The sequence below is a fragment of the Limanda limanda genome, chromosome 11, assembly GCF_963576545.1.
Source record: "Limanda limanda chromosome 11, fLimLim1.1, whole genome shotgun sequence".
NCBI classification, from domain to species: Eukaryota; Metazoa; Chordata; class Actinopteri; order Pleuronectiformes; family Pleuronectidae; genus Limanda; species Limanda limanda.
The window spans coordinates 24,541,477-24,829,834 of NC_083646.1; the positions used below are offsets into that span (position 1 = coordinate 24,541,477).

Sequence of the window (288,358 nt, forward strand, 5' to 3'; positions counted from 1 at the left end):
ATGGAGTCTTAAACACACACACATACACACACACACCACCGACACACACATAGTGCACAGCCAGTGTATTCCTAGACCAATCAATAATCCATTATGAACAAACTGCTCTTCACCTCTCACCCTGCTCTAAACTGGCATACAAAGAGGTCTGCTGTAAGCGCCACTATGAAGAGAGAGGGGAATAAGGCACAGCTGGATACACACACACACACACACATGTGAGGGTAACAAACGTGTCAGCTGTGGAACAAAAAAAGACGCAAAGTTTGAGGTTGACAGTTTCATCCTTCATGTCATAGATTTTGGTCCCAGTAACTGAACAGTACAAAAGAAGACATTTAAAAGGATTCCCCATGTACATAGGTGTGCTCATAGGCAACCTTCCAAAGTTGCATGTATTGTATATTGCAGTATGTATTATATTACATTGTTATCACTTCACTATCAAAATGTAGACACCCATGAGAAGATTCACTTTAAGTACCTAAATTCTTCAAATACCTGCAGCCGACCACATCTGGTAATGCGTGCACTTGTGTATACAAGTTAGAAGGGACAACCCTTTAAAGACTGCATGTGGGTGGCTGTGGTGCAGCTGTGAGTTTAGGTCACTGCTGTTTTGTTCTGACTCTGCTGCTCATATAGCTCTCTAATGGTCCTCGACTCTTTTTGGTATATACTTTATATATATATATACACACACGCACACACTCTCTGACTAATCCACTGTCGTACCTGTCTTGTGAAACACGAGCAGAGCCCACATGACTTCCCGGCTCATCATAACTCATCACAACAGTTCATAGAGCAGGTATCCAGGTCAGGGGGAGGGTCTGTGTAGCTGGACAGGAGTTCAACAGCTTCGCTCGACTTTGACATATTTGACTCCACTTCAGCTCCACTTTTACTGGAGGTTGAAATTTAAATGACAGGTCTAATCCAGAACTAGCCTATAGGTTTCATTCACATCCAATGGAAGTCCACTTCAGGCAGTTTTATTATGTTATATTCCCCCCTCTCTCTGTCAGAGCAGGTCATGCTCACAAGCAGGAAGAGCAGTGGGGGGCTTGGTGGCATTGTTGGGGTCTCCAATTCCCATCCTATCCCTAGTCCCATCCCTGCCCCCCCCCTACTTTAAACCCAGCCAGAACAATAGAGGGGGTCCACGCTGTCTGTCCCCTCTCTCAGACCCCCCTCCCTCTGATAAATAGGCTGAGAGGGGATCTTGCCTGCCTACTCTATTTGCGTGAGAAGGGCCTTGGACAGAAAGGAGTCCACTGGGTCCATGGGAGTGTGGGTGTAGGATATGGCAGGTGTTTGGGTCAGTACTGTCATGTTACATTTTGGTGACCGGTCCATGCTGGTGGGATTACAGGACAGGTCCAGAGGCGAAGGAGACAGTTCTCAGGCCAGGAGAGTACATAACAGAGGCAACTACACACAAACATCTAATCATCTACATCTACTGGTTAAGACTGACTGGTTTCAATCTTTTCTGAATTTCTCATAAAAAGGGGAACACGGTTTACAACAGCTTGAGCCTCCTATTTATTCAGTTTGTGCCAAAATTAGATTTTTACATGAAATCACATTTCTATTTGTTACACATGGATTTCTGATTATAACGTCACTAAACTGATCAACATGTATTGACACCTGCTGCTATGATTTCTCCCAGTTTAAAACCAACAGGAGCCCTCTGCTCTCACCGGCCCGACCATCTTCAGCTTCCTCTGGGATTCAATAGTGTTTGCATGTGTGTGTGTGTGTGTGTGTGTGTGTGTGTGCATGCTTCCCTCCCCCCTCCCTCTCAAAAATCTGCCTGTTTTTCTCACACCGCTCGTTAACCCCTGGGTGCTCCTGCCCATGGAGTCCCCCCCCACCCCCCCACTCCTACTGAACCGCAGCAGCATTCCTCTTGTGCACGTACACACACACACACATGAAGCCCACTGACATCCACTGTCGGTCTGCAGTTTAAACTATCATTCCATGTATCTTAATTGTCTTGTTGCGTTCAGAAACAATAGATATCTTCACTGCTGCATAAACTTAATTTGTGCAGGATTGTAGATTTTCATCATTAATCTTCAAACGCTTAAACCCAACTTCAACCCCGGCCTAGACCTTAATCTAACCATAAACCTCAATCCAAAATCTTAATCCTGAAGTGCCGGAGTAGATGTGAGCATGATCAGAATGTTGTTATGTAACAGGATCTTGCTCATTTTACTGAGAAGGCAAGACTTTTTAGGACACACAGCGTTCCTGTTGTGTGCACAACTGTATGCAACAGACTGAAGGTGTTGCATTGTTTCCATGCAAGTAGATGCCTTCTCTGACAAAGCCTCTGCTTGCTTCGATCCTAAAGGAAAACATGACTCCAAAGAATGACGCTGGAGCAAAAAAGAGCAAAGGTAAAGGTCCAAGCTGCTTGAGTAATCGCAGGGAAAGCAAGAGAGCAGCTCGTGGTGATAGTGTTTAATTTCAATCTTAATTGAAACTTCTCCCTATCTTTTCACTCTATTCCCGAAACTGTCCACTCTTCCAATGACTCTCGTCCTCTGCCTGTTCTCTCTCCTCCATCCGTCTGCAGCTCCTCAACCTCTGCAGCTGAACCTAAATCACTCTCTCTGAGGTGTAATTAGACCGCTGACCTGAAAGCTAGCGCCCAGTCTTTCTCACTGTCACAAGTTCTGATGTAACCGTTTTATTTTGCTGCTCGCTGTTGCAAGATGGCACAGCGGTTAATTACACAAACGCACACACACACGCACACACACACGCGACATTAGGGAATCGGTTGGATCCAGTGGTTTGGTGTTAGTGGCAACAAATAGCAAACATTTCAAACTAACCACAGTTGTGTATGAATGTGCATCTTTGGTCTATGAAGTGAGACACCAGCACAGAGGCGAAACATTAATGAGACAACAGCCAAGAGGTGTATTTTGTAATTTGGCTGATTCACAAATTCAACATTAATTAATGTTGATCAAATCTATGACGAATAATTGTCATTTCCCACAGCAAAATGTATCTGAGAGGCGTGTGTCCTATATTCACCACACCAGCTGGCTGCCGGAGGGAGAACTTCTTAAAGGACATAATTTTGAGCAACAAGTCATTAACCCCAAAGAATGCTAACAAGAAAATCCCCTATGCAGCATTTTGAGAAATTATCTCTAATGCAAGTTATTAGCTGTTCAATACAACAGTCCTTAAATTATGTTAGCATGAAGCTGTTCAATCTTTTTGGCCAATCTTCTGAGGCTTAATCCACATTAGTACGTTTTCATCAGAAAAAACATAAATTCTGCTACAAATACGATCCAGACTACTCTGGGAGTTTGGTGTTGCCAGGCGTGTTAGTAAGGACGGGGATTAGGATGCAGAACCAAAAGGCTTGTGAGGAGAGATCGATAAAGTGACACCCAGTGCCTGCTTTGAGGAAAATGCATTGAGGTGTTGCAATATCTTTTGTGTGTGCGTGAACACAGTGTGTCTGTTTGAATTTTCATTGCCAACTCATTTACTTGGCTCCTTTGCTTTTGTTTCTTGCTGTGTGCTTTGTTTTCAAACCTGCCTTTACCTCGAGGCAAAATGTGAAGAACACATCCTGTAAGAGTTGTCAAGAGGAGATATGAGAACATAGCAGGGCAACAGATCTGCTTTTGGACACACACACACACACACACGCACACACACTGGCAGGATGGGATGGTTTCTAAAGAAATCTCCTGCTGGCTCTGCTACACAAAGTGTGTGGGCTCAAACGGGCAGTTGTTGTTGCAAAGTGGTTCACACAAGTATAACACACACACACACACACACAATATATATAGTACAAAAAAGCAAAATTTACAAACAAGGTAACCTATGGGTAAAATCCAACTTCAACAACTGTAAAGGTGTCTCTGTATGGTACAAAATGCTGTGTACTGAACCCTCTCTGTGTGCATAGACAGTATTTAAAGTTACTGATTCGTATATAAAGAAGGATGATGCATCTCCCCTCGCTCTAACTATCCAGATATGAAGCCAGAATATCATGGCTGCAGACACTGCATCTTGCAAATTTGGAGCCAGCGATTGCCAGATGGAGCTACGGCATCGAGGTCCCACCAATACATTTGCTAGACCAATCTGTTAAAGCTGTCAATTATGACGTTTCACCTCATTATTTATACCATCAAATAACTAATTAAAGCAAAACTAACAAGAAAAATTTGCACTTGAACAAACATCAGTGTGATAAGAACAACCATCTGTGAAAAAATGTATCTCACATGTTTTTTTTACTTATATTTTCAATTTAGTCGATACCTCATCCACAAACATGGAGGAGGCAGGATTTATGATAGGTCAGCCACCAGGTGGTGATCAAGGCACTTTGGCTTCACTTTGGTGGGGACGTCAATTCATCAATCTTTATATACAGCCTAGTGCATAATATAAGTGGGAATGTCTATATGATATCACTGGAATACCACTAAATACACTAAATACAACAAAGACACATTAAATCTATATAGGATTATAAGAAGAAGAAGAAGATAGAAGATACACTTTTATTAATCCCACACACATGCACAAACATGCAAAGACACACTCATGCATTGGGGAAATTAGTCCTCTGCATTTCACCCATCTGGTGCAGGACACACTGCAGAGCAGAGCAGTGGGCTGCCAGGTACGGCGCCCGGGGAGCAGATGTTGGGGGAGTAAGGTGCCTTGCTCAGGGGCACTAGACAGGGTAGGGAGAAGAGTCTTTTTGAACTTTGGACAGGTCCAGGTTCGTTACACCATCCAGGCAAGTTTCCGCCGAAACTCCGAGGAGACGAACCGTGGAGTCGAACCAGCATCGAACCAGAGACCCCTTCTCTGCCAGTAGTCCAAGTTTTCTGCCACTAGTCCACCGCCTCTCCAAAGGGAGACATAACACTTAAGATAATGGTGTGCTGGTATATGAGCTAAAACTACATACTATACATCGTAACACATGACATGGTTATTAATAATTATTAAACAAATAACCGCAATTCACCACAGACACTAGTAGGAGCTAGACTAGCTTCATCCAAATAAACAAATAAATCTATCTAACAAAAATATTATTTTGTTCTTATTATGGGAAAGTCCTGTGTCTGGTCAAGAAGCAGTCCATGTGTATAACCTTAGTTTTAGTACAGGTAACAAACCAGATACAACATGTGATTAGTGAGCTTAAATGGTTTAGGAGGTGGATTGTGTCACCTTTAGACTGAGCCAGCTTAGCTGTTTCCCAGTGTTACCAGACTCTGTGCTATAAGCTACAGTAGCCAGCTGCTGGTGTTAGCCTCTGTGCTGACATGATAGTGGCAATGATCTTCTCATTTAATCAATTAAAGAAATGGAACAAGAGTATTTCCCAGAATGTCAAAATATTCCCTCAAAAGAGATACTACAAAAACAGCAGTGTAATGAGGTCCACATAAAGTCCCTGTGGGCTTATTATTGGCACATGAAAGTTCACAAAGGTCACAATAAAGTCATTATTGACCATCGTCAGTCCCTGGAGGAATATTCTAGGAGCACTTTTGTTTATGAGTGTGTGCGAGCCAGTGAGTGTATTTGTGTGTGTCCTGAAACATCTGCCCAGGAGTTAATGTCCAAAAATAAAATAAAAAAGACGAAGCACCACACAGGAACTGGGGCTGCTTGATGAGAAAAACAAACGCTGTTAGTCTTTTATAGAGGGCCCCGAGTTTTTCTAGAGAGTGCACCGAAGCTACATGACACATTTCTTTCATACGCAGACTGACAGGCATTATACCTTGAGAGGGAGCTTATGGGGCTACATGGCCATGATGGATGGCTGTATAAAAAAGAGCTGGAGATCCCATCTGGGTCACGTCTTATCGGGGCTGACGGATTCACATTGATGAAATCATGAGGGCTCGCTAACCCGCCCAGCGGAGAAACTTGAAACTAACACTCAGGTAAACAAGGCGGCATCTGAGGAGAGATGCATGTCAAGGGGAGTAGGGAAGGCAGAGCAAATAATGAGAGAAGGGGAGGGCGGCAGAGGGAAGATAAGTGGTAAATAGTGATGTAAAGTCACGGCAGGAGATGGATTGGGATAATAAGAGCTGACCGAGAAAGAGAGAGAGAGAGATCGAGGCAGACAGAGAGCGAGGACAAGAGAGAGAGAAATGCAGGCTGTGGGCTGACCGCTGCAGAAAGTGTCCATCACACAGGAGCAGCCACGACTTCTTAGCAATTTGGACTATTGATCACCGTCGGCTAATGAGAGGATCAGTGCCCCAAATAAATGTGTCTCTGTGGTTATTAGCTCTGTCTGGGTTTTTCTCCCTCAAACTTGCATTAAGAAGGTGAAACGGAAACGGTGCCAGACTACACATGGCTTGTAGTCTTTGCAGTGTAACAACCGCACAGGAAACTTGCGGATCCACAACATTCATCCAATTGTGCACCAGAGACAATCTGCTGGTGAAGTTACAAACTCCCCCCACTCCCAATCAAGTTACACTGCGCAGAGCAAATGGAGGTGTGCGTGTGTCTAACACACCATGCAGGAGCACGGTGGTGTGCTCGTGTGTGGGTGGGGGGGGGGGGCATGGAAATGGTGAGATTTCGAGAACATTTGCGTTTTCTTTTTTCCTCTTTGACAGATGTTTTAGTTGGAAAAAAAACTCTATTAAGAGATAGCTGTTCCAATTTTTGCTCCTAAGTGACCCGTTGAAAAACAAACAAGCCATTTCCACTGGAAAACATCTGTCTCCGGAGGTTTGACTAGAAAAGATCACTTGTTGAAAGCAGAGAGCTACAACAATGACGTTTGCGGCTATGGCTGCTTGCAGAAAATCACACAGAACAAAGATAAACAACACCTACATGCCTGACATTTATAAGTTAAAGACAGGAAAAGAGTAGCTGGATGACTTGACAAGTGAATGACATCAAAGAACATTGAAAATAATGTGCCGCAGGACGGAAATGCATTAAAATAAGTGTGGATAAATCCCTATTATGTAGCATAATCAGTTACATATATTTCTCTAGTTTCTTTCCCTCCTCTGACGCAGGTGGGCTTAAGGAAACCAGATCATGGCACCCTGTCGATGAACAAGAGGCAGTAAAGTTCAACGACACAACCTGATGTTTAAGCAGTAGTGGGTTTAGCACAGCGCCATCTGGAAGCCTTCAACACCCACACTGAGCTGGCATCAATGTCAGGCTGACAACCTGTCCGGTAATGGGCACATTATGTCAGTGGGATATTAATGGTCACAAATTGCTGTCAAGTAAAAGGTGTGCAGGCCGAGTGTTTATTTCAAATGAAGGAGCCTGTCCCCTACAGGCTTGGAAACAGGAGAAACAAGAGTAAGGGCTTATCAAAACCTTTCACATAAAAAATAAATAGCCTACTTTTGGGGTTTTACTTCCTGGTTAACATCATCATACTTTAGTTTTGGTCTAGCTCAACAAAATATATATTATTAGAGCTTCTCTTATTTTGAAGCTGTAGAATTGCAGAAAATATTCAGTGTTTATTTTGCATCTCTCTGACTAAACTTTTTAACATAATACTTTGTAATAAAATGCTTAAAGTATTAGCATTAATATACTATTTTGTATAATATACTTAAAATTGTGTCATTAATAAACTATAATACGTATTAATAATATAAACAATAATATATTGCAGTAATTGACAAACATCTTTAGCCTATACTATTACACTTTTATATATACATAGGTCTATATACATACTTTTTGTATATAAAGCGTCCGCATAGTACTAAGCTTTTGTTGTCATCCTTTGTTGGTTAATGCCTCACACAGATAATCAATTATTAATGATTACTCTGGAACTGCCCCGGATATCAAGGACAAGCTAAACTGAGGTATGAAATGCTGCCTGGCCTTCACTTGCACATCAGCACAGAGACATGCAGATTCAGTTTGAATGCAGTTGGTATATACGACATGACAAAGTTTATATCCCTTCATAATACAACATAGATAATTGTGTGATGTGAAACGATTTTACTTTGTCAGTCCAATACAATCATGCATTAGTAGCAGTTAGTAATGCATGTATAGTACTAGTAGTAGCATGTATATAAGAACGTCACGTCTATGGAAACGTCTAAGTAGCTATCAATTGTGGTATGATGATATAATTAATTTCAACACCTGCAAAATATCAGCTCCACTCTGCACACCACCTCATGTGGATTTATTACTTCAGAGGAGCAACAACGGGTAACACAGGAGAAAGCAATGGTTGCATCAAGCAGTCATGTTTACGCAGCTTCCCCCCGAGAGAGAGAGAGCAGGCGCTTCCAGCGGGAGTTACCTGCATCAGCCAGGCAGCAAAACAGCCATTAAGTCAAACAGCCAGCCAGTCAGCACTGCTGCAAACCAACAGGTCAGTTATACAAGAAATAAGCGACCGAGGGATTATTACACACCGTCATTCTCTCCACACCGCACCAGTGAACAGCTTTACACAACACAATATGGCCAACTGAGACTGCTGGATGGGTTACTGAAAATGGAGATGACTCGCCTCCAAAGAGAGACACACACACACGCACACACACACACACAGAGAGTGTCTGCTGGTACACTCATATGTATTTATATGAATCTAGGATCAGTGAATCAGACTGTGGTGTGGGTTTGGATGAATTTAGCTCCCAAAGAAAGAACAGACAGATGTTTCGAGAGGTAAAGAAACTAACATGAAAGGAACAGAAGGACTACGACTAAAAATACTGTGGCAAAGTGGTTCTTGTTTTTTGTTTGTTTTTCTAAATTAAGGACCCCCTACAAGACAGAAATTATGAAGGGGCCCCCTCATGAACAGTATGTCCCTTGGAATAAAAGTTATATGAAAGAACAACACAACCACAACAGAAAGAGAATGAAAGACATCGCCACACTGTTATTTATGTAATTATGACTTAAGGCTCTTATATACTTCTACGTATCCGTTTCTCGGAGAGGTCTCAGCGGGGGACAAAGAGTCTTTTTGATTTTTACTTCTCCGACGACTATCCGTCTAAAAACAATTCCCCGCCAAACCCATAGGTGGCGCAACGGAAGACGAGCTCAGAGAAGCCTACCCCATTTGGGAAGAAGAAGTCCACGTGTCTCTGTTTATCTCTATCGGCTCGCCTCCCACACACTGAACCATGGCAACTAACAGAACTAAATAAAGTGACACCCAGCGTGTCAAGATGCTGATGTAATCGTTTCGTAGCGCAGCGGTTCCCCGGTCTTGTTTCCGAACTGTGTTGCTGATTCCACAGCTTGAATCTGCTTGTGGCTACATGTAGCTAGAAGCTACCCGGAGCTAGCTCCCCCCCAGCTTCCACACACAGTCAGCAGGGACTCCCGGCACTAACAACTACTATCCAGTGTTTGCTTCTAACCTGACGGTATTATAGAAACAGTGTCATGATAGAAGTGGAATTAAAGTCGTGACGGCGGGTTCTTGCACTGTTACCACCGCAGTTAGCATGGTGGCTAGCCTAGCCCGCTAGCCTAGCCTGCTAGCGCCGTTTTGAAAGCTCGTTATAACCGTATGTGACCGTGCACACATGCCCTCAGTGCTCTAACGAGCCACCGTCAGCCGGACAACTCCGCTGGCTTAACACACACGTCACATTAATCGTAGAATCATAGTTGTGTTCGTGTTTGTTGCTACAAGTAAACAGAAAGTTTGAGGTCCGGAAATACGGAAATGACGTTATACGGAAATGATGTCGTTCGCGGACCAATCACAGCCAAGAGCGGTCCGTCGGGTCTCCAACATGAAGACGGATAGTTAGAAAAATCAGACGTGTACGAAAAGCTGTACGAAGCACTCGGAGAGGACGTTTCACGACGGATAGGGCGATCTTATCTGTCCTTAATAGAAGAAACGGAGAGGCATAAATTGGCCTTTAGTTACACAGTCGCTCTAGAATTAATAAACATCACACTTGTTGAATGTCAATTCTAATTCTGAGTTATCTCGGATTGGCTTCCCGCGATTAGTAGGATTAGATGAATAATGTTTTGGTTTTTTTAACATTATCTGTAATTCCTCTCTTAATTGGACCAAAACCATTTGATGCTTGACTAAAGAGTTGGCATTAGTCGACACTGTGCATTTTTGTTCATCTGTGGGTTTAGCGCAGTGCAGTAGAAAAGCCAGGTGGCAGTGGCATCTACAGCAGATACGTTGTTGTTATTGTCAAGCACTTGAAAAGTCATAGTTGTCATGCATGACTTTAACAGCGCTTAATGCGGCAGACACGCAAAAAGAAACATGGCCATGCAACCCGATTTAGATTCTCGACTAAAATCAACAGTGTGGAAATCATTTACCGGAGCAAATCCGTCAGCCGCAATATAAGTAAGGCTGCCCTATAAGTACAACAACAACACCAGCACTATACATAACCATTTAAAGCCACACCGGCTAACGCTAGCAGGAGTAAAGTTAGCGAGGAGAAGCACCAACAGTGGACAAGGAAGGCAGACGACAATCTGAGAATTCTCTAAACTTTATATCACCGACCACCAAACGTCCAGTCTCTGTCTCACATTGACAAAGGTCAGATAAAATATTTTTCAACTAGTCTGTCTCGACCACTACTATAATGCAGAGGTCGTAAATGCCTTAGATTTCACCGAGGCCAGCTATAACCTCACATACCCTCATTAGGAGATGTTGTGCCCATAGCATGTGTTTTTTGGGGGATAATGTGCATTAAAGATTAGGATTTATCAGTCTGGTTAAGTGTAAAATGTTGCTCCTACTCACATGAAAATGCACATTTGGCTTTACCATTGTTTGCTTATATTCTAGATGAGGAGTCATGGTCATAGATAGGCAGCTGAACCCTGCCTGCCGCCCTGTTAGAGACTAAGTATGAGATTAAGACTCAATGAGTGTGTCTGATTTTTCTTATTGTTTTTTGGGGGGATTTTTTCCAGGGGAGAGAGGCTTTTGTGGTCATCCTTAAAACTATTAATTGGGTGATTTTGTGGAGATGGTCAGGTATAATCTGATGGGATTAATGGCTATCCTCTTTAAATAGAGTTCTGTGGGCGGGGATTAGATGATCACAGCCAGTTGGCCTCAAGAGCGACAGATTTTCATCTTTAGGGTTTTAAGGGAAAATAATGTAGTAGCAATGACTAAGTTGATACAAGGGGACATGAGGTTGTATACAAATGTTTTTGCCAGTGCGTACAACAAATAGAAAAAAAGCATCATGGGACGTTTTGATGAAAGTTAAAGAGGGATACTCTGCAGGTCTTAATCATTTCGGATTATTGGAAGAGCTCCAGCCTAAGGTTTGACTCGGATGGTGTGTTTGGAGGTAAGGGTTAGGGAGTGGTGGGGGGGTAATACCAGGAGCCCTTACCTTCCTCCCCTTAACTACTCTCCTCACATCTGGATACAATGTAGGAACAGGGCACCGAGGCCAGGGGGATGGCTGAAGGGAGGGTGCAAGTGTGCTGGGGGATTCTTTACAAAACATCAAGAGCCAATGGGAAAGGGTGGTGGTGCTTCTGCATCGGGTGGTGGATGTGGAGTGGCGGGGTAGTGTGTGTGTTGTGATGGTGGGAAGGTGGAGGGGGGGGGGGTGGTACAAAAAAAGCTCCCTGTCTTTGGTCTCTTCTTCCCTGTGTAGTTTGTCTGCAAGGCCCCCGAGCAACAGACAGAGAAGCAGCTGGGAACTGAGGTGAGCAGCGAACCAGCCGCCTCGGAAAACACACAGAGAGGGCAAATCTGGACGAGGTGAAAATCTGGCGTTTTAAACTTTAATGGGGTAAATACACTGGACGCATTGTAATCACACCAGGTTCAAATTGCCATATAAACTTTTAAATAGTCTTAGTACTTATTGAGGCTACTTCCATACTACTGTTTTAGTTTAAAACAGCGTTTTCAAACTAAAACAACCTCTTTACTCGGGAGCACTTTGGCACGGTATCACTTTTAATCTCATGACCAATCAAACATTGATGTGTAAAATCTTCACACTCATTTGGTAGGAAAGCTATTTAGGTGAAAAGTGAAATCATCACAATTTAAGTTGCCATCATAGACCATAGAATGTAAATAAAGAAGGATGAAGCGTCTCCACATTCCATCTGCTCACATTATCCAGGACCGAACCAAAATATCCCAGATTCCAGAGCTGCCATCCTAAGCATTTGGAGCCAGAGCCAGAAAGTCAATGTTAGGCCGATCCACACGCTCGACCACTCGCAAGTCAGTCTCAGCCGTCAATCATGATATTTCCCCCTTTTTTTATCGCATCAAATAACTAATTAAAATCAAATTTACCAGAAAAAAATACATTTGGACAAACATCACTGCCAAAAAAGCTACTTTATATGATTTACCCAACTTTGCGAAACATTTATTTTCATGTACTTTGACTTCTTATTAGCCCGTGTCCCATCTGCTAACATTGAGGAGGCGTGGTTAATGACCACTTTGGTTTTTTTGTGGAGCAATCATGTTGTCCATCTTTAGATACAGTCTATGGTGCATAGGCGTGAATGTCTATATTATATCACAGAAAATATAACACACTGCCATATATATTCACTAGTTTGATACCACAAAGACACAATAAATGCCTATAGGATTATAAAAGCATTACAGCACAAATAAACAATTTCTGTAGGCTAAATGAGATATAGAACTACCACCTAATTATCATAACACATGATTTAGTTTAGTCATTAGTGATTACTAAACAACACCACCACTAGTTTACAGTTAACAAACAGCCACAGACTGTAGTGATATTATAATATAAGGATTGGTCAATCTTTAGAGTCTATGACATGAACAAGCTTCAACAAGGTTCTTCATTGTGAGAGCATAACATACACCACTCGTCATAACACTCAGTACGTTTACATGATGGCAGAAACCCGATTTCGGCCGCAATCGGGTTTCTCTATCCATGGGGGGTTAACTGCTCTATCTCAGGGTACATGGCACTGAGAAATCCGACTCTTGTCCGAAAGCATTTCATACCCCGCTACGATAGGTGGCGCTGTTTTCATTACAGCTAGTGGTGATCCAGCCATTTCCGCTTGACCTCGTCACCACTAGCAACACAAAAACAACAACAGCCTTCAACTCAGCATGCGAGAAAGATGACGAACGGAGAGCAAGGTGAAGCTACGTCCCTCTACATGATGTTGTGCATGTTTACTCTAGGAGTACTGCGAATGCGAACGGCGCATTTGATTAGAATGGAAATGGCGAGTGCCGGCCGGCACCGGGCAGCGACATTTTATCTACGTGTCGACTTCCGGGTCACGACCAGGGAGGGAGGGGGGGGCAGGATCTCAAGCATGCGCAAAGACGTCTTCTCCAGTTGTTGTCTAGCTTCCAGAGTTACATGCGCGCGTTGTCCGATATACAGCCAGATCCGATCTACTTATCTGGGGGTGGTTATCCGACTTCAGTCGGACACAAGAAATCTAGATTTGTGGAGTTACATGACATGGATCTTCGATTGAAACCGGACAACGCCAGAAATCGGGTTTCAATCGGACACATGTAACCGCAGTGACTAAGTGAGAAATTAGGATTTAACCTCATACTGTCTTTTTGATTTTTTGTATTCTACATAAAATGCAGACTGAACTACAAGAGAAGGTTTTAAAGACTTCTACTAATTTTCCTCTTCCCTTCCTTGCTGAAGAAAAAAAAAACTGAAAATAGGGAGCACATGGCCGGCAACCTGCTCCTGAATCCAGCTTCCAGCATGTTTGGGTTCCCCTGTATCTCTGGATTTGAGCTGATTAGCCCTTGGGCGAACCTCCTGCTCCTCCTGACCTCGGTCCTCAGAGACCCCACAGCCTGCTTGACCCAGACAGAAGTGCTACTATAACTACTTCCTCAACCCTTCTTCCTCATGCATGTTTACTCCCTTCGCTGCTCAAATGAAGAGAGTTAGTTAAGAGTGGAGTAGCAATGGTTCCCTGTGTATAGGGTTAAATTTCACTGCATTACAATTCACAGGGGTCTCAGACTACCTCAAGAAAACCAGACGAGATGTTTCAGTTCTTCCATTTAGCTGATAATTAGGTTTTTACATTGTATTGTTACTATACTCTTCATTCTTTTGACATGTTTTCAGACAGCCACAAGAAATCAGACTGCCCAGTATATTTCCATCTGAGTGGGTCTTTTCTTTTCCCCACAGACGGAAAAAAGGACATAACGACAGCGAGGAGCAGCCACATCAAGCGTAGCATTTCAACAAAAAGAATAAAATCACTACTAATTGTGGTTTTGAAAAGCAACATCACAAATGATTGTCTTTATCTTGTATAACAATCAGGTTTTTTGACAGGACAATGTCCAAACTAACATTCAGCTCGACTCCCTCTCTTCCACATACACACACACACACATGTGCATGCACACACTAACTACAGCATAACGTAGCAAGGTTAGGCTGACATCAGCGGCTAACGATCAGTTCCTCTGTGGGCTGAGTGATTAGCTGCAGTAGCCCGGAGACATTTCCATCTTTTTTCCCCCTAAGTTAGTCAGACATGCAATATCGTTGGCTTTCAGTCTGCACTAACTACATCCACTCTCTTCTATTCGCTCTAACTCTGTACAAAAAAACAGGGAAAATACTTTTACAGACTGATCGATGATGCTAACGATGCAGTGAATGTGGGGCAGTTGAAAAAGAGGGAAATAGAAGAAGAGCATACAAGTTTTTCATATTTTAATGAGTTTTCATACTGAAGAGGAGCAACAACAGGCGAGGGAGAAAAGACAACACTCTGAGTTTGTGTGTGTGTGTGTTTTTAGGTGTGTGTGAATGGGTGGTGTAAGTAGCAGTTTATTGTATCAAAGTGAAACTAAATTGAAAATGAAAGTTAAAACCTGTTAAGTGGTGATCCAGAACTTCCTGTTTTTGGTTCTTTTACAACCCGGTTTACAACTGAAATGCATGTTTTATGTCTGCTTCCTGCCTAACAGAAATCACTCGTCAGTCAAATTCTGGATTATTCTATTTATGAAATTCCAACAACTGCCGCTCCCTTTTTCGTCTGTACCTCACCTACCTAACTGTTTCTTGTTTTTCTTCTGAAGCAAAACGTGACTTCTGTTCATCAGAGATGCAGTCAATGTTTTCTCTTAGGAAAAAAATACATAAAAAACTGATATGTATTAGTGTAATTTAGGACCTATTTTTCTTCAGACTTGTTTATTCCCACTCTGAGGGTGTTTATTAACTGGAACAGGATGGTGAATGCTAAAGAGGAGCCTCTCTGCTTGGGAAACAGCTCAACACAAACCCAACCCCCATCCCACCCTTACAGCCCTCCGGGCTGCTGTGAGTTTGGATTAAGTTTGGTTGCCATGTCTCCTCCCTACCAAAGCCTGGCTGTCACCACCACAAAACACACACACACCCAGACACCTACATGCCAAGTTAGCATATCACCTAGTGGCCTATCAAATTTGAGGAAGGCCATTGTCTTGCAGGAGGATAAACAGACCAGACAGATGAGGAAGAAAGAAACAAACAATTCCGTGATTCACTGTGTAAAACATAGTAAAACATTCATTAACTGATCTATTTGACAAGTTTTTTCATCAATCTAATTACTTTTTATGAATAAAAACAGGATGAATCAGAATTAAAAGCTGTTTATGTATCATAATTAAGAAATTGACGCTGTCTCTAATTCCCATTAATGCTGTCTACTTGTGTGTGTGTGTGTGTGTGTGTGTGAAGCAGTGGATCAATAATGGTAGTCTACTACAGTGACATCTGGGCTGGACAAAGAGTGCTGTTCCTTCCCCCGCCAGCTCTCCTCTCTCTCCCTCTCTCAATCCCTGATCACAGCCACGTGGTTCTCTGGGCTATTTCTCCCGGCTAAGCTTATTTCTCTTCTTTAATCCCGCAGCAATCACAGCAACAATGCCAAGCGTCGGGTTCATAGACGCAGGCAGAAATCTATTAACTATGATCACGATGTCAGCTCCAACCCGATAAGCACTGCTAATGAATCCGGCACATTCGGCGCAGCTCTCTGTGCTCGTGATTGTTATTTCATTGGATCATCAATAATGTGTAAGATGGGGAAACCAACGTGAGTGACGGTGATGGATAATGCCGCTTGTAAAGTGGTTAATGTGCTTCCATTTGGACTGAAGTGAGATTCTGTTCTCTGTAGAACTCCGACACTGCCTGTTCAATTCGACTGATGCAGTGACGAGGAGCTGGAAAGCTGCAGGCCCACGCTACCGTGTTCTCAGTTCATAAATGGGGTCGATATCCAGCCATGATTAACAGATTATCAGCTACTCAGTGTGGTCAGCCTCGGATTTTGTTCTCGTCTTCACACAGCCACTTATTAGTACAACCAGTAGTAATCTGACAGGGAAAATACTTATTGGGGATGAGGATTACTATGATCAAGCATGACCAGTGTTTTTAATTTAATGTTATTTTAAGTGTTAAGTTTGAAATAGTTTGACGACAAAAACACACAGAAAATCTAATCAGAGGACTTCTTGCACTATAATACAGTAAGAAACATTGTTGAATCAACCAAATGAAAAAAAGTACTTAAATTGGTAACATACAAATTAATTTAAGTTTGTTCACATTAACGTTAACAAGATATTTCAATACAATGAATAACTTTCATTGGAAAAGACTTCCAATGAGTTTTAAGTAGTTTTACCACAAAAGCTTGCAGAAACAAAATCAAGCTTCCTTGCACTATGATACAAAAATAGAAATTAACTTCAAACAACTTTAATTGGTAACACACAAATGAACTTAGTTTGTTCAAATTAAAAAGGACAAGTTATATTTACACCACTCATAACTTGCTAATGACCAACTGGTAAAAAGATTTCTGTTTCAGTGAACTCATATTGAATCTTGTTTATTAGCTGGACCTTTAATCACACTATTTCATCACTAGAATATTTGGGTTGAGTTGTGCTCATCCTGCACTGAAAGTGTTTGCTAAAAACATGTGCCAGTGATTTTATTACAAAAGCAAATTTTGTTGCGTTTGCTTCAATATCCAGTGTGGTCTCATTTAATTTATCGTTGACTATCGTTTTTTTAAACACGTTATTAAAACTGTCAGTGTTAAAAAGTTATTGCTGTGTTCAACTGTGGTGACAACATTATTAGCTTAGTCTTTTGTAAACATTTCTAATGAATATGAAAATGAATAAACTCTACAAGCAATTAATGTGGGGGTTGTTTCCACATCCCACATTCAGCTATTGTCTGAATGTGGGATGTGTGTTGACAGTACGTCTATAAATACCACTGTCATCTTTCTTTCTTTTTTATCCTGATGAAGGCGTAGTGTGAAAACATCACTAAATAGTTATATTAAAGAATGACAGTAAACAAAGACAACACACACAACAGATGTCTATGGTTGTTTCTTTTTGTTTTGTTTCTATTAGAGTTGATGTCATTTTAAGATGTGATATGTTATTTCCTTTGTGATAAAAATGTAACTTTATGCAAATCTACAAAGCCCTCTAACAATCAGCTTGTCTGAAAGGATCCATGTGGTGTAGTTTGCATTGGGTGAGTTCTTGAGTCCCAGGATGACTCAGTGTGTGAGATGAGTTTTCCACCACAGTAAAAAACGGTTTGAAGTTAAAAACACAAATGCACAAATGAAAAAGTACATGTCAGTGCAACAGTTGAGCCCCATGCAACACCACAACCATGTCCCTGCCCCCCCACCCCCCACCCCACCACTCTGCCTGAAGGCTAAAATGGCCCCGTGCCCAAATCCCCACGCCAGCACCTCCTCTACCCCCCGTCAACTCTAACCCCCCTGCTATCTTAATCCTCCGATTACTACATCATTTCTGTGGGTCTAATTTGGACAGCTCTCAGCCCTCACAGTTTATATCTGGTGTAGTCTCTATTGATCCAATATCGGTGGGCAGCGTGCAGGTGTGACCCAAATAAAGACAACCCATCTGTCACCAAAGTTTCCAGGAAATCTGCATCTAGGAATGTTGTGGTCTTAATGAAGGGACAAATGCGCATACTGCACAGATGTAGGGTGACTGCTGCAGGAAATCTAAATTCCTTCTGATTATCCTGAGGCAGTAAGCAATACGTTTCCCATGGAGGGCTCATTTATAATTTAATCCGGGAGCTTGGTGTTTCTAGGCTGACACAGAGAGAGATTGCCCTTTCAGAGTGGAAACCCCCACCATGCAGCGGGGAATCAATGCCAACAACACAGAAAAGAGCCCATAATAAAATGATGAGACTGTCTGGACCACCAACAAAGATATACACGCAGTTCTTAATTTGTCTCTAAAGAGGAAGTAGCAGCACAAATGGGTTTTTTTTCACTTGTTTGCTGCCTTTTGACACGATCCAACCTCAATATGACACAAAGTTATTTAAGCCTGTGAGAGAAGATATATCTTTGCTTTCATGAAGAAAAAGGTTGATAAAATCTAGAACATAACAAGGAAAAATAAAACTGAGAATAGAATGCATTAGACCTCAGCCTAACCGACTCAGTACAGGAAAACATGTCTGTCTTTCGCTTTTCTGTATCTTTACTTTTTTCATAGGCATTCTAGTTCAAAGCTGCACAACATTAACATGACCAGTTTGGACAGAGATGAAGAAACCGAGTCAAAGCAGGGTAGTAATTACTCTCAGAGAAGAAGTGAATGGATTCAGCTCATGGCGTAAGTATGCACATGTAGGGCTCAACTGTAGCACACGCTGGAACGCTTTCAGACGGCGATTCAACCAGGTGCTGCAAACCACCCACAGAAACCTGGGCCAAGTGTGTTTTGGCCACTAGGAGGCAGCATAAATTAGGCCAAGTGTAAAGTTGATATTGCTAATAGTTAGCAAAACACTTCCTCTTCTTCAAACACTAAGCAAAAATGCTGCAGTCCTAAAATCATATGGACAGATCTCGCTCAGCAAAATGCTCCAGTCAATGGGTTGATCGCTACGAGCAACACCTTCAACATTACAAACCACCATTATTAAAATAACCTATTGATCCCTTATATTAACTGCGGAGTAAGAGAAACCTGGAGGATAATAATTAGAAGAAAAGAAAAGAAAACAGATCTAACTCTGTGATATTACCTCAAAAATCTACTTACAGGGTCGACGTAGTGTTCACCCCCCTCGTCTCTCTCTCTCTCTCTCTCTCTCTCTCTCTCTCTCTCTCTCTCTCTCTCTCTCTCTCTCTCTCTCTCTCTCTCTCTCTCTCTCTTTCTCTCTTAGGGAAGGTAAATTACTATGAGCACGGTAAAAAAGGCACAAGGCAGTAATGAGTAATGAAAACAGCCGAGTTAGTGCTGCCATTCAGTGAAGGGCCTGCTGCTGTGGAATGTGAGGCGCCATTCATTCACATGGGTTAAAAATGCATTTCTGCCATCACAAAGCCCTGCCTTGTCCTCATTGTTTCTGGCCACCAATAAAACACTTCCACATTCTGAAGGGAGACGACCAAAAAAAATGAAAATTGCTAATTTTACTCCCACAGATACAGAAAAGGGGGAGGGGGTCTTTGGGGCAAAAAAAAAAAAACAAAGTCATGTCCGAGATAAAGTGTCACGGCAGAGTTGAAAGTTTGATCATGATAAGCATGGGGACGACAAAAACAAGCAAACACGCTGCTTACAAAAGACCAACCGTCCTGCTCCCAAAAGCCAAATGCATGCAGCTTTTACTCAGTATATGAGTGGACACACAATGGTGGGTGGGAGGGGGGGGCAATCAAACACAAAGAGCCTCACTCGAGTCATGCGTGAGCTCTCGGTGGATCACTATGTGAATGGGAGGCATCTGCGAAAGAAAAAAAAAAAGGCTTTCTAAACAATCTCATTTTTTATTTCTGTGCTATCTGTCATTCCGCGACTTTGGCAAGTGCTCAAATCAACATGAATCACCGACTGTCACCACGAGTCACATTCAAACATAGGTCATGTTCCTCTTTCTCCACAGTGCTCAACAAGTGATCTCAGACGTGACAGCGGGCAGACGCTCGCATGACATAACTCCCAGAGAAAAAATACCGCCCCGCTGACATCGTGAAGTAAGCCTGTTTGTGGCTTTTCTATTTTGATTTGTAATGACCTGCTGTGCTGCTGTTACACAAAAAAATAATGACACATACACAAACAGCATTTATTTACAGCTTCCCTCAAGCTTTTGCCGACCAAATGTGTTTACCTTTAAATCTATTCCTGGTGTTATTCCTGGGTTGGGAAAACAGATGGTGCAGCTCTTACACACTATTTATTATCTAACAGTCAGTTTGGGGAAGTCGGATCATTTATTGTTGTTGTGGTGTTTTGAGTGCGCCGTGTTCACTTGTACAACCACAGAGTGAGAGCTACAGGGCTGAGGAGAGAAAACCATGTCTGAAATCTGACGTGGGGGGGGAGAGACAATGTAATCCTGTCTGCAAAACAACGCACTGCCTCTCTTCCTCCCTCTCTCCCTCGTCTCTCTCTCTCTCTCTCTCTCTCTCTCTCTCTCTCTCTCTCTCTCTCTCTCTCTCTATCTCTTTCTTTATGTGTGTGTGACCTACAGGAAAATTGCTGTATTTCTCAACAGGTACAGAGACAAAAAAAAGCACAGCTCAAAAAGTCAATATCAAGAGAAGATGAGGGAAAAAACACTGTCAAGTTCAGAAAAAAAACAAGAAGTTGAGGAACCAGAGCACAGTGAGAGATAATGCAGGAATACTGAAGGACTGCACACACAATATAATGTCTATCACAGACTAATACTATAGAAAAATGGTTATATACAGTGAATATATAGTAGAACTCTACTAAATGCGAATGTATATAGTGATTATGTAGTAAACTCTACGAAATGTTAGTATAAAAAGTGAATATGTTGTAAAACTCTCCTACACACAGTCACACATGGAGAAGGGTGATTTGTCTGTGTGTGCGTGTGTTTGTGTGTGTTTGTGTGTGTGTGTGTGTGTGGGGGGGGGGGGTTGTACAAAGTAAGCACTATTAACAACACGACTATTGTAAGTCAACGCCATTAAAGACACTGCATAATTCCCCACCCACTTTGTTTTAACCATTCGTGTTCCTCCAACTCCAGCCATGGATGTGGGCATGTTATGACAGTTGTGCACGAGCATGTGCACAACTGTCTCCTCTCTCTCCCTCGACTGCAATCGGAGCTTTTACATAACTATCTCCTCTGATACTCCAGCCTGCCCTCCCCCCCCCCCCCCCCCCCTGAGGGAGAAGGGCTGTGACAGTCCTATAACATCTCTATAATAAACACATCTGTAATGTTAAATAGCTTGTATGTAGTGATCTGGAGCTGAGCTTTATGGGCTCTCTCTCTCTCTCTCTCTCTCTCTCTCTCTCTCTCTCTCTCTCTCTCTCTCTCTCTCTCTCTCTCTCTCTCTCTCTCTCTCTCTCTCTACCATCCACTGTAATTTTCACTGACTGGCTCCTGCAGCCACACATAACTTTATTGCTGCCTCTGTGCTATACTTTATAACACTGTTATATGACCTGTGATATGATAAACTGTCCATATAAAGTCTGTTTTGCCTGTTATTTCCATAAACTGTCAGCGTATCACACGATTACCGCAGCTCTTTAGGGCAGGGTTGCACTCTCTTATCAAACATTCCTCTAAATCAGCCTTATCTCCATTGTAGCACATTCAGGCGACTTCTGCTGCCAGTCCTGTGTGTGTGCACTATATAAAGGAAATGACCGGGTTCAGCCAGAAAGAGTCTGAAACAGCCTCAGACCGCGGGACCAGCAGCAGCAGCAGCGAACACACCCTCATGATAACAAACAATAATAATGATATACAAGTCACTTCCTTACCGGTTAAAACACCGCGGAGCTCTGAGGACCTTCTCCCTCACACACACACACACACACACACACACACACACACACACACACACACACACACACACACACACACACACACACACACACACACACACACACACACACACACACACACGCACGCACACACACACACACACACACTCACGCAGAAGAGCAAGGACCGGCGCAGTTCCTCCAAAAGCAAATATAGAGTCTCCAGATCCAGCAGAGATAGAGAGGCTGATACTCTCTGTCCTCCGGAACCGCGACCACAGCGAGCTCAACTTATTAATACCAATATTATTATCATCGTTATTAATCTGTGGCCGATTCCTGTCTCCTTGTGTTGTAGTAACAGTACAGGTTCCTCTCTCTCTCTCTCTCTCTTTCTCTTTCCTCGCTCTCTCTCTCCCTTCCTCGCTCTCTCGCTCGTCTCTCGTCGTTTCACTGGTGCTGCCTTCAGGTGTCATCGGAAATCTTTCAATTTCAAGCCAAACTTTCGAAACTGGGAATTCTGGATGAACATTTTTTAACATGTATTGATATCCAGATGGCAGTCATATACATAATAAACATATATATGTATGTAATTATGCATAACTTAATAGCCCTATAATGTTTGTCTACAGGGGTCCAGGATTTGGCAATGTATTCTGGGATATTGAGTGCATTGGGCAATTCAAAGGGATGGTATATCAAGGTCCAAAAACTGCCAAATAAGTAAAAAAATTATACACAAGTACAACAATTAAGGACTCAATAATGGATTTATAAATGTAAAAAAATATATATATATATCCAAATTGTATGTAATTCTTTGTTTTTTATGTATTTGTTTTGGCATTTACTTACTAATGTATAGACCATTACTATCAAGTTAATTTCTTTTATTTATACATTATTGAGCTCTTTGTTTATATATTTGTTTATGTATTTTGTATTTTGGCAGTTTCAGTCCTCAATATACCATCACTTCAACTAAGTTTCTTAAATAGCCCAATAACACCATAGTTATAGACCTATAGCTACCTGGTGTCGTGGACGGAGTTGCAGTGGTTCCAGTCTCTCAGGATGTGTTGCTTTTCTTCTTTTAATGATAATCCATATATTTTGGTTTTCGGAGATTTTCTCTTTTTTCTGACTGATTTCATAGACCACATGATAAATTCATCAAAATATATGATACACAGTTTATGGGTAAATTCACAAGCTTCACTTGATTTATATCTTGTATTAGATTATTCAGATTCATTACACATCTGACTCAGATTGATTTATAGCTTATGTATTATTCGTGAGGTGTGTTTCAATAGAACCTATGAACAATCCATTTCCCATAATTGCCTCACTTATAAGAAAGTGCACTGGGCAGCCCCACATACATTGGAATAAAAACATTAGATCATCCAACATCCCCTAAATCAACCGAACTTCCCCCAATCAGAATAAATAACAAGGGGATTTCTGATGGAACTTGTACGTGTCATATGGAAATGTCGGAGTTTATGGGAGCACCTGAAGGCACCATGAACGGAAAGAAGCCCTGTGTTTGCGAAACAGTGAGGACAAGATCGAGGGCAAAGAAAGAGAGAAAAAGTTTGTGTTTGATTTTCACTCACACACACACACTCACACACGCACACACACACACCAGCTGATCCAGTGATGGAGACGTCTGTGTGTGTGTGTGTGTGTGTGTGTGTGTGTGTGTGTGTGTGTGCCCAGAGAGGAGAAGAGGTGACACTGAACAATTGCTCCTGGATCACCAGCAGTCTCGGCGCACGCACGCACGCACACACTCGCCATCGGTTGCGTGCATAAAAAGCCGTGTTGGTGCCACAGGCAATCGGACGCGCTCTATGTGATCATGTTACACGTGTAGACAACATACTTTTTCACATTACATACGCACGCACGCGCACACGCACGGTCACCTGTATGCGCGTCGTTGATACGGAGCCCCCCCCCCCAGCAGCCGGAGGTGGGGTCCATTGTGTCCCTTTAACCATAACAGCAGGCTCACATCCTGGAGGTGCATCATCATGAGGGGAAAACAAAGTTACATGCGCAGAACCCCCCCCACACACACACACCCCCGCACACACTATGCGCGAGCACACACACACAATAACCCCCCCCCCCCCATTTGCCCCTCCCTCTCCACATGTTTCCACTCCCCCCTCCATCTCCACCACTGCCACCCCACCGAAACACGCACACACGCACCCGCACGCGCACGCGCACCGCATGCAGATGAGCGCTGCTGCGCACGGACTGAAAGCAGAAGAAATGCGACAGGAGCGGACCTGAGATCAGCTTCCAGCGGTTTCACATCCTCAGAGAGAGAGAGCGAGAGAGAGAGGGAGAGAGAGAGAGAGAGAGAGAAGAGAGAGAGACACAGAGAGAGAGAGCCTCCCCTACTGAGCTGGCACCTGTGCCTTGCTCAGCGGCAGCGGTGCCAGGCCTGTTATGTAGGACACGACTTCTTAATATGGATTCCCCCCCCCCTTCACTCCTCCCTAACGTCCACCTCCACCCAGTGTGTGTGTGTGTGTGTGTGTGTGTGTGTGTGTGTGTGTGTGTGTGTGTGTGTGTGTGTGAAACAGTCTTCTTTTTTTTAATGACCAACTCTCTCCTCTCCTGGTTGTTACTCACCACTCTGTAACTGCACCTCCTCTGTGTGTGTCTGTGTGTGTTTCATGCTGCTGACATGAAAGTGTGCCTTCAAAATCTTAATAAAAAAAGGAAGAGATTTGTGTGTCTGCGTGTGTGTGTGTCTGCGTGTGTGTGTTGAGCTGGTGGAAAGTTTGATCAGCCCCAGGGATGTTGGTGGAGGACATGGGAGCAGCCATGCGCACTACACATCCCTACTTCTTTTCTTTCCCCTTCATTTGAATAACTGACTTCAGACATTAAGTGTGATGACTCACAAGTGTCATCGAGCCGGCGCGAGTTGGACCCTGTCAACGAAAAGTGGAGAAAATAACCCGAGTGATACCTGCGACCACCATGAGGAGAGTCATCCGGAAACATATGTTCACATTGTAGTTTAAATCATCCCTTACCCCCTTGCCTGGGTATTCACTATTTATAAATCAAGATCCGGACAATCGCCTGCCACCCACGTACCCCCCCTTTCTCTCTCTCTCTCTCTCCCTTATAGACACATGGAGTGATCCGGGATAGTGTGTGTGTGAGTGTGTGTTTGTGTGTGTGTGTGTGAAACGAGAGGAAAACGATGAGATGTACATACCTGCTCGATCCAAACCCAGATATTCCAGGCTGAAGAGGCTCAGACAATCCTAAAGGTGAAAGCATGCTCTTTGCAGTGTCTGCTGAAGTGCATGATTGAGTAGGTCGAGTCCATTCCGTCCCGCGGGGGTGGTGACAGAGGGGAGTCCTGCTCGTATCACTCCGATACTATACGTGTGTTTTGTTTTTTTAGTTGAATATACACACACCGTTCTGTTAAGTGTGGAAACGGCTGTTATAACACACGTGTCGTCTCAGTGCCCCCGCCGTGCGTCTCTGAGAGTTTCCTGACACCCACCGTTCCGCGGCTGACTGGTTCCGCCCGAATTAAATGGAACTATCTGCTATTGTCTCATCAGCGAAAAGTTGTTGATAGTGGGAAGGACTTTTTAAGAAAGTGCCCAAACACAGCGACAAACTGCACATTTACATTCTTATTCAGAGAGTTTAAAATAATGATGTGGCCCAACCAGGACGTCCAATCTCACATGGTGATTAGAATGGAAATCTTTGCCAAAGCAGCCCCTGGTGTTGACAGCTGAGGAGCACTCCGCCATCCACCATCCTGTTGTAACACTCTACACACACACAATAACTCGATGCATCGGTGACGACAAAACACACTGTTTTCATGAGGGAGGGATACAAAATGGCATATAGATGCTTTATTCCACCAGCATATTGTCTGATTTTGTTGTTTGGAAAACTAAATTGAATTAAATACATTGACATCTGACTTTTTTTTAAAGAAACCTTTTTTTAAATTGTGTCAAATTCTGACAAGATGTATTTCTTTTTGTGATTAACACTTATAATTGGTCTTATTTTTCTACCAGCATATTGTCTAACCCTGGGCTGGCAATGACACTAACTTTGTCATGTGAGCAACTAAACTGTATTGATTTGTTTTTACTTTTTAAAGAAAAGTTTTATGAAATTTGTATTTCTTCCTCTAAGTCTATTATTCACTTTTTGTGTCCTCACATAAATGCCACAGGAATGTTTGACTATCGTCCGAGAACTTGATTTTCAGTCAAGCAGGTTCTCAATCCTGTTTGACACAAAGCATCAGCTTGGAAATGACAAACAACACAACACAGCCATTCAGTGAGTACCCAAAAGTCAATTTGATATTCATAAAAAACTACAAGGTGTAAAGACACATGTACTTGATGGTTATAGCTCTAATATATCTTTCTCAACTTTTGATTATTTTTTCATTATTTTTGGACACACCTAAGAAACTGCCCAGACAAGGAGAGGTTGACACTGCCTCCCTTGCAGGATTGAAAAGGTGTGTTTGTTTTGACACATATTTGTGGATCAGTATCTTTTGTGATACCTATGGCGAGTGTGTACAACTGGTTAATGTTGCTGTACACATAAGGTCTACTGATACTGCTGTTAAATGTTGTCCACTCCATTGTGTGCTGAAGTCTTGTATAATAACTGTCACTCCTTGTGTGTGGTGGCAGGTGCTGTGCAGAGGTCAGGCTTGTTTGCTCAGCATGCGCCATGTTGCTGATGCACCAGTGACTTAAGACGCTCGGGCATCTTCCTCAGAAAGTGGTCCTTGAATTGTGCCTGCTTTGTATATGCAGCCCCTCGGAGCTCTACGGGGGGCTCCCGGACAATTTACACACATATACTGAATCACAAGTGCCCGTACATATTGACCGATGTGGATATCACAGGCACTGAAATGCATCGCTGCTTCCTCGAAATAGTGTATGTCCAGACTCATCCATATGTATGTGGACATGCACATCCAGACTGTCAAACCAGTCATTACGTCATTAATGAAATATGAGCTATTCAGCTGTACACATGAAAACACACTGATAGCCCCTTCAGCCCAGAGACACATATCTGCTAAAATGCAGCGCTGCATTCTTGAAATGTGATCTGCTCACACTCGTAACCCAAACCCACACCCACACGCATGCATGTGTATGGGCTTCCTGATACACACAGGAGATACAGATACATATTTAACACTCTACTTAACTACTGAAATACATACATGCTTTTTGCATATACACACACATCATCCTTACTGATGTTTGTTATTACACGCCACATATATAACTCACACATATTAGTGACACACGGTGACAACACAATGAACAGAGCCTCCCTGCTCTAGCCCTCTCTGTGAGTCACTGTTCACATACTTCCTGTTATAAGACAGCCGTCTTTAAAACAGCCTCCCTCTCTCTCTCTCTCTCCCTCTTTCTCTCTCTTGCTCTCCAATTCCTGCTTTCCAAGTCAGTGGGAATGTCAGGCCAAACACACACCAAGGTGCCCCCCACCCCTCCTCCACCCCCCTCTCTCTCCCTCTCCGTCTTTTTTCTCCCTTTTCTCTCTCTCTCTGAACCGCTCGGCAGAGAAGCTCCTCTGTCGTTGGTCGAACACCTTCCAGCCTGCAGGTTGGACCCACTCAGCATTTTACCAAACAGTGAACCTTCACCTTTAAAAAAAAAAAAGAGGGGGCTTGAAAATCTTTTAAGCTTCCCATTGTACCGGCAGTGCATGCAGTCAATAATGCAGGCGTGCATTTGCGACACTATGGCATGCATAGCGGCTTGTGCATGCGTGGCAGACACACAAACGCACACCTCGGGGCTGCTCTTATAATAGCCACCCATGGTGTCCAACACAGTGCTGTGCACGGGTGTATAGCTGCAACGCCCATTTACATTAAGCTCGAGCTACCTACAAAATAAAGTGAAATGTAAATGTTGTATTTTGAGCAGCATATGTGAGAACAGAGAACCACAAGAAACGTTATTATCCATATTTGTTCCGTCATCTACTTAACAAGTGCAAAAGATTTGCTAGTGGGGGTCAGGCTATACCTTTAATAAAAAAATTTAAAAAAACACTAACAATTTTTGAAACTAACAATTTAGTAGCACTTAAATGGCACTTACTTATAGCATTTTGTAGTTTTGCTTTATTTTTTGAAGAACTTGTACTTTCTTGATTCTTGTTGTTCTTGGTTTGTACCCTCGGGGTTGAATGCACTTATTGTAAGTCACTTTGGATAAAAGCGTCAGCTAAATGTAATGTAATGTAATGTAATGTCTGCTGTGACCCACATTTCTCAAAGGCTTCATTTAAGTTTACCATCTCCTCTTTTTAAATGGGAGCAGTGATGAGTACTCGGAAAAACATAGCTATTACAGGCCCCTCTCCGGTGACTGGCACCTCCAGCCCCCTTGTGCTCAATTAGCTTGTAGTGCTTTAGCGACCGCATGCTAATTGTCAGTTGGCAAAGCAGTGGAAGGAGAACCCGCAAGGAGATACCTCGGGGAGTGACGGGTGGGGAGGAGAGAGGATGGGTAGGTGGTGGGTGGGTGGGTGGAGGTGGCAGCTGCGTGCTTTGTTGCCTAACCTGCCCCATGATCACAGTCAGTGTCTGCGAGCAGCAGGAGGGAGACCGCATCTCGCTGTACAACTTGAAATATTTAAGGGATATCATGTTACCTCCTTTGAATAAGGCAAATAAGACCTCGGGTGCCACGCCTCTCTCAACAGATGCTCAGGTCAAATGTGCTTTGTAATGTATGGCCCGGATGAATCTCACTTCTTCACAGAGGATTGTGAGAATTACCGGGAGCTATTTTAGCTCTCTCTCTCTCTCCCCAGGTGATGTTGCAGTAGTGACAAAGGCTTCCAGAATGACTGTATGTGTTTTTTTTAATCAGCAGGACAAGGTTCTTTTACTTCTTCATGATGCCAGGAGGAAGTGCTGCTCCCTCCGCTCTCACTCTCGCTCCCTTTCCTTCTCTCTATCTCGTTGACTCTATCTAAAACAGCTTTTTTGGATCTCATTCATTTCCTTGTTGCACTCCTCCCCTCCTCTCTTCGCCTTTGTAAAATATCCCTTATTTTACCGTTCTACACTCTCCCGCCTCCTATTCTCTCTCTCTCTGTTCCTCTTTCTACCACCTTTTCCATTCCATCTTATCAAATTCCACAGGGTGGGGAGGGGAAGTGAGGGTGGATCCACCCACATGAAGTGATTATTCATTGCTATTTTAGCGGCGTTGCTCTCAGCTGGGCCGCAACATCCACCTGCAAAAAATCTTGTTGTGTCAACTGGATCAACATGAAGATAGAAGCATAAAAAAAAATGGTGATACATTGCAGCACAAACATCATTAAACAGTGCTTATAATAGTTCTCCATGCAGCAGCAGCAGCAGCACAGAGGATACAGATGAAGGTAAATGGCTGACTCTTGCTGTTGTTGGTTCAGGGTGTGTGCAGTGTGTATTTGTGTGTGAGGCAGAGGAGGGAGGGGTTGTTGAAAAGTCCTCCCAGTGTAAAGGGAAGGTGACTGATTGAGAAGTCCCAGGTTGTGCTCTGTTGCTAATATAGTTATGTGGTGTAATCGTGCAATAATAACATCATAATCCCATCTGGAATGAGAAACAGCGGACTGTGTGCTACAGTGATTGAGGCCATTTCCTGTGTATGTATGTGTGTGTGTGTGTCTGTGTGTGTGTGTGTGTGTGTGTGGCAGTGCATTTTCAGCAACGGTGACTGCAGGAGGGAGCCTGATGGATACAGGATCATACTGCAGCGCTGACATTGTCTTCAGTCCTCTTCCTCCACCTCCTCCTCCTCCTCCTCCTCCTCCTCCTCCTCCTCCTCCTCCTTCACCCTCCCCTACTGTCTGCCTGCCTCTCAGCAGAATTATCACTCTAAAACACACACACACACACACACGCACACACACACACAGTAGCCCTTAACACACACAGCAGCAGGAGCAAGCGCAGCCACACATTCACTGCATGGACACATGAGCCATCCACCGAGAAAAGTGCACAAGCCGATTGCAGGATTGGCCAAAGGTGCACATATGCAAACTCACACCTAAAAGGTACAGTTGCATATTCCCCACAGCAAAACCACTGTCCCTGCCTCACCCCTCCCATGCAGTCAGTGCACACGCACGCACACACACACACACACACACACACACACTTTTCAACTCACTCAAAGGCAGCCATGCATGTTCAGAGGCAAGGTGCCGCAAGAGCAAACACTGAAAAGCAGCCGTCAGGGATACGTAGAGAATATCACAGCAATGGATTTCATCATCAAATCTTATGTCATTCTGTGAGTGTGTTGCAGGGCTCACACAAGGATCCCGTGTCTGACTCGCACAAGGCAAACAGGAAGTCAGGCGGGGAGCCGTCGTTCCACCTTGCTATGCATTAGTTCAGTTTACTGGTGACAGTGAACCAAATGGTACATGCCGCTTGTCAGAGAGGAGGGGAAGTAAACCCACTCCTGTCGTAGCCCTTTAATTTAAACACAGAGGCCCCTTTATCTATCCTCAGGTTCAAAAGAGAAGGAGAGATAGAGAGGGTGTTGGTCATGTGTGTGTGTGTGTGTGTGTGTGTGTGTGTGTGTGTGTGTGTGTGTGTGTGTGTGTGTGTGTGTATGTGTGTGTGTGTGTTTGTTTGTTTAGTATAGGCCAACAGGAAAAGGAGCCTAAAGCTTGTATATGCTGAATATATGCTCGAGTGAATGCCTGTGTGTGTATAAGCCTTGTTCTCTCCATCGGCACACACTGCAATTAGAAGCCACCACTGTTGTGCTGCTTGCACTCATGTATGGTGTCCAGTGGCACTTAAAAAATATAGAAGTAAAACATCCTTTGTCGTTACTTCCCATATACTTCTTTGACAACCAATATGAGCAGATATGCAGAAGTTTATTTTAAATGTGGGTAAACCTGCGACAAAAAGATGGTAGACTCATATTGGATGTCACAACTGTTCCGGTAAACTGAGAAGCTCTCTGACCTTGCTGCCTTGCTAGTGTTGCATTTTACACGATACAAAGAAGAAATCTCTCTTACACATTACACACTTCTTAAATATGTAAAAAACAACAAGTACACAAATGTTCATGGTTATTTATGCCCTAACGCCCAGAAGTTAAATGCGTGTCATAACATTGTGCAGCAAAAATGTTTAGCGTCAGGGTCTAGTCTTCTAAAATGAAGAAGTCAATAGCCTGTTCACTTGGGTGTCACGTTTCCATCACTGTCTATCTGTATCATTTTATGATAGGCAATATGAAAAACTATAAACTCTTTATTGCAGATAATCCAGGTAGGATGAACGCTACAATATTTACTTTCACTACAAATCTTTTAAGTTTTAAATCGCTGCAGGCAACACTGAAAAGTGACAGCATATTGTCAAACTGTTTGAGGGGGACTCACCAATGACAAGGAATAATTCCGAGGTCGCTCTGGAGCATTAACACGGGACAAGGGAACAGCCCATTCCAAATGGCAGGTTTAAAACACAAACCCGCACAAGTGTAGTATAAATACATCCGAATCATACCTGAGGTCAATCACTGTTCTTTAATGTTCTTCAATTCTTAAAATGTCATATGCATGACAGGAGTAAGTATGATTATTAATGTCTGCTTTAGCACCTTTGTTTGGAAAGCTGTCATATCGCTGCCGTGTTTACTCCTGTGATGATGTTGTAATTAACACGTTGCCCCAGACGTGTTGCCTATTTGACATTGTGTCTGACATTGGATCAGGCGGTAGACAAGCGCTCAGAGGCATGTGGTGAGTATATGCCAGAGAGAGGCTGGACTAGACCCAGGGCGACACACCATATGATATTGATTATCTTTTGTTTGGCTATCTCTGTAGCTCCTTGCCCTGAAGGATCTAACTCACATTATTGTCTGGCATGAGGCACCATTACTCCAATTTAGCGAGGCTCTCCAACCAGCGGTGAAGGCACTGCTATCGAAAGGTGTTTGTGAGGTCCTAAAACAAGGCAGTCCAATATTTCAAGTTTTAGTTGGACTGTCTCTACTAGGACAATTAAAGACCAATAGTTGAGTTACATGTGAATGTTCATGACTTCAACTCTTTGATCATAATACAAGGGAGTTCCAAAAACAGAGGAGAAGGTAATGAAAGTAAAAGTGATAACTTAAAAGGTAGCTCTTTAATGTTTACTTAATTTCTTCCTAAGTTTTACTCAAAATTAATTTACACTTCAAACATGTCAGATTTTCTTTGCCTTGCACACCATGTGGTACACAAGTTCAACCCATAAATAAAATTCCCTGTATTTGTGTGAGTGAGTGTTACTATGGGAATGGACTGATAAGACAGAAACAACACTCAGTGATTTAGATTTTTGTGTTGACCCAAATAAATTTTGTATGCTGGCTATTTAGATTTTGTTTGCATACACATCACTTAATTTTTTACTTGGATTCAAAGTTATTTATAACTTTGCTGGAGCCTTAAAGCATCAGTTTCCTACACTCATTTCTTGAAATGTAAACAACATCTTTAAAAGTGACAAATTAAATGCAAAATATTTAATATATTTATAAGATGATTTTTATATATATTTTTTAGAGTTAATACCTTTTAATAATATTTGCAGCTTGATAACCCACTCAAAATGGTATGATCTACTTTGATTTCAAAAGCAATCACATAGAAAATGTATCATATAAAGATGAGTTATTTAAATAGCTTAAGTTTCAAAAGACCTTAAGTCATAACAGAAAGATTTCAGATATTGCAGAGTTCCACAAAATATAAACAGGAACCATATCCAAGTTAAATGTTTGCTGCTACAGCCTGAAACTGTGGAGCAGGCAACATCTTATAATTGTTATTTTGCTTTGATTGCTGTTCTTTAAATTTCATTTGTTTTTGTCTATCAAGCACTTTGTTTAGAGAAGTGTCCTATATAATTTTTTTTTTTTAAAACACTTGAATTAACCTTAACCTTCATAACTCTTTGACTTTGTATGCATTTTGTATGTTTCCAAAGGGGTTGGGGTGGTTCAAAGATAAAAACAAAGCATTGTCTTTGAACAGGAAGTAGTTTTAGAAATAATCCAAATAGGACAATGGGTTAACTTTACTTTAACATCAAGTCTCCTTGGAACCTGTTTATTTTTGATGCCTAAACATGGGTGTGCAACACATTTGCAAACAATAGAAAGTTCAAATGAATGTGGTATTTGTCTGCAGGAACAGTAAGTCACACCTTTGCCTGTATAAAAAAAACAAACGTGTGTAACAGAAACACATAACATGTCACACATTTCCACACATTTCTGGGACCTGCCCCTTTTTCTCTGCCTCTCTGGGGTTTTTCAGGTTGACCATCTTGGAAGACATAAAGCACAGGTTGTTCTCATCCTGTACATGTGCTGTCCCACCTCATCAAGTGTGCGTGACCACTGTCATGTGAATACTTTGTATACTTTGGAAACTTGAGGAACAGCTTTATGGCCTCTCTTGGTGTACATTCCACATACCACAAACAGTTGGCTAAAGTCAGATCAGAGACATGCGTCAGAATCCACATTTTCCACTTATTACTTTGGACAGTCATTGAGTAATAACTCATCATCCTGTCGACCGAGGTAACCCCGCCCATCTTGGAGTGGTGCTCCACTCGTGCACAATACCTGCTCATGACAGTATCATGCTGTGTGAATGATGTCGTCTTTCTGATGCAGACGTGAACGCACACAGGTCCGTCGGATCTCTGCTCACCAGGATCAGCAGTTCACAGTTAAATACATTCTCCATGTCAGAGTTTTCTCCTGTTCAGCCATCATTCTGCTCCTGAAGGAAAACATCCATGTAATTGTTACATAAAATGAATACACTAAAGAAAACATTAAAATGAGTACGTCCTAGATCGTAAAACAATTACCATAATATACAAAATTTCAGACATTATTGTCTGAAATATTGAAAAACTAGTTTTTACCATAGAATTTGTACTATATTTGGGAAACCCTAACGCAAACTGTAATGATCCTGTTTGTTGACTTTGTGGCATTCAACACATAATCCCTGCTCTGCTCCAGGACAAGCTTTCACAGCTGAGCGTGCCTGACTCCATCTGCAGGTGGATCAGAGACTTCCTGTCCTGTCAGCGTGTGAAGCTGGGTAATCATGTCTCTGACCCCCAGACCATCACCACCAGATCCCCGCAAGGCAACCCCAAGGCTGCGTTCTTTCTCCTCGGCTCTTCTCAAGTAGGAGATTGACCACCTGGTCACCTGGTGCAGTGACAACAACCTTGAGCTCAACGCTATCCAAACAGTGGAGATAAGTGTGGACTTCAGGAAGAGTCCTGCCCACCCCCATCATCCTGAGTGACTCACCAGTGGACACCGGAGAGTCATTCTGCTTCCAGGGCACCTTCATCACCCAGGACCTAGGAGCTCAACATCGGCTCCCTCACCAAAAAAAAGCCAAGCCTAGGATGTACTTCCTGCAGCAGCTGAAGAAGCTCAACCTGCCAAAGCAGATGATGGTGAACTTCAACACTGCCGTCAATGAGTCCATCCTCACCTCCTCCATCACTGTATAGTACGCTGCTGCTACTGCCAGGGACCGGGCCAGACTGCAGTGCGTCATTTGCTCCGCTGAGAAGTTGATCGGCTGCAACCTGCCCTCTCTCCAGGACTTATGCGTCTCCAGGACTCTGAGACGTGCCGGTCCTGGACAGCCACTTCCTTCTGGCAGGAGGCTGCAGGCCATCAGGACCAAAACTTCACGTCACAAAAACAGTTTCTTCCCCGACTGCTGCCGGCCTCATCACTGAGGCCTGGGACCCACTTAGCTGCACTGCTGTCCCTGCCTGTGACTGTGACACTTTAACTTCCTGTGGCAAATAACAGACTAACTGAACATATTGCACAATCCCTCCCCTGGTGCTTATAGTATTCTTTACTGTTTTTTTATTTAATTAATCTTTCTAATTATTTATATTTCATTAGTTATACTTGCCAAAACACGCCAAAGCAAATTCTTTGTACCTGTTAACCTGCTTGGCACAATCATGATTCAGAACGTCATCCATCTTTATGTAGTCTATGATTTCGACCATCACATCTCATGAGGTATCTTGTTTTTAAGCCTCCTCAAAAAGAACTACATTTTTCTAAATTGTATAACAATTTTTCAATATTGACCTTTCACCACATTTGGGACGTCATTGCATAATTTATACATCCGACCTAATCAGCGGTGTCAGCCCTTTACAGCTGGTTGCATGTCTTCTAAACTCTCTGTGCTCACATATGCACTATTTTCATGAAGTCATATTCTAAACAAAGCTGTTTCTGTCTGTTTCTGTTGTCAAGCAATGGAAAAAATAAATAAAACAAGGCCCATTAAGAACCAGACACACTCCTGGGTCATTTCCAGCTATTGCTAAATTTGTGCCTTAGATGTAAAATGAGGAGCACTTTTTTTTTTTGTTGACAGCTTTCAAAGGTCTTTGGGCAGAAACACTGACATAAACAAATCTAGATTACTCCCAGTGTTACTCTCTTTTTCAGTTTATCTCTCAGCTCTACTGACAAGCATGAAACAGGATTTCAGCTGGAGGTGCTGTGGCGTTCAGACCCCACATTACCTGCATTGCAAACACGTACAGAATGTGAAATAATGCCACAGTAAATCTCAAACCTGCTTACACAGTCAGCACCTCACCTAATATACCCTCAACCAGTCACTCACCATCATACCTACGCCCACATACTCCCCCTCCTCTGTCAGTACCGAAAAGGTAAAATTAGTATTACTGTTACTGCGTGCGATTCACAGAAGTGGCAGACTTTTGTATCAGACAGTCTTTTGAAAACGTTAACACATTATAACGGTTACAAATGTTCTGTTGGTCTGTTATGAGCTATTAGTAAGACTGATTTTAAAGTTGCCAGAATGTACATTTACAACTTCAGGCTTGATGATTAAAACCCTGAATTGACGACTTATACAAGACTTAAACTCATATCTATACTTTCTTTTAACTGCAAAATATTAACTTCTGTCACTGCGAGTTATGTGTATTTGTACATTGTCAGACTGTATTAATTGTTTCCATTATATTCAAATCGTTTCACTCTAATGATGTCTTTTTTCGAATGTCCTCTTTGCTGCTGTAACACAGCAAATGTCCCTGTTATAGGACAAGTTAAGGATTATCTTATCTTATCTTGGTGGCTATATAGAAATTTAGAAACTTAGGAGAATTTATTAAAATTCTATCAACATCTGCATCATTTCCAAAAGTCAAAGACAGACACGAACCAATGTTTCATAGCTGGCCACCCAAAGTTTGTTCTTATTAAGGGGTTATAGCTGCTCTATAAAGCTTTAGTGACTAATTAACCATTAATCTAACTATTTGTTACAACTACACCTTATATTAAGAAGGGGGACGAGGTGACAACAAATGTGTGTCGAATAACTCCCATTATGAGCCGTTTTGATACTAGAGGTACATTTGCTGATAATACGTTTGTACTTTTATTGATGTAGGATTTTAATATAAAATCTTTAATTGTTATGTTAAAAATGTTACTTGAGGAAATATGCTCCCAACACTCATTAACACATTTAGATTTACCAGATCTGTGTGCAGCGTACCTTTTTCTGGTAAACGTGCAAATTTACACAAGTGTTTTGCAGCGCACGCACGCACACGCACACACACACGCACGCACACGCACACGCACACGCACACGCACACACACAAACACACACACACACACACACACACACACACACACACACACACACACACACAGACCTCCTTTGTTGCCCTCCACTTACCTTGATCTCGCTAATTATATCTGAGGTGTGTGTGTGGGTTGGTGTGTGTCTATGCATGCAACTGTGTGTTTGACTCATGCCACAGACAGCTGTTGCTTGTCTTGTCCCGGCTGCTCGAATCGACTTTGTAATTACAACTCTATGTGTTTTACTTTACAGAACTAATGAACGTGTGTGTGTGTATTTGGTTGGGGGGCACCCTGACTCCCTATCCCCCCTCTAAAACCACCAGCAACATCCCACTTCACAACGCCCTACCCACCCCCAATCCCTACTGCAAAGTAGAGCCTGGATCACCCACACACTCCAGCCAATAACAATAGCTCCAACACAGAAGCCATGTTCAAAACAGCTGACAAAGAGATGTGTGTGTTTATGACCTCATTCCAAAAAGAGCTGAGGACGTTTCCTGTGTATATTTGCACGGGGATCACCCTGAAACATCAATTATCCAAGCTGACGAGCAAATCACTTATTTCGTAACACTTGAAGAAACAAACCTGTTGCCTCAAACAGCAAGAGTTGCCAGCAAATTTGTGTCAGTGCCATGAAATCGTGAGCATTAGGATTAGTGGGTGTTTCACATCATCTTGAATTTGATGGCATAAATATGGTAAAGTGAAAGTTGAAAAACACACCAGCCTCAAATAGGAAGGTGAGGGAGGAAATCAACACAAGGCATGCATTTTTTTTTACAGAGTGGGGGGATGGGTGGCGTGTTAGATTGTCCCTCCTCCTCTTTTTTCTCTTCCCTCTCATCTTTGTTCAAGGCCTGTCGCACTAAAACAAGCTACCGCCAATTTAAAGTCACAACACATGAGTCAAAAGTCATAAGACACTGTGTGTGTGTGTGTGTGTGTTCACTTAAGATGTTGTATACAATAATTGTTTAGTGGTAGTGCGGTATATATGTGTGTGTTTGTTTGTGTGTGTGTATGTAAGAGAGAGAGAGAGAGAAAGTGAGCATGACCATGGGAATGAGTGGGTAGGATGTCAGGGGAGTGAAGTGGACTTAAATGAACACAGCTATTTCACTTGTATTACACACACACACACGTCAAAAACAAAACTTGTATTGCTTTATTACAATACTTCATCTTTTTTTTTACTGCTCCTCCTCCCTTCCATGATGAATAGAGAGTAAAGAACAACTCAGGAAAATATTCATCATCCCCCTGTTTGTTCCTCCTTCTCCCTTCCATCACCGTAGTGCAATTGGCTCTGGTGTGTCTCCTGCTTTAATGGCCTCCAATGACGCACACACACACAATTTCCAGCTCCATCTATATGCTGTGGGTAGGCAGGGACACACAAAGCTCCTCACTGAAAAACTCCTCTCTCTCTCTCCCCGTCCCCCTCACAAAAGGCCTGCATGCCTCTCATTTGTAAATCACTTAAAAGCATGACAAATGTGCATTGGAAGTTTCAGAGCGTCCCTCTTGAAAGCGTTCGCAAAGTCTCTCATTCACACCCTTTTCTTCCCAGATACACAGCTGTATTGTGCTGAGTAGACGTACAGCTTGGCTACAGACGCACGGTTATTGTCGCTTAATTGCTTTCAGCTTGAATATTTTGCCAAAATATTTACTGTAATGAAAAGGCAGTTTGTGGTGGGCTTTGGTCTTATCTTTGTTTCGGCCCCCTATTTTTTCTTTCCTTCTGAAAGAATAATGAGATATGTTTAAAGTAATAGAGGCAGGTCAGTGCGATTGGGCTGATAATATTCAGTGGCTCAACAGAAAGAGAGTTTTGTCGCTGTGAAATGATTTTAGAGCAGAAAGAATGTTCGACTAAAATCCAAAACAAAGGAGTCTTGTCCACAACACTAATCCCACAGGAACATTTCTGCCATTGACCGGGAATTACTGTGTATTTCAATCATGTGATGGGCCATCAAGCACGAGGGTCACAGCACTTTTCTCGAGCGTTTGGGTTTGGATGTAGCCTAAGCTGATGACCAATGACAAGGAATTTATAAAGCTGTATTTTATAGTGTGGTGAATAATGTGTTTCAGTGTTATAACGTAAGGACTTGGAGGGGTGGTCATATTCACCATATTGTTATTTAAACTCTAGGGGGAAATAGTGAGATGATTCTGAAAGGGTCACAAAGGTGTCACTAATAAATACAAAGATCCAACATTACGTGGACAGACTTATTAGGGAATTTTGAAGAAATAAATTATTCTGAGATTTTATATTAAAATCTTAATTTTTGGGGAAAATTTTTTCTCAAAATGTGTTGATCATAATATTGCAAGAATAAAGATAAAATAATTAGGCATAAATGAGAAGCTGTGCTCTCCGGGGGTCTCCTGCTAACTGGATCCAAAAACGTACCCAAAGTCCTGATACATCTGATAACATGGAGCTGATGAGCTCCACCTACACTAAAGTATAACAAGATCTTCCACATTCGTCGTTTCAACACAGGCAGCAGGCGGATCTTCTGATATTCCCCCTCTGATATGACACATAGCCTGAAATTATGACTCATTCTTAAAACATTATGGCTTTGTTCTCGTAATGGTGGCATAAGTTAAGATGAGATAATCTTTTATCAGTACCACAATGGGGAAATTTGCAATATAAGTGGCCCTTATACTCTGTTGTTGATGCTGTTTAGTACTTGAACTCCACTACAATTCAGGGGAAAATATTGAACTGTTTACTCTCCATGCACTTACCTGACAGCAGTATCCCAGCAAAGAGGGATTGTTTTTAACCCCTGTCCTTTTCTTTTTGGTTGGTATGTTTGTTTTTAAGCAAGAATACACAAAAACTACTGGACGGATCACCACAAAACCTGGTGGAATAAATGCAAATTTGGATTTCTTTTCATTTTCTTTAAACTTGAGAGATAGGATTGTTTTCAACATATTCACTATTTTCCCAGCAAATAATTCATGAATGAAATTGGTCATTTTAGGGAACTGATATCAATGTGTGTTTGAAATTTGGTGAGGCTTGATTAACTCTAAGGGGACAATTGGACCTTGGCGAATGTATGCTCCCTTCTGAGTGTCATTCTGATGTTGTGTACGAATTTGGAAAGCCATTTGTGTAGCAGAATTGTCTTATGTTCCGAGGGGTATAATATATCACGTGCATATATTAATGATTATTTATCAGTTGCCATGTCTTTTCATAGTTAAAGTACATTTAGTTAATAACACCCAGTTATTTTTTACCCTATTCGGATTTTGAAAACAGGATTTCCTTGTATTTTTGTAATAACACATTGGATATTCACTCACATTCTTCCTCCATCTCTGGCCTTACCACACATATTATTCTTTCCCTTAGTACAAACCTTGTAGGATGAGATATCCTGCATTGACAATGCGTTGGTTTGTTTAACCACTTCCCATGCCGATGTAATTATATGATTATAAATATCTAACCATCCACTCTCAGAACAACACTGTCAGCAGAGACTGAGTGTGTCCCTGTCTGTCTGCAGTGGAGACAGTTATTTCAGACACTGACACAAAGTTGAGATTTTGTCTTTCATCAAATGCAACATGCTGACTATCTGGGTCAAACGCCTAAAACGCTGGACTTACCCTTTGACATTAGTCATGGGGGTCCATGTCGTCTGCTGTGTGTTTCATCGGATTGAAAACACAGAGCTGTGTGTTCAGGCCCTCAGTGGCGCGCTGCAGTTCACTGTCAGAGAGCTCTGTCACAGGAAGTGCCGGTTGACTGTCAGAAGTGCTGTTGTAAATGCTCTCTGCGATACCGGCTCTGCCTCCTGTGATTCTAAGCGTTTGACACTGCTGAGATGGAAAGAGAGGAGGAAAACCACACAATCTTACGTTGTGATTTCAATTCAATTTGATCTGCATAGCGCCAGTTCACACCATACATACTGTCAAGGCACCTAAGGGTGACACCTTACAAATTTACAGAGAAGTCCAGCAGTTCTCACAATGAGAAAACATTATTGTGGAGAGAAAAAAAAGTCCCTTTTAACAGGAAGAAACCTCTAGAGCTGACTGTGGGCAGAGGAATCAGATTGTAGCATCATTCACTTCTGCATGGAATTTCCAAACTGTGTTTTTTTATTCTCATGAACTATATGTCATAGTAAAGACCTTTAGTGTGATCTCAATCTGAATGACATATTGAAACACAGAACGATAATGGTTTAAATTTCAAATGAGTCACATTCTGCTTGAGATCACAAGGAAAATAAGATTGGTGGATAATGTCTCCAGATCAATACCCTGATGAGGACGTGTATCCACTATGCCACACACCTGACAATTTAAAGTGATACAGTGATCACATCTTTATGATTCACCCATAAATATACCCTGATGAAATATTAATAAGGTATACTTTGTCGAAGAATGAATTATTTATCCCTGCACAAGGTTTCAACACCTCCATTAAGCGTCTGGTCACTCCCAGCAGGACTGTGTAGGACTGTTATCAATTCCACTTCACCACAACACACACACACACACACACACAGCGAAAAGGATTTCACAACACATCAAAGTTTCCAGCTCTCTGCCTGCAGCTTCCTTCCATTTACGCACTTTGGGGTCTTTGTCCATTCAAACGGGCTCACATAATGCACATGTGCACACCTCTGCTCCCAGCCAGCACCACCCCTGTGTCTTTGTATGAGACCCCTGCCTTGTCCTTATTGTCATGTTAATTGCATGTTTGCTCTGTTTTGCAGGAGCCTGCCATCCATCAAAGCGTCTCTGAGCTTTTCATCTCACAGTGCAGATCTCTACATGTAATTAGGTTTGGGGCGAGGAAGAGGATGGAGTTTGTTAGCACCATGCAGAGGGTAAAAGGAGACATTAGGAAGTCTCCGTGGCTGTTCTGGGACCGTTCTTTAATGGTGTCTAATTGATCCGAGCTGCCGTGGGGCCATGGCTTCATGTGGAAGGAAGCTGATTATCCCTGTGTGTCATCCTCCATGCATCTAAGCATTAGCTCGACGCTCTGGCTTTTTCACTGTGATAAGGTGTGTGCATGTAAGTGTGTGCACGCAGGTCGGCACGTGTGTGAATATGTGTCGGCCAATATAACTACATTTTATGCACTATGTATACATGGGACCGAAAAGGTGGGGGATGGATTTCGGTTTGTGCTTATGTCTTATGTCTATAAGTGCATTGCACTCAGGCAGTCACAGATGAGCATGCTCTGCATTACTGTGTGTACATTGTGTGTGTGTGTGGGGGGGAGTGGGTTAGGGGAGTGTATATGCATGTTTGTATTTATAGTGAATGAGGAGAGGAGAGGCTGCGCTGCGACCAGAATAATTTAACATCCAGATGTGCGGAAGCCGGGGGGAAATCGATACAGATGATGTCTCTCAAGCAGGTGATGAGCATACTGTCAAAATGCAGTGAGGAAGGAGAGGGAGTCATCTTAACTGTGATGTGGACTGAACAGATGGGCAGTGATAAAAAAATGTGGAGCAGTGTTAGGAAGAGGTCACGGTGAGCAGTAATATAGTCATCAGGACAAGTTGAAATATAATCAGGGGGATGTCAATAACCACTTACACTTATAAATAGATTAGAGCTCACAAATTACTTTGTAACATAATGGCAATTATTTAGATGATCATTAATATTCATGTTGATTAAATTATTATAATTACTATCTTTACTGTGTGTTTTAAAAGGGAGGAAGACTATGGAGAATAACAGGGAAATTATTCAAATTAAAATAGTAGTATTCGTCTAATGGCCACATGCTCTCAATAAAACAGTATTATTAACAAGGTTTCAAGGCAGGAACTATTGACAACATTGTTGAATTTCAATGTTAAAAGGATTTGTGCGACTTGTTGAAGTTATTATTAATATAAGGATTTGAATGTGTTTTCTTTTTATATTATAGTTTTCTTTTATCAGACTTAATGGTGTCTTCATAGCTATAACTATATAAAGGTTGACAGTTTTATAGATTATCTTTATGTTTTTAAAATGATCAAATACGAGGCTGTCTAAAGTTTGCCATTGTTGACCTCAATTTCATTGTAATGATTGTATTGTCGTGTCAGGGATTTTTGTTAAGTGTTTTTGCTGTTTTTAATTTTTAATTATTCTATATTTGCTTTGAAACTGGAAAAAGAACATACTATTTCTTATAGTCCTTTGTACCCTTCTCATCACCCCCTATATCTCTTCACTATTGGTATTTCCTTAGTGCCTAAGTGTACAAAACATTTACCCTATAACTTGGTTGTAATTAGGGATGGAACGGTTATTGATTTTGCGATAAATCATGGAAATAATTGTGACAGTTAGTTGTATCGTTTCAACCCAAACCCTTATTACCATGATTACTGGTGATTTGTTTGATACAGCGTCAGTCTCCCCCACACACAGAGAGAAACTCAACAGTAAAACGCAATAGAGATGCTCACAGAGTTGAAATTAAACCAGTGAACAGAAATTGGGTAACACACATAATTATTATGAGAAAGTCTTTTTCACAACAACATCAGAGAAAGCATTTAATTCACTTCATTTAAACCAAAGTTTTCATGGCAAAAAAAGCTTCTTTAGCAAGTTAAAGCCCCAGTCTTTTAATGTAATGCAGCACAAATTATATAGTGTTTTTTATAAAAAGTCTATATATAATTTACCAATAAAACTGTGAAATTACTTCAGCTTATGTATACACATTTTAATTGTACTGTTAAATGACTGATAACCATGCTAATTTTGGACACTATAATTATAATTGTCACACCGTTTAATCTCTAGTTATAATCTAAAGCATCTTTTCATCTAGTACATGTACATGAAAGTATCCGATGAAAGATTACATGACAGCTTGGAACAATCCTGGTTACATTACAAACACTTCATCAGCCATCTCATCTTTTAAACAGTGTCCCTTCCAGTATAGCACAGCACAGAGACACGGGCATGATCAGGGCGAGCCAACATCAAAAACACTTCCCTGTGTGTGTTTTCTTCCTCGTATTATGTACTGCAGGGACGTCCATGCTGTACTGCTGACCTTCAGCATGAAATGAAGAGTGTCTGATGCCTCTGGTGTGTTTGGAGGGGCTTTCTCTTTCTCCGAAGATGGACAGCTATGCATTATTGATTACAAAATACTCCTGCAATGCTTTTTCACCTTTCAAGCACAGCTGACCGTGAGTTGAGCTTTATTTTAGAGCGGCTCAGATTTAGTTTGCCTCAATGTGTGCACCTATTCACAGTGGCTGTTTTGTTTTTATAATGCTTTCTCCCCCCCCGTCCCCCCCTCTACCTCTAAAGCCCAGAGGGAGGCTAAATGGTGGATATGCAGAAACAACTCCCTTATCTCTACATCCCTCTGCACAGCAGGCTGACTGAGGATTGCACAAGACAAAAGACAAAGGTAGGCAGAGAGACAAACCAATGTGCAACAAAGGGAGGGGGAAATACAGTCTATTGGTTATCACATCTAACATGTGTATTTATTTTGAGCTCAGTGTGTGGGTGAAAAAAGAAATAGTTACTACAGAACACATCTGTATACATGCATATAAGTATTGGAAATTAGGCGAATAATATTAATTTACATGTTTGACTTTTAAGTGCTGATAGCAACATCTCATTGTAAATCTTAATGAATTCTTTTTCAGTCGGTTTCAGTACCTGACTGTGAGATGTTACATGTTCATTTAGCTGAATTATTATTATTATTATTAATAGGCAATATGTTTGCATAAGGGCTCATCTTGTTTTTCCATTGTTTTTTTTTTAGTTTTCATAGTAAAAACTAAAAAAAATCTTTTGCATGGTCCAAAGCTTCTTTCCAAAGCAGAGAGCCAGGCATCCAGAGAGTGTCGCTGAGCACGCTGGCCTCACCTCTCCCGCTCCCCCGTGGAGGATGGTCACAGGGGAGGACGCCCATGGCGACCGCGGCTGTCAGATGCTGTTTCCACGATGCCGAAGAATGATTGGTTTCATGGATTTGGACAGTGCTCTCTGACAGCGCGGGAGGAGGGGGAGACGCTGCCACACCTGGGAGAAGAAGCGCTGGCAGGACGTGAAACGTTACTGAACAAGGTCATTCCAAGGGTCATCGTTAGACCTGTCACTTGTCACCCCCCCCTCCCTCACTACCACCCCTATCGAGGAATTTACAGCCTGGGCCTCGTGCTTCTTATGGAGAATATTAGGTGTGAATTTATCCTTTGTTTGAGATGCGAGTCTGACTTTGCCTTTGTCTGCCTCAGCACGAGGTGCTGGAGTGAAAAGGAAAACATACAAGTTGAAATCAGCAGATACACCTTCTGTCAATGCATGTTTCTGCTCAAATAGTCCAATGTCAATCGATTAAATCAAATCTGTTTTTATTGCTGAGAAATTAAGGAATACATCTTTAACAACTGCACAGGAGATTTCCATTAGATGCCTCATATGCAAACAGGAACCACATTTTCTAGTCTGACAGCCTAGTCTAAAAAAAAAGCACAGCCAGGATCCTTGATGCCAGTGTTGTTGTTGGTGTTGAGGCTTGTTAGCATGAATGACAGGGCGAGGTATAGGACACAGCCAACCGCGGCTCTCTCTCACTCTCTTCCCCGTCTCAGCATGTTTTTCACAACATGAGTTTAGCATGTCTCTGGGAGAGGTGGGCTTCCTGACAATCTCCCTCCCAGAGCCCATGACAATTTTAATGATTGATCACTCCCCTCTTGGCTGCGGTGAGAGGAAAGGGAGCAGACCACAGCGCAAAATAAAAAAAAAAAAAGGAGAGGGAGGAAAGAGGGGCGTGGACAATCCTACAAGGTCAGAGAGATGTCCAGTCTTTTGTTTTCCGTGGTGAGATCAGTGGCCTGTGCAGCCGCGAGGGGGGACAGGCAGAGTAACTGGCGGCCTGGCAGGAACAGATGTTCTTACACAATGAACGTGCTCTTGGTTGGCTGCTTGTTCGCTTAAAGTCCAGGGACTGACTTCCCCTTTTGGGAAACAAATGAAAATACAGCAAAGAGTTGATGGCTCTCAACCTGTAAGTATTTCTCGTTAAAAAATATTGCTGATGCAATCAGGATCACATATGATTTACGTCCCGCTAAAGATACATCCAAACAACAGATGGACGTCTATTTATGGGCACGATGATATGTTAAAGTTGCACATAATCCCGGTGTGTGTGTTTGTGTGTATGTGTATGTGGGTCAAACTTTTTCTCAGTGAAAAAAGGTCGTAATTTGGTGGCACCTTATTTCTTTGTCCAGTCAGGGTCACTTTTCTTCACTTTTTCTTCTTACATTTTTACTTTTATTCTGTATTTACACTTCTCGCCACAGTAAAAACTACACACAGTACTACATACTTTATAGGCAGCAACTATAGGGCAAGTGTGCAATGTTTAGCAGGTGCACTCTGACTGCGTGCCCCAATTGGAATACCTGAGTCAATTATCTACTAGCTCGCCAAACCATTGTACCACCAGCAGTTAAAATTGCAGATGTGAAGATGTGAAAAGGAAATTCCTTAATCCAACATAGCTTCTAACACTTGCAGTAATATTTAGTTGTGGTCCATTATCTGCAACATAAAAGTTTACGAATATTACATTCATGGCAATTAGCACAGAGTCAATGATAATGCTTCCCTCAAAGGAGTATGAAGATACTATAGCTTATCTAATAAAATAATAATCTTGTTTTAGGACACATGGTGTCAGGCTGGTCAGGGCCTCAAAAATAAAACTTCTCAATTGCCTTCTCTTCCAATGGCGGACCCATAGACAACACATTTGTACTTCCTCCCACTATCCGTGGGAATTAAAGTAAGTCAAGACAAAATATCTCAGATAGTTACCCTGCCATCTTGGAGGTTTGGAGCCACAAACTGCGCAGTAGCGATTGTGGAGTGAAACCACAGTTTTGAGGTTCAGATATTAATCCAGTCGACTAATCATGAGTCAGTCCCAACGATTCCTGACGTCTCACACCGTTTTTATAGCATCAAATAACTCATTTAAACCAGGGGTTGTGACCTACACTGCAGCCAGCCACTAGGGGGCAAGCAAGACTTATTGGTTTCACTTTTGTGGATCAGTTAGGTGATTCGTTTTTTATTTTTTATTTAAAGTCTATAGTCTGACCACTTTAGCTTCTTCGGTAAGTATTTCTCTATTGAGATAAATATTAACACAAATGACTTTCTTTATCTAAGCACTGACCCAATGGAGCACTGTGGGATTTATTGTTTTTAACCACTAGGATAATCGAAATCAATTAGGCAACCATAATAAATAAGCCCTGTGTTTTGATTTCAATCAGTCCAGATATCCATACTCTGTAATTCTGCCTTTTTTAAAAACACATATATCTGCTGCCATGTGTTCAGCATTCAAATGACTTCAAATCCAGAGGAGGCGTGAGTGAAGCACATTCTTTTGAGGCAGCTGAGATCAGTAGCACACACACACTCCCAAACAGGACCAATCTCATTTCATCAGCACAGTCAGTTTGTTGGCATCGGCGGGATTATTGGCCCATAAATGACTAAAGCCATTCATAACTCATTGCTTCCCTCTGCTGGTGACAGTTGAGGTATTTTACAACGTGCCTCTAACACCCTGCTGGGAAATCAATACAATGTTATGCACAGTGTTGGGGAGTAACGGAATACATGTAACGGCGTTACGTATTTAGAATACAAATTATGAGTAACTGTATTCCGTTACAGTTACAAATTAAATAGATGGTATTCAGAATACAGTTACATTGTTGAAATCAGTGGATTACATGACGGTACTTCTCGACTTTATTCACTCTCTCGTAAATCCACCGGCGGCAAAGCCCCCAGGAAGCAGCTGGAGACCAGGGCTGCCGTAAGAGCGCCCGGGCCCCCGGCGGCGTGAAGGAGCCTCACCGCTACCGGCTCGGGAACGTTACAGGCCCGGGACCGTGGCTCTGAGAGAGTTCCGTCGCTACCAGAAATCTACGGAGCTGCTGATCCGCAAGCTGCCCTTCCAGCGCCTGGTGAGAGAAGACCGACCTGCGCTTCCAGAGCTCCGCTGTCATGGCTCTGCAGGAGGCCAGCGAGGCACGCCGGGTTCACACCGGACCCTGAAGCACCGTGAAGCGCTGATAATATCACCCGTTGACCCAGTAGCATATGGTCACTTGTTTCTCCAACATTAACTGCAACAGCGTCCCAATTTAATTTCATCCATCTTCAAGAGCTTCTCCGCTGTTTGCTCCGTTCAATGTCGGGTGTCGAGGGTAAATTACGTATTCTCCGCCCCCGCCCCCTCTCTTTTCATCTTTATGACTGCTTGTGTGTCTGTAGTGGATGGGCAGAGGGGGGCATTTAATAATGTGATCGGTAAAATTGGTAAAATTAAAACTCCAGGACAACAGAAGGGGAATACAAACTATGGGATGCATACTTTATCATTTATATCATATAATATGTCATCAATATCGTTTAAAATCATTTTTCAGTGTGTTTCATGGAGCGATACGCTCGCGTCAAGCGCAAAAAATAGACTCGACGCCGAAACGATCGCTGCACGGCGCGAGGCAGCCTTGGCGCAGGGGGGGTGGGGTTCAGCCTCCGGTAGGACCCGCACAGAGATGGGAGAGGATGGGAGCCGGACATCCAGCTGCCCCGCCGCATCTTGCGGAGAGAGAGTTTAAACTGCTGCTGCTCCACTGACTATAACAACGCCGCAATCATACGCTTAAAAAATGCAATACAAACCGGAAGTATTCCAAGTATTCAGAATACGTTACTCAGATTAGTTAATGTAATGGAATACGCTACAGATTACATTTTTGGGCATGTATTCTGTATTCTGTAACGGAATACGTTTTGAAAGTATCCTTCCCAACACTGGTTATGCAAGGCACTGGGTTGTGAGTTCAAAACTAACATATCACACTTTATGATGGGTTTATGTCTGATACATTTGAGGTACTTAAACTATGTCATGGTTAGTTTATGGTCACCTTATTTTACAGCATTTTATGATTTGTATATTTCATATGGAATTTGTAACATTCTAGTGATATTTCAAAATGTACTTTATGTGTCACTGAAAATGGATACTGACTTTCTTTATTTTGAACTTTTTATTTCCTTTTATCAAATACAGTCATACAGTACATCACATCCAATCATTTTTAACATGAAATTAGGTGCCATGGGTACAAGTCTTAGGCTAGTGGGGTTAAGATACTGAGTTTCATATATGATAAGATTCATCTCCAAAAGTATTCATGGCTTTTGCAGTTTAGTGTTTTAACTCTGTTACTTTCTGAACGTAATTTCATTATTGTTAAAAATGTATCATTATTCCTGTTTTACTGCATCGCATCAACCCTAATATACCTGATTAATGGATCACATGTGTTGAACGTGAGGGAAGCTTGTTCCTTTGTCTTTGGGATTGTGCCATCCAAGAGTCCTGGAAGGAGAAAATAACATATTCATCTATTGCCACAGAGGAGAAGCTTCCTGTGTCCTTTACTTTGTATTTTGGGGTGTTTTACAGTTAGCTGCAGCTGCCTAAATTTGACTGATGTGCTTTGTTATGTTATGTTAAGTTAAAGGGATTTCTTCAAACGTATAAAAACAACAGAAAAAAACATGAAATGCCTCCATAGTGCTCGTGTGGGGTCATCCAAGTGTCGGAAAGCCCCGACATTCATTTACACCATATTTGGTACAATTATGAAATCCCTCTAACATTCATTTAAATTATTTGTCAGTTGAAATAAAACATACTTGATGATGGCTATCTGTGGAAAATGGAAAAACTTCCCATTCAACCCCCCCCCCCCCCATTTTCTTCTGTTCAATAGTTACCTTTGACAGCTTATTTACTTATGTGCATGTTGCCGATTTAAATTGCTGTCTTATGCCTCTTTTGAAAAGTGTAGTTTAATAAAGATTTAGTCAGGAGTATACAGACCAGGTGATGTAGCACTTTACGTGTAGGGCTGTATAATCTCAGTTATTGATGTTTTAGTGGATTATATATATTAGACAAACAGTTTGCTTGACTCAACACAATAGACACACATAGGGCTTTCATGGCCTCTGGGTTTTTACAGTACAACTGAAAGCTATAGGTTAGATAGTTACAGGTGGCACCCAACTTATTTTTGCTAGTAAAGGGAGACTGAAATATATCTTTATTCTTGCAAGTTCCAGATTTTTTAAAAATGTTTTTAAGTATAGCATTTACAATGAATTCAGCCACATCAGGAAACCACAAAAAAAGATAGAAATAACATAGTGAGCACTGTGAAGGTAACTCCACATGCTCTCAGAGATGGGCAGTATTTCTTTTACTTGTATTTGAAATACGTATTTCATTACTTTTGAGTATTTAGTAATTTGTATTTGATAGGGCCGATAAAACAATCTAACGGAATTTGTAACAAAATACTTTAGAGTTGAGTAATTTTGTATTTAAAATACTCAAAATACTTTCTCCACTAATCAAAAAATAGTTCACGAGTTCAGCCGTTCTTCAAAATGAGCTGGCTACCACCACGATTGTCAGGAGAAAGGACACGAATCCACCAGCTTATGCTCCAGTTAGCTGAAGATCTTGGCCTGGTGGCAGAGAGTGAAACGGCTTCCTCCATCCTCCAAGATGATGAGGAAGATGACTCCTTTGCTTTCTCAGCTGAAGAAACTTAAGTCCAGGAAAGACCGGAGATCACATGCCACAGCAAAGCGGAGTTAGAGACCCTTCGTTTTCTGGAGGACACCAGAGAAGACCTGCTTTCTCTTCAGCAGTAACCACTCATCAAGCTCCTTTTTGTTCGATCCCTCCCCTCTTCAGCTCTGGTTGAGATGCTGTAATTTATTTAGGCTCTTTACCTGTGTACAACTGGTTTTAATTCTATATTTTGCTTTTACAGTATACATGCTATTCATGTGTGATGAATATTTGCTTGTTGATACAAAGCCAAAGTTAATGGGCTGTGAAGTCCCATTAAAAATATACATAATCAATCAAGTTGTTGTCTTTGAATAGCTTTGCATAGTTACACTGACATTCTGTGACTGTTCTTCCTTTTTGTGGGGTTCACCAGAATGTACTTTGTGTACATTATATAGCCCAAACCTGAATGCTCTGCTATACCAAATTGTGAGAAAGTGGAAAATCCAGAAAAAGTATTTCCTATATTTTAAAATACAAAATACATGTATTGTATTTTCTGAAACCAGTATTTTGTATTTTATTTTTAATACATTTATTTGAGGGGTAATTTGTATTAAGTATCAAAATACATTTTGATGTACTTTTGCCCATCTCTGCATGCTCTGTTATTCATATGAACCACAGTGTTCTGTGGGTACCTGTAGCTGCACGTACAGCGGACCCGACGGTAGATGTCTCCCTCCTCCTCCTCCGCGCCGCGGCGGCTCCTCGGCTGCGCTGTCTGCGCTGTGCACAAATGACCGAATCGCCATTTTGAAAAAGCGAAGCGTTCACAGCACACCCGCCCCGACTACTGGAACTATGCCGCGGGGCCGGCCTCGCAAACTGAGAGTTAAAAGCAGCGACGGAACAGGTAACAAGTACCAAAACGCAAGGAATAAAAAATACAGACTGTGGGCTATCCAAATAGCCGGCTATTAATTTGCCAAACACCTCCGCCGCGCATATAATGACACTTGAGTGGAGTGTATATAGTCCCCGGATATAGTATTGCGGGTGGGCTTTGCTTTGTGCGGCGAAGGAGTGATTGAGGCGGAATGATATTAATAACATGTCGGTGCCTCCTCTTATTGGCTTCCAGTCTAAATTGGTGTCCGCGAGGGGAAGAGCTCCGCCGTCACCTAGCGTCCGCCCGAGTGTCCCGTTCACCACTGATGTGTGTTTATTGCTCATTTGTTGTTAGCTTGTTGTTGCTAACTAGCTCGCCTTTGCTACCGTTAGCCTCGCCGCTAACTCTGCGTAATGTTGCTCGGCGGGGCTCCGGTCCCGGAGAGGCGGTGGATGGAGGCTGTCCAGCTGCCGGAGGAGCGGAGGTGTGTGTGTGTGTGCTCACAACAAACCGTCACCAAACAAACGTGACACAAACATGTGTTGACATGCGTCGCCGCGCTAGTTTTCGGCTTGCTAGCACAATGATGCTATCACCGGGATACAACGTTCAGCTCGGTGACATGAGCGGCAGTTGGAGGACTTAAACTGGAAGTTTTAACGCCACAAGGTTGATGACAATCACAGTCTATGATGACAATATCATTAACACAAGGTCAAATCCCAGAGAAGTGATTTCACCTGGGATCCGTGTCATATGAACCCAGTACAGGCTGGTGTTAGTTACTGTCACAGGCAAAGAGGGGTGTGTGAACCGTGGGACATACTTTATCTGAAGTAATAGCAATGACTCCCAAACAGGTTTACTTGTAAACAGCATGGGGAAATGATCTCACTCTCAATTTGATCCTTCAATATTAAATTGAGTTATGCTGTTTATTTTCTGCAGGGCTGAGAGATAATTTAAACAATGAAGTTGATCAATGGCCGATTATGATCTCTCACATGTTTGTTGTGGTTTGAAACTCTTCTTGATGGGCAGAAAGATGACAAACACCTGAGGTACAACCATAAAACCAACTGTTATAACTCCTCCTCAGTGTACTTCCACAATGCAAAAGTAATATATTGATATGTATTAAGCTTTTATGTTGCGAGTGAATCGTTATTGTTTTATTGCCCAGCCTTTTTTTTCCGTCAACCTACAAGATGAGAGCAAACGTTCTTGCAATCCCACACAAACCCGATTCTTCAAGGTGCTGCTGTTGAACACAGACCAATATATCAACATTACGTTAGATTAAAGGTCAGATGTTTAATATTGTTCTGCTAAAATTAAAAGATGTGACATTATTTCACGTAAAAAATAATTAAATGTAAAATGATATTGGAAAAGACATTATAGAAGGCTAATTTCCTAATTTTAATAAGGACAGTGCAAATCAATATATCAAACTAAATATTGTCTCATCAATAGCAATAATCCAAAAGTGTGATATATATTAATGCAATTATTAATTATTGTACAAGCACAGTGAGGAGGTATGAATACTTCAGATTTGTAAATTTTTTAGCTGTTTATCAAGTGTTTGTCAGTCTCTTATCACAAAGAAGAGTTTAAAACCACAACTCTCACTCAGGAGCAAAAATCAGTCTTTAACTTTAAAGAAATGATCATTTAAAAATGTTCATGATCATTGTCAATATCGACTGATATAAATGTTTTTATTTAAAAAAAATGTTTGGCCATATCATCCAGCACTTCATTACCATCATCACTAGTCTTGATTGTCAGCAGGTTGGACTTCCATTGCTAACCTATTCTACTTCCAAGAAATACTGAATACATAAAAAGTATATATGAAGCAAAAAAAGATGTTCAATACAGGTACCAGTTCATAGTGGGTCCGTATTATGCAACCACATCAACATCTACCACAAGAGAGGACTGTCGTAATGATGTAGTAGTGTATACAAACACTGTTCAGATGAAAACATCCTGTGCTAAATGTGTGTTGACGTCACTGAACGCAGCATCTGTGCAGTCGGAGATGTTCTCTGTCCTATTTTCTTCAAACTACTTGAAATGTGCTCCATTGTGCTTCTTGTCAGATGCGGATCCCAGTGAAAATAAGCCGGAAAGCTACAGTGATGGAGAGCTCAAGGACAAGAAGTGCTCAATATGCTGTCATGTCGTCACCACTGACAGCCAGCTGCAGAAGCATCTCCGTGAGCATGAGAGCAACGATAAGGTAAATGAGGATAACGGGTTGCCATGACAAAAAAGTGAACACAAAATTGTTCAAAGACAAAATCAGCAGAGCATGTTTGCTCTCTCTCACCATGCTATTTGTAAAGTAGCTACCCAGTAGAACCCCACTGTTATTATTAGGTTGAAAACAGCTGCACTGGAGATTTTAACGCATTATATAGTGCTTTGACAATGTAGTATTGCAGTATTTATTGAGCATAATGGCATTGATGCAAACTTTGAAAAGTTTAGGCTCTTCAACCTTCAGTTGGTTTTAAAAAGGCTCATATTTGATGTGCTCGGTTACCAGAGAGTTTAATGATATGTCCTCAAACAGCCCGGCACCACAGGGCAGAGCTGAGCAGCTCATAGATGTGAGGGTGGTGTGAGGTGACAGCATTTCACCAGTGGGCCTCATCTGTGAGGCTGTTGAGCTGTTATAAGATTGCCGTCACAAAGTACAACAAAAGTCAACACTTCTAGGAAACTCTGTATCCATCGTGGTCAAAGCTGTTGGGGATCCTTACCTGTAGTTGTCCCAGAGCTAGCGGCTTACTGTCAAAGCTGAAGGTGTCCTGGATTTTTCAGCTCAGATGATTTTTCACAATGTGGAATTTTAAATCTGCTGCAGATGCTGTTATTTATTTGACAGGCTCAGCTCAGGTCTAGTGTTAGTCTGCCACTCAGTGAAGGTGGTGCTACCAGCTGCAAGGTGCACATTTCTCCTGTATGTTCTTCACAGCACATCTTGGGTAATTAACTCACCCTTATATGCATAATTACATTAGAGCCACACAATAATTGCCACATATTTAAATGTAACCAGGGTGATTACTTATATTGAAAATGTAAACGAGTTGATTGAATAAAGTGCTGCAAAGTAAGACCTGATTCAGGGATTTTAAAGTCGTGTCAGGTGTATGTCTGAAAAGCAAAGGAGCATAGAAGCGCATGTTCTCTGCTCCTGTCGTTTGATTAGTAGAAACTGTTGTGGAACTGCAATGGGCACAATGTGATGAATGAAAAACCAATTTGGGAGGTTTTTGTTAGCTCTTAAAAAGATTAATTACAATATGTGAATAGCTTCTTTGGTGTTAATACACTAGACTCCCATTGTTGCATTGTTGCATTGTTGCTCCTGTTTTGTAGAGATGTCGCAGCAGAACTCACAACTGTAATTTTGCCCTGGCTGTGGTGGCCAATAATCGTCTGAAATAGCACAGTAAATATTAATCACAGCTGCAGTCAGCTGCAGTGGTCATTCTCCAGTAATAGTATAGATTAGATTCAGCGGCTGTTTGTATGAATTTCCATTCCCTACATTTTTAATCCTCCATGGGGAAATCCTAAAATGCACATTGCACTGGCTCAAAAACCTTAAAGGGGATTTCAAGTATTTTTCAACCTGGGCCTTATGTTTATAAATGTGGGGGCGTAAATAATTCTTAAAGAGAAGTCTCTCTCGCAACCCCTCATTGTTCCTCCTCCCATGGGACGTCTCTCTCTTTCTCCTTGCTCGTTCTTCTTCTGTACACTCCGGATCAAACCCAGACCCAGAATAACATTTAGAGCCCTATATTGATAAGGATAAGCACTTTAAAGCTGCTTTCAGACATGCATTGAGCTCTAGAGGTGCTCTGGAGTTTGTTCAGAGGAAGTGTATGTGTGAATGTAAATGTCCAAGTCAGAGCTTGCAGAGTTTCTGCGGCCTCTCTCCGCCTGACCCCCTTGTATAGAGTACGCAAAAAAGAACACAATCATCTCTGCACGAAAAAGCTGTGCTATACACGTAGGAGGGTCTCCGCAGTGGAATTGATGCGTTTCATCCTACTTCTGCCTCGCCTTTGGTGTTGTGAACGAGTCTAAGCAGTGAATCTCCCACTGCACGTGTGAAAGGCCCAACTCTGTGCCCAATTCTCCGGAGATCATCCGGAGAACATGACTAAAAAAAGGCCTTTCGTGAACATTTTATGGATTCTTACTTTTGCTCCACAAGAATCAATTATGGCCACTCTGTGTCGCGACTGGCAGATCTTCTTGACCGATTCAAATTTTTCACCCCAGTATCAGTAATGGCAACCAATAATATTGACAATTATCACTATAAATGTCACATGATTATTTCTGTCAAATTTAAAGACTGAATTTTGCTCCTGAGTAAAGGTTGAGGTTTCAAAGAAGCAGAGAATGACAAACACTTGATAAACATCGAAACATTTTAAAAATCTGAGGTAGATCAATTATGTGTTAAACTTCTTCACCGTATTATCTTGACATATATAAGATTGTGATAACTGTAGCTGTTTTACTGACCAGCCCGAACACATTCCTTCACATGCTGTCTCGCTGTCTCTCTGTCTAACTCAACTATAGGTGCTATAGTTTGCTATCCAGTATGTTAGAGAATGTAATTTCCCTGGTACCTAGTATCCTCTCTTGACCACTTTCTTTGGAACGAAAATAGGACAGTAAGACCCTGTCTGCCTCACCTCATTTGCAGCTGCACCTGTAGTCGTGGGCTGTTTCAATTTCAGGGCCACTGTCTTCACTTCCACCGGCACTTTCTCCATGCTGAAGAGCGAGAGCCTCGGGGGCTGCCACTGAGTCAGACTCACCAGTGTCAGTGTGGTGCTCACGACCATCTCAGCTACTCTGAAATTCAGCTCCTCCAACAGAAAAGTTTTTTAATATCTAAGCAATTTCTGCCTCATTTCTTTTTATATTGTATTGCAAAATTCTGTAGCGCTGCTTTTTTCTGTCTTTCTGTTTGTCTTTCTCTGTCACTTCCCACTGCAGTGAATGTCATTGTTTGAGTCTGACACTGATTGAGGTGCAGTAGAGACGTCTTCTAGTTAGTGTATCTACATTGTCTCAGTCTGTCTCCAACAAGATTAAGAGTTGGCAGCACTAAGCACTGCACTGCAGAGAGAAATGTGAGATCTTGAAAACCTCCATCAGTCACTATTCATTCAAGTTCCTCTAAGATCTCTTCTCTCCCCTTGCAGCCCCATCGATGTGACCATTGCCCACAGACATTTAACGTGGATTTCAACCTCATCCTCCACAAGTCCACACATGCCACCTCCGACTTCACCTGCCCAGTTTGCAAGAAAAGGTTCTCACGCATCGCCAGCCTCAAATCTCATATCATGCTGCACGAGAAAGAGGAGGTTAGTCACCCCACCAGTCAACCTACAAGCCATCATGTTGTATTGCTGTTTATTAACAAAAAACTCCTTTATGTGCTTTATCTCCTCTTTTCACTGCTGTCACAAACCCTGAAGAATTTGATCTGTGTAGAGTGTGGAGATGAGTTTGTTCTCCAGAGTCAGCTCTCCATGCACCTGGAGGAGCACCGCAAGGAGCTGTCGGGCATCAAGGTCTACACCTGCAAGACCTGTGACAAGGAGTTCAAGACGTCTGCGCACCTCAAGGAGCACACGCGGAGTCACGCCAAGTTGAGGTCAGACTGGGCTTGAGACACTGATTTATCAAATTTGACCAAGTCAAGCGGAAAACTGGAGTTCTTTGTAAGATTGAATCCAGCAGCTGTTAAAAGGAACGATGAGGGTCAATAAACAGGCTAAAGTCTACCACTCTGTGATATGTTGGGATTGCAGCTGCCTGCAATACCTTATATGAGTATTTCACCTTACATGCCAAATAAGTTAAACGGATACATTGTGATCTGATCTGCATTATGACCATCAAGGTACTTGAAAGTCTTTTAGAGGGGTCTGCAGCTTTCTGAGGCAAAGCTAAGAACATTTCATAACAAAGTTTACAGAATTAGACTGATGATGAAGGATTTAGATTGTGCTTGTCTGCATCATGGAGGATGTGACTAATTTACTACAATCCTCCATGATGGAATTATTTCTGTGAGTCATTTTGATGGAAGAAAAAAAAACTAGCGGTGGTCAGGGATGAACTTCCATCCAATTGCAGTCATATTTGCGTTTTTAAAAGCAAATACCCTGGAATAAAATGTGGACTTAAGAGCGTCCTTTTTCATTCTCATGACGTGAATCCACATTGCAGATCGTTTTTCAGTAGCAACAGCTTATAAATGCTCAAATAAGCGATTTCTCCTTAAAGTCCTGTTAATATGTAAAACACTTTATATAGTGAAGTTATAATCTCTTCTTTTCATTCCCAAAGAGGAATGTTTAGTTTCATACTTAACTTTCAGTCATATTTAGTTAAAATGCCAAACCAAAATGTGTTATTTGTGTTGTTACTTGCTTTTGTGATGACTAATGTAGCACAGTTTGTAGTTTCAATTGTTTTTACTTGACCTAAATGTGCCGTGTGACAACATCTAAACAAAAGTGTCTAAAAGTACTACGTTGTGACTTTGTGCTGTCACAACATAAGAGGTTCTGATTCATGAGAAAACCATTAAGGTTAAATATTCTGCCAAAGATCATAATTATCTGTGATCCTCTGTCAATTCATATTATTTTTAACCATTTTGACATGTTTTTTTGTTTCCTCCTTCCTCAGGCCGCTCTCCTCTAGTTCAAGAAACTACAAAAAAAACATTGATCGTAGTGGGTTCACAAACAGCTGCCATCACTGCGGAAAGGCTTTCAAGAAGCCCAGCCAGCTCGTCAGACACATACGAATACACACAGGTGAGGGATTGAAGTGCTGAACAGAGTGAGGTTGGTTAGATTGTAATGGGTGGGGGCTCGCCCTATAAACCATAGGAGATTTTGTGGGTAAGTGGGAAGTGCTGCCACAAAAAGGAGAGTTTGCTTCTTGATTTCAATTTTTTGAATGGCCCCTAAACTGGCCTCAAGGCAGCGTTACACAACTGACGTCTCTTGTTTGTCTTTCAAAACTTACTCTGATTAGGTTTTCTTCATTCTTCTGACTACCTGACACAATCAGCACCAACTCCCCGAGTAGTTTGTTGTGTTCACCCTCCATTTCTGCGGAAGTGCCGCCTCAGCTCAGTCCATCGCTCATCTTTCATGCAGAGACACTGCGTGGGTAGAATTCAAATATGCTGCTTGACTCCTGTTAATCATGTGTTTCTCTGCAGTCATTTGGGCCGCCAGAGTTCAGCCAACTTAGCCAGTAGCATCCACCCACATGCGGTTTACTCATCAGCCACATGTCCATTATCTTTCTTTGCCGGCCAACCGGCTGGATGAGTAATGGTGGATGGAGCTGATTCCTCTGTGCTTTGAATCTCAAAATGCTCTTTAGACGATGAAGAGGCTACACAACACACAAACTCACACACACACACACAAGATTATATTCAAGGCTATATTCCGACCTAGAATAATGCTAGTGATGGCCTTCTGTTGGTGCCATGGTGACAGATTCCCGTACTTTACTGATAGAAATTTTCTGAGGGTGAATTACAATAAACACAGATTTCCTGAATTTGTTGAGAATTATAGGATGGCCACAACACAGTGTCGTGCATTTTCTTCTGGCTTTATGGAGTAACACATTTCAAAATATCACATTTTATTCATTCCTATACAGTAAAGAGGCTGCATACATTTAAGCAAAATAGTTTCTTTAAAAAAAATCACAATAATGCTGATATACCCCTGCCTGAACCAGCCTCAGAAGCTGCTTCAAAAAGTGTGATTTTGACAGTCTACCCAACCTCCTTAGATCATGTTTTAAACCCAACCTCCGCCTTCCCCTCAGGTGAGAGGCCCTACAAGTGCTCACACTGCGGCAAGGCCTTCAACCAGAAGGTGGTGCTGCAGACTCACATGGTGAGACACACTGGAGAGAAACCTCACCTCTGCATGTTCTGCCCCGCTTCCTTCTCCCAGAAGGGGAACCTGCACTCCCACGTTCACAGAGTTCACTCTGAGGTAAGAGCAGAGAAGTGCACATTCAAATACTGCGATTTTTCCATCCTCAGAAGGAAATGTCTGTGTTTGGTGGGATGCCATCTGTGATTGTTGTGCTTGGTACCATAGCAATTAAACCAGCCACCAAAAACAAAGAGCTGTTTTGCAACAGTCTGAAAAGTTTACTTTGGGTAATGAGGAATTTAGTTGCTTCCAAGTGCACATCCAATTTGCATGTCACATAGTGTCCATCACTGACTGAAACAGAAAGTACAACTGGTCCATGACTTAAATACTGCTACAATCTCTTCAGAATTCAACAATTAAACATTAACCTAATGATTTGTTATCAATGCTATGACACTAGACAGAATACAGCCTATTCTATCTCAGTTCTTTTAATTCCATGTAACTTTTATTATCTGAACAGTACTGAGGGGCATTTATCACATCTACATTTAATTTATACTGTCTTAGTTGAATTGGGATAAAGCAGTTTAATTTTTTTAGGAATTTCTTTAGATACCTGTAGGAGACTATGGGTCAAGGGAACTACACATCATTTATCATCGCTATATCACTTGATTGATTTAAGTTATTATACAAGTAGTTAAAAAATAACATTGTTATTAAAACTACTAACAATAATAAATTAGAACTATGTAATTCACCGTATTTATAAAAATTCTGTATTCATTAAGGAAAAGTGTGATTTTTTTATCCTGACAGTTGTTAAGATAAGATTCTTCAAATACAGAGTTGATGCAGTGTCTGCCTCAGCTGAATGTGACACTAGAACCATAATACTTCAATAATCATCGAAATAAAATATACATTTTGTAGACGTTGTTGTGCCATTGTTATGTCTCTTTGAAGAGCTTTCCTATCCGCAGTGCAGCTTGCAAACGACTACAGCATGCCATAGGTATATTAATACTCTCTATGATGCAGTGATAGAATACAGAAACACCTGTTGGGACAGGTGTTGCGTTTTCTGAAGACAAACACCGTCTTCAGAAAACGCAGTGATTGTTTAGGAGGTGCTGTGTGAGGTCCTGGGAGATGTGTGCGCCCTAGAAATTTGAAGGAACTCGCCCTCTTTACCGGCTCCCCTGATCTGTAACAGAGCAGGCTCATCAATCTTGTTTCCTAAAGTTAATTATCATCTATTTTGTTTTGGAGATGACAAGTGCCAGGTCGTTGCAGGTCGTTGCATATTGACAGAGTGGTACACCACTCTGTCAATATGCAGACTCATATTGTGTATTGTCCATTGTGTATCAGTCCAATCACGGTGGTGTCATCCGCACACTTCTTAATGTTGTTTGCGCTGTAAGTTGGTAATTCTTGGGCGTAGAGGGAAAACAGAAGGGGACTAGTGGTTGCTTCTGGCTGAGAGTTTGTTGTTTGGTTGTGAAGTTATACCTGATCATAACAAACCAACAGGAGACGAAGAAATGTAAAGTTAAATAGTCTTAAAGGGATAGTTGGCCGAAAAATGGAAATTCCCTTATTACCTACGCTCCACTATGCTGATGGAGGGGTCGGTGAAGTGCTTGAGTCTTGGGTAAACTGTGTTGCATCAATTTTTCAAATGTAATAAAACAACCTTAAATGCCTCCATCGGTTAATGGTGAGTGGATAATGAGTGCATTTTCTGGTGAACTATCCCTTTTAAGAGATCAAAGATTGGTAAACTGTCTCAAGTTATTTGTTAATTTGAAATGCTTCTTTATGCACATGCAATATCAAATACTTTCCATACAGATTACCAGGCTTTCGTAATTCACTATCATTTATTTTGCTCTGGTTGATGTTCCTGACATTTTGGCCTCTTTTTGTGAACTTCCTTCTCTCACACTCTAAACCTCCAGCCCTCCTGCTCACAGCTTGCTATACTGAATGCAGCAGGACGACTTGATATTGTTTGTCTGTTGGAAAGGGAACAAGGTGAATTTGCCACTCTTTGTTCCTCATTTGGCTCCTCTCCTTTGGTTAGCACATTACAGCAGCCTTCCTGATTTATACATCCTGATTTAGCCTGGACGTGGTCTCTAATGGTATTCTGTCACAGAGGTCACTTGGTCTCTATGCCAAACTATGGAAATGCACACCGATTTTATTCAGTACAGGTGCCAATAGAGAAAATATTTTTGGGTAGCTACCACTGTTTTGTCTATTGCTTCTGAAAATTGGATGTTAAAAACATCTAAAATTGCCATCATTGTGTTGCAAAGGTCTGTACCACGTTAGCATTGTCAGTGCCCATCACTGGCATCAGCTCATAGCATCCCTGACCCATTGTGCAGCCACTGAGAGACTTGTTAGTGAAAATCTGTGACTTTGTCTAACACATTATTAAGTGGTAAATACTGGCCCCCAGTCAGGCCACTGCATGTACCTATCCTTTGTGATATCATTATAATGTAATACATCCACTCAGCTAAAGTGTGTACAATCTGATACAGCAATCAAATCATGGAATTCATAATGTTCAGCTGTAGTTGATTTATAGATCTGTTGATTCAAGTGGTCACTTTGGAGCGTGTAATTTGTTGTGCTTTTGAGCTGTATTGTGTTATACTAACTGGTGTTTCTATTATTTCCTTTACCTCATTTATGTCAGTGAGCAAGGCTTAATAACCGGCCATCTTGGCTTGGCTGCTGTTGATGTGCAGGATCAGACAGACAGCATGAATAGTTTACTCCTGATCCTACTAAAGATAGGAAGCTGAAAGTAGCAGGTACAATTTCCCTCGCTCAAGTATTCAAAAAACAAGTGTTTTAGAGTTGTCGACTATTTAATCATCAACAAGAAATGTCAGTTAGGCAATGTCAACCAAAACAACCATCAATCAAGCTTTAAGTCAAACTTAATTTGTAAAGCACCGCTCATACAGGTTAATGTCGTTCAAAGTGTTTGACTGAAGAGCCAATAATGACAACCCAAATATAAATGCTCAAAAGACAATATCTTAAAATTAGCTTTTATAAAAAACGTATTTTTATAAGTACAATAAATAGTGTAAATAAAAGTCAATACAATGGTTTTAAACTTATTATAATAATATTAACATACATAACATTTTGATTCAATAAAATAATGTCTAAAAATCGTACTTCATCAAAGAGAGATTTTAGGAAGTTTAAGAATTTGTTACTATCGAGTATTTCAATGTAAACTTTGCGTGTCGCTTCCGAAGCCTCTCAAGATGTGTCCCTGATACCAGGTCCATTAACCATCTGGAAAAACCAGGAGCTCTGGTAGCTTTCCATTCTCTCAGTATTATTCTCCTCTCAACTAACATTTGTGCATCAGGTTCAATCAGTAGATCGTACATTTAAGAATACCAATTAAAAATACCCTACCACAAACATAACTTCTTATTTGTTTCTTCTGTCAACAGGTTTTAATGGTCTTTTCTTTTAGAGTTCATCACGTCAGAATTAAAAGACTCACACTTAATGTGCTGTGATAAGCAGTCAGGTTGAGTTAATACTAATGAGCACATATTTGATGGATGGTTTTGCCTTGTTTATTTTGTTCCAGTACAAATAGAACATTCAGACCCTTCCTCAATGACATACAGCAGCTGTCAACGAGGGGGGGGGGGAGTGTTCTGGACATTGTAACAACACTATCCCATCGTAAATAGTAATCTTAACTATTGCATTTACACTTTGATGAGTTTGGGTACCTAATTATTAACATGTAGGAGTTATGTATCGGACGATCAGGGATTTGAACACTTTTACTTCCTTATATACAAGTCAAGTCAGTGGAAATGGCTCAATGACACGACAACAAAAAATATAAACCATATGTTACTGCTGGAAGCTACATGACATCATATTTTATTTTTAAAACATGGCTTGTGGGATCAAGTATCACAACTAAATACTGTTTCTGGAGCAGCCAGAGTTACTTCTTATATTTTCTCAATGGAAACATCCAAAATGAGTCAGTCAATTATGTAATATTCCTGAATGAAGTTTAGACAAAATGAACAACATAGACATCAGTAATACAAGCCTGTATCAAATAACGGTGCTACAACTTCCCTGGTTGACGTAAACAAAGGGTCTTGCAACTATTTTAAGAAGTAACTGTAACTATAATAAGTGGTCGCTGACTTGTTTATTATTGGTGAAGTCGCCCACTAAGTTATTTCTTACACTTTCTCTTTATCTGTTTTAAAATGTGTCTGTTTGGACTGAATTAAGTATGAAAATATTAATTGTCTTCCCTTTTCTCACTTGCCACCATGATGGTACATGCTAAAAGCCTGCGCTGGGGCCAATTGATTGAATTACTTCTGGAAAGCCAAACAGCAGGACAATTTGAATAATGCATCTAATTTTCACAAGTGTTCTTCAGCTTCCCAGTTCTAAATAGAGGTTGTCCCTATGATTGACTGACTTTATGAATAAATTATGTTCAGGCATTTTTCGCAACAGATTTCATGAGCAGATGCATACTGAGGAGCCAGGGGAGTAAAATCCTCATGGCTAAATCCAATAAAGTGTTTTGTTATGTAGGTAAGTTTGAGACTCTTACACTGGCTGTAACACGGTGGGCTTATGAATGGCTTATAAAACTTTTGCTCATCACAAAGTCAGAATGTTGGAGAAGATAGTTATTTCATTAGTCTGTGATCCAAAGTCATGAGACTACAAATATATTCAAGAATCTATTTTCATGAAAAAATAGTACACTGCTCAAAAAAATTAAAGGAACACTTTTTTATCAGGGTATGGCATGAATTCAATTGCACTTTTTTTGATAATTATCTGGTCAGTTAAGTAGCAGAGGGGGTTGTTAATCAGTTTCAGCTGCATTGGTGCTGATGGAATTAACAACAGGTGCACTAGAGGGGCAACAATGAGACGACCCCCAAAATAGAAGTGGTTTTGCATGTGGAGACCATTTCAAGTTTCTCCCTCTTGATCACTTCGACTGGTTTTCCATTAGGGTTGGCTTAAGCTAGAGTCATTATCTCTACTAGGAGCATGAGGCGATTTCTTAACCCTACAGAAGTTGCACAGATTGTCCAACTCCTCCAGGATGGCACATCCATGCGTGCCGATGCAAGGAGATTTGATGTGTCTACCAGCATAATCTCCAGAACATGGAGGAGATTCCAGGAGACAGGCAGTTACTCTAGGAGAGCTGGACAGGGCCGTAGAAGGTCCTCAACCTATCAGCAGGACTGATATCTGCTGCTTTGTGCAAGGAGGAACAGGTTGAGCACTGCCCGAGCCCTACAGAATGACCTCCAGCAGGCCACTGGTGTGAATGTCTCTGCCCAAACAGTCAAAAACAGACCTCCTGAGGGTGGCCTCAGGGCGCGACGTCCTGTAGTGTGCCCTGTGCTCACTGCCCAGCACCGTGGAGCTCGATTGGCATTTGCTATAGAACACCAGAATTGGCATGTCCGCCACTGGCGCCCTGTGCTTTTCACAGATGAGAGCAGGTTCACCCTGAGCACCTGTGATAGACGTGAAAGGGTCTGGAGAAGCCAAGGAGAACGCTATGCTGCCTGCAACATCGTTCAGCATGACCGGTTTGGTGGTGGGTCAGTGATGGTCTGGGGAGGCATATCCATGGAGGGACGCACAGACCTCTACAGGCTAGAGAACGGCAGTCTTACTGCCATTAGGTATCGAGATGAAATCCTTGAACCCATGGTCAGACCCTACGCTGGTGCAGTAGGTCCTGGGTTCCTCCTGATGTACGATAATGCCCGGCCTCATGTGGCAAGGGTATGCAGGCAGTACCTGGAGGAAGAAGAAATTGATGCAATTGAATGGCCCTCACGATCACCTGACCTAAACCCGATAGAACACCTCTGGGACATTATGTTTCGGTCCATCGGTCCTGAAAACTTTTATTTCCATCAAAGATGTGGCATCCTTTTGTTCCTAAGACATTAAACTGTCAATATCAGTATAAATATCCAACATAATTTTTTTTCACAATGAGATCTGATGTGTCTTCAAAGTGTTCCTTTAATTTTTTTGAGCAGTGTATGTTGCTTCATAAAGCAAAATTTCGAAATGTGTATTTAACCTGGTGCAACACTGTGGTGAATATATTACATTGTATTTGGCTTCGTAAGACAAGAGACAAGACATTGACTGACCATTACAACAAATAAATACAACAGTGAATAAAGGCCAGTTAACAATATAAAATGACAAGGACAACTTTTTTTGTTTTTATTAATAATTATAATAATTACAGTTATAATAATTTGGCAGAGAGGATTAGTAGGGACGTTTGAGAAATATATTATGATAATACTATTTATTTTATAAGACAATAATAATGATAATCATCATCTGTTATTTTTTGCCTTAATCTTTCTGACATTGGATGTCTAGGAAACATGTCCCACCATATGATTCAACATACACAACCACTCACATGACATTCCATCCATCTTTTTCCCAAATGCCCTACACTTGTTCACACTCATCCACCCCCCATACATACTCTGAGAACTGAGAATACCTCACTGGAGCTCTTTCATACTCAAAATGTATCTTTCCCAATGACTCTGGAGCTCAACCATCATCAAGCTCGCTCCACTCCTTGTAAACAAACCCTATCCACTGACGCATCATCTTCTATCACAGTTCTTTTTGTAGTGGCACTCTCTACACTCAGATTTGAATTTACAGTTTTGCAACTCTCATACGTTTTTTTAATGTTTATTTGGCCCCCACCATTTACTGTCATTCAGAAGCAAAAACATATTTTTCAGTGTCTACATTTACAGATATTTTTTCAGCATCATCTAGTGTGCATGGTAGAAACCTGCTAACCCCGAGCTTCCCTCAGGCAAATTGAACAAATGGCACTGTTTGCTATCCCAGCATCAGCACTGCTTCCTCCCCAATTCATTAGATTTACAGACCAGAAAGCAGAAGAGTACAACAACTAACAATTCATCGTTTTCCTTGACTCTGAATATTATGCTTTATACCTGGAAATAAATTGAACTTGAGAGATAGAGGGATGACATATCTTAGCAAGCGCCCACTTTGCATTATTTACATCATAATAATGAAGGGGGCCCTCAGGTGGTGGTGGTGTTCACAACAGTTCATTATTCCTATAGATGCTGTTATAGATATTAGATAACAACTGACAAATGTTTCACTCTTGTAAATTAAAGTGCATACTCTTGAGCAGATCTTGAGTTAACCAAGGGCGACAATGTAATTACAAGCAATCCATTTTCCTATGGATAAACACAATACCAGGAAAAAAACAAAATATATCAATGCAACTGCCCTCATGCCGAGACCTCTTACAACAACAAATAGTGAAGTTTATGTCAGTATTTACAACCTCTCCTTATGTTTTCTGTTCATATAATATTTACCATCTATAAAAGATCTCCCTATGTCAGACCCATTATGTACAACTTAGACATTCAGAGTCCAGAAAACAGACTAAGTGTAGTATCGTTAAAGCAACATGATAGGAGCTTCATAATTAGTTTGGTGCTGCTTTCAATCCCACTCTTCATTCTGAATACTTTTTCTTGCTCAGTGTAACTTTCGGGAGCAGGTATTATATCCTACAAGAAGTGAATAACTGACTGAAGCTGCTTTAAGACTTGGACTGAACTTGTGTCGAGTCAGTTGCTGCTGACATTCTCTGGAGTTTTCCCTGCCAGTCATCTTGAATAAAAGATATTTGAGAGCTTTAAGGGACAATGCCAGCGTTGATGCGCTATAGAAATAAAACTCTGCCGTAGAATTTATGCGTCATATACAGTCTCCAGCGTAATTCTTTGCTTGAACAATTTTAGCAGACGTCTAAAAATGTCTTTATATTTGCAGCTTAATCTCCCAGATTCAGGCCCAGCTATGTTGCTCTGTAGATTGGTAAATCCTAAACAGAGTTTGATGTATATGTCAAAGCAGTAGTGCTTATTTTGTTTCAGTTCACCGATTGGGACTACACAGTCAGACCTCTGGTCAAAAGATTGATTTGTTATTTTTGTTCTCTACATGAAAACCACTTAATTGCTTGAATACTAAGCCCATCACAAATAATCACCATGTGTGGCTGCAGAGGGTGCTGTTGTTAAAGTCACGCAGTGTTGCTTTATTGTGGAAAATTATCATCTCAATCAATCACAGTGTGAAACGGTGATCCATTACAGTGTTAATTTTGGCAGCTATTTTTGATATAGTCTTAGTCTTAGTCTTTAGACGAAAATGCATATTAGTTTTAGTCACATTTAGTCATTTTTATCCTTCTTAGTTTTAGTCTAGTTTTCGTCGACGAAAACTCAGAACATTTTAGTCTAGTTTTAGTCGACGAAAACGAATTACATTTTAGTCTAGTTTTAGTCACATTTAATAGCCACATTAAACTCCTTATCTTCCCTTCTAAGGTCCAGGGACCCCCTGCGTTGTGTCTACAACTGCATACTAGTCTAGCTTTCAGTACTTTGGTTGTCCATTAGATATCCCTCCTATAGGTCTATAGCAGGGGTCGGCAACCTTTACTATCAAAAGAGCCTTTTTGCCCCCTCTTCCCCCAAATAAAATTTGTCTGGAGCCGCAAAACATATTTGATAACAAAGCTGATAAAATTTTATATAAAGTTATACTATACTAATCAGTACATTATTGCATTTATGAAATTATAGAACAACAATAAAGAACTGTTGACATTTTATTTATTTTTACTTGTTACAACAAAAGGGAAACACCAAATGCTTATGAAGAGGAGAAGAAAATACACAGGCAAGTGTAGGTCTACTTGGAAAAAATTAAACGCAGAACTATGTAGGGTTATTTGAGTCATCCCCATATTTGTGGGAAATGTATGAAATAAGAAGTACCCTATTTTGAAATAAATAAAAACATATAGCTGCAGCCTATATATTTTAGTTGGCGAAATGTGAAAACAAAAAGTGAAAGCAGATCAGACCGTAGGAAGACACTGAAACTGAAGCTCGGTAGAAACCAACTGCAGCGCGGCGCTGATCTCACCGCAGCTGAGACCAGAGAAACTCTGTGTTTTCCGTGTTTCCATAGTTAAGAAGCAGCCGGTGAGTCAGTGACCGGCCTGCTTCACGTGAACGAGCTCTGATCTCACTGTGTCTCTCTGAGCGAGTGCGGGGGGCGGAGCCTCGGGACCGGTGCGCTGTGTGGGAGCACACACGCACACACACACAGACACACACACTCGCCGCTCCGGGTACTTCATGACGGCCTGTTACGATTATGTTTTTAAAAATTGTTGTGACTTAGTCAACCGCCAACATTTTCGTTTCGTCTCGTCTCGTTAACGAAAATTAAAATAGATTTCGTCATAGTTTTTATTTTCAAAGATCCGTTTTCGTTACGTCTTCGTCTCGTCTTAGTCATGGGAAAAGGGGCGTTAACGAATATTTATCGTTATCGTCAACGAAATTAACACTGATCCATTATAAGACTTGTTATAGTTGGCTGTGCTAAGCCTATAGTCTCTCAGGCCTTGTAAACAAACAATTGTCAATAGAGGGTCAAGCAGTAACATCAGCTTTGTTCTAACAACTGAACATGGTTCTGCATTCCTGTACATACATTTTGTGACTGTGACAGTGGAGATAATTTCTTAATATGTTTTCCAATGTTCGGTGACTGGAATACTTCTATTGAAATCACCTTTTTCTCTCCCTCTGCCGTTTATCTCTTATCCCTTTTTCTTATAATTTAAACCTTAGTTTCAAGTATATATATGTATACATATTTGAATGTTTCTATTTTTCTTTGGATGTTTCTAGCTTTTTTATTTATATTTTTTATTTAACAACTAATGTAACCAGGCAGAGACAAGAGAACTAAGAATTTCATTGCATTGATAACTTGTTATTTCTGCATATGACTATAAAGCCTTTGAACCTTTGAACCCTTGAACCTTTGAGAGGGGCAACATTTGCATAGTAGCCAAGGAATAATATCTTGTTTATGTGTGCATGTGTTTTTTTGTGTGTTGTTGTTGTGTAACAGACCAAAGGGGTACCCCTGTTTCCATGCATGGACTGCAGCTGTGTATTTAAGAAGCTGGGTAGCCTAAACGCCCACATCAGCAAGATGCACATCTCTGTGATCGAGGTGCCCACCAGCACTCAGGTGAGAGAGCAGCATGTCGAAAACATCAGCAAAAACTTTTGAATCCCCCAAAGTAGTTTCAGTCTCTTGAATGTGCTGTAGAAGTTTAATGTAAACTGGAGTTCTTGGCACAGTTAGTTATGATTTGTAAGAAGTCAATGTCTTTAATCACACAGAGATAGACAGAATAGGGTTCTAAGGCTTCAAAGGTCATGTTAGTGGCTCACTTTTATGTCAAACAAGATAACTTTGTTTATTTGTTTATTTTTTCATTTGAAGACAATTTATTAAGTCACCATTTTACTGGGAATGAGATAAGCCATTTTAATCGTCTTTTTAACAGAAATATGACAGGGACAAAGAAACAAGGGAACAATGGCAGGAGTAACAAACAGCATTATTGGCAAAAATTGATTTGTTGCTTTAGTTTCATCAAACAAATCAACTTTCCAGATGGTTGGTAGCTTTATCTTATACCCATTTTGTTTATTAAAATTCAGGCTTTTACTTTCCCTCCAACGTGTTGCCTCTTTTCATTGCTCTATTTACTGCTAGATAATAAAGCTGGTTATATTTCACAATTGGCTTTTCACTGTGCCCAATTCCAAAAACTTGTTGAGTATTCCGCTTCATTTGCTGTTAAGCTTTTTCCCTTCTGACAATCGAGGAGCTTTTCTGCCAGATTTTCCCTGGCTCAGAGTCTGAAATGCAGAGTTGAGCCTCCCTTGTCTACAACAGTGGTAATAATACATCAGCCTTATTGGGTAATTATTAGGTGATGAATTACAAATTATTACTTGCACTTGAGTGATGTTTATGCCTGTACACCTGCTTACTCAATAAGCAATCAGCCAATTATGTTGCACCAGTGCAGCTCATGCAATCATGCAGATTATGGCCAAGAGATTCAGTTTAGGTTCCCATCAAACCTCACAGTGAGGAAACAATGTGATCTCACTGACTTTGATCGTTGCATGATTGTAAGTGTCAGACAGGCTGGTTTGAGTATTTTTGAAACTTTGTATCTCCTGAGAAGACAGTAAAAACTGCCTCAAGCTGTTTTCAGACACAAACTCCTGAAAATGTCTGGAAAATTTGATGTGGACATGTTCTGGAGTATGCCTTGTATATATATGAAGAGTTCAGCAGGATATTTTCTGAATCAAAAGTGCTCATGACAACAGGAAAATCTCCCGACCATTCAGGCGAGGCGTCTGGGTTTGGCATGCTGGAAGCAGGACACATAAACCACATGTTTTGTTTTTGTTTCGGTACTGGTCTCTCTCCTCATCACTAAAGCTTTTGAAAATTCATGTCTTTCCAAGTTGTAAAACCTTGGTCAGATATAGATCTTGGCTGAGGCACACAGATAGTTGGGTTAGATTTTGGCATCGACAGCATGAATCCAAAAACCTAACCTGCCTTTTGTCAAAAAGTCCCGGCTGATGATGCTGTAATGCTGCGGGGCATGTTTTCTTCATTGTTTTCATCATTTGAAAGCGTAGCCTATCTGAGTACTGTTGACAATACTCATCCCTTTATGGCCATAATTTACTATCTTCTAATGTCAAAGTCCAGCTTGACAATGCACAATGTCACAAAACATTAGTCTCAAACTGGTTCCAAAGAAATGACAATGAGTTCAGTAATGTCAGTGAACTCCCTGCTCACCACATCTGAATCCAACCGAAAATCTTTGGGAAGTGATAGAAGAGGAAATCGGCTGCATGAATGTCTAGAAATGATGTCATGCATCATGTCAATGTCTTGTTAAATCCATGACATGAAGAACTGGGGCTGCTCCTCATTCCCTTCCCTCTTTCTTCCCCCGTAGGAGACAGAGACGACAGGCCAGGAATCGGGGGTGTCAGAGGGCGGCGAAGGGGTGACAGATGTCATCCAGCAACTTCTTGAGCTGTCTGCACAGGTCAGTGGGGAGACGGCGCAGCCACAACCTCCAGAGGCAGCTATTACCATGGAAACCTCCATCAACCAGGACATTTTGCAGGTAAGTGAAACAGATGCACTCGCACTAAATGTATTAGATGATGGGAACAAAAGCCAGTAGTATTCTGGACCCTACAGGCTGACTGGAAACCACATACTGCAGACCAAACCTTTATTATTCAAACTTTCAGTTTAAAGCGATGCACACCCTCAGCTCCAGGTGTCTAGATGTGATGTCCACTCTTAAAGATTTAAGTACGAACAATTTGTTATTTGGAAAATGTTCCTTGTCTTCCTGTCTGCAGGGTGCTGGCAATTAAGCAAAACAATCACGCACACTTGTCAGTTGTTAGGTTAGAGTCAGTGGAACCTTTTATATGGACTTGATTTAGATGGAGATCACAAAGGCTGCAAAGGCAATATATTGGGACACAGAGAGAGATGAAAAGAAGAAATATATATTCCTTAAACTCAAAAATTCCCCTGATATGATATTTGTTTGAAACCAAGAAACCATACTCTGTCAAAGTGCTTTTGTTTGCCCACTGAATGGCAGGGTGTGATGAGTTTAGAGGGGACCAGTGAGCAGAGCACAAACTTAGGGAGCACTGAAAATATATACAGGATATGTAAAATAATCGAGATGGCTGGAGAAGGGTGTGGGAGGGGGTGGATGAGGCAGACTGGAGTGTGGAGCAGGTGAACGAAGGGCAGACTGGAGAGTGCCTGAGTGAGGGTGGGTAATGGCGCTGAACCCAGAGCTAACTGGGCTGGAGGTGTTCGTGCAGGCAGATGAAGGGGAAGGTGATCTTGAGCAGAGAGGCAAATTACAAAAAGGCAAGGAGCAAACACGTGCAATCAGAAAGTCCCTGAGTAGTAATGAGATGGGGCCGAGTATCTACCGGTAGTTGATAACAACAATCTGTCGATGAGTGAGAGGAGCGCCGTGCTCTTCTACTGCCTTATTACAGAGTACTGAATGGTCAGAGGTCTTCAGAAGTGGGAAATGGGGTCATGCCTGCGCACACTCACACACACACACCCACACAACCACACTCTGCATACAGACAGACAGGGGAAACAGACAGACACAAGAGAGACGAGGAAACCACAGAGCAAACTGGGAAACCTCGGCTAAAAGCCAGGATCATGACACAGGGTTTTTCACGGGGATGGATCCGTCTGGGGGGAAAGATACAGTATTGTAATGAATTTCCTCTTGAAACCTTTATGGATCAGTACTTCAGGAGAGTTGAAAAGAGCCTGAAGCACAATTTGCAGTGTTCAGCACTGAAATTTGGTTTCAGACCATGGCTTTTTTGTCAGTATTTGCCAAATCATGACAAGCCATACCCTATATATTGAATATTAAAATTACAATAATAAATATTTTTTACATAATTTGGTTATATATCTTTTTTTGTTATGTTTCATATGATTTGATTGGTATATATTAACTTTAGTTAATATGCATATGTTTTTTTAAGCTGTGGCCTGTGTGCACATTTCTCTCCTGTACCTGCAGCAAGCTCTGGAGAACAGTGGGCTGAGTGTGGTCCAGCCACAGGGAGACGCCATGTCGAGAGAATCGCAGAACCAGACCACAGATGGCGCTGCTGTAGAAAGCAAGAAAGTGCAAGGCCCAGACAAACCATTCAGGGAGAAGAAAAGGAGCATTTTCAAGAAACCCATACAAATGCCAGGTAGGGGGTAAATTTCATGACTATTTGATTTGTGTTCAAGTTCTACAGAGTTGATGCCTTGGTGCCTTTCAGTGAAATTACTGATTGACCCTACTTTTCTCTTTGGAAAAATCCTCAAATTTAAACCCAGTTACGTTTACTTAGTAAATTTATTATGTCCAATTCTTATTCATATTAATGAGTTCAGTAATTGACTTAACATTCCAAAGCTTGAAGATATCTGCATTTATATGAACATAAAATAATGTTTTGCTTACCTGCTTCTGATCAAATTAAATAGGCATGATTTTTCTACGTTTGAAAATGGCATTAACGAATTGATCATTCTTTATTAAAGAAGACAAATGAGTATAGCTTTAAGCTGCTGTAGCATTCAACTGACATAAACGATGGACAGCTGCCTCATGCTTTTCTTTTTCCAGGCTCCATCAGGGAAGAGAATGGTGTACGCTGGCATGGCTGCCCGTACTGCTCCAAGGAGTTCAAGAAACCCAGTGACCTTGTTCGCCACATCCGCATCCACACCCACGAGAAGCCTTTCAAATGCAAACAGTGCTTCAGAGCTTTTGCCGTCAAGAGCACCCTCACAGCACATATGAAGACGCACACGGGTATTAAGGCCTTTGAGTGTCACTGCTGCCTGAAGTGCTTCTCCACTTCTGGCAGCATGAAGGTACACATGCGGCTGCATACAGGTGAGAAGCGGGTCCACTTAATGAAAGGGTTATAATTAAAGCCAAAAGGAAATGAACATAAGGTCACCCCTTTTTTCCCACTTTAGTCTGAATAAACAGAACTTTAACAGTTTGTGTGTTTATCACACTAATGGCTATGTTATAGCAGTGTCTATGTTAGGTGTTTACAGTAGTTCCAATGCTGTTGCTCTAGGTTTTATTTTAGGTTTTAGGTTTGTTATTTCTCATTGCGGCTTTGTTCTTATATGGTTTCATATAACTGTCACTTTTTCTTGTGCTGTAAATTGGTTCTATAGGAATCCATATTGTCTCTTGGTAATCAAAAGGCTATGCAACCTTTTATAGCCAAAAACAAATAAAATAACAGGAGCTCACGTTTTTGGAATATGTTTGACTTTCATATTGTTTGTTTAGATTGGTTTAGAGATAGTATTTCTGAGTTAAATTGGATTTCTCAGTATGTATCAAAGTGCATATGTAAACCTAATTCTCCAAATGCGATGCTTTTCCCCACTCTGCTCAGGTGTCCGTCCTTTCGCCTGCCCTCACTGTGACAAGATCTTCCGAACATCAGGCCACAGAAAAACACATGTTGCTTCTCACTTCAAAAGCGTGCATCATAAGAAGCACAAATTTCCACGGAAATCCAACAAAGCCAAAGTGTCGAAAAGCAATCTACCCCTTCCTGACATCCCCCTGCAGGAACCCATCCTCATCACAGACTTCAGTAAGGGCTCATGTCGGCAGGCATATGTTATATATATATACACGTTGTGTTGTTCCATCTGTTTCTTGATTGTAAGCATGAACACGCATCTCCTGGTGTCCTTGATGAGGCGGAGGTCATTGTCCAGTGGCTTTCTTGCTTGTGTTTCTGCACAAAATAATATATAAACAAATAACCCTTCTCTCAAGACTTATGTTGCTTATCCATGTTTTGCTTAATAGGCCTCGTCCCATCCCAGAACCCACGCCTGGCTTTCCAGCAGTACCTGGAGGTGGTGGGCAGTGAGCGGCCTTATAAGTGCCAGTTCTGCAGTAAGGCCTATAAGAAATCAAGCCATCTGAAACAACATGTCAGGTGAGGCTTCTTTATAACAATGGTTGTTGAAACTTTGATGGGGATTATTTCTCTCTCTTCTATGTGTGACAGTTGGATGCCAAACTAGACCAAACAAATTAGGTCATTATATTCTGCAGCAATTTTTGTTTGAGCCATTAAAAATAATTTATATACAGTAACTCTATTTAAAGCCTCTTCAATTTACGTCACCATCCGGCTATGCCGCTGTCCCAACTGTGTCTACACTGTGTATATATATTTTTTTCTGAAAAGTAGTAATTTCTAATTTAGTTGTTATGGATAATATTTCGTAACGGAAGCATTTATACAAAAGGAGAACAAAAGGTTGCCAAGGATAGAGCCTTGGGAAACACCACAGGTCAATGCTAGTTCTATAGGATATTAACCAACCATGTTTGTATGCATAACAAGTCCTCAGAGAACGATTCAATGTTTGCTTAAATATTTTCCCAAGAGAACGAATGTTTGCCATTTACAATATTCAAAAAATGGGCTGACCTCTACAACTAGGAGATTGATGGAGTCTTTACAGTTGGAAATCTCAGAAATCTGATTATAGTTCTCAAAAACCTAGGCTCCTATCAGACAGCTACAGAGAATAGTGTTCAGCTTGGGAAGTTTACTTTGGCTTAAGCTTTAAGTCCCCAATATACCATCAAACAATAATTATCAAAACAACCTATTATACTCATATCCATAGTATTCTAAATTCAATACTGTATGTAAAGGTCTTTTCCGGAAATGTACCTTTTCATTAGTGACTTGTTTTAAAGGTGACATATTAGGCCCATTTTTCCGCAGTTGATATGGTTCATTGGGGTCTTAATGAAATGTCTGAAACATATTTTGGTCAAAATACCACAAGGATCATTTAAAACAGCACCCTTTTTACCCTGTCTAAAGCAGCTGCTCCTCAATTGAGAAGGGCTGCTCCTCAATCTCACTCAATCTCACCCCTCCTCCCTCCTTCAGATTTTTAGCTATCCATTATCTCTGTAGAAATATGGGTACTGGAGACAAGATACAATCTTGCAATCATATCGTTTTGAACCAGAGTCAGGTGGGCCAAAGCCTGGCTCTGGGGAGAGACGGGCCCGCGAGCTGACCGGCGGGTCCGCGAGGTGACCAGCGGGCCAGCCGGCGAGCTGACCGGGCCGGTGGAGCCGAGCCATGTAGTGTGACTATGACGTGTGTTCTGGTCATAATCCCATTCGACGCCATCTGGCATATCGTTTCTGACATGGAGGAACCACAACAAATCGCGGGAGGTTTTTTTTCCCAGAGTTTTGGACGGTAGACATGCTAGATACCCAAATAAACTTGTAGAAGCACTACAAAAGTGGAATTTTCATAATATTTAAATCCTGACATAGATGAACAGTACAAGCTCTTTGTTAAACTAACTTAAAAATGACCTTGTCAATCCTGCATAAGATGTAGAACATTGAAACAGCAGCACTAAGAAAGATAAGTAGTCTGAGCACTCTAATTTTCTTATCTATGTATCTCCGTAGGGTTTTCATTTTGACACCACTTGTCTTCATTTCAATACTGAGAACTTAATCTATATCATGGTGCTGTCGTCCTTGCAATGCCTTTAGATGGTTGGCGTCCCTCCATTTGTCTTCCTTGTTGGCAGATTTAGGATTATAGCTCGTATCTCAAATAGAGCATCAATATCTGCCACCAGTGACAGTTCCTTGGATTCCCTGATGAATTTGGAACAGCAACACCTAAAATAATACATCAGGGGGTTTGAGTCATACATTTTCATGACAGGTCACTCTGAGCCACGCATGCAACTTCCACATTATCAGGTAGTGGTTTCTGTTCATTTAGTTCTTTCTCCGAAATATTTCTGGTTTTACAGTATAAATATTTCCACATTTTAGATTGTTAGCATTAAATGCAATCATTTCAAAATGTTAGTAAAAGCCCCCAACAAACTCATATTAAGCAAAATGTCTCAAAGAGATGGTAGCTAGTTTATGACATGGCTGAAAAGAGGTGCTGCAGCAATGGACAGGATGAGGACAGTGATTAATTTTCTGACCATTAGAGCATGTAAACCTTTTCAAGTAATTTCACAATTTAATACAATGAAACTTAATTCTGAGCATAATGTGTCTCCTTTAAGACCAAATACTGAAACTGCACTTTAATGCTTAACTGCCATCCTTTATGTCACGGCAGGTCTCATACGGGAGAACGACCCTACAAGTGTATCCAGTGCAGTCGCGGCTTCGCCTCCTCTGGAGTGCTCAAAGCTCACATAAGGACACACTCGGGCCTTAAGGCATACAAGTGTCTGATGTGCGACACCACTTTCACCACCAGCGGCAGCCTGCGGCGCCACATGACCACCCACAGTGACCTACGACCTTACATGTGTCCCTATTGCCAGAAGACCTTCAAGTCATCACCCAACTGCAGGAAGCACATGAAGACACACAGGTTGCGTGTTTATGTCTTGTGTGTTTTACTTCTCACCACATACTTGCATACCATAAAGTGCACTAGATATGCAGTGACAAGAAAGGACTGTGAAGACTAGAAAGTAAAAAAATAAAGTAAATAATTCTAAATTAGAATTCGAGGTGTTTAGATCTAATGATTTGTTTTTCTTGATCCACCAAACCAGGTATGAATTGGCCCAGCAGCTGCAGCCCGAGGAAACAGATGATCCACTTGGAGCAAGCTCTGTGGCACATGATATGCAGGTGGAAATAGAGGGTGATTCCCTCCAGCAACAACCTGCAACCTCAGTAGAGCAGCGAAACATGCTAGAACTGAGTCAGACAGAGGTTGTGAATGGAGGTCAACAAGTGACACTGGAGGCACCTCTAAGTGATCAGGCCCTGGTACAAGGGGAAGGTAAGAATAACTTATGTGGGATTAAAGGAAAACACTATATAAACTGTCCAGTGCAGTAGTCATGACCTCAGCTATCCAGTTATTTAATGACATTTCAATGGTATATGAAATTCTGTTTACATTGCATACAAAGAAAGTTCAGTGTTATAATTCAATTAAGTAGAATCTTTTTCTGTGTTGACAGATTCATATGTGGCCACCCAGCATTCTTTGCCTCAGAATATCAGCCAGTTTGAGACACCAGCACTTCCCCAGCCTGCCTTTGACCAGCAAGCTCTAACGCAAGGTATTGACACGCACGCACGCACGCACGCACGCACGCACGCACGCACGCACGCACACACACACACACACACACACACACAAACACACAGATTTAATTCATCAAGTCTCTTTCATTCTGGATATTTCTCATGTCAGGATGCAGCAACCATTTAAAAAAAATCAGTAATGTCTGTAAGGCAGAGAAATGTGCTTGTGGGTGTTTATTGTCTTTAAAACAAAAAAGTAGAAAATCTGTGTAAACTGTATTCTTTCTTATCGTGCAAAACAAATGTTGCTTACATACAATGAACTGTAGCAACACATTTATGTTCCAGTTATTGCCTTGGAGTGTTTTCTGCTGTGAGGGTCAATTGAATTTGCAGCATGTAAATGTTGGCCTCAACAACATAAGATATCATGATACATGAGCTTTAAGAAGAAATCATCAAAAAAACAACGTTAATGAACAATGGCAACTTTCAATGCCCAGCTGTTGTGGTGAAATGGCTGTTTTTGTTTTTGAATCTGTTTAAGCTAGATTCAAACAGAATTTTTAATTTGGTACATGAAACAGCTGAGAAATTGCCTTGTATCTCACTGTTTCCTTTCTTCCCTCTCCACTGTGGAAAACAGTGTAGTGCTCTCAAACATATACGATCGCTTCTTTACTCCCACCAAACAACTCATCATGTTCCCACCATTCCAACTGATTGTTGTTGCCAGCCTGGAATCTGTGTCATCAGAACAGTGGTCCCTGGGCAGCTGCTGCAGGCAGCAAAGCAAACTGACAGCAAACATCTGTTTGGCACATCTACCTTTTCCATTCTCTCAGGAGCCACTTTATCTTTATCCTTTTAATCCGTCCATAACAGACCTGGAGTTTCATCATCTTAAGTACAGTACAAGTAGAGTGTCATTAAATTTTCAAGGGTACAGACTTCATGTAAGATGACTCTTGAAAATCTAATCATATATAAGGCCACAAATAATAATTATGTCATGGCTCAAGCATTAACACTGGCATTATTATTTCATTGAAGTCCTAAAGTTTGTCTGATATTCTGTGTTTGCTAACAACAGACGTCTCTCTTATCTCAGGATCTCGTTCAGTCAATTGCTGCAGCTCCAATATTACATGTGGACGTGCTGTGCTTTGTTTAAGACTCACAGAATGGATTTGCAGCAAATTTAGTGACTCTCAGCCATAGAATGTATGAATACTGAGCTACTACACTTCCAGACACCATACACCTTCAAAACCACACACAAGAAGCTTTTGGCTGTTTTCCTTGATGGATTATACAGTATATATAACACATCTAGTGCCCAAATTACAATGGCTGAAAAGCAATTTGACACCTAAATGTTGCATTAGCAGCTGTGTGTCGTTTCAGCCTTATGTTCTCAGCTCTAAAGTGCTCCGTTGTGGCTTAGAGTTGACTGATAGATGAGAGTTGCAATTTAGTTTCAAGTTGAGCTGTCTGTCATGTTGAGGAGGAAAGTGAAGATGATGATAATGACCCAAGCCTTAAGAACCAGCAGAATATATTTTGAATCTTGATGTACAATAGATAGAAAGTACAATAGAGTAGCACTCAGTGGAGCACATACCTTAGCAATCCACTTTAAATTCAAATTGCACCAAATTACACACACTCATCATATCAATCAATTCCCTAAATGTGCCAGATTTGTCACGGTCCATTAATTAGTCTCTGGGAAATCTGAAAATAGTTAAAAAAAAGTATTTTCTTGCAATGTTTAAGGAAGTGAAAACCTGCTCTGCCCCTGGACGGTAATCCAGCTGATAAAGGGTTCAAACCAAACCTTCGTGGCAGAGGTAATCATTAGATATGGGAGGGGACATATGGTAAGTCGAGGTAACTAGAATTCATGTCAGGATTGACATTATCTTGGTGAGAGCAAAGACTCTCAAGGTTCTTCTCTTGGCAGGTGCAGGATGCCCTAACACAAAATGTAAAACATCCTAATCTAAAGTATTCCTGCTGAAGCCTTGTAAGCTCTCAGGTCAGCCACTTTGGTCAAGCATAATAAAAGAAACATTAAGTCACAAACTTTCCTGAGTTATGGAGCAAAGTTCTATGGATTCAGAAGAAAAACCCATCTCTATCAAAATGATGGAAACAGGAAAGTGTGGAGAGAAAAAAAAAGGAAAAGCTCATAACTCAAAGCATGTCACCTCATCCGTCAAATAAAGTGTGTGGATCTGTAAAGGCTTGTAATGTGTGGCTCTCAGTGGCACACAAGCATTTATTGATAACGTCATTGCTGACAGAAGCAGCAGGATGGATTCAGAGGTATAAAGGGGCAGCTCCGTGCTCAGATTCAGCCAAGTGCATCAAAGCTCATTGATGGCATTTCATTAGTTGTGAGGGCAAAGATCCTCAACGTGTATGCCTGAAGCAATATTCTGAAGAGTTGGAATATCTTTGACTGACTGAGAAAGTCAGTCAAAGAACTTGAACCTGAACTTGAATGAGGCTGCAGTAACTCTCTGGAAAAGCATCCACAGGGAAGATAACAATCTCCCGCTTCAGGCAGCCACTGACTGCAATAGATTTCCCCATCCATCCATTCATCTAGCTGAAATAGGATGATTCAATTAAAGCCTTTGTATTTATTGTGTAATCCGGCCTCAATGGAGTTTTATTTCCTAGGACAAAACAACCTAGACTGTGCCTTCTGTGCCACAGCATGACCCTTTTTCAAATGCTTTGGTTTCTGCAAGCTATTACACAACAAGCAAACAACGGTTTCTTTGAGAAAGAGCCGATGAATGACATATGGCCTTGTAAACAGCCATTATGTTCACAGAGTAAAGGCAATGCTGTAAATCATCCAATATCTTTCTGCTGCAGACTGAAGTTGAATAAACTCTGTCCCCTCAGTTTCCCTTGTTTCCAATTATTATTTTTGCTGAGAGGAAGTTTGGCTTTATTGACTTGAGTTGCAGATGCTGTTACGACTGATAATCTTCTGGCTTCAGTTCGGTGTTGGTTTGCGATTTTATTAAAAGTTCTTAATTATTTGATCAAGCATTTATGTATCATAACAAATCCCCAAATGTCCTGTGTGGATCCAATATTTCAATGCTCATAGTTTTAAATCTGATCAGTGACTCACAAACTGATGTTATCTGTGGGTTCTTTTCAGGCTTCACCATCAGTGAATCGAACTACAGTCAGTCCCAGTTCACCACTGTCCAGCAGCTGCAGGATTCCAGCACCCTGGAGTCCCAGGCACTGTCCTCCAGCTATCACCCCCCCAATCTGATGCACGTCCCCAGTGATGAGGTGGTGAGTAGTGGACTGCTTGGGCCTGACATTCATTTTCCTGGCCGCCAATTCTCTTATCTCACTCTTTTTTTAATATATGGTGACCGACAATTTTATAGCAAGGTATGTGATTGATTTAAATCCAGTGAGTTGTAGGTGTAGTCTTGACCTTGCACCACCGGCTCCTTCTTATAAAGAGGATGATTAAAAAGATTATATTCAGGAATAAGTAGCTGCATAGATTTGCATATTGATAGAATACAAACTAATCGTCTTGAAATTTTACTGAAAGTAAGTTGCTGACCGTTCTTTAACATATAGAATTCATTTTTCAAATTTAACCAAAGATTGGCTTAATTGATGGACTGTTAATCAATGATTATGTATGATACAGGAAAGCATCATTGTCGTAATTCTTTTGTCTCTATTGTTCATCACAGTTTATAATTAGCGGTTTATAATATAAAGTTTTTATATTAAACAGATATATTAAACTCAACAGTGTGTTAGAAACTTTTAGGGAATAATGTATGCTTGTTTTTTTTCTGGTCAGTTTTATAAAAAGATTGATACCAATTTCCAGACCTTGTGTGAAATGTGGAGCCGAGGCAGGAGGCGGTTAACCTAGCCTAACATAGACACTTGAATCAAATGTTCCAACATACACCAAACCACCTGGAACAGTGGACAAACTGGTTATTATTTCCTGTCAAGAGGTACATATGGCATGTAACTTCATGTAAATGCACAAATTGTCCTTTTTGACATTTTTTGTCAGAGTACAGATTGGTTTTATGTTTTTTACACATACACACACACACACTCCAGTTTTTACAACATTGGTAAAACATTGCTTCCTTGTCCCTTTCCTCTAAATTTACAAACCTGCTTTGCTTTCAACACCACCCATGTACCTTTTCACCTCTACCCTCATCCATTGTGCTCTGTCCCTTCATTGACTCAATTCTTTTGACATAACCTTATTATACAGGGAAAGGGGTTTTCGAAAACCCTTAGTTAAATATACAACTTTTTGAAAGGTACTTGTAGTGGTAATTTGTCTAAAGAGCCACGCTCGCTGTTTTCCTATGTTCCATTTATACTAACCGTATCATTATACATGACAAACATGGAAATTGTTTTCTGAACAAAATGTCAAACTATTCCATCTGGTGACTTATTTGCTTGTGAAATGATGCATTAAGGTCCTTTGTCTTTGGTTATCCAGACGAATGGGCTTCTTCAGCAGAGCAGTGAGAGTGAGCTTCAGCTGACTGATACACAGGACTACCAGGACAACAGTGAAGACAACACCAAAAGATCCTACAGGTTTACTCTTGTGCTATTATGTCTGCGCGTGCGTGCATGTGTGTGTGAGTCCGTGCCGGTACGAGTGGCTTCATAAACTAGGCGCTTTTAAATTCCAACCCTTTGTAAAAGCAGCAGTTTTAATAGTTATTAATTCTCAATGCCATCACTGCCTGTCTTCTCCACGGACCCTCTGAAAGCTCTGTCAGAACAGAATTATTGAAGTGTGATCCTTTAGATCAACTTTCAGTAGTCAGATCCTGCATTTGAATGGGTCAATCCAAGACATTCAGTGACCCCCCCCCCAAACCTGTCCTTTTTGTAACCCTTCTTGATGTTGTTTACTCTCTGTTCATTGCCTTTTCAATCCTCTCCCCTCATGCAGCCGCCTCTCTGCTGGATGCTGCCACAGCTGCACTCCACTATAGACTTGGCATTAACCATGCAATGGAGCAAAACCTGTTTTTCACCTAACTGCTTGCATTTCAGGCAAAAAGTTTAATGTTTGTGCCATCAAACAATGGGAACTGCACTCTAAGTACTGTGTGATCCACCATTAAGGCTTGATTGCACTGGCGCTAAACATTGGTGTGCAGAAACTGTTCAATAAACTTTCAGTGGATAAACAAAATAAACATGTGGACATTCACATTCTAAGTCGTGAGATACAGATGATGTTTTTTGAGGGCAGCAGGTTAAAGGGATAGCTCGGCCAAAAATGAAAGCTCATCTACTCACCTCTATTCCAATGGAGGGGTTGGTGAAGTGTTAGTTTCATGGGTAAACAGAGTTGCAGCTAAATCCAATACAAATTTTAGATGTAAAAAAAAATAGAACAGAAAAAAACAATGCCTCCATACTGCCCCTGTGATGTCATCCAAGTGCCCTGAAACCTAGACATTCAAATTTGACTCAAAACGGTGTGATTTATACCATGTTTTTAGCCTTAAGGTCCTCCGATATTTATTGTAATGACACCGTTTCGATGCAAATTAGAATGTCGGGGCTTATGGACACGTGCATGACACCACAGGAGCTTTTTTATTCCGTTTGTTTATTACATTTGAAGTATTGGTCATCATTTACTTAATTTTATTGGATTTAGCTGCAACTGAATTTTCCATTTTGGGTAAACTATCCCTTTAATCACTCAACCCAGGCATCACTGTTTAAGGACTGAGCTGCAGTTAATGACAACAATCTCATCCAACTAGCTATGGTATTATTACCTCTAGCAAGGAGGTAATGTTTTTGCTCATCCATTGGTTTGTTTTATTGGTTGGTTGGTTTGTTTGTCAGCAGGATTATGCAGATTCCCATAGAAGTTGGTGAGAGGATGGGACATGGGCCAAGGAAAAAACAATTAAATGTTTGCACAGATCAGGATTTCCCTAGGAGTAATTAATGGATCTTGATGAACAATATCTGGCATATTTAGGGGCTGGATTTATCTTTGTGTTGATCTAGCAAATTTATGTTTTCATAAGGGTTAAGGGTTTTTCAGCTGCTGTATAGATTATATAGAGGCTTGATTGACTTTGAGTGAACTGTAGGGTCTTGGTGGGGGTATACACTCTACTAAGTTCCGTTCTAGTTATTACTACGAGTTAGTTGTCAACTGTTCAGGTTCAAGTCTGACCTGATGAGGTGAGAAAAAACCTTTTAGGCACTTGTTAAAAATGCTGTAAAGGGAAGGGTCTTTCACAAATGGTACGATTAAGATTTTTCTTAATCAACTTACTTTAGTAATGTCCAGCAAACAGAAAAATTCTTAAATCAAATCAATTTTTTATGTGACCATCTTCTGTCTTTCAGCCAGCACCAAAAAAAGTGCTGGCATTGTTACGACCCTGTTTGTATATGTGATATGTGAAAACGGCATATCTTGTCTTTTTTTGTTTTACCTTTACAAAAACATATGCACAAATATTACGGTATGCAAACAGTGCAGCATAAAAGCCCCTATAAATCCAAAATTTATTTAACGATTCAAAATGTTACTTTCCCTCCCTATTGTAAATCCTCTGCTTCAGATTATCACCCAACATAATTAACAGTTGGCGGCACAGAACCTGCCCATGCAGCAAATAAACAAACCAAACCTTGTTTCACCTGCCAGCTGCTGTTGGGACAGTGAGAACTTGGCTGTCAGAATGATACAGAGGAAGTGGCATTAAGTTACTTCCCTGGGGTTTTTACTGGTGCTTATGATGAGTCATGTTTGTTGTGGACATTTAGCATTCTCTTGAATATCAGATTGAAAAAAAGAATCTGCATGACTCCTAGTTCAGAAGCTGCTACCTAATAACAAACATATTAATTAATGTCCTATTAATCACAACTGTTTGCTGTGCTGGCTCCTAAATGGTGGAATGAGATCCCCATTGACATCAGCACAGCAGAAAGTCTACACATCTTCCGCCGCAAACTAAAAACTTACTTCTTCTGACTATACCTTGAATAAAAGTTTAAACTAACAATTTCGTAGCACTTAAATGGCACTTACTTATAGCACTTTGTAGTTTGGCTTTCTTGAAGAAATAGTACTTTCAGGATTCTTTTTGTTCTGGGTTTGCACCCTCATGTTTGAATGCCCTTATTGTAAGTAATGTCATTTAACGCCTCTTTTTTCCCCATTATAAATATACCACTTTCTCCATCTTCAGGTGCCATTGGTGTAACAAAGGCTTCAAAAAGTCAAGCCATCTGAAGCAGCATGTGCGCTCCCACACTGGGGAGAAACCATACAGATGCCACCTCTGTGAAGGAGCCTTTGTATCGGCCGGAGTGCTGAAGTCCCATCTCAACACACATACAGGTGAGCTCGCTGTAATAAATCTCATAATTTCTTCTGAAATTTATTTGATTGTCTACACCTTTAAAGGTCATGGATGCTGTTAACTAGATTTTTTTGTGTTTAAATTGGAAAATATTTCTGCATATCAAGTGAAATTATCCCCCAAACCTTGGGGGTCATTCACATCACGATTACATTTCAAATAAACGGTTTTGAATGAAATTTGCAAAATGTATTCATAATCATCCATTCCTGTGTGCTGTGCAACAAGTGGGAAAAAGGTACACTTTGTGCCTAGGAAAAACCTTCAGGTCATGATCAGCCACGCAGCTCCATAGTAAAATTCCCTAAAATGTTTTTTTGTTCTTTTTTAATATAACTTCCTGAGACCTGTTGCTCTCATCTCTCACCAACAGGAGTGAAGCCCTTTAAGTGTAATGTTTGCGATGCCTCTTTCACCACCAATGGCAGCCTGAATCGCCACATGATTATCCACATCAAATCCTTTAAGTGCGCCATGTGCGACGACAGCTTCAGGACCAGCCAGCTGTGTAAAAAGCATATGAAGAAGGAGCATTCTGTGCACGAACAGAGTAAGGCTGCCAATATACCATTTGAATGTTTGATTTCATGACACATTTTCTTTCCACACTGAGTTATTAAAATCCGATTGCATCTCTACACGTAGGGAGAAATTAAAGAAACTGCAGGATATAAGCTTTCTAGGAACATGAGGATGACAGTAAACAGGGGAATGTACAACTAAATGATCAAAATAGAAGGGATGAGGAAGATGAGGAAAACCACCATTAGGTGTGATTAAAACAACAAAGAGACATAAAGCAGTATAATCTGAAGTTGTTATTGAGTTTATGTTCAGTTGACTTCACTTAATGCTCTGAGGAATGTTATTTCTAAGTAGAGTCAGCAGCAATAAACATGAAAATATATATTCATATATATCTCATGCTCTAAAACAAATCTGAAATACCTCCTATTGACATGTTGTTCTAATGTATTGATAATACACTCTTATTTTCCCAGTTATTGGTCTGGATAGTCAAGAAATTGAAGAAGATGAGGAAGACGAGGACAGCGAGCAGAGACTGTCAAAGAGGAGGGGTTTGGAGATCGTCACTTTCACGAAGGAGCAGGCGGCCGAGCTAGCGAAGGATCCCGGCGAGGAGGCTTCTGTGTCAGAGCGGATCCTGGCGCAGTCAGCGGCTGAGAGGGATCGCATCAGCGAGATTAAAGACAAGGCTGTGGAGCTGGAGACGGAACCGAAGTTTTCAAACTGTTGCGATTACTGTCCCAAGAGTTTCAAAAAGCCCAGTGACCTTGTCAGGTAATACTATCTGTGTCAGTTATGGAAACATGTTAGTTTGATATGTATTCACCAGACACTACACACTGCATGTTTCAAATAACAACAGTCTCCTTAAATTCAATCAAGCTGCATTGAATACACCCATATACGTTAGTTGCCTAAATGTGTTTCATTAAGAACCATGAATTTTCTCCTGGGTACACAGAAAACTGATCCAGATCCACATCACAATTTCTACCCCGACCTATACTGCATCCTTCACCCAAGTTTTGTGTAGACCTCTTCCGTTGTTGTGTTTTCTTGCTGGCAACAGGCAGATTTAAAATCTCCCAATTGGCAAACACAGCATATTTTTCTGTTGTATAAACCAAGCTTTGTTTCCCCCACACCCATGTGGCAAGGGCTTTTACAGTTCTTTGTCTATTTTAATGAAACTCATCCACTGAAATCGAGTCGCGGGTCAGCAGGTCGACCACTCTCTCCATGCAATCAACAGCGGCAGTTATGTGCCAGACGTCTCACTTAAAGATAAAAATGGCAATGATAACACAAGTTAGTAAATTATGCACAAGGCCACCTTCCTGATTATCTTTATAGCATTCAGAAAATATCTTCAAAGGGTGTGAAAATACTCTGACATGGGGGAATAATAGTGGTGCATGGTGTCAAGGATGCTTTATGAGATGTTCCAGAACCAGTGTTTCCTGTGGGAGAGAAGGACTTTGGTCTGAACTAAACAGATATGACACACTTAATGAAAAGGAAAAATGCAATGGGCTTTTAAATCCCTCCGGCGAATGTCTATTGGACATGTACAGTTCCAGATGTTCCACTTTTAATCGAGCGTTGGCGCTTCTGCTCACAGGCACTGACAAGTGAAGCACATTTATCAATTAGGTTTTCATATTTGGAGTTCGAGTGCATCGGAAGCTCATGTCACAACAGGCAGTGGGAGCTTAAGGCAGGAGATCAAAGTGTGCTCCTGGGTGATAACTAGTAATCACTGCTGTATTTCTCCCCACCAATAATCTCCCATCTGTCCATGTGCTCTTTCAAATGTGCTTGTGTTAATCTACCTCAATGTCCAGGCACATCAGGATCCATACTGGAGAAAGACCTTACAAGTGTGGTGAATGTGGGAAGAGTTTTACAGTGAAATCTACTCTGGACTGTCACGTAAAGACACATACAGGTTAGTATTTTATTAGAACAATTTGTTACTTAAATAATTTTGAGGTTGATATTGTTTTACTTTATTACAGGGTTCATATCGGTCATAGCATTTTTGGAACATTGGGAATCGTAGTCAAATTGATTTGTTTTATCAGTGGCGATGCCCCAATCATTATGTATTTAAAGTGAAAGTGCATAATAGCCAATTTCAGAATACGGTATAACAGGATTCTCAGCACAGAGGATGATTCAATCATGTCAGAGGGTCCCTGGATGTGTACACAGTGGAGGACCTGATTAGAATAAGTCTTGAGGGAACCAGCTTGGAGGAGATGGATGCCAAGACGGCCGAATAGATGAGCTTCAGTCAGGGCAGAAGAGCTAAAGGGCCAACTACAAGGGTAGGCCTTCAGAAGTGCCAGCCCCTAGTGGTCCTCAGGAGGATGTGCTCTAAAGGGAGGGGAACGAGAGGCAGATGAAGTTCCTAGTTTACTTGTTTTGTTGTAGTTGTTATATTGTAAATGTATTATATATTACCATAACATGTATCAGTTAACCAGTGCTACTAGTGGAAAAAGTTAGTGTAGAGCCCTGAATGGTCACAGGAGACACATTCAGGGCCCATTTGAACACAGGAACATAACACTAACCACTTCTGATCGGATCTCTCCAGATGGATTTTAATACCAGGTCTAAACAGCTGTTTTCTATCAAACTGCAGGAAAATACACAGCCTGGCTTATCACCTCTGTTTAAATAACATGTTACACCTTGTTCAGATACAATAATGAAGATAAAAATAGTTTGCTGTTTTCCCATTTTTCTATTGGCAAAGCATATGACTCTCAGCAAGAAAACCAATAAGGATATTTCCTATAATGTTGAACTAAATGCATGTGTTTGTGTGTGTGTGTTTGTGCGTGGCAATATATATGGCATTATATACCTGTTATTCGTATAATATATTTCCAGTTCAAATGTGAACTTGAAACCTTGTATTTTAGCCGAATGAAAAGTTTAGTTAAATGAAAAGTTAAAGCATCCTCACCTGATGGCAAACTCTCAGGAGCAATCTTTTTTATTTTAATTTGGCAAAATTCAGGAAAGTTACATCATTGCTTAAATAATCTATTAAAGACGAAGAAAAGAGAGGGGACTTCTTTAATTTTGACCAAAGCGACATAAAGCAGTTGAAGCTCATATTTAGTTGACCTAACCTAACGCTCTACTTATCTTTGCAGGTCAGAAACTTTTCAGCTGCCACATGTGCAACACCTCCTTCTCTACGAAGGGCAGCTTAAAAGTGCACATGCGCCTCCATACGGGCTCCAAGCCCTTCAAATGTCCCTTCTGTGAACTCCGCTTCAGAACATCAGGACACCGCAAAACCCACATCCAGTGTCACTTCCGTCTAAACAGCGAGAGCCGCAAGTCCAAGCGGTCTGCATTGTTGGCTGCTCAGGCCGGTCAGTGTCAGGACCCAGGGTCAGGTCAGGGTCAGCTGCCGGGTGCTTCGGAGGCTCTTCAATCTGTGGGTCTTCTACAAGCAACCAACTCTGAACCCAGCATTTACCTCCCTGCCAACCAAGTCCTGACCGGGCAGTTTGACCAGAATCTGCTGCCGCCGGGGCTGGTGGGACAGGCCATCCTGCCGGCCTCTATGTCAGGTAGGGATTATGAATCTGTTGATACACGTATACTCAAAGAAACAGAAGCTGCTTTCAGACATGCACTGAACCCCACTGCATAATTTCTGAAGAATGTCCCAAAATGTCCAAGTCAGAGGACAGCAGGATTATGTCCTGAGGATTCACTGCGAGCGAGTGGGCGTGTTGATGATGTAGCCAACACTTGACAGGCGCAATCTGAAAAAGCTAAATGAATATAAATATCTCAGGATGTAAAAATAAGAGCTTACGGTGACGAGGGCGGATGTGGCTGCTGTAAACAAAAACATGTGATCTCTGCAGCTGAATTAATACATAATGTCCTGCTTGCTGCGCCACCTCTCACGTGAACGCTGTGGACTGACCTGTCTGATCTGGACAGTTCATGTCTGAAAACAGCCTAAGAGAGAGGTTTGTGATAAATCCGGGCAGAGCAGTGGGAGAACATTTGCATTCGCAGCAAGTCTGTTTGTTTCAGTGATTCCATTTTTTTATTAACTCAGTGTGTTGAGTCTTATTGACAGGACCATAAAACTAAGGTAAAAAAAAATGTATTAGTCCAAGAGTCACATAGAGGACCCACCAATTTCACATTTTCATTATCATTTGGCTTCTACTCTTAATGTCGGACCGATGATTAATGCTCTGAAGTTTGTGGGTGTAACAGAAATTCTGCAGAAATCCTCAATTCCAGTGTCCTCTGATCTCTCGGTATTCAATTGGCTCCATCATTGCTGTAGCTCAGGATAAGATGAATTACATTACATACCTGATGAGAAGATGCTTTATCGCCACAAGCAGGTTTCATCATCTGGTGGAAAAACTAAAAAAATGTCAAGATTCTCACTCAGCCTTTCGAAACTTATTCATGAAACTTCTGGGATATTCTTACTTCAACAGAAAGCATCTTTGCATGCTGTAACCTGCTTATCAAGTCATAAATAGTTGATTAAATTAAGAATTTATGATAATTCAATATTTGTTGATTATAAAAAGTAAACAAATATTGATGCAGAAAAGCAGGCCTTTGTGTCGCTTGGCTTACTGGAAGGTTAATTAGTCATATTAAAATAATATATTGATATTATGTGTGTGTGTTTGTGTTGCAGCTGCTGGAGACCTGACTGTGTCTCTCCCAGAAGGTTTGACCACACTGGATGGCATCCACCTTCAGTTGACGCCAACTAACCTGGTGTGCCCCAACGTACAGATCTCTGGCATCGATACCAACAACATCACGCTACAGGTAACACACAAAAACACACACGTCCTACTGAGCCTTGTTTTATTATCCATGTTTTTGTAATCACCTTGTGTTGTGGAGTCAAAGGTCAAGGTCATTGTGACTTCACAAAAGCCTTGTGAACATGTTAAAATAATATTCATGAGCTTATGAGCCAATCATAGAGACACGTACTCTCTGTAATAGGCCTATATATAATGGTATCTGTGTTTCATCACTTAATATTACATATATAAAGTATTGTGGTAAACATGCTGGATAAAACGTTTAACCCAGGCTGGCTCTTGTCTGTGGGTTATATATTTTATTATTTATTATATTGGCAGAAATTGAATATAAAATAATCCTAGTTATGTTTTCACTAGTTTGAAATCATCTAAATTGTTTTCTTTAACCTAGAATGGGCCCTATAGATTTAAATACTTTATATTTACATCAGGAGCAGGTCCTCTTTATTGGTGGCCGCCATTAAAATGCTACCCCAGGTTTTCTTTCATGTTTGGAAGGGGAGAGTGAGTTAAGGGTAGAGCTGGGTGATAAGGAAAATTATCTTTTTTCATATCAGATATCGATATATATCATGATATAAATCAAATAACCAGAAAATATAAATACATGTTTGCACATTTGTGTTTTTGTCCATATTCTTGCGATGCACATACGTTTTTTTCTTCTGCAAAAACCGATTGTACTTGCTCCTACATCCTGTGCCAATGCACTTTACTTATAACATTTCATACAAATCACTACAATGAAAATGATTATATAATGTACGCAGTCAGCTATTTTTTCTATTGCCTTTTTCTATTTCTTTATTTTCGTGTTTACATCATTATGACCTGCCTGCTGCTGTAACAACTGAGTTTTCCTGGTGTGTGGATCTATAAAGTTTTATCTTATCTTATAACGATCAGCGCCACTGCACTGAGGCGCATTACTCCACTGGTCAATTAGTGACTCTGCTCCTCTGATGTTTTCTAATCACTCACAATTAGAACTGATCTTTATAAATGATTGCTGAATTCATATTTATTTTCCTGGATAAGCGGGGCATCGCTTCTTCTGCAACAATGAAGTTTAAACGCCACGTTACGTCATAATCTTTGGGAGGAACATCTTTCTGCAGGATTGTGTGTGTGTGTGTGTGTCTCCGCTCGTCTCGGCCCCTCTTCACACACAAACTGATAAGCCCCTGGGATATTCACCATCTAGTCCTATGTTGTTAAATAGTTGGAAATCGATGATGTCAGAAAAGTTATATCGAGATAATTATCTATATATTTTTATCGCCCTGCCCTAGCTAAGCGGTATTCAGCTGCAACATGCAACTTCACAACTAGATGTCACGACATTCTACACACTGAACCTTTAAGTAGAAGATGGACTTATCTACAAAATGCATAGTTAAAAATGAAACATTTTTAAATGTTTATACAACATTAGAGCCTTATTTTAGTTTTCTACAGTTTCAGATTGTAAAGGGAAAGGAGCACAATGCAAACCCTCCTCCTCAAACCTTCAATCAGCAGCCGTAGGCTCCTCTGAGCAGCTGCTCAGCTCCATGAATATTCAAATAATTTATGTCCACAAGGGAGAGTTCTATAAGCAAAGTAATCTGCTGATAGTGTTGTACAACAAATGTTGCCTTAAAATAAACAGAGCTGTTTAAGCTCACAGCACAGCTCACTGAATCATGCCAACATTATATGTACTTTGTACATTACCTTTAGGCATGATGTGAACTGTAATTCTAGAACTTGAGAATGTGATTATACCTTATATTGAATTGGACTAAGAATGATATAAAGTGTGAGGGATGAAAATGAGCAGTCGAGTGAAATCCCAAAGCACCAGAATGAGATTCAGCAGAGCTGCAGTATCGTGTAAAAGTAGTGGAAAGACATTTAGATTTCCCTTGAAACCTTGGCCTACCTCTGTGATCTAACGTATTCCTTCCTCTTCCTAGATTGACCATGCCCTCCTCCAGCAGACCTTGCAACAGGGCGGCCTTCTCTCTCATCCCCTGAGCGTCGACAACGGCCTCATTTCCCACTCTAACAGCCAGCTCATGTCCAGCAACGACCCCTCTGTGTCGGCCAATGTCGTCATCCACCCACTGACCAGCCTGGCCCTGCAGCCCTCCACCATCACACCTGCTCAGGTCACGATGGCTGGCCTCTCTGAGCAGGATGCCTCAGGTACGTTTGCTTGGGGAAAATGTAACCTGACACTGAATAATAAACGCTGAATAACTGCATCATTTACTTTGGTTCTTACAGGTTCTCATGACCTAAGCCATGTACTAACCAGCTCTGGGCTGGTAGCCGGAGGCAGCAACGGTCAGGAGATCACACTGACCATCAACAACTCCAGCTTTACGCAAGCCTTAGCCCAGGTACAGGCCCAGGCCTCAGCTGCTGGTTCTGGTGGTGGGGCAGGAAACCCTCAAGAGATTACCCTAACCATATCAGGTATGAATATGATCTTTAAAATAACATGCAATTACAAGGCTGTATACATGTACTTTCTCTTTTAACAAATACTAAACCAGAGTATCAATAGCAAACTAAAAAACGCTCAAGTACCACATTTATTGATTTCCTCGCCCAGTTGAACTCGTTTGCCAGGAGAGAAATAACAAACCCAATAACAACTCACATTAATTATTTTCTTACTTTGAAGCTGCTTCACAAATCAATAATAAAAGCCTCAGTATAAGCGGTTATGAGCCCTGCATCTTCTTCACACGACTATTAAAATATATATATCAGCAGAGGATAAAAGCTGTATCCACTGTAGAGGGAAAATGAGCTTCTGAGCCCCAATGAGTCAGCATAGATCAATGCTGCTGGCATGACTGGAGCAGTCAGAGTATTTCCTCTGGCTTTTAACTATTCTTTCATCAAAAATCTGATATACAGTTTGTTCATTGTATTCTGATTTAAATCCTTTAAACAAAGTAAATAGCAAAAGTATCATTTGTATTTATAAACTTTTATTTTAAACTTCTGATTCATAACCCTGTTATTTATTTTTCTGTCTCTGCACCCTGACATTCTGATTACTGTTTTGTTCTTGTTAATAACAGAAAGTTTCGAAGAAGTGAATAGTTCTCAGTGCATGCGTTCCAGGCAAAATGTCTGAAGTCACTTTCAGTCTTGAAGTTGGTCCAAATTTAAGAAGCATTCCTTGAAGATGTAAAGAACATCATTGTTCTTCCTCAAGTTGAATGCAATATTCTACACCCTATCCTACCCTAATGAAATACAATTAAAACAATAGCTAGTTTTCTTGGATTCTGGATTTAAAAGGCCTTTTTGCCACATTCCTGCAGGTCAGGATCTGCTCCCCCAGCATAGCAACCTCAATGGTGCCGAGATTAATGGCAGCATCAGACTGGCATCACCGCTCAGTGGCCAGACCACAAGTGCAACCTTGACCATCAGCAGTGACCACCTCCTACCTCAGAGCCCCGCCAGCACTGGAATGGCAGGTGAGGACTGGTATACAAATGTGTGGGCAAAAATAATATCATTCTTAAAATTCATATAGTGAATTCAAATCGGCCTCAGTCCCTAAACCAACTGTTTTGTTGTGCAAGGCTGATAATTGTGCAATTTTAGTTCCTTTGAAAAAAAAAACACCGCTCACTCTGCGTTCCTTTCATCTATGACAGAGTTAAGTTGAAGACATGCCACTGAGCTGAGTGCATCTACTTGCAGCTTTGTAATGTTAATTGATTACCTCCTTGCCCTTTTTTAAATTGGAAAAGCCTCTCAGACAACCTTCATGGTTACAAATAAACCAACCCCTCTGTTTCAGTCAGCTTTTTTATACTTTTCTATATTATGTTTTCTGGTCATCCTTTCACATCCATGCACAAACATTCGCTTGGACTCAAGGATGAACTGATTTGATTTTAGTAGCAAAAGGTCGAGGTCATGGTGGCCTCACAAAGTATGTTTACGTTTTTCATGAACGCGACATCTTAAGATCATCTTGAAGAAATATCTTGAAATATTTCACAAACATTCAACCTGACTCAAAGATGAACTGATTTGATTTTGTTGCCTTGAAGGTCAGGTTCACATTGACCTCACGCTCTGTTGAATGTGATATATCAGGACTGCCCTGAGTTTCATTACAACTGGCACAATTCACATGGACTCATGACCTGATTAGAATTTGGTGGTAAAAGGTCATAACACATGCTTATCCTTATGATTGTAATATCTCAGGGACACCTCAAGGGAATAACATCACATTTGGCACACATGGTCACTTGGACTGAAAGATTTACTGAATAGATTGAGTGGTCAAACGTCAGGGTCATGGTGACGTCACGAACACCTCTCTTACCTGAAGTGGAAAACATTCCCACCACTTCACAAAGACACACAGAGTATCTTTGCTTGCGTTGATTGGACCAACACATTCTTGTGTCTCTCTATGCATATTCAGTTCAACCGGCGCTTTGACAGACAAATTGTCTGGGGCCCATATTTATTAAACTGTGATGTTGGTTATTCACCAGTAACATAATGGAAGTTCCCATCCTGTCAAAACCTTACTCATTTGGTCAGTAGATTTTTTTTTATCTGCAAGCACCCCGCTGGTTACAGTGACCTCAATTGCACCATTGAAGGATTTTATTCCAAATTAATCTCCATTTCTTATAATGAGACCATCCTTCATTCTGAGAGTTGTTATGTTAAATTAATTTAAATTGACAATGTTACTTTATTTATTTAAATAATTTCCATTCAAAGGTTCTTTTTTTACATCTCTGATCTTTCTCCTCATAAGTCCAATGTTGTTATGAAAATATATAATCAAAAAAAAACTTAGAATGAAAACACAATACCTGTCAGAGAAGTAAATCATCAAACATTTATTATCCTGCACCAATTCCAGCAACTTCCCACTTGAGTATAGTGTGAATACAGCATTGGCTACAATGCGTATTCAACCAGGGACTCCTGCTATTGGCTAAAACTAGTCACTGCAGTAAAAAGCTCAATGAGTCTAACACACAGTGTCTATCTTCAACTTTTCAGGAAACAGCCTGACACCTAGCACCACCCTGTCACACACAGCTGTGTCCCAGAGCCTAGTGATGTCACCAGGAGGCGACGCCAGCGATGGCAGTGTGACACTTACCCTCGCTGATGCACAGGGAATGCTGGATGGCGTCACACTAAATCTCAACACACAGGTAAAAAATAGTTGTGAACAGACTAAATGTCCAAATTGGCCACAAATGTGTTGACTGCAGACCAGTTCAAGTGATGTAATTATCATTGTGTGAAGATCATAGGTAACACAATGTTGTTTGACAGATGTTTTATCCTTCTGCTCCTCAGAGTCAGACATTTCCTGCAGTGCTGAATGACTCTGGTCTGTCGGGGCAGTCAGACGGCTCAGGCCAGCAGGTCATACTGGTCAGCCACCATTCACAATCTGAAAACGGAGCGTCAGACAACGGGTACAATGTGAGTGTGTTTGACTCAAGGGGGAGATGCCAAACAAAGTGAAATGAGAAAATACTTGAAATGGCAACTCAAGCTATCTTGATGGGAAGTGGACGCTCTTTGTCTGCTGAGAGTTGCGAACCTGTTCACAGACAGTATTACGTTTTTGACACAAAACCAGACTGAACACACTACGGTTATGTATGTGTATGAATCTTAAGTTATCAATGCCTGTGTGTTTTAGATTCCTGACGATGGAGATAAGGGAGAGAAGGACACACAGATGGAGGGTGAAAACCGGAACCAGTGCTACTACTGTAACCAGGTGTGCCAGAATGCCAACTCCCTGCGACGCCATTGCAGGCAAGCTCATGGCATGGACCGCTGTCACGTCTGCAGTCTCTGTAACAAGGCTTTCAAGAGAGCTACACACCTGAAGGTAAGAGTCGATTGACAGGCATTTTGCACTGCTTCCTCTCTATAGGCAAAGTGGCCATTTAATTTTAACAGAAATGAGCATTGTATATGAATGAATAATATTCATGAAAGAAACGCATATCTTATTTTTTGTCATCTGTGCCCCCCCCCCTCCTACTCAGGCCGAAAACACAATAGATTTAAGGGTCAGCGAGGAAAGTGTGGTCTCTTTGTATGAGGCAAAAGAAGGAATCTTATCAAATTGATTTCAGATAGACTCTTGTAAACTGTCTCTCTCCACAACAAAACAAAACACTTCAACTTAGTTGAGTGTTTCGCATCCCAATTATGGAGAGAGCATGTGTCCTTCTCTATTCTCTCCATTCTCTTCATGTCATTGAAACATCCGAGCACATGTCGACTTCCTCAGATCTGGAGGACGGGGAGGATATGGCTCCATTCTTTTTTAAACAAATCATGTTTCTAAGAAAAAGCCCCTGTGCCACAGGCTTTTACTTTAATCCACGTGGCCTCAATATGCTGAGCAGTTATTGTCTCTCATGACACTGAGATAAGGTACATGTCACAGTGAGAGTGGCCAATCTTCATCCTCTCAGGGTCCCCAGGCTGCTCATTAGTCTACAATGAGATGTTGATTTGAGATTTTTTAAAAGGCCCAGCGGTGAGAGAGATAAATTGGTATCGCTTTTTGTTTTTCATTTTATTAGCCTGTGGATAATAAATTTGCAATTTTAATTATAGCCAGAAAACCTAAACTATGGCTTTATAATTAGAACACAGAAGAATAATGAATTGCAGCAGCTTCTCCTCGACGGGCAGTGCTACATGTGCTAGAGAACATTGGTAGCCTCTCACAGGGAAGAGCCGAGCATTTCACATCACATGATCCAGACAGATTAAAGGGGAACTGTGTATCGGTCCACTGTGGCCTCCAGCTTCTGTTCCCGTCTAAAGTTACCTGGTCATTTTTTTACAACACATGCATACACAGACAATCAGAACATGCATTAATCGCGTGTCGGAGGTCGCAATGGTGGATCCAGTTCGGTGGATTCTGTATCGTGCCAGCTGATCGTCGTTGTAATGGAGGATCCTTTGTCGCGTTGGCATCGGATGATGAGGGACCACGACCGAGGCGGCAGCTGATAATGGATTCTAACTGGCGGCGGTGGACAATGACTGTGGATTATAGTGGATCCCATCCTGATGCTGGATCGTGGTCTTGCTGCTGGCCAGAGACTGTGATTGCAGCGGGACTGCCTGACACCTAGTATTGAAAAATGTTTAGCCTAATGGATGCTGCTAAAAATCCTGATGATGTTTTCTTACACCTGACATCTATTGCACTTCTGTCCGTCCTGAGAGAGGGATCCCTCACATGTGGCTCTCTCTGAGGTTTCTACATATTTTTACCTGTGAAAAGGGTTTTTAGTAGTTTTTCCTTACTCTTGTTGAGGGTTAAGGACAGAGGATGTCACACAATGTTAAAGCCCCATGAGACGAATTGTTATTTGTGAATGTGGGCTATACAAATAAAACTTGATTGATTGATTGATTAATTGACCTCAATGTAGGGTTGGACATTTTCAAAGGTTGTAGAATTTTCTAAAAGAAAAATTATGAATAAAATAAAATTGGGGGGAAACATTTTGGGGGAAAAGGTAGTGCTTAGGGCAAACATCGTGATCAAGGTAAACTAAGAGGATAGGACAGCAGCAAGTATTTTTCATTTTGTTGCATATTTACTCAGCTCTCGTGTTTTTTTCCCAAACGTACCCAAGGGACTGTAACAAACACTACCACCACCATGACTCTAGACACCCTCTACCCTTTCTTGATGCAGTTACATCCAGAATCAATCTTATTTCTGTTTCAAACGTCAGTTCTTCCTAAAGCCAAAAAATGAAAAACATCTTAAGCTCTAGTCACATGGTAGAGCAGGAACCTCGTGTCCTCGGCTGTAACGGTGAAATTAAACGTTTGGATCTGTGTTCAGGAACATGAACGGGTGCACCAGCCGGGCCCCTCACCCAGCTCCCAGAAACCCAGAGTCTTCAACTGCTCCTCCTGCGTGAAGGCCTTCGCCAAGCGCAGCCAGCTGGAAAGACACAACCGAACACACACAGGTAAGAAGGGAACATTTATTATGACTTTTGTTGACAATAACAATAATAACTGCATTATGATTCACATTAAAAGCCACTTTTTATACTTTTCTTCCATCACCTATGCAGCCTGAAAACTGTCTACTTAAATAAAGAAATTATTAAATAATCATGAATACATCGTAAAAGTAAATGAACCAACAATTTATGAAAGAATGTAATAATAACAATAATAATTCAACTTTATTCATTAACATTAAATTACAGTCTTATCATTGTTGTTTTATTATTACAATAATTGTTTTGTTCATTTAATTTACTTAAAAAAGACTAACAACATTTTATAAAGTTATTCTTGTATTAATTTATTCATTACTTTATTTCATAATGTCGAATTTGATTATAAAAACATGGGGGGTTTAGATATAACAGAACAGACTTTCACAGGATTATTTTCAGCAAACATTTGTGAGTTTTGAGGAGGTTAAACATTTGCCACCATCACAAATGTATGTCTTATCATGGGTAGATAGTATCAGTGTCATGGTTTATTTATTCTATACCATATGTCAGAAATCCCATCTTGTGCCCCGCAGCAACATAATTGTGATAACATGTGGAACTTTATTTGCTTCCATGTTGTTAAATTCCTAATTTTACACAGGGAAATGGCTTCCTACACCTTCCCACATAGAGCGATTATTGACATATAAAAACATATAAACGTGTTCAGATCAAGAAAGAGTCCTGACACAGTCAGTCCTGAACTACCGCATTCTTCCCAGCTAGATGTGATATTTAACAGGTGTCAGCTTTCACTCTCACTAATTCATACATTTATACAGACGCAGTGACTAAGCAGCTAAATGCCTCGAATGTCTCTCGTCCATGTGAAATCCCAGGCACCCAGGCATGATTATCAGCCCCCAATGCACATAAGAAGAAAACTATTCACTCTGCATATTACCATTTGAATAGACATATTTGAATACCGTTTATGAAAGATTACGATTGGTTCGTCTCACAACCTTGTGTAGTCTTTTTTTTCTGCCTTTTGTCTCTAAGCATCATTGAAAAAAAGTTACAGGGATAAAGCTTCCATTCTGTGTCTAATCTTACATTTTTGAAGTGTAACTGCTGTTCACTCGTGTCCCCATCTACAGCTTAAAGAATGTGCATTGAATGAAAGGGCTTTGGCAAGCACTCAAAAGGTCCCTCAAGTGATTTAGCTGGCATGTTTTCTGCATATATAGTTAGACATTTCCCTGCTATTCTGTTCTTTTGTATCAAGAAGACACTGCCAAGCATATCTAGATGTTGAGAAATGCTCTTTATATACTGAGGATATAAATTGAAGATTCTAGCAGCTGATTGAATGAAGTATTACTGACATTACAATTTTAACATAACTTCATAATAAAACCAGAAAAGATAAATAACATTGAATGCTTCTGATAAAACATCTAACCAAGAGTTTTATACGTGAGGAGTCAGAGTGCTAATTTGTTTTTTTTACAGCCCCTTTGGATAAGTTCAGGAGAATATCCAGACTTCAGTTGTCTGAAAGCAGCTTTAATATTCAGTTATTGTTTATACTGTCACCAACAAAGACAATGGATGTAGCCCAAAATGTCACAACATTGGGCTTTGAAGTAGAGACAAAACAATTATTGATTTCAGCGATTAGTCGATTATCTGCAGCAAATCATTTTATCATGTATTTAAGACAAAAGTCAAAACATGCTTTCCCATTATGAAAATGTTGGACCCCACTGTATATTGACATTTTTTGGGTTCAATACCTTTTGAGAAATCACATCTGAGAATTTAGAAATGAAATAGACCAAGTGGCTCAGATACAATGAATCAGAAGATTAGGTGATGATAAAAATGATCAATAGTTGCAGTTTTGCCTAATTTTAATTTAAGTAAGAGCTTTCAGCCTTTTCTTTCCGTCACATTAAATATTGTCTAATAATCTCAATCATGGAGCTGTTGCAATGTGCACAAGTCAGGTCGATGTACAATACCAAATATCCATTGCTCTGAGAGTGGTTTAAAGAAAAAAAGCTAAATGCTGCATTTGTCTATGTGTTTGTGCAGGCGAGCGTCCCTTCAAATGTAGCCAGTGCGACAAGGCCTTCAACCAGAAGAGCGCTCTGCAGGTCCACATGGTCAAACACACGGGAAAGAAGCCCTTCAAGTGTGAGATGTGCAGCATCAGGTTCACCCAGAAGAGCAACATGAAACACCACATGAAGAGATCCCACGGCTACGGTGAGCAGCTGGATGGCACACACACACACAAACACACACATGCAGGCTGTTTGTGCCGCTGGGCAAATGTGGGACATTTATCATCTCTCTTTTCTCTCTATTTCATCTTATCTCACTTTCTTTGAGGAACAGTAATTACCAGTGTATCAGGATAGATGCAAATTTGATAATGAAGTCCCTGGGGCCTCGAACTGTATTCGCCATCCTCCAGGAGCCATCCTGAAAGATTCTGTTATATTATGTTATATTACTGAGTTTAACAATAAGATGTTATATATCTGGAAAATTTGCAGCACTGCTTCACATTCAAGGAGAAACAGCTAACCTGTTTTCCAGCAATCAAAAAAACAGCAGCAATGTTACCGTTACTGCTAGTAACATTAAGGCCTCTAAAAATAAGTGGTTACATTAATCTCAATACTAACAAAATGACCATAGAGAGTTGGTTGGGATTCCCAATGTGCTGCACAAAACATGTATTCATTTTCATTGTCATCAGTTTTCATTGTTTCATTCATTTCATTTCTTTACATCCCCAATGCTATATTAATCAACCCCTTATACAGCAGTTTGAACCCTGGTTCCATTCTCCAGCTTGAGGTGTGCATGTGAACATGTCTTTGTATCACTTGGACGTCACACACAGTCCACATAACTACTTGTTCCTATTTCCTACATAAACAGACTGTGGTGACTAAGTTTTTATAAGGAACAGCTAACTAGATGGTGTCCTTGAGGCTGCTGACTGACGGTGTCGGCCTTCCCATGCTCGAACATCAACCGTCTCTCAAGCTCTGTTCTTCTTCTGTTGAGAACGTGACTGACAATGGCAGCACTCAGTCACCGTCACACCTACTGCTAATGTGTATACATACACACACACACACACACAATACTGTAGAGCCAGAAAACTGCAATGACAGATCTGTCATCTTTGTTCGTTTGAATATCTTTGATATCAGCAGACGCGTGTCCTGAATTGAAATCGTCAAATCTTTCTCTCTGTCTTGGTCAAGGTTTCCGGCTGTAGCTCACCTTTGGTTAACCTTGAACAAGAGTGGGACCGACACACACCCACACTGTTTTTCAAATCACTCTCTCATCCCGCCTCATAGCCTGGCAGGCACATATTGAAGTTGACCTGAGGAGGAGAACTATGCAGAGCGATCTGTTCTTCTTATTCAACTCGAAAAATCAACTCCACAAAAGTTTTGGAAACTTTCGTGCAGTTGATTATTCCTCACACTGACTGGGTGTCAGCTTATTTAAAACAGTCATGTGTGAAGTGATGCCTTCTGTAGTGTCGCCAGGAATGAAGCAAGATAGTAGCTTCTCTCCAGGTGTCGCCACATTGCTTACATCCTGCAAGAGCTGTAGAGAGTAAAGCATATATTTCCAGGTCAGGTCAAATATTTTGGAGACGTGTGAAACATTGTTAAACATCTGGAAAGTTGCCCAGTTTATAAGTACGACTTTGACAAGGTTACAGGGTCACACAGTCACCATCCCAGCTACGTGAGACTATAGCAGGGAAATATCATTTTTCTCGTCTGAAAACATTAGGAGAGAGGTTACTGAAGGGGAACTGAAAGTTTGTTTTGTTATGGAAGTCTTGTCTCTGGTGACGCCATTCCAATATTTCAACATTAAATCACATCTATTCTTTTTCTTATATGTTATTCATAAACCTTTGTAGATATATTTTTAATAGAACAAAAAAAAAATGCTAATGACTGAGGTGGTAGAAATCACACAAGGCATCGTTGGTCCTCTGCTTTTCAGGATATTCTGTCCTCAGTTTCATGTGCGAGTGTTTATTTACAGTCTTTGACAAGTCCATGTTGTTCGTCAATTTCAAAGAGACGGACTCTGGTGCAGTGTCTCTGCTTGTGAAAAACACCAGAGGATTCACACTCTCATACGCCTGCAACTTAATGAATATCTGTTTGAAGTGTTACATGGAGATATAGCGTGAAAATAGAGGGAAATAATTAAATGACTCCCACTGTAAGACTCAATTCCTCGTGTGGCCTCGAGCAGGAGACTGAAGCTCTGCACCGAAGTGACTCGCTTGTTGTTCAGTGCTGAAGTTATTTCCGGCTGAGTGTACTGTGACACATGACTCATGGCATATTCACAATGAGCATATTTCACATCTGTCAGCTCTTATTATGTCGTTTGTGTAATTGACATCGTCTCTGAAGAAAGAGCAAATGGGGGGTGGGAGATATTAAAACAAATGTTGGAGGAGTGAGCAGAGATTGTTTTTGGAATAATGGTCTCATTTGCATGTCAGCCACTGGCATATTGAATGCAGGATCTGAGCTGCTCTGCTCTGTGAATGCCTCTTAATGGCTTTGTCTTCTGGTTCACAAAGCTCCATTATTACCCAGCTCAGGAGGGTTACTTTTCACAACATGAGACTCATGCAATTTCACCTTTATTCTTCATTTTTCCCTCTTTTCTGCTTCCAGGTCAGATCCAAGAAGTGTCCCTGAGCCAAGACGAAACAGCACCTCAGGTGGAAGTAACGTCGGAACTTGACCTGGAGGTTGTTCCGGAATCATCAGGAGACTGGCAAAATGTCTTTTCCTAAACACGAACCACGAGTCCTAAGAGTCAAAAAGCACTGAGCAGCGTACTGAGTTTTACAACTGAATGAATATGTCAAACATATTCCTCCTCTCAAAAGGGTTAATCGGTTCGGAGGAGACATTTAAGACCTTTTAGATTTGCACCACTGTAAATCGAGGGCTTTTACCGTGGCGGCAGCAGCCCCCTGCTGTTAGTCCAAATTAGCAGAGAACTAAAGAGAGTCTGGTTCCCTCTGATTGGCTTAATGACATTTATCTGTTTTCTACTCTCTGATTTCCATCAATATGACAACCTCCGGAGCGGTTTCGGCTCAATAAATACAGGCATCCCAAAGTATTCTCCTCCAGACCCTCTAATGCTGCCTCTGTTCAAAAGAGAGGAAACATGAGTTCTGCGAAAAGGAAGTTCCCCAGAGACGAGTTTGTATTATTGTTCTGCTCCGAGTTCTGAACCTGGAGCTGCCAACAACCGCCCTGCTGCCATTGCTTCTGAAGCATCTTTGTGACAGCACATAGCAAAGAAATCGTTTTTTCACTGGTTTACAAGAGTTTTTTTTTACTTATTTATACTGTACATATTTTGTGTAGAAGTGAAATATCAATTGCAGTTTGTCATTAAATGTCTGTTTCAGTTACAAAGCAGCATCACATGTGTTTGTACAGATCGTCTGTGAGGACGCTGCTCTGGAGCTTTTTGACTGAACATGTCAGCATCATGTTTCCTGCAGCCATCCTATCATTTAGTTCATGCTGTAAATAGTGTAGTTAGATTGTGTATATAATTTCTGATGAACAACATAGGTTGTTTGGAATTATGTCATTTGGGCAAAAATGTTGCATTTGTTATGAAGCAAAGCCAATGTACAGACTATAAGCTTTTTTTTCCTTCTTTTTTTGCAGTTGTATTTTCTATTGTTCATAGTAAATTAAGGAGATTAAAGTAATTTTTCTACAAATTTAAACTTGTTTCTTTTTGTTGTTGTTTAGAATAGTCTGCATGTTGGAGTTTACAACACCGATGTACTAGCTTAACGATGTACAGTTGCAATCAGAAATATTCAACCCCCAAAAGATTTTAAGGGTTCATCAATTAAAGTTGAAAGAATCTTGCTCAAAGAGCAAGATTCTGCTTCAGATGACTTCTTTATGAGTTGAGTGATACAGAAAATCAACACGGAAAATGCATGATGTAGTATTTGTGTGTAGCAGGATATTTTGTTAAGATGGCCATGTCACAATTATTCAACCCCTATATAATATTGTTGTTTTAAAAGCTGTCGGACAGTTTTTTTGTCCTAAAGTGTTGAAACATAATTAAGCCTTTGGGAACTCTGTACTGATCCTTCACTTGCTTCAGCTGTGATGCATATATAAATCCCACCCATGAAGGTATTCAAGGTGAGTTACAATCAGACAAAGGAGCGTGCATAAAAGCTGAGAGAGGAAATTATTTCATCACACCTGAAGGGCCTTGGGTAGAAGAAGATTTCCACAGAAAATGATATTCCAAGAGACACCATTGGGATGGAAGTTTAAAACTTATGGAGCAGCTGCAAACCTGCCTGGCCGTGGAAGAAAGCCCAACATTTCATCAAGGGCCCTCAGCAACTTAGTCAGAACAACTCAGATAAACCCCTGTGTGACTGCAAGACACCTACAGGATGACCTGATGAAGGCTGGTACAAGTGCTTCAGTAATAATACTGCACATGCACATGTGTTGAAAGAGTTACATTTTTCATTTGAACTTCAAAGTTAAGTCAACTTCTGTTGTCAAAATAACTAAAATACGCATCATAAATATCTTTTGTTGTTTTATGAGTTTTTTTTGTCATTTATTGTCTTTATCTGTCATCCACATCACTATAATGTCTATTGAGGTGAGGGGGTTGAATATTTGTGATTGCAACTGTAATTGCACGATTGAACAATGTCTTGTCACCAGGATCCTCGTTTCGTTCATATCACGGATCCACTGGTGACTGATTCCTCTCGCTGGTTTCCTGCTGTTTCATAGTTTCTCAGTTTCCCTCTCTCTCTCTCTCTTACTCTCAAACAATTACGCCCCGTACACATTTGGTATTAAAATGTGTTGTTTGTGATCCTATCACAAGTGGACAACTCTAAGTTCAGGTATGAATGCAATCAGATGGGATATCAATCCAATCATGACAGACCGCACTTGGAGGTGGTCTGGGCCGTGTGTCCACATTCTTTTAGCAGCGTAAACGCAAATGCATCCTGGGCCACATATGAAGGATAAAGATATTCATGTGGGGCCATATCTTAATGCTATGTGTGAACACACTCAGAACTGTCCACCTGTGATCAGATCACAAAACCTACAGGTGGTTACAGGGTCAGACAGTCTGTCAGTTTCACCTTCAGCAGCACCAGGAGAAATCCTACAAAGATCAGTGCCCTGTGGTGTGCCGCCATCCATAATGGTTTTACTGTCTTCAGCAGGCAGGCAGGATTCAGCATAGATTCGGTAGATGTCTCTTTCCCTGTGCCTTGATTTATACGACCTCATGGATATGCACTCTATGTTTTCATCATGAGCTACCCTGGCTCTGCACATAATTCCATATAAAATTACATTTCGATGATTTAATGCCTTGTTTATACCAACTTAAATCCTGCTTGTAAAAATACTGCCTCGATTGTTTATTAATTTCTCAGTCCTCCAACATTATCGTACAAAATCTTCCTGCAAGTTACTGAGCTGGCAAATCAAATACATGAAATCCCACACTCCAGGTAGATGACTTAGTAATTCAAGCACAATATGTCTGTTGTCTTTCTATAGCCACAGTGGAGGATAAACAAATTATTCCTGTGATATATTTAGAGAGTTTTCAACTCCTGTCTCATTGTATTATAATCTGTTGTGCTTCATAAAGCTTTAGTCTGATCCTCTAAGCAGCCTCGAGTCAGGTTTCATGTCTCAGTGATACATGAAACAAGATACCCCAGCCGACCCTGCTTTACTTTAACATCCAAATGTCTGATGACACCTCTTTCTGTCTTTGTACAAATCCATCATGTTGCGTTCGGTAGATGTTAGAAAGGGATGAGATATCTGTCCTGTTACAGACCTTTAATCTAATCATTTCCTCTACTGCTTTTATTCAATCAGGGCATGTTGACTTTTATCAAGGTTCAAGGTAGAAATCATACATCATGGCAGGTTCACTATCAAAAACAAAATTCAACTGAGCTGGTTATTTATAGACATTAGAGATGTAAGAATATGAATCCACCTGTGAGTTTCCTCAACATATTTTTGTTCCAAATGTTTTCTGTGCAGTGGGGAAACCTTAGAGTCTTTCAGGCTTTCAAAATAAAAGCTACGTTATCCGCATTTTATATTTAGAATGGATCACTTTAATTCAATTGTTATTCTTTTAGCCCTATGTTCTATGAAGTTTGCTTTTGTAATGAGTTTTTTTGGTTTTGTTCTAATCATGGATAAAGATTTATCCGATCAGATTGTGTGTCATCTGGGCAGAGAAAAGCCGCTTAGTTAGGACCTGCAGCTCCCATGTGTTTGTTCAGAAAGCAACAGGTGAATGAACCAATCAACTCTGGGTTCATAAGACCCAAACTCATTGCCCCTCTGCCTTCCCTAAGCCTGGAGGCCAGAGGCTATCTCACAGGATTCACCCAGCTCTCACACTGTGATTGTACCTGAGCCTGAAGAAGCTCCCGCTGCTGCAGCTCAGCATCGTGAATGACGATCACTCACTCAGCTGCTGTGGAGCCGTGACCCGACCCAGCAGCACAACTCACTCCAGTAATAAAGTGGTGCGGCCTCATGGGTCCTGTCGAGGTAAACAAAGCACACACTCCACGAGACAGAAGGTAGAGTTGGTTTTTATCCTTTTTATTTATTTTTCATTCTCAGTTAAGTGGCTGGTCATGTTTATTACACATACAATAATGAGGAGGATCTTTACATTCGTTCACTTGGGGAAAGAAACAAACACTACACAGCACTCAATGAGGCTCAAGCACGCACAAACAGGAGGAGAGGCGGACGCCACACATCACACAGGCCTGCGTTGGGAGGGGGGGGACGTTTGGAACAGCCCGAGTGGTACAGTGCTGTCAGACAACATTCCCAAGTAAACACCTTATAATGTGTCAATACAGAGTTAGTTACAGAGCACCTTTTTGAAATTGTGTTTTCTTTATCATTATCCACAGACACAGCACATTCTTTTTTGGTAGTCAGGAGGAAAAGGCACTTGTGCTGTGCTTACAAAACATAGAGAAGACTACACTGAAGCAGAGATGGAAGCTCTGAATCTGGCTTCATGCGTCGGATTCAGAGTGGGAATGTTTTAAAAATGGAAAATAGTTCACTGTCAAACTCTTTAGTTCTACATGTGGAAATGAGAATGAGTGTAAAGCAGCTGAAAAAGCAAAAACAACGCATTAGAAACGACTAATCGATCTACTGCTCACGGTGGCTACTACAGGATATTGATTTTTAGAAAGTTTGAGAAGTGAATCATTCACCTTAACAAACCTGCAGCCAGCCGTAAGGACAAACACAGATTGACACGACATTCAGGACAGGACACTTAGCTACGGCTAAAGACACGAGGGTGGAAAAAAACACAATGGCTCCCGTGACAACGTGAACACTGTTAAATGTATTATAAGAAAAGAATCAAACACGAGGTCGGAGGGGTTGGACGAACGACAGCGCGACGAGACAGAAAATCACTCTTTACTAAAAACAGAAGCCACCCGGCCTTTTCATCCAAGTCCACGAGCGGCAATGACGGTCAAGTCAGTCGGACTTTCACCGGCCTCAACTTTCGGCTGCTCCGGGTGAGCTTCAGTTCAGCCACCTTTATTTTAACTGTAGAGACGTCCACAGAAACTCAAGCAGCACATGATAAGGGGCAGAGAGCCACGGCGGGGGGGGGGGGTGGTCAGCGGGGGTCATTCAGGCTGCACATGTGAGCGGCTTCAGGGTCAACTTCAGCAAACAGTTCATGATGAAAACTACTCAGCACAACGCATGCAGGGAGGGATGGGGGGAGGAGGGGGGGGGGCAACAGATTGTGTCGCTATCAACCAGCCAAGGCGGAGGCGGGGGGGTAAGGAGAGGCGAGAGGGATTTAGCGAAACATTAAAGTGTTATCAGAGGTGGAGGGGAGGTCGAGTGTGAGCGGGTGACAAGGTTTCCTCCTTTTCTTCCTCTTTTTTCTTTTTCTCCCCCAGGCTAGTCCCGTGTTCCGTGTTCTTGAACGTCTGCCCTCGAGCTGTTGGAAGGGGGGGGGTTTTCGAGTGGAGAGGGACCTCAGCGTTTGGCTGGAGAGGCGCTCTTGCTTCCCTGCAAAACACACAACACATCACCAGATGAATATGTGAAGAACCACTGTGATGTTTCTTTCTTCATTCTTTGTCACTCACTCATCACTCTGTAGTGAATTGGCCTTTTTGTAGTGGTGTTGGAAAAGATAGATAATGTTTCTACCCTATATAGTGCACTCTTTGTATCCCACAGTGCATCGTGAACAGCTAGTGTTCCATCCTCTACATAGAAGTCCTTTAATAACGAGTGCAGTTTAGTAATATAGTAGTATAGTAAAATAGAGATTTGAGACACAGCCATGCTAACATGCCAGTTCACTAAATCAAATAACTCTCCAGCTTTTAAACTGAAAAAACGAGACCAGGGCTTAATAACTCTGAAAATATCAGAGTGTTCCTGTAAATAAGCAAGTTAGAAAATAGTCACAATTTCGGGAAACAAAGGCAAAATAATTGGAGAATTAATCAATGTTATTCAAAAAAAATGAATTACAATAAATTATAAATACAATATGTTTTAAATAAACTCACGAATAATCAAAGTAAAGTCAATTGGATTAGGAGACGAAAACACAAATCAACCTATGTAACACAAGAAAAGTCCGAAATGTGATGCAGATACTCAGGTGAAGGGAAATGTTTCACAATCTTATTCTGACTCAAAAACGTCCAACTTTTATCACAGGTTGTTTTATTATTTTGCTATTTATAGAAAATGGTTGGTTCTACAGCAAGTTTGTGCTGTATTTGTCCTGTGAGAGGAAATAGAGTTGGACAGGAGGTAAAGCTGCTGGAACATATTGCTTCACAAATCCTTCAAATATGTCCTTAAGGTTTTCAGAGGAAAACCAAAACACCCTGTTTCCCCTTTTTAATGTTCCCTGAATTCCAGACAAGATGTTCTGTGTTTACAACAAAGCCATCTCCGGATCCACATTGTATTGTTTTTCTTCCCACTCTCTTATTCAGATTAAAAAAAACTGAACAGGAAGAGTAGAGGACTCCAGATGAGAGAAAGAAAGATTATGCACATGAGACAAATCTTTATGGATGGCTCGCGAAGGCTGAGGATGAGCTTTTGTTCTAAGCTTTTCCTCAGATGAAATCCATTGTCTGTCATGAAAGAGGATAACTCAATATAAAGCAAGTGAACTGAGATTTAAATCTGAAAGCAGAGAGTGAATAGAAACTAAGTGCGAAACATTAATTCAAAGTGAATGTGGCTTTGTGCTCATTTACATTTGTAACGTGATGCCATTCAAGCGCAGAAAAAAACCGAAGTGATGGTGTGAAGCCACAGAGCCGGTACTAATTAGTCTTATCAGAGAGATGTGAAACCAGCGTCCCAGAAGTTCTTCATCTCCACACTGTTTACGCTCATGCAGTTTAGTGACAACAGTTTAGCCACTACAGAAGAGGACGCAGCCCCCGGGGAAATTTGGATTTCTGTCCATCGTCAGTATGTAGCTGCTCTACCAACTAATGCAAGGTGCCATGAGAGAGCCCGGCTGATGAAGCACTGACGGGGGGGAACTGGCAGGGCATGGGAGCTGCCACTCCTGCTCATGGCATTCAGTATGAAAACAAATCAACAGATAAGAAGTGTCCCTGTAAATTAAAATGTCCAGTCGCTGTGAAAACAGCGGTCTAAAGCAGGCCTGAGTAAATGCGACAAACAGCATCAAGATAAATTGTCCTGAGACTCTCTGTGCGGGAGTTTGAATCCCTGAGGTCTCTTTAGTCACCACAGCAGAACCAAATCATATCTTCCATCTGTGCTCTGAGCACTTTGCACTTTTCATTTTTTGACATTTCATTTTTTCTTTGACTTGGGATTTATTATCTCACCTCTAAAGTCTTACTTTAAAAGTCTGATATTCTACGATCACCGCAGATCAGAAACTTTAAAGCTGCTTTCAGTAAATGCACTGAACTCAAGATAATCTCCTGACATTACCAGTAGGGGACAAATGACAAATATCCCACATTCTCCCGAGTTTCAACCTGCCAGCCCCCAATTAAAGGCAGGATAATGTCCATAGAGCCCATGTGATAAAATGGCAGGAGATTATCTGGAGGATTCGTTGCGAGAGAGTGCGGATGTTGATGATGTTTCTGACAGGTGACACGTCCCATTAATGAAAATAAGTAAAGAAAACAAATATCTCAGGATGAAAAAGCTGTGACACATGCAGAAGATGTCAATAGAGCATTTGGTGAAAAGCTCAGACGCTGGTGTGGATGTGCTGTGACCAGAAGCACCTGATCTCTGCAGCACAGTTCATACTGAGAGCCACTGGAGTAAGGTTACTTGTCTTTCTTGTGCCGGGACTGTGACTATCAGAACTAGTTTTAAGTTCAAACAGCCCCACAGTCATCTGAGTAATTGCTACTATAAAATAATGATTCATGCTGCTATTAACCTATGCAGCTATTAATATATAAAGGTAGCTTATAAAAATTTTGAACCAGCTTATAAATGATTTGTGTTCAAAGACACTTAAATCAATACTTTGTATATCGTTAACATTTAAGAGACTTATAAAACATGGATACATTTTCCTATAATTTTTATATAATGTATTCTATGTGGTTTCTATGTGGTAGGGACACATTTTGCCGATGTTGAATTAAGACCAAAAAAAAGGAAGCTTTTATCCAAAGAAAAAAAGATACATTTACAAAACAGTACAAATATGTTACAAACTAGCTCATGAATTTGGCATCATCATCCCTACTATTGCTTTCATGTGTAGCAAGTTAGTAAAATGAACTTCAGAAGATCTCATAGACTGCATATAAAACAGATTGTCAATATAAGCACATCAGGAGAGAGAGAGTCCAATGTTTGGTTTCATATTCCACCAACATTTGTGGGCAGTGAATCCACCAAAGCGCATGAAGATGCTCATGGGGCAAGTGATTGATGGCCCTGCCAGATATTGCTGTATTAAACATTGTGCACAAGCAACCTCTTCCCTGTAAAGCAGTTAAAGTACGTTAGCTAAAGCCCCCATTGGACCCTTATCAAAACTGGATCCACCATCCACAGCATGATTATACCCGAGCTGGCATGAAAGCTGGTAGCGTGCACACTGATCAATCTGGCCTCTAAAAGCCTCTTATTATTCTCCAGCTGCAGTAGTGATGAGATTAGGATGTCTTCTGAGCATATCAATGTTGCACGAATGTGCAGAGACTTTAACTCAACTACATCAGGTATCAGTTACTCACTCTGCTGCTGATATCATCACTGCGGCAGACAAAAAAAGGGCAACGAAAGTGATTAATGACATATTCAAATTTCAATTCGGTTTCATTTTCTTGAGAGATAAAAGTTTGAGAGGAGCCACTTGGATATCAGGTTCTAACAAGGTGTGTTTCTTTACCATACTGAAGATCCTAGTGAGGGAGCCCTTTCCGTCCCCTGCACTGGCCTTCTTGGCTTTAGACTGGGACTTCTGGTTGCCCTGCAAGAGACAGACGGTGTGTTAGAGAGTCTTGGAGATGTGTGGCTGGGGACTGAGCTGTTGCATGGAGCCCTTCAATGCTTTTCAGTTCAGTGGAGAGAGGGGATGATAAAAGACAAACAGAAAAGTCAGGAGAGAATATGATACATAAAGCCTGCTTCTCCAGGGTGTGCTCTTAAAAGCTGAAAGTATCCGGCCCATGTCTATCCATTCTGGTGCAACCCATTTCCTCCCTACTTTTACAGTATAATTGTGTTCCCCTTGCTGGAGGGTTTTCATCCGAGAGCTTTATTTGAATTATACATGAGCGTGGGAGCTATAAAGTAGCAAGGGTCGGTGAGAAAGGGAAAAGTTTCAAGACACCAATAATTTTTTCTTTTAGAGGAAAGAGGCGGGAATTTTCTTTGTACAAACGTGAAGGTCTCACCCTCTCGAGACCGCATGTCAAACAATCCATATTCCTGCAGGTTACAGTACCAAGACCGAGAGCTGTCACTTAAGAACAGGACAATAAAGGACAACTCGATGCTCATCAGTTCTTGAAGAGTTTGTTTCCCGTTCTGTCTTTGTGACAATTCAGGAAGTTCCTTTATTCCCTTCCTCCCAGGAGGAAATAAAGTGGAGGATATGTATTTTATTTTGGTAAGGCTTAAACGTAAGGCTTAAAAGATGTTGATGTTGAATCACATCATAAAATGGAAGATGAACTATGGGAACTAATTTGAAGGTTAATCCCCTTTAAACAGAACTTTAAAATGCAGTTAGATGGATTTGCTGTGTGTTCATATTTGACAGGAACAACCACAGAGAACAATATTTCACTGGCAATTTATTATTTCTTTTACATTTCTACTATGAGAAGTTCACTTTGGTGGGATTGTTCAGCCTCGGTGGAGGTATGTGCTCGACTGAGTTGGAAAAGCTGCAGTTTGCAGAAACGGATTCAGATTCAAATTCAAAGTATGCACAGTCAAAACTGTTCCTCTTGTCCTTTATGAACCATTGCATGTAATGACTGACTGCAGCATATTGCAAAGGAAAGCTGAAGTAACTAGACGTTAAATTCAGGATTAGTAAAAAAGAAAGGAAATCAGCCTGAGACAGCCATGAATTCACCAAGGAGGTTTTCATACCTGTCTGTTTGTTTGCTGGTTTGTTCGTTTGTTAGCACAATTACACAAAAACAACCGGATGGATAAACCATGAAAGTTGGTGGAAGAATGTGCTATGGGTCAGGAAAGAACCCATTCAATGCTGGTGTGATTTCTATTGATGGGACAGATGCAGGAATTTGATTTCACTTTCTTTAACATTTCGTTAACATTAACAAGGACTTTTTTTAAATTGTACTGATTTCCCTCAAAATCAGGCATATTTAGGGAATTGATTACATTGAGTGTGTGGAATTTGGGGGGAGGAATGTGCCCTACAGTCTTTCTAGTTTCTCCCTCAGCAGTGTCTCCTTTGGCCATATTCCAATCTTTACGCCATCCACCCTAGAGCTGCCTCAGGATTCAGATTAAGCAAACACGCTCCCAAACACACTATCACCAGGGGCTTAAATGAAGTGCCGATAACGTCACTTAAAGCAGAAGGCAGCCTCACTTCAGCCAGCCGCAGAGGATTTCGGAAATGAAACAAGGATAATGAAGAGAGGAGTAATACCTGGGATGTCATGAATATAACAATTTACGTACGTGAAGTTAGGCGGCACAAAAAGCCACGAAATGGAAATGATCTGTTTGAAATGGACTGAAGTTGGAAGGGAAGCGCATCGGTGATGAATGGACAGATTACAACGGCTAAAGTGCCTGATGGAGACAATATGGAAATGGAGCCACTGTTTTAGAGGATGGCCTCACTCGCCCTTGCTTCCATTTCATCAGGCAAAACAAACCTACCATGCCCATCTTGGCTGCTAGTCCTGTCCACTGGGTGTGTAGAGCAACAAGAGACAAGCACAGGAGGTAAAAGACAGAGGGGACAAAATAGAAACGCGGGTCTTACTCAGCGCAAAAGGCAGGATGGGAAGGAGAGGAGGCAGGTAGGAGGGTCCGTCCAGGAGGGGGAGAAGTCACAGGGTCACGGGGGGGCAGGAGCAGATGAGGAACAGAGGGAAGGAGGGCAGATATGTGGGGGGAAGGAGAGAGGAGCGAGGCAGACGCTCACATTGAGAAGGGCACAAGTTTAGTGACATTCAGCAGCAACACAGACATAAATGCATTAAATACACATGGGAAACCCTTTATATCCATATCGCTAAGTTGTATCTCTTTGCACATTTGTTCTACTTTCTGTGCTAAATTATAAGTGCAAATTTTGGAAAACGCACATTAGGACCATTAATATTTAAAATATGTTTGTTTTGTCTCTGAGCAGGATCCGATTAATCGTTGTATTTCCTGAGTTCCTGAGCTCTTCTTTGCCACACAGTGAGCAAATGGACCACTTCAATTTACAAAGAAGGTCTATGATTTATTGTATTTATCATGAAGATATACAAATATAAAAAAAGTCTCAAGATTGCATTTTGGAGCTTCAGTGATCTGGATATAAAGACTCAAATGTCTGTCCTTAACGGTTTGGACATTTACTGTCCTCTACATCTGTGTATATGTACATGTGTGTATGCACTTTAACTTATAGAAAAGGGTCAGTGGGAGTCAGACTCACCCTGGACTTAGGAGGGGCAGGGGACACCTGAAGAAGAGTTGAGGACAGAAATTCATCACAGTTAGTGAGAGACCAGGAGAAACCGACACAGGGAAAGGACAGAAAGGGTCGCTGACTGATCAGTGGAATTCATTCTGAGCATTACTCACAATCGTGCGGAAGAAAGTGACCACAGCGTTTTCTGCTCCACGCTTACGAGGGGAGGTGGCAGATGCTTTCTGAGGGCCTGGAGAGAGAGCTCCACGGAAAGATCCCTGGGAAGGAAAGGAGAGGAAAGGAATAGAAGGGAAAGGAAAGAAAGGGAACCATAGACATACGTGTAAAATGTGTGTTTATGAACAAAACAATATTGACTTGGGCTTAAACTCTTGAGAGTGAAATGCCTCCTCAAATACTGAAAATCATTCACTGTCGGATTAGTATCTTAACTGATGGAGAAGTAACCCTGTTACACAAGAGTTTATTTACCTCCCGGGAATGAAATAAAGGAACAATCGAAATAACTCCTATTTGAACAGACCGTCCTGTTGCTTGTTCTACTTACCTATTGAATGATGAAAACAAAAGCACCAAAATGACATGTTGCCATAGCACCACAGGAGGTGGCTGATTGGAACAGTGGCGCAGAACTGTTGCATAAATGAGGTTATTTAACAAGCGTTTAGTTCTGAATTGAATATTGAATCAATTTACAGGTTATGTATTAACTTTACCTTTATCTAACATCATCGAAGGCAGCAATAAAACACAATGCTGCAATATTCAACTTCAGTACATTAGATCAACGTAAAAAAAGGGTGTATTTTATTTTGGTATGGATCAGTCTACAGTGCCTAAGAGCACGTACCATGTGTGGTCTTGTGCATGTAGCTGTGGTTTGTAACAGTGGAGGGACAAAATAAGAATCTGCAGCACAGTGATGGTTAGAAACTTATAATTTAAATATTATTTAAACTTTTCTTTCAATGTTTTTCTGGTCACTTTCACCATCTGTTCCAACACCTGTGTAAAGAGTTACTTCACTGTATTAAGGTTTGAACTTCTTGACCTTGCAAACCACAGAAAGACGTGGCTGCTGAGAGGTACCACCTGAGAATTTGAATATAATTTCATGCTGTCGACTCTACTTAGACATAAATCTCCTGTTAACTTCCATCCACCCTCAGATTTGCATAAACTGTGCGTTCACATGCTCCTCAAAAGGTCGTGAAGTTGAGAAGGCGTTTTTTCCCGACTTTGGTGTTCATGTGCTTTGACGTGGGAATGTGGAGAAAAGCATGTACACTGTAAAAATAAGTGTTGTAAAAAACAACATCTCAACACCCCTTTACAATATTTGCAAATAACTGAAGAGCAAAGCAAAGGGATCAGGTGCAGACATGAAACGATGTAAAATTCATGTAACACAATTATAGGGACCAAAATGATCAGGGTTATCGGTATAATTGCTAAACTTAGCTGAAAATGTTCAAAACGTGAGTTGAGGAATGTATATATTAGAAACAAAACACTGCATCAAACATTACACTGAAGACGGAAGAGTTCAGCTCACTAAAGACGTAATTTCAGAATATCATGATGATACTGAAGACAGGAAATGAAAAAGCAGCTAGTTCCATTGTTCAGTACCTTCTGACGACAACTGAAATAAAGCTCTGAAACAACCTGCGTTGCTATCAACCAGTCACCATGGTAATTACTGTAATTATCACTTTATTACAGTATGAGACCGGTTAGCATTTTTATCCCCATTCAGATTTGACAGGTAAAAAATGTATTTAAAATGTACGCATGTTCATCATAAAAACGTCTGTACTTGCTTAAGAGTCTGGTGTCGAGCACTTCTGAGAGTTTGTGTGTGTAGAAAGTGAAATTTGACGATTTCGTATTAGAAGCTTTTTCTTTTTTGTATTCTCTTGTCATGGCTTTATCTCAAACAAGAAAATGAATTATTATCTGCACACACAAATCAATGCAGCTTAGCGCTTCAAAGAAAGATAAAAAAGGCTTTACCAAGACGTGCACAGGTCGATACGTTCTGTCTCTAAGGCCCGAAAAAAAGTGGTGCGCATAAGAAAAGAGAAAAAAGAAAATATAATATAATAAATATATAACAGCTCAGGCACGTAACAGGTGAAAAGTGTGACTCCAACCTGCTTCCCACGGGAGGAGGAAAATAACAAACACATTTCCACCCACTCAGTATGTCCAGTTTTTTCAGTTAATGTTGCCTCATTCAGCCCTTTTCTCTGTGACCCCATTAATGCAGGAGGAAAATGTTTGTGTCTACATCATTGTGTGTGTGTGTGTGTGGGGTCGATGATTCACACCCATTACTTCACATCAAACAACCTAAAGGTAACCGAAAGGGTGGAAAGGATCTGCAGCGGCACCGTTCACACGATGTGAGAGACGTGCGCTGTCACATCACGTGCCACCTTAACTGTTTTTTATGATTCATGCCAAAGGTTTCTCTCCGTCTGTATAACCACCAAATGTACCTTTATAATAATGACTATGTCAACAATGTGATGTCTGTTTTCATAATGTGTATTCCAGCTCCTGCTGCTTCCTCAGTACTTCAACAGTGGCCCCCATTAATTATGTCCTCTTTAATGTGTGTGCTACTCTGTGTGTGTGTGTGTGAGTTCGTTACATCACCTACTGTGTTTTTTGAATGGATGCAAATGATGGAGGCAGAGAGAAAAATGGGAGGAGGGAGAAAATAGAGCAGCTTTGGCGGCCTTGCCTTTTGTCTGCGGCAGAAAGGAAGAAGAAGAGATGAGAAGAAACAGGAGATGAAATGAAACTGTATGAATCCTGGATAGTGCCGTCTTCAATTTCAGCCCTTTGATGTGAAAAAAACCTTTTCCTGTCTTTATTATTCCATTTGAAAGAGAAAAAATAATAACTTGTGTGTGTCTGTTCTCATGAGGAGAGACTATTACATTCAGTTTAAGCAGATGCATCTAAAATTGCATTTAAGATGTACACATTTTTTTGGGGTGTGATGTTTCCATTGTGCCATACTCCTAATCAAGATGGCTACTTTCAGATCATCAGCAGTGGCACTGAAGCATTTCTGCCAGGTCCGAGATGTTCATGTTGCTAAATATAAAGCCGTTTTGGTAAGTGTTCAGTATTTCGTGCTGCCACCGGTGGAGCCATTGCTGCCGTTTGGCTGCTCAAACTTCTCCTCAAAATCTCCCTTTGCAATCAATGACCCTGTTTGATGTCTGAAGAGAAGTGGTTCAGGTGTGATTGTACGAGAGAAGAAAGAAGGAGAAGGTGAAGAGACGATAAACAGCTCACTTTCATCTGCATGTAAAACACACACACACACACACTATTTGTGCACAATCAGTGTAGAAACATCTTTCCTTTTTCCATAATAGTGTTTGATTGCTATGTGTTGCAGTTTTTGTCGTCACTTCAGCCATTTCTTCTTCTATTCTTTTTATCCGCACTTAAAAAAATGCTTCCTATAAAATATTAATTGTGAATAACCTCCTGGCTTTTCAAAATAGTCTGTAGGTTAATTTTTTATCCATATTTTACGATACAGACCAACAATATATATACAATAAATTTAACTTACCATTGAGTATCAAAAAAAGGAAATTGACAAAATAAGCTAGTCGAGTTGCCAAAAATACAACTCAGTACTTATCGCAGATGGGCAAAAACGTAACACCCAACGTTTTCATTCTCTCGATGGCATGTCTAATATATCACCTTTTCAATTATCCCCATAAACACGTGCAGGTAGGAACCAAAAACTTGGGGAATGTACATAAGAAATACATACACCGGACCCCATGTGGCCCAAAAAATCTTTCATTAAATTTTTAACGGACAGATGTGAGGTGTCGATCTTCTCCTCAAACTCTCACCAAACTATTTCTTTAATCTTTACCTCTGTGAGCGTCTCTCCGATGTTTCTGTACATTGTTCTTCAGATGATGTATTAGGAGCCAGAGGAAACGAGGAGGACGATGGCAGAAATCAGGATTCAGGACGAAGACGTCCAAAACCCGAAGCTTACCACAAAGTGCAGGTTAATGATCGCAGAGGTCAGAGGTCGCGGCCTGGCGCGGCCAGCCTGCTTCATTATGAATGATGCTTAATAATTAATCCTGGAGTGGTGAGAGCTGGAGATGCATGGTTGAGAATTTTTATCTTCATCCTTAGCAAAGACGTTCATGGGAGGAAGCGGCACTTCTCTGTTTCACACAGCCATGCCCCCCCCCAGTGGTTGTTAGGAAGCGGAGTTACAGATGTCAGCGTCTCTGCAGCTTCACACCTGAAATGTACATATCAGCCTGGGCACCTGAGGGCCACAGTAATTAGTACGTTCAACTCTTAAGACTATCTTTTCTGTTTTTGTAGTTGCACTTTTTCAGATTGACTTACAGAGGCGGTGCTGGGCTGATCGATCTGCCTGATAGCGATAGCGGGGGGGTCTGTCAGTGGAGACAGACTCCACTGGCAGCCGCAGCACGATATCAGAAAGGCAATCAGGTCTCACACCACGCAAGATCAAGCACCGAGTAAAACTGTTAATTAAACCTTTATCTGTGCTGTCGTTCAGGACCGATGAAGGAAAAACTAATTTCTAAGGGACTGTATGAAAAGTGAAGGGGGATATATACATTTATTTTTTATGTTAAGATAAGTTTGAAAATCTTTGTGTTTTGATATCAATAGGGTCTAAATTACAGTATAACTTTTCATAATTTTTAGTGACAAAATTGTGTCGCATCTTTTAACTATTTAGGGTAATTGGAGACTCAAACTTGCCTGTTAGCCTAATTGGTTGTTTGTCTCTGTAGCTCTGTTCAGACCTGGTGTGCATTTGTGACTTATTTCCCCGCTCTATGTGAAAATAATCATGAAGGTCCTTTGTGTTCGTGAAGACCAAATTATGTTTTTTTTAACACAGAGTTTACAGATGTCTGCGATGACATTTGCGTGAGCCTGATTGTCTGTGGAAATGAATCGATGAGCTGCACATAAAGGAAGACTTCACTCGTTTGAAAAGAATTACAGAAACGCATGTGTTTTTCAGTGTTGATATAGCAGCCAGAAACAAATCAAGATATGTGCAATGAGAAGAACATTACTTTTTGAGTCATTTATAAACAGTAACAGGTTTAGAGTCGTTGGTGATTCCTGCGTGTTCACACCATGATGTGATCGGATCTCAGGAAGCATTCAGGATGCATTTGAGTACGTTCACACTTGCTTAATGCTTATCACTGGTGACCGGATCACTCAGGACGGATGTTAATACCAGGTCTGAATGGTGTGTGTATGTCAGTCCTTGTCTTGTGCCCCATCTCAACTGGGACTGGCTCTAGCTCCCCCTGCAACCCTCAAAGAAGTGGTGAAGATAAATTATGGATGATTGAAACTTTTTGGAGAGACTGTTTTCTTCTTTTTTTCCCCTTAAGGTTCATTTGTTTAAACATTTGCCAAGAAGCCCATAACACCACCAACCAAATTTAATGCTTGAATAACATTCGCTCCTTTCATTTCTTAAACTCATAGGCTACACACACACACAGAATACACCTGCTCTTTCAATGAGGGACTGATAAGAAAGACCTGCTGTTAATTTTCCTGTATCAATCTTTTGCACCTTTTCTTTAAACCAAATTAAATTAGAATGCGAGTCTCTCCAAGCTCCTAGGCAGTGTTTGTCTAGTGTAACAGCCTCCTGTGTCAGGGCACCCGGCTACTGGAGATGAATACAATTGCAAATTTTAGCATCTGAAAACAGAAATTTAAATAAGCCTGCACTGACTGAATCTGCGAACGGAAGTCACAAGAGGCCTAACTCTTGAGAACATGCTGCTATACAAAGTTGCTTCTGACAAAATAAATCTAAATTAATGGCTTTAAATCCACATGTGTCTCCAGGAAACACGGACAAGGAGCCTGCGGTGATCGCAGAGTTTATTTCATTCTCTCCTCTCGCTGTTTCCTCTTCAGGCTCAAAAAAACAATTGAAGCCAGTCACCCATTACTCCCAACTATCAGAAGGGAGATAAACAGTAGCTCCACTTTCCATTAAACCTCCTCTGATAATTCCGTTTGTTTCCCATAATACAAATGTGGCTGATTGACTCAACTGTGAAATATATTTATTTGTCTTGACGTCTATAATCTTAAAAGAGAGAGAATGCAAACAAAGCCCACACACGCTGACTGAATATTCAAAGTTAAGCATCGTACATCTCGTTGCTTTTCTTAGTCGCACGGCGCCAAAAGTAATACTGCAAAAATTTGAGTCATCGGAGCGGCTGACTGTTAACAGGAGTTAGCCGAGCAGTTAGAGCAATTCATCACACATTCACAACAGTAGAAGAGTAAAAAAAATGAGACATGGAGACATGAATTAAAACAACCAAAAAGACAGAGTGTTGTTAAAGAGTTTTAATCAAGCAGTAATCCAAAAAGAAAAAGTTCCGAACAGGATCAGGTTAGAAACAGATACAAATGGTTACAAGAGTTGAAGGCATACAGAGCGGGGATCAGCAGCGATCCGTTCAAGCCCCCCCGACTGGGTCAAAGACAAGTGAACCTGAGGTGAGCTACAGCTGATGTGGGGCTCCATCTGAGACCCCGGCGGTTAGAGACCAGTGTCACACAGGTTTTGGTTACTGTTCCTCAGAAAAAGGTTGCTTCATAAAAATAAATCACTCCTGCCTCGTATTATACGTGTGATTCTTTCTGCCATTCAAGAAATTCATATGCAAATCATTTTTTCTTCACTAATGTTCATGCAAACTTAATTTCCCCTCCAATTAGCTACCCATGTCATGTGATTTGAAATGATAATAAAAACCTGTTAGCATTCAAATGCTGATTTCCTGCAGTCGTTTCTGGTTTTATTTTGGTGTCGTCACTCATTTCATCATTTTAACACTTTGTCAAAGCTCAGGCTTAGATTGAAAATAAAGTAAATCAGACAAAGCTTTAAACCATTAAAAAATCAAGCTACTGAAATAAGCATGCATAGCATAATCTATAACAGCAAGCAAGGACACAATCTTCCCTCTAACACTGCAGCCAACAAGTCAGAGTATATGTTGGGAGTGTCTGTGGAGAATCTGTGCACACAGGCAGGGCAGATCTGAATCTAAGCTAAAAAAATGTTGTCATTATGAATTCTCTCTGGAAAAATAAGTGTTTGCAGCAGAAAGTTAGCGCTGCCTGTTTTTTTTTTTGTTTTTTTTTACATTGCTAGGCAACAGAGGTGGGGCGAACCTGTCTGTCATTTACTTGAGAAGTTGAGATGTGAACACTCATCAATTGAAGGCAAACCCTTGGTGAATACATGTATATACATATATATATATATATGTATATATATGTATATATATATATATAGTATATAAATATCTTTGTACAAGTTTTTTTTGTGGCAAAAAGAGAACAAGAAAATCAGAACTAAATACTGCAGTAAATTGATCACGAGCCTAAATGTTAATTAAAAGCTTCACAACTTGTTCTGTTGACATTTTCCCTGAACATTTCAAGAAGTAACAGTTTTCACAAAAAGCTAAACAAAATCATCTGGTCAGCAGAACAGGCTCCTGCTAAAGGCTCATTTATGCTCCTGCTTCGAATGATAAAACGGTCGCAAGCTACTACTACAATCATGGAAACGCTGAAGGAGTAGGACTTTGTGCCATACTAAAATATGGTATAGATGCCTTTAGTTTCTTTTAAAAAATCGCAGTCTCAGAAAGTACGGCCAATGATGACATGTCCTGCTTTTGGTTTCCTCCTTAGGGTCATCTCGCTTGAACAATTGGCTACACTGCCCCCCCCATGATTTCAGGTGGTACTGCCCCAATTTGACTGTAAGCTTTCAGAAAAACGCCCACAAATACAGACGACATTGAGCATAAATGAGCCTTGATACTTGAGGCATACATGTACAAAATAATGTTCTCATCCTGAATCTTACTCTGAACACCTTTTCATAGTTGACGTAAGGCATGGGCGGGACTGCATATTCTCATCCTGCTCAGTGATGTCTTTGCCAAAGCACTGATTAGTGCTCCAACGTTAGAATTGGTGGACGTTATTATCAGGATTTAGCTCTTAGTAACATAGCTTTCCTTTCACCATCATCAGTGAAGTGCACGCTGCACGACAGCTGAACAGATGTGACTCATGTTGGGGACAAACAGAGTAACACTGCCAGGCCTTCCTCCTGGAATCACTACAAGAGGCTGAGGGATTCAGCCTCAGCTTGTTGCAGTACAGTGTTTGTCAGGATCACAATGAATGCTCAGTGGAGTCCGTGAACATTTGCACCACATTTGACACTGAGGCTGGAATCCCAGTTTCAAAACCACACCCAGATGGTATCACTGAGTGAAGGGCCCCATGGAGTTGAAAGGCGTGGAACCAGCAAAGCTGCAGTCTGGTTCTTAATAGCCATGGCAACAGTGCCAGGCAGTCCATCATGACTGGAAGTAGATACCAGTCGGTTTGAAGTGATGGACAAACTGGTGCCAGAGCACAAACAGAACTTTCACTACAGTAAAAAAAAGTCAACACCACAAACTATCTTTTCTTACTTTTTTGAACAAGTAGACCTGATGAATAAAGTTTCATATTTACTTATCATAAAAACTCTGCTTCCCTGACCTCATTAAAGTACAGACTTATTAAATAGCAATGCAGGCTCATAATGACTTGTCTGACAGATTGGATAAGCCTGCTCTTATTTTATGAGATGCAGCCTCCTGTATATCTTCCCAAAGAGGGGGGTGATAATATGCTCCGACTGAAATATACTGCATATCATTATATCTTAATATACATCGTCTTTCTCTTTGATCATTTATAGCATAATATAATCATTTGTCATAATATAATTGTGAATGTGACTTTGCAGACTGCTGAACTGTGCAAACTGCAGGAAAGTACCTCCCTGTGGCCGACTTATCACAGATGTTTAAAAATCAGCCCAGAGACAAAGGAATTAAAGTCACAAATTACCCACGAAGCAGCACTAACTCTCTAAAGAATTCCCAAAGCCTTGAATATGTACCAGCCTCATATCTTAATGATATCAGCATCAAATCCCACCATCATAATTATCATTGAGGGAAGTACCTGAACTCAAACACAGCTGTTCTTATCTCCACTCTGTCAAAAGTTGTAATAAGCAAACTGTAATTTGACAGTAACAAGCTAACAATGTCCACCATTTCACATTTACAACAGATATATTTAAAAGAAAGCTACGCATGTCAGTGACATTTAAAGAAAAACGGAACAATATAGAAATTAATCCTTAAAATGATTCAAAATCACAGCCTCTTTGTAAAAAAAAGAAAATCAAATAAATCAAACTCCACCCAAAGCCATTAAACAGCGATGATTAACTATCTGCCAGTTACCATGAATCGTAGGACAGTATCAGACTCAGGTCCACCATGAAAACAACATTAAAACCACCACGTTTGTATATAAAGCAACAAATTCTTACAAGATCTAAAGAATTGGAAGTTAAAAAATAAGTAGTTCTGGGAGTGATTCAGCAGAATAAACTGAGTTACATGAGACGGGTCGAGTTTTCTTTCAACCTCAACTCTCCCTGCATTCTCACCTTGCTCTTCCTCTTTTTCTCCCCTCCGAAGAACTTTCCGATCTGATCCAAAAGGCTGGGGTCCTTCTTCCTGCGGCCCAGCCCGAAGGCGGCCTGTGCGGAGCTGCTAGCAGATGCCATGGTGGTAGCGGTAGTTGTTGGTATATTTGTATTTGTCAAAAATGGGGTTCTTGAATCTCTCTTAAATGAGAGACTGAAAGACAGAGTAGGAAGAAGAGCAAAGAGAGAAGAGGGAGGACAAAAAAGCTAGCCTAGTCTAGGTCCTGTTCGGGGTTATCCGATCCGCACTCTGAAGCCGCTCCGCTGTGTTCCTGGATGGTCTGTAGCTCATCCGATTCGGAGGGTCGCTCTTTGAAGGTGTTATCCTCCCGGCCCGGGGCATCTCGGGAGAAGAGGCGGGCCAGGTGGGGGCGTGGCGTAGCGGCGTCAGGGTCAGCTGTGTTGGCGGAGGTCCAGGACTGGAGGGGGCCCTCAGCGCCCGTGGAGTCAGTCACCGCCGGCTTCGTCGAGATGCAGCCATTGTTCTGGTTCGCATCTGCCTCACCCAGTCCTGTGCAGAAACAAACAAGGGTCATCTATGGGCTCGGGCCTGCATGGCACATAACAAACCACAGCAGCAGCACAATGGGCTCTTTTGACGCGGCCGTGCCCTTCCTGCTGTAGCAGGGAGCAGCACAGCTAACGTTTCACATCTTTACTAGGGTGAACCTGCTGAAGTGGAAGAGATGACGTGAGATTACGCACAATAACGGAAAACATTAATGCAAGAGCCACGATGCAGAAATGAAAACCCAACTCCAAAAGCCAGAACAAAACTACAAAAGCACACACACAACGGAAAATGCAATCGCAATGGATACATCATAGATGAATGGATCAAGACAAGCTAGTCCATGCGGAAAATGTGAAGCTTCTCTATTTGCGGTGTTGGTGCAGGTGCTTAAAGTGCCCAAAAACGATTAAGTAAAAATGTCTGTGTACTTCCTTTTGGGGGATCTCTGAGTACCTTCACCAAAACACCTCAAACAGACAAGCATCACATTTTAACAGCAACTGGCTTGACCTCGTTTTGGACAAACGATGACTCACTTTGACCACAGGAAAAAAAGCAGAAGTCTGTTCATCTCATTGTCAACATTGTGGCTTCATGTTGTGGCTTTTGCAGTAGTGTTGTCATCATGCATTTGTGTTTTCTGTTATGGCAGTTGTGTACTGAAAAGTACTCCCTAAACTCTGAGGTCTCTTTCACCGCCTTCTGTTTTCAGAGGTGACACCTAACAAGTCAAATCAATGTTATATGGCGTACAATCCATCACAGTGGCCTTAACACAACTTAATTTCTGGCAACTTGGAAAAACAGGTTTTTAGGCAGAGAGCGTCTAAAAATATGAACCAAAATAAATCCTCCTGACACGTTCAGGTTGCACCACCTCGTTAACCCTGCATAAACCATCCGATCTCATCTCCCTACAGTACCACAGTTCACGTTTCAGTTCAAAGTGTGTTTCAGTGTGATAAATCCAGTGAGACGGAGACACAGCTGTTCTTGTTGAGTCCACTTTGACAGCTATCCATTAAGCCGCTCAGCTCCCACAGCGTTGGACATCCAGCACATTCCTGTCTCCGACACAATATCCACACTGTACTGGCAGAAATGGTGTAGCACTACAGAGAATCTGCATGCTAATACCAGCGGAACAGTGGGTCGTTGTCAGAGCTGCATAGTTATTACGGAGAGACAAAAGGCCCAGTGTCACTAAAATAACTCCTATAAGTATGGATTTTCAGCCCAAAGCCCGGTGACACTCATCTGATTTGGTACCCGAGAGCTTCGAGGCTACTGTCTCTGCTTCTACAGTCCGTGCTACGTCTCTAAATTCACTCCATGGTTTGCTGGATGGAATTACTCCTGATAACAAATCTGTAGCAGCAACATTAATCTCTTATTATTTGGTCCAGTGAGTTCTTCAGCTAATTTTCCTTCTGGCATATTCGCAAGTCATCTATCCGCCGTGATTGTCGTTGGAGAATAGATGCAAATATGACTTGAGCATTTCATGAACTCCGGAACATATCTGCACCAGGAGGCCTGGACTTTCTCCAGAGTTTGCCTTTCACAGATTCTGTGGTCAGACACGTTTCCATCAACAGGAAAGCGTTCAGACGAGGGGTGGCTCAGCATGCAAGAGATAAGACGTAACAGTCTTATTTCTGCTGCAGAAATACCATGTTTGACGTCTTTGTCCGTCTTCTAAGACGTGTATCTTTATAGCTGTGTGTCTTTCACGTGTGAGACATCAACACGTCCACTTACTCGTGGTGATTTCTTAGGACACTATCCTGCTATATTTACACATGGACTCATTTGGACCAGGGGGGCTGGCAGGAGAAACTTCGAAGAATGTTCGGAGACGATTCACTTGGACATTTGTGTTCTGACAAACGGCCCCTCCGTGATGTGTACCCACCAGATGGATTATCCTCAGCTCTTTGTTAAGTCATTTTAAATGCACTTTCAAAAAAATATTCTTTAGGGGGACGTGTCAGCTTTTGATTTTGACTGTTTATCAGATTGCTTCCCTATTAAATAGAAAGACCAACAGATCCAGACACTAAAACATCCTTCAGAAAATGACTTTGAATGTCTTGTGCGTTGCAACACGATGGTAAAAGGGCTCATAAAAACCATCTAATAATACCTCCTTCTTCAGCATAATCCCACGACCCAGATAGTAACAGCAGGGTTCGACACACACCCTGCCCTGCGCTGCTGTACAAAGTGCTTTGTGAATGTTGTCTCGCTCATTGCTTCTCATTCCCACCTAATTACATCCTTCTCAAGGTGAACGAGTTCCCAGTAGAAAGTAATATGATTCTTTAAGGGTTTACAGCTGCTTTTAAGCAACGTTATTATCAGAATAACAGAAGGCAAATCAATGAAATGTGGAAAAATGTAAAGTCTACAAGGATGAAGCTTAAAAAATAAAGCAGCTTTAACTTTTGTTTCTTTTGTATTATTATTTGCAGTGACGCTTTTAGCCCACTTGTGGGAATTGAACATTATGGCTTTAAAAAATATTGATACTGACGCTAAGAGATGAGCTATTTAGTGTTACAATAAGCGTCTGTGCACAATGATGATCTATGACTTAAACCTGCAGTGAATGATTTCCATAGTCTCCTCTGTGCTCTGAAAATTCAGTGTTTTTTTTTAAGTGACCAACTCTATCCCACTCAGCTTGATGCCAGATTTCTTGATAATAGTTTTTCTTTTAAGGAGATTGTGTTTGTCAGCACAGGTGTGTTTTTCTTTTACTTCATTGGCCTGAAATGTTTTTCTTCACTGTGAAAAAAATTTAAAAAAAACTCTTCAAAAGAGGTGCCTTGGTTTTTCAAATTTCTACTGAGAAGTCGTGGAGAGAATTTCAATTGAATGAAGTGACAAAAGCTTCTCAGAATGCACTTCCTCAAAACTTGAGGTGGACCGGCTCTAACAGCAAAACACCACATCGGATTCACTTCCTCTTTCGCCATGTTTTTCTACAAAGTTCTAAACAGTGCAAAACTTTATCTAGAGTGGACACACCTAATCAGTAAAGAACATTAAAGTAATCCATTCTAACTTATATATTAGCCACACGTAAACTGTCAACAAAGATAATTCTGTTCCAATTTATGAAAAACATTGAAGTTGGCATCTTTATTCTGAGATATATATATATATCTAGGCTTACGCCTTTCGAATGTTAGAAACGTCATCGATTACAGCCCCTTTGGAATTTCCAGGCAGTTATCTAGAGTCAGGTACATGTCTTAAAGCAGCACTGGCTTTTGATACTGACAATTAGCTGCACTTGCAGGTGTAGTTAATGGCATACTTATACCAACAAGCACAAGGTGTTCCTAATAAAGTGCTGGGTCACTGTACACAGAGCAATTTTATAAAAATATGGTACCCATTGCTCCCTTTTCTGAGCCCAGCACTGCAACTAGCTGCCACTAAAACTGCCGCAGTCAGAAATACCGATGGAGGTGCTGGTGCTAGGGATGGTTCAAAGTTGGGTCAGCTTGCTAACCCTTTAAGAACCACTTATAGAGCCATTCAGCCAATCCATAATGTTAATGTATACGTCTCGGATTTCATAGCAGCACGTGCAACAAATTCAAGTACAACATCAACAGAGTCACTTTTGAAGTTTGCTCCTGGCTTTGCAACTGTACAACTGTTTTAAAGATAAAAAAAATGATGACAGGTAGTATTGTTGTTGCTCTGAATGTATCATTGACTTAATCACCTTTTATTAAAATTATTGAATTTCTGCAAATATAACATAGCTTGCAGTTACTTGTACAGTTACCACCCATCATACATAATATCAAACAATAATCAGAGCTGTTTTAATCTCTGGGTGCCAAAGGAAATCCATCACATTGAAAAAGACTGTAATTGCTACTCATGATTGTGCTCAGCTATATTTAATTATTCTCGGCTTCATCATGTTTTTTTCTACACACTAAACATCCATTATCAAATATATCTTGTTAAAGCTGCATCATTTGTGAAAGATGACAGGTAGGAGCCAAATGTCTCTGTGAAAGATAGTCATAATAGCTTTCAGAGTTTTTAATACATAAGCAAAATTTAATAGAAAACAAGTGGACTATATAGAGCCAGTCCCTGTAATCTATACCATCTTCTCTTGTGTATGTTTTATCGAGAGAGACAGGAAATCTGGACAATATCCTGCTGCATGACTGGTAGCAAGAACTGTAAGTAATGCATCATGACAAGTCCAGTATGTTAGATAAGGAAGCTGTGAGGACACAATGTTAGGATTTGTTCTTTCTGCATTCTGCCCCATCTACAAACCAGTGCACAGCTGCCTGCTTTCTACACAGCTTACAATGACTGTCTCTGATGTGTTCGCCGAAAGTTCCTGCTCCCGTTATATCAATTTCTTCTGGTTCACCTCTTACAGTGCGAGCGATGAGATAAAGCTTGCTTACCTGGTTTCAGTGGTTTTCTTTAAAATAACAATAACTTGCTGTCAAAAATGAGAACGGCTTATTTATTGCTCAGGCAAATCGGACATTGACAGTTTAAAGTACTTAAAACTGAAGTTACAAATTTTAAATATATATAAGGGCAAAACTCCTAGAAAAAATTGACAGGGCTGGCGATTTTGTTGTTGTGTAAACTTGGGTTTGAGCTACATCTAGCTAACTGAAGGCTAACTGAAGGTTACATGCTGTCAGAGCCATGAAGAGGTGTTGCAACCATTAAATGCGATATTAATTAAGCAGATGCTGTGATGTTTATATAACCTGTAGACACGACAACTATTTGCACCAAAGCTGAGACACAACATTCTGTGTTGTGTTTCAGTTCAGTAGGCAAGGACGTTCTAAAAGAATATGTCATAGATGTAGCACAATTGATGGTAAAAGTGGGTTTAATATGTCTCAAAAATAAAATCTCAATCTTTACTTACCTTAATTTTACCAAGAAGGTGCCATTACATAGAATATATCTTGTGCCCTGAAATCTTGGTCAAGATGGGAATAATTTAGTTGCCTAAAAAACTAATTTGTTGCCTTTTGTAATGTAATGTACTGCAATTGTTTTACAATACGATACAATTTGAAATCAATTCAAAAATCATGAATGCTGCTTAGCTGCACTGCATTTAATACGGCAGCAACATATAGACTTCCTCTCAGCACCCCAAACTCTGACAGACTTCCAGAGATCCTGCCGGTAAGTACTGGCTGTGTAGGATTTTGTTATCCAGCCCAATCACCAATACCAGTGAGACGGCTTCCGCTCAGACTTTTTGAGGAGGCCAAGGCTCAATATCTAAATTATGGTCAATCAGACACTGACTTGTTTCCTCCATGACTAATCTTCCCTTTCGTTTAATGACATGAGTTGTGCATTCAGTCAGGCAGCGAGCAGACCTAAATCAATCCCTCCACACACCTAACCAATTTTCATTAATTTAAATTGTCTGTGCCACTCAGCCTGGCAACCAGGACCAATCTCCTCTTATTTTAATGTGTAATTTGAAGTCACTTCTCAGATATTAACTGTCAATTTCACTGTGACAATTTATGGTTGAACCTTGTTGTGTTTCCCTTGGAAATATTGAAATGTGAAGGGAAATAAAAATGTAATTTTAAAATTGTTTAGAGAAGGAGGCTGGGGGGTTGTTGGGGGGGCATGCAGCATGTTTCTCTTTTCTGTCTATTGTCCCTCACTACATTAAAAAACAAACGCCTCCAACTGCACGGCCATCACTGTTTGGACACTGGTTATGCAAAACAACTTGTAAACAACACTAAGAGCCAATTATCCAGCACTCTGAAGCATAACACTGCAGACAGAAGCAGATGTCTGCTGAGTGCGTGCTGCCTTCACTTTGCTGGCTCCCTTCATAAACACCAGATTTATTAACGTGTTGAATCTCCACATAACGACAGTTTCTCAGGACTATCTGTCACTGATTTAGCAGAGGGGTCCTCAGGACACCAGAGGAGAGGCCAGTGAGGTCAGCACCTGTTGCACATATGCTGTTTCCGATGCATCGCTCTGGACGCCTGCATTTACTCGCATTCAGAGATACCGGCCTCATTCAAAATATGTCCGAGGGTGACGAGATGCTAGCCTGTTACCTCATCTTGATTAAGTCCCCAGGACAACTTCAAGATGTCTCTACGGAAACTAAATCATCAGAATGGCCTCATGATTCTGGTGAAATTATAGGAGACTATGGATTTGGTCTGTTGCCTTGGAGTCACAGATTATTATGCCTCGAATAATCACCATCACCACCTCTTGTCACTTGTGTGATAGAGGACACGAAAAACAATCTGATCTGTTTAGCCGAGAAATTCCTGTAAGATGGGAAAGATCGGCATCTAGAAGGGAAGAGGTATGCATGGAGTGGGTCTCAAACTCATTTTCCCTCCTCTTCATCAGTGTGAAGAGGATGTGCAACTTAGCATCTGGGACAACAACAAGGGACTGTGGTGGGACCGAGGCACGGGAAGCATTCCTCTGAAAAAACACCCTTCGCTATGTGGCCCCAGACCAAAACTCCTACCCAGGGGCGAAGAACTCCCCATGCCACTGCATTCATGGTGGATCTGAAGCACCCACAGGCCTGGAAGGAAAAAGACGCTCTCTGTCTCTGAAACCCCATCTGGCATTCAGGACGTTAGTCCTCCAGAGATTTTTCTGGACGAGATAAGAGCTGCAGATCCACTCTCTTCTTGCAACCCAAGCCATGTTCATGACCTTTCCGAATTTCCCATTTGAAGCGTCTTCAAATGGGTATGGGCGTTACTCAAAGGGAAAAGTGTTCAGCTGTGATGATAAAGATTAGATGTAGCTAAACATCTGTTTTTTCAACATGTTGCATCAAAACCAAAAACACTTAGAATGTCCCACACTGCATCTAATGATGATGATCCTTTGGCCTGACCTGTGTTTTCTGCTAGTGTTGCAAGCTCCATTATATACACAGCTATGTGCTGCAGTATTTATCCAAACAGCTGTGAGGCTAACCTTGCAGCATTACCAAATATAATGAAAGCCCTCGTCATTACGAACACCTCCTCACATGGATTTGTTATCTGACAAACAGACACAACATTTTCTCCGTCTTTTGTTAACACCCATTTCTGTATCACTCTCGTTTTCTTGACAGGAGTGGATCAAACATGTAAAAGGTTTTTTCTCACAACAGTTTCAGTGTGTGTCGTTTGAAAGTGCAAGGTACACACATAATGTGCACCTATTCAAATAACAATAACATAAAACATCAAATAACCTGGCTCTGTCTCATTCTGCTGCTATTATTTTTAATGTAGGTGTTTCATTTATGATGACATAAAACGGAAAAAAGGTTTTAATGGTGCACCACCATGAAAGGAAAATTGATGATTGTCATACCATGTGCATTTGCTTATGACAGGTATTGAAAAACACACACACACACACACGCACGCACAGCTATCTTGGTGAGGACACTCATTGGCATGATGCATTCCCTAGCCACCCACCCTAACCCTAACCATCCAACTAAATGTCAAACTGGTCCTCACAAAGATAGCTGTAAAAGAGCATGCACACAAACAGCAGCTATTCGCATCACAACTTTACTTTGTCTTACATTCATTGTGGACAACTAAACCAAAACCTTATCCCTGACCTTTACCATGACCAATTCATGCCTAACCTTAACTTTAAACAAACCACAATTCACATTGGACCACTAACCATAACCAGGATCTCTGAAAACAAAAACAATTCTGAATTATTTCCCACACCTTAGATCCTGGCTAAATCCCTTCATCTCTTCAGTCGGTAAGCTCTGAATGTCCATGATCTGACCCCATTAAGAAACAAACAAACTGTTCCCTTGAGTGGTTTTACAAGTTATATATACTTCATAATTCATTTTAAGTATTACGAAGAATTAGTTGAAATCCCACTTGATTTAGTCTTGTAACTTTTAGGCATGAGAACTTTCTAATTTGAGGTTAATTATATTTCTTCCCAAGCTCGCTCTATAAATTTATCCTGGTGAATTAACACTGTTATTCATCTCAGTCATGACAGCTGCGTTTGTGGAGGATTTCATTGGCAGCCAGTGTGAATGGGTCAGCGCGAGAGAAAGAATACTACTCAGCACTGGTTGATGCCATCAGCGTAGTTCTCAGTGACCTTCTCTCACCCATGGAGACATTGGAGGTGAAAAGCAGTTTCTACATATACACCAACTTCAACATGGCAGTGGACATGACTAATGTCCTGAAGCCGTAAACCAGCGGGCTGCTTGAGTCAGTGGCTTCAACTTCGACATTAGACTTTGATTTTTGAGAAACTATATCATACCTAAGAGCTTTTAGGACACAACTCTACAAACAATCTGCTCTGTCAACAATTCAAAGCTCAAAACCTTTCAACTGTTACAGTAAATGTCAGTAAAACTAAGATGAAATACACAGTTTGTGTGTGAGTACAACATTGTGCCAGGTGTTTTTGTAACAATCCTCCATCAATGCTTTCCTTTTGCAACAGGACAGGTCAATAAGCAGTGATGTGGGACAGATGTACTTGGTGGAGAGAAGAACTGAGGTGCATTCTGACACTCCGGGCGCATTCTGACACTCCGGGCGCAGTTCACTGATAAGGATCTCGATCTTATCACAAGATGACAGCCTTTAAGGACACCTGAAATTCACTGGGGAAACAGTGTCCCACAATTTCAACTTTCTCAAAGTCATAGTCTGAGAAGCATCCCAACTACACAGCGACGCCTGGGGTTGTGAAGTTGAGACAGTTGCTGCACAGTCACTATGGATGATTTAAAAGAAAGACTCAAAGTGAACTAAAAGAACCTTCATTTGAACGATTAAAATCTCTGTGAGTGCAGACAATTCACTCCATCTTAGAGTCGGACTGTGTGGAACAGCCAGTGGGCCTTCAGGAAAAGGTCAGACATTAACTGGTATGTTCCAAAAACCTTATACCACACCTTTATCTGTATATATGAATCTCTGTTAGCCAGCTCACAAATGTGATTTGTAGATGTTTACTTCTAGATGCAAGTAGAGTCTAGAGTCTAGAGAATGGTAGTAAGCCAACAAATGGCCCCAGTTCATGAAGATCAAGAGAGATAAACCAAGATTGTTTTCTAACCATCTGGATGAAAAATATTAATGATAGAAATTATTCAAAAACGAAACCCCTTAAGAAACCTGGATTGGAAACTGCAAACTGGGAAACAGGTTTAAAAATCTATATTCTGTTGCAGTGGAAAGAATTATTTCAGCCAGATGGTTAGAAAAGTCTTTCAGTTTTTTAAAGATAACAGGTTAATTATCATTTAAAGTAACTGATATGCATCACTGCTACTCAAATGTATCCACAATATAGATGGGTGAAATTTAATAGAAGATATATAGTCAATGATCCAATAGCTCAGGCTCATGTGACTACATATATATAGATTGCACTGTATATGTGCATAATGAAAAACAATGAAAGTCACTAAAATTGGTATGCTGAATAATCCCTTGGTATATAATGAATGTTAGGTGACAAAGAGCAAAGAACAAGAGAGCAATGAAGCAAAATCCATTAAGGAACCGACACTTGCTCATCCACAGCTTCACTTCATGTTTAAGTGGGGTTTGTTATGAGACTCTTCTTCACTTCATCTTGTTGGACATATGGGATACAGTGGCTAGGGTATTACTTTAGTACTCTTGGTTGTCTTTCATCCCCTCCCCTTGGACTCTTCTCACAGACCCAGCTGCTAACACACACACACACACACACACACACACACACACACACACACACACACACACACACACACACACACACACACACACACACACACACACACACACACACACACACACACACACACACACACACACACACACACACACACACACACACACACACACACACACACACACAGACAGACTTGTTTGTACAGCTATCTTAGTGAGGACACTCATTGGCATAATGGGTTAGGGTTAACCCTTACCATCCACACTAAATGCCTAACCCTAACCCTAACCTAATTCTAATCCTAAAATGAAGTCTTAACCCCCAAACAGTCCATTAAAGGGGGGTCACAAAGTGAAGACAGGCCAAAATGTCCTCACTTTCCAAATATGTGGGTTGTAGCCTCAAACGGGTCCTCACAAAGAGAGCTGTACAATAGCACGCACGCACTCACACACACACAGAGATTGTCCTGCCAGATGGTCGAGGTTGGATGACGTGGTCTCTTGGATTCATGGCCACACAGAGGCACAATCTGAGACATGGCACATACACACATAGAAGCAGAATGCACATATAGATGTTTTCTGTCCACATTAAATCCATCAGGAGAAAAACTGAAGACACGAGGGACGGAACACGCCTGTATAAACTGGGTCGAAACTGTTGGCTGATAGGAAAACCTGTGCATGACCTACATGATGTAGCTTTTGCATGTTTGACTGATCGTGAGATTCATTCATCAATCTGACAGAGAGAGAGCGAGAGAAACCCTGAGAGAAATAGTGAAGAGATCAGAGAAGAGAAAGCGAGGTGAGAGGGGACAGAGAGGGAGAATGTGAACAATGGTGTCAAACCAAAGAACACTGGTCCAGTGATGAATGCTGCCCTTTAACAATCAGAGCTTTTGAGGGGGGAGGAGAGGAGGTGCTCCCTGTTGGCAGTGCCAGGGCCTGTACCAGCTAGAGTCAGCCCGCGCCACAGAGACAAATGACTGAGCCACTTCACTTTCACAACTGTACAACTAAGACATGTACAGCAGAGGAACAAACTCATACAATATCTCAATACTGTGTTGTAGGCATAGTCAGCAGTACATACACATACAATACATACAGGGAGATGTGGACCTGCAAAACCCACAATCAAATAACATAATTTTAGTGTAGATGCTAGGATGATAAGGTACACAAACATTCTGTACATTGGCTCAGTATGTTTTCTGTACAGCCAAAACAATATTCTTTTCATAGAAGTAGATCCAAAGCTTTATTTACTTTTGTAAATGTACTTTACAGAGTACGTACGGAGCTCAATGACTTGACGACTAGGGCGGCTGTGGCTGAGGGGTAGAGTGGTCGTCCTCCAACCTGAAGGTCGGCGGTTCGATCCCCAGTCTGAACCATCTGCATGCCGAAGTGTCCTTGGGCAAGATGCTGAACCCTGAATGGCCCCCCATAGAATAACTAAGTGCTGCGAATAGATGCACTGTATGAATGTGTGTATGAATGGGTGAATGTGAAACTGTACTGTAAAGCGCTTTGAGTGGTCATCATCAGACTAGAAAGCGCTATATAAATACAAATCCATTTATCCATTTACCATTTACTTATATTTTGAAATGATATTTTGGTTTGGGTTGTGTTTGGTAATGTTGTCAGGGATTTCCACTAACACGAAACAAAACAATGGGCTCATGTCTGATTTGGACATAAAATACTGAGTGCATCTCGGGCTTGGGCCTCTCGGGATAAGGCCTGCTTAATTTAGTTTAAAACTGAGCTCCACATGCATTTGTTAGGTATGTGCCAAACCGATAGGCCCGTACCGAAAATACTCGGTAAAAGTACATCTTTCATTACACCCCCAGTTAGATTGCAAAGTAACCAACCAATGGCGTAAACATATGAGGGTCTAGTATAAGTCAAACAGAGGGTGACAAGAGGAAGAGAGAACATACAGTAAGCAATATTTACTCGTACGATTATCTGGCTCCACAGTGACATTTTAACTAATAGGCACCAAATCAATTACAAAATTGGCAATGAAATCCAACTCATTGCTGACTATGTAATATATCTGTTGTCTTAAACTCATTGATCAAAGATCTTTTAAGCAATTGATTAAATGAATGTATTTACTTCATCTCTACCATGTGACATTGCCTGTAAACTGAATGTTGTTTTTTTACAATATTCAACTTTACTGCCAAGGTTCTCTGCCACTGCTCTTATCAGTGTGGGTTTTAGCAGCAGGCAGATGTTTTATCTCCTCACCACGAGGGATAAATGTCACTGTCGACAATAGATTCAAATAAGAGAAGAGATGTGTGGGAGCTGTTCCAATGACAGAATAATATTTAATGGATGAATATCAACGGAGGGAAAACAAATCTGCACCATAATAAACAGGGTTCAGCTGCTGGAGTAATGGTGATGCTCACTGGAATATAGTTTTGAAATGAAAAGAAAACTTCAAAACTCCCCTCATTATTTTGGAGCCACAGGTTGAATACAAATCTTAAGTGACAGTCTGTTATGTTTATATGACTCGGTGTAAATGATGTACTTATGTAATTATCTGCATTTACAAGTCTGTGATCAAAAATATCAATATTGTAAAGTCAAAGCTGTCTGAAGATAAGTTAAAAAATGGATTTGGATTGGAAGCCCAAGGCACATACAATTGTGTTGTTTGCATAAAAATGTTTCCTTGATCAGAAGGATAGAAATGGTAGAGACTATATCAGAGATCCTGATAAGGCCTGGTCTGCTCTGATTGGCAATCTGCGTGTAGGAAATGTGACCTTCCACTCTGGCTTTACTTGGCTTTTTTAGGGGACGGACAAGAGTAGCCGCTACACATGCATTATGCAAATGTGGGTCATTCTGATGTCATGTGAAATCTCCATATCCCGGAAGTACTGGCCTGATTGTTGGCACAGCATTCGACGACTTTGAGTTTTTTTATTTTGCAGACCTTTTAAGTATTCAAAAAACATATAACACACAAACGGAAAGGAACTAAAATAAAAAAACAGGAGGGCACAGAGCTTGACTAGCTTTTATATCAAAGTTTGAAAACTTAATTTTCATTCTCATGCTCTATGCAATCGTTTTTTAATGCATGTGATGCATTAGGCAAAGCACTTTAATTTGCCTTTTTGTATAAAATGTGTTCCACAAATACACTGGCCTTGCCTGAACAGCCACCTCTTGAGAAAAATCTGCCGCCTGATAAACATTAATTAGTGCTTGAGCGCGCTCCAAAGCCTTTTCCATAAGATTAGTCCAAAGAAAAAGGATTTTGTTTCTATGAAGGTCATAATGAAAGCCTTAATGAGATAGTAAGCTGTGCACCTCTAAAGACAACTAGTGGATTTGTATGAGGATGTTTGTGCACAGGTTTGGGATGTGAGTGTGATGGAGTGAGCTGTTTGTGGTACAGCAAAAATAATCCATAACACTTGTTCTTTTATCCAAAGAAAAACAATATTACTTTCTGTGTTAAGGGCAAACAGTAAAGCCAGCAGATTAAAGAAGGGGACAAAAAGAACAATCACAGGGACAAAGGCAGAAGGAGCGTAGAGAGCAGATGAAGGGCTTGTGATTGAATGAAAACCCAGATGTACATCACAAACAGCACTGCGTTAACACTACCATGCAGCTGTCAATCCTCAGACACCAAAGCAAACATGCACAAGACTTCATGGGGGGGGGGGGGGTGGTATCTTTTCATTTTGGGATGCTTTGTGTTTTCAGAAGCTTCTCTACAAAGCTTGCAATGAGCCCGTAAGCAGTTGGTGAGTTTAAGCTCGGCCCCTCTGCTCCACCTCAGCCAGAGGTACAGAGAAGCACTTCTTACACAATCTCTGATCCACCCATTTCGAGTGGCCATTAGGTCCCAAATATAATTAGTGTGGGAAGCACGTAGGGTATGAAATGAGCTACCATCAATATCGTTCAATTTCCCCGATAAAAGCTCCAGAGCGACTTTGAGAGGGGAACGACTCTGAAATGAAGTCAGATCACCAAGGGACAGTCTCTTATCGTGTTATGTGCATAACTTTATCAGCTGCTTGCTTTTCTAGTTTTTCCATCTAATGCAGTTTTTTATTTAAGCCGCTTTTAATTTAAGATTAAGATTTAAGATTATTTTTACATCTTTACAATAAGTTATATGTGGCTATTTTATAAAAGTCAATTTCTAAAACTATTCTCCTTCATTCCTCAACAATGGCCTTTCGATGTATTTGCATTCTGTGTCTGTCTCCATCTATACGTACAATGCTTTACTGTTAGGCCTTTGCCGTGGGAGATTCACAATGAGTTAGAAAGGAAACAAGATGTGCATTAGTTTACTGGATGAGGAAGAGAGAGGCTGATGCAGGGGTGGATTGCATACTGCAGAAGATAATGCTCAGTCCCCTCTCTGGGACCCTCCACATCTTGACCACTGAGCCGGAGGCCTGTCCAGATCCTCAGACAGTAGGTCCAGAGCTCAGATGCCATGTGTTCTCACCTGAATGAAGTCCTAGCAGCACATTATCCCCACCCTACCTCATGCTTCACTGGCTTCAGGGCAAGTCCCGTATCTCATGCAAAGTGTTCCCCCTTACATAGATCCCTTTATGCCCTGAACCCCCAACCCCCTCCTGACCTCCTCCAGCCCCACTCCACCCAGAAAATACACCTGCTCACAAAGGCTTTTGATCACTGGTTCCTTCCTCCCTGGCGAGCATTATACTACCATTACTTTTCTGTCCTTAATTTATTTAAATTTCAATTCTCATTTCCAAATTGGTAAAGTTAGAGGCACTATATAAATGATGAATCAACCTGAACTGAAACCTTAAGGGTGTCTTTAGTGTTACTGATCAAAGTGCATTGTGTGTATCTCTAAACAGTTCTCTTTACATAACAGATAACAAACAGTAGAGGGCCAATCATTATTTTGAATGGAGCATTGTAGATCATGGTTAATAAGCTTCTTATAGGTTCTAACAAACAGACTCACATTACCCAGATCCTTGCTTCTCTCCACTGGCTCACTCTACGTTTTAGAATTGATTTAAATATTTTGCTAATCACTTTCAAAGCATGCTGGGGACTGGGCCCAAGCTACATCATAAACATGTAACCCCTTATGTGCCTAATCGGAGCCTCGGATTCTCAGGTGGAACCCTGCTGCCTGTTCTAAAATCAAGGCTGAAAACTAAAAGTGCTTTTCCTTTCAGGACCTCTCAGCTTTGGAAGAACCTGGAGATAAGGCTTGCAGAGTCAGGGACTTCTTTCAAATCTCTTCTCATTTTTATAGATGACTTTCATGTGAGGTTGTCTTTGTATCGCCCTGTTATAACCATTCACTTCTTATGTAATCTATTCATTGTTATGGTCCTTATACGTCTTTTCTGTGATCAAGTTTCATGTCACACAGTCTTATATTTGTTTATTTAATTGAACACTGCTTTGTTGTTACATTGCATGAATAGAGGTCAAAAGTTATAATAATAAGCTTTGTTTTATTTCTTTTCTTTGTTTCTCCAGAGAGAGAACAAAGGGGAATTATACACACCTCTGTAATTATTTTTGTCAAACATTAGAAAGGAACAGAAATTGTAAAAAACGAGTGTTAAATGTCCCAAACATGTTCATGCTGTTTTCAAACCTAATCCCTAAGACAGCATGGATTCTCTCACTCAGGACCGGTTTGACTCCATGAAGGTTCTCGGCTTTCTAGCTCTCCTCTCTCTTTCTAGTGGTGAAACAATACTCCATACTAGGAGGAATTAACTTGCTTTAAAACCTGTGTATCATTAAATTAAAGAATGTATGTATAGGGATAATTAAAGATACATTGCTACTGTACTGTCAAAGCTCATCTAATACACCAACAAATGTTTTTTTGATATAATCGATTCTTTGCAGGGGAACAGATTGACCCACTATGTAAGAGCTTAGGTAACCATATTGATTCGTCTCATTAAAGTGTTATTCGTGAGAATATGTCTGTTGGAGGAGAATGAATCATAAAAACAAAGTCATTATACAAGGAAAAGTCAATCCTTTGGAGCCAAAGTGCCTCAGAGAAAGAGTCAGAAACTTTTCTGAAGGTTGGCTTCTCTGTTCCCATAACTCGCTTAATCCCTTAAAAAGCAAAAACTTTTCAAACTTGAATTACTGAGTTAACTCAACCATCTAATCCCACTGGAATTTGGGTAAAAATAACAAGTGTGCATCAAAGAGTAACCAGGAAAAATCCCCCGAAAAAATAAATCAATAATGTGATTGTTTATTGTAAATTGCAACACTGTAACTGCTTTGTAGCACAAACATTTTTCTTGATACTTCTGAAAGAGAAATGATAAATATTTATGATCTATTTCACTTTATGATTACTTCTGAAGCACGCTGATTGAATATAGGAGTAGTTTTTATAGGGCATAAAAAGGTTACTTAACAGGACACCTCTGACAGAATTGTGTAGCCCATCATCTATATGTTCACAACAAACAAAACCATCTTCAACCCTTGCCCTACAATGTCTTGTCAAGCAAACTTTACTAAGTCATCCCGATGTTCTCTGGCACTCCTGAGTTTTTTATCCGCAGCTGCTGTTGGCTTCTCCTCAGGTCAGCCTGTGGTGATGAAGAAACTGTGACCCAGACAGAGCCAGGACGGAACAGGCAGTCAGACAGAGAGAGTGGGTCTGTTTTGCTGAATGGGGGCCTGTTTCAGGCTGGGCCAGGTAATGGAGCCGTAATGGGCTTTTAACAGCCGCACGGCCGATGGTGGTGTTTGCTATTTAATGGAAAAGCACTGCAAACAGGAAGTGCTGCATGGAGACATCCCCAGACACTGGACAGGCCGAGATGAGTCATGACACCTGCTGATGACAACCACACCAAAGCAGGCTCCAATAAAGCGCCACTAAACTGCCCGTCATAAACCACTCACGCTGTGTCAATTTGGTTGAAATTCCTTGTATTTCCTTTAGGCCACGCTGCGAAGGAAGCTAATGGCTCTAGATTAGTTCAGCCTTGATGCACAGATGAGAGGAAGGATTTAATGTGTCTAACAGCAATGTTCCCTCAGTCAAAGATTGAAAGTTAAAAGAAAGTTAAAAGTGGAATCTACAAATTAATACTCAGAAGTTTTAAGCAGTATTTCGACCAATAACAGAGAAACGCACACCACGTCAGAGCTTTGATTTCCACTTACCCCTCCAGAAAACTAATTAAGACAAGCTACTCATTATGCACAGCTTCTAAACTCACCTGCCTTCATTTACCAGATGAACCAACCAAAATACTAAGCTCATTACTTCTCTTCATGCTGCACAGCTCTGTAATGGTCAAATTCAAATGTCTTAGAAAATCTGAATAATGCAGTCAGATTGTGTGTTTGGTTTTGCTTTTTTAGCTGCTTTCCTCCCGTTTTAAAGAGTTTGCCATTTCTGCATCCTAATAAATTTGTGTTTTTTTATCATGAGTTTCCAGAAGAATCTAAGGAAGGAGTCACGTTTCATCACTGGTGATGTAAAGTCAAAAGACAAAGGTTACTGAAGCATTAAACAACCCTGATTAGTAATGAAGTAAGTAGTGTGTTAGATAACTTCTTGTCCCTCCTTTCATAATACATTTTCCCCAAAGAGTACAAGCGTGTTGTGTGGGTGGCTGCTTTGAAGTACTGCACGTGTCAATGGTGGATCCACAATGTTTGCCCCATGCTGACAAGTGTTAAACACAAGGGACAATAATGAGCTCCAGGAGTGGAAGCGTATCGAGTAGCTAACTGATCAATCTGATGCCTCTGCTAGGTTTGGCTTTGCTTTTGATAATAAAGAATAAGTGAGAACAGCAATTTTGTAATATATATTTCTTTCTGCACAAGGAGACACGATTACTCTGCTGTAGCATAAAATAAGAACAAACAATTCGATACGAGCACACACACACACACACACACGCACACGCACACGCACACACACACATAGAGAGAGAGAAGCACAGTGCAACTTGGCTGATAAATAGGTTGAGCATAATATTAGGTCAATATTGACATTTCTTTGAAAATCCATTGGTTAGTGCGCATCACCCCCTAATGCAGACTGAATGATTCTGCATTGTTGTATAATCAATCAATTCTGCTCTGTGTGTATCAGAAGACCTGCACCAATGGAATAGACACAATCAGTGTGTGTGTTTGTGTGTGTGTGTTGGTAGTTTACATTCAGTAGTGTTGATTAAACCAGGTTGTAATCACTCTTGGCGACCGTCGTCAAGAGTCTGAACAAGAATAAAGTTGATAGAGGAAATCTACGACTGAACTTTTTGTGATATTTTTTGTAGGTGTTCTGGGTCCAGACAAGAATCAGTTGGATAATCTCTAACCTCTATTAACAGCCATCTGAATACGGATGGTTTACCAGTGGGAAACCAATGCCTGCTCGAATGTGATTGGTCAAACCAGAAACTGAGACCAATAGGCTTCCCCTTCCTTACAGGTACTGCATATTCACATGCAGACTATGTTAATAGAGATTAGGTCAGTAACGTTCTAATGACCAGGGTTTTTTATTTAAAAGTAAAATTAACTAATTTAGCTAAGATTGAGTAACCAGCATGTTTCGCAGCATGTTATCCTGGAGCTCCTGAAATGCAGGTTTACAGAAGTAAGTCCAAACCTATTTCATGATGGACTGAAACACTGAAGTCAAATATTGTCCTGCACTGTCTGTCTTTTGGTCTTAACTTAAAAACTACTGATCTTGCTGCGAACTACTTATGTAAATGTACACAATGTAATCAGGCAGATCATTTATAAGGATTAGTATGCGTCACTCCTCAGGTCTCTTTGAGCTGTAGAAAATACATTTTATCTTTTTAATTTTCAAAATCTCTCCATTAAACAATCTCCGGGGTTACTGATTCTTGTATGTGAAGAGCCAATTTTTTTAATTCACATTTGTAGTTTTGCCAGGAGACGGAAATTGGGTAAATTAGCTGTAGCTGAGTAAATTTGCTGGAGAGTTTGTTGCAAATTCTTTCATATATTATATTATTGGAGTTATAGCCTAAAGAAAACTGCAGCTCCTGTAAAAATTGCACTCTGAAGCAAAAGTTGCAATTTCAGCCCAAGCAATTTGATATACAGCCCTTGTAGAGGTAGTGCTAGTAAAATATAGAATGTATGCTAGTGCGATTTATAGTCCACCATATATCACAAATATTTGTGTCATATCTGCAGTTTGAGTGAAGACATTTGATCTAACTGTGAGGTGCCCTGTGAAGAAGAGAGCTCTACAGGAGGGGGGCAGTGATGCTTTTAACACTTATTATGGCTGCTGTCTCTGTATTGGCAGATACAAGCAAAAATGCTTTAGCATCAGACATTTACATCTCATGCTGTTCACCCACGCACATTCAAAGAGGCTTACACAAACAAACTATTTGTTGCTTTCTCCTTTGCTCTTGCATTGCGCTAACTTGGCCAAATCCTTCCCCTCTCTTGCATTTCACCTCAGCTCACCCTGAAAACAATGGAAACTGACGCAGAGACAAGAAAACTGCACTTGTATTCCATGCCCCTATCTCTTGAATGCTCCGTGTTCCTACAAGACAAAAACGAGGCCAAAGTATTGAGGGTTTCATTCTCTCGCAGAGTGAATAACCAACTTTCCTCCTCCCAAACCTCTGTCTCTCCTCATTACTGGGTGTGATTACTTTTTTTTGGACTGCCACTGAGTTCAAACAAGAAGCCACGAGAAGCCAAGTCGGTAGATGATGTTTGGCTCCGGGTGGTTGGCCACAGCACAATATTGTATGCAAGGACAAAAAATAAATAATTTCTCTCACTCTGAGAAGCGCCCGAAGCTGCATTTTCACTCCGTTCCAATCATCAAATTTGACAAGCGCCCACAGAAGCTTCAGAGACACTAATGGTTTCATTCACTAAAAAAAAAAAACATTAAAGCAGTCGATTTCATAGGAAATGTCTCATAAACTTGTGTTTTATTTAAGGTCTTAGTAGAGCTTATATTTCTTATTATTTGACATACAATATCTTGGTCCATTATGAGAAATTTATATAAAATAATCTGCTGTACAAAAAAAAGTGCTTAATTTACAATATCTCATCAGAAGGTCCATTTAAATCTAAGCTGTTGCTTCATAGAAAAAAAGATAATTCAGCAAATTTGCACGAGCATTGAACATTTTCCTTTGTCCTCAGGGATAATCCACTTCATCCCATTTTGTAAAAAAATATCCAGCGTTGAACTCAATGAGCATAGTGCCAACGTAAAGAAGGCCTTTGTTGTGGATCAGACTCTGCCCTCATCTGCTGAGCTGTAGTATTACAAAGGAACTTTTTCACCCCCTGCCCTTAAACACCAAACACATCACAATGAACGGGACTGAACTTCTCTGAGAGCAGAACTGTGACGAATGAGACGTCGAGGTGAGTGGAACACTGACTTCGGACATTTTTCTCATAACAAGGAATAATAACAGTCTTACACAAACCACTGTGTTTCATTCATCTTTGGTAAGAGTGAACTTTTTACAGGTCAGGCTGTTCACTTCAGTCGAATGATGCACTGCAGGAGTGACTGTGCTCATCAGGATTTAAGGTTCCACTAATTCCATGGTGATACATTTGTCATATATGATTTTAGACTAATGCCTTAACAAGAACCACATGGAAGAAAAACTAAACTTTCATTTCACTTTTACTTATGATATCTGAAAAATCGTAAAGCAGTAAATTGCATATTTGTATTTACCTAACACTAATGCTCTTCTGCACCAAACCACATTCACTGATTAGAGATTGAGCACAGAGGCTTTAGAGGCTGGTGCAATTTGTTAACTGAAGAATCATAAGTCACATTAGGCAACAGGACAGATTCTATTGATGGTGGTTAGTTTGCTCAGGCTGGTGGATTTTCCTGATCATGCTTACTTCCACCTCAATATGCATTTACATTCAAGACCTCTTACCGAAGACTTCGTCTTGTGATTCTGGTTCTGCTTCTGCTACTGCTGCTACTGGTATTGGTGCTGCTGCTGCTGTCGGTGCCACTTTGGGTTCAGGTGAAGAAGCCTTTAATAGGAGGACAAAAACAGATTTAAGAGGTGAGGCGCTGAGCTACCATGGCAACAGAGCAAAGAATGAGACAACCACAGAGAGAATGAGCGAGAGAGACAGTTACAGCAATTTAGGCCATTAGACTATTAGGCTTTGTAATTACAGCAGAATTAGACTCAGACTTATTCATTTAATACTCAAAAGAAGCTGCTATGAATGTTGAATCATGTTCTATAAATAGTATTTACTCATTCTGATGCCAGCTCTGAACTGTATGTGTCTTATCAGTGGTCTTCATCAGGATTTTAATAGGATTCTTGGGATTTCCTATTGCTCTTGACATTGAAAGTAGCCTACACTGATTCATCTTCTATAGACACAAATGGAAGAATGGATGGATGTAGAACATTTAAAAAGTTGTAATTAAAGTTTTGATCCAATCAAACATAGTGGTTTTAACTGCTACAGTATTCATCCCTCCAACAGCTGTTAAACAGATAAAGCAGAAACAGTCTGATGTGTTTGCGACACTACTGATATTCTATATTTTTGTATTTCTTCATCCATCTTGCCTAATTGTGTATACATTTATTAAGGTTATCCATGTGACATCAATGTAAAAACATGTGATGTTGTATGTGATACAGTTTTTTGGTTGCATCTGTAGTAGTAGTATTTTGTTTTGTGCTATATGTATTGAATAACAGGAAATTCCCACAGCTAATAAAGTAGACACTTTTATTTTGAAGGGGGGGGGGGATTACCACTTTTGTGTTAAGGTTATTTTTGTTTCTTTCTTGTTGAGTTTTCATCATTATGTTTTGTCATAGTTCTATAAAAGAATGTTGAACACCATGTTAAGTGTACAAGACTCCTTGGGTGGGATCGGGGAGTACTGGCGGTAGTGGAGGGGGGTTTTATGCTTCCATGGTGGGACTTCTTCTTTGACCTCGGACTCTCTTGGGAAGATATGCTCTTTCGTCGCCTTCTGACTTTCATTACTTTTAAGTTGTAAATAACATCAGCAGTTAGTGTACATGTTATTTAATGTTGTTTTAAAGATTTCATGTTAGTTTGTTGTGTTGTCAATTGTTGTATTTGTGTAAACCTGCATGTGATGAAGAGAACATTGTGTTGTTAGCGGAAAGCAAAGTAACTCTATGTGTATTGTACAGGCGACGAGCATGCAGTCACTTCATGCAGACACTGTTTGTTTCCACAACTGCAGGTATGTGAGTTTATGTATGTCTTGTTTTATTATTTTCTTAATGTCCAACATGTACGTTAGATTGTCTAATTTATGTAAAGTGTATTTTATTTACTTTATTTAATTTTTTATTTATGTTAATTATTTTATTTAGTTTTAGTGATAATTAATTTAAAAATATATTCATTGAGTGGTGCTCTCTTTGCCTTGAACTCTCTTGAGAAGGCGACGAGCACTGTCAGTGTGGAGGAAAAAGTCTGAAAATCCCAGTTACATGTTTAGATGTTGATGGACGGACAATAAATTGTAAAGACATAGGATTTGAAGTGTGCTTTAAAGAAAAAAACATTCACAACGCAGAAGTGAAGACACTACACATCTTAATGAAAGTTTGCTTTTGCAAGATTAGTCTTCACAATTGTCAGTAGCGTGCATAATTCTGACATGGCCCAATAGTTATTAAATTAATTTAAGCTGCACACACTAATAGAGATTAGTCTCCTTACTGCTAATTGTCTTTGAGTTCCATTAAATATTTCCTGGGTAATCAGTGAAAAAGTGAATAAAAAACTAAATGTTGAAGAAAGTGAAAAAAGATTCCTGGATTCGCCCCATGATCTGGATCCATGTTCCTCCCTGACCCATACCGCATCCTTCCACCATGTTTTGTGGTAATCACTACATACAAACCAGCAAAACAAGAGGCAGGGGTGAACACATAAAAAGTAGTTGATAGTTGAAAGTAACAATCTGCCAATAGACTACATGTTATCATATTCATCTTGAGACCTTGTGGTAAAATGCTACAGTGAGCATGTGCACAGAATAGAAAAAAGGTTACTGAAATTGTAAAGTCAACACAGATGTCACCGTTTCAGGTGGGAAAGGAATCTGGGGGTGATGCTTCTCTTGATACAAAGTCTGTGATTTAATTAAAACGTTTTGCATGATCACACCCATTTAAAATCCTATCAGTTTATATATTAAAAAAACAAAAGCGCCAGGCTCCAATAATCTACAGTGAAACATTTCAAAAGTTTCTTTAGCTGTCTCTACAGACGGCTGCAGGGAAAGAACCTGGCAGTGGGACCCAGACAAAACAAACAAAACTTAAAGAGATGTCAAGTCAAGTTCAGAGATGTTTGTTCTGCAAATTGTGATGAATTGTGTCCCTGAGAGCTCACCGCACCGCAACTTAAGAAAACACATGCAAGTAGATGTAGTACTTTGGAAATGCTATGCATTTATTTTTATTTTTAACAGATGCCCCCCTTATTTTTTAAAAGACAACTGAACTATTCTAACAGTTTCACATGACAATTATACTCCACGTCAGTAGGTGGCGCTGTTGGTACAGCAGTAAATCCTGAAGGGAGACCGTAAGCACAGGCTCTGCGCATACGTAGCTCATTATAAATGAGTGCAGCCTGAGCAAGACGCTAAACTAAGTCTCCTCCCTTCTTAAATCCACAGGCTATCTCCATGTACCTATTGGTTAAGCAGCGCTCCCTTGCTGCCAGTCCAGATTTCCCCTAGGTCTAGTGCCGGTAACAATTGGGGGCTCGTCCGGGATGATCTAGCGACAACGCCTGGTGAAGTGGGTGCCAAGACAGCGTGAACCTGTGTCCAGTGCTTCAGGGAAGGCTGCAGTCAAGTGCGTTATCCAGAGAGCAGAGGCCACCTGTGTAACGTCATCACCCCCCGGCGGACGCTGGCCTTCGAGATCCAGAAGAGACTGTTTGATTTGAGTGCAAGCCAGTTACGGAGAGTTGTAAGTTACATCGACACAACTAGCACAGTCGAGTGAACCAGAACTGTATGACCTGATTGTTGACTGCATAAGAGGTGAAGAATTTACCGCCCTGGAGGATGAAGGCATGGCCCAACTCCTTTCCTTCGACGACCTGCTGGCCACGGACCCCGGAGTGGGTGAAGTCAAGATCGGAGACTCAACAAGCCACCAGCAGGGGAGCTCCACTCCCCCTCATCCTGACCACAACTATCTAGACGGTTATCCATCTCCACCGACCTCGGACAGTTCCACATATCCACCACACAAGGATAGAGAGATTCACCCAGATGCATCGCCCACAAGAAGAGACACTGGTGGGCGAAGGACCAGGAGCAGGCGGTGAGGATCTGCAGGAACTGGAAAAGCTGGAACACCTCAGGTTTGTCCCTCTCCTCATGATCCTCCTCGGCCAAGTCGTCCAGAAGTATTGGAGCTGGGGCCCCTTCCTCCTCCACCCTGCCCTGCTGAACCAAGTTGCCCTGAAGTAATAAGAGATGATTTGCTATTTTCCTCCTAATCCAAGGACACACGATTAACAAGACGGAACAGGCACACACCAACGACCCGGTAAAAGTTACGAAAAAGATGTGCAACAGCAGCAACTCAAGCAACAGCACTCCGGTATACATGATGGAAAACAGGTTGATCCTAATGACTGTGGCATAGAAGAGAGGCAGCGCTCGCAGGCCGTTGGGGACAGAGTCCTCCTTGTTGAGGATGAGTTATCTGATGACCAGGAAGAGGAGTCCAGACATGAGCCCAGAGAGCAAGGGGAGATGAACCATGATAGCACGATCCAGAAGAACTGCATTCACTGTAGCCCCTTGTTGCCGATGATGGCGCCAACAATGGAGTGACATCCAGAGATGGGCAGTTTGAGGAAGGAGGTGATTAGCTGCAAAAAGGCTGACCTGACCATGGCGTTGACCCACCCTGCCATGAGCACTGTGTCGTTGTACATGCTGACGTCTACAATTTCATTCCGAATCGTCTCGCCAACTTTGGCTCCCAGCAGTATCGCGCCTAGTGTCTCAAAGATGAACGCCAGGATGCAGGCTTGATCCAGCGAATTGCCCACATCATTGGCACCCACAGAAAATGCCAGTACGAAGGCAATGCTGAAACCGAGGATCACCATATATACAAGGGAAATACCATTTCCATCTTGATATGATTTCAGCAGAAAAAATCCTATTGGAGAAATACAGATAGTGGAAATATTCTAAAAAAGAAAGTGCTCTGTGCGTTTTTAGATGCCGCTGATGAGTTGAAGTGTGTGTGTGCGGAGCGTAAAATGGCAATTTGTATGATTTGAAGGCAGTTCTAATAATGGGATTGGTTTATGTTATGTGTGTGTATGAGATATATTCATGGTGTGTGTGTGTATGTGTGTGTAATCAGAGATGGGTGTGTATGAGTCAGTGTAGGAATTTATGTTAAGTGAATGTGTTTCAGTCTTTAGTCTTTATGTATTTGTTGTTTTTATTTTCTATTATTTTTTTGTGTAATGTTAACAGAAAGCACTTTAACAAGAGAGTGAAACCGAATGGAGAATTAAGATGAATGATGTGTGAAGATCTATAATTTGTGATATATAATAAATGCGTTCAGCCTGAGCAAGACGCTAAACTTAGTCTCCTCCCTTCTTAAATCCACAGACTATATCCATGTATCTATTGGTTACGCAGCGCTCCCTGGCCTGTGTAACCCTTGCTGATTTCCCTTAGGTCTGGTGCCGGTAACATAGACAAAACACAAGCAAAGTAAGAAAACATCTTCCTCAATTTGACAACACAACACATTACGCCCAAAGCAACACATTACAGACAACACAACACATTAAGCACAACACAACACATTACAGACAACACAACACATTAAGCACAACACACGCAGCTATTCTGTGCTGGCACTTCAACATTTCCACTCATGAGTACGTTTGCCATTATGAGGGAATCAACACACTTATTCAAAAACTGTGCGCACATTGATCAACATTTAATGAGCATACAGGGAAGTGCATGTAACAAAGTCCTGGCAGCTGGGGGGACATGAACAAGTGTGGTGAGCAAGCACCATTGCAAATCATACAGAGACCAGCAAGTGCACCATGCTTATTAAAATGTGTTTGTCCTTACAATCACGCAAACAAATTATGTTAATACTTTGAAATAAAGAAATGTGTTATCTCTTCATATCACACCCTAACCCAAATATTCGATTTAGATTTGACTCTTCCTACTATAGAGTGTGATTGTTATCTTAAAAGACTAGCCTTATACCATGACTTTTTTGGAAGAAGTATGATATTCATATGTGTGATTAATTGATATTGAAACGCACAGTGGATGGCGGTAATGCACCTTGATGTTGGTTGCCACCCGCCAATAAACCAAACAAAGAAGAAGAAGAAGTTTACTTTTACTGCTATTCACAAACTTAGTCAAATGTTCTTTTAGTCAAAAGGATGATGCATTGATGAATATCTTTTTCTCACTAAGAGACTTCCTGAAACCACTGTTACGTGGGTTATAACAGTTTTGTTTGTTTTTGTTTATTTCAGTAAGATATTACCTTGATGGTTGTATTAATGAGTGTTTGTGCTCTCTTTACTGGTTTGAAGTGGGAAGGTCTCAGCTGAACACTCACCAGTCATGATTTTAGACACACATAAATCAGAACTGGATGACAATTGCAATGCTTGTTTAACCCCTGTCAATCAAATCAAATTTCTTATTTAGTTATTAATAGAATTTAAAGTTATAGAGAACTAATTACATACTTTGAGCTGGAGCATCCTACCAGAGACACGAATTTAAATAGGTTCATTTAACTTGTATACAAAGTCGAATAAAATGTGAAGTGAAAGAAAACTTTTTAAATTAAGAATGCAAAAGATAGTAGGAAATTGGCTGAGGTGGACAAGAAAAAGAAAAAGGGCTGATCCAAAATACCTGAATCACTGTTATAGCAGAGAGAGAATCAGATGTTGTACATGGATTTTTGTGGAATGATAAAGCTTAGATTATCCTTGTATTCCCACAGTATACTAAGCATTCAACCTTTGTTGGATTTTGTTCACACACACCCAAAGTAAAGATAAAGGTGTCTTGTGTCAGTTTTCAGCTTTGTACTTCTTGTGAGTGTACAAAATTAGCAATGGAAACTCCAGACATTCTCCAGGAGCATTCCAGGAGCTGATGGGAATGGTTCAACTTGCATGTAATGGGGATTAATGAAATTTAGAAAAAGCACACGATTTGCACTTTGAGAGACAGAGGATTCCAAGAATCTAAGATGGGAGAGTGGCCTCAGACACTATAGGTAAAGCAGTTAAAATACATATTGTGAAACGACAACAACTTTTACCCATGTACTGCATATGATTCACCTTTCAAAATACCATTAGCTTGTTGCTTCCAATTATTATCTTCCACTGCATCTGTCCGTCACGATTAACAAATGGTTCAATGATAGAATATGGAGGAGAAGAATAACGTTGTCGATTATTCCTACGTTGACCAGAGCAACAGCTTGATGCTGTCAGCGTGACTTCAGACCTACTCGCCAACGGTGACTTATTAAATATAGCTCTTGTTCAGCTCGATGCAGGGAGACGGTGAAACATCGACATAACCAAATATCAAATGCTGATGAAGCTTGTTTCATATCCAGATAAAGATACATATCAAGACACATCATGTTTTATACAATTTCAGTGAATAAATACAAACAGAGTCTATAGAAAGGCTCATTGCTTATTACACTTAAAATCATATTCTTGATAAAAATAGGTAATTACCCAAGTGTGAATATTTTTCTCAAGATAGTGCAAAGTTTCAACATATGGTCATGTTTCAGCTTCATGTTGTCTCTGGGTTGGTCGGAGCCCTTTGGAATTACCCCATCGCCCCATTTATTACCCTGTTCTTTGATGCGTTCAGCTTCCTCCATGTTTGTTTGTGTTGCCTTTATGCTGTTGCCTTAATGTTTTTTTCTTTCAATGCACATTATATATTGTGATAATGCACAGAAAGCCTGAGCCTGCGGGATGTAAGTGAGATGACGAAAGCAGCTCACATTTGCCAATTATACATGTTTTTCTGAATGCTCCTGCTATTCTCTGTCCTCATCTGACGTCTGAGTTTTCTATATCAGGCCATATTCCTCTGAATTATAGACCACGTTCACAGAAATGTACAGAATCTCCCACATAATTATCACCTATTTAACGCCACACTATTTCCAGGATCCACTTAGATGACAGACAGTAGGTGAATGTGCACTTCCGTCTGCCCAAGAACCACCTTTGATTTTTTGTGACCTTATGAATTGTCTTGCTGGTCCGATGACATTGTCTTGTGGTTTGTATTCGTCCCAGAGGCTGGATGTTCCCAACCCCTGCTCTCGTGTCGAGTGTGTGAAAACGTCACCCGCGCTGAAGTAATGGTGAGAACTGACTGGTGTGCAGACAGCAAAAGATCCCCCGCTGGATTCAGTGTGAGCGGGTGGGGGGGTTGATGACACTTCTAATAAGCGACAGACATAAAAAAAAAAGGAAAAAATAAAATATCTCTCCCAGTGAAAAAGCGATGTCACCTACATAGAAGACGATGAGGTAGATTGCTGCTGAGACAGCGGCCATTTCCGATGGTGACTGATTCGTTTGAAATCATTGATCTGCTGTTTCTGCTGCTGAATCTGCGCTTTGGTAAGAATTCAAGTGGTTAATCTGCCAACTTTCTCAGTGTTCATGTGCCGAGTGAAAAGAAACATTTATAACTAAGTGCTGGAACATTTGGAGCAAACACTCACAAGGGCATTTTTAATGTATTGTCTGTCAAGCTGTGTGAGAGATGTTGCAAATGACCTTGCTTTAAAGACATGTGGGCTAATACTTGTGAGCGTGTGTATTCAGCCTGTTTCAGGGGCGTCTCATGCGGCCACACTCAGCCAAGGTGGTTGCACTTCAGCTCCGCTCAGCTGCCTGATCCCCATTCAGTACTAGGGCCCCAAAGTACTCCTTACATTCGAGTAGAAAGAGGGGAAGAAGAGTGCAGTGATTTCAACACCTTCCAGGGTTTGGCTGATTTGATATTTTCAAAGGAATCCAAGTCCCTCTTCCAGTCAGTCTTGCTCAGTGACAGATACAAGGACAGGAACCCTTCAGTGTTTCATCCTGTCCACATCTTAGAGATGTAAGACTAATGGAGCATGTGCCTTTCATATGTCCACCGGGATATAAAAAGCAGGAGACATTGTGGAGCCTGGCTCTATCTTCAACAGGCTGCGTTTACATCGTAATAATGTTCGTCAGAGGTCAAGAAGACAATCCCATATCTTTGTTATTCAGCTGTATGAAAGTAATTAAGTTTCGAGCCAAACTGCCACAGGCCAGAAAGATAACATTCAGAAATGTAATGGTACTTTTGTTTAAGCCTCTCAAAAGCTTATATTTTGTGCATCACTGAGAGAAAATAACATGATATTAAGATTCAGTTGATTTTTCTTTGTTTAGCAAACATTCGTCAATATGTCATAACTCAAACAGAATGAAGAAAAAGCTGATATGTTGTTAAATATTCCAACGTCAAACATTGTTCTACTTTGTGCTTGTGTGTGTCAAGGGTATTCTGGTTAAAACTTAACTTTGCAAAGCAAATCAGTAAAGTGTCAGAATAGGAAAGAAAGACTTGTTAGGATTCAATTCTTCTTCTGACAGATCTCACACAGAGGAACAGCAGAGACAGGATCGAGCCGGCTGGGCTGGTCTCAATTCAGAGTGCTCTAATTGGCTACAAGCTGAGCCTCAAGCTCCCTCATCTGGAGACTCGGCCTTCCTGTCAGAAGTTTTAAAACTGTTATTCTACCAGACAAAGTGGAAGGCTAAATGTAGCCAACGAAAAAAGCTAGTGAGCAACAAACCATAAATTAAAGCACTCAAACTATTTTTGTGTCATTTTCTGCATTAAAAACAACGAATTGCCCATAATCAAATGTTTTGTTTGTGACAGAGGCAGATCCAGGGGCAGGGCCAGTGTCCCATTTAAAAATCTGATTTGCCCCTGAAGTGCCCCTGTCCTGTCAGAGGTCTTTAAAAAAAGTACTTACCTACTACCTTAATTCTTAATTAATATGATAATTTGTCAATTCGTTCAAACATTTTAAAAACATATATTTAATGATATGCGGCTTTGGAACGACTTGAATGTGCACCTTACTGAATCAGGAAGTGTGCGTGGATGTTGGACAAGTAATTGGCTCCTCTGTGTAAATTGTGGCCCCTTAATTGAACCCAATTTACAAAAATCCTCGATCTGACACTGTGTTTTTGTGTTTTCACAAAATTACTTTTGACAACATCTGATGTGAACTGTACTGTAGCTAATACATGTACCACAGAATGAACATTGGTGGTTAGCTTCAGAAATCATGTAAGAGTAAGGCTGGGATATGGATATGGTAAAAAATCTTATCAAGATCATTTATTTGTAACGATATCGATATACTGTGTATATCATGATATAAATCTAATCAGCGCCACTGCACTGAGGTGCATTACTCTGCATAGGTCAACAAGTGACACTGCAACTCTGATATTTTCTAATCACTCACACTTAGAACTGATTTTTATTAAAAACCTATCTATTTCTATTTGGCCTTTATATTCCTTTCGGAACATAGGCCATTGATGAATTGTTTCCACCCTCGTCTGTCTTGAGCCATCCTCTCCAGTTTCCACGTCAGTCCCTTCTTCTTGAATTCCTGCTCTGTGCTCCTTCTCCAGGTGTTTTTGGGTCGTCCTCTACCCTGTTTGCCTTGTGGGTTCCATGTCAGTGCCTGTCTTGTTATTGCTGTTATGTTTCTTTGTAGTGTGTGTCCAATCAAACTCCATTTTGTTCTTAACAGCTGTTTATCTACTGTTTCTTGTTCTGTGCATTCCCACAGGTTGATGTTGCTTATTGTGTTTGGCCAGAAGACTCCACGGATGCGTCTTAGGCAGTGGTTTATGAAGGTTTGCAGTTTGTTAGTGGTCGTTCTCCAGGTTTCGGAGCCATAGAGCAGCACCATTTTAACGTTGGAGTTAAAGATTTGAAGCTTCATCTTGAGGGAGATTTTTTTTACTTTTCCAAATTTTGTTTAAAGGGACTCTTACCTTTGTTGCATTTGAGAATTACAGCACATTCGAATCATCCCGCCTTCCTCCAATGCCCCACCCCCTTGTTCCCATCCGCGGTGTTTTTTCTTTTGTTTTTCCCCCTGGGAGCGGCTGTTTCAGTACGCCGTGGACCACTTTGGTCTGCCATCGTCAGTCGCTACGGTCGATTCGGTCGCTACTCGCTACTGTCTGCCGTGGAATCAAAACAAACCCTATAGTTGAGGACGCGCCTTGATGACGCGGGCCCGAATGCGCCAGAAGAAGCAGACGGGCTTCCTGTCTGTTTCCATGCAGCAAACAGACAGGTCTGTCGGCCAATAAGGTCCTTCGGTCCGAAGAATTTTATTGGTTGAAGTTTTCACTAAATATTACGAGAGTGAAATAATTGTTTGCTTTAACTCCTGGTGGGTCTGTCTTGCATTTTAGAGTGTCATTACCTTATTAATACCAATTTAACCTTATCCACAAAAAGTGTAAAAATGCAACAAAGATAAGAGTCCCTTTAAGATGTTGAATGTTGTTCTTGCTTTCCTGCTGAATCCATATATCTGTCCCTGGATAAATGGGGCGTCGCTTCTTCTGCAACAAAGAAGTTAAAACACTGCGTTGCGTCGTAATCTGCAGAAAGAAATTCTGTCTGCAGGAGTGTGTGTGTGTGTGCTCATCTCTGTCCCTCCTCACACAGGAACATTAGCACGTGTGCAGCTGCTCCTCCGCTCTGTGCTGTGGCCGTCAACCTAACTTGAACTGGCTGTAACTCTATTCTAGCCACATGATTGGTTCGGCGCAGCGGTATTGTAATTGTCGATGGCTATTTGTCTGTCAAAACATGAATGTAATGAGTTCTATCGATCATGTCGTAAATTTCTATCAAATTATCTCTGTCATTTTATCGCCCAGCCCTAAGAAAGAGCCAGAGAGTCATGTCAAATGGAGAAAAGTGACAGTGACTGTAAGTCCTTGATTCAAAGTCTTTGGCTGTACCGCACTATGGTCTCAATGTAACCGTCAGTAGAAAAATGATATTTCTGACTTTGCTGTGATAGATAAATCTCTGATTGTTCAGCATCAGTAGATCTCAAGTGGAGTCAAATGATGTTTTATGATATACCACATCCTGATGTTCACGTGGATATCGGAAATAGCCACAAAAAAAAGAAATCTCTGATTGGCCAGTTATCTGCATATAAGGTGTTCGTGAAATTGATGTGTTTTTACACGTGGATTCATTATTTGTTGGTTTTCTCTGTTATTATCAACCAAGTGTGTTTGATAAAAAAGAGATACAATATAAAATGACTGAATTTGTAGAAGCAAATATATTGACTGGGTGACTACCCTTCGGTTTATTTATTGAGGAATTTTCCGGATTTACACACAGCGATGGGTGAATCTGGCAGCAGATTTGAGCATACCACACTACATGCCTGTGCCTGTTATTCAGTGTTGGCACGCCCCCATCCAGAGAGAGGATAAAAGAGGATGAATATTTTCTTGATATCTTGATATTGTACTCCCCTACTATTGCAGATATAATTCAGTGGTGAATTTAAACCAATCAGGAGGTCTACTTCTTCTACATTTTTCTGGTGTAAATTAACCATTCAGACCATGGTTCATGGAAACCATTCAGAATGTAACTGTCAGGGTCAGATGCTCAGGACATTTTCCATAACCTTTCTTACCAGCCACCAAGTAAAATGTCCACTAAAGGTCTGAGTGAGTCCTTGTCAGTATACAGCAGTACAACGTCAAATTCATGCAAGTGTCCATGTTGATGACATATATAACGTGACGGTTACGCAACTGAAGAAAAACGAAAATAATCCAAATTAAAAAGAGGTGTCAATCACCTAGAAGACACAGAATGAGACGTCAAATTGGAAAGACGGTGTTGATGAGCTATAAATTAAAACCGCAGCAGAATTTAAACCTCATATCCTGTTCTACCAGGCGCCAACCCTGTTGTTGTGATCAGAACAATCTTCATATGTGAAAGGGAACTCCAAAACCAATTTGGGGCCAATAATTCCAAGTGGACTGTGTGGCTGCAAATGATCAGCAGTATGAACATTTCAGGTGCCTGAGAGAGAAACATTTTGTCGGAGCCTCTGATCAGGTGTGATTTAAGAGATACAGGTACATTTCACCCTTCCTGAAATGATGAGGGATTGGAAGCAGGATCACGACTCAGACAACAGCATCCAAACACCACCCTCCTTATTGTCTCACGCTCTGTTCCTGCTCCACTGTCACTATGACAACTGGGCGGTTTTGCCAGACCTGTGAATTGACTCTTTTGTCACGATAATCAATCACAAAGAAAGTAAGGGGAAAGGAAATGACAGATACAGAGGGACACACAGCTTAACCTCAAAGCTAAATAAATAAATAGAAAAAGCTGCTTCGGTGCAACATACTGCTCTAACACCTTCCCTGTCAGCTTCACACTCCGACTCCTGCTCTGATTCTCCTCAGGGTGTGCTTTGCAGGCGAAGGAAACCCATCAGCTGCAGGCTGAGCCCTCAGCCTCCCTGCTGGTCGGGGGTCTCTTGTTCCCCAGCACGCCAACTTAATACTTTGCCCATAACAGGCCCCCTCCAGGTAGTGAGACCAAAGGCAGACTGAAGCTTAATATGCGGTTAGCCTCACATGCTGACATTTGTTTTGTTCTTTTTCTACTTTCTTCACCTCCTCGCTTGTCCTTGCGCCCAGTCTGGGGTGAGGGTCCTCTCACACCAAGCTCGCAATCCTCCTCTTCAATTCTGATTGCAGCCACAGCCGTAATGGGTCAAAGTCATTATCTCTGCAGTGAAAAGCTGCGACAAAAAGGGACTTAAACAAGGCTAGGGTCAATTACACAATGTCATTTAATTACATTACTGGCCTAGTTTACGCATGGTCCTCCTCTGTGCCCAGCACACAGGAGCAGTGTCTGCCTGGCCTGTAATGTCTGCACTCACGTCACAGAACGAGGTGTCTCTCAAACATATTTGCTCTCCTGAATTACAGCACTCTGAGAGGCAGACTGCTTTTGTCAAGTAGCTCCAGGGACACAGAAGAGCACCTTGTTTGTAACTACAGAATTGGACATAATTGGTCACTAGACTCCATCTTACTTGACATGTGATCACACCTTCCGTTGAGTACCACTATAAAGGATTGATTATTTTCCTTATCTTTTACGGTATAAACTCACAGTTCCAGCCTGATGCTCTCAATGCAATATATAATCTTGTTGCAACACAATACTGTAACAGGAGGAAGCACAGTCCATCAACTGGCATCACATCCTTGCTCTGCAGTGTGAGACTTTAATTTCCTGTGTAAAGCATCTGGTTCAACACATTACATGATGCAAGAGCACTGAAACATTGGTATTACACTTTTCATTTCTGACCTGATAAAAAAACTAAAAAATTGACTTCCAGGGTAGTGAGAGTGCTGGAGTGAAATAACGATTCGTAGGTACAGTTTATATGGATGGTCAATTATCTGTGTCAGACAGCTGAACCTTCCAGATGATCATGGAGCCATTAAGGGTTACATGAGATGTGTACCTGACTTTAGTGTCAGCCCTGATGCACACAATCATCTATTTACTCTCTCCAGTTCATATGGGTTCTGTCGCAGATCCGCTGTTGCAGAGAGGGTTGTGGTTTTTTGAAGGGTTATTATAGGGCGACGCACAAGAGCCATGGAGAATAATTGTGCATTGGTTGCTGCCATGACAACACCGTTTAATTAAGAGTGGGATGCTGACAATTACAGCAATGATCGCTTTTAAATGCAGCTTGCAAACTATATAAAAATCTACCTACGCAGAGATACTTTACAAGCTAACCTTCCAAAATGTGTCAGAGTGCACGATTTTCAGAATAAAATCCATCATTTACGTTAAAGCACAAAAAAAAAATCACCAAATCTAATGTTTTTACAATTACTAAGAATTAAAAATACAACAATTTACAATCTAAGAAATAGACATTATGTATTTTTGTTAATGCATGATGTATATAATCTTTGCTGCCGAAAACATGTAGGCGGCTCAAAAATAAATTAAACCACATAGAAATTTCTATAAATATATCTATCCACAGACCTTGGACATGAATTCAGTGCATATTAAGAAAAGTACATAACAAAATGTTCACCTTTGTGCTGGGTTATATAATGTGCCATTTTCAAAACACATTCAAGACACACACACACACTTCGTCAGGCTGAAAGCGCAGTAAAGGCAGTAAATCAATGTGAGTGAAGGAGGCTGGGCTTGTCTGGAACACAGTCCAAAGTCCTGCTGATAAAAGCAAGTGTTCACACTGATAACAAGTAGTCCAACACATGCTTCATTCCCACATCACAAAGTGCTTACACATGTGCACTCATCTCAACATGTTATTATTACACCTCATGCACAGACCAAGAAATGAAAGGTGCTATAGCACATCAAAGACTTACCATGCTGTCTGTGAGTGGTTCTTTCTTTCCTAGATGCTGGCCCATGCTAGTGACAGAGACTGTAAGAAAAACACAAGATAGCAGAATTAACACCAGGAGAGGACTGTAAACATATTATGTAAAGATTGTTTACTCCTCCTTCTCTCTAAGCATGAGAGGCTACCTTTTAGTCAGTGTGAGAAAGTGAAGCAACACAAAAACAATAAAAACACTGGGATATACACGATGCTTATTTGTCACCGTATTGTAATGAATTAAATGTTATTTAACTTTGACTTCAACAGGAAAACCAATCAAGACCAATTACACTAATATTGAGATTCATAATTTTGATTGATATTATTCTTTGAAAATATTGACATAGCTCTAATCTTCAGAAAACACGTAACTTTCCCCATACTGTCCATTGCTGCAGCTCCTCTTTTCAGCCTCTGTGTGAAACACTCCTGTCCCTTTAAGGCCCCCCCTCCCAATAAGGCCCAGTCCGCTGTGATTGGCCAGCTGACTCTCTCTATTGTGAATAGTCAATTGCGTATGTAAGAAATGACGCCATTCCCTTTTGCTTTACCTGGCTTTGTTAGGGGGCAAAACAGATAAGCTGCTGGATGTGCTTTATGCAAATGTAGGCCATCATTACCACGTTCCATCATAATGGTGCATAATGGAGTATTAATCAGACTACTGGTGACATGTTTCAGGAGCTTCAAGACAGTTTTCTGTGGGGAGAGGAGCGCCCTCTACTTCAGACTTTATAGGGTTACAGACGTTTTACCAACATAAAACACACTATAAGAAAGAGAAAGTGAAAAGAGTTCACAATCATCAGATGAATGTAATAGCATCTATCTTCATGCTGTACTTTTGAATTTGAACTAAGATCGCACACATCATCTACAATCACAGAGTATCACACAGTCCTGTGGTTAGTGTGCTTTGCTTTCACACCCCAAACAAGGATGGCCACTCAGAAGCGGGCCCAGAGCATCCGTTTCAGGCTGTCCCGTTGTTCAGCTCGCTCTTGATTTGATTTAAAGCTTTCACACCAGCCAATACCAAATTGAATGAAATCAGCAAACATGCCCCATTTCGATTGAGCTGAAACGAACGCGGCGGGTGTTGGAAGCACCGTTAGTGAGGTGTCAGACTCCCCAAATTCCGGCTGACCCCGATTTTAAAAGAGAAGCCTGTCCTGATCAATACCAGGTCTTAGGCAACACTGTCTCCCTCTGCAGTGCCTTTGTGCATTCATTAGAATACTTTGCACTAATGTTTTGCTTTGTGCTGCTTTAGCCTGCCAGTGATAAGCTGATTCTTCATTAGTGCCACCTTCTCTGAATCAGATACAGTTCTCCATAGTTGATGATGAACTTTTACTTTGATAAGAAAAACTTCAAACCTTGTTTATCCTCAGCTTCACCTGTTGCTCTGCTGTCTGACTGAATGAGAGCTCAGCCCCATATCACACTGTGTTTCCTCTGTCCCATCTTCGGACAAGAGCTTACATCAGGCTTACATGCTGCTTAAATATCTGCAGCAAACTGACTGACAACAGGCGAATAGCCCAGTCTCTAAAAATCACTGAGTCCTGAAAGGTACGCTATCACGAAGAGGCAGAGCAGAGCGGGAGGAAGTCTCTGTTCTCGATGTGGATGAAGTGAGAAATATCTGTGAAGTGACAAAAGGTCTCATAGCTTCTTGTTCACAAACACATTAAACAACCAAACAAGCATTTTGAAAATGCGATGCAAGAAGTCAAAGATTCTTCCTTAGATATTTGGTGCAAGTAAACTAATTCTTATTAACCAAACGCTGAATAGTGCATAGGAAATATCTGCCTGGACATCAGACCACTTGAAAACAGTCTTTCCTCAGAAAATCCTATTTCATTGCAAATAACTGCAGAATCAGCATGCAGCTTTGGTTTTTAGAGTTTTACAGTCACAAAAACTACCATTCATCATCTCTGAAGCCTCTTCTACTTCTTTTGTTTTTTATGCATTCACTTTGTTAATATGCCTGTTTGGAATGAGCTACTCTCTTGGCCTGACTTAATATTCTGGAGCTACTTCAGATTTATTCCTTGTCATTAGTGAGTCCTGCTCAAACAGTTTTACAATATACTTTTGACTTTTTATTGTTTGTATGCTGGACGTTGTTTGCAGAGCTTTTTATAAACACTTTGTGCAGAGTGTTTGTGTTCATCCTGCCTGGTTTATCTGCAGTGACGATTTTATATGATAATATTTAATTTGATGAAAAGAAATAGAATTTTCTGTGGGTGATATATGTAAGTTTGAATGATTTACTTAGCTTGAGATATTTTTTCATATATTACATGGAAGCAAGTTCAATTGCAATTGACACATCTTTAGACACAAGTTCACAACTTACCAAAAACAACCTCTTATTTAATATAAAGCCTTACAGCAACAAAATAAATGTTGTGGTCTTACTTTGACAAATACATGGAGAGGAGGTGATTCTATGAAAGCCGTAGTTGCCATGATGGAGATCAGCACCCACGACACCATGTCTGTGTTAGTCCAATATGGTCATAAAAAAATAATAAAATCATCACAGTTTTAGCCCAGAACCCACTAGTTGCCAAAAGCTAGTTACCTGAGGACATAACAGTTAAGGTCTGTTTATTGAATGAATCGTGTGTCCAAATCATAACAAATTGGACACTGCACTTCCTCGGGGCCCTTAACAATACAAATGCCGAGTGTGAAGTTGATAAGGTGAATGCTTCTTAAGATATGTGTTCCACATATGGACAGACAGATTTCTGGAATAAGGTAGTGGAACACTATTTAATAGTGCGTGCTCTGAAAAATATTCATATTAGCTGAGTGTTGGGAAATTAATTGTAATGATGGTCTGTTGATATTCTGAGCCAACTATGTTGAAAAATGATTTTAATAACTTAAGAACTCAGTACGTGTCAGAATTGTTATTTGAATTTTAAATGCACCTCTCACATGCAATATTCATAAGCCAAACATTTCAAAAACTATGTTAATATATCCTTTGAATGATTTCTAGAAGAAGAAAGTTCTAAAATAATATCAAACTGCAAATTCACGTTCGCGTGTGATTTTATTTCCTTATGTAAGGGTCAAGTGAGTTTATTTGAATATAACACTGTGTGCAGAGAGCTCACAGTGAATAAAGATTAACCATGGAGTTGTGTTATTACATCCCCTGGCCTCTGAACAGGGGGCACTGGGGTGCACTGTTTACCACCAGCAGCAGTTTAAGACAGTGCTTCAGGATCTCAGGGAGGAACACAGGTAATTAAAATGCAAGAAGCTTAACAAAGATTTTGAATCGCAGCAGCATGGCTCAAAGTAAACAGCTCTACCCATTAAAAAAAGAATTAGAAAATTTAAATAAAAAACACATGAAACTCTTCTAACGCTAGCAAGTTTCTCAAAATCGGTGTCATTATAATGTGATGTATCGACTCCTCTCGGTCTGCCGTCAATCACGTAAAATACTAAATCCTCCCTTAATTGATGTCCCGTATTGAGCTGATCGCTTGCACTTCGGTGCAAATCAATACAAGAATAATACATCTGTATAGGTTGGACAATTAAGACAGGCTAAATGGTAAATGGTCTGTATTTATACATCACTTCTCCAGTGGATGACCCTCTACCTCATGAGCCACACAGGGGGAGATCTGTAGAAGATGAAAGGCAACCCTCCTGCTCTCCCTTCAGCCTCTCTGTCACGTTATGTTCCCAAACACTCCAAACAGAGACAGAGAAACATCTGACAGCAGTGCCAGATACAAAAAAAATATGGCAATGTACAATTGTCCTCTGCCAGCCGGAAAATAGAGGAGATTACACAAATACAGAAGGAAATGGGAAAATGATTAGTAATCGCTGGGATGCACAAGTTAGAATTTGTACAAGGCAATCTGCAACGTCTGCCACCAGGTTTTCTCCATCAGTCATTGAGGAATGTGTTTGTCACACTGATCAAAGTCGGGTAGTCTTACAAGGGCAAATAGAATAGATAATAATAATTATTATACTTATAAAAATAAGTAAGGATAATCTTCTGGTAAAAGATTAAAGCTAATGTTGTTTCCTTTATGTGATTATATATGGTATAGCTGTGACGGTATGGATTAGTATTCACTGCAGTGATAATAGACATATTACCACGGTTTGCCTACTACCCCTAGAAGAATAATCCTGTAAATAAATTAAAGATATTCAGATCATATGCGTTCCATAAATTTAATTATGTGTATTCCTCCGTATATGCGAGGTGGCTGCGGCCTCTGTCAAATTCCAAGCCGCCTCGCGACAAAATTCTAGTACAGTGGAAACCGCCTATTGCGCTGCTTACATTTCTCTCTCACTCTCTCTCTCACTGACACAGGCTCAGCTGACGTCTCTGAGCCACTACAGTTTAAACATTGATTTGTTTGAAATGACACCACAATATCAACACTGATCACCACACGATGATCGATACTGTTCTTCAACGAGTTAAATCTTTCTTCATAGCAGTGCGCACTCCGCCCTCTCTTCCTCTCTCACACACGATGCACGCATTAAACTAAGTGAATGTATGGAGAGCCTAAGGAGATGGCCGGGCATGCTCGGTTTGGTTTGATGTGGTTGGCAGTGAGCGGCGTGATTGATAGAGACACATAGAGGAGCAGTAAATTACTGACAGAGTCGGTAAATACCGTAAGGAAAAAATACTTTTTTACCCTCCAAATGCCAAGATGACGGTTATGAGCTCAATCCCGCAGTAGGCATCACATGACTGTGGTATTGCGGTAATGCGGTAAATCGGTAATGCAGCTACCGTCACAACCCAAATACATGTTATCGAAAGGACTTGTGATCATTTTATGTATCTCTTAGATTTATCTCTTAGATAAGTCAACTACTGGAAGGTAGTGCAGCTGTAAGATCTGTCATTTTGGACAACGCTGTCACCATTCAATGACTAACAGTAGTCAAAGCTCCTCTGTACAGTTTTGGAGAGTTTGTGTCCACTGCAGCCTCAGATGTGTGTTATTGGCTGACACTCATATAGCCTGACGTGGTCTCCTGCTGTTGCAGCTCATCCACCTCAAGGCTGGACGAGTTGTGCTTTCTGAGATGTTGTTCTGCCCACCACTGTTGTAAAGAGTTATGTCAGGAATGATAGATATGTAAGAATATCAGCGGGATTACTTACTCTTCCCCATCATTTTGGATAAGGTGAAGTAGCCTGGTGGAGAATAAACCTTGACAAGCCCACAAAACACTGTGTTATCTACAGAGACAGTAGGTATCGATTGTCTCTCCCAAAGCCAAGCTGAGTGTCCTGAGATCAAGTCTGACCGGTACACAGCATCAGTTATCATGAGAAAGACCTTGAGAAAGTGTTACTTCCATTGTATTGGATTTGGCTTCAACAATGTTTACCCCTGAGACTCCAAAAGTGTTTTGTGGAATCAAACACTTCACCCACCCCTCCATTGGTATGGAGTAGATAATGAGTGGATCCATTTAAGTTAATCAAACGTTAAATGTGCATGAACCTCTGCTGACCTCTGTCATCAACAAAACATTCATGTCCACAGAGCTGCTGCTCTCTGGATGTTTTTCCTTTTTCTGATTTAAATCGGTCGAGCCTGTGGAGACAGCTTCAGAAATCTCAAACCAGCCTGTCTTTTAATAGCATATCTTTACTCAGCTACAGTGATGTCCACAACCTTGATGATACAGCCAGCCAAGATTTATGACTTGTGACTTTTGGAGGCCGGTACGCTATCACCAGACATAATGTTTTTCTGGGTTTAAAATTGTAGAGAAATATGTTGGTATGGAAAAACCCAAACAGGGGGAAAAAACAGAGTGGGTTGAAGCAAAGCTGCTTGTGGTTCAACCAATACAGTTTGAGAAAGCACAAACGAGGAAGGACAAAAATAAGCTGCAACCGGCCCCCCAATAAAACACAACAATATCGTCTAGCAGCTGAACATTCAGTTTCGTGTGAAATGTATATCCAGTAAAGACTGTTGGCTGGACGTGGGGCCTTGCAAGCAGTTTCACTCTTGAGCGTTACACAATCCAATCTGAGATCCTGCGAGGACTTGCAAGAAAAGACGGTTGCATAATAGAGTGTGAGTGGGAGAGAGAGAGAGAGAGAAGAGAGAGAGGAGCAGAGAGGAAGACGTAGTGCGAGTGTGACAGAAGGCTGCAATTACAACTAGGCATAAAAAAAAGTTTGCCTGGTCTTTATTGTGTGCTCACGCATCGTCCTGTAATTTAGAGATATGAAGCTGTGGGGAAACAGACAGCGAGAGGAAAAGTCACATCCAATCGCTTCTTTCACAATTCATCCCATATAGGTTGCTGTTGATAACCATGTGTGGCTCAGTGCGTCCTCTGAAAAATGTCTCTTTGTCTTTTAAATAGATCAAAATGGAAGATGCTCTTATTAGAGGGAGGCTACATGCAGGCCAGCACCTGGAAGAAGCCATTAGCAGCTCCAGGCAGAGTCTGCAGGCAGTATGTATGAGCAATTATGTCTGTCTGAGCTGTCCATTACCTGAGGCCATTTCAAATCCACGTCCTCATAAACCATTAATGTTTTTACACGGCTTCGGCGCAGACGAGACATGGGGCTCATTTGCTTGAAAAAAGGGGGGGAAATGCTGGATACTGACATTTAAAACACACTTCCTACCACATGCTGTCTGTTTGCAGCACACACTGGATTACTTTAACCCCATTTTCTTCTTCTCAGGGATTTCAGGGATCAGTGTTCACACCTGAAGAGTTTAATAGAGATCATCAAAAGTAGATTATCTCCCTGAGGATAACCTGTGCTTTTACATTTTGTAGAAAATGTGTGTGATAGCTACAGGGCAACAGAAAACCTTTCCTTACCCGTCCTGCAAATTTCAGTTCAGGTAACATTTTATCAGCTGATAAAGACAATCCTCCATGTTTAATTCTGTGAGGATAGAGGTGGTACAGCTACTTATTTCACTGGCTGTAGGCCTGTGAAGATAAGAGGGATATTAACTTGCTGCAACATAAATCTTCCTGTCAGGACCTGGTGAGTTTTTTATTTTTTTAACGCTGACAAAGAGGGAGAATGGATTAATCTACTACAGCTACAGCAGTAAAACTCCTGGGGAGATTAAGGTATAAAAAAATATCATGGCTTTGCTCTATCAGACTTCAGAAACTTATGTTTCTTGTTTAAATATTTTGGAGGGGAAAAATTACAAGCCACACCACGATTCCTCTGTCTGAGTGAGGACAAACAAAGGGTCAGAGAGGACGAAACCAAGTGATGTGAGACTATGACTCACAAAAAAGACGGAAGTGAGGAGCAGAGTCAACAATGTGGTGCGTTTTGTTCCGTGCACCAGGATTGCATATCAAAATGTTCTCACCCGGTAGAGTCCATACATGCAATTTTCCCACAGAAGAACATAGGAAATAAAAACATCTTTGGGGAATATGGACCTCATGGTGGTTAGCTTCTGGTTTTATGGGATTTAATCAGATATTTTACTCAGGCAGAGGTCACTGAAGACTTAACACAGGAGATGAAGCAGAAAAACAGTATGGGCAGTCAGAGTTGCATTATATTAGCATAGATCCATACATCCCGTCCGCTGATCAATGCACATATCTACAGCAGTAATTGTGGAGTTCAAGAACAGGTCGGTGTGTGATGATGTTCAGGAGATTAAACAACCTTTTTCAAGATCCTTTACACAGGGAGAAAACCATCACGCAAGAGGAGGGTGGGTGTAAAGTAGGTCATTCCTTCCTGGTCTCCTCCTATGTGAGTACTAAAGGCAGGCTGAGATCATGGGAACACATAGGACTGGGATATAGTTTTGCATAATAGCAATATAACAATATAAATCAATACAACGCTTCTGTATTGTTAAAGCTAAGTGAGAGGTATGAAAAATAACAACCTCAAATGCTCTTGCTTAGATTAGTGAAATAATCAGCTGTTAAGTAATGGTCAGATTTCCTCATATTTTACTCCAGAGCAAAATAATCTGACTTTTTACCTGAGAGAAATAATGATCTTTATGTGATTTACCATGATAATCATCAATAATGATTGATTCAAATTTAGTTTTTAGCATGATAACATTTTGTCTATATCGCTCCCCTACATACAACAAGAATGTAAAACGTTACATTTGGTGAGATTTTAACCTCCTACCTCTAATCACTACTGGTCATCTGCCAGGAAAATGCAAAAACTGACTTTGTGGTTTTACAAATTTGTCGATGTTGCTGTAACTATTTCTTGGTGAGCAACGGCCGGCTGCAGTGAGTTCCCAGAATCATCTCTGTGCGGTTGCCGGGCAACCAGATGCTGCACAGAAGTGGGGGGTGGGTGAATAAACTGTTCCAGCACATGACACCCTCAAAATAACTTAGGTTTGAAAAGCACCAGTTTAAAGGTTTCTCATTCCTACTTGTATTCATGGTAAAGGCTAACTAGCTGCTTCCTGATTTTCGTCTGAGAGTCAAATAAGCAGATTCTAACAGGTCCTTTAAACTGATGCGCACTAAATTGCAGATGGTAACACTACTGCAGCAGCAACACAGTAATAATGGCTGTATCCTTCCCAAGATCACTCTTCATATTTCCTTTTCTCCGTAAATATTATGTTTACGCAGTGGCTACTTGTTACCTCCTTGTTATCTAAGCTTTAGTGGCAAGATTACACTAAAACTAGTGAAGCCTTGAAACTTGGTGTAAGGATTGAGTACAGGCCAAGGAAGAACTCATGAACGTTTTAAGGGGCTAATTTATATTTTTTATGAATTACCAAAGGGATAATGTAGAGATCTTCATTGAAAAAGTAGGAAAAAAAAATCTATGAAAAGGTGCAATTAGGTGCAGATCTGGACAACAATCCATATTTTCTTAATCAAAGTAAATATTTTGGAGGGGTACTTACTTCAGTAACAAATATCCCCAGCAACTATGTTAGAGAATTTTGCCTGCGTTTAATGTGAGTCATGGCTACTCCATGAACTGTGATGAGAATGGTTATAATCTGTAAGGAGGACTCCCAGCAGTTTACAGGTGCGTCATGACTCAGGATGGTCAGCTGTCTGTGGAAATCTCATCGCAAATCTGCAGATCACATTTATGAGAGGGACAGACAATAAAAAAAAACTCTGAACACGGATCTGTTTGTGTTTGCTGCAGAGATATTATCTCTGGCTCACAGATGTGAGAGCATGGAATTCTGGTGAACAGAGTGGAAACTAGTCAGTTTGGTCCGTGCTAATATCTGTCCGCAGATCTCAGGCTGATGTTCCGTCAACACAAACCGGGCAGATGAGTCAATGAGCACACCTCCTGCCTCTGTAGAGTCTCTGCTCAAAGGGACCAGTACAGGTCATATCTCTACATCTGTAACTGACAGTCCTTGCATAGCTCTATACAAAAGACATTTCATTATGTGCATAATTGGGATGAAACTCATTGGAAAATAGGACGCTTTTCAATATTACATTTATTTAGGAGTGTTTGGTGCAATTTGGTGCAAATCCAAATAAAAATCTGGAACTAGTAGAATGGGGGATAATGTTGGGCTTTGCTTGAAGTATGCGCTCTACTGAGTCACCTTCGAGTTGACTGTAGTATACATTCCAATGTTTGAAGTTCCGATGTTAAGTGCTTCATGCAACACTAGTATTAAGCTTCAGAAGTTCAAAGCTGCCATGCCAGAAAAAGAAAAATGATTTAGAATCTGGTCATAATGTGAAAAGTTTATTTAGACATTCTTTGTACTATAACAAGAGGAAAAACCTTTCCTGTAATAACAACATACCATTTATCTTGTTATAATGTGAAGCAGCTGAATATAGGCATATTACCAGATTATGTGGTGCAGCATGTGCACACCTTGCTTCAGCTATTGTTCACACATTCAGTAACACATGTCACCACGTTATATGTCCCTGGCTCTCTGCGCTCCCTCAAATGAATCACTCCGTGTGGACATACAGATAACACCTCTCTCCTCTGAAGTAGGTACACACACACACGCAGGCACATCTCTATTTAGTCTGGTCCTCACGACTTCTCAAACACAAACATATGACTGAGAAACACAGGAAGCACTAGAGATGCACTTATCTGCCGTAGATGTATTCTTTAACCACTGCATGCATATTTGAAATAAAAGGCCTACATGGTATATAACACTGTGCAGGGTCCTGCTGATAAATAAACCTCTTCATATTGAACCATCTCTCAGGCGACAATAACAGCCGGAAGTAGCCAGAGCACATGTGTATCTGTGTGACGTTGCCTCCTTCCTTTGTTTTGCTTCAAGTTTGCTCTTGTGCAAGCGAGACAACGGCTTCTTCTAACCCTGCAGCTGCCCTCAGTGACTGCACTGTGTAATGCTGTACTGCAAGAGTCAATTACGTAATGAATACGGAGCATGTGGGTCTGTGTGTATGAAGGGGGGGGGGTGCAGAAGAGAGAGTGAAATGAGAAATAGCAATACAGTTACACACTGCCTCGCAACCGGGGAAGAGTGCTGTTCTATATAACAAGAGATTTGAGGTCAGAGGTCAACGTCTGTCCACGAGAGAGGGTATCTGCTTGTATTGTGATGAGTGCACACTGCAGGAAGTGAAGGAAAAGGTGTAATATGTGGTGTTCAACATGAAGCCACATCTGATAACTGAATGAACAAGCTTTGCAGCAGATGCAAAAAAACAGATATTCTACTTCCTCCGGTACAAAACTGAACCTAAAATATCCTGCAAAGGTGTACTGCCATCTTAGACTTTTGACGTCAACCTCTGGCTTTAGAGTGTGCACAGTGTTCGTGGTGTAGAGCCGTGTTAATGAGGTTGACTGGGAGTCAGTCTCAGCTGCCAATCATGACATTTGTTTTCATGGCATTAAACAACCAATCAAGACAAAAGTTGCAAGGGAAAATTTGCATTTATACAGTTAAAGTGCACTTGGCTGCTATATCAGCTTGTTGATTTGATTGAAGAGGTCACTTTCATTTGTGATACATTTTTAAAGGGAACGGCCGTGCTATGGCTTATGCATGGATAGAGTGATCCCTAATGGGATTTGCTTGAGTGCTTGAGGACTTTTATAGTCTCCCTACCACTGAAAACTAACCCTCGCAGGAACACTGTAGCTCCATTGTTTTTGTGTTCTAGAGCTTCTGCCTCCTTCCCAAAGCATCTCAGGGACAAGAAGGGAAGGTTGCGTAGCCCTGCTCTATGTTCATCACAAGTCTGCATAGAAAGTTGTTTGTCTGCTTTGCCTTTTTGCTGAAGAGGAAAGAATCTTTCCAAGCCGCAACTTTCCAACGTGATAGTGGAGGCTGGAGTATAATGGCAAAGGTGTCCCGTTGCATCAGGGTGTGACGGCGCTTTCCATCAGGACTTTGGCAACATGATGGGTGTTGTTTATAAGGGTATCTGTGGGTGATATTACTGAGCAACCAGTTGGTCTTCACCACGCACATTCTGTTTTATTATTGCTTGTATTTATTTATCATATTTCTATTGCTTTCCTCTCTACTTAAAACATCTCTCCCTCTGAACATCTTAAAACAACACAAGCACTTCACTCTGGGGATATACCTGAATACACCTTGTGTTGCATTTTTGTGGTTAGTGTCATCAATTTTAATCCACAGTCAATAAATACCAAGACATAGACATTGCTCTGAAAAGGCATGTCAAACGATGTTCATTCAGTATAAATACTGGTGGGAAAGTCTGGAGATCCAGAGGCATGGCCTTCTTTCTTCTAGGAGTTTCGTTGACGCATGCACATCTGTTTTGAAAAGGGCTTTTCTTATTATGATTAGTTGGGCTGCAATGATTAGTTATTAAGAAAACTATGAAAAGCCACATTAAAACATCTTCTAAAAAAGCCCAACATAACTTAATCTGCCACTGACTGGTAAACAAGCATATGATGGGTAATGTTATTCTTAAATTTTACAATTTTGAATTGTACTATAAAATAGGCCTGTGTGAAATGTTTGCATTAGTACTAAGCAAACTAATATCCCCCAACAGTATAACACCCATCATTTTCATTAAAAAAAAGACAAAAACCCATAGTATAGTAGTGAGGCAAAGAACTACACTGTGAGTACAAGCCGCAAAAATGTGTTTTCTCCATTGGTTGGCTGGGCACAGCCTTAGAGAAGAGTTTGGAGGGAGCTTGGAGTAGAACCAGGGCTACCTCACATTGAAACGGGCAACTGAGGTGGTCTGGGCATCTAATCAGGATGCCTAGTGGGCACCTTCTGTTGGAGGTTTACCGGGCTGCCCAGAACTCACTGGAGGGATTACATATCCCATCAGGAAGAGCTGGAAAGCATGGGTCGAAAGCAAGAAATGTCTGAAATACCCTGTATGGCCAGCTATCTCCGTGACCCACGCTCGGATAAGTGGAAGACAATGGATGGATAGATGGATCTTTATATATATATATATATACTTTATATATACATTTGTCTAAGCTTCAAAACCTCAGTCCCATCTGGACCTTTCCAGGCCCAGTCATTACCCTTGTTCTGGACGAACCCCTGGACTCCCGCACAGGTTTTGATCCTGAGTTCATTGGCTGCTCTGCAGGATGGAGATATATATCCCTTGTAATATCTGTAGCACTGAGAGATGTAACTGATATAGAATATAAGGTTAAGACTTCAATTGAGTTAAGAAGAGGAAGTGAAGAAGAGGAACAACGTACAACATGCCTCGTATGGATATACATCATGTGACGTACCACACTCCTTTTCTTTAAGGAGCAGAGGATAAAGTCATGACCGCAGGGCCTGGAGCTTGTCTCATACTGTCTCCTGAAACTCATGCGTCTCAATCTACCCTATTTGTATTTCTATTGTCAATGAGAGGATCAAAACAACAAAACTAATGTCAACCTGGCAATATAATAATAAAGTGACCGTCACCAAAACTATTATCAAAACAACAATTACAGCTTAGAAAACACAGTTACCACAACAAGTCGTTCAAGCTAACCCTCCATCGGCATAGTGGTGAGGAGATCAAGTGTGCATTTTAATTTCTGGGTGAACTATCCCTTTAAGACGGAGGGTGCATCTGTGGAACACTTCTGACTGTCACAATCATATGGAATACACGATAAAGCCCTTCTCATCCTTACATCACCGTATCTTCACCATGACCATCATAACTCCCAGGCAACACTCCCAGCCAGTGTAGTTGGAGCTCAATTCTGTGAATCAGTGAGAGCTGGTGCACTGGAATGAAGCTGGAGGGGAAGTCGTACGTTTGTCAGCTCAGTGTCCAGCGAGTCGTGTCTGTCTGGCTGAACAGCAGCTCCACCACAGAAAGACGCCTCTGGGTTCCAGCTGCCTGTCTGAAGCATCAGGACCACCGCCCTCTCAGATCTTTACTCTCTACCACGACATAATGGAGGGAGGGGGTGCGAACATCTGGACAGCTGTTACTGTGCACATTTTCTGACAACTGGTGTGTGACTTTTCTATTTAAAGAGGGTATTAGAAAATGGTGGGGGGATAATACTCCAAGCCCCAGGGGTCTAATGCTTTGTCAAATGATTGCTTTGGTAATTCAAGCACATATTTGTTTTGCCTTCGTTATGCATGGGCACCTCCTGTCACTCCCCGGGGTGTTCTAGTGATAGGACCTCAGGCTTAAAGTGGAGATGCTGCCACTGCCACCTGGGGTTTGCCTTATTCCGAGCTACAACCTCTCCATTGGATCTGGAGGAAAAGATATATTCAACTCCACCATCTGGTGTGATTGCCATGAGGAGCTGACACATTACAGGCTGTGACGCCACAGCAGAGGACAGGATACGCTGTCACCGTAGCACCCTGAGGCGACTGAGTGACAGCACCACGCCTTCGGCAAAAACTCACAAGATGATTGTGTTATAGGTAATGTGACTCAACCTGTCTGCCAAGAACAGGCGCAGACGGGAAGGGAAGTGAGAGAAGAGAGGAAGTTTACGAGTCAGTGAGGACGGAAGTTGACTAACCTCAGTGCATCACCTGCAAAGATAAAGCAGATGTGGATGTGGTGCATGTGCAGTCACTCATACATAAAAGCGAGCAGAAAGAAAAGCTTCATTTGTTATGGAAAATTATGATAGACCACCTAACTTTCCATATAACTGCCTGCAAAACTACACTCTGGGCCGGTTGCTGCTATAAGCCCGTCTTGTGCTTAAAGACAAAGGAATGCCAAGTGAGACACGTGACGGTTGAGAAAACCTCTTGGCATTTTCTCTCCTAGCTGAGCTGAGGCCAATCCTGTAAGAAGGCAAAGGAATGCAGGTATTCGCCAGGCAAACACATCTCTCTCCTCACACTGTGTGAAGGTTACATTTCAATAGCTGGCACCTTTCCACGGCATCTACAGGCACTTGAAGCTCTTTCTGTCCCATTAATAATCATCGACCTTCCATCGAATCCATTAGATCATACCAAGAGAGATTCCTATCACCGCTGCACCAATCTGTCACTAAAGTGAAACATTATTAACACAATCATCTTATTTGACAATGCTGTGACCATGACGGTGTGATATTCAAATTTCATGGTTCAACTGACAGTACAAATAAAAAAAGTGAGATTCCTCTGTTTTACAGCCTATCATGATTTGTGTTCTTTATCCTCTGAAGATAGACACAATGATTATTAAACGCGTGTGTAATTTGCATCAAACCAGAGCCAGAGGTTACCTTGATGAGTGTTGTCTGACCAGAGGATCCGCAGGGCTGCAGGCTTTAATAAATCAGTGCAGATCAGACATAAGCGGCCACTCATGTGTGAGCACGTTATTTATAGACCGTGTATAACAGTGACAGTGCGTTAGGAGATCGCTAAAGCTTTGGCCTCCAATCTCTTGTTTTATATCGAAGTAACCATGTGTAAATCTTTAGAGCTCCAAGCCTGTCCTGGGATCTTCGACTGTTGTCCTATGCTGCTGTTCTTTCCACCAACAGCGCAGTGGTGAACAGCTGCTTTCAACACATACGCCTATGAAGCCTATACACTTCCTGTTGCTCTGTTTTTAATGTAAAGTCAAGTAACAAGTGGAGCTTCCTGCTGATGGGTTCTTGCCTCTACAGAGTGATGTAATACTTAATGTCCTTCAGGCTTTACAATGTATGTTTCTGTCTTCTGGATAACAGCAGACCAGTGTGTCCACTGGTCAAGACAAGACGTGAAAATACAGGATAGGAAAACCAGAAGGCAATAGAGACAACACTGAAGGAGGTTATGTTTTCACCCCTGTCTGTTTGCTTGATGGTTTGTTTGTATGCATGAGTACACAAAAACAACTGAACGCATGACTACACAAAACATGATGGAAAGATGTAGTGTACATCAGGGAAGAACCCGCTACATTTTGGTGTGGATCAAAAGCAGTGGCGGATCCAGGAATATTTTTTTTCACTTTCTTTAATATTGCGAGACAGAAGAAATTATGAAAAAAGACTGTTGGGCCTTGGCAGAGGTGTGTGCTCTACTGAGTGACTTTCTACTGAACACACTTTCTTTTTTTTTTTTTTTTTAATAAAAGAGATGCCACATGTCTTTATCATTCAAGCAGTGATGCAAACATTTACAGGAAATGATTAAGTATTCTAAAGTTGATGCAATTGTATTTGTGGTAAATTCCATGTAGATGTCACAAGACAACATGTTTGTTGTAGTGGACGCTTCTAAGATTGGTTCCTTTATGTTATGCACATGATCAAATGTGCTTGGAATCATTCATACAAGAACCTGCTCACAGTCACAGTGGGTCAATGCTAATATGTTCACATCCCCCTCTCATTCCTGTGTGCAAACTCCCTTAAGTATCCTCTTATTTAAATGTGACACGCTTTGGAGCACGTTGCCATACCTCGTGTACCACTACATTTAACATCAGAAGAATCTACTAGACCTACTATTGAATTCGGCTTATGTTTGACCCCCATGTTAACGCGTATGTTCGATGTAATTGAACGGAACAGCTGGCTTCCCTGCTGGTGCACCAGCCCTCTGCCACCACAACACAGCGGGGTTTCCGGTAGAGAACGGCTCGCAGCAATCAGAGGGAAACGTGAATGTTACGAGCTCACAGTCTTGTTTGGTTTGCTGTGTGCACGCCGATTTCAAGAGAACCCTCTCACGGTCGAGATCCGACCTTCGTCCATCAATCACCGCTGTGAATTCTATCACTTCTGGGCAAAGAAGCGTTAAATTGCCGGATGTGTCGGCTGTGATTGGTTCAGCCGCACAGACAGACAGAGGGTGGCTGTAGTAGTGGGGGTTGCGGGGAGAGGGGGGGGACACAGTGGAAGCACATGACAAACAGAGACACAGGCTGATGCTTATTATTAAACAACATATGCTCAGGCTGACTTCAGGTGGACCGGGTGGACACACCACCACCACATGTCCCCCTGCAGGTCCGTCCCTCACGCACAGTAAACAAGTGGACGTGGAGCCTGTGTTTACACCGCGAACCCAAATAAACACAAAGCAGCGGAGTGGGATGCAAACCATGTGTTGGTCTGAACGGGCTCTGCCTGCCTCTGCCCTCGGTGTGTGCACGTACCCTTCTCCGGTTGTGTCATCTACAGCTGAGAGCCTCGGACTGGATGTGGCCAACTGTCAGTCTCCTTTCCCCCAGCACGGATCCACGGTGCTCGGCTACAATAAACACCTTCTCCCCCCCCGTCCTGATCCACCGCTGCCCCGATCACTCCTTCACAATAAAGAGCAAAAAAAATTCAGAAATAAAGTAAAAAAAAGAAAAGAAAAACACAAACGTATCTCGGCGCTTCCTGATTGAGGTACAGTGGCGGTGATGATGTTTGTAAGGGGTGGGGCGGAATGCAGCTTCAGTCCGCCAAGATATGTGGGCTTACAGGGCACGTTGGTGCACGTCCGTGCATGAGCAGGAGGAGGTTCAGCACAAGCACCAGTCTCCTCATGTGATTTTGAAATATGACAGAAAAGAGACTCAGTTTGCTGTGAGTACTCTAAAGGTTAGCGTCACCTCCAGCAGCGCTTCTCTTTGCTCTGCACAGCGTCTGTGTGCCTTGCTCAAGGGCACAAACTGACAAGGGGAGAAAACTCGTCTGACAGTGTGTGTGGGGCAGGTGTTCCAGGTTGGTTGGACCTGGAAGTATTCTAAATATCCCACATTGTTTACTTTGTAAACTTTTTTTAAATTATTGTTATCACTGTAGATTCATATTTAAAGGGATAGTTCACTGAAAAATGAAATTTCCCTGGCTATCTACTCACCACTATGCCGATGGAGGGGTCTGTGAAGTGTTTGAGTCAACAAAACACTTCCAATACAATTGAAGTCAATGGTGACCACTTCTACAAACGTAAAAAACAGAAAACAAACCTAACATGCTTCCATACAGCTGCTGTAGTGTTATCCAAGTATCTGTAAGGCCGATATTCAAGTCCGACCTTGAAACGGCTTGATGTAAATGACCCCGTTTCGAGTGGAATGTGAATGTCGGGGCTGACAGACACTTGGATGCCACCACAGGAATTTTATTGATTCCCCGAATCTCCAGAAGTGTGTTGTGGACTGGAGCACTTCACCCACCCGTCCATCGGCAGAGCGGTGAATAGAATATGAGTGTATGTAGATTTTTAGTGAACTATCTCTTTAAAATGATTGCATGTTGCTGGGGATGAATAGCTCTAAGTACCTTTTGCTTCAAGTAAAAGTACAATGCTGGACTCACAATAATAATATTTGACAGTCTAATTACTATTCGACTATATAGATGTTCTAAATACATTTGATTCATATTTTATATATAGATGGTATTTGCTTCATCCAACAGTTAGACAGATGTACACGGAACGCCACATTAAAACAGGTCACTGGTTTATATTAAACATTCTCTGATGGCTGTCCAAGTAAAAGTGCTTGAACAATCATCAATCAATCAAACTTTATTTGTATAGAACCTTTCAAACAAACAGTTCAAATTGCTTCCCAAGTGATTAACAAAATGTTACAAAATGATTGATAATGATGAGTGCAGAAACCATTGCACTCATACATTGTAAAGATTACTAAGAAGATGCTAATGTGTAAAATGTACTTGATAACAGCAAAGAAACAGTGTTTTTCTTTTTTTCTAAAATATGTTGAAACAAATAGAAACCTTTTTTTCAAAATATTGGTGTGAAAAAAAATGACAGTTAAAGAATACATTTATTTTTAACAAAGACACAGAATTTGACACAAAGTAATTTTGAGCCCACTCAGAGGAGAGTGGGTTCCACTGACTCATGCATGAAACGGTTTCCACATGTTAAAGTCTTCCATCATGCTCTGCTGCACCTGATCAGTGGCAGAATGTTTACTGGGCTAAAGTACAATTTCCATTTTGCACTATACATGTACTTTCTACATTTCAGGGACACATATTGTACGTCCATTCAGCCACATGTATGTCCAAGCTGCACTGGTTAAGCTGTATGTCACTGTAAAGTCATCACAATGATCTCAACGTTACAACGCTGCCCACATATTTATGCATCTGTAAAGAACAAGCCTGTATCACGATGAATATAAATAGTAATGCCAGGAACGATGATGCTGTATTACACTTTTGTCACTTAAAGTCCAGTTTGTTGATAGCGCCTCAATCATTTTGAAGGCAGGTTTTTCATTTGTCACAGAGCATTGTAGATGCTGTGTCACACTGTCAAGGGAATACATGGGTACACTTGAACTTGAACACAACAGAGCCTTGGGGAAAAGTATTATTTACACCTGTGCTTTTCCGGGCCTCATGCCTTTTACTCCAAGAGGCTTACGTCTCTCTCCTCCCTCATATGAGATGCCTGAAAGCTGCAGTGCTGCTGAGGTGGTTGTCCTTCCTTCTTACAGAGACTCTGACCGCTCAACGCACTTCCACTTAAGGAAACACATGCAAACAGACTAAGATCCTACAAAATTAGCATTTTATATTGCTATCCAACATGACGTTAGCCCGTTTCTCAATCAATTAAGTGTATTTTAGTCAGATTACCTTAAATACCAGGCTTTGTAAGTATTTGATTATGTTATGAATATGAGGTGGTGTTGTGTGTACTGTATTTGGTTGTGTTGAGTAATAAGTAGTATCTTGAGTAGACCTATTTGGTAGTGAGTATTTGGCTGGGTTATGAGTATTTCATTGTGTCATAAGTATTTGGTAGTTTTGAGAGTATTTGCTAGTGCTGTGGGTATTTTTCTGTAAAGTGAATATTTGGTAGTTTTGTGAGTATTTGGTTGTGTTGTTAGTATTTGGTACTGGCAGGATTTATACACTGTGTAATTAGTATTTGGTAGATTTCTTAGTAGCTTTGTGATAATTTGCTTGTGTCCTGAGTATTTCTTCTTTTATGAGTCTGAGTATTTTGTATTCGCTGCAGATGTGTTGTGAAATTCATGATGTTTTCTTCATTTTCCTGAGTACTCCTGAGTTGCAGTGTGTCTCACAGCCATCGCTGACGAGAACTTCTGACCAAGGCCTTTGCAGTTCCTCACCCTACCTGTTACCAAAGTCTAACTCTACTAGGAGCAAAGAATTGTGGGCATATGCCCTTATATACACTTTGCCACATTTTACCTACAGGTCTACAGAGAGTTACTTACTACATGGCTACATGACTACAAACTATGTTCAGGAAGTACAGGCCCCATTAGGTGGAGTTCAATCAAACTGAAGACACATCTCGGGGAAAACATGACCAACAGCTTCAATTTGGAGCACCACAGTAAAGACTTGAGTTTTTTTTCCATCCCACATTTCTTCTATTTTAATGAATTATTAAGTGTAGATTGATCGTTAAGTAAACAAAGCAAAGCAATTTTATCCATCTTAAATAACAACAAAATAAGGTGAAGGGGTATGAATATTTTCTGAAGTCACTGTATAAATCAGAGATTTCACTTATGATATGTATGAAATTTACATGTTTTCAAATCCGTAGGGTTTTCTTCGAAATATTAAATGCATCATGACTTGTTATACAAGTTATTGGTATTGTTGTTATCCTTTTGTATTTCAACCATTTTTTTGTTGTTGTGTAGTACGAACTTTACTTTGTGTTGAAAAGTGCTCAATAGATAAAGATATTATTAGTAGTATGAGTCGTAGGTTAGTATGTTATTATTATTGAAAATTAAATATCAGGTTCTCTCATAAATATTTTTTGAATGTAAAAGTATCCATATCCTCCTTTATGGTTTGTTTATTTTTCATTTCTGTATCATTTAAAAAAAATATTACCATGAAAGATTTACCCACAATCCCTCTGTGATGAGTTCCATATCTCATGAATTCTGTGAACCATGGAATCAAATTTGCTCCTGCTCCTGCTGCTGACGCTGATAAATAACACTCTCTTATTATTTGTATCCTCTAAGACCAAAACTGGAAAAAACTTCCATGGCTTTGAAAGTGAAGTTGAACTAAAATCAGACCTCAGCGATGAACTTCAGTTAAATCCAATTGTTTGAATTTAACCCAACATTATAATTACTTGTGTCCCCTACTCTGAACGGCACAAGAGGATATAGTCTGTTCATTTATTTAATTTCATTAAATTTGAGTGTGGTTATTTATGTCGTCCATTCGTTTTTTAAACCAGTACAGTATATGGCACCTTAAAGAGCTCGTAGTACCATATCACACCAGAGCACTGAGCTACCAGACTTAGTCTTACATGCTGTCCCTAAAGTCTCTAAAAGCAGAGTAGGAGCTTTCAGCTGGATCATGACGATGGATTGTGGATTATGATGAAATGGATCGTGATGGTGGATCCTGATCGTGGTAGCTGTTGATCATGGACTATGATTACAACAGGACTGCTTGATATAAAATATGTCTACTCAGATAAATACTCTTATTGCCTGATGTTCTCTGTTACACGTGGCATCTATTGCTCTTCTGTCCGCCCTGGGAGAGGGATCCTCACATTCTGGCTCTATTACTCAGGTTTCTACGTTCCTTTTTCCCTGTTAAAAGTTTTTTTGTAATTTTTCCTTACTCTTGTTGAGGGTTAATGGCAGAGGATGTCACACATTGATAAAGCCCAATGAGACAAATTGTGATTTGTGAATATGGGCTATAGCATTCGATTTAAAATGCAGCTGAGGCTGAAAGGAAGGTCATTAACTTTGCAGCTGTGTGGTCATCCATCCATTATCTAGGGGGGGGCTGGAGCCAATCCCAGTTGACATTTGGTGAAACTATTTGTTGATAAACCGAAATATTGATGAGGCAGTGCTAGATAAATCAACAAAGGTCATCATGGGGACACAACAACCACATACCATCATTCCAAACTTTTCAAACGCTTAAGAGAGATGTGGGGAAAACAGTTCCAGTGTCAGTTTAACAACAACCGAGTGTGAAATTTCTCCAATTGAACATTTTCAGAGGCTCTTCACATTAGAGCCACGGAAATCCTGCTTAGAGATGATCAGATGTGATGCTGTAATACGATGATGCAGTGATTGCCAGATAAATGAAATAGCCTTGGATAATATATCCGGAAGGACTGGGTACAATTCATCCAAGACTCCGAGCTCCTGATAGGGTTTACGCCTGCTGGGGGGGGGGGGACGCTGGCAGAATCAACAATCCGATTGCTTATCATGGGGATCAGCTTAAGGCAGAGGAACTGACTCGACATCGTCAGTCATATAATAATATCCCATTAGCTTAGAGCCTGCTGCGATTTTGACTGATACAGAAACTTGTTGTCATGGAAATAGCCCAGCCTCGGTTGAGGTAATGGGCCTAAAAACACATGGATTATCCATCCCAGTAACTCTGGGGAAGGGGGGAGTTGTTTGCCATCTCTATATCAATGTTGTGGACTTATGCTGATTGCCTAGCAAGATGTATAGGGTCATATTTCCTGAAAAGTAGAAATCTTGATATTCTCAGTTATTGATTGAAAGTGAACCACAGTGTTCATTTTTGGTGCAGGTGCACACAAGGACAGATGGTGAAGTACAGGTCTGAAACAGACAAATCCTCGGATTTTATGTTTTTATGTATCGCAGGATGTTTAGCAAGATTACTGTGTGAAAACAAATTCAGGTGTCTTGCGCTCATCTCTATTTGTCTGGAATGTAATTAGCCTGATTGGATGTCCTCATGCATGGAGCAGCAGGAAGGATTTCCTCTCATCTTTAACTAAAAGGTTAGTTAAGATCTGGTTTGGAGATGTTGTAGCTATATAAGTGTGCAGTTCTCTCATGCTGTTTTCTGGCTTGTTCATATCAACAGTAGACTATATACTGCAGATGTCAAGAAGAACATTTTTTTGTGTGTGTGATTTATTATATACACTTTACAAGATAAAGTCAAGACAATTTATACATAGTTTATTCACTAAATTAGTGAATGAACAATCACTCTTAATTAGAACTAGAACACTAACGTACAATTAGTTACACCATCACTAACATCGGGTAAATTTTACCCGATATAATACACCCGATAAAAAATACTTCTCATCAAAATATATTAATGTCCAACAATACATGGCAATTTGAAGTACTCTTTTTTTATTTTCCCCGATACAACATCTCATAAAACGATAAAAAAGGTTTCATGGGGGACCCTATAAAAAGGCTCTAAAAATTTGTGAGAAATTAGGGGGTCGTTAAAGACAAATTCCTAAAATAATAAATAATAGAGCTGGGAACTTGTTCTTCGGTCCAACCGTTCTGGGACATGTCCGGTGAAGGCACAGTCTGCCTGCATCATTTACAACTTATACCATATTCAAAAAAAATGTTACCCTCTAACACTAACGTCGGGTGAAAATTACCCGAACATGTGCCAATTGAAAAAAACAGGGATGGGATAAGGGAAACTAGCCGACCTTCTATGACGTGAGTGAGCAGACTGAAGCTACCCAAGACCCACGTCACTCAGACAGCAGCAACACAATGAAAATCCCATGACCACACTCGCTCGGGTAAAAAACACCCGACGGTAGTGTTCTAGGGTAAAGTGAGAACTTCAAATGTACTAATTAACTTATAACACCGTTATAAATATTTCAGTGTTATTTCGCATTTAGTGTCTGGTAATGTGATTCACAAACTAAACAAATAGAGTCAAAACTGAATTTATTCCAATACAAATTTGACTTTCTCCTCATGGCTATATTATATATGTAAGAAATTATAATATATATGGAAATTAAAGTTATGCTCTTTGCTTTAAGCATTATTCTGAAGTGCAAACAAATTAAGTAATATATGGACAATATGCCAACACTTCCTGCTTTTATACAATATTTTGGATACAGGCTCAGCCATCTTGTGCAAACACTCAACATGAACTTGACTAAGATGAAATGCACCTTGCTCCTAGTCTCTCTCTTTGTGTCCTGATATATGATATCGCATAAATAAAGTAAAATATTGCGACCTTGAATCACTGCAGGAGGTGATTATTTCCGCAAAAAAAAACAACTTGATAAAACCCGAAAAGGCAGCAGCAAGACATAGAACAAGTCAGATTTGAAAAGTAATTGAAGCAACAGCCCCTTTATGTGAGTTATCTCACTGCCTTTAATTTAAAGATGACATTTTCTAATGCTTGTATTAATTCACTCTGAATGTGCAGAGTTATTATATCATTGTAAAAAAAGCACTTCCACAGAAAGGGCACCTCAGGGCATAGTACGAGCAGTTGCACCTTATCTCTACACATTTGGCTAATGACCTCCAAGAAACCTGATGGATATTAAACATTGCCTGGTTTCACCTTCTTAGGTTTAATCACATGGAAGGGGGAAAAAGCTCAGATAACATCTCACACACAGAGCAAAGCCCCGACCACTGCCAGGCATGGCAATAAACACGAATCATTCACACAAAGACTCTCATCTCACACAGGCTCTGGTTGACTGATAGATATGGTTGCATGGTTTGGATATAGAGGATGTGTGGTGCAGATTCACAGAATAGTCCCAATTTGCCCCCCAAAAATATATAAATTTAGCTTTTGGGAGAAAATAGATAGGGGGATTTAGTCTCTTCTGAATGTGTAATGGAAAATACATTCAGCCTGTTAAAAGGCCAGTTAAAGCCAGTCTAAAGCTAACACACACACACACACACACACACACACACACGCACACAGGTTTGTGCCGCTATTTTTATAAGGACATTGACTTTGCCCTGTCTTCCATTCATCACGGACAGCTTACCTAAAACCTTACCCTTACCTTAACTGGAAGCACATGAATGGCATGTTAACCCTATTAGGCTTTTTTCCACAAGAGGTGTACTGATCCTGAGTAGTACAGTATAGTGTTCTGTTCCAGTATTTATGAGATAGTAAAAGGTAACAGAAATTAGTGTACACACACATCTGACCCCTAAACTTAACCACAACCTCAAACGAGTTTTGACTGAGCTTTGGTTCCCATTAGGTCAACTGGTCCTGACAAGGTCCTAAAGAGGCAACATTAATAAGAACGTACACACATAGACACACACACACACACAAACACACACACACACACACACACACACACACACACACACACACACACACACACACACACACACACACACACACACACACACACACACACACACAGAAACACTCAAGGTTTGCCAGAAGTTGTTGTGTGAGCAGCTATTGTCCTTCTACTATGCTGACAGGTTGAAGAAAAACAAAAGACTTAATGCCAAACTCTCAAAAGGATCCAAAAACGATTACAGCTGTTTGTTATTTGACTTTATCGACTTTCTTTAATGTGACAGCAAGCTTACATCACAGCATGCAAGATTCAGATCAGGGAAAATTTCGGATCCGGGAAATAAACTCTCATGTGTAGCAAAACTACAACATAAAAAGACCCATTTACTGCACCAGTTTTTGTGGAAGTGGCAGCACAGGACCATTCCCAATGTGGTTATGGCATTAGTGAATGTTGAAGCTGTACATGTAAATGCTGTTTGAAACCACAGAGATTAACCTGCATGACTCACCTAAATCAAATTGGCTGGTACAGGGTTGTCATTATTTCCACAGATGACTACTCACCAAATAGAGAGGAAATTAGTGCCAGAGACAGCAGCAAACAGTAACTCGGCTGATCATAAACATTCAAATAGTTATCAAGTGTAAACAATAAATTTCCATCACAGATGTTTTACTACAAAAAAACTCTTAAATGCATCTCTTCAAAATAAAATAGCCCCATCTAGTGGAAGATATCTTAAAAAATTGCAACAACAAACAGGCTGCTGGGATATAACTATGCTATTTGTTCTGCTCTATCTCCTTGTTTTTCTCTTATCATTGAAACTGATTATTATTGCTGCTGTTAGACTTTTATTGCCCAAATTGGAATTCAAAACACCGTTTTAGACATATTGTTTGCTCTACTCAGCCAGTGAAAATACTTTTTTGCATAAATGTGTTTCTCTCTTTTATTGTGAAGAAGAAATAACCCTGATGATGCCATCTCTTTTCAAGATTCAGTGTTTATAGAGATTGACACATGCAGCACCAGGGACCAACACACTTAGGATGTCTTGACATCGACTTTGACCATCATTTTTAAAGCTGTCTCTTTCAAGCATCAAGTCTAAATTGTTGCATTATTCCTGTGGAGTTTACACATCTGCGTTTAGTGTACTAAAAATGTGTTATGTGTGTCTTTGAGGTCGTACCGAAGCCATTCAAATATATTATGGTTTTAAACTGTATTGTCTATTATGGCTTCACTTTTTATTTCGAAATTCAAACATTTGAACATTCATGCGAATGTGGGGGAAAAGGTTGTATTCAAACTCTAATGAACCCTTCGAATTCAAAATATACAATCTAGAAGTGCATCAGACCATCATTTGGAATGGAACTATTGTCCAAGTTTGTGCTCACTCGCAATCTGTTGTCTCCTTCTCTGCTTATGCTGGTGCATTCCTTTCTCTCTTAACGCCACCTGCAGATCAGTGGAGTAGTTTACTACAATAAAAAGTTGATCAACTCATCAAAACATTAGATCATAGCACTACTACCAATAAAAAAATATTTACAGGGTACCTTTAAATATATATTTTTTTCATATAATATAACAATTGAAGACAGTTTTATAACATAGTAAAATTATATGGTATAATCATAAAAATTTTTAAATTTGTATTTATTAAAAAAAAAAAAATACAATATATATAGAATATATAGACATAGATTCATACACAATTACACCAGCAACACCAGCATGAACCATTGATACAAGGCAGGATGGATCCTTACCTTCAGTTGTTTACGCCAAATTCTGACCTTGCCATCTGAATGTCGTAGCTGAAATCGAGACTCATCAGACCAGGCAAAATTTTTCCAATCTTCTATTCCAATTTCAGTGAGCCTGTGCGAATTCTAGCCTCAGTTTCCTGTTCTTAGCTGAATGAGTGGCACCCGGTGTGGTCTTCTGCTGCTGTAGCCCATCTGCTTCAAGGTCTGACGTGTTGTGCATTCAGAGATGCGGTTCTGCATACCTTGGTTGTAACGAGTGGTTATTTGAGTTACTGTTGCCTTTCTATCATCTCAAACCACTCTGCCCATTCTCCTCTGTCTACTGACATCAGCAAGGTATTTCCGTCCACACAACTGCTGCTCACTGGATATTTTCTCTTTTTCTGACCATTCTTTGTAAACCCGAGAGATGGTTGTGCGTGAAAATCCAAATAGATCAGCAGTTTTAGAAATACTCAGACCAGCCCACCTAGCACCAACAACCATGCCACGTTCAAAGTCCCTTAAATCCCATTTCTTCCCCATTCTGATGCACGGTTTGAACTTCAGCAAGTCGTCTTCACCTCGTCTAGATGCCTCAATGCATTGAGTTGCTGCCATGTGATTGGCTGATTAGCTATTTATGTAAACAAGCAATTGAACAGGTGTGTCTAATAAAGTGGCCGGTGAGTGTATATTAAAACAATGAAAATTGTAATAAAAAAAGTGTACAGTCTTCAGCTTCATGAGAACATACAGAACTTGGTGAGATAAAGAAATGATAGAAAAAGTAAATATTCAAAGATATACACAAACATGGAATACACCTATTACAGAGACAGTAAATATGTGTATGGTACATAAACGATGTACAAAATGTCAATCACAAAAGGTTCATATGATCATATCACAGTAGAATAACCTTATCCATCATGTATTGGTTGTTGTTGTGTGTCTGACCTTTGAATAACTATTAGGCTGAACATTTAGGGGTTACACACAATCAAATCATTGTCAAGCGGATGGATAGCTGCTGTGGTACCTCTTCTCAGTTCTGCCCCTGTTTGCTGGGAGGCATGGCGAGTGCAGAGCTACACTGGCGGCCTCTGAATGTCTGACTGGAGCCGAAACCACTGAATTATTCCTCATTGACCCGTCCTCACCTGTGCCTTCCAAATGGTTTCCGTCACCGCTGACAGAGCTCGATGAACCTGCACTCATTTTCTACCTCAGCTGAGTCTAATGGGACAAAAAGCAATAGAAAAGATGCCAGTGGAGGAGCAGAAAGGCAAACAATGGACAGAGGAAAGGAACATGTCTTGTGACATGAATGTAATTGCTAACCACAGGGAAATATCTAGAACCGGTATATCTCAGTGCTCCAAGATTAATTTTAATAAAGCTAAAATGTGTTCCTAGGAGGCTGAAAAAAAATGATCTCGTATTCAAATGTGTCATTTTAGTCGGAACAGCGCTACATTGAAAAATATTCAAAATGCTTTTTTCTATCACTACAATAAAGCATTATATCCATTTGGAGAAAGGTATTTACTGTTCCAAACCGTTTGTGTCAGGTATCCTCCGCGAAAACTCTTGCATACAGGAAGTGTTGTATTTCAGATTAAATGTTTGTTTAGGGGGTTAAAGAAGAAGAAAGAAAGAAGTAGAAGCGGGCGATTAGCAGTAGAGGCACTGGCAGAGAAAATAAAAATAACAGCACCTACAGAAACAGAAGCCAAACAGAAACTTAAAGCGACAATAATCAGATAATATTAAAGCAATGTATCAGATGACAATGTGAAAGGGCTCACTCATGATGATGAAGTTTATTATAAGTTTCAAGATATCACCTGAATCTGCAGCTCTCCTGGGCTTTACAGTGATTTATAGTGTAAGTTTATATAGCCCACAGTTTTACTGTTTTAGTTCTCTCACTGCTCTCATTGGCTCATTCTCATCTCCACCAAGCTGCTATCAGGACAACAACAAGTTCTAAAAGCCGACTTTGCTCTGGCTGCTGACAGCTATTGACAATCTGAGTATTTTAGCATGTATAGCCAGATATTTCCCCCAGGAGCTTGTGAAGACCAAAATCGAGCTGAACGGAGAATGGATATCTGACTTCTGACAGCAGGCAACTTTTATATTATAAGCATCACTTCAATATCTTTAATCTGATTTGTTGCTAAATATTGTATAACTGATGAGTATTAGCGTGTACTTTTTCATTGCATGGCTTCATTTCTCAAAATAAATGGATAAATGCATGGTTAGTATACAGGATGTTCAAGTGGAGTTTCATCTGAAAGTTTTGCTGAAAGAGGTTGACAGTAACAAACATGTTGTGAAAAATTACAATGAATTGTTTGGTGAGTCAAGCCTAATATTTTGAAGCTTTATTATTCGTTTAAAGCTAGGGTTGTTAATCCTGACAAAACTTGCAAGAGCAGGCTACACTTATAAAAAAAATGCATTCCAGACACCCCCCATCGGCCCTTGTCAAAGCTTCGCCCCAACCCAAACAAAAACCATAACTCGCCCATCAACTTCTGACTATCGTCTCTGCTTCAGTGTCTCTCCGACTGAAGACTCGTGTGCAGTGAGAGCACATACAGGGTGCACACAAGCAAGCAGGCCAGCCAATCATTTCATTTGGTCTGGTTGAAGCGATTGACTGTGTTTATTTACAGTCCTGCAAGGGCCACAGACACCAGATGATGTCATTTATTGATGGCTATCAGGACGTAAAGAGGATTTGACTGTTTGCATTGCAGCTTGTCTGTCTGTTTGTCAGGAGGATAACTCAATAACCACGGAATGGATTTCATGGGGCGTGATCAAAGGAAGAACCTTGATTTCATGCGGATAAATGGCCAGATCCAGGATTCTTTTTTCTCACTGTCTTTAACATGGTGAGACTGAACACACAGCCCTATGGTTCCTATACTTTCTGACGGATTATAGATGATTCACTGAATCACTACTGATAGACCATATCAGGTATGGCCAGATTGTCAGGCTAATCGATTAAACACAAGTTATGTGTAAGGCAGAACCGTGTGATTATGGAGATAAATGCATCTACGTCAGTGTTTCAACAATGTGCTTTCAGTGAAGCACGGCACGATAAGCTGCAGCTCAGAGGGTTTTCCATAACAGTGACCTGGCTCGCATAAAATTTTCATCAGCAGCTCTACAACTTGACCCCTCTGTCTCCAGGGGAATGTGCACATCTCCAGGGAGCACAGTTTGGCCTTTGGACAAAAACTGTTCACTTCAGATTCTTATCCGGACAGCGTCCATTAGAACTGCAGCAGGATTGTTTGTCATCTTTGTAACAAAAAGGATTTTCTCATAAATGTTTCAGTTTCACATTTATCAGACTCTCAGAAGAGTTTTTATTTGATATCTGTAATTACGAAAACAGTAGATCTTTGAACATTCTCAGATAGACTCGCTCAATGTGTTTGTTTGTTCTGAGCTGTCTGATGACGAAAAAATATAAAAAGCTGATAAGCTTTTAGAATTCATTTTATTTAGTTAGTGACTTCTTGATTCTGACATATTTGACCAGCACTGTCCCTCAACTCCTCCTTGTCATTCATGCACATAGATTAGTGAAATAGCTTGGACAGAAATGACCACACTCTCAGTTTATTTCTCCATTGTGAAAAATATTGAAACTCAAATAAGGAAATCAGAGCAAGAAGAGATAGTTTGAGCCTATAGTAATTTTGACAGTCCATCAGCCTGATAACGATAATAACATTTGCACCCAACCCTTACTGTGTCAAAATGAATGAGAAAATAGCACGGACTGGCCTTTGTCATTTAAATTACAGGGATGGGTTGAGAAACGTGCAGGAGAAAATATATCCTCACACATAGAGATAGGCTATATATTCTTTTTTCTGAGGACTTCTCTGGATGTGGTCTGATAGGTGCTGACGTGAATGGGCATAGCCCAGCCCCTGCTATAATATGAGGAGGAGAAGTCCAAACGCAGACAGATAGAGCAGAGAGCGGATCAGCGCGGTGGATGCGCAGACGCATCAGGTGCGCGCCAGGAGAGAAGGACTCCGAGACGCACGGCGGCACGACCAGAGAACCAAATAGCTTTAGGAGATTTGGGAACTGGTGTGAGGAGAAAGGAGTAGGACTATTTCTTCTCGAGAGCTTTAGATAAAGACAACATGTGCAGGGGCGCGGCTGGAGGCGCACCGGACCAGAGACACCTGCTCTGAAAAGTGCGTGCCATGAAGCAGCCTTTGCGCACAGACCTTCCATAGGTCAACCTGCTATCGTTGAAATTTCATCCAAAAACAAGGGCAACAATGAACCTGTCCGATTCTGTTTGGCTCGAGGACGAGCCGTGGAACCTCAGCACGCCGGAGGAGGACGATGACAAACTTTTATTCGGCATCGGCACGGACAATTTCATCACGCTGCTGGTGTTCGGGCTCATCTTTACGCTCGGCGTGCTGGGCAACTCCATGGTGATCACCGTGCTGGCGCGCAGCAAGCCGGGGAAACCGCGGAGCACCACCAACATCTTCATCCTCAACCTGAGCATCGCGGACCTCTCCTACCTGCTCTTCTGCATCCCCTTCCAGTCCACCATCTACATGATGCCGACCTGGGTCCTGGGCGCGTTCATCTGCAAGTTCATCCACTATTTCTTCACCGTGTCCATGCTGGTGAGCATCTTCACGCTGTCTGCCATGTCCGTGGACCGGTACGTTGCCATCGTGCACTCCAGAAAGTCCTCCTCCATTCGGGTGGCGAGGCACGCGTTGATCGGGGTGGTGGTGATTTGGATACTCTCCCTGGCCATGGCAGCGCCCGTCATGTACTACCAGAACATTTTCCCCAGGGACAATCACACCTTCTGCTGGGAAGAGTGGCCGGGTCTCAACCAGAGGAAAGTCTACGTGGTGTGCACGTTCGTGATTGGTTATGTGTTGCCTCTGCTGCTGATTTCCTTCTGTTATGCAAAGGTAAGAACATCTCATCACACTGGGTCACGGGTCTTTTTCCCATTGTGGAAAAGATTGAACTATCAAAAATAAATATCTTATATCTTTCCTTTATTTTCCAACTTACAGGTTTTAAATCATTTGCACAAAAAACTAAGGAACATGTCCAAAAAGTCAGAGGCATCAAAGAAAAAGGTATGTATTGTTCCAGTCTTTTGGGGAAGGGGTGTATTCTTACTGTCATCAGTTACAAACACTGAATCAATACTAAATAACAGATGAGAAGGCGATGGTGGTGACTTGCTTTCTGCTGAATTACATCATATGACTTTGAAATTTGAAGTTCGTAGTCTGAGCAAGAAATAAATCCAGTAAAAAAATATTTAAATCACTGAAAATGTCCCCATTAAGAAGCTAAAAATTGAGTTTATCTGCCATGGTGATACTGAAATTTGCACTGATTGTCAGCCTTTATGTAAATCTTAAGAAAGGGCACTCGTAAGTCATATCTTCAATCATATACACTTTATCTCTCCAGATCACTGCATTTCATGGCTCACAAAGCATATGACATGGTTGGATTCACAGCAGAGGTCAGTTTTATTGACCGTTAGAAAGATATATATAACGCTAAACCATGATAATAACTAGGATTTCAGTTTCATCTAATTCAGCAGGCATCTGAAATAAAACACTATTTCCTGACTCGTGGTTCCAAATCTAGTCATACTTAATATAACCTACCAATTAACTACCACACTCAAGTGATTCTCTATGATTTGGTCTTCATTATTCTTGGAGGAGGTAATTTAGCCTTGCAGAGAGCCAGTTATCTGCTGTCGCCTGCTTAATTACGGATATGTCTGTCTGTCCATCCATTGTTCTTCACGGCTGGTCAGTTTATCAGCTCTGTGCTATGGAGCCAGGAGTTAATAGTCTGGGTCAGCCGGGAGGGGAAGGGTTGATGAGAATAAAAATATGCTTTGGTGTACACATACATCCAACGATTTATGGCACGGGATGGAAACAGACCGTGGAAGGAGATGTCATGAAGCTCTCACACTCTGATGATTTACTGTGCAGAGCAGTGATGGAGAACTCACAGAGGGGACGTGAGACTGACAGCTCGGTGAGAAACTGTCGGCAAACACCTCATTAAACCCTGCATGACTGTAATACATGTTATAGATGTCATCAGGGTGGCAACTGTTTACCTAGTGTCGACTGTGGCTGGGGGGGGAAGAGCAGTCCTCCAACCCCAGCCCATGCCGAAGTGTCCTTGAGCAAGAAGCTGAATCCCTCATAGATGGTGAATGCACTAATTGGAAGTCGCTTTGGATAAAAGCATCAGCTAAATTACATGTAATATAATGTAGTGTAATGTAATTTGTCACAGCAGATGAGATATTTTGTTGGCACAAGTTAAATTTAAATAAGGAATCAGCTACTTAAACACCGAGAAACATTTTACATTAAATGAGGCAACAGTCATTTAGTATTTTTTAATAAAAACCCAGGTGTGCTGTTGTGCCCAAATTGGTGTTTTCCTGGCAGGATATCTAATTCATCTCATGCATGTGTAGAAAAGGGTTTGATCATAAAAAGATCATTGCAGTCAACAGTGACTTATATAATCCATAGGTCGTGGAATAATGAATGTGCCATGAGAAGCAAATAGATGATTTTAGCTTAGCACAAAGTCCTTAAAATGTTGGAAGGGAAATTCAGCATTATATAAGAAAACTACCCCATTTTCACTTCCTTACATGGTGTGAAATCAATAAAGTGGTGCTAACGGGCAAAACACATTTTTGAGAGGAGACAAAACTTGTCACCTGTCAAACTGGAGGTCCAACAATTACACAACTCACCCGCTGCTCTCTCCTCAGGCTAACTGAGAGGCCGTACACATAATCTGGCTGCTGCAGTGTGTATGTGTCCTGTGCTCAAAACAGCACAACACAATTGTCTTGCTGGCCCATTATATGTTTAGAACAGGCACTGCTCTAGTATTGTACAAAAACTAGGGGTTATGGCTATTTTCACACTATATCATCAGAATGGAAAGAACAGAAGAATACACCGTTATTCTGACTCTATCACATTCACCATTTTCATTTGCCTAAATGTATGTAATATGACCCTAATTATGAGAGAGTCCCTTTTTCCCACAAATCTGCTGTTGAGAAATTAGTTTTTGAAACACTCATCCTTCTGTTTGGAAAGTTTCCCTGAAGGTATATTAATCCAAGGAGAGAAGAGTCACCTCTGCTAAAGCCTTTTTCTCTTTTCCCATGGAAGTGGTCAAAATCATTGCACAGACAGAATCTTTCTTTTTGATCTCATCATCCCTGACAGCTGTAATTCTTGGCTGCTTGGTAGAGGTTCATTTCTGCAGCAAGGCTCTCCGGGGATGCTATAAACATTTTTTTCAATCTAGCCATCTATTTTCTTTGACTTAATGTACTGTATGTGAAGTCAGGTCATGGCGGCAGAAGGCTAAGCCTGCGTTGTTCCCAGGCCAATCTGAAATCTCGCCTAGGGCTCCAACATTTCCAGGGCCGTCCCTGCTATGGACAATGTTTATTTAGTCTCTCCTTGTATCCATGATATCCTTTCTGTCAATTCCCAAAGCTTATGACCATAGTAAAATCGTCAGCTAAATGTAATGTAATGCAATGTATTCGAGATTAAAGTCATAATATAGACAAACTGGTGGATTGAAAGCTCTGTCCTTAAGCTCCTTATCCACCTTACTGCGGACACCGCACCAGTCTTCACAAATATCTTTCCTTCATGGCAGCATAACATCACAAGAGCTTTGAGACCCTCAGGCAGATTAATGAAACACTTGATTTGCTCATATAAACAAGCTTGAAAACACTTGTTAGCACAGTCACATTCAAGCAATAGAAGACTTGAAACACTCTCTAGATTCAAAGTAGTACCTGATGTTGACAACAAGACAACCCTATTCAATTGTAATTTATAGAAAAAAGTTGTATATTCAGGTCAATATGATACTTTTGCAAATATGCATTCAGTTGCAGAGATTATTCATGTTTTTGTTTACAGCACACGTGACGTCTTAACAAAGCCTCTCAAATCTAGTTGTCTTTGCAAGTTAAAATCGTTGTTGGTCTCTTCTACATAATCAGACATCTTATTCCTTTGCAAATATTTTGTTTTTTTGTTTTTTTACACCCACTCCATGCGGTGAATTCTCCGGATAAACTCCTTGTCTATTTTCCCATGAAGTCACTTAGAGATTATCTGGAGTTTTTCTAGAAGTGGCAGTAAACGTCCACATAATTTCTGCAGCAAGTGACTCAGGAGTTCTGTGCATGTCTAAAAGCAGCTGAAGAGATTTGAGGTGAATATTTCATCCAAATTGTTTGCTAGTTATTCTGGTCAGGATGATATAGTATACATCAAATGCAGCATAAGTGCAGGACTAGTTCTTGTGTCCATCGTACTATTGACTTAATTGTCTTTATTTATCTGCAAGGTATAAGCATTTCTTCTAAATGTATTACTTTATACATCAATTAAAAGATCTCAAAAGGACAACAATGATTTCACTACCTTTCAGCATCATGAGGTCAGTCATGTTTGCAAGCGAATGAGACAAATAAGCACAACGAGGTGTTTCATCAATAGTTTGTATGGTAACGTGCAGCTGTAGTGCTGTGGTGCAGCTCAGATCAAATCAGGCCTGTGAAACAAAATGTGAGTGACAGCTGGAAAGAGGAAGGTTATTCCCACTGTGGTTGTCAAATACATGCCAGAGTGGGAGTCACACCGCCTCCAGGGTCAAATGAGACACTCCTATGAGGCCAAATGTCCAAAGAAAAATCGTAAATCTTCTTTAAGTATTTTCGTCTTTGTGCAAAAATGTGAAAAATCTGTTTTTCCAATAAAACTCTTAACCCCTCTGGTTTTATGTTGTGTTGAGATAAACAAAATCTCAAAATCACTTGGCAAACTGTTATGTTTTTAATGGATTCACAGTGCTGAACCAGAGGTTAGAAAGCCAGTAATTAGCATTGTAGCCCGAGGAGAGTTCTCTCAATGGTATGAGTCAGGAATTCGACAAAGAGCAATAGCAGTGGGTAATTATAAAAAATAATATTTGGCCAAGTCGTCTTCAGATTGAAATTAAGACACCTAAATGATCAGAAACCAAACTGCTGACAGTGTGGCATTATTATTATTTCAGTGTCACTATTGTAAAACATGTCACTATTCAAACTTAATCAATTGACAGTGTCCCTCAACATCAGCCAGTAATTAAGTGTCTTCCTGAGAGATTTGAATAAACATTATAAAACGTTATGAATAGTTCATTCTTTCAATCTAATTTATTTTGCAGTATATTTTGTTCGTAGCTTATCCTCGGCTTTTAGCTTCACAAATGCAAAACACACCCATACAATGGTATAACTGCAGACCAGCAGGTCGGTTGTTTTTCTCTAAGTAAATACAAAATAATAATACAAAATAAATAAAGAGTGCTTCTTGAAGTGATACATGAGAAAAATGCCATGTTTCAGTCATGATTTCTCTTCATGGTCTTTCACATTTCAATATTAAATTGTTGCCTTTAAACATCTCATTGCACTCGACTGGAGAATTACTGCCACCAACTGTTGATCGTGATTCACTAAACTCACAATATTACACAAGAGCAGTAGCTGGAAAGGCATTATAATAAGTGTTTAAAAGGAATTCAAATGTTGTTTTTTTTCTACTAAGGAAAGAAGTCCAACTTTGAATTTCATTTCTTCAGTACAGTATATTCACATTAACAAATGTCCACACTGTAAAAATGTAAAATAAGATATAGCCTATTGTCAATAAATGAAAACTTTTTAGAGACCATCCAGCTGTCTGTGACAAGTGAGACAATGTGGCTGCAGAGACGGGGTTGAAAGGCACATATTTTTCTTTTTATTATTATTTCATCAGTTACTTCTTCCTGTGGTGTTGCTGCTGTTTCCCTAAGCCTAACTGATGGCTCTCAGGGGGTTGAGGTGAAAATATGAATGTTTTATGGAGGCTGGCCAAACAAAGCAAGGCTGTTAACATACAGCTACGTGAAAAACTGTGGGAAACCTGTCCCTAGTTCCTGTGTGTGTGCGTGTATGTGTGTCTGTGTGTGTGTGTGTGTGTGAGTGTGTTTGTTTGTGTGTGTGTGTGTGTGTGTGTTTGTTTTTGTGTGTGTGTGTGCATTCTTCTGCATAGGGTTGGGCTGATATTTCAGGCCAATATTGACATTTAATTTCAAATTGGACACGGCCCACTTGGTGATGTTTATGTCTGATTTGATCGATGATGTGTAGTTTCATTTCACATTCGTTGTATAAAAGATCAATACTGCACTCAACAATACAGCGTTTGATCAGACTGTATAAACATTTGCACTGACATGTTATTATTAATTCTCTTCTCATCAGTGAACAGGCTACAACTCTACAGTTAGTTCATATACTTTGATTTGAGCCCAAAAGTTAACTCTCTGTGTTTCTGAAAAGAAATCTAATTGGAAAAAAATCCAACACAACCCTAGTAACCTGTTTGTCCTTTTGCAGTATTGACTTTCTTTGGTGCTGATGCTATTTAAATCTGAGTTAATTGGTTTTATTTTCTTGCTTTTTGGCATTTGGCAGAGTGCAATAAATTGTACACACTTCACTAACAAATGCAAACTTCTTAGCAAACAGCTCCCTAGCTACACATCAAGCAGACAACCAGCAACATTGGCATTCATTTGTTGAGTCAGTTGACAGTAAAGTTTGCTAAACAGGTTTATAGAGATGTGGCTAAGAGCAGAGCTTGGTATTAATTACATTGACATTTGATCAGCTGTTAAGATGGAAGTATGATAAGTGCAGGTTTAATCATGGGACAATAAAACAGCAGGATTTAAACCACATCAAATGTTCCTATGTTCACCAACCAAAGCTGTTTGTATCAGTCTGAAACTTTTGACCTGATATTCCTCTGACGTGTTTTTGTACCTTTCAGGACAAAGCCTGCATGAGTCAAATGTCAGTATGTAAGCCGGCAATTACCTCCTCCAAGGAGTTTGTGTTTTCATCTGCTATGGTGGTTTGTTTGTTAGCAGGATTACCAAAACTATAGTGGATGGATGTCTTAAGAATCTTAGTAGATGGATGCAGTATGTGTCAGAGAACATCTCATTACTTTTTGGTGCAGATCCAGACCAGGGGGTAGATCTAGGAACAACATTTTTCTTTATATATATATCAAATAATAAAAAATATCAGACACATTTAGGGGAGTGATATTTATGAGTGTGCATAATTTGGTCCAGATCCAAACAAAAACCTGGATCTAATGAATTTAAATGTGGTTTTAAACACGGACTTTTTGATGTTTAGCTTGGTGGAGGTATGCAAGTGCCATTCCAGTTTTTTATTATAAATGCATTAACAATGTCTCATGCTTTGTTTCTGTCTTTCTTCTAGTTGCCTCTTTGCACTCGTTGACTGTTGTCAGGTTTCTCTATATTCATGTTAGATGATGGGAGCTAATTACTTCTGGAAAAAATGGACTTACTATCAAGAAAGGCAGTGGAGCGCCCAGAAGATCAGGCAGCATATAATTAGTTTTTTTTTCTTTTTAATGATCACACTTTGGAGCTGTAGCCTTTGGCTTACCTGATGTAGTCTTGGCCAAAGGAATAGAGTAATAACCACCACTTTCCTTTCTGACACTGCATAAAATTGGTTTGCCATAATTGTCACATTGAGTTTTCAAATTTTCCTGAAATAGATCTGAACATTAACTTATTTTTGGAAACTTTAGAGGGGGAATGTGTGAATAAGTATGATTCTGTTAAAGTATATAGTGAGCTGAAGGTATTTACAACTACATAGCTGGGTGTAACTCACCAGATAGTTTGTCCTTGGATATACCTGTAGATAAAGCAGCATCAATGGCTTAATCATTCGTAAATCCATTAGCATGCGTGTGCTTAGGTGTGCTAACATGTGACCTTGTTTATGTTTATAGCCTCAGAACTGAATGATATTAGTACTGACACGTGCACTGAAACCTCAGTCTTGCCATTGTTCTTGTTCAGACAGCATGATGTCCTCTGTTTACATTGCCACCATTGTTAAACACATACATCTTCCAGACCCAACAACAGGCTTCAATACAGAGTCTTTGGGAGCCTGACGTGATCCGCGAGTAAATAGATAATAAGCATGAATGCTTGCTCTGATATAAGGCTCATCTTAACATTTACAGGATTTCAGCTGGAACTGCTGAGCAACATGGCGATGAGATAATGTGATTTCAGTGGTGCCGGTCAGTTTAATGGGATTCAATCACAGATTTTATGACGCCCAGAATAAGTAGGGAATTGCATGCAAATTGGTCTACTGTCCAGATTCTGTGGGTTCCAGCAGGAAGTGCAGTACCACTAATATGCATGTCATCGTTTTAAAGCTGCACTAGTTAATATCTACTCTATAGAAGTCAGTTTATAGTTATGTTTCCAAATGCAACACATAGCTGTTTTCAGTTGGATAAAAACACAAACACTCAAACAGCAGATAGACAAATTCTCTGTTTTAGAGTGTGGAGTCCAAAACCGAGCTAAAAGAAGAGTGTATTTGCACCAGATTGACTCCATATGAATGTTAATGTTGCTCTGTGTCTGTAGCATGTGTTAATCAGCCCATAATAATATGATGACATGATAAAACTTTTTGCCCTGAGTTTATCACAAAACAAATCGACTCTTGCACCATTTGTGGGACCCTGAAAAATATCAGTGTAACATAGTGTTGATGATGCACAACGATTATCACATTAACAAAACTCCCAAGTGCAGCTTAAACCTTAACTTATCTCTTAAGGCCGGAGCATGCTTCTGCGTTGTCAGGGGCCCGCAAGCACGCAGTTGTAACGCAGGACTCGTTCTCATTCATGGTTTTCCAACCGTTGCGCGTGTTGCCATGCAATTCCCCGCCAGAAAACAGGCGGAGTAATGTTTTTTGTCGAAGTCGGCTCTTCTTCGTGTGTGGCACGAAGAAGAGCGATTTATTTACATCGCCACGGCGGCTCCACAGAGCCTTTTTCTGGCGGAAAAATCCGCCAGTCAGTGACGGGTTATACTAGTGGTCATAGTTTCGGATTTCTTCTGCCAAGTGCTCTTCTATTTGGTCTATATTCGTTCTTCTAAATCTTCCGTGGTTTCCCGGCATGAACCGGAAATGCGACTCCGGAAATGATGTAGTTAACAGACAAATAACAGCCCTTGCGGGCGGGTGACGCTAGCGGGGCTTTGCCGTCTAGTTAGAAAAATTGGCCGACGCACGTAAGGACGTAAGAAGGGCTACGTTAGCACGTAGGGGGCCCGGCAGGGCTCTTGCGCTTCCGGGCCCATGAAAACGCAGAAGCATGCTCCGGCCTTTAGCCCTTTCAGTGAAATCTGTATTAATAGAATTATTAAGTGACAGTAACAAAAAAGGATTAATTTGATTCAGTTGTAAAAGGGTACATTATTTGGATTAGGACATTATCAGGATTGATATATATCACATGCGATGGACTTTATTATTGGATTTTGACAAAATGGCAAAGACTAAACCTCCCTCTTTTCTTTCCTCTGTCCTTTCTTTTGCTTACTCATTCATCCCCAGACGGCTCAGACAGTGCTGGTGGTGGTGGTGGTGTTCTGCCTCTCTTGGCTCCCTCATCACGTCGTACACCTCTGGGTGGTGTTTGGGACCTTCCCGCTGAACCAGGCCTCCTTTGTGTTACGTGTGGCCGCCCACTGCCTGGCGTACAGCAACTCATCTGTCAACCCAGTCATCTACGCCTTCCTGTCGGAGAACTTCAGGAAGGCTTACAAGCAGGTGTTCAAATGCCAGATCGGAACCAGTGACTCCCCGCTCAACGACATTAAAGAGATCCGCAGCAAAGCGGAGACGCCGCCCTCGACTAACTGCACCAATGTTTGACTGACAAGGTGTGGAAGGTGATATGAAAACGAATTTAAGGCAATGGTCACACTGGGAATCAGCGTAAGGTAGAATTGACATGAGGATGTTTTTTCAATGTATATAGGTGTAGTTGCTTAGATAGTGGTACATCTGTACTGTTCCACATAAGCGCTGTTCATAGAACCTGAAGAGATAAAGTCACACACAACATGAATACTCACTCTTTGACCAGTCTCTGTTTCCTGCAGTTCTTCCTTGCATTAAAGCCTGTGGCGTCTGAAACTCAGGAAAATGAGGAGACAACCTGAGAAAACCCTAATGATTGCAGACAATATGTACATGACTGTTCAAAGCCAATTCAAGCCAATTACAAGCCAATTCGTCAAAAAGGCCCTATTTTGAAAAAATTCTTTCAAAGGAACATTGTTTTTACATAACTGAAATTTCTCTTCAGGAATCAATAAGGGATAAGTAATTACACCATTTAATAATCCCAGTAGGAGTCAGATGATGGGTTCACACTGTGCATTCAATGGAAAAACAGAGCTTGGTTAGCTTAAAGCTAAATAATAAAACATGAAACATTAAAATCTGTCAGTACCACAGTGACCAGTTTCTCAAAGACAGACTTCAAAGTTAGATTGGATGTATCTCATACTTCAGATAGTTGTCAGAAGGAACAAAGCTGTCAAGCCGTTGACAAGCTTATAGAACTACATTGCCATAAATGATGGGATAAATAAAGAGAATTATAACGTGACTACCTTGTAAAATGCTGAAGGATTTTTTTACCCTGTTTGTTCTAGGAAAAAAAGGGAGAGTGTATTTTACAGAGAAGATTACAATATAAGTAGAAGACAGTCTGGGCTGCTGTAACAGTCATTGTTTGTTCCTCAGTGGTTTTCTTTGGCAAACAGAAGCTACAGAAGTCTTCTCTGCAAATATATCTCCACTAGGTTCCTGTGGTCTATAAAACCTGCCCCTGTCCCCTGTTTGGAACACAACATTGTGTAAACAACCACAGATGTTGAGCTTTATTCTCTTTTTTTCTTTCAAATTCATTTTGGAATGAGTCAGTCTTTATATTTGTGAAATGTGAATGTGTGTCCATCAGACAAACACTCCAGACAATATGCCATTGAAAGTGATGCTGCACTGGCATGTTTCCTGCTGATGGTTGATCATTGCACCTTTGTTCATTGCAATATGCTGCATGCTCAAATAATTTGACAAGCCTTCTCTGGCAGATAGAGCAGCTCACCAGCGGTGTCAAGGCACATCCACCTGGCCTTCACAACCATTTTGCTCTCTTCCATGGTATAAGTGAAAATGATTTTTCCTGCCGGTTCACTTGGTTTCATGAACCAGGGAGTTTAGGCATTCAATTTATCACCTGCAGAAAATAGGGAAATTTAGGTAAATTATCTGAAAGCATCTCACAAGCTAAGCCAGCCATCTCCATTAAAGTCGTATGCCAACAACATAAAGGAGTTGTCTGCTCCCCTGCCCATTGTGCAACAACATGTAGCGCGTTCATGAATAATGTAAAATGAAATTGTTATTTAAACTGCAGAGTTAAAAAGATGAATCCACATCTTATGAGGTTTTATTTATGTATTCATTCACAATTGCTTTAAAGTAATGAAATAACTAAAGATCTTGATTTCAATAATAGCAGAGTCATTTCACGTGACTCCTACAACAAGCCTGGACCACTTAACAATAGTTTTTGTACCTGGAAGAACATTTTAAATAAGAGAAAGGTTGTGAATGCAGTAAGTTCTCCTACTCAAATTTCCCAAACATACAACAAATATGTTCATATTAATTGTTTTGAACAAGGCCCAATATCTGCTACAGACAGTATCAGCTATAACTGCCGATCATGCACAGACAGTACCTCCGAACTGTATGTAGGCTGGAACCTTATTAACGTACATCATTTGGTTTTTAATTCTACATATTTTAAATGCAGACACAATGTGTGGGTAGTTAAAGGGATGTGTTTCTTGTAGGCCTTATTGAATACTATTTTTTATTAATTTGCCCAAACACTGCCAGAGAAAGGTTGTCACCGTAGATTAAGATAAAATACCATTGCCATTAATAACACCCAGTATGAAAAAGTCTGTACTTTAATCAGCAAATGTAATGGACACTGAAGCTGATTTTTACATTTGCCTGTGTCTATATACATTTTTATGCTATTTTAACATTTTTTACATTGTGCTGTGCTGTATGACTGAGCCAGGCTGTTGGACATATGAAGCTCCATGCTTGCTCCGTGTCTGATAGCCATGTTTCTAACCATCTATGTGAAGTGCCAAGCCTCCGCACAGCAGCTTTACCTCAGTAAAACAAACCATTCAAATGAAACAACAAGAGACCTTTAACTTGGACCTACAGTATTTGTATGTGTATCTCTAACATTGTGGACTTGAAGGAATGTGTCGTATCTTGAACCTGATAAAACATCACAAAGTATACTAAGCATGGATTCTCAGCCCGAGGTTACGCATCCATGCGCCGTTGAAGGGGGGGCGACTCTGCTGCAGCATCAGTTGATGTGAGTGGGTACCGCCGACTCCATCCTTAGAGGTGGAACTCATCATAGTAATCAGAAGACTCTCATCCCCCCTGTCAGTGAGGATCTGTATAAGGATTATTCCCACAGGGCACAAGGGGGTGCAGTTGATGAATTTGCACGCCTAAGTGCCAACTGTACAGATGGGGATGTTTCTTCATGCTTGCACAGGGCTGAGGAGTTTCTAAAAAAAGGGGATGTGCATGGAAACCTAATCTAGGAGGTTGAAAGTGAAAGACACAGCTTTGTTGTTGTTGGGATTATGCCGGACATGCGTTGCTAAATAGAATTTCTCTTGCAAATGATACAGACAGGGAACGAAACATAACGTCATTCAAAGAGCACATGAACAAAAAATAACTTTTCCGGCAGAGAATGAATTGTTTTTTAAAAAGTTTACATTACAGCCCACAAAATGACAGTTTAATTATTTAGTAAATACCAATAGATAATAAATATCAATAGTCTTATGCATACAAAGGCAAATATTTAATTACAGGATAATTTGTTACCATCCTATTCCCTTTATCTTTTCTGTTCTACTTAATATGATGTGATTTTAATTGGCAGGCTGTATTTAAGTAGCCTTTAATCTGTTACCTTTCTGCAGATTTGTATCAGTTTTTATGACTGAACAGGACATTTCTCTTAACGACATTCAAGTCATTGAGTGTGTGCAGCAAACACAAACACACACTGGGTGTGGACATACAATAAAGACACTGTTTCCTGTAGGTTTTTTTCTTGTGGCATCTACATTTCATTTGACAGTTTCTATTTATTTATTCACTTAGATGATAGTGTCTGTACATATTTTGCGTGCTTTATGCGTAATATTGAAGTTGTCCTGTCATGTGCTTACTATTCTGTAATCTTTTCTGTTTTATTTCAGAAGTGAAATCAAGTGATTGAGCAGAATTATAAAAAAAAAAGATTATTTTTGTCTATTTGTGCTTGAAATGCAACAAGTGAGAAACAACTGAGGCTTTCTGAAGTTCTCCATATCTGGATGGTGTTTTGAAATAAATCCAGGCTTTGATTGTCTATATGCAGTGCAAAAACTATATGATTCTAATAAACTCTGTGGCATTTGATTGAAGACATTTTTATTTCATAAATAGCTCCTGCTTTGCATTTTCTTTTTTTCTGGAGCCGCCACCACAGGACAGAAGGTGATGGTTTTGATGACATTTATACTGTATAAAAAGTCACTTTCATGAAAAGGTAGCTGTTAGAGATTGCTGCTATTGTCATCATATGTTTTATAAATATATATTAGGGGAAAGCCTATAGCTATTAGTCTTTTCCATCTATAGTCAATAGTCTATATAACGTCTACAGTTTTTGCCATAGACAGAGTATAAAGATGGATGGGTCTGCTGTAGTGATCTGAGAATTGAGTCGCGGTAGCAAGGTTCCACTGAAACACAAGCTCTACAAATCATGAACCAGTCTCAGCTGTCAATCATGATGTTTCACCAGGTTTTTACAGCATCAACCAAGTAATTGGAACCAAACTGAGTGGGAAATGAACACTTGAACAAACATCAGTGTGATAAAAATGACCTAAAATGACATAATCAATGAGAAATTTGACAAAAATTTGTTTCGTCCAAATCCAACCCACTAACATGGAGGAGGTGGCGTTCTACACTGCAGATGCACGACCTTTAAAGGAGCTGCCATGCCATCTATCTTTATATATATTCTACGGCCTTATAAATGGAAATCTCTCAGATGTCTCACTGAGGACTTCACTTCTACAGAAGGAGCTTTTCTTCAGAGCTCTGACCTCCCTCGATGTCACAGGGAGCTGTGGCCAAAAGAAAGAAAACAGGAGTGTAGGTTCCCACACACCAGTGGAGCACTCTTCCTGGCATCATATCAACTCAGTGGTCCCTAAGAGGTCTGTGGAAACACTCTGTCTTCCCATGATGCATTGTACTGTAAATGTCGAGCAAGAAGGGGCCTCTTTCAGGGCAGAAGAATTGCCATGAATAAAATAGACAAAACATTTAGATAGTATTGGAGGAGTTGTAACTAAGGTGCACAACCGAGATGAAATCACACAAGGGACATTGTGGTTATTGTCATGAAAATCTGGTCCGGAGAAAACAACTGACAAAGGAGAATGAGAGAGGACTAGTACCTGTGTAGACTGGGCTGAAACACAGTTTACCCCTGAAACTCCAAAAGTGTTTTGTGGACTCAAACACTTCACCCACCCCTCCATCGCCATGGTGGTGAGTGTAATGAGTGAATTGTCCTTAGTAAATGAGGGTAGTTTTCATGGCCTAGACTGGGGATCACACCTGGGAGTTTTGACAAAATTGTGATATGCATGTTGGCTAAGTACATTTTTTTTATCCAACACAATGTTAACCACGGGGGTTTTAAATAGCCTGAGTGTTAAATACACAAATAACAAAAACTTACTTACATGGAAAAATGTATTAATGAGCCAGGATTTGGATTCACTTAAATAAATATGTGTTTTCTATCCAATGTTTGCAGATAACTGAGTGAAGATGGAGGTGTTAAATGGACGCCTTCTCTCTTGCCGAGCTCAGCCTGAGTCACACAGCGCCTGACTGTGGATTAACTCCCACTGTCTGTGAGTGCCTCCAGTTATTTTTTGATAGCTGCTTATATTTCAACCCCTCTTAGCCGCACACCTCAATGGGGGCAGTGTCTAGCTGGCTGCTTACCATCGAAAGTCATTATGAGCAGGAATCAGATAGACGTCAGTGATACCCCCCCCCCCCCCACAAAAAAGAGAGCAACTCTGCCACTGATAAATACTTGCAAAACAAAAATGTCAACCTGTATAAGAGTATAGATAGCTCAGTAACTTAGGATCAACATGATCTTGCATTTCATGGTTTATTCCGAAGTCGAGCTGCATTTAGATAATAAGTCATTACTGTCTTTCCATTACAAATACACTGATTTTGCTTCCATAAAAGAAATACACTGAGGAAGAACAGGGACGGATGCTTTTAAGGCTACATAATGCTTGTTTATTTTTCTTATCTGCAAAATAACCATATTGCTGCTAATCTTGCAATCATAAGAGGATAAGAGACATAAGCCCTTTCACTGCAGAGCAGCAGAAAAACACTGGACTGAAGCAGAAATCAGCATCTAGAGACAATAAGATAACTCGCCCCATCACTCGCCCATAAACAAGCCTGTTGCTCACTCTGCCCACGTACACACACTGCAGCCTCATTTTCTTCTTAATCTGGTGTTATCCGGTCGACGTTGATGGAGAGAGGGAACGAGCTCGAGTTTGTCTTCGCCCGAGCAGCAGTGCAGGCTGGAAAAGGTCGCCCATTACGAAGTGTTTGTGTTGCTGCATTTAACCTTTGAGATGATTCGTTAAAATGCGTGTAAGCTGCCATTAATTCCCTGAAATGTATAAATATCTGCCTGGCTTTTTGAAGCTGCATCTAAAATGAAAGGCTTTCTCTCGAGACAAGTTGGTTTTATGATAACTGTTGGTGTAAAATAGTCCATAACTTTACCGATAATTGTGTGAACTGAATTTTACCTTACATTCCTTGACCTTTGTTTTGTTCCTCACCTATGCGTACTGCAAGTTCAGTAGTGTACTGTGCTGCCTCACTGCAGAGAATGTGAATGTCATCCTGTGAATGTTGGAGCTTTTGTTATTATGACCGACAAGTGCAGTGTCTGTTCTAAACCTGCTTGTTTGGAATGGGCTGTGCTAATACTTCTTTTAATTCTTCCTTGTCATCAGTGAGTCCTTCAATATACTCACTTGTTATTGTTTGCATGCTAGACGTTTTCTGCAAAGATGTTAATAAAGAGTCTATAGCGAAGTTTCAATATTAATGCTCTGAAATTCGTCTTCTTCAGTGGTAATCACTGTCTGATTGTTTTGATATTTTTTTACATTTTTGTTTCACCTTATCGGACCGACAGGCTATGTTCTTGGTCACCTGTTGAATCAACTTTATTAATATTGTCCAAATCACACCAAACTCAGCACTGCACTTCCAGGGGCCATTAAGACAGACAGAAAGACAGAATAACAGATATACTGTACATGGGAATAAGTAAGTTGATGCATGGTTTTTACACTTATTTTGGTAATAGGGGATTTAAACACAATGTTTCTGCTGCTGGCTGAAACAAACCATAATCCAGGAGCAGCAGTTAATCCAGAAAATTTGTGTTGGCAGCGCAACAAATAGTTGCAACTCATATCATATTTTCTAACATTCTAACACATAACACGTGATAGTGGGAAAACATTGCATATACAGCAGGGTATTATTTATCCTTGTGTTGCATTGCTTGCTGTCGCTGTGGTCGTGCTATACACGCAGCTCGGCAAACTGACTGACTGAAAAAACAATTACCACAGCTACATGTCTATTCCCAGAACAGCATTAGGGAAACAGCATGGGCTTTCCCAAGGGGAGAGCACGGGCTGACTCACTAACACATAACACCAGAAGATGTTGATGCATACACGACCTTGACAGACTCAGAACTGAAGAGAAAGAATGTGGGAAGCATTCATTCAGTTTGATTTACTCACAGAATCAAGAGAAGCTGCCGTATTTGCATCCGTGGGGAAATAGGCACAGACAAAATGCACGGACATGGACTAAACATGAACTATAAAGGTATTCTGCAGGTTTACACAAGTTAAATTTAAGACTTTTTAAGGCCTTCAATCATAATAAATGAAATGTAAGACCTCAGAATTACTGACTCTTCTATGCCATGTTTTCTCTCACACTACAGACAGAGACGGTCGGTATTCACAGTCTTCCCACCACCAAGCTGAGTAAAGTCTGACTAGAGTTTTTGCAGGTTATCAATTGGTCTTGTTTGAGGTTTTATTGCAGCGTGCTAACATCTGTATCCTTGAGAATGAACTTCAAAACACAGAGGCTTTACCATGCATACAAAATACATATTTCAATTATAAAAGTAGCGCTAAAGACTTTTTTTTAGACTTTTCAAGAATCAGCTGAAGCCCTGCTAGAGGCCACTGACTACAGCAACAACATTGTAGCCATGGTAGGGACACAGTTGGATACAAATGCAAAAGCACTCTCTTACTAAGACTCTTGACAGGAAATTAATATTTTTCTAAGACGAAAAGTTTCCCAGCATTCATGGGTTGCCTCTGAAGTATGTTCTGGTCAATTTCCCAGAGATCATATCGGCACAACACAGTTGAGTCATGTGAGCATAAACAGTATTCCAGGCGGTGTGAGATGCTATTCATGTAATCTCCATCCATGTCAGCAAATTGACTGCTTCGTATTCGCGTCAGGTTTTGCCCCCCGTGGTTACAAAGGCTGAAGAGGTCCCTGAGTTAAGAGATAATTCCCACTCCTCCACTCCTCCACCCGCAGAGACCAGCTACGCCCAATCGCCCTGGATGAAACACTTACTGGACTATCTGCACTCACACAGGCTGGAATATTAATGCTCTAATACCTGGGGCATGACAAGCGCAGACCTCTCCACACCACTGTTCATTAGAGTGTTACTGACACCTCTTGCACTGAGAGCTGCAGTCATTAAGTGTTAGCGCCATTATTAGTGCAGTGCCAATTCCAAACAAACCTGCTTGGACAAAGCTCCTTAACCTCTGGCTCCTCACACCAGTCTAGGATTATGAAACTGGATCCCATTCCATCCATCAGAGAGGAACTGGGTCAAAGCAACAAGTCTGTTTACTCTTTGAGTGTGCATCCTTGTCACTATGTCAATGAATGCTACACATTGTTTAGCACAAAGTTTTTGCCTGGATTTTCTGGATCTTGCCCAGTCGCCCACTCAAAAACTATTATAATAATATCTACATAAAATAAAAACCTAGAGGTATGTTCACACTGAACAAAACAAATGCTGTTGGCAGCATGGTTGCAAAAAGGTAGTGCCGTGATAGCGAAATGGACGTTTTCTTTTGTACAAGCCCAAAGTGTTTATACCGTGGGACGTTTCCTTATGAAATCATGCAGGTGTCAGCTGCTGATTGCAACTCACCGCCCCCCCCCCCCTAGTTGCAGCTAATCATCTCACTGTCACTTCACCTCCCTGCAGCTCCTTTTAGCAGCATGATTACCTTCAGATGAAAGCTTTTTATATGTGCACACAGCAAGAAATGAGAGATAATGGGAAGGAATAGAGAACTGTAAATCTCCTAAAAATAAAGACTGTACCCCCCACATCCTCAATAAAAGCACATTGCTTAAACAGTTGTATATAATGATTAATGGTAATTAAACATTGCATTAAAGCAGAATTGAATTCCCTGCTATGCTGTGTTTGCTTTTGTTCTGTATTTTATGCAATGCTTAATAAGGCTGCATTTATAGACCCATTGAGACTCAAATCCCTCAAGGACCAGAACTGTTGTTAACATAATTGGATAATGGTTGATTAAATGTATTAATGTCACATGCATAACACAATATTTTCCAGTTAAAAGTTAAATGTAAACAGCCATTTGCCGATCTGACAAATTCAAACAAAACCAATAACCCACAAAAGGAGAACGGCTTCCAAATTACAGTAGTTTTTATATGAAAATCAGCATCAACACATCACTTTTATCCTGTTGATTTTTTTCCAGCACACAGCAGCAATTCAAGTGTAACAGTTTTTCCAGCATTAACACTTTTGTTCAAGCGCATTTATGAAACTCAGCAGTTAATCATTATAAAAAAATTAAACAATATAGGTGTCAAATTAAGTGAGAAACAACCTGGTTGACATGACAGAACAGCAGGTAACAGAAAATGTTGACAAACACATCTAAAGGATCATCGGAGACATTGAAATATGTACCAATTAAGAGAATAGTTCTTATATACAGAATAAAACCAACAATTAAGAGCATGAAATGAAAGTAGAGTGCACATACAGTAATCAAGTAAATTACAGGAAGGGTTTAAGAAAAAATTACGGTGACAATTTACAGCACATCATAAACCTCATGCGTCTTCTTCCCCTCTCTGAGACTAGGTATGATATAAAACCAATAGAAATTGTTTGAAACATTTTTACAGCAATTTTCACCCACATATTCTGGGCTTTCCCTAATTTGTTATCATCTGTGTTTTAGTTACAAACATAATTATCCACTTAAACGCAACTATAGACACAGATACTCCCTTTCTGGACATACCCTCGATATGTTCATTCAAACATGCGTGATGCAGCATCAAAATCACCATTCCATAGATGAAAAGTGATCGTGAAATGAGACTAGCTCATGAAAGTCCAGGGCTGAAGGTCTTTTAGGAACATCACTGCACCTGCAGTACAGTTTAACAAGCTACAATATTAAGTTGTTTATCAATATAAATATTTTAAAAGATTGACAGACTTTGATTATGAATAGTTCTTGAACCTACAACATTAAAACCAAATAGGTCATTAACACTTTTGAAATGCATTTCATTCAAGTTAGCCAATTTGATATCTTAGTACAGTGGCTCTGTGAGCTCAATGCAGCGCAATCTTTGAAAACATGTGAATATAGACAAAATATAAGCCAATCATATGTATCATCAGGTGAACATGTTTTTATGTAATTTTCTTGTGTTTTGTCTATTTTGCATGCATTTAATTTGACTGCAGTGTGTTGAGGTTTCAAGGCCACTCAATAGTATATAATGCTTTGTAAAATATAGTATCATATAAGTAGAAACATTTACCCATACACAATTTTACAAAAACTACAAAACAGGCATTTTAGGAAACATCAGTGGTTCTTTTACAGTTAGTGAATGTTTCCGATATGTTGTATTCTATTCAAGTGTTCTGGCAATAATAAGTAAAAACATAGAGATGCCCTTAAATGGTCAGTTCACCCCTCCACATTAACTGTATGCACTATTTGTTAAAAGTTGGAAAATAGTTGCAAATGTTCCACAGCAACAACACGATGTGCATTACTAGAAATCAGTGGGAAATCTCAAAACTATTTTGAAATTTGAGTGAACTGAACCTTTAATGTCTTAAGTTCAGTAGTGCTACAATGTAAAAATCATTATTTTGAATACAAACCGTAGTGGTAAATCAGAAGTACCAAACCTGTGGCCAGAGCGCCATGTCAGCCACACTCTTGGTCTCAGGACACTGAGGTTGAGATGTATAAACAGCCAGAAGTGTAGATATGTCAGTGGTGGAAAATCATGCTCTGAAACTCCAGCTCCTCTGAAAAGGCTGGAAAGGTTTCTTGAGGAACATGAGATGAGGTTTGAGTCGAGGGGTTTTCGCCGGTATGACAGCAGCTTTGCTTTCCTCTGTGGGAAATCGATTTTGGTAGACTTCCGGGTATGACCTCTGGAACTGAAAAGGGAAGGAAATCCATCTTTAGTTTTTTGTCGGACACAGAAATGTGTTCACATTTTGTTATTTTTGTACTGTATACTTTCAACTCTTTTAGGCCTATAAAAACCTTCAAACTGAGAAAAAAGAGAACTGCTTTGGTTAAACTTGATTAATTCCAGTGACTATATAAAAATGCTTACATCCTATTGCACAGAAGCAGTCGAATTTACTGTATTCCTCTGACCAAATATTTACCACATACTGTATCCTTTCCTAATCGTGTGGACGTACCTGTTTCAGCCTTTTTCTTTTGTCCTTGGCCGGGAGTTCTTTGTCTGCTATCAGACCCTCCAGAAGCTGCTGCAGGGGGGTCTGGGTACCGATCACCTTCTGCTCCTCAGACTCCATCCTGCGGATCTGTTTACAAAAGGCTGGAGATAGACTAAAGTCTGTATCTGAACCTGCATATTTGATCTGATGGAAGACACAAAGGGAATGGATTTGAATAAAGTTAAATGCATTCAACATTTGACAGCAAATATGGAAAACAGAAAAGAGGCGGATTGGATTTGTGACAAACCATCAAATTCTTAATGTGCACAGTGTAAAGAAAAGCCAGCATGGTCGAATAAAATGCTCATTATTTAAAAACATGTGAAAAGAATGTGAACTTTATAATACCGAATCGTGTTTAGTCAGAATATCATTGCCTAATGTTGAAAATCAGTAAGCCCATCATGAGTCAACATTAAAATGTTGTTGGTTTCCCAGAAATGTTAATAAAATTCTCAGTGGGTGGCGCATTATTTGGTGGTTTGACAGAACACTTAAATGAGGATAATTAATATGGCTCGAACATATGAATAGTGTTCATTGTGCAGAGGGGTTGGTTTTAAAATCAATAGCACTCAATTAGAAAAAAATTAATCAGCCTTTCTTTTGTTTGTAGTACATAGACTCTTTTAACAGTGGGTTTTCTATATTTTCTGAAGAAACTAAATGCACATTAATATGAACAAGCTAAACATACAGGTTTACTTACAACAAAACATTTACCCCGCTCATACTTTTGATGGTAAATGGTTTTGTATTTATATTGCGCTTTTCTAGACTTGATTCACCCATTCACACACACATTCATACAGTGAATCTATTCGCAGCACTTTGTTATTCTATGGGGGGCCATTCAGGGTTCAGTATCTTGCCCAAGGACACTTCGGCATGCAGATGGGTCAGCCTGGGCATCGAACTGCCGACCTTCAGGTTGGAGGACAACCACTCTACCCCTCAGCCACAGCCGCCCCGTGATCTGATCACAAGTGCACAGCTCTAAGTACATCAGTTCAAACCTGGCATTAAAATTCACTAGTTAATTGTCGCTCTAAACCTGCCTGTTAAAAATGGGCTGTTTGCTTGTTTTTCATGAAATTAAACTGAATTTGCTTTAGTTCAGATGTTTACTTGTGTGGTTGATATATAAGTTCGAATGATTTACTTAACTGGGGTTGTTTGTTCATAAATTGCAAGTCAGCTATTAAACAGGGTCTGTTAAGCAATAGACACAATCTTCCGACCCAAGTTCATAGATTTTCCAAATAAAAGCTCTGGTGGATATAGCAAGGGATCAACAAAAAAGAACATGGTGCTTTTACAAATTGCCAAAACAGGAAGAGATACTATTAGTGCTATGATGGAGATCGGAACACACTGCAACCATGTCTTAGTCAGTCCGATATAGTAAAATAAGAAAGAAATTCACCGAAGTGACCTTGCATTGATTTGACCTAAGGTTTGACCCAGTTGCTGACCGCTGGTGTAGTTAATCTGAGGATGTAGAAGAAGATTGAGCTTGGTCCGAGGACTGACAGCTCTTTGTCACAGACCTCAGTTTGTTATAATGTATGGGAAACACTGAGAAGTGTAAAGATACTTAGGTCTAGGGCTGCAACTCACGACTATTCTGATAGTCGATTAGTCACCGATTATTGAAACGATTAATCGACTAATCGGATTATGAATGACACAAATTCTCAATTGCTCTTATTTAGCAAACAGCTTTGAAATTTTGCTTGAGGTTGTTCGAGGCATGTGATGACTGAAAAAACAGGCAATAAAGATTGTTACTTCATTAAAAAAAATGTCTTTTAATAAACTTTGCTGCATATAAGGGTACTGTGACACAAAAGCAAAGACAAATCAAGTTTTTGACCATTTAAAACCAAGGACAGGCAAAGTTCTAATAAAAAAGATAAATTAAAAATCAAGTATCCATTTTTCCTGTTAACAAAAATAACAGGGAAAGTAACAGCAATAAAAACATCAACAAACGAAACTACAGTCTTCTTCTGACCAAATAATTGTGATTAAAAAAAGACGTTTGTCAGGCAATAGGATAACTTTTCGCTTTTAAACTCGTTAATAAAAAGTTTAAACCATATTTTTGTAATGGATGCTAGAATCCTGCGCGCAGGTATATACGTTTATATATAACATCTGACAGAGGCGAGTCCGCATCGTCTCCGTTACGATGTCACACGTGCCTCCTCCTAACATGCGCGTGACCTGCTTCCATGGAGAACAGGTCCGCTGTGCAGATACTGCAGGTAGTTTTTTTCGGGCTGTTACGGGTGAAGTTCTCCCGAACTTTTTACTTTCTGGTGCGCGATGCTGCTGCAGCGGAAGCCGGCAATGCTCCGTGTTTTGACGCTATTGCACATGCGCGACTTTCAGAGATAGGAAGGAAGCGAGATGGCTCACTCCTCAGCTGCTGTCATCAGCACCTCCGGTAAAACGCCGTTTAGTTCCGCTGCGCGGCACGAAAAACACGTGCTGTGACGTAACCAACGAATCATCGACGAGTAAATTCGTCAGCGACTATTCTTGTCATCGATTTTTGTCGACGACGTCGACTAATCGTTGCACCCCTACTTAGGTCGTCCTTTACATAAGGCCCAGGATGCATTTGAGTTCATACAGCGAAAAAAAACGTGGCTACTGAAAGCAGTCGACTTGTTATCGAATAACCCAAGACAGACAATAATAATAGGCCTGTCAAGAGATTTCCATTCACATGAAAAACTATTGAACCAATCACATATGGCACATATTCATCAATGGTGATGCACCATAATTGATCTGTGTGTATGGATTGCAGGGAACAGATGCAGCAGAAGAGCAGCAGGTTCAATCGACCCATTTGTTAACAGATTGTAACTTGAGAAAATCCACTAACCTGAACTCTTTTGAGATGGGACATATGCTCCTCAACCTGGCCACGCAGCTTGGAGGGCACTTGGAAGATGGTGTTGTGGTGCTCCATCATGAAGGTTACCAGTTTAGTGGCCAGCAGCTCGTCCAAGTCCATCTCATCTACTGAGCCCAGAACGCAGTGAGAGAACATCTGCAGCATCTGGACAAGAGACCACGATAAGATATGGATTAAGAGATTAGAAACCAGCTGCCAAACAGGAAAAACTCCAGCTGGGGAGATAGGAGTGGGTTGTCCACTAATCAGAAGGATGTTAGTTTGAGCCCAGGCTCCTCCAGTCAGCTTATTGAAGTGATATTGAACCCACCAATTGTATCTATTGGTGAAATTATGACGTTGTCTGTTGTCAAAACAGAAAAGTATGATATAAATTGTCAGTTTACCAAATACACTTTGAGATACACTATACATTAAATGGTAAATGGACGGTATTTATGTAGTGCTTCTCTAGTCTTATGGACCACAAGGTGCTTTACAGTTAAACACCCATACACACTCTTACACTACTATATGCTGCACTTCTGCTCTCACACACGGTTCAGTATCTAACCCAATGAAACTTTGGCTTGCAGACAGGAGGAGCCAGGGATCAAACCACAACCTTCTGATTTGGGGACCAAGCGCTGTAACCCCTGAGCCACAGCAGTTAAGCTTAAATTGTCTATGCACAGTGCTGCATACTGATAGTTATGAATCTAGTGGTAATATCTACACGAGAAATGCAGCATAAGTAATGCTGCCAGCCAGAGAAAATTCTCGCTCAAACCTAGAATGCAGAATATATTCTCCTGGTATGTTCCTATTTCTTGCAAAGTTTTCCTTTTTTCAGCACCTTATCTTGTAGAATGCAGTTTGTTTATGCAGTGAAATTTGGGTTACAAAATATCTTACTTTCCCTGGAGAAGTGTGACCTAGTATTGCATATTCCCCAGAGTGTGTAGTGCAAGTGTAGAAGTGTTACGGCTGGAAACTTTGCAGTGATGGTGAAAGTAATACCTGAATACACAATACTTAATTTTAATTAATAATGTACTCTAAATCTGTAGTATGGCAAATGTGTTGAAACAAGCAGAAAGGTGAAAAACAACCAGCAATAAAATAATCATTGTGTTCCATAGCAGCTGTTAAGTATTTATGACTTATACTATCAATTGTTGACTTTAAACTCTATGTTTGTATCATTCATTTTGAACTAGAGCAATGCCCGTTGTAAACCTGCCCTTTTTGAATGGGCTTTTCTAATGCTCCAGAGCTCCTTCAGAATTATTCCTCGTCGTTAAATGAGTCCTTTTACAATATACTGAATATACTGCCACTTTTGTTATTGTTTGTGTGCTGGACGTTGTGTGTAGTGTACATGTAGGGAATGATTGATGGGAAGTGGTACCAGTGTGCGGGTGGTAATAGTGTCATTGAGTGGAGGCAGGTGGGGATTCTGGCAGACCCGCGCCATGAGACGCAGTAACAGCTGGAGGCGTCTTCGGTTGGGCGGCGGCAGTAAGAGACCGCTGACTTGAAGCGCCTCAATGGCTACCTCCTCCCCCTGCAGCAGACCTGCAGAGATATGAAGAGAGAAGAGTCTTTCTCCTGAGAGCAAACACACACAGCCTCGACCAAAATCAACAGTGGGTCACAGGGTTTATCTGTAGAACAGAGCAAATATTAGGAGCTGAATCAAATTTTGATGTACTTACTAAGAATGTTGACAAAGACTTCATATAGATGGAAAGTCAGCAGGGGTTCTTTGAGTCTCTGAAAGTAATCTGCTACTGTTCTCAGAACATCTCTCTCGAATCCTGGGTACACGGGCTGTTTGGTTTCGTTGCCATTAGGCCCTGAGAAAGAAGACAAACGTAATGTTAAATACATGCAAATAAAAAAGCACAATGGCACATAAGACTTTATGGAATATGCGTACACTAGGACTACAGCCAACAGCCGAGCCACACTGGATGCACGAGTGGCATCTGTGTTTCATGGAACATCTTGCCTTTTATTTTGTCGCCCATTTGACCAATTCAGAGCAGCCACACTGCCTGTGTGAGCTGCGCTGCTCCTCAAGAGATGCACAGTTTAAATTCCAATCTGTTGAATATGTCATTGATGTTTAAATATTTGTTAGACTTCCTGTTATGCCTTAATGCATGTGTTTTAACAATACTTTGATTGTGATATATATTTGCAAGACTAGAAGATGTATGGCTATGAGTGCATTGGCCTTCTATTCGACCCTATGTGAAACATTGGGCTGGTATTAGCAGCTCGGCAGCAGGCTCCCAGCGGCAAGCGCTGCTTATACACCTAGTGTGGCCAGAAAACCTAAAATGTTCTGCTAGCAGGACAACATCACAAAATCCTGAGTTTAAAATCTCATAACACTAAGAAGTACCAAAATGGCCAAGGGAATGAAAGATACAAGGTTTTCGGATGGATTCTTCTAATTTTTTATTTATTAGTTATTCCTTCAAATGGTAATGTTTTTTTTAATACTTTTATGGCTAAAATCAGCATATTTAAAATATATACTCACAGTTGGCAAGGCATTTCATTGCGGATACCACCCAATAGGGCATGTCCTCTAGAGAAAGAAAAAAACATTGGCGAGTTTAAATAGTCCTATAAATTGCATCAAAGAAACAAAGTTTTTTTCTTGCTTTAGTGATTTGATGTATCATACCAGCTTTGTTATCCAGAATGACTATACCAGTCTTATTAACACTGAACACATTGTGAAAAATGTGTTTGCTGTTCACATGCGTGAGGTTTAACACTCCATCCAATGACTGCAGGCCCAGCACTCTCTGTAAACTAAAACAGCAGCATCAGCATGCAATTGATTTATAAAAAGTCAGCATGAACAGTGGAAATGTTCCCAAAAAGTAATTTAACCAGAGTTACGTACTGTGCAACTGTCATTGATTTCCAAATGTGGTCCACTTGTTTTGAAGTAATCTCCTTCCTCCGTATGAGCTTGCATTCGTGAACGTCTCCAATCGCTACACTGTGTCTTTTATTCCACAAATCTGAAGTCTGATCGAAGAGAAGAGAAGAGAAAACATTTATTTTAGATGACAAAAAAGCAGCAGAAAGATAGTAAATAGATTCAGTCTACATATACAATAACAGTCTCATGCAACTTTGGAAACAATTGGGTATTTTCTTTTTACATTGTGTCAGATATGGTGATGTTTACTCTATGGAAAATTTCTGTCAAAAAGAAGTTAATTCCTTGTACAACAGGAACCGATTACACTGTTGGGTGTGCTGTTAGTTGTTTTTTTCCTCCATATATATAAATGTTGTGGACCAAATGTTAGAATCTTAATTTTTCAATGCTGTCGAAACAAGAAACAACTGAGGTCGAGACCTGAACTGAGCCAGAAACTCTAGTAAGTGTTTTGTTGTTTTGTTGGGCTGATGTAAATGTCATATTACATATTAGTAATTGAAATACTTGAAACTATTTCATTCAGCTATTTGCATTCTAAGTTTGCATAAACTTAGACACTTCAAGCACAGCACAGGGTTTTCCCTGCCATTACACAACTTAAACATTGTGTTTTTTGCACAGCACCTAATAGAAATTAAAAGAAAAAGAAATGCAATTACATTGTAAGATGAGATAATTGCAATTTAAATTCATTTTGTTTTGCCAGAGTTATTTTTTATGGCACACGATGTGATCACTCACAAAAATATGATTGTCAATTAGAGGCCTTACAAAACGAGTTATAAGATCTTTGGCTCACTTCATCAATGAGCAGAATTGTTTAGTTTTACTTCTTGCTAATGTCTGACTGTTGTGTGAAAAACAACCTGTATTGTGTTTTTGTCAATATTATAACAATACAAGTCCAAATTATTATGTGAAAATATGTTGTTTCACAATGCACACTGACGAATATCCTCTCATTACTGTCACCACACCACCTAAGCTGCCTAGAATTCCTGCAACATGAGTCAAAGAAAAAACAGGATGGGCTAAAACATTTTTGTCTTTCTCACCATGACAGCAGACTTCAGGGGTGCAACATTTTCCTGTTGAGGCAATTCTTCATAGTCATCCCAGCGGATAAGTCTGGGCAGGTCACAGCTGTCTCTCAACAGAGGCCTTGCTGGAAAAGATTTCAGAGGAGACAGTGTGGGGAACCTGGAGAGAAAAAACAAAGAGCTCAGCCGAAGGAGGAAAAAAGGGATCGAAGTGGCAGCGAAAATGTCTTGTGGTGTTTTGGTGTACCTGTACAGATGACCGTTGTCCTCAAAGTCCTCTGTCCCGTGACGTCCTTTGATATCTTCAATGACATGGGCCTTGAAGAACTTCCTGAGCAGCTGCAGTGTCTGGTAGCGAGTCACCTCAGGCCCAAAGTTGTAGTTGCACCTCAGTAACTCGTGTAAGTAATCAACAGCCTCGGATCCCGTGAAACTGCAGTCATAGTAGCGGAAGTTCGCCCAGTGCCTTCTCAGCGGCATGCCCCCACGGAAGAGCTTAATGGTTTCATTCCACTACAGAACAAGGAGAGATACAAGAGTGAGCTTTAGGAAATGCTGTAAAATGTCCAACACAATTAGTATACAGTCACTTCAGTCCAGTAGCATATTTGACATTGCTTGCAATCAATCTAGTTCAATGAGATATATGGCATGTTAAAATTCATAACTCATTTTTTCATGCACACAATTTTTCCACTATAAGTACATCCAAGACTACTCTAGCATCCAAAACTGTATCGCTCACAACAATGCTGCCCTGAAATAACCCTCGTCTCTTCTAGACATCAGAAAAGTAGTCACCATCACAACAAATAGAGCATTATCTTCCAGTAGTGCTTTAGGTGGTACAGGGGTTGTGGATTATTAGAACTCACTAAGTATTCAAATGAATAGGATGACAATGAACAAAACAAATCAAAGCAGGGGGCGAGAGAGACAGAGAGAGAATGGAAACACAAGGTCATTACAACTCTGCAGAGCATTAAACTGTATAAAGCAAAAGCTGCTGACAGGCAGCTAGGAATCTTGACAAGAGCTCAGCGGGTGATGAGATTAAAAAGCAGAGACGAGTAAGAGTCAAGAGTTCACAGCATCGGGGGAGGGATTGGAGTGGCCTATTATTTGAAAAAAGTAATAAAAAACAGCCAACAAAAAATTTTATGATTTTTAATTCCATAGATTATGTATTAAGCTTTTATCATTTGATCAATTAATTAAATCAATTATTAATCTTCTATCATCACGTTTTTGATGTTTTTGTATTTTGGCATGTTTCCTGTTGTCTCAATCTACTGTGTTATGTTCATTTGACTTAACATTGCAAGCATCAACACATTTTCTATGGCTATTCTTGCTTCTCAAGAGCACCAGAACCAAACTTCATATCTCAAGTTTGCTGATTCAACAAATTACTTCTTATTTGTGATTTATAAACCTGAAGCACCTAAAGGGAATTATGCCATCAATCATTGTATTATCTACGCCTCGGCTTACCCTACAATATATCAAAGTTATTAACAGTGGAAGCAAGGGGTCCTGGTATTGTTCTCTCTGGCTCGCTGCCACATTGTAATAGGGAACTTGCGTAGAACATTGCATCCATGTTGTTAACAGCCTCCTGTAAAAGAAAAATGGCTTATTGCATTGATGCAATAACATCCCATTGTAGGTTTGATAAATTCTGACCTTTTATGTTACGACATGTCAATAAATTCAGTATATTATTATGCAATAATAAACACATTCATCCATGCGTGTTGAGAGGGGTTTGAAGACCCAAAGCCACAGTCACACATGAGCCGTTTTCAGACATGAACTGTCCGCACAAGTAGGTCCAGGCTTTCTCTATAATAGGCCTTTTCACACATGAACAACACAGCAGGAGACAACAGAGGAGTGTTCAGGTGAGGGGTGGTTCAGGTGAGGGGTGGCTCAACATGCACGGGCAGGACGTAATGTACAAATTCTGCTGTGGAGATCACATGATTTTGTTCACAGCGCAACAACACTTGTGTCGACCCTTATCGCCAAAAGCTAGTCTTGACATCTTTATTGGTGTCTTCTATGCATACTGCACTGCTTTTTCATACTGACATAAATGTGTTATTGTTTTTAATGTCTTTGTTTTGTTTGTGTCCCTCATGTGTTAGAGAGGTCATCAGCACGCCCACTCGCTCTAGTGAATCCTCTGGAGCAGAGGTCTTCAACAGGGGGTCCGCGGAGGTACTGCAGGGGGGTCGCGAAATGTTTGGTTGATTGTAAATTTTTTTTACATTTTTTATAATTTTTGATTTATTTTCCAACAATTTTTTTTTCACAAATTTAAATGTATTTAAATACACATTAACATGACAACTGCCGTCTGCCCAAGGTTAGATAAGTTGTGTGCTACCCATCAGGGTCTGACTTTTCACTAATGTGGGAGCATGTGTGCCATCCATAGATGGCTTAAGGATTCACTGTCTCTTCTGGCTTTATGTTTAAAATAAAAACATGAATATGTGTATTACTTTAATAGCTCAGTGTTGTATGCAAGAGGTATGTTTATAAAAGTCAGTGGCATGGCCACCCTGTACCTTGCACATGTTTAAATTAAAAACATGAATATATGACCCCTGCTCTGGAGGACCTTCTGCTTTTTTTTAGTTTGGACTATGGGGGCTGGCCAGAGAGGGTCCGGAGAGTTCCCTGCATGTCTGAAAGCGGCTAGAGAAAACTGAGTTGTGTATGATGCTTTTACATCAAATTTAAAACAGCAAACCTAGACCAGCTCAAGCTCAGGTTGCAGGATCCAGAACACCCAGTCTCCTTTCCTATCAGTCATCCTAAGTTGATTCCTCTCACCATATCCTCCTTACCTCAACATGTCAACCCACAATAACGAAATGATCCACCATATTCCTATTCAACACAAACCCTTTATCCATCTGTTTTTCCTTTTTTGGGTGTTTTAGTTATCTATCTATAATTAATTCTACAGTACGTGTTTCTGTTGTACTGGAAAAATCCTTTTCTGTTCAGTTAATACACTTGTGATGTAGAATAAAAAATATAGTTGTTAATGTGATGTTCATAAAGTTGTACGTAGGCACCGGTTAGTAATGGAAGTATGTATGAATACAAAATGTGAGTAAATGCTTTATAAATGGGTTTACTACTACTAATACCGCTGATACTGCGTCGTTGTAACAAAAACATGGCAGGTTAAGTGAACACACATTGTCAGGACCATGTGTTGTATACAAAGAGGCTGTAGAAGAGGCAGTGCACCTTCGAAACTTCTAGACTTCAAACAGTAAGATATGAACCCATTCAACTGGGACGTTAGACTCTCAACTCAGCTACATGAAAAGATATTGTTGATCCTCCGTAACGAGTTCCGTCACGGTGGTAACCACCCAGTCGGGTCTTTAACCGGGTTTTACTGACGCTACCAGCGGACTCACCAGCTTCGTGGCCCGGTACGGACCCGGTCCAATGACGTTGCCCTCCATTCTGACACCGAGAGGCCGCCTCAGTGGTGAGGAAACATGGAGACGCTTCACTTTGATAAAGTTTCCAAAACAGAAGCGCTGGAGGTGGAAGCCGCTTCACCGCGGAGGAGGAGAGGGGACGTTGCTGCAGCTTTGAATATTCTGCGTCACCGCCTCAGAGCGACGTGATTCGTCAGAGCAGGGATCACGTGACGCGCCAGAACGTAACCGACGTTTGTGAATGGATGTGGCGGCACAACACTCACACACACACACTCAAACAAAAACACGCACAGGCACAGGCAAACACACACGCACGTGAGTAAACTTTGCAGTAACAAACACACACTCGCACACACACAAACAAACACTCGCACACACACACACACACACACTCACAAACACACACTCGCACACACACACGCAGTTTTGGACTGAGTTTCACCTCCTACAGCAAACGTTTGTTTTCTATTGTAAGCGATAGAAAGCTTGTTCCCTCAACACATATTGGCTTAATGATAAATCAAAACAAGTTTACTTGCCCAGAGTTTGTCCTGTTAAAGAAATGTTACACAGGTTCATGATGTGAAAAAATGAGAACTAACGTAACAATTTGTTTATATATTGTGACGTTAAAGTCTGTATTAGGTGGATAGAATCCTAATGCCATTCATATTATTAAACAAGGGAAATTAATATATTGTACATTCCCATGCCTAAAAAAACAAATCAAATCAAATTGATTAAAAAAATCGAATGGGCCTGCCAGCATTAGTGGGGGTAGAGACCACTCCCAAGTCTCTACCACCTTTCGAAAAAAAGTTGTTCAAGAATATCTCCTTTGCCTATGGGCTGCTAACCCTAACCCTAATTGCAAGCCTAACCCTAACATCTCAGAAATTGGGGTTTTCCCTTCCAAAGGCCGTAGAAGCTCGACCATACCAATCGATCGGGGGTGCCCGCATTAGTGGGGGTAGAGCCTATTTGCAAGTCTCTACGACCTTCTTTTATCACTAACCCTAACCCTAATTGCAACCCTAACCCTAATCGCAACCTTAAGTAAATTGTATTTTGATAACAACTAAATGGCTCAATGAATGCACTTTAGACTCTTCTGGCCTGTTCAAAGTTGTGTTTCTTTTCTGTGTATGACAACTATTGTATACCGGGAAAAAAACTAGGACTTTATGCTATCACATACTACAAATATTGTTTAAACTATTCAATGAGCTGCTTTTGATTAACTTGCATACAAAAATAAATGCATTTAGCTGTTTTTAGCTTTATCTGCAGGCTTAATATCTACAGACTCAAACATAAACATAATCTGTACACACTAGTAATTAATACTAAAATCTGGCATGTGACAATAAAGTCCCACTTGCCAGCATAATTGAAATTGATGTTGCAACAAACTGATCAATATACTTTAGAGAAATTATGAGTTGATCGATATTACCCGTGTGTCAGTCAAACCCGACACAATGCACCTTTGTTTCTCTGGTTTCAGTTTGATTTTTGGGGATATCATTACTCTTACATTGAACAAGCAGATCTAGGCTTAATTTTTCTCTAATGAAACACTTTGAATTAGAATCAAAATACACTCTGAGGAAAATGGCACAAACCAGTTAAAAAGTTTAACATTTATTGATTCAGATAGAACAGAACAATATGGAGGTTGAGGCAGCTAAGCTAGACAAATAAAAATTGTCATGTTAAGCATCCAGCGGCATGGTTTCTGGACAGACAACGACTATGACAGGAATTAAAGGGAAGTACAGTAGAGTAAGGAAAAATAAATAATTGCAGCGATCACAATCTCCAAATCTTTGGAGGATCAAAAGGGTAAATAAGTGAAGCAGGTTCCCAGAGGAGAACTACGACTTTCCTGAAACAGGATGTTGTTCTCAGAGATCCTGACACACAAACCTACTGTGGGTGTAAAGTTGAAAGTCAGGGGCTGCAGGGAAGAATGATTTCACACTGATTTAAGGTATTCACCACTTTTATTGCTTTGCAGCAATAAAGATTCCTGGACATCCAACGTCTTATATCAACAGAGCAGTCATATAAACCATCACCACTGGGATCACTGTGGAAGGAATATTCTGCATGGAGATTGAGGGTTCAGGGACAACATGAATAGGGAGCTGCAGAGCCAACAAATCACAGCTCTAATGTCCACAATGGACCCCAAAGCTCATTCAAAGCACATACCACAGTCTATAGAGACCTGTAAGACTTTCCCACGTTGAGCTTTTACAATGAAACAGCCCCGAAAGTGATGATTAAAAAATTCCGGAGTGATCATTCAGGGCTCTGGACCGGCCGTTTGACAGTCCTCTAATAATAGCACCTCAAGACTTACCTTTCCCTGCTGTCTTACGAGGACAAAGAGTCCTCCTCTCTCTTATTGTGTGGGCTGCAGCAATGAGGCAGAGACAGATGTCTAATCAGGAGGGTCAAGACAGTGCTGCTCATACACCCACGCTTCAGACTTGCTGTGGGAGAGCTGAGTGGCACCTTGAAACGAACTCTACCAGCGAAAGTGCTCCATTAAAATGTATGAGAAACGCCGCAACGATAATCTCTGACTCCCCAAGAATTTTAAGTACTGTAGTATAACAAAAAATACCCTTGTACACATCTGCTGCAATGAGACCATCATAATTCAGATTAAATCACCTCAACTATATTACCTGCAGTATATTGTCATTTAAAATACTCGTTTTTCTCTTGTTATACGACATTGTTTTATCAAGACGAGGCTGAAATATACCAGCAGCATAACACAAAAGTCTGGGTACACTCGACAGGGATCCACAAATCCACCAGTGGAGATAATCAAAGCTGGGTAGCTGCCCTTTCTGACTCAGAGACCACTAATGCGTTCAGAGCGATATGAGGGCACATGAGAGAGCTGCAGCTGCAGCTGCAGTGTTGAGAGAAGAGGGTTCGGGAGGTCTGAGATCACAACTAGGCCCCGTGACGGTGTCATGAGCCGAAACACGTCACAAAAGGTCGCCCATTTTACAGTGACCAAGCTATGGCACCAATGTTCTAGCTACATTAATTGTGTGTGTGTGGGTGTGGGGAGAGTCGAGTACCTAAATCTCAATCTGTGTGTACATAATCAGTATATTGAGATTTTTTAATTTTGTTCTGTAGATCGATGGATGTGTAATTAAAACTATCAACCTGCACATAAATATTTATGTCTGACAAGGCTGAGGGTTTTGCTCCAAGAGCTTGAAATACAGACAATAAATCAGTTGTAACTCTAACTAGCCTTGCAAATTAGCTTTGATTTTAAACTGGATTTTGCAAATATTTGTTGGTTTACATGTTTTTTACGCGAATACAAATTTGATTAACCTTATAAACACCCAAATACACTTTCAGGGATGAATTTTTAAATCTCAGCCCTCGTTTGCGGATTTTTTACATTAATACACATGTGATTACGCACATACAGTTGAGATACAGTTATGCAACCTGTCCATTTGTTTTCCAAGAAACGGATTATAACAAGACTTGGAAAGAAGTAGTTTCTCAACATTTTCATTAATCTCTCAGAGAATAATCCATGGATCTGGATGTAAAAAAAAATCTGACATATTTAGGCAACTGATATTTATGAGTTGCATTTTGGTAGTAACCTTCAAATATTACAATAAATTGGAAATGTATTAAATCTGGAGGCAAAGAGATTTGCTCTATCAGAAATATGTCAAAGGGATGATTTAAAAAAAAGCAAACATTCACTTTGATTTGCAGATAAGGCTCTGCTCTTTGTCGTGCTTCATCCAAGCAGCGATAATGGATTAAGGTTTACATGTTTTTTACGTGATAGAAATTTTTACGCGATTAGAAATTAGAAATTTGATTAACCTAATAAACACCCAAATTCACTTTCAGGTATGAATTTTTAAAACTCAGCCCTCATTTGCGGATTCTTTTTACATTTTTAGTCATGTGATTGAGCACATACAGTTGAGATACAGTTACGCAACTCACCACACACACACACACACACACACACACACACACACACACACACACAACTATTGCGAACAAATTGGCCCCATGTCAGAACTGTCTTCCACAATCACACCTGACTAACATGTCTCCTTCCTTTGACTCACATGTCACACTTGACTTCTCTGTGAGATACCGAAGGCTAACGAGATGGGGGACCATGGCAGCAATCAACACAGCCAACGGGAGCATTGACACAGCTCATCGTGTCAGTGTTTGCAGAGGAGACTGGCAATCATCATGAGCAATAAGTCATATGGCACATTGGGCTTCACACTGTCTCACACAAAGATTTATGTGAGCAAGGAAAGGATTGCAATATATCAAATTTGTGCAAGTCTCCAAGTACACAACACATATCTTGTCCATTGTGCAAGAAAAATAAAAAGTGTTTTTTCCCCTTGTGAATTTTGTATTTTGTTGTTTTAGGACACTGAATCAAAGAAGATCTATCAGGGCTTCTGTCAAAAGAATAAGAACAGATCTGCAATGCTGTCTGTTTGTCAGCGGGATAACGCAAAAAAAACTGAAGAGATTTCGATGAAACTTGGTGGGAGGATGGGACATGGGCCAAGAACCCCATTGAATTGTGTTCAGGATACAAACGACTGAAATAAAAAAAATAAAAAAAGACATTTTCTTTCACATTGCAAGGCATGTTTTAACATTTCCCCAATTTCCTAGAGACACTATTAGTGTGTGCAATTCCATGTGGTTGGATTGAATTTATGGGAACTGTTGGCCTTCTAATTACCACCCTCAAGGAGGTTTTGTTTTCACCTCTGTCCATTTGCTTTCCAAGGAACAGCTTATCACAAGACTTTGTGGAAAGATGTGGTTTCTCAACATTTTCATTAATCTCGCAGAGAATAATTCATGGATCAGGATGTAGACAAATTCAGACATATTTAGGCAACTGATATTTATGAGTTGCATTTTGGTAGTAACCTTCAAAAACTACAATAAATTGGAAATGTATAACATCTGGAGGCAAAGAGCGATAATATAGATTTGCTGTCAGAAATATGTCAAAGGGATGATTTTTTTAAAGCAAACATTCATTTTGATTTGCAGAAAAGGCTCTGCTCTTTGTCGTGCTTCATCCAAGCAGCAATAAGAGATTAAGCAGCGAGTGCTAGAAATGTCCCAATGACTGCATAGACCCAGGGTTAAGGAAAGTTCTTAGAGATGGCCTCAGCAGGCATATTGTGACAGGAGCTAGAATAAGAGCCAGGTGATGTTCTGGACAAAAACAAGAAAACAAAATCTTAGAACGGCTTGGAGCAGCTGGGTTTACCAATGTCCCCCTCCACATTATTTAGTAGAGAAATGATTTGATTTATGATTGCTGTTGTTCGTGCGATAGTTTGATTTGTGCAATCCTAGTAAAAGACAATTCACAGCCATATAATCCGGACGACAAGATAAGGGCTATATGTTGTTCAATTCTCTTTGAATCGATTTAATTTGTTTTTCTAAAAAATACCTGAAAGTGTAAAACTGTTATGTCAGCCCCACCGAGACATTGAAGCAGAAATGCTCTAGTCGTGAGCTTAGCATAACAAGTGTCCAAAGGTAAAAAAAATTGTTGTTTCTTTTTAAAGTGATGGACAATTTTTTTACTTGGCTCTGAGACCTTGACTGTTCCCAATTGTAATGGTAGGCAGGTTTTGGTGGCTTTGATGAGGTGAAATCGTGAGATGGGAGATACAGGCATCGTGATATTAAGTCAATGCACGAAGGTGCTCTCTGGTTAGCAGATAAACCATTACAGGAATGGAATTTTAACTGTCTAGATTTTGTGAACACCAGCACAGGAGCAATATTTCTCGTGGTTAGATTATTAGGTGGACACACTAACGTGGGTTATGCGATTACACCTTATTACCAGTGGTAAATTCACACAATTACCATTAGCATGTAAACCTATGATCTGGATGTCCTTGCTCTCAGCCTTTCACTTTCCGGTGTTGCTGTTGTAGCTTGACTGACAGACGGCTTGCGGGGAAACCCTTAGTGGCACAGCATGCGCTTGTTGTGAGTGCATGCTCCTGTGGAGAGACGTGTGTAATGGAATATTTTCATACAAGGACAAGCAAATAATTCTCAATCTGGAAGTTTAATTCTTTAACCCAGCTGCGGCTGGGGACACTGCTATCATCACAGACAGATTCAAGCAAATGCAATGAACAATGGGAAATGCATACATTTATACTGATTTGACCCCTCCTTTCACATCAGAATACAGCAGACCAATCAGCTTCTCTCCATGTCGTGACAGGAAGTTCAGACATTCGGTCTCTGGCGGTCTCTTCGAAGTTTGAACAAGATGCTAAACGCATCTTGTTCCAGACCCTTTGGGTCACCCCTGGTCTGGGAGATCTCTCTCAGAGATCTCCTGTCTCTGCAGGTCACACCTAATAACCTTTGAAGCTTCCTGCTGCAGAAGACTTAATTGGCCCCTGTTGAGAAACCTTTTGTTCACACTAGACTGAGAAGGCCACGTCTAAAGACTATGAGCAAAATGCATAGTGTTAACTTGAGCTAAACTCTGACTATGAGTCTTGAACCACACAAATACATCTTTCAGTAAACTTCTTTCTATATAAATGTAATCTGTTACATTTGAACATGTCTAAATACAAAATTCCCGTCACACGTGACATACACCAGGTAGTTATATATCGAGGTAGGCATGATATAAGAGCAGCTAGGGAGTTCTTTGACATGAACACACAACGCTGTGTTTGGACTTGCCATAGTTTGTCTTGTATGTGGCACACAAATTACACTAAGAAATATTTAGGTAACTGATATTTACAACAACTGAATCTTTTCATGGTCCAAATGAACAGATTCAGGCTGGTGTCTGTCTCAGAGACGATAGTCAGAAGCTAGTGACCCGTGTCACGGAAAAGTCGGCTTCCAGCAGCTGTAAGTCATTGCACATTTAAGTGTTTTGGGGTTTTAAGGTCTGACAAGGTTTTACTTACTACAGGTTACTTCCACCAAGTCCACCACTATTACAGTCACCCCACATGTGTATCTAAACTTTGCAGTAAGTCAAGTGACAGTGTTGGCTCTGTGTTTACGTAACGCCAAGAACTTGCATTTAAAAACACCAATTTTCTGTGGAGGAACAACTTGAGCCACCCCCTCGCTCCCCACTGTGAGAAACACACTGTTATAGTTGTTCACTCAGTGCATACATTGTTTATTTGCCATCTGGTGGGTTCTGAGAAAAGCCAGCCAGAGTCCTCACACTGAGCTTTCACTTAATTTACTTTCAAGTATCATTGGTCTCTCTGAGTAAAGAGAGAGAAATAGAGTTCAGCAGTCAATTTAACACAGCTTATTAAAAAATCTGGACAAAGACTGGTACGATCATAATGTGTCTCAAAATTCCTCTACTGCAATACCATGTTTAAAGAAATTATCTCTGCTTAAAACAACAATGATGTCCTTGGCCTTTCCTTATCAGATAATAATTACTACAACCTCTGAATAAGCACGTTTTTAAAACGATAGTGATCATTTCCTCCAATATACCACTCACTATGCGGCCAAAGCAAACACAGGACACGCTCAAATGTCTTTGCTCCACTTATGCTATGGTTTTAATCTGGATTTTTAATGTAATATTGATGAACAAATTCGAAAGTCCGAGCTCTACTTGAAAAACCAAAAGACTTTTTAATGAGGTTAATTACTGTTAAAATACATTGTTCTTCAACTGTGGAACACTCTCTCACTCTATGGCTCCTGCATATTTAGAAAAATATATATAGTCATAAAAACGACTTCAGATTTCACCATTTCACCACATCAAAATTCCAGCTACTAGTATTCTGGTGCCATGACAAGAAATGTTGTATGGCTGCCGCTGTTACAGGTTGTATCCATAGATAAAGACAACCACCTTACAGCATATGGTCATAAAGAATACATATAAAGATGGGTTTGAAACCTGAGTTAATTTGATACAATACAACCAAAAGACTATGAAATATTTCTTTCAAAAAAAATGTCTACGTCTAGCTATGATGTAATAAGACATCAGCCTTCTTAATGGAGCGCCTATGTTGGTTCTGTAATATTCTTCTTAACTCACCTACATATCTTTCACTATATGTGATTTTGTGGATAGTAAATCTTACAGATTTTTGCCATTTTCCTAATTTCTTTATGTATGTATTTGATGTGCATTTTAAGGAAGTGCATTTTTATTTATTCATTTATTGTCTACCCTGAAGGCACTAAGGGATTTCCAACGTTGGTGTTCCTCATTGTTAGCATAACAATTCTGAAAATGAAGATGTGATTCAACCAGTGGAACCTAGGGCGATTGAAAACAACACAGACTGCAATAGGTTTATATTTAAATTACTTCAAAATCCCTCAAAAGTTATAGACACAGTGGGTTTATATTGCCAAACAAGTTTCCACCAAAGTATCCAGGTATTCCACATGTTAATTGGATTTTCATAAGAGATACTTCAACTTGGAAATATGCCCTGTTTATTCGACAGAAATAAACCTTTAAGGAAAACATTTGTCAATACCTCTGTAGTTTGTAGCATTATTAATCACAAACCTTTACAAAAACAGGTCACCAGGAGCTGACACACTCCACACCGTTTGAAAAACTGCAATTTTAAAATGTCAAAAGTCTTTCTTCAGATGTCAGGTGTGGTTTAAAGGTTGTTGAAATCCACAGCTAATTTCCTGTCAACACTCTTCACTACTTCATAGATGCAACAACACGGAGCTGAGTGGCGAGTGAGTGAGGGAGGTAATATTAACTTATGATTCTCCAATTTCATGTCCATCAAATTGTCAATAACAATGGGATAGTGAACGATTCAGAAACTGCCTTATCTCACAACTCAGTCCTTATGTGTTTGTGTGCGTGGGTGTGGTTATGTGTGTGTGTGTGTTTGTGTGTGTGCGTGTGTGTGTGTCTGTTGGGTGTTCCAACCCCTCAGAGGCAGAATCCTCTGACGGAAATGATGAAGCGCATTCCTCTAGATTAGGAAGAGTCAATCAGACACGGGAGACAGTTCTCGGTTGAGAGTAATTATTAGCCGTCCTGGTTCAGTGCTCATTCTGCAGATACTGTATATGTGAAGATGCTGACTGAGAATGAAGAGAGTACAATGCTGATAGATTGAAACATATTTGTGCTCTAAAACACGTACGTTATCCTGCACAAGGTCATGACCATCCTATATACAATATAAAGAATAACCTTGTGTTCATTTTCAATCATTTTAACTGCTGATGACGCAGTTTCAAAAGACTTACCACAGAATATAAATGGATGAAATATGATTTTCTCACCGTAGACTAAAACAGTTTCAGTTTACACTTACAGATTACATTTATACTTATCATTATATTTGGTCCTTTAAGTCCCTCATTTAGCATTAATAAGAACTGTAAACCCATGTGGTTCAGCTACTACTGTGTGAGGACATCTTGAATTTATTTATTTAATTATCTATACATTTTAGCAAAGATTTTGGTATATTATATTTATTTCTAGTTCAGTCAAATTTGCTCTTTTTTTCCCTTTTCCTTTTTATTTTATCATCTCTTGACATTTCTAGCTAGATTAACATACTTGTTACTTTTGTTTCAGTCTCTTTTCATGGTCTTTATCTCTGTCATTGCTACATCGTTGTTGCTATGGTCACAGAGAACACTGTGAAAGGAGGGAACCAAAACAATATAGTTACTAATTCTCAAAATCCTTGTTTGTTGTTGTTTCTTGAATTTTGAGCATCATCAGGTCGGAATCTTGTTCATGTTTGACTCATTAACCTCAAACTCAATGACATTTGTATCAGCCTCAGCTGTAGGCTAGTGCATGCTTATCATAAAATAGCATTGTAACATGTTAAACTAAGATGGTGAATATCGTAAACTGACAGTTTCCCTATCTTCAGTAGTGTAATATATCCAAGTGAAACTTAATATGGTTTCTTGAATGACTGTTGAATATGAGTAGCTTATAGGCTACTAACTAAATGTCAGGACTGGCATTTGCTGTGCATCTTCAGGTCCTGGAAATATTTCACACATTTTAAAAGAAATTATTTGATTCAGTTAAGAGAAACACAAGACTGCTTGTACTTCAAAACATGTGCAGGAAATGTTGAACATATGTATATGTGTGATATATGCAACAGATCAATCTTCAACCTGTTGGGAGAGATAATGTTGCTTTGAACCATGTGCAGAACCTGGAGAAAAGACCCAGACTTTCTAGAAGAGCAGCACAGCTGAGGCAGGCAGTGTGACTGCTCTGACCCGATAACATGGAAATGAAAAGAAAGACACTCGGCAGCGCGAACACTCCACCCTCGTATTCAGTGAAGACAGGTTGTATAAACATCAATACGTATGCAAGGACGAATAACGAGCTCTGTTGTGTCTTAGCAGAGTCTCACAGAGTGGCTAGCATGGCATAGTTCCAACGATGAATCAGAATAGTAAAATGATGAAGAAGGTTAAATCATTTTTACGATCCGTTTTGTGTATTCTGGAGGCCCAAGGTCACAGGAAAAGAGGCAGGAAGTGACGTTTAACTCCTCTGCAAAAATCCTGGGATTTTCTTTACAACACCAGTGTCGGTTCTTATTACCACAAACTCTCTTGACATATTTGCTGGCGTCTTCTACGTGAATCTCCGCCTTTTCTATTTTAGAGCTCATGAAAAAATGGGGACCCATTTATCAAAACATTGCTCTCTTGCACTCCTAGTTGTCTTAAACGCTGCATGGTACCCTTTATGTCATGGACGTAATACATTTAAGTCCTGATCAACCAGCTCATCTTAAAATCTTCGGATTCAAAGTTCAGTCTTAATTGAAGCAACAATTTGACACCCATGCTGAGGTTGTATCTATGTGCAGTGTTGGGAAGGATACTTTCAAAACGTATTCCGTTACAGAATACAGAATACATGCCCAAAAATGTAATCTGTAGCGTATTCCATTACATTAACTAATCTGAGTAACGTATTCTGAATACTTGGAATACTTCCGGTTTGTATTGCATTTTTTAAGCGTATGATTGCGGCGTTGTTATAGTCAGTGGAGCAGCAGCAGTTTAAACTCTCTCTCCGCAAGATGCGGCGGGGCAGCTGGATGTCCGGCTCCCATCCTCTCCCATCTCTGTGCGGGTCCTACCGGAGGCTGAACCCCACCCCCCCTGCGCCAAGGCTGCCTCGCGCCGTGCAGCGATCGTTTCGGCGTCGAGTCTATTTTTTGCGCTTGACGCGAGCGTATCGCTCCATGAAACACACTGAAAAATGATTTTAAACGATATTGATGACATATTATATGATATAAATGATAAAGTATGCATCCCATAGTTTGTATTCCCCTTCTGTTGTCCTGGAGTTTTAATTTTACCAATTTTACCGATCACATTATTAAATGCCCCCCTCTGCCCATCCACTACAGACACACAAGCAGTCATAAAGATGAAAAGAGAGGGGGCGGGGGCGGAGAATACGTAATTTACCCTCGACACCCGACATTGAACGGAGCAAACAGCGGAGAAGCTCTTGAAGATGGATGAAATTAAATTGGGACGCTGTTGCAGTTAATGTTGGAGAAACAAGTGACCATATGCTACTGGGTCAACGGGTGATATTATCAGCGCTTCACGGTGCTTCAGGGTCCGGTGTGAACCCGGCGTGCCTCGCTGGCCTCCTGCAGAGCCATGACAGCGGAGCTCTGGAAGCGCAGGTCGGTCTTCTCTCACCAGGCGCTGGAAGGGCAGCTTGCGGATCAGCAGCTCCGTAGATTTCTGGTAGCGACGGAACTCTCTCAGAGCCACGGTCCCGGGCCTGTAACGTTCCCGAGCCGGTAGCGGTGAGGCTCCTTCACGCCGCCGCTGCTTCCTGGGGGCTTTGCCGCCGGTGGATTTACGAGAGAGTGAATAAAGTCGAGAAGTACCGTCATGTAATCCACTGATTTCAACAATGTAACTGTATTCTGAATACCATCTATTTAATTTGTAACTGTAACGGAATACAGTTACTCATAATTTGTATTCTAAATACGTAACGCCGTTACATGTATTCCGTTACTCCCCAACACTGTCTATGTGTCATCTCTGCTCTGTTTAAACCATTCAGTAATTTAGCTAATCTTAATTGAGCTCCCATCTTCTGTGTTGCGGATGCTTGTTGTCGTGGAGACGGAGCAGCTTTACCTGATCAATCTGGTTCAGAGTGAATAAGGCCTAATCAGGTTGACTGTCTCTTTGTCAGTCCATGTCTTCACCTCTCTGTTGCATGAAAGCAACAGCTTCTATACATTACTCTTCAGTCCACAGGGCCGGATGCAAAACTCAGCTGATGGATAGTGTGGAGATTTGTTCTATTGATGCTTTTTATTTATTTTTTGTATGGTGTTGATCAATTTGGTTTAAAATTTATATTTTTGGTTTATGTAACCCTTCATTAGGCTTTAAAAATGTAATATAAAGTGCTTTCAATCTATCAAATATATAGACAGAAAGACTTCCATCATTGTATAATAATAAGAGCAGTATCTATTTGTGTGTACTAAAAAATGGTTCTCGTCGACATCAAATGACTAATTCTTCAAATGAATAACAGATTATATGAATATAGGTTTGTCTATTTAAACTTAGACTCATATCCAGTATGGTGCAGAGTTTCTTTTTGAGTAATGTACAGTCGATAGTATCTCATCAAACTTTTACCAAACGCCCCCATTTTTATGCACAACCCTGCTAATAATGTATCCAAAATAATTTTAAATGACCCCCGTCATAGCAAGTGATCCTCTTTGAAAGGTAAAAAAAAGGGCGATATTCACGTTTTCCTTTTGGTGAACAGGCCCCTCGCTGTGGTAAACTAGAGGGAAGAGGCTCTGGAGATTTTATACACTGTGCTTTGGTGACATCTGCAGGTCAAACCTTTGTCATTTATTCTGAAGATGAATGATACAATGTAGGATGTTTCATTTAGGAATATGTGACTGGACTACCAATGCCAGCCGTCATAGTTGGGGTATATTAGGGATGTGTACATTTCCATTTCAAAGTCCCTCAAGCCCACAGCTGAAGAATGGCCATACAGCTCTATTTTGATGTGGAGGAAGAAAGATATTCACATCTTTTGTAACCTTTGTTTTAATTGCTAAGGGAGCAACATAGAAGAGAGATACTCCGAAAGATTAGATCTTGTGGAAGTTTTCTTAAAATAGCGATACAAAGAATGAAGGAAAACCTTTTCCTCGGCTTATATTGCATGGGACACAATGGGGCATCTTAATCAAGAAGAAATATAACTTTTCTTTATCATGAGACACTCACAAACACACACACACACACACACACACACACACACACACACACAAAAGTTAAATCCCTATCAAGTTTGTCTGAACTAAGGAATGTGTTTTACATTAAAATAAATAACAATGGAACAAAAACTAAGAGTGAGTTTTGATATAATCTAAAAATATTCCTCATGGAGAAGACACGTTTTCTCAGACTCCTTTTTGCTCCAACTCCCTACATTTTATCACAGATATCTGCACTTTCTTCTCCATACATTTTCGTCACTTTCATGTCAATTAAGTAGAATTGTTTGTTTTTTTATTTTGCATCATCAAGGGCCGCTTTTCAATTTGAATCAATTCAATGTTATTTGTATAGTCCCAAATCATAATATACCTTATCTCAAGAGACCAGGAACACGTGTGCACCATCAGGTTTCAGCTCTGACTAGTTCAAATGAAAACAATAAGAGTGTAAAGATGTTATTAGATAACAGCCACAATTCATATAATAATGAATAAATAAATATAATTATTGTTAATAATAATAGTAATAGTAATAATAATAATAATAATAATTGATGTTATCATGCAGCTCTGGAGTCAGAGATACCTTCAATTAGAGAGAGAGACAGAGAGCGAGACTATGGGAGGGAAAATCACACAAAGTTAGTGACATAAATAATAATAATAACGTAATAAAATAAATAAAAGATTGTGTGGGCAGAGAGACAGAGAGAAGGGGAGAAATGCTCAGTGCATGATGGGAGTTTCCCCAGCAGTCTAGACCTATAGCAGCATAACTAAGGGATGGTTCAGGACTTACCTGATCCAGCCATAACTATACACTATATCAAAAAGGAATGTTTTAAGTTCAACCTTAAATGTAGACATTGGTGTCTGCCTCCCAACATCGAGACAGATTTCAATCTAAATGGACAATCTATCTATAGAGAGGAAGACTCAACCATGGAGAGAAGGTTCGGTGTGTGTCCTTGACAAGGAGAAACAATATGGAGGTAAGTGAACATTTTTCCAACAGCACTGATAATGTCAACAACATTTATGATGAAGCACAGCAACAAAGTATTACCCATCACTGACCTTTGTTTAATTTGAGAACTTTTCTAACAATTCAATTCATTGTAAACATTTCCTCCTGGACAACTCTTCTCACAAATATTTACTTGCTGTAAAATCTGTATGGAGTTCCATACAGGCTCTACAAAAATGCACCAGATGCCCTGCGATTCCTCTGGAAGCTCATGAGGGTGGTCTGGCAAAAGAAGGAGATACCAACATCCTGGCAGAGAGCTGGAGGAATCCTTATCCCAAAGGAAAAGGACTCATCAGAAATCGGCCAATTCCGCCAGATCAGCCTCCTAAACGTCGAGGGGAAGATATTCTTCAGTGTGGTCGCTCACAGGCTGGCAGGATACCTGCAAAGAAACCACCTGATTGACACATCAATCCAGAAAGCAGGCATCTCTGGCTTCTCCGGTTGTCTGGAACATGCGAGTACCATCTGGCATCAGATCAAAGTTGCCAAGACGGAGGGAACAGATCTTCACGTGGTGTTCCTGGATCTCGCCAACGCCTTTGGCTCAGTCCCTCACAACCTCCTCTGGACCGCATTTGACTTCTTCAGGGTCCCTGTAGCCCTAACAAGCCTTGTCAAGGCCTACTTCCAGGACGTGCAGGTGTGCCTATCAACAGCAGAGTACACCACAGCATGGCAGCATCTAGAAGTGGGAATTATGGCCGGCTGCACCATCTCCCCGCTAGCCTTCACAATGGCCATGGAGATGATAATTCAAGCATCTCGGTGGGTGGTTGTAGGACAGCTTATAAGACCTGGCCTGAGGCTGCCGCCTGTGAGAGCTTACATGGACGACCTTACCACCCTCACCACGACCAAGGCTTGCACTGTACAGCTGCTGAGAAAGCTGCAAGATAACATCGAGCTGGCTCGGATGAAGATCAAGCCGAGCAAGTCCAGAAGCATCTCCATCGTCAAGGGGAAGCTGTCAGACCAACGCTTTCTCATTGGCGATGAGCCTATTCCAACTGTCTCTGAGAAGCCTGTGAAGAGCCTTGGCCGATGGTATGATGCCTCCCTTAAGGACAAAGAGCAAGTAGATCAGCTCAGGAAGGATGTAGCCAGCGGCTTGGAGAACATCAACAGAACCGCACTACCTGGCAAGTTGAAGCTCTGGTGTATGCAGTTTGGGCTCCTTCCACGCCTCTTATGGCCACTTACCATGTATGAAGTCCCGATCTCAAAGGTGGAAAAGCTGGAGAGGCTGGTCAGCTCATATGCAAGGAAGTGGCTTGGGCTTCCCAGGTGCCTCAGCAGTATAGGGCTCTATGGCAAAGGAGTATTAGAACTGCCCATTTCCAGTCTAGCAGAGGAGTATAAATGCGCCAAAGTTAGACTGGAGATGATGCTATTGGATTCGAGTGATCCATTTGTAGCCCAAGCTGCACCCATCCTGGCTACTGGGAGGAAGTGGACCCCACTGGAAGCAACCAAGCAGGCAAAGGCAGCACTCAAGCACAGGGACATCGTGGGCCGAGTGCAGCACGGGAGGAGTGGTCTTGGAGCCGGAGCCAGTACACCGGCCTGGAACAAGGCTACTCCGTTCCAGAGACGCAAGCTGGTGGTCCAGGAGGTACGTCAGCAAGAGGAGGCAGCAAGGTGCGCAAAAGCTGTTTCACAGGCAAGGCAGGGGCAGTGGATGACTTGGGAGGGAGTGGAGAAGAGGAAGATCTCCTGGCAGGAGCTGTGGGAGATGGAGGCATTTAAGGCTAGCTTCACCATCAGGGCCGCTTATGATGTACTGCCGTCTCCCAAGAATCTTAGCCAGTGGTACGGAGAAGACCCGACATGCTCCCTCTGCCCGACTCCAGCTACACTAAAGCACATCCTGGTGGGCTGCAAGACCGGCCTCACTCAAGGCCGGTACACCTGGCGGCACAACCAGGTGCTACAGTGTCTTGCGGCAGTGCTGGAGAGTCGACGGATGAGCGTCAATGCCCTTCCTCCACCATCTCGTAGGCCGGCAACAACATTTGTCCGGGAGGGCGGGGGCCAAGCCACTCTCACCACCACAAGACCAGAAACTGGACAGCTAGGTGGGGCACGGGACTGGAAGATGGTGGCAGACCTAGGCCAAAAGCTCCGATTTCCAGCAGAAATAGCAACATCAAATCTGCGACCAGACCTTGTGCTTTGGTCGGCCTCACTCAAGCAGGTCTATATCGTCGAGCTCACGGTGCCCTGGGAGAGTGCGGTGGAGGAGGCCTACGAGCGCAAGAAGCTAAGGTATGCGGACCTTGCAGCAGACGCACAACAACGAGGCTGGAAAGCTAAGGTCTGCCCAGTTGAAGTAGGCTGCAGAGGATTTGTAGCCACCTCAACATCCAGGCTTCTTCGAGAGATGGGATTGCGGGGGAAGGCCCACAGGCAGGCAGTCAAAGACCTTTCCAGGGCTGCTGAAAAGGGAAGTCAGTGGCTGTGGATAAAGAGGAAGGACTCCGCCTGGGCTGTCGGATGAGTGATGGCATCTAGGGAGTGAGCCCGGGACGCCGGATCTCACTGCTGAACCCTCTGGAGGTGTTGTGGGTCAATCAGCGAAACATCGAAGAAGGAGGGCGCCCACTTGACAACCCATAGGATGCCATCATTCATTCGACCAGCCCACGGAGTCTCGAGTATGCAGAAAGGGATATTAACACCTTGTCCTACATAACAGATCGGTATTTAAGTATGAGTGGTTGTAGTTAACTAGTCTTCGAACTGTGTTAATGTGACATAGGTCTCAAGTTTTACACAGATACAGCCAGAAGAAATAACCTTTGGAGGGGAATAAGTTACTTATATATTTTGAGTACATTTCAGAGCCTGTACTTTCATAATTTGACTTGAATAGATAGGTTCAATCAGTACTTTTACCTTTAATATAAGTATCTCTATCCATATATTATATTCTTTAAGAATGTGTGTGCTTTTGCCACCTCTGTCCCCAGAGATAGAGCCCTACTTACTTTGACTGGCTGCTCCTTAAGTGCCACCATGACACTGATATTTATGTTGTATGTCACAATGAAAAATCTTGCCAACTATGAGATGAATTCTTCCTCTGCCACCACTATTAGGTCATAATTTTCATTTAGAAAAAAATGGATCTCAGTGTCTACTTATATTTTACTTATATAGATATTCATGCTCCTCGGATGATACATCCCATCCTCTGATTTTTTCCTCTAACACAACCATCATACTGACTTTTTTAGTCCTAAATAAAATATTGTTTTCTGTTAAATTTATGTATACACTGTTTTTTATGATGATGACATTGTCCAAACAATTCAACATGTGATTTTGGAAGAGAATAAATCTATATTCATTGGTTGGAAGCTTAGCCAATCACACAAGGATTTCCATTAGTGTTGGATGATGTCATAACCATTAAGTTGGGGCTCTGTTGTTTCCACATGTACCTGGGTGGGCTCTGGGAAAACTACAATGGTGCATCACTTTAACTGGAGCTGCTGCAAGGAACTCTGGGAGGCAGGGGTGGACTGGGACAAAAATTCAGCCCTGGCATTGTCTGTCCAGACCAGCCCACTACATTATCAGCGGACACCACATAGAAGTCCACAAATCTCGCGGCGTCTTCTCTCATGCATACTACTGTTACCACCTAGCTCAAAGATGGCAACAAGAAGGGAGGCCACACACAAACCTGTCAAGCCAAAAGTAAATTTATTTAACTCCAAATCAAGATAGCTCTAACTACGTAGTGGGATGTGTAAAATATGTTACGCGTCAGTGGTGTTAACAGTGTTTGGATGTGTGAAAATAAGGTTTGATGTATGTTGTAAGGTGCAGAAGCAAAGAAAAACAAAGGCTGAGGGCCCCATGCCCCTGGAAGCAGCCTTTAGATCTGCAGCTGAAGCCCAGCCCAAAAGGGCAGGCCCAGGGTGACGCCCCTGCCAGCTCTACCTGTGTCTGGAAAACAACTCCTCAGGCTCTCACATGTCAAGTGGTCAACCTGAGAAGGACATGGATACATTATAATGTCTCTAATCATCACAAATTAAGTATGATTTCATAAAACATAAAAAATGATTAACTCACCAGACTAGAGGAGACACAACAGATACACTTAAGTATCAAAAGTACAAGAACTAAAATTAAAAATGCAAAGTGCTTTTTATAGTAGGTCTATACAGACACAAAACAACCCATAATGTTTCTCCTCAAGATTTATCTCAACTGACTGAAAAATTACAACAACAATATGCATATAATTTATAATTTTACCAATTTTGAACCCTATATGCTGAGGTTCAAATAGTAATGGACCAGTGCATCTGAACTTCTAAATAACTATAAACAAGTGCCTCTTTTGTCCGCCCAAGAACATTAATAAACCACAGTATAACCACTATACTATAGGCACACAAAATAAGACACTATCTCTTATCCTATTCTAGAGGAAGTAAAAGTCGTAACAAGATTTCTGAAGGTGAACCTGCGGAGGGATAGACCAACCTCTCGCGCTGCATCCCCCCCCAACGGCAAACGCCACCGGACCTGCACATCTCAGGAGGGAGGGGGCAGCGAGTGAGAGAGAGAGAGAGAGAGAGAGAGAGAGAGAGAGTGAGAGAGAGAGTGAGAGAGAGAGAGAGAGAGAGAGAGAGAGAGAGAGAGAGAGAGAGAGAGAGGTGCGCCGTGGGTAGAATCGTGCGACGCCAACCTCCGCTGCTCAAGTAACGAGCCAGTTTTGAGAATGTATTGAAAATTGAAAATGCGCGCTCACATGTCTGCCTCCACTCGCTCATCATTGTCGAGTCCTCCTCGCTCGTCTCCCGGCGCATCTGCTGCTGCTGGGCTGGTGAACCCGGCACCACATAGGTCCGTCAGTTTGGCACATTTAGCAGCCTCCACCTCCAGAGACTTCAGCTTTTTTTCCCGATGCTTCTCAGCGCCACCCGGGCGTTTTTTTACTCTTATTATCCATTAAGTTAAGTTTCTGTCTCAGCAGCAGCCCGTCCCGACTCCCCCCGCCAATGCCATGAGGTCCCGCCCCCCCCTGGTTTGTGTTGTGATTGACAGCACTGTCAGGGCTCTCTGAGCCTGTCAGCCCATGATTGATTGACAATGACAAACAATAGACCAATAATATGTGTCGATGCTGGCAACACACTGATAGCCCTCTGTAGCCAATTGGCCGGCCCAATTGGAGGGAATTTAGAGAGGAAGAAGAGAAAAAAAACAAAACAACAACATAGCGGACCAGACCGGCCCACATTGGGTCAACGGCCCACCGGGATTATGCCCGGTATGCCAGATGGCCAGTCCACCCCTGCTGGGAGGGCATGATCTCTTTTTCTTTGGTAAAGGATGGTCCAGTTTATAAATCCAAAGTCTTAGTCTGAATGATCACATTTCTAAATAAATTCATACTCACATTCAAATGGAGTTTGGAATTGGGAAACTGACTTATTCTTAACACCTCCTCAAAACCAGAACAGTCAACTAAATTATTATTCCGAACAAAATACAATAAATACACTGTAGTCGTACCTGCATCTATCTATAAACTCTGTGTCTGTGGAAAGCATATCTCGCGAACAGTTCATCTTATTGGTTTCACACTTGACAAGTGTATTCCTAGTGGCCCAAGAAAGTGAATTGCTGAATTTTGTGCGATTTGGACCAGCGCTGTGTAGCAGTCAGTGGGCGAGGCAGTGCACCTTCAGTCTGCAGATCAAGTTCAATCTTCTTCTACGTCCACATAACTACAGCAGTGGTCTGCAGCTGGCAGCCTGTGGCCAATCATATCTGTCCCACCAGATCATTTTGATCATCTTTATCTCTCACGATATGAGACAGACATAGAAATTCACAGGTGTTGTAGGTGTTGTAGGTGCTGACCTCAGCTATGGCAGCAACACTCGTAGAATCACCTCCTCTTCAGCAAGTTGTGTTCAAAGTGATTCTTTATATCGAAAGAGCTTTTGTCATGAGGTACTGAACTTGTGTCTGAAGATTGTGTAGGTTGCCAAACAGACAATAATAACAGTTCCCTAAATAATTCAAACGTATACAGAAGGATACATACGTGATCAGTGATAAAGCAAAAACAAAAGCTGTAAAATCTTCATTGCAGATAAGATTGCTTTATTCTGCTGTGCCTGAGAGCATAATTATATATGGAATGGCTGCATAGTTCAGCACCCTCATAATCCAGCAAAAATCTAAAATCAAGAGCATGGTGAAAACGTCTATAAAGGTGATGGGCAGAAAGGGCTATCCTTTCCTTTAGACCACCTACCGAGGTTCTGTGGTCAGACTGGCACACAGGATCCATGATGACCCGTCACACTTCCTAGAATTTGACCGGTTACCGGCAGTTTTTACAGAGACTATAATAGTAAAACCAGCTCAGGCTCTCAAACATATTTCATAGCACTCAATAAGGAGATGTGTTGATTCGGTCATGCATCTCAACAACCATTGAACTTTGTCAAGCACATTTCACACTTGTTTTTCAAGTTTTAATGCCAGTTTCTGTTTTTCATCTTGTTTATCTTGTAATATACTTTTAGTGTTTTATAATTTTAAGCGTTTTTAGGGCAGGTGCAATATTTAAATCACTTTTTTTCTCCACTATTATTGTGAGTCTTGCGTGATATGTCGGTGATTTTTGTTGTTGTTGTTTGTTGTATAATGTACTCTTCTGTAGCTGCTGTAGCAATTCGGCCCAAGACAAATTTCACTCTGGGATAAACCAGGTAGGATGAGCACAAAGTTTTCTAACGTCACTCTGCACTATAGTCTGTTTATAAAAATCTCTGCACACAAACAATAACAAGTTACACATATTGTAGAACAGTTGGAGGAGGACTCACTAATGACAAGGAATAACTCTGAAGTATCTCCAGAGCATCAACGCAGACCAAGATAACAGGCAGGTTTAGAAGAGGCCCTGTAGTGGTAATTGATTTAGAGTTGTTGTATTGTTGTGAGTCCTCCACTTGATGGCAGCATTGTGGCTTGTGAAACATCATCAGTGCCCAAGCTACAGCATTCATCTACGAGATGTCCATTAATGGTGTTAAAGGTAATGTTGCACAGCCTTTGATGTAACATTGTATTATATAATGTATTTATATTTATTATTATCTGTTTGTGGCTTGATTGTCTGCCTGTAAATCTATTGTTTTTGAATGTTTGGTGAATATAACTCTACTGAACTGTGGCTCTTGGACTGAACATGTTTATCACACAAACTTGTTTGGCCTGACTGCTTTCAGTATTTGTTCTGCCGAGGGGGAAAAACTGTCCTGATGAATTGTGTAATTTCTGTTCCACTTTTACCTCAAGAAACAAAAAGCACTGGGGAAATGAGCACAAAGGAATGTAGTTTCCTCAAGCCTCAATACAAACACTGTCACAGCCTCTATACACACAATCAGACAATAATGCAAAACCTATTAAGAAAGTTCCCAGCCTGTTTTAAATCCTTGAGGACTGCCCATTTAGTTATTTCCTGTTGACTTGTTTTTGAAGAGTGGCCTTTCTTTTTGTTTTAAGATTAAAATTCAATGAGGGGAAAAACCCAATGGAGTGTAATAAGAAAAACAAAAAAATGGCCCTGCGTCGCCAGCCAGGAGGTATAGAACACCATTTGTGTTTCATTATTTATGGTGAAGTCGTACACTTTCTTCTTTCTTTTTTTTGTTGAAAGAAATGTCCTTTGCCTGCATTGCTGGAAATTATGCACTGCCTGTAGTGGGGTTGCTCTGCTTCACTGCTTACTAAATCGACAATTCCCCCCCTAGCCGGGCATCGCTCTCAAGCCCATCATGCCAGGGCCCGTTTTGATGACATCATCACCGCTGTCACTCTGAGCAGCCCCTCTGTGGATGGAGCCCTCTGGGTGAACAGGGTGTCATGGACCGCTGCACACCCATATCTGCTCGTCCATAGACCCACACAGCGGTATCCCCCATGACAAGTCCCCGCAGTGCTGCTTCGCAGAGGCAGATTATTTTCTTGATGACTTCATCTTAATCACATTCAGTTTCATTTTCTTTTATCTCCGCAGTGCCGCGCAACACTGGCTGGGAAACATTCTACAAGTGGCTGCACACAAGCCTGAGCATATGCAATCACACACAGGGCCGCACATCCACTGCTTTCATTCAATTAACAGGAAAAAAGTTTCTGCCTTAGTGCCACATGGGAAATATTACTTTCAAATTGGAAAGACTTATAATCCAATTTATAACTACACAGTGGATTTGCTATCTAATGTTCTCAGTATTTCTTGCTCCGATAAAGAAATGTTTTACGCTTTCTATGAATATAATGTGACTATATAATGATGGATTACTAAAAATCATATAGCTAAACTTGATAAATAAGTATGGTACACTGAAACATTGATATGTAATATAAGCCGGTATGACAATGTCTGACATGGCTCTGATAAAAAATATTTGTATGTACATGCAGCTTTTTTCTTTATTCTGAATATGGAATCATATAGTTGCTAATGAATCCATTCAAATCAAATCAAGAGGTGATGCAGGTCTTCATTGATGCTTCTTCCATTGAGGGTACTTCTCTAAATGTTTCATCAGTTTCTTGTCGCTTTTTTAATTTTCATGAGGAATTAGCACCACTCACCTTTACAGTTATTCATTTTAAGCAAATAATCAAATACAAAGATTTATACACGAACAAAGAAAAAAAAAATATAAACTTTAAATGAAAACAACATGGAGAATACTTTTTTTCAACATACTTTAAAGTGAAATTAAGACACAATGACAGTTGTGGGCATTGACTCCATGATACATTACATACAGTTATACTGTTAAACAGATATGCGGAATAATTATAGAGGTGTAGTGGATACATTCACAAGCACAGAGCGTACATAATAAGATGCAATTTAAGTGCAGATACATTCACACAAACATAAACAATAGAAGAATGGTACTTGCAGGGTACTGTATTCCTAATGTAAACACACATAACCGTGTACATGCAAGTAGGAACAGCCGTATGAATGTGGAGTTTCTGTGTTGAGTGTTAAATAGTTTCGTATGAAAACAGCCTTTTATTGAAAAATGCAGATTGTTAAAAGTGTACTTTTGCTGTAAAATATTTTGTATTTTTATATTTTACCATTTTCCTTGAAAGTAAAATCTTGAAATCATGATGCAAGTTACCCTATACATAAAACACCAACCTAACAAAATAATTTAAGATGTAAGATGTACATTTTAGTATTGTAGTAGTATACTATTTTACAACAAACTCTCACGACAAGATGCAAAGAAAATTGCAGCTACAATAGTGCATAGGACTCGCTTGCATTTGTTCTTTTCATAACTGTGTATGATGAGCATACGGAGGAGTGTACAACTGTCTAACCAGTGTGGTCCACAGAGCAGTGAGTGTATACAGCCGCCTGCTCTCTGCTCTTCAGGTCTACTAATTGGTCTTTGAACACTTTTGACCTTGCTCCGTGACTCCAGACACACACTTGGAGAAACATGGTTTTCTCAGACATGGCAGAGGGCCAAAATAAATAACCTGCCATCAGAGTGTCGGCAGAACCGCAAGAAATCCAAAACCAGGACCCGGCCCTGTGGCACTCACTCACAGGGCTATCAGCGAATGACTTGCTGAAATTTTAATTGTCCGAATGCATCATGTGGTTTGGAAACAAAATCAAATCAGGACGGATCATCCTTCCCTCTTTGACACCCGTCCAGCGGAGAGCAGCAATTTTGATTAGGGTTTCATTTATTTATTTTAGGCGGCTCTGATTTCAAGGTCAGGTTTCACCAACTTGGGGGACAAGCAGATGACATTGTATGGATAGGTAATTCAAGAGTCTGCATGCTTCGATCCTCACAGATGAGGGAGATAAGAGACAGGTGTCTTGTAGAACAGAGGACATCCATCTAGAAATTCAATCGCCAAAGCTCAGTCAAAAATGGTTTCCATGAAATAAAGGGGATTGATATCGATACCTTCCTTCAATTAATGAGAGCGGGAATTCACACGTGCTGATCGTGTTTTTACCATGACGTATGTATATATGTGTAAATCATATAGAGGTAGTTACCCAACTTTTTTTTTTTAAATAAGATGCAGTTATAATCTTTTTTTTTCAGTTTGAAGGTGAATGTGTTTCAGACGTTTCCACTCCTGTCCGGCCACACCATCGTATCACCTGTCTGATGTCACCGCGCCGCTCGGTTTATTACAGCTGTAAATGTGATTAAAGAAATGCTAGAAGTCGACAGTGGACAGGACAGCTCTTGTAGGATGGAACAGTGTGTGTGTGTGTGTGTGTGTGTGTGTGTGTGTGTGTGTGTGTGTGTGTGTGTGTGTGTTTGTGTGTGTGTGTATGCGTGTGTGTGTGTGTGTGTATCATGTTTGCGTCTGTGCTTGGCTGGACACTGTCACTTACAGAGAGTGAGGATGTAGCTGGTTGATAAAACTCAGATTACACAGTAAATTGTGTGTAGAACTTTTTAAGGCCTGACATTCACCAGAAATGTTGTAACTCTGCAGGATGAAGGGAATTAAGATCCAACACACAGGGGGGCTACTTTTGATTCTCAAATTTGAATTTTGCAAATGCACAGCTGTCTGCTTTTCCCCTCTCTGCAAAGTAAATCTATCTTTAAGGCGAAAATACATTTTTACATACACTGGAGGTCTGTGTGGTTACAGGGCTGAAAGATGGTGAGCAAACATTGGGAAGGAAAAGGTCATGAACATCTCAAACATTCAAGGTAAGGCCTCAGGCCAGGAAACAAAATTCAATAATCATGATAATAACAATACTAAATCAATTAATTAGACCATATGCAGAGTCATTATATCATTTAAGAGCACATCAAAATCTGATGCAAGTAAATTAAATAATAAAACATCAAATACATAGTCTGTTAAATGAAGGTCAAAGATTAAAGATGAACTACAATAATTTATATGATTCTCCACATTATGATAATTAAATATGAGTAATCAATTCATTATACAAGCTACACCCTGACAATGAATGCTGTGGTGGAATTCAATGTGCCATCCTTTCAGGTTATTACTACTCGTCCAGGCCATTAATAATCGTACAGTAAATATTCATTGCAGCCTCCATATCATCACACAAGGGCTACGTCTGGTCAATTAAAAATGCATAAGAAGTAATGGGGCTTCATGAATAACCCAGCAGATGCCTCTTCAAATTTCAGAGCATGAGAAGCAATAAAGTCTCATTCATGACAGCATGTACAGTATGCAGACATTACTGCAGACATAATTTGTCCATAAATAACCTTGTGGAGCATTTTTAGACCTTTCTATGAGGTGAATTGATTTATCAGTATATGTCTGAGACACTACTGTATATTAAAGGGATTTTAAATCCAACAGATGTATTTTTTGTAAAGGGTTTGGTTTTCATACTTTTTGTTTGTTAGACTTCCGTTGCCCAGTAGGTGTCAGGTTTGCATAAGAAAAGGTGCAGTGGACGCACACCTCTCTGATGCTGCCCATGTCATGTTTATTCTGCTTTGCACCCAGGACAAGCATATTCCATATGTTGGTAATGTAGCTCAAGTGACTTGGATGCTCACACTTCATTTAAAAAAGTGTTTATATACAACAGTAAATCATCATTTTAATATCATGTTAGAATAAATAAGCTTTCTCCATGACTCTCTCTACTCGGAGGATGGTTTCAGGTTAGTTTCAGGTTTAGATCAGCACCACAGGAGTTGCTATGGATTCATTACTGAGGGAGGAAGCTTGCTGACATGGAGGCACGGATGATGACAGATAGGCTGCCAGTGAAGGATAGTGAAGATCCTGGTTTAGTCGTCCGTGAACACATCCAAAAGTATTGCAAAAATATTTACTATAAACCATTTAGGTTGAGTGTCCAAATTCTGAATCACTTGGGTTAGGGTTATTATGTCAAAATATCTTGGTGTTACTGTCTTTTTTTCATTAAACTCACTATTTCTTTCTGTATGTTTTTAACTTTCTCTTTCATTGCTGTCTTATAGTCTTTATTTCTGTCCCTCTGCTACGTTTCGGGCTCTGTTGTTTTGTTGTTTTTGCAAGTGCAAGAAATGTACATGGCACATACACAGCTCTCTCGCAGCAATCCCACGATCCAAAGCAATGCATCCCTTAGACGCAAAATTAGTTGTTGCTGTGTGACTCTTACAACTGTGAGTTATGACGCAGAATCGTTTTTGTATGTGAACTTGTTAGTAAAACTGCATTTTTGTGACAAGATACTAAACGCTGGTGCTCAGGAGATGGTGCGGGTTGTCCACTTACCAGAAGGTTGGTAGTTCGATCCCCTGCAGTCTCCCTCATTCTGCATGCCAATATGTCCTTGGGCAAAATACCAAACCCCAAATTGCCCCTGACGACTGACTTGTATGCCTGTTACTTTGAGTGGTCATCAGGACTAGAAAAGCACTATATAAAAACAGACCATTTATTTTACATTTCTCACATATATAGTGTGAGACACATCGTGAGCAGGCTGCTCTGTTTGCCAGGGAGCCTATGTTTACAGTAGAAGTCAGCAAATCTGTGAGATGAGCCGAGACAAAAGTACGAAGCACAAATTGAATCGTACTCATCTGATAAGAAAGTTCCTGAATGGGCGGTGTGATGTTTGGTGGAATGTCCCCTTAGGGGCACTGATACTGCAGCTGAGATGGGTTTAGGTGTGTGAGTGGCTTCGGGGAGGTACGCTGCCACACAAGAGAAAGTGATGCTCTTTAATCTACCATGTGTACTACATATCCAAAACACAATATGATTATTAGAGCAGCGGAATATGTATATTAATCGATTTTCCAGTGTTATCGACCAGTCAAAGCACTTTACACTACAAGGCACAGTCACGCAACGACATGCTGTGCTTCTATTACACACTGCCGGCACAGCCATCAGGGGCAATTAAGGGTTCAGCATCTTGCACAAGGACACTTTGGCATGCAGACTGAAGGAGCCGGGGATCGAACCACTAACCGTCTGGTTAGTGAACAACCTGCTCTACCTTCTGCTCTAAGCCACAACCCCCTGGATTAGAGTCGCACCACAAAGGAATATCACCACATTTTGTTGAGCTCTTTTATAATTGACAGAAACCTGAGAAAATCAGCGGAGGTTGTTTGAGCCCGTTGTCTAGCAGCAGTAGACACACAATACTTAACTAACCTCAGTGATCACCCTGGAGAGCTGTGTGTGCATTGACAAATATTATTGGTGTATGCCTCTAAAGATGAGCTGCCTTGTGGACTCAGGTTTTTAATTAAGATGTGACAAATCACCAAATAGCTTTTGTTGTATTTATCACTGAAAGTCTTTTGACAAACAGATTTGTTTGGCAGCGATTTGTTTCTTTCCAGAACACTCAGCTGTCATTTACACATGTTCCGCCGCCAACGACAGTTCCCCTTCACATTATTTCCAAAAGGCATTTCTATGGCCACCTTGACTTAAGTGCTCGCCCTGATGACTTTGACTGGATGAAGAGATATAGAGACAGCTTGCACTGTTTTTATCTTCAGCCACAAATACACACTGATAGCGAGTGCACACACACATCTGTCTGCTGAGCGTATACAGCGTACTTAAAGTTAACAGAGAACTGGTTTAAGCTGCATTTTTCAATTCTTCTTCTTTCTTAGATCAATGTCATCTCCGGTGTGGGATTCTACCGCTGGTGTCTTCTGTTGTCATTAAAAAACACCGCACACTGTGTTTTGGATCAACTACCAACCACCATTGATTGGTGGAACTTGTATTTTGGCCAATAAATATAAATGAACTGATGATCTGATGATATCTTTTTTACCTCTTTTAAGGCTTCTCTCTCTCATCAAAAACTTAGCTGGTAGAGATGTTTTCACCATGTTTGAGCAAAAAGCCAAAGTCAGAACTCAAATTGAAACAGTTTCATTCAGTGTTCTTGTCTAAAGCAGTTTTCAGACTTCATATTTACCTGACATGTTATTTTTCCTATGATTTGCTATCTTTGCACTTTGTCACTGGTTTTGAATGGTGCAATAGAAATAAAGTTTACTATTTACTATAACTCTATATTATGTGCAGTGCATGTCTGATGTGAAACGTACAAACAATGTAGCATGTACTGTATGACAAATAAGGAGCAAGTGCAGCTGAATGGATAAATGATTAGCAAGACAGAAGCAAAGCTCCTTTTATTTTTGTCAGAGATCAATTTATTATGAAACACATTAAATCTAGGTTTCACTTTCATGCACTTGGGATTGTGGACATAACATTTCTTAAGAATGGTAAAAACAGGAAGCAATCCTTTTGGGAGAAGATCTCAAGTTGGCAAATGTTTCGGGAAAGCTGATATTGAACACGCAGCCATAGAGCTTTAGAATACATTGGAAATATGTATTTCATCTCTCTCTCTCTTTCTCTCTCTCTCTCTCTCTCTCTCTCGCTCTCTCTCTTGCTCTCTCTCTCTCTCTCTCTCTCTCTCTCTCTCTCACACACACACACACACAGACAACTGGGATATACTAATACACAGTTCAGTCAATTAATGCACATGCACATTATACAGTACTGAAATAAATCCATGTGTCAATTATTTGTAATTGGAAATGTTTGTAATACAGGGGAATGCACAACACAACCTATTGTCACAATAAGTATCACGAGGTGGAATCTGCTCAAATTCAATATTTGTTTTGTAATGATCACTAAGCAAATATTATAGTTAGAGTTTGTTTTAACAAATGCAGTAATCAACATTCCAAGAAACATTTTCATCAAAGCAAAATACTGTGACTGTGTCAATCACCCGATTTGAGAGCAGTCAATTGACAAGAGCTGCCTTAAACTAATCTCTAAACCATGTTGTGTTATTCTTGGAACAGGTGGTGCATCAAGCTGAACAGCTTGTTTTTGCGTGGTTGCTGAAAATAAACATTGACTGATCCAGAAACTTATCACCACTATCCGTCCATTCTCAGACTGCTTTGTTGCAACAATGGCCAATTGAACATAACTTGTCTATAATTGCTTTTTTTGTTCATTCTCTTCTGACTCTGAGTTTTTTTCTGTTACCAGACCGCGACAGAGATGTTATAGCTGCTTTGCACTGCGGACAGTCGTGGAGCCCCCGCAGCAAACCAGAGGACATATATATCACTTGACTGTGTGTCAGGACGATTACTGGATAAAGATCACAATATGACACTTTTCCTTTTCTGTGCTGGCTCAGTGAACAGTGGGAAAGCTCCTGCAGCTCAGCACAGCCCTGTCCACCATATTGATCACAGATCTCAGACCTAAGACCTCAAAGTGTCAGAGAAAATCATTCTGCTTTTTTTATAATTTCACATGAATTCTCTCTAAGGGCAACACACATTTTACACAGTGATTTCCCTCTGATGATGTATTTGTCCTGAATCACTCAAGCAAGACATGTTTGTACCTTTGAGCCTCATGGCACAGTATGTTTCATCAATTTTCTTTGTGTATTTGTAAAGTATGATGATATAATCATCTCAATTGTACACACTCAAATATACATATGTTCATATCACCTCCTACCTATATTGATTATTTCTTTGCACTAATTTGGCCTCAAACCCATTTGTTCCCTTGTTGGGTCACAAATTGGTACTGTAGTTTCTAAAGTGCTAAACAGAGAGAAGTGCATTTGTTGGGGACTGTTTTCAGTTGTGGGCAATACATGTTTAGTGGCCTTGTGGGTATTTAGAGCAGCAGGATGGTGAATGTGGAGATCGACTCAAAATAAACTCAAGTTTTCACATTCATCGTAATACGCCCAGTTTAAAGGTGTATAAGCTTGTAGTATCAATGCAAAGCTGTTTTGGGTCTTTTTTAAGGAATCATTGGTCATTGAGGAAAATGCAGATTATTACCTCTGCCAAGATGGTCATAGATTAAAGGGATAGTGCACTGTTTACCCCTGAGACCTCTAAAGTGCTTTGTGGACTCAAACATTTCACCCACCCCTCCACCGTCGTAGTGGTGAGTAGATAATGATCGGTAAACTATCCCTTTAACTTTTGCTTTTGTATGTTTGTCTATTAATTAGGAGTATTATGCAGATATATATATACTAAACAGACCAACATGAATCTTAGTGGACAGAAAATGTGGTACGAGTCAGGAAATAACCATTACATTTTGGTGTGGGTCCAGATCAAGGGACAGATGCAGTTGTTTTTTTTTCACTTTATCCATGGATCTTGAGGAAAAATATCTTGGACATTTATGGGAATATTTAAGTGAGTGTGAAATTTAGTGCAGATACAAATACAATACAGATCTGGTGAAATTGAATGTGGTTTCATAAGGGGACTATTGGGCCTTGGTGGTTGCATAATTTCTACTGAGTGACATTCTAGTAAGCAGATATAATCATTAAGTAACATTTTATAACCTCTGCAAAGTTGCACATATGGATAATTAAATAATTAACCTAAATAATTATCTTCATATATTTGGTCATAATGTGACCATTTCACCTTTATAGATTTACATAACAGTTATATTAATGAGTTGACTCCCAGTGTGTGCTGCCTAAAGTATGATTCTGTTTTGTCATATGTGAAAACACAATATATAGGTTTACTATTACTCCTTTCCTTCAATATTTCATTTTCTTATAGAAACGCTAAAGGGGCAGTAGGTCGCTATTACCCTTAATCTTCTCTATGCTTTTTTAGAATGGGCAGAAACAAATCAATAGCGCAAGCAAAAGCATTTTTATTTATGCAGTTATTAGGTCATATGCTACAGTATGTCACACTTCATTTTAGCAACAGCTGAGGCCTGCAGTGGGGCCGGCTCTCTCGCAGCGCTGTCCCCGCGGGGACATTATGAGAATCATAAATAATACGTGCTAATGAGATATGAATTGATTATGTGGGGAAAAGCTTGACGCTCTCAATCCATCACCCTAAATGATGTTTAACAATAGATTACCAGCCAATAATTTCTCCAGTATGAGATTAAATAAAATAGCAGGGTAGTTTTCAGTGGACCACCGCTGCCTCCCCTCTCCTTCCATTTTCCAACGGGTGGAAATAAATCTGTTCAATTACTGTACCACCAATCCGTTTTTCACTGCTAAGGACATTATTATTTCATTTAGAGCTTGTTCATGCATCATAGATTATTTCATTTTACTCAGTCAATACAGAGAAGTGCAGTATTTTATTTTATCCACTGGGGCTTATGGTGAAGTGGGGTTTTAATGGAGTATACTTGGCTCATGAAGAGGAGGGGGGCATTGCTGTAAATGGAGAGGAACATGGTTATCACACAGCGCAGGTAGAAAAACACAGATGTATTCACGCTCCCATATTCACTTTTCCAGGAGATATATACATTTGCTCAATGTTATCCTCGGGCACCTGACAGACAATGAGGAAATGGTTCTCCTTCAAACCTGTGATCAATGTAAACCACATTAGGTGTGCCTATAAGATGATTTGGAACATCACCTCAATCCCAAAGAACAATGAAAATTGGATAACACACATGCTCACTGGGCTCTAACTTAGCAGCAAATCATGTTAAGGTTTTCAGTGAAGCCAAAGTTGTGATTGGTTATTTCTCCGTTAACTGCATCAAGTTGTACCTCTGAGGGTTTGCTTGGGATGATCTGTGTTAATGTGCGTTGTTATCGCTTTTCTATGGCTCAAAGACACACAAGCCTGGAAACACACATATACACACAAACACACGCAATCAAACAAAGAAACGCAGAGAGTGTGAGTACTTGGAATGCTATTTTTAGTACAAGAGTTTGAGCTTTAGTTGCTGTTTTGACAAAAGTTGGCTAATGCAGCAGTTGACCTGTATCTGACATTTCCTGTTTGAAACGCAGACATTTCAAAGACAAATTTGGTGAGAATTAAATTTATAACATCTTTACTTTAGGCTAAGAACAGTTACCAGTAACTTTTCTTCTACTTGGTGATCTGTGTCTGTAACTGATCCCATCCCATCATGCAACACATGACTGAACTGCTGTAACTCTGAAAGTGTAAATATGTCTCAATGAATTTGGTCCAGACAATGGTAGTCCAGCATGAACTGGATTGTGACTTTTCCTTCAGAACTAAAGGCATTCCTTTCAGCCTCAGCTTTAATTGGTTCTATTCAGTACAAATGGGGAAATAACATGCTATACTTCAAAAGATTGAAAACAACAGAACTACCTAACCCTGTCATCATAGCAATGTCGATGCTGGTGTGCTGATGTAAGCATTTACTCACAGAGCTGCAAGGAATAGCTTTTAATCTCCCCGCCGTGCAACAGCTTCTGCCCACATAGACAGTCTTTTCCAAGCAGGAGCTGCCATTCATCTCTGACACCGTAGTGGGCACTGTGGACAAATTTACAGCAAACACACAGAAGAAGAATTTATTTTCTTCATTGATGTGTTGGTTATCTAATTACCTCTGTATTTTGTGGAAAAAGCTGAGGAAGAGGTGATGTGGTTGCAGAGTCCAAACATCCCCAGGGAGCTGCACCCTGCTACCACAATGTTTCAGATTCTAAGAGGTAGCCTACATACTGGGTCAGTGTGCAGGCCACAACTTCAGAATTGTGGAGGTTTCCGAAACATGCAGTTTGCCTTCGTCTTTTAAAAGTGTCTCAGAAGATGGATATGTTGCACCCTGCTGACGTGTCCATTGTATATCACATACATCAGTTTATGATACATCTGTGATGATCCTTACAAAATGATCTCTTTTGCCCACAGGTAGCACACCAGATGTTGATGTCAAACACCGACTCCTTTCTGATTCTCACAACTCTTATCTCCGACCCAACATGCATGACTCCCGTGTATCCCACTAGAATCCTTCCTCATCCCTTTCCATCCTGTCTTCCCAGTGCCCATTCAATCCTCTTCCCCCTCTGTCTCTTTGCTCCCTGCATGGCCTCCTGTGGGTAAGGAGTTGAGTGGGCTTGTCTAGGGGCTAAAGCTGGGGCTGGATTGGGAAGAGGTGGCTGTCACAGTGTCTGATTAATGACCCGTCGGTGGCGTGTCCAGCCACATTAGGTCTCCATGTATCTACCAGCGTCCACACGGGGCGAGGGGCTTTGTTCTGGGAGGAAATGGTGTCAGCGGCCCACAGCCGTTTGTCTATAAAAAGATAAAGATTTACTGTCATCAAAGGGCAGATTAAAGCCCACAATGGCGACATTGATTTTTTTTTTTAAAACCAAAAAATTCACATTTTGGTAAAAACCCATTCCGGGACTAGAGAGAGATATGATCAGCTTATTTGGAAAGGATAATATGGAATCTTCTCCCAGAATGAACTTTGAAAGAAGTAAATTGTAAATATTGATTTCTGAAATGAAGTGTCAATCTTGGTTGGGCCAAGATTATTCCTATCATCTGGCTCTACCCCCAGCCAACGATGAATTCAAAACTGCTGACAAAGTGGAGTGTATAGGATTTCTGTTAGAAGCAGTCTGCAGCGCTTTACCGCTTGGCCGGCCTGAGCCCTTGCCGGTAATGGCTGTTCAATTTTATCAGATAACGGAGGAGATCTCATCAGAGGCGAAAAATGAAATGAACTGTGACTCCGAATCAGGATCCCTGCTCTTATCCCAGCAAAAATCATCCGTGCGGGGCCCAGGGCTTTCCATTATTTCAGGTCACTTCATTACGGCCCTGCACACAGGACCCGATTGCTACAAACAAAGCAGGCCCTTCCTGTCTCACCCAGGGGTCGAATGTGAGGGGCAGTTTGATAGGCTCTTGACGTGTCCAGGGTTATCCCATTACCACTTAAGAGGGTTGCTGAAAGGGAACAAATCTCACTCACTTGTTTGTTATCCTTTCTTACCCTTTTGTATCATGAGAGGTTTTATTGCTCACCTTATTTCTCATGGTGGAAAATAATTCATCTTTTCCAGTTGGGAGTCAAAATGGATTTTTTTTTTTTTCTCAGCTTGGTCTCTGCTCCATTTATTGTCATGCGGATGATGAAGATAAGGTGGAGTGAGGAGCGCAGAGGTACCAATGTATCATGAAATGTACAATTACACCTTCAGATATGATGTAACACAACATGTTTTTATATATTGCACTAACCGTAATTTAGAACGGTGTGTATACATAAACAGGAAAATAACCGCTGAACGATTATCACTTGCTCCTTTTTTGATGTGTGCGTGTGTGTGTGTATGTACGCATGTGTGTATTTTTCTTACTTGCAATAATGAATGAAATAAGCTGTTATCGCAAAGGAATTTGTAGCTTTGTGAGTAATTACAGTTTTTGTTCCAGCCTCCATAGGCTCCGTATTGATCTCCAGGAGGAGGGTGGTCGATACACATGGGGGCAGGGGCATTTGATAGCTACATGGGAGAAAAATGACGTTGGTCCGGGCGAGGAGATTTGCAATAGAGCGATAAGATGAGCTAAAGGTAGGGAAACAAAGACTTTGGGTTCCCTGTGTTCCCTGACTCCTTTGATAACATTCTTCATTCTGAAGGTGGATTAGTGTTTGGCTTCAAATGAGCACAGTAAAAGAGGAGAAAATCAATGTCTAAAGACGGCGTCACCTATAACTGCAAATTAATAATTCAGTGATGTGATGACACATTATCGAAACATCTAGGCTCACTTTTGTTTTTGCTTTCAAACACTTCTGCTCCTCTCCAGGGTCTCACTGGCTTCCTGTTTTCATCTCTTCAAAACAGCTTAGAGCAAACATTCAACCAAATGAGGCTCATCTGCTATGATCTCCAGACCACTGGATCTATACATTGAACCTTGCAGGCTCGAGTTACATTGTCCCAATACAGGCTGGTTTTTATTAAACTGATACATAACATCTTCCCTCTGTGTCACCCCCTCATTGTCACCCTCTGTGAAAAGGTTCTGTTCCACTTCAGATCAAAGCTCCAGAGTGAATAATTCAGGGGCTCTATGGACAGAAATGGAATAAACTATTCCTAATCATGTTTTCATTAACGTGTATCACTTGAAACCAGGAACCACATTAAGCTAAGAATCGGTAAAAGGTCACTTTCATTACCTTAGAATGAACAATTTTACCTACATCAGGAACAGGTCAACTTCCACCAAGTTTGCCATGTTGGTTCAAGAGAAGGCCTGACAGGCGAGGGGTATTCAGTTGGATTATTATACAACATCAGATGCCTCTGAATCTCACTGGACCTTGGTTTCATGGAAAAAATAAATTAAATCTATTCCAATCTTGCATGAAATATCACAACATCAGACCTTTATCAGGCAATATGGTAGACTACGGTTGATCCAATGTTTAAATGAGTAAACAAAAATGTCTCTTTTATAATTCTACTGCTCTTCATTTTTCCATCTAGCTACTTTACTTTGCAGTTGAAGAATTTAATGCGACTTCCATCCATCCTATATCTATATCGCTTGTCCTTTGAGGAAGGGGGGTGATGGGCTGGAGCCAATCCCAGCTGAGATTGGTAAAGAGGCTGGGTACACCATGGACAGGTCAGAATAGAACAGAACAAGAAAGCCTTCACTGTCATTGTATTATGACAATTGCCCTTTGAATGGTTCATAACAGTCATGACTCAATAACGGCAGTGAAGACAAATTGTTGTAGACACTTACTGTCAGTCACAGTTCTACCTCATCAGTCCAAAACAAGAAGTCCCTAATCGTAATGTGTTGCATTGTTGTTTCTTGCTTGTAATATTTTCTTTAACTAACTGCAGTGTAGACAATCCACTTCCTGTTTACACCAGAAAACGATGATGCTGTGATGTTAGTTTGCAGGTGTGTTAGAGCTAAAATGCTTGTGTGGACAGGTATCATTTTAGTTTTAAACGGCTTAAAAACAAACTTTTATTAGAATGGAAGCAGCCTTAGCCTCTAATCAACAAAACTCCAATCTGCATGTCCTTAGTGAGGGAGGAAGCCAGAGTACCCAGAGAAAAGCATTGCAGACTCCACATAAGACCGAACACATCCACATATTTTCCTATAAACTGTCTTTGATTAGTTGTGCCTCGATTCATTTAGTGTAAAACACTTGTCTTCTATTACTGACTTTAAGTTACGAGTTGATAAACAACTAACCCTAACCCTAACCCGCTACAAATGCAAAGTGGAGATGACACCCTTGTTCGAACCCATTTTAGTTGTTCTCTGGCTGCATCCTGCTTATCTAATATAGACTGCCTAAAGATTCAAAGGATGAGTTAAAAAGCCAGTCTCTTGTTAATAAAGTCCGATCAGGTACCATCTGCTCAGTTGAGGTTTCGAAAGTCAGACAGGTTATTGTACTGTCCATGTGGTCCAGAGTTGTCCCACCTTAAGACTGATGTCCTCAGAGATTCCTCTGTTTGAGAGACACATGTCCCGTGGAAGTCCCAGAAGAATTCAGCTTTGACTTCCTAAAATTGGCCTGCCCCCAGCTCTGCTATCTCCTTGGCTGCTCCTGTGTGACTGCACAGAGGACATTTACAACAAAAAGAAAATGACTTTATTCCCTCTCTTATCTCGTCTTCTCAGCGTAACACAAAGTTGACATTAATAGAAAATAAAAAAGGAAAAAGTCTCGAAACAAAGTTGAAGCCTTCGGTTACGTTTGAGAGCACAGGGCAATTTAAGAGACTGAAATGTGGAATTAGAGAGGATTTGATGCGTTTCCAATTGAACGGAGGGGAACACCGTCAGTGGCGATTGCACCTTCAGCCATTATTTAAGTAATGTCTTGTGGCACGTTTCAGGCATTGGAAGGCAAGGGCACAGAAATGAGGGATTTATGCAGACGCCACTGCAGTTTTATCTCACTTCTTCAGTCTGAGTGCATGCTCCGCCGAGTAAAAAAACAAGCAGACATACAAGCAGATTCGGATCATACAGAGTATGTGTTTGAGCTATCTGGATATTCACTTTAAACAACATCTAAATCAAGCTGTTCTCAACGGACCTCATCCACTCCTTATCGAAACACAGGCAGTGCCAGATAACTTGATTTGCTTAAGGAATGGAAGAGATATTAACAGCACTTGACTACGGCAGTGGCCCCTTCTGTTGTTCGTATTAAACCTATCCAGCACTTCATTATACCATCACTCTCTGGAGAGTCTCTGCGTACAGTCCCTCTTTATCTCCTCTTTTCTCCCGTGTTTCGCTCCCTCCTTCTCTCCCTCCCTCCTTCTCCCTCTCTACCTCATGATACGAGCATCCTGGTAGCAGACAAGAGCATCATCAACATGCGCAGTGTGCCGGTGTCATGCAGATAGCCTCTGTGTTGGTAATGGAGGGAACAGGGATCGATGGGGAGCAGGAGATGGCTGCAGCTGAGGAGCCACTGTTTGGCTATAGCTCTGATGAGTAATGCTGTTGTCATAATCACAGGGGATAATTTAATGCTGACAGTTAACTTTGTGATGAATGGCCTGTATAGCTGAGACAGGCCAAGCAGAGCAGGTGCTCATATCACTTCAACTTCTGAATTATGAATATCATCATGTGTTATAGAGTAGGCAGCAAAAATGACCCTTTCATATCAGCGTTTACATTCAAGTGCACAGGAACAACTTCCCAATGTCGAGGAATATTACACATTTGATTTCAAGTATATTTTGAATATGTTTAAATTGGAGCAACTATGGAAGAGGCACACATGTAAACTCTAGCTTTTGGTGGGAAACATTACTGACGTTGCTTATGTGACAAAGTTTGAGGCGCTTGTACCCAGAACACTTTTAAGGAGGTTATGTTTTCACCCCTGTTTATCTGATTGTTACCTGCTTTGTTTGATAATAAGCAAGATTGCGCAAAAATTGGACAGATTATCCCAAAACTTTGCAGAAGGATGTGAGAGGAATCAGAGAAGACCGCTATGGATTTTGGAGAAGATCTGGTTGGATGTTGATTTGGTGACTCCTTTCATTACATACAGTACTTTGCAAGATTTTTTTCAACATTTTCCTTGATTTCTCAGAGAATTATTCTTGGGTCTTGGAAAAAATCAGGCAGATCCAAATAAAAATCTCAATCGAGCAAATTCCTGGACTGTTGGGTCCTGGTGGAATTATAGTTTTATATAACGCTACGACATACTCCTATTCCAGAACATTTTAAATTATGTTACTTTTGCACCCCACACTCATTAACCAGGTTTGGTTTCAAGTCACTGTACAGATTTGTAAATTCATAAATTATGATACGTTGTCATATATATACAACAATTAGCTCCACCTCAAATAACTCTGATAAACTTCACTTAAAATCCCTTCTTCTAGCCACTACCCTATAGAATAACAAAAGAGACTCACAGCTCACTGGGGTAGTTTATGCTTCCCTACCCTACACACATAAAGCACATAAAGTTAACATACTGTATATGCAAGTGTAATCTATTTTGTGATGATCTGTGCAAGCCTTGAGGTAACATCTTGTAAATTAACTCACTATTTTAATTGTCTCTTGGCTTCGAGCACTGTCCTCATGCGTCATTTTGAAATAAAGCTGCTTTTTCTATAGTTTGGCAAAAGAAATTTATATGCGCCAGATGCATTTTTCCCCTCCTATAATCTTAATTACTGTATCGCATCCATAAATTGAAAGGACCAAGAAAGTTTCTGATAAACACCAACTACACTGTTTAAGAGACAGTTTGTGGGATCTTATGACTTCCTTTAGGGAAAATGGTAAAAAATTAGTCAGGCAGCTGGAGAAAATAAGCGCTGCTGAGCTTTTTCTTTTCTCATATAAATGTCTTTTTATGCTTTGTGAATGAACAACCTCGGGGAAACTTTACTCCATATACTGGCAAAGTACACTACTGGCTTGCAAAAATAATGATAGATATCCTATTTAGATTTGCTCTAAACATGATGTACATTTTTGTGTTGTATCTTTATGGTTGATTGCCCTCGTAATTATAATTTTTTTTAAATGGAAAGCATTTTACTTCTGTTGAAATGCTCCTCAGGTTCTGATGTACTTTTTGTTATTTCCAGTACTACCACTAAGTGTCATATTCCCTGATGACACAAGTCGTTTGAAGATAGCTGTGGCAATATTTAATGTGTTTCCATTCTCATTTGGTCTGATAGGATATTTTGACCCTGTATGATTTCTGTCACTCTGCGTTTGGAGGATGACAGCCCCCATCTCTCCCCACACTCATCCATTTACAGTGGTTTCACGTTGAGATGGTTTTGATACTCAAACTGTTTGCGAGCCACACTGGGACCGTGTGTACAGAAACTTAAATTGATTTGATTCCTAACTCCCTTATCTATAAATGTTTAGGAACAGAGTAGTTTTTATATGATTTATTACTTCAAAGCCATAAAGTCTCTTGTTGACACAAAAGCAAAGAACTCACTTACTTCTTATCCTGCGCAGCCTATCTCTGAGGCCACCGCGGCTCGGCCCAGTGCTGCACTTCCTTACATGACTCAAAAGGGCATTTTGAGTTTGTTGACAGAGGTGGTGGAAAGAAATAATGGAAAAGATAAAAACTCCAATTATGATTTTTTTCTCTGGCTTCAGTATGACAGATTGTATGATAAATGATACATTTGGAAGTCATTTGTTGTTGAAGATGTGATGATTTCTTGAGCGGCAAATGACTTGACCCCTTTTTTTTCCAGAGACGCAGTTGTCTGGTCCCCTGATGTACTGACTATTTTGATGGAGAGAGTGATATGAAGTGACGCTGCAAAGACGTACATCTCTCGATATTTTATTTATTGCAATATTCTGGATGTTAAATGATCTCATTGGGGAGTCTGGTTTTTGTAGAGTCTACATTTTCCTGTTGCGGGTTTATGCACAAAACTGTCTTCTGCTCTGCTTTGGATCCGTGTACATTGTTCTTACAGAAACCTAAAGAGCAATGTAGCTAAGCTGGAATGGACCAACGCAGCTATTTGACCTTGGGTGGCTTATTTGCTCCAGTGAGACAGCCTAAATATTTACCTGTCATTGTTGATGATACTCCAGGCTTCAGTGCCCTTAATGGTTTTGATGGAGAAGCAGGGCTTTGCAGCATCAGGGTGATGGAATTGCAAAATTAAGAGCAGTGAATTGGGCTATATCTTTAGGACACTGTGGGCTTAATTCTGTGTCTTATAATACAACTGCCTTAATCTGTAAAAGACTGGAGCAAGATAGAAGAGTAGCGGGGAATTGCAATGGAAAACAATGTGTCAACTGCCTGAGTTTAACCTTGGGAAGGTCTCTGCGAGGGAAGTGTAGTCTGGATAAGTGTAGGTGTGTAGTTATCAAACAAAAGCCATGGCCAGAAGGTCATAATCATAAACCAACAACATGGCAATACTATTATAGGCTTGCTGATTGAGGTTTGTTGAGCTGACCTGAGGATGTGTTGGGCCATCAGGATCCAATCCTCGCCAGGCAAGAATTTATCTGCCAATATTAGAGTCTGCACAACCTCAGATTATGATAAATGACAATGAGTTAATAAAATTCTTACCCTCTTTAATATGTGTGTCTAATTACATCAGGATGATTAAGTTTCAATCTAGGGAAGGGATGTGGTAATGGAAAATATGAGTATGGTTAACACTTGAATAAGGTTATGGGACATTTGTCTGTAGTTTTGGTAAGAGACAAGTGCAGGTCTTTGATGGGCCATAGACTCTAGTCTCCTGCATGGCAGTCTTATACACTATGTCTTTATGGCTCTAACATTTATGACCTGATCCAGCACAATCCATTGAATACTTGTTTCCCATAGGGTTTGGATTTCATGAACATTCATGCACAGATTTTTTTTCCCGCAGATTCAACAATCATAGAATAATTTTTATTTTGTTGCACACAGAAAGTCTGTACCAGTACACATCTGAGAAAAGTTAGACACAAGATTTGTTCGACCCGATCAAGAGCATGACAGCTAAAAATTCTGTTTTCACTTCGTGCACCCACAGTAACACATTATGTTGCTGGAAAATGAACTAAATTTCTCAAAGACGGTTTTAGTATTTCAGGTAGTTCGTATAAAACAGTCTGTGGTTTACATATGTTGATGACTCTTTTCAGCTTCACTACATACAACACACTACTGCCTGCTTTGGCACAAATTTTTGGAATTGGACAAGTTATGAGGTGTGTAATTATATGGGTGCAGTTCCCTGATCGATAGTCAGTTGCCAGTAGGAGTCGAACAGGGAAAGCAGACCTAAGGTCCTTACCATAGCGTCCTCCTCCACTCAGCAGGCCCTGAAGTCTGCCGCTCAGAGTCTCATAGCGTCACACCAGAGGGATTGCTGATCCCCATTTCAGATAAAGGTCTTCAATCTCTTATCATTTACAGCTGTCCACAAGTAAACAACAAAACAAAACAAAAAAATGATAGAAACAGACCAAAGGGGAGGGAGTAAAGTTAAAGGGACAAACTCCCTTTATTCTCGTCAATGTTCAACCCCCTTAACGCCATTGTTGGCCTTCTTATGACGATAGCCATCCAAATCATAACTGTTTACACTGCTGTCACTTCCTTATCCTCCCGACAGAAGTTTTCAATTTCAAGATTGATTTGTTTCAGGGACGTTTATCTTTTCCAACAAAGGAGGAGGGAGAAGGCTCAGGTCTTTTTTCATTAAACTTTTGATTTCTCTTCAAGCTAAAGCTGCTTCCTCAGGGAAGGTAGTGAGACAAAAAGGTGCCGACTAAACTGCCTTCCACTTCCTCCAGTCCTCATCCAGATGCACAGCACAACATGGTCTATTCAGTATACCATCTGGCTAATATAATAAGGTAAAATAATGCATTTTTAACCCTCACTAATTGGCTAAGTCATTTCATCATTATAAATATTAGGTATCTGTAATGGGTAACACTAATTCCTTTGACTAGACTAAAGATTCCCGCCTTCAAATAAGCATGCTAATCTAATTAGAAAGCTAGCAGAGCAGAACGACTACATTTTCTCATACTTAGCGTTGGAGGGCCGGGGCTTTGTGGAGCAGATGTGCTGTGAAATTAATTTCCTCTGGTGTAACCGGAGACGCTCCTCTCACCGTCTCTGTTATGAAATTTCCATTTCACAGATGACAACCTATTATCACTTTATTCAAGGGAAACGTGTTAATGGCCAGGAGGAAGATTGAATTATTCATATTTGCTCATTTCTATTCTGCGGCGCGGCCCTGCTCTTTTCATGCACTGAGAGAGGGCTAATGTAAACATGACCAGAATCCTTGTAAATTGGCTTGTAGAGGAGGCTGTTAGCATAGTGCCTGGGGACTGATGCTAGATGGGGATAACAGCTGATATCTGTAAAGTACAGGCTGTACATGCGTGTGCATGTGTGTGTGCACGTGTATCAGTGCATGTGTGTGTGTGCGTCAGTGCGTGTGTGTGTATGTGTGTGTGTGTATGTGTGCGTGTGCATGTGTGTGTGTGTGTTTGGTTAGGAAAAAGGGTCACAGTCTGTGGGTGTGTGTGTGTGAGAGAGAGAGAGTGGATGAATGAGTGAGGATGTGCACAAGTGAAAATGTGTGTCAACAGCGTAACAGAGGCGCTACGAGCAGGTAATGGAAGCTAATTGGACCAGGAGACAGTTAGCAACACTGCTAATGTGTGTCACAGCAGTATGTGTGAGAGTGTGTGTGTGTGTGTCTGTCTGTGTGTTTGTACCTGAGCAATCAGGAGTCAGGGGATCTGAATTATCATCTTCTTTCTCAAACTCACATCACACTTTCCATTTTTCCATCTCCTCTTCGTTGATGGAAGAACCTGAGGAATCACAAACTTGTTAAAAAGTCGCCTCTTACTTAAGATGCTTTGTGACGTTTTATTGAGAGAGAAATGTTCAGCAGCATCACAGGAAGAGAAAAAACAAACTTTTATTTATTTTGTCAGTTGGCACAAAGTGCTTCAGTATGGCAGGACAGGAAGGAGCCCATTCACAAATAATGAGGCGTCCCTTCCCAGTGATATTACTGCTTTTCATTCACCAAACAGCTCTGACCCCCACGGAACGTGTGTGTTTTGTATGTTTGAATGTGCTGCAAAGCACACAGATAAGACTAATGTGTATTTATCTGTTAATTCATTTCCGTTCCCCTGAATACAAACGTAACAACATCTGGTTACAATCCCTTTAATGATTTGTTTGTCATTGTGTTTTCAGATTATTTTTTTCAGGGAAACCATGATTTCTTACATTAACGGTGCCCTTTCCCACATGCAGTGATTACTCTACATGGAGAGAAGGTCCTTTTGCATTACCCTGTCTAACTTAACTGCAAGAAAACCATCCTTATGATTTTGATTAATGGGGAAAAATTTAAATATGAATGTTGAATTTGTCACTTGCAAAAGGATGCAATCCTTCATTTCAGCCGACTCAAGATGAAGAACAAATAAAGTGATAGAAAAAAGTGAAATAACTCCGGTAACTAGGACCACAGCTCAGTTTAAGCTCACTTCTCTACGCACTGATCACCAATACTTTCTATTTACACTGATAGGCCATAACATTGCTGGTTTTAATGCAGTAATGCTGCTGTTCGCTGTATATCTAAGAGGCAACGATGAGGTCTGTCTGAACACAGACATTTGGCAAAGCAATAAGACTCTCAAAGCTTTTTCAGTCCAGACAGTTTTACGAGAGAAATTAAGGGTAGAAAGAGACAAGAGCAGCATGTCTCCCGCAACGTGAACTGAGCTGTTCTTACTTTTACAGCCAATAATGAGATTATATTTGAGCTGAAATGTGGTCGTCCTCTTTAGGAATCATTACAGACGTCTGTCCCATTCAAATACATGTCCCCTCCTGCCCCCCCCCCCATGATAATCTGCTCTGAGAACATTTGCATTGCCACTGGTTTGCATAATGCCTCTGGCGTCATAAGTATTGATTATTGAATCCATCAGTGACAGGGTGATGAATGCAGACAAATTTAGTCGTGCTAAATGTTTCGTCACTGTATAATAATCTAGCTTTAAATGTAAGCAGTGAAATAATAAAAAACTACCATTAATTTCAATTTCTAGGTGAATTTGATTTATTAATAATTTTTCATAGCTGCTACATAGCAAATCAATTTTTTAAAAATGGAAAACTTTTAAAATTGTATTCTTAGATATATTTTTTAAATGTTCGGGTACACAGCATTAATGACATTATGCATGAGCTATACAAACAAATGTTCCAACATATTTAATGATCACTAGGTGGCAGTATAGTATACTATAATTGCATATATGCATATTCTTCCAGTCTACTCAAACTTCAGTTAGAAGTCTTTGCTGTGATCCAACCCTGACATTTAATGGTATTTTTCCTGCATTGAAAACAATACATCAGTATCAGTACCATTTCTCTCACCTCATATTTAGAAAGATTATTTAGTTCTAGTAAAGTTATCACCAAAAAACATGTGCTCCCTCTCATTTTTGCTTGTACCTTACTATTTGTATAACTTAAATTAATATTTCAGAAATATTTAACACATTTTCCTTTGCATGCCAATGTACAGTGCATGTGCATTTGTTACTGTCCAGTGAAAACCATGTATCTGCTGACAACAGGGCTGTTCACACATGCTATTCATGGGGCAGTGATAGATATTTTACTATCATCATGTATTGTCAACTCTGACAGTAATATGTTGTACTTTTTGTCCAGTTTCATTTCAAGCTAAGAAAAAAAAGAGACCGACCTAATAACGATGCATTCGATTATATTAAATAAAATTAAAATACGGGAGTCAAAAAAAACTTGTCTAATAAAGTGACTCTCTGACCGCAATCTTTTTTGAGGACCTCTCTATTAAACCGCTGCTTAACACAATCCATAGCAATCCAAATCCTTATCAATATCAATTTACTCATATCAATAAAGACCAGGCTCCCTCTGGATCAGTTCTCACTGGCATCTGTCTGACATTGCGGGCCCCTCATCACGGCCAGACAGCTCCCCCTCCTCATCGCGCCTACACACACACACACACACACACGACGCACACAAACACAGCAGCCCTTGACTTTGGCGTCAATAAGGCTGACCGTCTTTGTGAGAGTATCGACAGTTATCAAAAAATGCCCTTGATGTAATTTCATGCCTGTCGACACTCACAGGCCATATGCTAAGGACTATGGGATGCCTGTGCGTGCCATATAAGTGTGAGGCCCAGCAGAGCTCGTGGCCCGGGCGTTGGTCACTTTATAGGAGCCTTTAACGACCCTCGCCACCAACGTTGGAGCCACATTGGCCGAGTTCAGCAGACTGTCCACTGGGGGCTACCAGCGACCTCAGCTACAGAGCAGCCGGGGGAATCCTGCCCCCTCCCGTGTGTGTGGCAGTAACTTATCACTTTAAAGCGTCCGCAGTGTCGCAGCATATGTGGAGCAACTGTGTTGATGTCATAGGACTCTCACTTTTTAGAGGTATTCACAAATGCACAGTCAAACAGAGGGCAGCGGGGAAGGCACTGAGTGCTCTGGTGAGGCTTTTTCTTTAACGTCTGTTCAGGTAGTTTCTTTGAAAGTGTCCTTGAGGATGAGGCTGGTACAGCAGAGAGGGGATTCTGTGACATTAAGAGTTTCCTGTTCATACCCGGGAGCTCTAGTGCTGATGTTGTGAACATGTGATGTGTCCATGCATATATATAAATTGTTTGTGTTTTGTAAATCTGTGCCAGTTCCAATTCATCATCATTATAATTACAAAAAGTATGATTGACACTGATTAAGAAAGAAGAGCAAAGCAAATCATTTCGGAATGTATTGCTGCATTTCAAAACTGATGAGGAATGTAACATGGGCTAGTGTTTCATCCATGATTAAAATAATGATTATTATAACTATATTTTATACATTATATTGTTCAAATATTTAATCCTTATGCTGCATATTTCTTTGTAAAGTGTAAATCACAGTTCTAAGCTTAACAAGTAAAACATTCAGGGGCATCGTCAGGTGACAACGAGGAAATGCAAAGACACTGGTAACAGTCTCTTAGTTACATCTCACTCTATTATTCTCTCTCCTCATATGCTGTCATCTCCCTGCTGTTTATCCAAAATAATGCAATAACATATAAATCATCTATAAACCCTTCTGATTATCTAGAAAATTGCAGTTGCAAGGGTAAATATCTGAAAATTTAGCTTTTTTAAAAGCTTTTTAAGTTGACATTGTGGAGATTCACATCAAAGCAGCAAATAACAAATACTAAACGTTCCTGAGTTGATATTTGAATATTTTAAATTTCAACTTTCCACAATCATGAGCGCTTTCATTTCTCATGAACCCTAATTCCATGTCCCCTTTTTTGACACATTGGACGTTTTATTTTCTCAAACAATAAGACAAATGCTGAACAGAGGAATTCGAAAGCATCCACATTTTGTCTCAGTTCCAAAAGACTCCGTGTTTTTACAGAGCATTTGGTAGCATCACCCGTGTTTTACAACACAAACTAAATACATTTGCAGTGATTTTTGTATGTTTGCACCCTGAATTGAATCAGCCATTTCCCCTCCTCCTCCTCTCTTCCTGCACTGCTTTGTTTTTCTGCTGCCGATGGTAGCTTAAGCGCCTTGGCTGTTTTGTAAGCATGTGCACATCCTGATCTCTCATAATATTAGTTAAAATCAATGTGCTGCTTTTTTAATTATTGCTCATGGTACAAAGCAGGGAAGGCTCATTTAAGCGGGGATCGATATGGGAGAGCGATTGGTAGACGGTGGAGCTGTACATCAGGCGGCTTGATGTGAAAATCATTGGGGCCTGTGCAGGCTGTGGCTCGCGCTGATCATCCTGGTTAGCCCCCCAGCTGGCTGCAGGGCCTGGGTAATGGGTGAACCCTCCGTGAACCAGCATCCTTAGCCTCCACAACACCCCTCGGAGAAGCACAGAGGCTCACGCTGCCCCAGCCGCTATACGCAGAGCAGGAATAACACATCATAAACCCTATTACAAATAGTATCAAAAAAGGTAAGGCAGAAAATTCGGGTGGATTTCTCATTCTCTTCTCTTCATCTCACCCTTGATGATCTGTGCCTGGGATTATTCTCTTTTTATTTGGTCCTGTTCCCTCACTTGTGCTACTCTTTCCCCCCATCCCCAGATACACCGTCAGTACATTGTTCCTCCATGTGCACTTCTATTATCTCTGCTATCTGTCCCCTGACTGTGACCGGGCCTGACTGGAGGCTTGCGCTACTCTGCTCTGTGGGCTTTAAAGAGGTTAATAACTTGGGCCTGCGGACATTATTTAAGGGTGGCCAAAGGAAATGTAACGCTCCCCTGTTTCTGTTGCTTCAGATCCACCTTTGACCCTGCAATCGTCCTTCCCTCCCGAGCCTGTTGTGACAAACACATCCTTATATCCATTGCATCCCACTTTCTCTCTCTTTCTTCACACTTACTCTCCTCCTCCCTCCTTAGTTTTTTTCTTCCGAGGGCCAATTCAGATCCTTCATCATGCAGTTTGGCCCCTCCAGGCGCTAAACTGATACAAATGACGTTAATCTCAGAAAGTGTGAACGGCAGCGTTTCGCAGCCTCTCACTGTTATTTGTCACTATTTCTGTCTCCAAATGGCTCCATTTTGCAGAGAGATTAAAAAAAAGAAAAAAAAAGTTAAAAGCCCAAATAATTGTTTTCATCATTAGGTCACTAAGCATTTATCATGCAGTTTGTATATTAGCGTGCAGTGGATGATTTATACAGGCTCTTCAGCAACCAATGGGATACTGCTATGAGGGTATCAATCCCTATAAGCACTGATCCAATGTACAATCAGCATCTAGGAAAGCTGGGTTGCACATTCAATGTTCCCAAACGGACAAAATGGGGTTGATTCTTTTTTTTCTCCTTCTTTCCTACCTCTGGCCATTTTAAATACGGTTACCAAACAGCAGGGACATCTAACTCTTTATGTTATAATAGGAATAGAAGCTGTATATTAAATTCCCTTGCTTTTCAAATGACTTTACCCCCTTCATCCTATGGAAAACAATTAAATTCATGTACCAATACTGTCTAAAACAAGACATTAGTAAGGATTAAAACATATCAAGACATTAGCTAAAGGCACTTCTACAACCACCTAAATCAAAAGGCCATATTTTGACAAGCTACCAGTACATAATTCGTCCAATTAGAATTTAATAATGGCGAGACACATTGACCCCTCCCTCTCGATCACGTCCTGCAACACTAATGTAATGGTTGTTCCTCATTTGGCTGCTCTTTTTTTAAGATGATTGTTATATATCATCCGCATCATTCACATGCTTACATATACACACACAGCTCCCACACTCACTCAGTCGCAGCGAGGGGAGCCGGTTACTGCAGGGCATCAATCATTCGTCCATAAGAGAGGTTCATTTACTAATTAAAATCTTAAAAAAAGAGATAGAGAGAGCGGAATTGACTAAGCACTAAATTCTTAATCACTAGTTTTGACCAGCAACTGACAATACAATCTATGGCTGGACATCAATCAGACCCATGCAAATTCCTTTTATGAACCAGCTTCTCTTTTTGTCTGATCACCAAGGTCATTTATTTGGCCTTTAATTCCCCCTCTTAGCACAATGTATTCAATCATTCAGATTGTATTGTGCAGCGGACGACTTCCTGCATCTCTTCGTCCTGTAATGACAAAATGCACCAGATAAAAAAAGTTCACACCTGAGTGGATATCAGTAAATGACATGCAGACTTAATTTTCCTTGCTTGTCAACATTGATGCCTGTCAATTTCCAGGCATCCGTGTGCTTTATTCTAATGAAAGAGGCGGAGGGCACCACACTTTTTCATTCAGCTGAAAATGCGCTGTTCAGCCAGATTTAAGATGAAATGATGCCTTCGGTTATGGACTGTGATTAATGTCAAGGACATCAGAGTTCATCTAAATATAGTTGATCTGTATCTGCCTTCCGCCAAGCTGAGTGTACACCGGGCACAAATCACACACAGATAAATACCATGCCACGGCCAACAATAACATGGAAGACGTCATAAACCTGAAGTATGTCCCTTGATTGGGATTTGCAGGATTGAAACTGCTTCATACAGGACAGCTGCAGTAAGTTAAGAAAGTTCAAACTGTGAAAAATACATGTCAAACTTTTATTACATATTAACAATAAATGAATCTTCATCTGAATGTGAGATTTAAAATAAATTGAAAATAAACAGCAATATAGTTAGAGGTTGTAGAGACGACAGTTAATGCTCTTTTAGCAGGATTACTGTATCTCAGGTTATATTATATTTTATTTATTATAGAGACGCTGCAGAAAACTGAAAAAAGTCCTAAATAAGTTGGTGCACTTCAGGTTCTCTTATCCAAAGTCTCTATTTCATTGGTTGGGTTTTTGGTTATATACTTCCTCAAGACATTTATACTCCTAATTCTACGACAACAAATACATCAGTAAATGTGTTGTTGAAGATTTTACAAAAGAGGGCTGCTAAAGTGACTGGTAGAGACAATGGAGGTTGTGGACGAACTCCAGCACGACGAATATGAAAACGGGTCCAATCACTACCCTGCTTTTACAACATGAGCTCTTCCAAACTAACTTTCTACGAACTCTTGCAGAAGAAGTAAGTTTGCTGAATAAAATGATTTGTAGTAAACGTGGTGTTGATGACACTGAAGTCATGCAGCTGTGTATTTTGTTTATCTACACTTTTTTAAACACTGGAAAAAAATCATGAAAGTATTACTCATTTATAAAAATCATCTGATAGAGACAGGTGAATATTATAAACTTTTGTTTGGTCACAGAGCTGATTTCATGCTTAAATCCAATTACCAATATGATTGGATTTTGTCTTGAAGGGCACCAGGGTCATGCTGAATTTCATTTGGCCTTCAAAAACAAACAATCTCTGCAGCACTTTATTAACAACATCTACATAATTACAACAAACTAGATTTCTGAGAGAACCCATAACAAAAAGGAGCAAAATTAGGTAAATTTTGCTAAGGTCAGCTCCCCAGCTAGCCTATTAGCTGGACTGCCCTCGCTGCAGGAGTCCTCGTTTCCTTTCAGTGGTCTGGATGAATGCATTTGAAGTTAGCAGCATATTATAAGTACATAGTTTATATAGTAACAATATTTGCTTGATATATTAATTATTATCCATAATTCATTAGGGAAACCTTGATGTTGTGTTCAGCATCATTGCGCCATATGGGGTTTGTTTAATCTATAGTGATGCTTAATTATCTATATACTGATACATAGTGTGTTAAAACTAAATCTGAGTAAATGGTATCTGTTACAAAAAGTAGGAGGATTTTAAAGTTCTTATGTTTGTGTAAAACAAACAGCTCCTGTCCCCACCAAACATTCAGGAAATTGAGACCATCCTTTCATCGCTACCCTAAAACTTCGGAACTCTCTGCCTCTCATCATCGGACTCTCCCCCTCTATAGAAATTGTCAACAGTAATCTGAAAACACATTCGTATTCCTTTGCTTTTCCATGTCCCTAAATTGTTGTGCTGTGTAGTATTATGATTGTTTTTGTTGTTATCATTGTTATCTGTGCTTTTCTGTTATTACTTTTTTTTGTAAAGCACTTTGGATCCACAATGTTGTATTTTTAATGGTAAATGATATGACTAAAGTTGAAGTTGGATGTACAACATTTAGGTGTAATAGGGGTATACTTAAATGATGCATAAATAAAGCAGTACTTTTTTCATGATAAATTGTGCATCAGTACAGTACTTGAGTAGTGTGTTACTAGTTTCTTTCACTGCATGTAGATGACGTCTGTCAAACCATGATCTATTTCAGGATAAAAAAATAACGTGTCCATGTCAGCTGAGTTCTCTGCAAATAATGTGATTTGTAGTAACAACATTTTTCCAAATGCCTCCAAAAAAATCATGTTTTGAGAGCTTAACATTAGAGCAAACAGAGTTGTTCACGATCTATCTAAAGAAACCCTTCATGTTACCACTACATCATCCTGTAACTGCACCCCCCCCCTGAAGAAAACTGAGTGAAAAGCCCACAGCTGCTTTCATCCAGATTGAGACAAGTTTCTCTTTGATGGGAGAATGTAAATGTGTCATTTACACCTGTCTTGTCTTTTATCATGATAAAGCAGTTCATACTCTGGGAGAGGGGAAAAGAGAAATGCAAGCAGTGGCTTCATTCATCGCCTGTCCTGTTTCATTCACACGCTTGTGAGTCTCTATCATGCCCCTCTCAGCAGCCGTCAAGAGGCCAGCTAGCATTGAAACAAATCTCTCATATTCTGCTTTTTGATTTCATTCTTTCTCCCTGTCGCCTCTCCTATTAGCTTATTCATTCTTCACATGTGACTGCCAGCCTGTTAAGGTCATATTAAACCAAAGCAATCCACTTTAAATGGTTATCTACGACGCGCATTAAAAAGCTCTTTGCTGCCCTTTAAATATTGTGATTGGGTTATAGGGGGTCGCTGTTTCGGAGCGCTGATCGCTCTCCCAGGAGCCCGCTTCAGAATATAAATTGAGTAATATTATAAAGGCGGGCACTCCAGAAGGACTGGGTAATGAATAGGATTCATGATCTGAGGAGGAACAGGAGGTCATGCAATGAAGTGAAATACTCTAATAACTCCAATTCAAACTCACTCAGATGATGATACATTAACTGAGAGACTCTTGTGTTCCTGTTTCTCTCTCTCTCTCCTTTGTCGGACTATATTGGCACTACATCTATTCCAAAAGTATTAAAAAATGTATAAATCTGCTGATCCGGGTGGTAGTGATTATTTAAAGTTTTCGATTTGACTTCAACGTCAAGGCCACCTACAACGGTGGGAAAAGGGTCAGATCAAATCTCTGCAAATCTTGTAATCTTTTGCAAAGAAATGAATGAATCAAAAAAAAGCAGATTTGTATTGTATTACTAATGCAATTTCATGATCTTCCACAAACGTCTCAAGAAATGTACCGGGCAGATCAGACTACAAACAGATTACTCCCATCGAAGGCCTAAATACAAGATATTAAGATTTTACATGTAATCCCCTGCGATTATGATTTTTTTTTTATCTGCCAGGAATTACATCCATCATCTTACATAGTAAGCTGTGTTTATTTGAAGTGGTGCATGGATAGTTTTGCATGTGATCCCTTGAGATCAAGACAAATCTGTGCCACTGTGTATCTGACCTTGTACCTGAGGATGACTGATTACATGTTATTCAACTGTACCCAACTGGGATTAACATTCAAGCCTCGGCTCCTTGTTGACTATTCATCAACTTCTCTCAAGATATGATTGTGGCAAAACTTACGAGTGGATCAAAATGATATTTTTAAAGGGCATATTTTGGAGTAGTTTTTTGCCCTGGCAATGCAATTGAAGAACTGCAGAGCCCCCCACAGACTGGTGAACATTGTGCTGTTATATCATGCTTTCAATACAGGCCAGTACGCTTTCTCTCTGTCAGCGGATCTTGATGGAGTGTATAGGAGTGCTGGAATGAGTCGGGCTTCTTGCAATCAGGCACAGGGAAAATGGTTAATTCCACTTGTGATGACACCGGCTCGGCAAGCACAACAGTTTTCAAGTGCTGACACTGACCAGTAATGACTGAACGAATGGATAGAGAATAGAGAAGGTATGTGTGTGTGTGTGTGTGTGTGTGTGTGTGTGTGTGTGTGTGTGTGTGTGTGTGTGTGTGTGTGTGTGTGTGTGTGTGTGTGTGTGTGTGTGTGTGTGTGTGTGTGTGTGTGTGTGTGTGTGTGTGTGTGTGTGTGTGTGGAAGAGGGGAGGGATGGATAGAGCAGGGTTGAGAAAGGATAGAGGAGTCAGTAAAGGAGACACTGGTAAAGTATGAGAGAGAGAGAAAAAGGGGAGTAAGAGAGACACAGCTGCTTCTGCACAATCCCTTTTCAGCATCTACAGTCCCAGGCCAAAATACCATTAATACAAGTGTCAGAGGAGTGAGTGGAATCAGAGTGAGCACGATGGCTTTGAGTGGCTTGAGAAGAAAACCGCCCAGGATTCTTCAGGGGACAGGCCTGTCCGAGACGGCCGTCCATTCTTCTGGCTCCTTTTGTGGCGCTCGCCTCCGCTGTCCGTCCTCCTCCTCCCTTTTATTTTGTGTAAAGATTAAATTGCACATGATCTCTAATGTCTCCGGCCTCGCGCTTGTCGCAGGTCGACGACCTCCACGCGGCTCAGATAATAGATACATCCTATGTTTGTCTTGTGGTGAAACGCTGGTCCGCCACAGTCCAGTAACCCGCCATTGTCACACAGACTGAAGCAATTAAGTAAAATGGTGGATAAAGCTTCGGTGTGTCCTTCCGATATTTATTACATCCCTTTTGTGAAAAGAGCTATTTAGTCGTTGTATCTAAAATGATCACTAATGCAATTACATCTGCATTTAGAATACACATTAAGGGTAATCTTCACCCCTTAGAGAGGAGCCCAATGTGCCAACAAGAGGAGATAACACATGAACGTTAAAAAGATGTTACATGTCTGTGAATAACAAAGAATACATCGTCTCCATCTGCGATTTCAAACAAAATGCCCCGTGAGGCTGGTTTGTTTCTTCTTCTTCACGTTTAGTTTTTATAATGTCTATCAAACAGCTTAAGCAGAAGATATGTGCCGATCCCAATACCAGCCTCTTAAATGCTTCTGATTAAGCTTAAATGCCGGTTTGTTACTTTGCGAGTGCGCAAATCTATCTACAGATTTAGGCTATGTATTTATATTAGGTTACTCCAAAACTACAATTTTCCTTTCACAAATATCACTTCTTTTTGATTGCCTCAAAACAATATTTGTGCTGTACTGCCACTAATGACTACTGTTTTAAGAGCGGCAAAGAGAAATGGATTTTTGCTTGTGTAGCGCTAGCCAAAGCTAGCTAAAATGTCAATGACCTATTTCATTCTACCATGTCTCACAAGCAAAACGTTGCTGTGATGTTTAAACATGTATTTTATTTTTACAAACTGTGGCTGCACAACAGCTATTTTAAGGAAGTAATAGATTTTGTATTATATAATTTGATGTCTTTAAATGACGTGTCGCAAGGACATTTTTCTTTCTGTCTTGATGTTTTGTAGTCTTGTTTTTATTCGTACTCTTTGTGAATTTGTGTGATTACTATTATTATTTTTTTTTTTTTTATTATTATTATTATTAGTTAAGAATTTATAGATTCATTTATATGTTCTTTTATATGTTAGTGGCATACAGTTGTCAAGATATGTTAGATACGTTTTTATTTTTTAAATCCATCGGATCAGTACTCAGTAAAGTCCAAAATGGAGAACATCTCTAATACCCTGGAATCCTTCTCATTACATTTTCTGTTGCTGATCTTTGATTTTCCTTGCGTGGCACTTTCTTTTCTTTGTCACTTCAGACATGTCGGCTGTAGTTCTTCTGTTTTTTCCTCCTCTGTGTTCCACACAAACCTGCAGCACAAAACACAGTCTTGATATATGTTGTGGCTCCACTGTCAGGAAGCTTGGCTTGTGTGATGACACAGTAAGGAGATTGAAATTTTCAAACATGAAAGCAGAGACCTAAATAGCAATGGTTAGTCAAACAGGAAAGGGCGCTTGTCAACAGCCTCACCAATAATAAGCCTTTGGTTACGACAGATGCAGTTAAGTTAGGTAGCCGCAAAGACTTAATTAAAACCCATCCAGTAGATGTGTGTTGTGTTCCTGGAGACATTAACATTATATGGGATGAAGTTTCCCAGAAATATGAAAAAACAACAACTTCTGCTTCATTCTGATGAGCTTCAGGTCTAACGTGAGGGAGTGCGATTTGAGCCAGAGGAGGATGAATACAACACTGTGGTCTAACTGTGGATGGTAAAATCACATAGATGGGAGGAAGTTCGGGTTTCGGAAGGAAAGCTTGTGGCCATGTAAGCGGTGACTGTTGTCATCAGCCTCTCGCCAGTTCAAACAAGTCGCCTCCATGCATGCATGTGTGCAAAACTGTGTTTGGCAGTAACTCATCGCTTGTTAGATCCCGGTTTCTAATCCCTGGAACACTCTGTGCCTCTGACAATATGGAGCTCAGTTTGTTAAGTCACTCAGACTTTGATAGATGATTGATTTCACTTTGATCTCTGTGTGTAGCACGGACTGGTCTGGCACATGTTCACTGGGAGGTGTGGATACGTGGTAGCTGAGCAGCTGTAGGTGTGGGGAGGCAGCTAGCTTCGACCAAAAGATGAGACATTTAAAAAGTATTTAAATATTTTGTGTTCTGTTGACTTGGTAACATTTACCACTGGTAAACTTAGATTTAACAAAACAAGAAAAGTCGAGGTCTATGAATATTACTAGGTCCCTATAAGAGGGTCTCAAGATCGATTTATGCTTGTGTCTCCTCTTCTTGTGCATAGTTGCGCCAGAAGTTATGACATTCTCACTGGTGTGCTGTGTTGTTTTCGCTGTTCTTTCACCTCCCACAGGCAAAAGTTTGCGATCAGGTCTGTCTCTACAGACATCTCTGTGACCCCTCATTAATGTGGGAAAATAGAGATTCCCAGACGGCTCCTGGAGGGAGATTGCAGCTATTGAAACTATGGAAAAAACTGTGACTTGTGAAGTGCTTGCATACAGTTACTGAGACATATATTTTTTTTAGTGTTAGATGTTGAAAGGACCAATTTGCTGTAGGAAAAATGTATTGCCTTCTTAATTATTAACATGAAATGTGGAAGGGATAATATTTCAGGGAACTTGATCCACACTGATAAGGATAAATATATTGATGTGTTTTATACAGCTTTATATATTCCTGTACAAATAATGTACTAAACACCTTTTTTTCCAGACGCTACTGTAAAATTCTTCAAGTACTCGCCATATCATAGTTTTGGTAAACCATTTGAATGAAGTGAAGGAGAAACCCATTGAGTCTGTTGCCTGCAGACTGTGACTTTGAACCAGCTAAAGCAGAGCAGGTTGATTTTGTTTCACAAAGACAAGGTTACATCTCAGTGCATATTCCACCATCCAGCACGGAAACACTGACTCCTGCATGTCTCCGGCCTGGACTCGGGATCCACAGCCAGCGTCCCTTTGTGAGAACCATGTCTGCTGACAGCTTGGAGCCAGTCCCTCCGTCCCCCTGTCCCTGCTCTCTCTCTCTTAATTGACTTCCCAGTTTGATAACACATGGCTGTCTGATTGGAGCCGGGCTGTCTCGCTGATGCTCAGAGGAACGTGCCTCTTCAATAGCAGATCAATTCGTTTATTAAGATAACCAGGGACTCAGGTCTTCTTCCCTGGCTCCGGTTTGAAAAGAAGAAGACACTTTTCAAAAAAAAGAAAAAGCTACAGTGGCTGTCATAGATAGCACATTTATTGGATAGCTCATTTAAATACTGACATTTTAAATAGATCCATGTCCTGTACATGTGTAACATAAAGGAGGCATTGCCAAAAATTTAATTAAGTATTATCCAGGCTAAGGGATTATAATTTTTTACATTTTCAAGTGGTATATATGTCTTTAATCTTGCATAAATGCTTTGTGATGCAGACAGATGGCACGTCTCTTATTAATTTTATGTGAGTGGTTCATCTTGAGCCATGGCAGGTGGCTCGAATATTCATTTCATTTTGATAATTCCACAGATTACTCCAAGCAATCTCAAGGCTTTGTATATAAAAAAAACCTGTGTCATCAGCCTCAGGCACAAAGTAGGTTTAGGAGCAGAGAAAGCAGAGTTTCCCTGAAGATAGACTCACTTTGCCCAAATTCATCCCCGATATCAGTATGATGACGCTCTAATTATTATCGTCACGGCAGAGAGAAAAAAAACGGCTGAGACAAAGTGAGGGTTTGCCGGGTGAAGGACTGATTGAGAGGAAAAAACGGTTTTCTTCCTCCCAGTGCAGCGAGCAGAGGTTCACGCAATAACCAGGCCAAATAACAGGTCAGCCGACACCGCATCATTACATCAGCGCCACAGATCTGGTTTCCCACCTCCGCTCATTGAGGTATATCCAGCAATTGTGTCCTTTTGTGAGCAACTTTTATAGAGGCTGCACTGATAAGCCTCCAAGCCCAGAGGTCAGGGGCCAATGTACTGATGGATTATGGGGTTTTCACCGTCCCTGGTGCCGTTGACAGGCTTTATTGGTTGGGAGGATGAGCTTGTAGCCCTTTATATAATTATTGTATTAAAGCCAGTGTGCCCCTGCCTCGCTGGCACTTGTCCCCGGATCAATGTGGAGATAATTTCAGAAATGAATAGTTAGTATCGATCAGACCCCTTAGTGATGGCTTATCAGCCTCTCGGACAGGTCGCTGTAGATTATTGTGCCATTGTCATTTATGGCCCCTGTCATAGAATTTTTTTCTTCTTTAAAGTCGGCCGGGTTCAAACAAAGACAATTCAATTTGCAGTGGATTTCGCTCTATCTTTTTTTTTTCTTCCCCTCACCTCTTCTCTAACTGTGGTACACAATAAGCAATAAATCACAATTGTTTGTGTTTTTATCACCTTCTCTTCTCTGTTGCTCTTCTGACACCCCTGCGTTGAGGCAGGTCTCGGAGGACAGGGGGGGGTAAGAGGAAGGAGGAAGAGGAGGGCGAGCGTCAGCACTTGAACTCTGGCTGAGGGATTGAGTGAGCTTTGGTTCAGACAAACCAATGACCTTCAGGCCTGGTGTTTGTAGAAGAGAGAACTTGACCTTAATAAACAGCCCGTAGAGGGGACACGCAGACCTGAGCACTCTTTCTATTCGCCGTGCAGCTTCTACTACTAAAATTCCAGTAAGATGGAACTGTAACTGTGGCCTGAACATGCAAACTACAGCATGGGGATTAAAGTTGCAGCTCTGCCGTAGGTGTGTTTGTGTGTTTATTCATCTTGTAGCCTCTTTGTTTGAGCAAGCCGAGCCCCCCCGGTGTCATGTTTGTACTTTCCTCCCTTGCCTTCTAAACTGTGAATGACAAGATGTATCCATCAGTGGGCTGGAGCTCGATTTCAATAGCAGCTCAGGGGGAATCATTCAGAGAAATGTAATTTACTCACTATTGGTCAGTTTGACCCCCGACCTCAATCACTTGACTCAGTTTCCATGGAAACCATAGAAAAAGACCATGAGGAGAGTCAGATAGCATAATTTCAGCTGCTCATCCGACACACACAGACAAACAAAACAAAAACGTTAGGGGAAGAAACAAGCACAGCAAACTGGATTTACACCTGGTGCAAGATGTGTGGTTCATTATACTGAGTGCCCTCCATCATTACATAATTATATCAACACTGTTATTTGTCATAACTGTCAGACGCAGTAATTTTTTCATGCTGCTGACAGATTAATTACAGCCAATTATTTCAGAAGTGTTCTCACACTAATTAGTCATACAGTTACACAGCGCTAATAGCGCGGGAATCAAAGACAACAAATGACTATCATACATCATTTCAATTAACCAGCATGATGGATTAATTAGCACTCTGTCATTTTAATGCCCTGGGTGGTCGAATATGATGAGGGATGATAGACGAGGATTTCCAGCTCCATAATGGAGGTGAGGCCAAGAGCAGGTGCCACTCTAAATATGAAATGCATAAAATTAAATGTGCGGAGTTCCTATGATTTTCCACATCATATAGTCTTTTAAAAATGTGTTAATCTTTTCCAGATTTAATTTTAAGTCACCCTAAAAAAGTTTCCCAGTCAACCTAAAGATAAAATGCACTTTTAAACATGCATTTAAATTTCATGCATCTAAATTTCAGGATTGTTTCTTATTTGTTAATACAAAGGCTCAAAAAAATAACTGTGTAATATTGCAACACCTTAAAGCAGAGGTCTTCAACAGGGGGTCCGCGGAGGTACTGCAGGGGGGTCGCGAAATTTAAGCTTGATTAGACAATTCATTATTATTTTTCAACCAAATTTTTTCCTGAAAATGTCTTAAAATACACAATAACATGAATCCAACATATTATAGCGAACGGATAAATGGAGGCAGAAGACGTTATCTTCCTGTGTATTATTTGAATAGCTTAGTATTGACTGACAATAACAGGGTAGCTATGTTTACATATGGCACTAGGACCAGTTTAATAAAACACACAATTTCATACAATATATATAATAGGCAGTCCCTGCTCTATCAGTTTGGGGGTCCTTGGCCTGAAAAACGTTGAAGACCCCTGCCTTAAAGGATCAGTGTGTAGAATTTAGTGACATCTAGTGGTAAAATTGCATGTTGCAGCTGAATACCCCTCACCTCACCCTCCCCTTCGAAACATGAAGGAGAACCTAACGGTAGCCTTCAGTTGACATTTAAACTCAAAAGGTGTTTGGTTTGTCCCATCCTGACTACTATAAAAAAGATGGCAGCCTCCATAGAGAGGAATACAAAGTATTTAAATATAAAGGGCCCATTTTAGTGTAAAGAATTCATACAACTGAGATGAAACGCAGTAGTAAAAACATAACTAGGATTATTTTATATTTAATTTCTGCAAATTGATCCCTGTTCCCTAAATCATACACACTGGACCTTCATACAGGACAGGAAACGCAGAAAGTTTTTGCAAACTGCAGCGAAAAAAGCATCAACACGAGGCCGGGAGCTACAGCACAGGTGTAGGTGTAGTTGTTTGACGCTGGTAATTTTGTGTTTTTACCATATGTTTCATGTCTCAGCAGCTACTGTACTAAATGTGATGTCCTGAGGTTCTTGTTCTATTTTAGTTTTGCCTATCAAATGTGTTCAAATGGCAATCAAGCATATAATTATAATTGAATTTCTAAGTTGTTAAAATAGTAATAATTTCACTTTCATTAACATTACCGTTTTTTCTCAGATTTCCCAGGGAATCATTCATTGATTTTGATGAAAAAAATCAAACATATTTAGGGAACTGGTGTGTGAAACTTTATTGAATTTAGACTTCTTGGGCTTGGTTGAGTTATGTGCTCTACTGAGTCACTTTGAGATGGAACAACATAAGCATTTTCTATTTTACAGATTTTTGTTTAGTTTTTTGTTCTAGTACTCTAGTTTTGAATCATTATTTTGGATGTATTAAGCAAATGCAATCATGCATACACTCACCATCAGTCCCCTGATGACACCGCGTTTAAATTCATTAGATCCTGAGTATGATTTGGATTGTACATACAACTTCCACCCATAAAGTTTCATGGAAATCGGTTCAGTCGTTTTTGCCTTATCCTGCTTACAAACAAATAAACACTGATGAATCACAAGCTACTCGGCAAAGCTAAGAATATTATACAGTATCTCATACTTCTCCTAGTCTTATTGATCAAACAGCAGGAGCAGAATTAGCTTGTCCATGATGGTTTAGGTCAGCATCGACCAAATCTTTGAGTGAGGCCCTCCATCAGTCTCTGCATCCGATCATTCATCATCAGAAGACAGTACGCAGGCTTTTTACTCTGCTTGTCAATGACCCTGTCAGCAGGATTTTTCCGAGCTCAGGTCTTTTCACTGAAAAAGAAAATGCAAAATACGACAAAATCTTGATGATAGACATGTCTATATTCCCTCTTTACTAAATGGTGCATGCCGAAGAGTGAATTTAGGATCTATAGCTTTAAATCTTCCCTGATGCACTGGAACCCTGGGGAGGCCACGTCCCTCCTTTTACCTCCTCTCATGCCTTGTTGACCCACAGCGATTAGACAATATATCTACATTGTTGACCTCACTAATGAAAGTTTGACATTGATTTCTAAATAGGCCATGGTTGTGTTCTACTGTAGAGCCCTGATCTGGAGGCTCTCATCCAGCATTTGAAGCTGCAGGCAACAGATTTCCGCTGCCTAATCCAACTCAATATGGCAGACACACTCACTCTTCATTTAAACAAACAAAAGCAGCACATAATGATCAGCCCTGCCATTATGGCCGATTGATTTGATCTGGTCCAGGGCACTGTGGATTTATTTTCTTTTATGCCCTTATGGATGTGTGTCACAGCCTCAATATGCATCACAAGCGTGTGTGTGTGTGTGTGTGTGTGTGTGTGTGTGTGTGTGTTGTGTGTGTGTGTGTGTGTGTGTGTCTGTCTGTGTGTGTACGTGCATGTGTGTGTGTGTCGGTCCCTATCCAAACAAATGGAGGCGGTTTGGGCAAGAGAGCCTGCAGCAATGCTCGTCCTTTAATTGCCATTTACATACAGGGGGAATCATTAATTTCTAATTCCCCTATTATTTGTCACCAACCCCCCCCCCCACACCCCCCCATCACAGCCCTCTGTCTGATGCCTGTGTCAATGTCAGGGTCCGACGGTGTCATCACATGGGAAGTCCCGGACATAGCTGTCTCCCTTAGATGAGTCCCATTTACCTTATTGTCTGTTTTTCGTCCTATAAAAGCTCACAGATGGGCCTGTGTTGACGCTGTTAAATGTTACCATAAAACACACAAGCACCACTGTACCTTGATTCTCTTACACTTCTATTTTCCTTAAGACATGCACTGGATAATAATTTTGCCTCATCTAGAGAGACAAGGTTTATGTGCCCATTCTCTGCACGGTATTCAAACATATGCTAATGGAGGCTATAGCAACTAGAATGGCACTCAAGAGAGCCCATTCCTCCGCCAAGCCCAACTGTCCCTTCAATTCAATCAAGCAGCACCAGATTCCACACATTTACAGTAGTGCTCATCTTATTCAACCATTCTCCATGACTTATTCCCTGGGAAATCAGTGAAATACCCTGTCTCACAATGTTAAAGTAAGATTTTAAAATCCCAAAAAGAAAGTATCATACAAACCAACAAACAAAGAGAGGTGACCACATCATCTTGATCTTTTTCATCGACATTAACCATTGCAGTGCGTGGCTCAACAGTATCATCAAGAGTTGAACAAATGAGAGGTTATTTTAGATAAAAACAAACCAATCTCTACTTTTGTTTAATACATTCAGTATCAGGATTTTGTGACTTGGCAAATATGACAGAAAAAGGTAATCTGGCAGACAGGGCCTCTCCTTCTGAACTAAATCCAGAGCTGCATTCTGAGAGAATAGCTGATGGTTGTAACCATAGACGGTATAGGTTGTAACAGAGGTTTTCAATGTCTGAGGGCCTCCTCTCACAAAACCACTTTGCGTGTGTGATCATGATTAAGTAATGTTATCCCATAGCTACCCAGAAAAGAGCAATATATTATAATGTTGCAATTTGACATAACTTAGGGCAACCCCAAATTAAAAAAATATCCAAAGGTATTCATTAGTTTTTGGGACCTATATCTGAACTGTCTCTAATTACACACAGACATGGACCTTTTTGAAGTAATTAATACTATTAATATTATTTATTATATTCTTTTTCACTTCCATCTCCTGAATCGGTTAGGAGCCCCCACCTGGGAAAGCCGACCTCCCACTTTAAAAACCTCAGAGAGTTATAATATTACAACACAAATCAGATTTTAGGCAACTGGTCGGACAGGCAACACAAATCAATGACATTCGTTAGCATAATTAGCATATGATACTCACTACACACTATCCCAATGTGGCTTCATTACATTTTTAGTGATTTGTTTCATTTGCTCACTCTCAGCAACTCAGTTGTGGTCATGGTTCATGAAGAAAATCACAAACAAGTGCACACTACAGTAAATCCTGAGCGCAGTCCAATACTGACGTCTGCTCTGAAAGTGTGCTCCAAAATAGAATACATATACGAACAACGTTGTAAAAACAAATCAGGATAACATTTTATGAATTCAAAAGCACAAATCCTTTAATGACAAACTCGACTGTAGTTTTTCTAAACTAACACCATAAGAAAATCGAATAAAGCAAGGAATTGTACGTCTTATTTGTGTATTTTACAGGAAACACTGGTGAGCAAGCTTTACCGTTAATAGATATTTGTTGTAATCAGAGCACAGAGCACTCGAGTATGAAAATGCAGAGGAAATTACAAAGAACCCAGAGTGTAACATCTGTCAGAGCTGAAAAAACCTGTCATGTTCAGTGGTTATTATTGCATCCTGGCAACCGGGAGACACTTTGAAAATGCATAAACATCAAAATGCTTTTTGTTTATGATGAAGTTGGGGCCATTGAAACAAATTCCATCACTTAACTTCCAGTGAAATGGGGTTATTGAGCTTTATGATGCAGCCAGTGAAATATCAATAACATTGGATGGGGCTGTTGGGGTTTTTGCTCACTGCTCTTTTGTTTGGTTGTAAATGAGCTGCATCACATTCAATGACCCCAGAAGCCATTAACAATGGACACATTGGATGAGATCCTTGATGCAAACATACACTTTGTGCACAAAAGCAGAGGATAACAACACTGGCTGAGGCACAGAAATAAAAACTAATGTAAAGTCATGGATCTACCAACACCTTTAAACAAATTATGAATTTACCAGATTTTTAACCAAACTTGGAGCTGAATCTCTGAAGAGATTGTGACCTTCTTGTATAGATTTTACTAAGCCAGGTAAATGCTTTGCATGTAGACACTCTCTATTGGACCTGTCGCTGGCATCAGAAAGCCAGTAGTTGCAATTACTCGCTGATCATTGCCACAAGCCAGATAATAATTAGAGGTTGACAAAATTCAGGGCCGGGTTGGAGAGCTATTGATTTCCCCATGTTCCCTCTTTGGAAGGATCAAGAAAATAAGACATGAAATTTACTGTCTTCATAAAAGTTTTAGTAAATCAGGCCATTTGAAAGGGCAATCGACAGTTTTTTCATTACCATACATAGTGTTCTCTAAAGCGTTTTTGATTATTAGCAATAAGAGAGCAGCTTTCTCCTTGGTGTCTTTCATGCACCAATAAATAATGGCTCCTTTGGAATATTTGCAGGTAATTTTAATCACCCACTCGCACATATAACCTCAGCGAGGTTATAACAGGATTACTTTCCAATCTAAGGTTGACAAAGACTGCCTTGAGCTTTGAGCTGAGAAATCCACACGTGAAGGTGTGCAGAGAGGGAGAAACAATGCAGAGACAGATTAGTATAAAGTCAGGGCGGAAAGAGACACAACACATGTGTTCTCTTCCAACAAAATGTCATCTGAACTGTTTAATGCCTGAAAAAGTCTTCAAAAGAAATTATCCACGGATTAAGGGAGGACCTAAATGAGTGAATTAGAATTGACAGAGACATGAAGAGCGGGCTGACACATAACGCTCACGTCCTGTATGCGCGCAGACAAAGTCAAAAGCAGTCGGATTTGAGTTGTGAGATGTGCAAGCTGAAGCCCAGGGGGTCATTTCCCTTCCTCGATGGACAGACTATTAACTTTTTGATTGGCAGCCGGGCTGACGCTGCCTGTTCATCATTGAGCCCTGTCGATTCCTCAGCATCTGGAAGCCGCACATAAATTCAAAGGCCTGAGTATGAACAGTGCACCTCAGCATCCTCTGAAAGGGCTGCATCATGCGGCCATAAACAAAAACAGCAGCGTTTCACTGACACATTTCACTGATTTCCTTGCTGGCAAAAAGTCACAGAAATAAATGGCTTGGAACAGTCTGCAGCAGAGAGGAGGCTGAGTGCTGACAGCGTTTCTCAAAGTAGTATTGGTGATTTTCCCTCTTTTGCCATATTTCTCACCTTATCTGCTGTTGACAGGAGTGAAACAAAATCTCAACCCGACTGGATGCAATGATTTCAGCGCTGTCTTTTAGAAAGATGGCGACACCTGGCCTACAGTGGAATATTTAAGTGATAGAACTTTCTTGACCTTACTTCAGCCCTCACTTTAATTACTTGTTAGTCTTTTTATAGGGGAAGAAAATATGGCTGTCAGGGTTTATGGGGGGGTGGAAAAAAGGGCTGACCTGTTTTATCTGCCCTTGCACACGCATCAGTGTAATGATGACAAAACGGGATGTTAACTAATGATTAGTAGAAATGGTTGCAGTTAATTAGTTGGTCCTTCGTTTATCGTTCCATTTGCACATTTTGGGGAGCAATCGTTATTAATTAGGGCCATCATGCCGAAAGGGGTGAGGTGGAACCCTACAGCCAAGTTAATCAGG

The 288,358-nt window shown here is 40.7% G+C and overlaps 5 protein-coding genes across 5 annotated transcripts; 2 read left to right on the forward strand and 3 right to left on the reverse strand.

Annotated features, from left to right (window-relative positions):
• The first annotated feature begins 51,311 nt into the window (after positions 1–51,311).
• On the forward strand, positions 51,312–104,710 carry LOC133014794 (zinc finger protein 236-like). Its single transcript, XM_061082059.1, has 32 exons — positions 51,312–51,377; positions 53,465–53,604; positions 56,609–56,773; positions 56,888–57,066; positions 58,110–58,240; positions 59,280–59,452; positions 69,452–69,574; positions 71,388–71,561; positions 73,026–73,203; positions 73,626–73,898; positions 74,422–74,625; positions 74,847–74,979; positions 77,176–77,436; positions 77,624–77,856; positions 78,041–78,142; positions 81,295–81,437; positions 82,645–82,745; positions 85,391–85,542; positions 85,938–86,114; positions 86,566–86,866; positions 87,937–88,040; positions 89,263–89,688; positions 90,798–90,934; positions 92,898–93,129; positions 93,211–93,402; positions 94,266–94,424; positions 95,989–96,146; positions 96,295–96,423; positions 96,647–96,841; positions 98,837–98,966; positions 101,049–101,222; positions 103,697–104,710. The coding sequence occupies exons 1-32, from the start codon at positions 51,326–51,328 to the stop codon at positions 103,816–103,818; spliced, it is 5,553 nt and encodes a 1,850-aa protein (XP_060938042.1). The 5' UTR covers positions 51,312–51,325; the 3' UTR covers positions 103,819–104,710.
• A 4,399-nt stretch (positions 104,711–109,109) lies between these two features.
• LOC133014237 (myelin basic protein-like) lies at positions 109,110–125,061 on the reverse strand. The gene is made up of 5 exons (XM_061081426.1): positions 124,924–125,061; positions 115,439–115,543; positions 115,290–115,316; positions 112,536–112,616; positions 109,110–109,165 (listed from the first exon to the last, which is right to left on the reverse strand). The coding sequence occupies exons 1-5, from the start codon at positions 125,041–125,043 to the stop codon at positions 109,133–109,135; spliced, it is 366 nt and encodes a 121-aa protein (XP_060937409.1). The 5' UTR covers positions 125,044–125,061; the 3' UTR covers positions 109,110–109,132.
• Positions 125,061–177,661, reverse strand: LOC133014236 (myelin basic protein-like). The gene is made up of 4 exons (XM_061081425.1): positions 177,576–177,661; positions 160,939–160,997; positions 146,232–146,334; positions 125,061–125,473 (listed from the first exon to the last, which is right to left on the reverse strand). Exons 1-4 carry the CDS (start codon positions 177,592–177,594, stop codon positions 125,175–125,177), a joined length of 480 nt encoding a protein of 159 aa, XP_060937408.1. The 5' UTR covers positions 177,595–177,661; the 3' UTR covers positions 125,061–125,174.
• Positions 177,662–191,603: 13,942 nt separating this feature from the next.
• LOC133014498 (galanin receptor type 1-like) lies at positions 191,604–201,244 on the forward strand. Its single transcript, XM_061081764.1, has 3 exons — positions 191,604–192,266; positions 192,375–192,440; positions 200,924–201,244. The coding sequence occupies exons 1-3, from the start codon at positions 191,604–191,606 to the stop codon at positions 201,242–201,244; spliced, it is 1,050 nt and encodes a 349-aa protein (XP_060937747.1).
• A 10,612-nt stretch (positions 201,245–211,856) lies between these two features.
• On the reverse strand, positions 211,857–222,893 carry depdc1b (DEP domain containing 1B). The gene is made up of 11 exons (XM_061081747.1): positions 222,846–222,893; positions 219,647–219,912; positions 219,415–219,559; positions 218,312–218,439; positions 218,087–218,217; positions 217,940–217,987; positions 217,104–217,244; positions 216,797–216,963; positions 215,374–215,550; positions 212,433–212,615; positions 211,857–212,159 (listed from the first exon to the last, which is right to left on the reverse strand). The coding sequence occupies exons 1-11, from the start codon at positions 222,891–222,893 to the stop codon at positions 212,001–212,003; spliced, it is 1,593 nt and encodes a 530-aa protein (XP_060937730.1). The 3' UTR covers positions 211,857–212,000.
• Positions 222,894–288,358: the final 65,465 nt, after the last annotated feature.

Excerpts from the sequence above, each read along its gene's own strand:
- LOC133014236 (XM_061081425.1), bottom strand. Across the intron at positions 146,335-160,938 it reads AACCACTCACAGACAGCATG|GCTTCTTCACCTGAACCCAA; the intron begins GTAAGTCTTTGA and ends CTCCTATTAAAG. Across the intron at positions 125,474-146,231 it reads ATCACAAGACGAAGTCTTCG|GACTGGGTGAGGCAGATGCG; the intron begins GTAAGAGGTCTT and ends GTTTCTGCACAG.
- depdc1b (XM_061081747.1), bottom strand. The coding sequence starts at position 222,893 with ATGGAGGGCAACGTCATTGGACCGGGTCCGTACCGGGCCACGAAGCTG. Across the intron at positions 217,988-218,086 it reads CATTCTGGATAACAAAGCTG|AGGACATGCCCTATTGGGTG; the intron begins GTATGATACATC and ends TTCTTTCTCTAG. Across the intron at positions 215,551-216,796 it reads CTATTACCACCCGCACACTG|ATGCTGCAGATGTTCTCTCA; the intron begins GTACCACTTCCC and ends TCTCTTGTCCAG.
- LOC133014794 (XM_061082059.1), top strand. The coding sequence starts at position 51,326 with ATGCCGCGGGGCCGGCCTCGCAAACTGAGAGTTAAAAGCAGCGACGGA. Across the intron at positions 51,378-53,464 it reads TAAAAGCAGCGACGGAACAG|ATGCGGATCCCAGTGAAAAT; the intron begins GTAACAAGTACC and ends GCTTCTTGTCAG. Across the intron at positions 71,562-73,025 it reads TCAACCAGGACATTTTGCAG|CAAGCTCTGGAGAACAGTGG; the intron begins GTAAGTGAAACA and ends CTGTACCTGCAG.
- LOC133014498 (XM_061081764.1), top strand. The coding sequence starts at position 191,604 with ATGAACCTGTCCGATTCTGTTTGGCTCGAGGACGAGCCGTGGAACCTC. Across the intron at positions 192,267-192,374 it reads TTTCCTTCTGTTATGCAAAG|GTTTTAAATCATTTGCACAA; the intron begins GTAAGAACATCT and ends TCCAACTTACAG. Across the intron at positions 192,441-200,923 it reads CAGAGGCATCAAAGAAAAAG|ACGGCTCAGACAGTGCTGGT; the intron begins GTATGTATTGTT and ends ATTCATCCCCAG.
- LOC133014237 (XM_061081426.1), bottom strand. The coding sequence starts at position 125,043 with ATGGCATCTGCTAGCAGCTCCGCACAGGCCGCCTTCGGGCTGGGCCGC. Across the intron at positions 115,544-124,923 it reads AGAAAAAGAGGAAGAGCAAG|GGATCTTTCCGTGGAGCTCT; the intron begins GTGAGAATGCAG and ends TTTCCTTCCCAG. Across the intron at positions 115,317-115,438 it reads TCACTTTCTTCCGCACGATT|GTGTCCCCTGCCCCTCCTAA; the intron begins GTGAGTAATGCT and ends ACTCTTCTTCAG.